Source organism: Siniperca chuatsi, linkage group LG7 (assembly GCF_020085105.1).
Source record: "Siniperca chuatsi isolate FFG_IHB_CAS linkage group LG7, ASM2008510v1, whole genome shotgun sequence".
Lineage (NCBI taxonomy): Eukaryota > Metazoa > Chordata > Actinopteri > Centrarchiformes > Sinipercidae > Siniperca > Siniperca chuatsi.
The window spans coordinates 10,109,148-10,366,559 of record NC_058048.1 but is presented as its reverse complement, the minus strand read 5'-3'; the positions used below and the strand labels follow the sequence as shown (position 1 = coordinate 10,366,559).

Below are 257,412 nucleotides of genomic sequence, written 5' to 3'. Positions count from 1 at the left end.
TTTTGGTCAATTTACAGATGTGAAAGAAGTAGGCTATTGTCCCATCCCAGAATTAGCAGCCCTGTGATCCTTAACATCTCATATTGCGATCAGCATTGATGCCCCAGTATCTCTATTCAGGCTTGCTTACAACAAAGTGATGATCAAATCCCTTAATGTCCGCGTTGAGGTCATAATCTACCCTTCCGAAAGTGCTTATGCCACTGAAGGCAGCTCCCGCGCTGTATCGACAACCATATCGCCCAATAAATCTCCCAGTGTCCAAAAGTAGAGGTGCATTTGCACCCTCTGCACTAAGCTCTGTGTCTTGCCTGCAATCTGCCTCGTGTCAAATTGCATCCTGATGCTCCCAAATCGCTCTAATAGAGAGTATCCTCTGTTCGGTGTCAGTACTAGGAAGGCCCTTATTACGCTTCTGGCTGTGGCATAACTCTTTTAATTGGTTGATCTGCCTGGCGTCTCCAGCACTGGAGCGGGCGGATTAGAGAGGCCGCTCAGTAGCCGCTGCTGTGTGGACTTATATAGAAGCGTGTCTCCTGAAATGATCCGCTTCCAAACACCCAGAGACCCTCCCTCTCTAACAGCCCCGCAACGCAAACCACAAGATGCCTGCAGTCGAGATTCCCGGATCTTTGCACTACGTCAGGTTGTTGGGTTCATTGGTGCCACAGTAGCCCAAGACATTGTATTACCATGATTTGGATTTATCCCATACATTGTCGCGTTTGCTGAAAGCAGTAAATGCATTATATTGTTAGACTTGCCTACATGCATTTTCTTTAGTGAAACCGACCGGAAACTGACGCTTGATTCAAAATAATGAAAGGACGATTTACAGTAAACTGATCTGATGAGAAAAGTTACTGCGATTTTAGTTTCAAATTTTAAGGTTAACACGTTTTTTTTTTTTTTTTTTTTTACTTTTTAAATTTTGTTATTACTTTCTCAAAAAGTAAAATGTGCTCCACAGCAGTTGTTCTCATCTCCCCTTCTTTGATCAGGCCATCAAACCTCTGAAAAGAAGCCGAGCTTTCCCATGCAGAGCTCCCATCTTAGCTCCTCCATAATCCTCCACAACACGGCGGCGTCGGAGGCACAAGCCGCCAGCGAGTTCAATTTATTTCCAATTCTTGAGATGATAATCGGTTCCCCCTTAGGACACCGACGTTACTTGAAACCCTACCTGCACCGGGTTTCTTCACAGTGATGATTCCTCGGCTTTCATTTCAGTTAAATTACAACATGTAAATTGTAAAAAAAGAAAAAAAGATGTAGGCCTACGTTGCAACCTCTTTATCACCTCTAACAAATATCTACTCATAATATCTGAAAGAGCTCTTACAGAAAGAAATAAAATAAAAAATATTTTACTATACTATAAACATCATTAAAAGGCAGATTTATAGAAAAATAAAAGCACACAAGGTCTGTGTCATGTAGAGAGATTCAGCTTGTCAAGGGAGTTGAGCGTGCCTGCATGTGAGGTATTTCCTTACATTAGTCAGACTCATCAGCCCGTAGCCGACACTCATACTACATTTTCTTAAAGCATGTTTGATCTGACTGACAAATAATATTCTTTAAATTGATTTTATCGTTGGATCAAACGTATCTTGTGCCAAACCGGAACTTGGAAAAGGACTGACAGGTGCTCTTGCTCTTATTTCGTGGTGTTTTATTTGAGGTTTGTTGTTAGTAAGGCATTCTTTTATTCGACTCGCCTTCATGCCGTGCGCGCTCACGCAATTGTTAATTATATATTAAATTAGAACTGCATGCGTCAGAGTCGGCAAGTCAATAAAGAAAATGTCATTACTCACTTGGCCTTTAACCGCAGTTCTGGCTACTGACTTTTGTTCCTTTACAAGTAGCCTCTAATTTGAGTGTTTTTCTATAATCATTATAGGGCCTGCTGTTTCAACAAGAAATACTCTATTTTGCGACAATTAAATGTAATAATTATCAGGCTATATTTAATACTAACAATAATAATACCATTTAAATAATGATAACATAAGTTGAATCTTGTCATAGGTGTTTCTACTCTCGACGCAGGACACAACGACTTTATATATTAAGGATTTAAGAATTAAGAAAGATAGAAAAAACGGACCCACCGTTACCCACACTGGTTTGATTCGCCTTGGTACAGCCTATGGCATTATACGTTTTTTCAGTTTGAGTCCAAAGTTAAAATATCGAATAGATTAGATTATGCATTTTATGTCTAAAGCAAACTTAGAATAAAACAAGTTATAAGTTAAGTGTTTATAATAAACAGATTAGGCTAGTTCAAATAAAGCGTTAGAAACAAAAAATACGGCACGCTGTTTGTTAAATTGAATGAATAGCCTACCACAGAGGTCTTTGGGTTTGATCTGAAACTGATAATAATACTAGGTTTAAAAGAGACCATTTGTAATGATTATATTAGCTTTTATTCAGAAAATATGACCTAACGCTGACGAAAAACAACTTTTAGAGTCGAATTAACAAGTTGCAGCACTAATAACTAAAATAAAACATAGAGAGAGAAAAAATGTTTTGGTGGTGGTGGTGGGGGTGTTAGGGAGGTGACTATGTGTATGTACAGTACATGGCTGTATTTGTAAAAGCGAGAGAGAGAGAGAGAGAGAGAGCGAGAGAGATGTGTTATGTGTTCAGGGATGGTTTATATAGCAGTGGGTGTGAGCACAGATCGTGTCAGTTCATTACCTCTGTGGCGCTCTGCGCAGCTCAAGTTGAAGGCTAGTGATCTTCACCACGACACTTCAGGGAAAGCTAAACTGCCTTTTGAAAGACAAACAATGACTTATTTAAACGCATGAGCTCCAGTAGTCGCCTTTTGCACACGGTTAAACCTGCAAAACCTAAGATATCAGTGAACAAGCATATCGTTCAGCGAAGATAGCGCACGGCGCACAGGGACAGATCATGCACTGTCAAGCCGAGTTGAGGCTCTCCTCCCCCGGGCAGCTGAAGGCTGCCAGGCGGCGCTACAAGACTTTCATGATTGACGAGATCCTCTCCAAGGAGACTTGTGATTATTTTGAGAAACTTTCTCTCTACTCGGTGTGCCCATCGCTCATTGTACGACCGAAGCCTCTTCATTCGTGTTCTGGTAAGAGGACTCTTTTTTTTTTGTTTTGTTTTTGTTTGACTAATTAAGAAAGAAACAAATTAGAAAAAAAAAACAATAACTTAAAGGCAATTATTAGCATTTGCACATTTCTGGGAAAATTCTGTTATTTGCAAATTATGGACACTTTTACGCATGAGATCAATTTCATTATTAATATATATTTATTTGAATTTGAAAAAGATTATACATTTCAATGGCGCATGGATCATGGCATGTGAATTTACAGTGCAAAAAGTTTACATCCTATACTATATATATTGTAGCCTAGCTCTGGATGTGGTAATGACAAAATTTGTGTAGTGCTGTGTTGTAATTAGTTAAAAAAAAATCATATGTCAAATATGGAAATATTGACATTTGTAACGATTACAACTCATTCTTTGCATAATTTATCATCTTTGTCACTTAAATTTGAAGGCATCTGATGATTTCACAGAGTAGTTTACAATTAATTACAATTAATTTATGCATCTTTCCTCCTAAAGTTGCACCAGCGGCCTCACTTTCTTACTCTGTACTTTACATTATAAATCACTGCAGCTAAGTGTTTAGTGTTGAAAATCAAAGTCATGCGTAGAGTGAGTGAATGTCAGTAATGCTTCAGTGCTTCTGTTGGGCCAAGCTGAAGAATGACTGAATTGATAAGTCGTTGCAGTTGCACATAAATGTGAATGAAGAGGCAGTAGGATGGATAAAAATGTCAAATCTCACTGTAGAAGCCTGTGCTTTCTAAGCTGTAACCTTTAGTCTGTTTGGTCTCATTTACTTTGATTAATATCGGTGTTCTGCTTAACCAGAGGCCTTCTTTTACTACCGCTGGATATTTGCAAATGGGAGGATTGTATCTGGTTAATGTGCTATAATGACACAGTCATGTATGTGACCTAGAACAAAGTTAAGTTGTGCACAAAAAACATGTAATTTACAGTGAGTCATACCACCCTATATAAGATGAATTATACTGTACACTGATTTATCTTGATTTATATGGAAGGAAATATAGAATGGAAACTTACAAATTATTCAGTCAGTACACTTGATGATTCCTTTGAATGACAATCACTCTCCTCCCAAATTTTACCAGTCCATGAAGTCTCTCATTTCCCTTTCACTAAGATGGTTAGCCCTTTAGCTGTGTCTTGTATTTGCTGAAAAATACCAAAATAGTATGACAAAGCTCAGTTGGCACAGCACTTTATCTTGTCAAAACAAGATGTCTTGACTGATTCTTAATTGTAATTCCAGATGAGTCCAAACAACTCAAAGGCTACTGCACACTCTAGTAACCATTAGGATAATTGCTCTAAAGTCTGAAATAATAGCCACTGCAATTTGATGATGACAGCGGTGTGTGGATAAAAATAGGAGAAGCGATTCCCTCATCCCTCTGATATGGATTGGTGTATGTTAGAGGGCACTATGACTGGCACCCCTCTGTTCGGATGGATAGAGTAACCCACCCTGCATATCAGAACACTGTGCCCACCACTTATTTGTAGCCGCGGGGGTGTGAGACACAGTATATTCCCCAACATCAATGGCTTTTAGTGCTTGATATAGAAGCTGGCAAGCTTACAGGTCCTGGGCCAAAGACAGGCGGCTGGCCCCGGCATGGCCCCCTAACAGGGAAAGTTGACTTCTTCATTCTGTAAAGGGAGAGATGATATAACCTCCTGCTGCCAGCGGAGGCCGCTGAAAGACAGCGATGTCAATAATGTTCCCTGAAGGAATTGATAATAAATTAATTGTTGGTTCTTTATAGTTTATCACCGGTATGCATGCAAACATACCAACATAATCTTCCTCCTGCCTTTTGTCCTGCGACACTTTATTGTGAAATGATTTATTTATCTGAAATGAAATACAGACCATAATTTTATACAGTAAAAGTGACTAATGCTCTTGGAGTTAATTCCCTTTCAGTTACAGCAGCATCAGGGACAATGAGCCCTGACCTGGTGCTAAACAGTGAACGACGTAATGGCAGGTTACAATATTTCATTTGGAGTCCCATCTCTCAGCAGGACCCAGGGCAGGGCTTTTAGTAGTGTTTTCTGGAAGAGGTGAGAGAGATTAAGATCAACTGTGGAGTAATCTCACCTGACAGTATGATGGGAAAAAAAAACAAAACAAAACAAAAAAAAGATATATATATAAAGCAGGAGTGTGTGCAGCCTGAGGGCTGCTGCGTATTGGCTGAGGACTTATAGAAGAAATCCAAGTGAGCAAAAGGGTTTTCATCCCATCTTAAACCATAATCCGCTGCAGACAATAAAGTCTCCCATTAAGCATAAAGCCGGCTTGAGAAGGTTGATTACACCCATGTCAACACATACAGGCAAGTATGCACAAACACAAAGACAAAATGCGCGCACATCTTCCATCTTAAGTTAAGGATAATGTTTGACAACCTGTCACCTCCCTGTCATTTACACTCACCCACTGCCATCAGATTTTTCTAATAAAACAGTTCTAAAAGTAGTTTATGCTACAGGCTGATTTCAGCTGCCACAGGATGACCTGTGTGGATCAGGTTTCAGATTAAATAGTTAACGCTTATGTTTAATGCACTGCCTTTTTCTAGGCATACAGCTTCAGCTGGAGAAGTTTGTCAGTGTGCCTGGGAAAATACTGCGACAATTAAACTCAACAAGATGCTTTTGACACCTTCCTTCTACCATTTGTTGAGAACTGGTATTAAATTGCATCAATCTGTCATGTGCTGTAGGTGAATGATTCTAATTAAAGCAATGAGTTAAGACAGATAAAGAAGCTTCGTGGCCTGTTGCCCTTCCCACCCCGACAGTGTTTGATTTGCACTCAAAGGGCAAGGCCAAAAAACAAAACCTGTTTAATTGAGCAGCTTTCTAGTCTGTCACCATGCAGTTTATACCTAAAACCTGACAAAAGTGCATGTACACTTGTCATAGGTAAGCAATGAATCATCCATTTCAGCATCCCATTGACAAAAAAGAGTGAAGAAGTGAAAATGATAGGGAGCAGGCTGGTGCAGGAAATACTGTATACCTTCTAGAAATGGCTTGTTGTAAAAACAGAATCCCCCTCTTCCCTTAATGTAAATTATTTCAAATATTAAAAATATTATGTCATAATAACTACATGACCGATAGAGCAAATTGTTGCTATTAAAAGGAATGCTTAACAAACGGCTCTTCTTGATCTATTCTTAGCAGGTATGTCTTCTGTAATGGTTACCATAAGCACTTGTGTCAGTCTTTACATTCCGACTGTGATTATCAAGAGTCTCAGTGTGCTTTTGCACGGGGCTGAGTTGCACTCCTGCTCAAAGCTACTCAAACAGTTTATTTGTAGACTATTGACAGGACACTGGCACTTGTCAACAACATGTCAGAGAGACGGCTTCGCTGTCAGTGGAAAGTCACCACGAGGCCTGACATTTCCCTCTTTGCTCTCTCTCTCCTTTCTCTCTCGTACTCCCTCTTAGGGACTGTCCGGAGACAACTTCAAGCTCTCTGTTGACAAGAGATGTCCTGACAATCGTGAAGACAAACAATGTTTTACCTTTTCAGTCATAATTCTATATAATGTTCACGTGAAATTCCTCCTATTAAGGAGTTCAAACATTAAGTCAGATGATTCATCATCACATTTATACATGATTTACGGGGAGAAAAACTGAGAGCAATTGAAATGGGGCGGTATAAATGGAGAGCAAGAGCATGCAGCCAGAGAAAAGAGGTCTTCTTGTCTAGACCTGTTGCAATAGCAGCAATCTCACGTTGGAGGATTAGTGATGACTTCAGCGCCTTACCATGATGTCATGATGAGCCCAAGGCAGTGTCTGGTGTGTGTGTGTCTGTCTGTATGTGTGTGTAGAGGAACTGTACCTTACCTGTATGCACACTCATGCTCCTCATGCTCGACTTGTATCTAATAGTGGGGTTAATTGTGTATTTGTGCACAGCGTATATGTGTAAGCATCTGAATTCATGTCTTATTATACTGTTTAAGATTAGAAAAGTAGACATGCTACACCTTCTTTTTGAGTGTTCTTCCTGCTCCTTTTCTTCCTTTTCACTTTTGTAGTGAAATCCATATTTTCTCACTGGCCTAAAGACAGATCTAACACAGACAACCAGGAACACACATGCTGTGTGTTGGTGTGTGACAACCTCCTATTTTCTCTGCTCCATTGCAGCTTTTTATCTCCCTCTATATCTTCCTCCTCTACTCCAATAACACCCCCTGCTGCTCCTTATTAGCCCATACATTGCTCAGTTGGCTTGTAAATTTTGGTTAAGGGATTGGTCTTATATTTGAAACCGTTAGGCTTTTTCTGGTAGATATTATATTCACTTTGGTTGACCCACCACATCCTCTCGGCCGACCTCCTGGTCTCCTTCCCTCCAACCTCGGCTCCAGACAAGTGTTACTTTTTATTGATTCTGGCGTCTTGCTGCTTCTGTCTGTGCTGATAAAGAGCAAAAATGTGTGTGCTTGTGTATGACAGCGTACATGTGCAGGAGTGAGAGAGGGAGAAAAGTTTATTAGCTGAACGGTGTTTGATTTAGTTTTTTGGATTTTATTACAGCTCGTACTGTGTCTGCATGTGTCTCTGTGTGTGTGCATGTACATCATGCTGTCAAGGCTCAGCGTGTGCATGTGGTTTTGTGTTGGGAAGTCAGTTAGTATTTAACATCCTCTGAAAAATAATCATTCATTTGAAGGGTTCAGAGGAGCGGTGTAAAACACAGTCTGCGTCATTGGGATCAGGCCCTCTACATGGAGAAGGTCAAAAGTAAAACACTTTTCACAGCAAACACAGGGCAATTAAAAAGGACCCTGTCTAAGCAATTACAGCGGTCGATAATGGTACAACCAAGGTTGACTTAGAGGCACATAAGAGCTCACTAAAAACGCACAGTGATTCAAAAGCATATCTATTTGTTCTCCCTTTTTTTGCACTGGACTTTCATTTCTGTGTTTGTCATCTGACGCACTGTCTCTGCTCTTCCAGGCTCTTCGTCACTACGTGCCTACCCTTTCCTCTCAGTGATCACGCGGCAGCCCCCACCTCCCCAGCCATCATCTCCGGGCGGGGTCCCTTCGCACCTGCCCTTGCTTTCCCCGCAGCATCCGCGAGGCTCCGAGCCCTCGCCCAGCCAGACGCCCCTCAGCATCAGCAGCGAGTCGGAAACAGAGCGCAGCACGCCCCGCCTGAAGAAGCCACGTCGCAGCCGCACCATCTTCACCGAGCTGCAGCTGATGGGCCTGGAGAAGAAGTTCCAGAAGCAGAAGTACCTGTCCACACCTGATAGGTCAGTACAGTTGAAAAACTCACATCTGATTGGGTAGGTTTAGGTAGATTCGAATTGCAGTAAAAGTCTGTTGCACATACAGGAAAAAAACAGCACACCACATTAAAGCACATAAATAAAAATGGTCATACCTACGCTAACCTCAGTGCTACCTAACATGACTTTGTGACTAAGTTACATACATACAAGAAAGCAAACCACGGATGTGTTAAAGGTAACTAACACCATACACAGTTATTAAATTTCAACCAAAAGAAAAATAACTATCTGAGCCATATATGGGCCACTCAACTGTGACATTTTGATAACCTGCATACCCGGAATAGAGCGCATTTTGAAAGTGCAGTACATACACCTACATGCACGGTCACAAAGCCACAACTGCAATGATTGAGCAGTAGTTGACCTAACAGCATAATTTTTGATTTATCCTGTGGGGAATGTCTCATGTAATGTGAATTTGTCCAAGCCAGAGCATTACCTCAGCATTCTAGTTGAGACAAGAGTAACGTTTTAACCCTGAGCTCTCAAATAGCAAAAAGCCCCAACAAAGAAACACTGACTTATTCAAGAAAACAGGGACGGTGGCCAACACAAGCAAACAGAAATGTTCTACATTGATTTACTGCCAATCATTTCACACATATGCAGGTGTATATAAAATTCATTTTGCTTTCTACAATAAGATGAAGTAATCTACATGTTAATATCTGTGTCTTAAGTTCCATTCTGTGGGTCATTTCTGGGACCTGACATGAGGTTAGACTATATTTTACAGTTTTATTGTATGCCTCGCTTTTATATTTGGCCTGCAGGCTACTTTTCCATTATAACCCAGAATAGTATTGAACCATATACGTTGAAAAAAGCTTTTCTTTACATGCGCAGTAGGAATTTGAAACTGCTTGTGAACCTTTGCATCAAGTAGAGGTTGGATGTTTGTACACTCCATCCCTGTTACTCATCTATGTTTTTTCATACTGAGAGTAAATCAGTATGTACTGTATGTTCATGCATTTAGACATGCAAATAGCTACACTTTCCACACAGATGTCTCAAACATTGTATCCTCTTTGCAATGTATCTGTTTACCACATCTAATCTGAAAAGAAGATTAGGAATAAACCAGATGTATTTGTCATTCCATTTTCATCCCATCTGTGGGGAAAACTCCCACGATGTATTATTAAATATATCACATTTTGGCTTGCCTGGAGCCGCTGGAAAGGCGCCATGCCTCATCTTAAAGCAGAAGCCCTGAGGCTGAGCACAACTCAGTGATCAAAACCAACCATCCTTACGGATGGCTGTGCCAAAATACTGTGTCCTGTCAAAATATCCGATTCTGACACTGTGTTGAAAATTAATTAAATACCCAGCTGGTGGAAAAACATCAACAGAGAAAATCCCCCTTTAAAGCCCTACATCAAAGGTATGGTGTGCTCCCCACTTTGGTTTGTTATGATCCAAAGATAACTTTACTTTTCTCTCCCTTTTCTTGGCTTGGATCCTCTGTGGTCTTGAATTGAGACTATGCGCGCGGGCGGGAGGAACCAAAACCAAAAATATCTCTGAAAAAGACATATTCATACCACAGAGCACTAATGATTTTATGCAGCTTCCAATTATAATAATTGGGGCCTTAATAATCCTCACTGTCATCATCATCACTATTAAAAAAATGTACAGTTACACCCAATATTCCCTTGTGAAAGGAGAATGGAACAAAATGGCGGTCTTGCAGTAGCCTGGAGGGAGTAACTTAAATACTGTTTCTATGGCTGTAAGTGTGTGGTTTCTCTCCATTGACAACTAATGACCATAAATAAGTGGGGTGTTTTCCTTTTCTGAAATTACTTTTCCTTGCCTCCAGTTGTTGAACTGCTATAGACTGGGGCACGTATGATAGTGAAGTTTGATAGACAGCTTGATAGCCTGTATGTCTGGTGTTTTTTTGAAGCACAGACACACACACACACACACTCACACACAAACCCCCCCGCACACAGCCCTTTATGTAAAGTATACGGTTATGTAGACAATCCCATCAATCTAAGGGGTTTGTTGTTGCTCTGCTTTTTAGATTCTGTTCACGCCTTTTCTCAGTCTCGGCTTCCACTTTCACCGTCAAATGAAAGTCAGTTCCTTTCACTGAGGGGTGGTGGGGGTGAGAATCCCTTCATCTGACTGTTGAGTCAGATGAAGGGATTGTTAAAGACTTTGAGAAGCGCAGGGAAGAGGAAGTCTCATTTAAAAAAAACCCTGATAACTGCTTCTTTCCTTTACAAATGGATGCCTTGTTCACTTTATCTGTCCCTTCCTGAGGTATCACATTACACACCAACCAATAGTCCTATTAGTCATGGATCAACACATGTGGTGGATGCATTCAGAATTTTCTCCAACAGCCCCAAACGTCCCACTACAAGCGCTCTGATTGGATTACTGACCTCGGTACAGATGTTTCAAACAGTGTTTCCTGAGCTGCAGGTGCATAGTGTCAAACTCAAGCTACTAGCAAATCAGCTTTGATGTGAGATTTAAAGACAGAGTTAAGAGTTTAAAAGAGGTCTTATAGTGTACTTAACTTTGCAATACTGGTAACCTCTAGGCATAAAGCTACATTATACACTTGGTGGAAAGGTAAAAACAATAATTAGTGTCAAGATTCTTTTCACTTGTGTAAATGGGAGAAAAAAGACAGAGACTGATTCTCCCTAGTGCTTTTGGGAAAAGTGATGAAACTGATTTTTAAAGCATGTGAATAATATGGTATATAGCCTGTTCAGGTTAGAGGACCCTAATACAGAAAGTACATGAAATGTCCATCTAATGTGTAGCTTGTTTTATTTGTGATTTTGCAGGTTAGACCTGGCCCAGTCACTTGGTCTCACACAGCTCCAGGTGAAGACATGGTACCAAAACAGGCGTATGAAGTGGAAAAAAATGGTAAGAGACAGTATCACAGTAAAGCCTGGCAGGTCTGGCAACAGTGATTGTTAGAAAGACGAAGGGAAAAAAAAACAAATTACTCTTTTTTTTTCTTTATTAATCTTTTCTGTCATCCTTAAAAGTAAACTTTTCATCCAGAAGTATGGCTTTGATTTTACTGCTCACTAACTGTTTCATGTAATGCTGAGTTGCACTATAAGAGTAGAATAGTAAGAGAAGCGAACGGTATGACAGGAAGAGAGGGTGTGGTGCGAGGTGTTGCTGATAATGACGGCAGTGAGAGCAAACACTTTTGTAGAAGGGTCAACAAGTCAGAGAACAAAAAAGACCTGAAATCGTTAAAGATAAATGAGTGCACAAAGGGCAGCCAGCAGCAATACGTCTTCTCTTAATTACTGTAATAGCAAGCATTGCCTTCCACTGCTGCTGCCGTTTGTTACCAGAGGAGTCCACTAAGATTGTCTGTGTGTTATTCTAGGTGCTCAAAGGAGGTCACGAGGCCCCGACTAAGCCCAAGGGAAGACCCAAGAAGAACTCCATTCCCACCACAGAGGAAATAGAGGCTGAAGAGCGAAGAATGAAGATGGAGGCAGAGGAGAGGATGGGGAGGGCGGCCGAGAAAGCTGCGCTGGCTCACGGAGGAGAGGCATCTCAGCTTGAACCTCAAGATCTCAGTTCAGAAACTCACAATCCAGCTGCAGCGTTGGAGGGATCTGAGCAAGAGCTGCCGCTCCTGATGCAGTCAGAGACTCACGTAGCCAGCTAAGCAAGAGCAAAACAACCAAAGACTTATGCCAACCTGAAAACAAATAGTGCCTCAGGATCACTGTAAAAAGCCTGTGTGGTGTTTAGAGCCATTTGCTTTAGGAATTTGACTGGAAACATATTCGTGGCATCCAGTCTTTACCTAATGTAGCCTTTTATTTTTTGTGTATTGGAAAAGTAACATACAAAGAGCTAAAATGCATAGACACCGATTGCACTGGTAAAAATTTGGCCTTTTTAAAGAACTGTATTTGAGCAGGTCCCTGGTATAAGGAGTGTAAATCTGTCAAATCCAAGCAGGCCAGTCAAAGAAAAACATGCATCATGCATCACCTTATTGTGCATTACAACCACTAAAGATCACACACACCACCGATCCTCAAAGCTGCCTCACATAGTGCATGTGCCAAAATATCAAGGTCTGCCTTACTGTAGTGTCTCTATGTATCTATGTATTATAAATCACTTCACTGCCAAAAACTATTATATTAAATGACTTCAGTGCCTTGTCGGTCTCAGAGGAAAGCTTTTGAAGTGTTGATAAAATAACTATCAAATGCAAGTATATTTTTTACAGTGATATTTGATTACAAGTGCCATTTTTGGAGACCGAGTTGTAAAGTTTAGAACAGAACACTTCTATGTTTAGACTCGAGTTCTGTACAGCTTTAAGGTGCAAATGTTTTCATTATTTGCTCAGTGAAGCTTGCATTTTTATTTTTTCAATCTGAAAATCAATATTTCTGCCAAGCCATACACTGTATCATACTGTAGAAATGTGTATAAAGTATAAAATATATGATCTTTCGGATATATATGTAAAACAATATTTTTAACTGCTGTTTTAAATTGGATTAAAATAGTTTGTATGTATAATGTTAGTGCCGTCCCTGATCTTTTTTCTTCTTTCATGGGAGTCAGGACGACTGCTGTCTGCCATGAGGCCACTAAGACTCTTAAGCTGTCAGAGATTCTCAGAAGGAATAAATCATAGTCTGTGCCAAAGATGCACAGCAAATGCTGAACATTTAAAATCTCAGAGACATTTTCAGCCTGCAGGCTTTGCATGAGTATCGCAATCAGTATATTAGACTAGCATTAACAGTGTTAGCATTAACATAACACTGTCTTCAACTGCCTGTCCTGTCACTGACTTCTTTATACTCTTCAAACTCTACCTTCTTCCCTCGCAAAGATTTGTAACAAAAGAGTTTCACTTTTTGAATTCTACAGATTTATTTTTATTTGCTGTTATTGTTTCATATGAAAAGTGCAGTATTTTTCTGATGTAAATAATGCTTGTTTGGTAAGCTTGTTTGCAGTTTTTTTTTTAGGTTTGTGTACAATCATTTTTACTATATACAAGTGTGTGTTTATGTATTTAAATACACCTAATAAAATAACAATCATTTAAATTCCACTTGGAATTATTTGGTGCAATTGCTTTGAGTTTTGGTCGATACAATCCTGTTTTTACGGTATATTCTTATCCCTGGATTAAACCTTAAACTTCATATGTCAGATGCATCACACTAATGCTGGTTTTGCAATAGCTCCCTACTTTGCATATGCAACCAGAAATTCAACAAACAGTTTTTGCTTTGTTGGCTTTGCCTCTAATGAAAACAATTCAACAACAAATTAAAGTCGCCTACTGGATCCTTTTATGTGACTCTCCAAATAATTGTCGGAAGTACTGTCACGTCATGCTGTGTTAATCAAACAGTTACAGTAGCCCTGGCAGGTTGAAGTTCAGGCATATCCATTACTGACGAAGCTTTTGAAGATGTATTAGCCGTAGTCAAAGTTCGCAATAAATCACATTCAGGAGAACAAAGCATTTAAGCACCCCCTGTTGTGACATTTATCATCTTTATCTGTACAGCAAACAAGATGGCTTGTAGTGCACCTAAGGGCTCCTCTGTGACCCGGAGTGAGTGAGGAACAGTCTAAAGTGTATTTTTAGTGCCTGATACCAGACATGGATGGTTTCTAAAGCAAACAGCGCAGGTTAGTATTGAGTAATGTGTACTGTGCTTTAACGCCTTGTGTAAACATTCCAAGTATGCTTCATATGTGTACACATTCAAAAGCAGAAATCCCCACACTTCTTGGAAGTATTATTAAACATTTGACTTTTTCAGTCTCAATGAATACATTGAGCACATTCCATTATGGAAAAAAAAAGTCATTTTTCACAATCTAAAAAGTCAATTCTGATATTTTTTTTTAAATTCCGGTTTCAGCCCAGTTAGAAGCATAATTATAATTTCAGCATAATTAGCGAGTGTGATTACAGCAAATGTAAATATGAACATGTATGAATGGGATTTAGTTTAGATTTAGTGTGCTTGTCAGGAACAATGTGCAATGATCATACTTTTCCAAATTAAGTGTTCAACAGTGTGTAAGGGCCGACAAAAATATTTTAGAGATGGCATTAGAGGTCACTATTGTTTGCTATTGGGAGCATTTGCTAGCATGTTAATCAATCTTACTACTAACGTTAATGAGTTCTGTCACTGAAACAAATATGTATAATTTGTAAAATAAGTCATGAAAAGTGTGCGCATGGATTGCTACAAACAGTGCAATACTTTTAGTATGGTCATATTGATCATTGCCTCTATTGCATAAACTATACTGAACAAGTACTTCCAACTGCCTGGTTAAAGGCACGAGGAACACAATTTGTATTATGACTTTGAGAATTTATGCTAAGAGCTGTTGGCATATACAGTAGTTATTTAGTTGGAATACATTAAACTTTAATTGTTTAGAATAGGCCTATGCTGCTTGCCAGGCTTATGTAGAATGAGCTGTGACTCAGCCTCGCCACCTGGTTAAATTAAGAATAAAATAACAAAAGCCTTTGGAGCAGGTACGGTGTATCTGTCTTAATTGCAGAGAATGAGTGCAAACATTTTCCCTATTAAATATCCTTGTGAAAACAGAGGCTCTGGCTGGCAGGCAGGGAGGCAGGTCTGCAAGGAACTGCATTTTGCAAGTCTCCGCAGGCTGGCGGGCTCCTCCAGGCTAATTGTTGTGCGGCGAGGTGAGACACTGGGGGCCTAATTGGAGAACCTGTTATTTTCTCGCAGGTCCAAGTTCAGCAGTAGGTCACAGGAGTGGAGTGGTGTCAATCCTTGCCAGCCCCTTCCCCCCCACCCACTAAGACATGTCAGCTTAGAGTACGCTCAGGTAGTTAGAGGGGGCTGATGTGAGAGAGGGGAGTGGCCGTAGCTCATGGTGTTTCACCCTCATTTGTGTCATGACAGAGGAAGTTATCTTGAGTGCAGGAGTAACAGCAGGGCTTACCTAAATCAATAAAGGCGGATGCTTTCTACAACATGCACAATGCTCCCCCTTGTCTTCCAGAACAGTGGAAGAGAAGCAGTCATCATCGGCAATGGCATGAGGATCACCTCCTCTCAGAGGAGCATGTGTGAGATGTGTGGCTGACTGTAGCTGTTGCTATGAATCTATTGAGCAAGATGTGTGTTCAAGCAATTTTTGCTTGTTGGAATATTTGCATTTATGTCAGAAATCATTTCAAAATACAAATCAAACAGACATTAGCCTTCATAATGCGGTGTATGATTGTGTTAGTTTTCATGTGGCTCAGATTAATATATGGAAACATCAAATCATCAGCAAAGCAGAAATATGTGTGCAGAGTGGACACAAACTGCAGATGAAATGGTTAATAATTCAACAAAAATATAACATTGTTTTGAAACAGTGGAGTAAATTGCATACTAATGTTGTCATGTGAAAACCTTGTAACTACAATGTTGTTTTAATATAAGCACCTTCGACTTATGAAGCCTTATCGAAACTTGCTACTTTCAAGACAAACTGTTTTAAACCAGTAGTGATGAAGATGACATACAGTGCAATCTGCATCTGGTTTCCTACACATGACTTGCTTCGAATCTGATGTAGTTTCTTGTTACAGCCGAATTTAGATATTTAAAGTGGCCAACACTATGTTAGTTCCTGCTTGCAGCCTGTTTTATCTGTGAAGCTGACAATTTAAAACACAACTTGATCGAACTCCATTAATTTCAATTTGTACCTGTACCTGCTGTATGTTGTTTCAGGTACCGGTGAAACGATGAAAAACTATATATAGATTGCAATGCTGATAGAGTTTTACAACTCTGGAAAGTTGTCACAGTGGAAATCATTATATCTTCCCCATGGCAATTCAAGACAAACAGTAGAAATACGGTGTGCAGGAGTATGTGCATACACTAACTTGATTGGTCACTGCAATAATAATAAAACTTTATTTATAGAGCACTTATCAAAACAAAGTACAAAGTGCTTCACAACAAGAGAAATAAAATACCACAGTGAATGGCGAAATATAAAGAAATAAAAAACAATAAAATAAACAATAAAATAAACAGCCAGTTCAGGTAAAATCAGGATATGCTTTCCGATAAAAATGCGTTTTCAGGAGACTTAAACAAAGACACTGACTCAGACAACCTAATTTCTTCGGGCAAGTTGTTCCAGAGCCTCGGGGCCCTGATAGCAAAAGCTCTGTCCCCCTTAGTTTTCATCCTGGACTTAGGAACAGACAGGAGACCATTGCCCGAAGATCAAACTACGTGAAGGTTCACAAGGGATTACAAGGTCTAAAATATAGTCTGGAGCCAGGCCATGAAGAGCCTTAAAAGTAATCAACAAGATCTTAAAATCAATCCTAAAACAAAGAGGGAGCCAATGTAAAGAGGCTAAAACAGGTGTTATGTGGACGTACTTCTTGGTCCTGGTTAACAGCCTAGCAGCTGAGTTTTGTACAGTCTACAGTCTGCAATACCTTTCTGGATGGCGCTGCATTGTGTCATGGCAAAAGTTGGGCCAAGTTCAACTTTTTTTGCCCTGCGTTTTTTTTTTTTTTTTGGATCCCTCTGTATTGGCACACCCATTGAGCCAACTGAGTGGTCCCATTCAAATGAATGAGAGGGCGATATTTTTTCATGCAGTGCTGTTGGCTGTCTGAACACGATCTTAAACTCCAAGAGGGGTATCCCTCCTGTCTTTATGGATCACTGACAGATCGTCTGTGCATCTTTTGTAATTAATTTCAGATCTCAATGTATTGACCTGATTCTGATCACATGTTTCTGGATGTCCTTGACAGTTCTGTTACACTTGACTGACTTGACTTGACTTGACTTGACTTATTGTGTGAATCATTCATTCAGTGAAGAGCAAACTGCTCTATGGTCAGACTATGTTCTTTGCATTTGAAGAGAAACTGCTTTATCATTTCTACACTTTGATTGAGTTAGCACTGGTAAAAAAAGGCCTTAAGATACAGTTGATCTGACACTAAAAAGAGGAACAACCTGTTTGCTAACAGTGGCAATGAGATGTCCCAAGACTTCCCAAGTAAAACCACCTAAATGTAAACACCAAGCACCATTTATTGTCCACTAGAGGCCACTATCACAGATATAAGTAAATGAACACAAATGTACATTCCAGATGTATGGAAGTCGAACCCTTTCAAGTTTGTCATTCGCCCCTGTTTACTTACTTTTCAAAATCAGTATCTAAGAGTAGAACTAAGACAACATAGTGTAACAACGAAAAACCAAATAAATCCTAAATACTACCTTCAATAAATTATTTATCGGGAACAACATGTCAGAGTCATATCATCGGTTTAGAAAGGGTTTTCTTTTCATAAGAAGCATTTAAAATTTTAATTCACAGTAGAGAAACATCCCAAAGAACCATTCATGTGTTGACAGGACTATGAATCAGATTTTCTTTGAATCACTTCCGTCAATTTACGCAATCATCCTTAACACAGATGCTTTAGAACTAAGTGCCCTAATCATTTCTCAGTGCATCCCCTGTTGATGTACTGTGGGATCTTTCGGCCTAATGTATTTAGTGCGTTAATTACAGTGCTGCCCGCCTCCCTGTCTTCTGTCGATAGCTCATTCTCTGGTCAACATGTCTGGGAGACAACGACACTGCCTCCCACCTCCAGGCTCTCAAGCTCATAAATCAGCCAGAGAGCATGTGTGTATATATGTGTGTGTGTATGTGTGTGTCTGCATGCATGTTTTTGCTGCAGGGATACTGAAGGGCTTGTTATGTAAGTCATGATCACTGGCTCAGGGGTATATATCTGCCTGCTGAGGAGATGGGCGGTAATAGACCTGTCAGTTGAGTTTTATACAGGAACTACCATGTGCTGCTATGTCCAAATCACTGCCGACTCCAACAAACCCCACAAAGATCAGTCAGTAATTGAAAGGATACCAGTGTGTTACCAGTGTGCAATTTGTGTTACTTAATTGCAAAACATGTAAACTTGACATTTTTGCTGACCATTTTCATTTGCATGTCTACAGTTTTTTTTTTTTTTTGTTTTGATGAACATAATCTAAGCTCAAAGGTCCACCTACTAAAAATTCAGATCTTTCAAGTCAGCCCAGTATCCTGACAAGTTGCAGTAAACTATTCCACACCTGTTGATTTACATCCAGTGACAAGTATTACCTGCCAATGCAGGAAGTAGTGTGCCCTGCATGTAAGGAGGTGAAAAGTAAGGGTGTGGTGATGGGGGTGATAGATAGGCATGTAGCAAAATAACATTATACACAAAACACATAATAATATATGTTTGCCTAAGCCTAACCCTAAACATATCTTAATCATACTGCAGTTGCCATGTGCAGATATTGTAGGAAGACATTTTAAAATCCCTCGCATCAAACATTAAAAAACTTTGTCATTGAACGTCATCTTGGATTTTGTAGAATCAGAAGGCAAAAGTGTCATCACATGACCTAAATGTGAACTTTCAGTCATGTGACAACATAAATCATTCTCAGATGTCAAAAATAAACATCCATGCCGTTGGGATTTTCAATGGTTACTGGCTACTTGTGTAGGTGTGATCAATTACTTATGGCTATCAGAATTATCAAAGATAATCAACTTAACTTGGGGGCACCACTCTTCTTAAAGAAGAGAAATGATAGCCAATTAATTGATCGAGTCTCATAAAATACACTAAAATATCAATTTGGAACTCAGATTAATAATTAAATTAATAACGATAACCAAAATTACCATTGATAGCTAGTAGGTTGAAGGATTTGGAGTTCAACATAGACAAGGTCGGCAAATCTCTTGTGCAACATTAAAGAAGCCAGCATAATTATACACAAGCATTTATTTAAGATAATAAAGCAAAACACACAATATGAAGACTAACTCTGAATGCACTAAACTGCAGAACAAAGGGTGTGTGTATGTGTGTGTGTGCGCGCAGGTCTGGGTGCGCGCCAAAAGGAACGTGTGTATGTTTCTTTGTTCTGCCTCCGTGTATCTCACGTGCACGAGCATGAACCCACGTGGTCAGAAAGAAGTAACATGTGCAGTGGGAGCTTTAAAGTTGCTCTCTGCTGGGTGTGGTTACGGTTGCAATAATAACCTTGCGTTAACCATGGAGAAGATCACAACAATAAAACCTCAAAGAAAACACATCAGTAATGTCACATGTACAAAAGTTAAGTCCTTTGCTTAGCTATATACACTGGAGAGCACTGAGAGGGAGACAGCCACGGCTGTCCGTCGCAGTGAAGAGACAGAACCAATGAGCGCTGACCTTTTTGTTGACCTGGTGACATCCGGGTCACAGGTCAGACTGGCCAATGCTGCGTTCAATGGCTCTCAGGATTGTGGGACAAATGAGAATGCGATCTCCCACAGTTAACAATCACCCAAATGAATGAATTCATCTGTGGAGTCCCAACAATGCATACACAGTTTTAGATTTTTAGCTGTATTTTTCCTACCGTTCTAGGCAGCCATTGGGTTCCATTCATTTCCATATGAAAATCAATTAACATACTTTTGAAACATGCTTGAACTAGTCATGTAATCCATTCCAGTGAACTTCATGCCTGCATTATTTTTTGTCAAAGTTACATTATCTTTTATCATTACTGCCATGTCTTTCTTTTGGCTAGAAATATATTTTAATCGGCACTTCACCTGGAAGAAAACATGAATGCGTTTAGCCCTATTTAGAACATGGGGTTGTGGTGCACATCTGCCGCTTGTGGCCGAAATGAGTATTACAACAACAAACACTTGCCAAAACTGTTTTCACAGATGAAAAAAAAGTAACTTGGCAAAACTTTTTTTTTCACATGTTCTTAAGTCATAAACAGAAAACTATTTAGATCACACTTAGAATATGGATCATCAGAATTTTTTTCTCACTTGCCTCTAAGAACTTCCATAAGTTTAAGTACAGATGGATTTGAAAAATCTCATAATACAATGAAACTTTGACAAAAAGGAAAACAGACTTGATGTTTGTTGTGATGGGTTGGAAAGATGGCCAAAAGTACAAAAACAGGTCCCATCAGGCTTATCACAAGTTTTCTAAATGTTTCATGTTAGACAATTAATAGTGCAAACTAAGAAGATAACCTGAAAGTCAGACACCCAAATCTTGTGCACAAGTTTTTTAGTTTTAAAACTTTCCTGTGGTACACTATACCTGTGCTTCCCAGAAAGTATTTTATTCATGACAAAATGCAAACAAACAGCAACAACTGGATGGAAAAATCCAGAGTGAGACAAGGGCCATGTGGGTGGTGGGTACTGTCAGTGTTTCTCTCTGTGATCATAACTCATTCTCAGGCACAGCTGAGTACATGGGCGTCATCCATACAAAATCCAGCAAAGCCTGCTGTTCTGTTTTTTTTTCTTTTCTGCCATGACCTGGTCTGGCCTTTGAGAGATGTTCTCTCATTTGCCATTTTAGACGGGGAATTTTATGGTGCTCTTCCTTGCTTTGCTTTACAGTAACAAATCGCACCTTTCAGATAGAAAGAATGGCTTACAGGGGAAAATGTTTACAACTGGCAGCAAATTGATTGCTGACAATATACTGTATATCTAGAAAAGCTTTGTCTCCCAAACTTCCATGATGAGGCAGAAAGTTGCAAGTTGTAACAACCCTACTTAATATTCCATAAATAAACAATGCAACATTTACTTGTTTAATATTTTACATGGCTAAGTCTTATTTTCTAGACAAATCAAAAAACTTTAACTTTATTAAAATATTTCACAGACTGTACTACATTCTACATTTCACAGAGGATCCTTCCTCACAAATATAATTTCTTAACTTCTCTTTCTAATCCCATGTCTCTTTTTTTTTACACACCCTCCCTCTCTAGGCTTTCACTCAGGGTTTTCCCTAATGGTAAAGAGCAGCTCCTAATGCACTTAATTTAGGCTACATGAAAAACTGAGCTCAATAGGCTTGTAATCCACATTTTACTCCGAGACTTGAGTTTATAAAGGAAGCCGCTCTAAAAGCCAAGGAAATGTCACAGGGAGTCGGGGAAAAAGTGCAATAGTGCCGGCTGTGTAATGTGGGATCAACTGAGTGGCAGAATGACTGAGCAATTACGTATTTGTTGAAAGCTCATTTCATAGGTCTGTGCCCAACTGAAATAAAAAGTGTGTGTGTGTGTGTGTGTGTGTGTGTGTGTGTGCTCGTCCGTATTTTTGGGTGCATGAAGAGTGTTTCTTGCCTTCTCCCAGACATCTTCTTGGTTCTGTATTCACACACACAAAGACACTTTTTTTATCAACTGATGTTTTCTCTTCTCCGAGAGAGCAAAGAAAACTTCCTCCTTGTCAAAATGTCTTTAAATAAGACTTCTTTTTGACACAAATCTTTGCTAGGACTCATTCCCGTGCTGACAGAATCGTCTTGCCTTATGGGTGGACACTTACACCCTCTTCCTGCGGAGAAAAGTGTGTGTGCGTGTGTGTATAGAAGGACTTAATGTCACTTAAATTGTGTTGTGCTGGGCCAGCAGGCAGGTAATGAGCTCAGGTGAGCGATCTGTCCTCTCTTCAAATATTTCCACTTAGGGAAAAAATGAGAAACAAAACAGAGGACATGTATTGGTGATTGGCAAGCTGTGAGGAGCTTCTATTTTCTCAACATGTTTAGCCTCTCCTCTGTCAACTGCTTTGACAGCAGAGCATGTCAGTGATCCTGTGAAGGGGCCTCTGCGCTTTTCTGCCTTGGCTGATGTCAGGGAGCAGCCAGGGGTCAGCCGTCAGCTCGAGGGGTGGAGTTAACAGAGTGAGGGGGTGGAGCCGGCAGACTGACATGCTTTACTAGCTGTTACTGAATAACATATGTGGTTTTATGAATGAAATAAACAGTGTTCTTTTAATTGTATCATAACATCTATATCTTAATTATTGGTTTGCAATCAAGATAGTTGTGCTGCTTTCATTAGCACTTTAAGGTGCGCTGAAACAGCTGCACTTATTGCCAAGGCACATTCAAGCTGCTACACGTGAGGCAGATGCATGCGTGACTCATCCGTGGGTTATTCAAAGGAAAATATACCACATATTACTTATGATTGTCATAAATAACAAGTGTGAATTACAAATCATAGAGAGAGGTTGACACGAATAGTTTTTGTGGGCAACTTCAGTAAAATTACTCACACTTAGAAGTCCCATAATTCAAAAGGTTATACAATATATGCACTATTTCTGACAAGAGGCAAGTGTGAAGGACATGGCAGAAATAACAATGATAATGTTATAATAATAATGTTGATGTACAATTTGTTTTACAAGATGTAGTTTCAGACATAAAAGCACCTGTTTTGTACATATTGCCACAAAAGATAGAGTAAATCAAATAATAGTGGCTGTTGTTTGCAAATATGTATGTATCATATTGTAATATGAGAGCATGCATTTCAGCACATTTATGCAGCACTTTCAATCCTTTCTCAGCTGCAAACAAAACCTTCTTTATATGGGACATACTCAAGTGAGTCAGTTCCTCTTGACTTGCTGTCATAAGGCATCAGAAACCACAGCTCCATGAAGAGCAAGACCTGCCAGTCTGCCAAAGGTTCATCCCTCTCCACCTGTTGTGGCACTGGTTGCTATAAACATTTGAGTAATTTGAATTGAGTATGCAATACTGTAATGTTTCCTTCAAGATGTTATCTGCCTGCATCTGGCACCGTGCCATGCACTCAGGGTGTATGCACAGGCCGAAACACATACACACTTAGTCACTCACTCTCTCACACACACACACACACACACACACACACACACTCACACACTCACACATGTGTTTGGGGTGGTGGTGGGGTGCAGCTAGGATGAGGAGGTGGTATCTTTGTCCTTGGCCTTGACAAGGTGAGCTCTCTTTGCCCCGAGGACTGACTGCTAAAAACACCATTGCTGGCTAATGAAGCAAAAGGAATAGGCTCTGAGCCATCAGTGAATATAGATCATTTCATAAGCACTTAAAGGTGATGAAACACAAGGGCATGGCAGATGGAAGAGAGATACGTTGGTGTGTTTTATGTCCTAGAATGTGTGTGTGTTAACTGACAAAAAGACAGACAAACTTTATCAGCAGGTGCCAAAAGGAAAGGCAAGTGAAAGAAATACATTCTTTGACAATGCATAACACATCTCGAGACAATACTGCCATTATAATAATTAATTTTCGTCAAATCTCTCTGTGTTAACCCTGTTTACTGTTGCAACTCAGTTCACACGTTTTGTTTACAGACTGACTCAGAAGTGTGATACTGACTCGTGATTTGATCCACTGTTCATTCAATTTTCATTACATTTTTTTTCTGCTTGCTTAATCCTTTTTGTTCATTCATTTTCTCTGTCAGTCCACCTAAACCATCATTGAAGACTTGGGCCTATATCAGTATACACTGGCCAGAAGGAAAGGAAACATCCTGGCCATGTAAATGGTATAAATCATTATTAAAAATACTTTTTACAAATTGTCACTTAATTGGCATGTGGTTAAGGTCACATATTTTCAACCTATAATGTGTTTTTTGTCACCATAGTTCAACCCCTTGTCCTATGATGGACAGCACACTGTTTCTCTAGTCTTTTAAATAGCCTAAATGTAACAAAATTATAAAATTATTATTATTTAGTTGTATATTTATTATTATACAACTAAAAAGCTCTACACTGCAATACAAGAACACTGCTGTTTCTTTTCCATGTCTTCTACATGGATCATCAACTGGTGAGGATACTGACTTTTGCCTGGGACATGTAGCTTTAGCCGGTCTTCTTAGCGTGATATCCAGTGTTGTGCAAGTTCACACTTCACAAGAGCCAGCTCAAAGTTCAGTTGACACAGATTAAAATGAACTGGTTCACATTCATAGTTCACAATTTTAAACTAAATTCACAATACTAAACAATGCACTAGTTCATGTTCATTTCTTCCGGGTTTTTTTTTCCTTTACAAAATGTTTGACTTGGGTGGAGGAACTTTGCGGTTGTTGGCTTGTGGTCTTACCCTGTGTTAATGATTTCTTGTGATCATCATTCACAAGACGGATGCTTCAGCTCAATGTTGTCGTTTCAAAAATCTGTGGCGCTCCAGCTTCTGTGACCCAAAAAACCTGTGAAAGATGCTCACGTTCACGTTCATTAGTTGCAAATGGAAACATTCAGTTCACCATTCACCAAAAGCATAAGCACGTTCAATGAACGGCTCTCTTTGAGCGTGTTTATGCACAACACTGATGATATAATGTACAGTAGCAACAAGTGCATACTGAAGACCCTTTTTAGATGGTTCTCGTTTTAAAATGAGTCAGCTTGAAACATTAAAATGTCAGCTGAAGGCTGTTTTCAATTATCATTATAAACTGCATTATGTGCTGTACGAGAACAAAAAGCTGGACAGTTGTAGGAACAGTAACTGATAGCATTGAGTGTGTTTCACTTTTTTCTTCTTTTCTAAAAAAAGTTAAAAACATAATTGATATTAGCTTAAATCTATAATTCACGTATATACACAAATGACAGAACATTTCATTTTGAGTTACATTCGCATCTAAGATAATTTAAAATCATAGTTTCTGGAAAAAAATCAAATGAGCTAAAAGTAATCATTACTGATGAAGTGGAAAGGGATGATTCTTTTACATTTATATGATAAATAGTACATTCTAGTGTAAATATTTTTGGGAGGAAACGATCAGTTATATCGAGATATTTTGGAACATTTCCCTGTGGGACAGTTATAAAGGAGCTAAAACATAAAAATGTCCAAAGGTCAAATCTCAAACCGACTCGTTTAAAGAAGATCAAAGCATTATCATTAACCCCTCACATCTGTTAAAATGCATAATGGCAATCACTATAAATGTAGTCACAAAATGCATTAGGCAATGATGATGTTTTTCTTTCCTGTGGTGTGGGTGGAAATGATTCAATTTCCATGATAAATAGGGACTAGGTGCTTCCTGATTAGCGACCAAACTGGAGGCGAAAAAAAGGGAAGAAGAGATGAAGAAATGATGAAAATGGCCTTACTATTAGGTTTGGGAATGATAAAGCAAAGGAACAGCCAAGCTTGTTGATCACCAAATGAAAGAACAAGAGAGACGGAAAAAATTTCACTGCACTTTTTTTTCTTCCACCAAAGGAACACGGTAACAGAGCCTCAGGGGGGATTTTCTTTGCAGTTGAGGGGCTTATTTGAATTGGATCTGCTGCTGATTGAAATGAATCGGCCCAATATCACAACTCCTTATAACTCGATCCTGGGGACAGATGGACGAGTCATCTGAGAGGACACTTCCTCTAATCCTCAGTCCTCTCATGTGCTGTGGCATTCTGGGATGTCGGAGAGGAAAGAAAGAGGATGGCAGAGACCGATGACCCTTCGTGCTCTCAAACGTATAAACAGACACATACACACAAACACACACACACACACACACACACACACACACACACACACACACACACACACACACACACACACAAAGATTCATCCAAGAGGCATTTGTGACTCTTGGCTGTGGGGCAAAATGATTTCACGGTGGACAGGAGAATGAGATCAAAAATAACAGAAAGGTGTAGAGGAGAGTGTTTTCTTAGTTTTACTTGTCATCCAGCAGTTGGAGCAGCAGGGTGCTTGTGTCAAAGGTCAGCTTGTCAGACGTAGTTATCTAAACATGGCTTTGACCCTTCCTCACCTTTGACAGGGTCGAATTTCAGTGAGTCTGAAAGAAAATGCTTTTTCTACTTTTGTAGGATGCAATCACTGCTTTCAGTTTAATTCAAAGTGAATGTTCCCTTTGTTTTGTCAGACAGAAGCTTATCAGAATACCATATTTATAATGATCAGAACAAGCATATCTTTCTAGTTAGGAATAGTTTTTGATACTATTAGATTATCTGAGATGCAAAAAGACAACATCACACCTATAATCCTTCTCTTATATTATCGGAGCTAGTAGCACAACTGGACCTTTGTCTTACTGGGGTTTTCAACCTCACAGCTACTCTTCTTTTCTTACACTTCCACTCTACTTCTGACCGACTCTCTCCTCAGCGACTAACCCCCGGTATTTCAATCCCTTCTCTTTCCACTCCCTGCTGTTAAATCACTCTGGTGCTGTCAGCACTACGGTTTCTGGGGCTCACATCCACTCATCCTCGTCAGCAGAGTGGCCACTCTGTGGTAAAGTTATGAGATGAAGTACTGTTGCAAATTTCAGTTATGACTGTAGAGACACTTGAATACATCAGGGGCATCCACTAATGCTGACCTCAAAATATTGAGACAACCTCAAATAACTATTATTTACCATTGTGAGCCATTTTTGTTGCTGTGATTAGTTAATTTTTTTAGAATTTTAAACGTTTCTAACAAAGACATGTAAATAGATTTTGTGGACATGAAGCTCCTTCCCTTCTGTAAGTTTACAGTTTTGAAAAATGTGGCTGTTGTTTTTAGAAATATAGCTGTATGTATATAAACTTGTTCCATTCTATCATGGAGTCATGCAAGTCATAATAACACATACAAAAAAGTTATGTTGTTGTACAGGTGTGTCAGCCTAAAAGTCAGAATTCTAAATGATGTTGTAACATAATGTTTCATTTGTAATGTAACATGTTAAAAGAAATTTAAATGCTGAAATACTGTCAATAGTGATGCATCATTTTAGATGGTATTCAGGATGAGTCAGTAGAAGACAAGACACAATGGGGACTATTGTTCAGGGAAACCTTTGGATGAAAACTAGTGGTTGCTATCTTTATCAACACTGGCTCAAAACACATCTGGTAAATTTCTGTTAGCTTGAGTGGCCATGCACAAAGAAAGCAGTGTTCCGTGTTCACTGACAAAATCTGTGAGACATAAATGATTTACTCAGCCTTTAAAACCAGGGCAGGGCATTGCGCATATGCAACATTAGGCTGGATGACACCAGAGAAAGAATATATCTGTATAGTCACAAACCTGTGGACATTCACTTAAACATGCATGCATTCAATATACATGTGTGCAGACTCTGATGCATGCATTGTTCACATTTATCTATATGCAACAGATCTTCAGTGACTGTTGCATACAGCACGTGTGACATATGAGCTTATGCACACACAAACATGCGCAATTACACAGGTATAATGTAAATTCTCATGCACTACTCACTCAGGGTATTAGGGCTTTGTGGAGCATGTGCACACTTCATTGTAGGTTGCTGTCAGTGTGCGGGGTTACCCAAACAGAACAGCAGCCAAGAGACTCAGTGAATAACGGCTGATACTTCTGTGTTTTCCATTAACTGTCATTCATGACACTCAGCTCTTTCTGCACATTGAGCAAAATTGCTTCACAGTAAGTTTCTCTCCAGATCTGAATACATTTGAATGACATGAAGTGCTTTTTGTTTCTGGCTTTGTTTTGCTTTTAAAATCCTGCACACAGGCTTTGAGTTTGATTTACATGTATGTCTTTATCTACTTTACTCTGAAATGCCTGATGATTCAAAGAATAAATAAAAGTACTATGTTGGGTCTCTTAAGTGTTTTTTTCCAGCAGTTCAATCAGTAAAGATCTCAAGGCTGTTACACTACTCATTTATAAAAGTAGCATTTGGCCTTGAGTTATTGAGAACAAAGGTCTTGCAGACTCCTCTGGCACAGTGCACACATAAATTATTGTTTTCTTAATTGGATTAAAACCTCAAAGTGAGTTTGGAGACCTCCCACGTGCAGACAATGGAAAAACAAGCTGGATCATTGTAGATTTCCATCTCATATGGTCTTCAGTTTCTCAATAGCTATTAGACAAGGATCCTTGTTACAAATTCTTTTTTTATTGAGACAATAAATCTATCATCTCTACAATACGGAAGGGAAAACCTTTTTTTTCTTTTGCTCTCTTCCCCTCGGAAAATATGTTTCATATAAATAAACAATTGGTATCTTCCCCATCATCTTCCGCAATTTTCTTTTCTTTCTCCTCCTCCCCTCTCCTTTGTCCCCAGGTGAAAGGAAATTGTTGGCACATGTACGTGGATTGTTCAGTCAGTCATGATGTGCTAACCTCTCTGACAGTAATCCTGGGTGATCTGTGTGTATGTGTGTATACATAGGTGCATTTGCTATATGTGTGTGTGTTTGTTTGTGTGCATTTGGTTTGGGCACTTGTGTGCTGACAGCAGCCTGGTGGGTGAACATGTCAGCAGAAAGCATCCTTTTCTGTCAGCAGTCATTTGTAACTATTTAGTGACACACACTCAGGAAGTCAAACATATTGCTGAGCGTTTATTAATTTCTCTTTCGACGAGAAGGAAGTACCTGTTTAAAATGACGACCTCAGGTTAATGTTGAAAAAAACAGGAAAATGTTTGCCTTTTTAAAACAGTCTCAAATAACTTACAGAAAATGGCCTAGCTATAAATTATATCAGGGCTGGAAAAATGCTCAAAGAAATGGATAACAGTAAGCCTAAGCCTAAAGTTCCAATTGCTTTTAACCATTCCTTGCCTACACACCTACACTGTGGACTACATGTGATACATTTTATGTGCAGAAACAACAGTAGTGGCTGGTTTGGAATAAATAAAAACAACAAATTTATCTTGTTAAAAATTTCATTAAAAACAGCTGAAATAGTGCACGTGCACTGCAGCATCAAGACTCTAACGTTTATCCAACAGTGTTCTTTTTCTATGACATATTCTGTTTAATTGGTTAGTTACAGTCACTCCAGAGGTCAATAAAATGAACAGCACAGTTATTGCATCTGTGACAGTTCTGAGTGAACATATGCATCCAATAAAGCATTTGATTCCATGGTGATCCACAGCTGGATTTCACTGAAGACAGTGATAATGATAATAGCCCAAAATCAGAGGAAATACTTGTGTATGCCATGTGGAAGATAGATTAAAAAAAAATTGGAATTAATTTATTGCAGCAGTGATTAATATTCCTCTCTGGGAAATGGAAATCATAAATACCTAGAAAGTGAATAAATAACATTGCATGAAAAGAGGAGAATCCTGAAAAATGTGGGTCTTGTGAAATTAGGCTGAAGCTCACTTTTTTGGACCGGAAATGTGGAAATAACATTACACTGCAAACATTTGTTTTGTAGACAAATGTAAACAAAAAGCTTTAAAAATAAAAACTACTTTCAAGTATTCATTCGAGTAATCATCCGATCAAGGTCCAGTATATGTTATATAAAAAGACTTATTTAAAAAAAAAAATGTTGCAAGAGCTTAAACTACCTTTATTTTGACAATGAAAAGTACATGTTTCATTAATATAATTAATGTGAAGAATGTGTGATACTCTACATCTAAAAGTGATTATGCACAGTTTATGCATATTTACAAAGATTTAAATCTAAAAACTTGTTACTGAGTGAAAAAAAGTAAACTCCAACAGTAGCAACACTACTACCGCAGTTGTTTTTACAACCAAAGACCTGAATATGGATTTTGGATGTAGACTAAAACAAATTAAAAAAAGACAGACATGGATGAAAAAACAAACCCGTGCCTGTTTTTTGGAGGGCCAGTATAGACATATTCAGCTCTCACACACCAGCAAAGGTTTCCACTTGCTCATCTGAAGAACCCAATCCTCCCTGAATTACAGGGAGATTAGGGCTGGATTACGCTGCCTCTGAGAATCCCAGCCAGAGAGCAGCTATTATATCCATCAGAGGAGACAGTGGGCCGCACCTGTTCCCGCACAGCCGTGTGGAGGGGGACAGTTCAGGCCCAATTTAGGATATATTCTGGATACTTTAAAAAAACAAAACAAAAATTAAGGAGAATTTATAAGATGAAATTCTATATTGTTTTAACCTTTCTTATTTCTTCTCCAAAGGAGCAATTTCACTTTAAAGCACCATATGTGAAATGTGTTTTGCATTTTATAACATTACTTCATACCCTGGCAAAATACGTCTCCAAGAGTACATGAATGTGTGTATAGCCCAGGAGGTTCTTTATTGTCCCTGCAAGCACTTTACAACCAGCCGTGTGTGCAGTAATTCATTTAAATGCAATTATCTTGAAAAAGTAGATCATAAAAAAAGGCAATTTAAAGAAAACGGTGTCAAGAAAAGTTAATAAAAATGGGAGTTATTTACATGGATAACTGTGCAAATGACTGCTAATGCTGTGGTAATGGAAGCGAGGCGGGAGTGAGCGCTCACAATTAACTACCCCTCTTAAAAGTGCTGCCGACTTGCAGGTGGAACATGCAAAGCCCTATTAATGTGTGCATCTTGAGGAAATAAAATATGAAAAGTCACTGTTTGCTTGAATTACTTGATCTTATAACATATTACGACACATTTGGAGCATTTTTATGCAGTTGACATAATGCTGTGTAAAACAAAATATAGTCCAGTGGACATGCATTATTGTACCACTGAGTGAAATTACGGGAATGATAAATTAAGATTTGAGATTAATTCATAAAACAATTCTTAAAGTATCAAAAGGGACATTTGCCAATCACACCCCACTGCTTTCCCAGGTGCACAATGCATGTTACTCAACCTTAGAATGACTGCACCTAACTCCAAAGATGTATTTATATGGACAGTGACAGCCCTTTAGTCATGCCAAGATTGATTGAGCAAGCATGTAATGGTTTAGCATTAATGCATTGTGGTTGAATCAGTGAGCCCTATAGTCGTTCAGAGCGATGCTGTGTTTTTTACTGTTTTGATAAGAAGAAATAAAAGGATACAAAACAGTTACTTCAGTGTTAAAGCTCTTGTAAAAATAACAAATTACAAGGGATATGTTAACTGAAATACTGCAATTACCTCAAACCAAACAGCTGCTGTAATACAAGTGCATTTGTAATACGTGTACAGTACTCGGTGGTGTTTTCAACTGTGATGGTCTGACTGCAGACAGACAAACACTTGTTCTTCACCAGGAACATGTAACTAGTCATACTGTCCCCAAGCACAACAATTGCTATTGGGCAATAAATAAGATGGTAACAGTACATTAGGAAAACAACCTGCAGTTACCAAGGAACTGCCAAACAAACAGAGCGGAGAAAAGAAGTGGCTGGGTGTAAATCAGCCTGAAGGGACAAGGGCCCAGTCACTGAAGCACAGAGAGCCCGTTTCACAAGGGAGGCCCAGCCAAGTATCATCCTGCGTGAAATACCAGCAACACACACACAATACAACTAATCGTTTACCTTTTTCCTTTCTCTCTTGTTATCCATCCATCTCTGTCTCTTTATTCCAATGAAACCGGGCAGGAAGTGCAGATACATTTTTGAAATATTAGTTCTTTTATGTTTCAGTTAAAGCTCTTTGGTCAACATTTGTTGTTTTTAAATGTGCTATATAAATAAATTGACTTAAATTAGTTGCTTAATTGCTTTTTTCTCACGCTGTTTTTTCAGTAAATATTTTGCGGGTGTAAACTCGCAAAGATTTGCACTGCAAAGTTTATGATGAGTCTATGCTCTAATGAATGAGTGAATACAGTTCTCCTGTTAAATATAGTCACCCATAATCAGTTTCTACAGCAGCTCTCTTCTGATAATGACCTTTTTTTCAAGAAATGTGACAGCTTCAAATTAGCCTGTCATATTGCAACCATACATTTTAATTACTGCCCCATTTCACTTTGGCACGTGGAAGGTCAACAGTTTAATTTGACCTCTTGAAGCTAAATATATGCTTTTCAAATTTGGGAAGAGCCACGCAGCAGCATATGTGAACCTTACGTGATACGTCAACTTTCAGCTCTCAGCATGTAATCTTCTTTCCGCTTAAGTTGCTCCAGCAGATGACAGACGAGTTAAAAGGGTAAAGTGAACTGAATGTGAGATGTAGGTATCTGCTCTTAACCGTGGCCTCTCAGTATCACTGCTCGACTGAGGTGATACTTGCTCTCCGGTTTCGACGCAGTTCCACTCGACCGGGTAGACTGGGGACATTCCTTGAATGAACAGGGCACACTTAAACACACTTGCACACACCCCTGTCACATGCTTAATTCATACCCACAGGGACAGCAGTATCTCATAATGTGTTTCTCTTCTCGACATGTTAAGCTGAGGAATGTGCGTGAAAAGACGGCGAAGGCCTCGGTGAGGCTTAGTAGCCTGTTTTTCAGCACCTCTGGATCATCTCACTGTGACAGGCATACATTAATGACCATACCCACACTTCTTGCAACATTTGTAGTGCAGCGCTGAAGATTTCACTGTTCATTGGTTCTCCACGAGCAGCCCACTCTTACAGCAGTAGAAGAACAGTTTGCATGAAAGGATATATTCAATTGCTTTACTAGATATTTCACAAAATGCATTTGAAGGAGGAAAAATCATTTTACACTGACCCTGACCTGATATCTTATCAGCGTATGACACACATTCACAAAGTTGAGTACCAGATAAAAGTTCAAGGAAGTAAAGTCTCAAATTACAAAGAAAAACATGATTACAGTCATTATAAAATATCCTCACAAATAGCATGTGCTATTTATAGGCAGGGTAGACATAGATTTTATCAAGGCTGACATACAGGAAGCTTTACAGAAAAAGGGCAGGTATCAATGCCAGATGTTTAATTTTACTGTTTTGGTTAAAGGACATAAACAGAGAGGAGTGCTGCTAGTTGCTTTTCTTGGTCACCTTATAGCTCCTAACCTCATGCAGGCTGGATGTTGTCAACCCAGCTGCTGGCAACATCACTCTGCACCAGCGGCATGGTGCCGTGCTGTGAAGTGAGCTAATGGGCCCCGTGTTACTTCATCGCACTTCCAAGTGTTGCTCCATTTAAGAGAAGCCGGAATGACTGCAGAGGCACTAATAAAGCCATTCAAAAGAGAGAGCGTCCCTGGAGATTTCATGGCTCTACTTGTGAATTGTTGACAAGTCTTTCCGAAAGGCCCAGGTGTATCCTTCAAATGGAACTTTCACTCCTCAGCCGCTCATTTAGATACTCTGCAAGGCCCTTAAAGTGACTTTTGCAGATGCAATAGCTCAACTGAGCACAGCAACTTCAAGTGTAGATTGTTTGTTACCAATTTGTTGAATTGTCTGCTGTATTATATTGTTTAAAAAGACAATTTTTCAAATCTCCAAATGCTGCGTTGTGTTTCATCAGATTTGAAAGGAACACTGCGTGCTGTATTGGCTTTAATCATCTAAATGCATGAGGTTATTTTACTTACAAATGAAAAACTGCAAAAACAGTAATATAGACGTTGGAGAATTACAGCCTCTTGTGGTACAATGGTAATCTGAAAGCAGAGAGCTCAGCAAAAAATATGTATGTTGCAGTGCAGTGAAATTGTTTGGTGGTACTACTGTTTTTGCCTCCAGGTGTGCCCCCCACAGTTCTACATGAGGAGACATGTGTCTGTGGACCTGGGACAAATTCTTTAAGCACCAGAAACGGCAACATTAATGTGGGGATTCATGGGGATGGAGACACCTGTCTGGGTGTAATGTGATATTTATTTTTTCTACAAGAACAGGAGCATCAATCATCCCCAGTTGAGGAGATGCGTGTTGTATGTGAAATGTCATAAGGCCCATGCATAAAACCCTTCGTCACAACACCCTGCAAACTCCTTGCAGCCTGCTTTTGCAGCTTGAGTTTTGCCTGCGAGGCATTCTGTGTCTATAAATTAAATAGCAGTTACACAACTGGTTGACAAAGCACAAAGTTTGTGCATCTGCATGAGGCTTGACATTTTGGCATGGCTGTCAACACATAAGGCACGAGCATAGCTGACTGTGTGAACAGTGGTCTCTGGAGAAAGAGAGAGAGATGCATTGCTTCTAATAGTATATAGAGCTTTGCTTCACAATACACACAAAATCATAGCTTAAAAAAAACTTCAACAGTTATTGATTTTTTTTCATCGCCTGTCTACATTTAACAGTAGCCACTCACTGCTGTTACAGTAATTCATCACATGTCTATAAAGATTATCAAAGCGTTACAAGGAAACAATGCTATCTTGATTTTGGATGCAGCACCTTAAGGCAATCTATCATGAAGTATAAACTGTTTTCCAAGTGCTCGATCAAACAGGTGAGATCATTGCATTGGCATTGACCCTCAGGACTTTATCGCCAGGTGAATTAGAGGTTGTCTTTATTTTACAAGAGGGGTATGCTGTTTCTTTCCACTGCTCAATGTTATTTTCCCCTGTCACTGTGATGCCAATTTTCCCAATGAATTCACAGGATCAGATTCTTACCTATCAATACATGTCAATCATTTTTATTTCCCCTGAAAACTGACAAATAGGCAAAAAGATGGAGGGAAATTTCAGAGGTGTTGCTAAGAAGCAATGCATGAGAATCATAACAAAAAGTTAATTTCAACCTGCTTTCACCTTCAGGCATCAGCCAAGGTCTCACTTGACAAGTTAAGAGGACTCACAAATATGAACTGTGCAATATGCTGTGTTGGAAAAAAAATCAAAGTCCTGTCCAAACAATGAATAATATTTGCCTTGTGCAAATGTACATAGTTGAGATTAACTAGAACCTTCTGACAGCTGTGTATACAGTATTAAAGGATAATGCTTAGTACAGTAAGTTTGATGAACCCATTGTGGACAGATTGATGCTTGGACATCATACTGTGCAAACAGAGTACAGTAAAGACTTAGAATCAATCAACAGGTACATTAATCATGTAGCTTTATCATATGATGGTGGTAATAGCAAATGTTGTTGGAGAATGAGGAATTTACAGTGTTAAAAGTTCAGAGCTCAGTCATGACATCACCTAAAAAGGTTTTATTGTAATGTGTTTATTCACATTATATTTTTGTCTCTGCTCATGCTGTTATAATAAGAATGTACATTGACAATCATCAGATATAAGTAAAGTGTAACGAGTAGAATTAAAGACGCACACTTTCACCTTTGCTGGGTAGCTCAAAAATGCAATGTTGTATGATTCTGAAGAGCATTATTAGTTTTATTATATTTTGGAGAAAAAGTTAGTGGAAAACCTCAATTCACAGGGTTTCCAGTGGTTTTCAGGGGCTTCTACTCCACTACATTTAAGGGGGAAATATAGTACTTGTAACTCTGACAGCTGTATTCACCGGTTACTTGCTGCATATGCATTTTGCAGTATACTGAGCACTTTTACTTTTGGTAAGTACATTTTCCGGATAATACTGCTGTACGTTTAGCTACACTAATTCCAGCAAAATTTTAAATGCAGGACTTTTACTTGTAATGTTATTTTTTGGTAAGTTAGTTGGTTAGTTATTGTGTCATGCCCAGCCCACATGGAGTTATACGACACATGAATGAATCTGCAAATCTATGTACCAACCCATTATATCAGTCATTTTAGTCTTGAAGGATAATTGTACAAATGAATAATGAAAAACTCATTATTTAATATTTTGTCATGTTTTTGGCAACCGAAAGTTGCCAAAGAGTAACAACCAACACAGGGATTAGAAAACATTAATTACTTCAGTAGTTGATGCAAAGTCAAAGTCAGTGTCAACCTTGGCAACACAAAATTATTTGATTGCAAGTTGCTCTCAGCTTAGTAAGAATTTACAAGGTAGCATGCTTGACGAACAATAAAACTTTTGGATTATAGAAAATCTTAGGGAACTTCAAAGCGCCACAGCTTTGTTTCCCTCAGTCCTACTCCTAAGAGTTCGGTTAAGTTCAAGCAAAGACATCTACAGTATCTGCCTCGGGGCAAAGGGTTCAAGGAAAAGGAAGCAAGAAAAGCAGCTATTCATAACAGTTAAAAAACAGAGCCCTTCCTCCAGGCCTTAGCCGCTGATAGACTTATGCCCATTGACTGATAAGGAAGACGGCATCTTTCAGCGTGCATTCTCCTGCAGGGCTTACTTAGAGAGACATACAATTCACCATTCAGCAGAGAATCTGGTGTTACACACGTCCATCTGTCTCTCAAGTGGCATACATGAGGTGAGCAGTGGCATAAATAAAAGATAACCTGTCAACCTTTGCAAGGAGGACTGACAAACTGTCAGCAACAGGGGGCAAACGCGGTGGCCATCAGGCAATGAAATGTATAAAAGTTGTAAGAAAAACTGTAAGAAAAGAGAAAGAAAGACAGAGAGAAGGAAAGTATGTTGGCAGACAGCCAAGTGCTGTCTGGCAAACATCCAGTTGGAATGATGTAATAGTGGGTTAAGTTGTTTAGCGAGCTACAGGAGTTGGAGAGAAGCTTTTTTATTTTTGGGGTGACTTTGTAGCAGGTGAAACATAATCGCTGGATTAATTTCCCATTTATCCCTCAAAAGGGGGGACAGAGCCTCGAGACACTCTGAGGAGGTGGTGGGCCATTAGAACGCTCTCTTTCTCCCTGTTTTTCCTTTTTGGTTGTTCCAGTTTCTCCATTTTTGACTGTTGTCCAGCATCCACACAGTCACAGAGAGAAACTCCAGTCAGTTGGTGTGTTCAAGACATATTGTCCTCGTCACTCACACACACACTTGAGCCTTGAAAAACAAGCATCAAACTCAGTGACAAAAGTGGGGAAAAATACAGATTCTAAAATGACTAATCAGTCAGAAGTTGCCAGAACCTTGCTGCGTTGTCTTGAATTCAGTCTCACCTCATACACATACAGTACTAACATTGCCATACCCTATACTACCACAAAGGGGCATTGCATTGTGTGTACTAGTGCACCCTTTTAAAACAAAGCAAAACAAAAACATTTCAAAAACATGATTACTCGTTTTGTCAATGAATCAATAAACATGTCGATCATTAATTCATTCAATCAACCAATCTATCATCTAATCAATAAATCAATCCACAGGTTACAAATAATAACAATTTTTATGTGACACACGCAAACAGTTTTTATCTTTGACCTTTAAATGACAACATTTCTTGCAGGTGCATGCAGAGGTAACCTGCTGAGGAAATGAAAATTTGGCTTTTTAATTAGATTTAATGTGGGAATTACAAGAGTAAAAACCTCCACCGTGTGTTTTTGGCCTTGTAATTTTAAGAATTACAATGCTTAGATAATGCATCCGGCTCTGTCACGAAAGCTGGTCAACGTCGGTTTGAACAGGGTATATTTACACCAACCCTGAATTACACAGTACACATTAAATGAGTCACACTGCTGAAATGGAACTGTTTATACAGCAACCGAGAACACATTGTCTGATTGCAGGGTTTGAGCACACCGGGAAACTCAGAATGAGCCAACTCTTTTATATCTTTGCAAGTGGAACGGTGTTATTGTAAAGATAAATAACCACAAATTGCTTTACTGTGTGATAAAGGTTTCATATCCCCACAAAACACAAATATATGTCTGTTTACAATTAAAAAAATAAACAAAATGATTATTGATAAATCTGTGAACAGAATCAGGGAACATTTATGAATCAGGCTGTGGTCTATAAGATCAATGAGTTTGACTATTTGCTTGCATTTTCTTTTCTGTTATTATGAGTTGGTTTTTGACAGCAGGTTATGAATTAATTAAGCTACTGTACACAAGAAAATCAAATGAGAATTTAATTGAACCTTCATCAACTGATGTTAAGCATTCTACAATTTATACTAGAAGTGTAAATACTAATATGACAATGAATTAATTGATATTGACTTTCCTCATGCTCATCCTGCTTTGACATTTTTAATGGTTTGACTACTGGTCAGCAGATTCAGTAGTCTAGATGTTGTATTAAATCAAAGAGTTGTGATACAACGCAAATAGCATTGCTGCAACTGACAATAAGGGATTGTTTTGAATAACCTCCCAAACAGCCCTCAAGTGACTGCTCTGTCAAATACCAACTCTGTAAAGTCAATCTCCTTCTGACTCAATGATAGTCCTAGTCAGTGTGTTACCAAACAGTCAAAGTTACTAGGGAAACATTTAAAATGACGGCATGCAAGATTGAATAAGAAACAGGATTTAATGTCAACGGACAGAGGTGCCAGGTAGCCCAATATTACTTGTTGGTTGGAGTCTCCGCAGTATTTAAAGCCACTGATATTAATGGTGGTAGAGGGAAACATTATCCTTAAGTCCTGTGGTTGAATTGAGCACAGAGACTAGAGGTCTGCCAATACATATACAGCTAACCCAGTCTAATATCCAAATTACATTATGGCACACTCAATAAGATCGAGGGCTATTATTGGTCACAGGAGAGGACATAGGCACATTTGCGGAGAATGGTTTCATTTATGAAGCAGGTCGTAAAAAGTTTGGTTTGGTCGGTGGTGCAGCAGGGTACTTAAAATATCTGAACAGGGGGACATGTCATTGCTGTAATAGCATTAAGTTAGCCCTTTAATCTGCATTGAAGTATGTTTACTTTTCAATTATGTTGAAGTAATGGGCTTCAATAGATCACAGTTGGATATTTAAAATATACAGTACTGAGTCTTGGATTATTTCAGAAAAATATATTGAACAGACCTCTGACAGCTTGAGTGTGGACCTGTAAAATGAGTGGAAAGAAAGAAAGAAAGAAAGAAAGAAAGAAAGAAAGAAAGAAAGAAAGAAAGAAAGAAAGAAAGAAAGAACGTTTAAAAAGGACTAACAAGTTAAATGACAGTCCATCATATTTCTTTGCTGACATTTGAACAGTTTGCTTGGCCTCAGTATTCAGAGAATATATTTCTGTCTATTTTTCCTGGTGATGGTGAGGCTTTACAACTTTTCTCCAATGGGCCCGATTGGTCACTTTTACAATCTCAGACAGAGATTTTTGTTCTCTCCAACAACAACAGAGACAGTCAAAATGCACTCGTATTTCAGTTGGACAGAACTTAACTACAAGTAAAAGTATTTATGATCTCAAACACTAAGCCATGGCCATTATGCTGAATAAAACAGAAGGCTTATTTAAATTGCAATTTTCAGTTTGAGTTAGAATTTATTTAATAGTTGTTGATTTCTTCCTTAATAAAACACAGTTATCATTATTGAAGTTCAGGTCATCAGGCGCCTAATACTCTAATATTTTGAAATCCTCAATGACGTCAAAACATCCTGGACACCCGCTCTGAAAGCTCAACTTCTATTTCAAATGAGCATAACATGAGAGACAGCAATAGACCTCTCCTTTCATATTAAAGTCCTTTTTTTCCCTTTACAGCGAAGCCAGGGTTTGCAGCGTATTAAGCCATTTTGCTTCACTGTCATTTAGCAATTACGCGTCTGTTGAGGGGAAATAGGAAGGAAATCCTTGTGAAGGAGATGAAAGGCCGGCTCTGCATCAGAGGGACTGAGCTGAAACCCAGGACTTACGTTAGCCGTGGTGGTCTCTTTTCTTCTCACTCATTTTCTCTCATCCCTCCCTCTCACACTCTCACTTTCTCTCAACAATGTTTGCCAGAAGTGGATCCCCCCCTCCAACCCCCTCCCATCTCCTGGCTCTCTCTTGCAGCCCTCTCAGTGGACTATCAGAAAGTGGCCACCTTTGAGCATGGCACTGAGCTGCTGTGATCTAACAGCTATAAAATGCCAAATAAAACTTATGGACAGCCATTGCCAGAGAGCAGAAGTCTATACAACACAATGGATCATTGTTATGGAATGGATGATGTCATGACTGTGCCGTGCTCAGTGCTGCTCTTCTTCATTTTTTTTTAAAGAGAAAAAATATTATTATTATATCTGTATGTATCCTTGATGATGTCATGTCTCATTCATTAAAGCTTTACACAAATATGTGACTGTTGAAGAGATTGGTTAAAAATTATGATTAGAAAAACATTGATTAAAATGTGCTACTTGGTTTGATATGTTAAATAAATATGTTACAAAACATTCACAAATTACCTTTGAAGAGTGCAGTGAAGAGTTATTACCACTCATATGTATGCTATGATGTTATATTGTAATGTTTATTTAAAGTCACAAAAAGCTTAAAGCTCAAAACACAATATTGGAACCTGCCATCACTCCCAAATTGATTGATGGGTCTTTAAATACACAGTCAACATTTTACAAGAACTCATTAAAGTTTTCACATCAGTTTATTTGAAAACATTTTAGTAAAATGTCCTAATGCTCTATGTCTGAAACACACAAATTGTTAATTTTCTATTTATAACCCGTGTTAATATGCCCATACCTTTAAAGTCAGTAGTAGTACAATATGAACTACTACTACTGCAATCCTGCACTTAAAGATACCTTTACAGATGAATAAGAACAATTAAATAATTGCATACTTCCCTACCAGCATTATCACTACAGCAAATCATGGTAGTCTTCTTGTCACTGCTTATTTTGCAAGCTAAGTAATAACTTGATATGTTGCCCTGATATGGCTAGAAACTATGTGTGCATAATAATTCACCCGTAGCATCACCGGGCAGGTAATAATTAAGTAGATCAGCCATAAATCTTTCCTATGAACTTCATGTTAGAAGCATCTCGCAACAGAGGTGAAAAGGTTTCCTCTTTCTGTTGAATGCTATAAATTACATTAGAGAAGTATACGTTATGTGAAGCTTCATGTCTCAATGCTGAATGAAATATACATGCATTTATTATGCACAAGTTTGATACAAGAGAATAGTTTGAATTTCAAGAGACATTACAGAGAGCTGATGTTGTGTGCATGAAAACATTTATATATTTCCAATATTCAACATTTGCTTTAAAAATTCAGAAAAAATAAGACTTCATTAACTGTGGTGCAGACACAATGTCTGTCACAGTCAACGTCTGTGTGCTTTTTTGGCAGTAACTTTATGGAACCCCCCCCCACCCTTTGTGTGTGTGTGTGTGTGTGTGTGTGTGTAACCAAAGAACACAGACTTTGGCCACAGCAGCACATGCACACAGGCTTGTTCTCGCTCCCTCATCCCCCTGTGCCATCCCCAGTGGTCCCCGACGTTCGACCCACAAGCCCACCAGGAGGACCAGCCGAGCCGTCCACCCTTCAGCCATCCTGCGCTCCGTCACCCTGGCGTCGCATGACATTCTTTCCCACAGGCAGCCACATAGTTCCTGCGTCTCCTCATGCGAGGGGGCCTGGGACCCTGCAACAGGCGGGGGGCACTTCAAAGACCGGCCGGCCCACAGCTGCAGCCTGTCGCTCCAGCAGCCAGCTCCAGTTTGTAATCATTATTAAAGGCTTGACCTCGGAGGCATCTCTGCCGCTGTTCACACCCCCTTCCCACCCCTGATAACGCTGCACGGGGCTCCTCTCAAGGCGACTCCAGTTACCCATCAGTTGAGTGGACTGAAAGGGATGTGGCGGAGGCATTGTTTCATGCTGTTGTGATGGTCGAGTTGAGGCATTACTGGTTTCTTTCATCGACCCTTTTTATTGGACCTCTTCATAAGGCACCTGTATTGCATCAGTGCAAGCGATGCGTCAGGGGCTGATGACAATGCCTTGCTGGAGTCTTAACAAGTCTGCTCCTAATAAAACAGTGAAATATGGTTTAAATGGATATGAACGTCACAGCTTAGTCCACTGAATGTGATTTATATGTCACTATATTGCCCATGCAAAACACTTTCACCTGAAGTCATGTAGTCTCATATTCAAACTTCAATCCTGATATAACACAGATATAAGAGAATAGTGTCAGTGGAGTGGAATAGTCCCTACTGTTCCTTGTGCAGTTTCACAGTTTTAGAACTGAATATTGATATCTTTTAACAAATCAAAATAAGCCAAATCACTGCAATGCAGTAAAACCGGAGTCCACATCATTTCTGAAAGACATTGATTTGTGAAATTATTTTCCCCCACTGGAAGTTTCTTTTTCATTTAATGATGATTTCTGGGCTCAATATTAGACTAAATGACTTCACATCAATATTTTTACAGTGTGGGTTCAAAGGGCACTGTGCACGCACTGTGTACCAGGTCACAGCCAACTTTAATGAAACAATTCTGGCAATTACTAATACTTTGGGTTACAGCCATACATTCAAGAACATGCTGCTTCAATTGAGTTTTTTGTGCACCTGTGGAAGACACTTAACAACTGACCCTGTGGTCCTGGTTTGCCCTCTTGCACTGGTTGAAGGTTCGAGGAGGTGTTATTAGCTCGTTAGTCCTGGTGTGCTGATGGGAGGAGGAATTTATCCATGCAATACATAGCCTATATCAGTGCTTGAAACGTCAGACCTGCTCCCTAATTCAATGAGACAAAAATGTATTGGTTGATGCCTGCCCGCAGCAGCTTTATTGGCATTTTTGTCATTTCAAAAGCTTGTTGATTAGTAGTTACGTTGGTCACCACCAATAAAAAGGTTTAAGCAATGAAGAAAGTCGCGACAACTAAAGGGCAACATTTTATGGCACATACCCTCATCACTCAACAGCCCCATGTTCACCAGCTGGATCTGTTGAGCAAATATAGATTGTAAACAACACTGTAAAAAATCACTTGTCCATATCTGCTATTACACAAGTCATCTGCACTGATAACAATCATCAGAAGCACAATACTCTTATGCTTCTGTAATTCTAAAAATCCACAGCCAGATGTTAATGTGCCAACAGCCAGGATGTCCTCGTTTCCGTTTCTCATTAATTCCTCATGCCCTTTATTGATGTAATGCTCTTGAGTCACTCCAAAACAAGAACAACAGCAGGTGTCCAATACTGACAGGCCTGCAAAATGAGTAGGAGGACTCTTTACCAGGTGTGCTGCATTGGTAACAAACATGGAGCATGATAACCCTTCATTAAAGATTCCACACTCTGTCTGGCATCCAGTTGAAGCAAGCGTTTGACCTGAAACTATCTATCTCTACATAGTAATAAATCCTCACAATAACTCATTGGTTTTATTGGGGCTTTATATTGTCCTACAGATGGTTGGGTGTTTTCAAAACTGACATTCTCTGAAGCTAACGCTGACTTCATGGCTCCGTTATACATGCAGTAAATTTTCCATGACACCGTTGTGTCAACTAAACAGGCAGTAGAAAAACACATTGTTAATTACACAGTTGTATACAGAGAGAAAGGGTATAAAAATATCTTTTACCATCACTTCATTCACAAACTTAGGATCATGACATTACTAATGCACAATTGGCAGACATACGTTATCCTATGTGGGCCCATAGAGCTGAGTTGTGCTCCACGAAGCTTTTTTAATGGAATATTGAATGTCAAGTCATCCATCATCAAGAGATTACAGAGGAAAATTGTATGCTGTGAACGCTTGTGCTTAAACCACATAAAGGATGGCTCTTTATGACTGAACTCTTAATCCTGACCACCTTTGACCTCCTGGTATATTTAAAAAACACTTTGACCTTAGACAAAACTTTAAAATGCTAATCTGTCTTTTTCTCAAGCAATTCCAAAATATTGTGTTTAAATAATCTGCATAATGAGAGGCATAAAACTGCATCCAGTGACACATTTTGTCTGGAATCATTCTTGCACCCTGTGCTAAAACCACTTCATCAAGAATGCTATAAAATTTTGCTCCATTTCCATGGATACAACCACAACACTGCAATGTCTCAGTAACAATTCCCCTGATGCCATTAAAAAATTTATAATCATCTTGTGGGACAGAATTATTTTGTTAACAGAGATGAAGGAAGGATACTACAATGAAAAGTGCAAGCAGAGATGACACATTCAGCTGTGTTTACACTAAATCCTGCTGTATCAATAATCATATTTATTACTAGATCTTATCTGCTAGGAGATACAGTATTTATTTTTTGTGTGTGGAGATGTGTGTGAATAATATGAAACCTGTTCTAGACTTCCATGACTGATGATTTATGTCGTGTTGCACCATGTCTGCACAAACACGGCTTACAAAAGCCTATTGAAGCCCAGTAACAAAACTCTAAAACAATGGAACATCCTAATACATAACGTCTCAGACACAGAAACCCCCTATTATGTTACATGTCAGACATTTAGTGTTTGTTTTTATTTTAACAGTTGGCATGCTAAAAAAGCCACTATAAATCACTATTTAATTATCAAAACAGATATGATAAAAGGATGTGGCGGTGATCTAATGCACCATCCACTATCTCAGTTATTTTGTATCATTGCAGTAAAGACACTACATGCTCAGTCAGAGTTTAGTTGACAGCACCGTAGCTGTACTCAGGGTGTGTGGCTAAGTGTTGGTGAGTGGAATCATTCCAAAGCTCAAAGGCTGACAGCTCCAAACAGATGGAAAAGCCTGTCCCATGCAGCCTGCTCTCTTTGTCCACCATTCCCCTTTTGTTTTGTTGATTTGTTTATTTTTGGTTTCTATACAATCAAGAGCCTCTTGAGCTCAGAGTGTGGAGAGGCCTAGACATAATATGACGGCAGCAATGGATGAGAGGGACAGCATGGGACAGGACCCCCCAGGCGTGCTGCAGGGGGCCTGCTAAAGCAGGATGCCAGGAATGGCTCAGAGGTCCCAGCGGCACGAGCCTCCAACACTTAACAAGCGCCTTGCAGTTGTCCCTAGCCTTGACCCGTCTCGTCTTAAGACACATATGGAGCTTAGACAGGAGAGAGCCTCAGGGACACGATCAATTACACTCTGTCATATTATAAGAATATCTCCATTAAGAACATTTTATAACAGATTTTCCATTACATAGTGTGGTGGAAGTTTTGACGCGTAGTGAAAGTTGTCATTTATGCTTTCAGACATTTGCTGTCAATTCATTCGATGTGGACGGAATCAGCAAGTCACCTTGACTTGAATTGTTTGAAAAGTGAATTGTATACTGAACTGGTTAGAAGCAATAAATGGTATATAACAAAAGATTTAAAAAACTCTGGTCAGACAAATAGTGACTGCACTGTGACCTCAGGAGATGTGCAGAACACTGACAACACACATATTAACACTGTCCTCCAGTTTTGATTCTGCCCTTTTTATCTTGCTGTCTCTTCCCTTGAGAAAGTCTAGGGATTTCTGACAGGCAAGCCAGTAGATGTCTCAGCTCAGGGCTTCCTGTTACAAGACCATAACAGACTTCGCTTGGTGAGTAACAAGGACACATTCCCTGGCTCCTTCCATGTCCAGTGGGAGGCTGTGGATCATGTACGGGAATCAGTAATGTAGGCTGCTGGCTGGGTAGAAAGTCAGGAGCAAGAAAATGGTTGCTTGTCAAGTCTTTGTCTCAAAAAAACAAAACAAAACAGAAAGACTTCGGTGGTATTGCGGTCATATTCAGCACAATCCTTTGAGTTGTACATAAAACAAAGCTTGCTATTCACCTGCACTGTGCACATTGTGTAACACTGATACAGTCAAAAGGAATGCAAAGTAAACGAGAGATGACTAATACTGCTGTTTTTATTTTAAAATGTTTTAAAAGCTATAAAACATTGAGCTGACTCAAGCCCAGGCCTGACAGGCATACGGTCTTATAAATATTTCCACATTAATAGTTAAAAGAAGAAGAGACATGCTATGCTAATGTTTTTATTACCTTAGCTTTATGAACTGCCAAAATCATCAAAAGGTGTTATTTTCTGAGCTGAGAGGGTTGCTGTAGGTGAAATTAGGTAATCTAAAAATAGTACAAAATGATAAAAAAAAATAGAAAGTTTACAATTGCTGGACAGAAAACTGGATAAAAGTCACAAGCCACGCATGACAAACTAACAGCTGTCTGTTCAGCTGAGGTCAAGGACTTGAAGTTTAAGTATGTTACATGCTTTAAAACAAACATTTTCCATAGCCATTAAAAAACAAATCCTATTAACCTATGTTGTTGACATGGATGTCTTTATATCTAAATGCCCACTACATTGCTGTTTCTAAAAGCTGAACCATTAAGAATCAACACTCCACATACCAGGCAGTTAATGTGGTGGAAATTTGCCAAGTGTGGATTCCATGCAAACTGAGCTGCCCTGTCCTCTGTTGGCCTGGGAATACACAAAATGCCTCACATGCATTAAGTGACACTGAATTGTGCTTTGGAAAACGTGGCTTTTAATGTTTCCCTAATTGGGGGGCATTAATCAATTGTGCTCCATCAGCAGAGGCTAAGAGGGCCTGTAAGCATCTGCCCACCACACAGCTCTCTGACCCAAGACCAGCTGGCTCTCAACCCACGCTCTGCTGCAAGAAATCACTTTTGACTCCATCCATCAAAGCTACATTAATATTCTGTCTTAAGCAGCCCACTACTTGGACTACATTCATGGTCTTAATTACCTTAGGCCCTGCCAGAAGAAGGTGACCGCAGAGAGCAAAGTAACTGTATCAGCTCTCCCTCTCTGTCAGTTACCATACATTTATACTCCATCAGGGACTAGTGACTCTTTCAGGCTTGTCCGCTTTGGCTCGTACATACCGCACACAAAGGACGCAGGGGTATCAGAAATCGGGGACAATGGCAACAACTGCACATCTAATTTAGCTCCTTGTTTATCACAAGTTTGTAATCAGATCCACCGCACAATGCAGGGGAGCACAATGGAATGGTGATCAGGGAGCTATTGTTTTTCAAGCTAATTAGCCTCTGGCCATACCTCTGAATCCTCTGAGGTGTACAATCCCGGAGTTAAATGTGGCTAAAAGTGGCATACATCCCTGGTACCATTAAAACGAGCCTTACAAGTCAATGGTATTTGGGGATGTGTTATATGACGGCCTAGTTATCTGCTCATTACATTGCTCTGTTGAACATAGCCTAGTACTTTGGGAGCCCGGTAACCACACAACAGTTGTTTTTGCTCTAATGTGGTCCATTTATCTGTTGTGCTGCCAACTTGCATTGTCTTGCCCACAATTGACACGACAACTAAGCTAAAGAGATTATGTGGCAAACTGGGTAGTGTTAACTGTGACGACATTTAACTTTTCCATCACAATATGTTGGAAAACAGTTTTGTCGTGTATTATTTTAAAATGGATACATTTAATCTTCAGATGTTATTTATCATTCTAAAGAAACATACATTTCCAATTATTTCTGCAATAATAGAATAAGAATCCTTAAAAAATACTAGTTAGTGTGGTAATTTGACAACAGTGAGGCATAATTATTCTTAAGGCAGTATACAGCTGCCCATTTATTAACCAGCTCAGTGCATCTCCCCGATTGGTTTTAACTGTTGATTCAAACATTCAGCACTCAGGGTGGGAACTGTTACAGCCAGAGAAAGCAAGAGTTCCATACCAGCCGTGTGGAAACAACCTCTGACCTTAAAGCATTAGCCCCTGACCTGCAACAGGTGGAGACAGTGTCTCTTCAACCAGTTGGACCAAGTGTCAGGGGCTCTCTAGCATCTACTCTCAGCTCTTAAGACAAATATTATCATTTTGCTGAGGACTACTCAGACAAACATGGTGTAGACTACATGTGAGGTCTAATAGCACATGTTATTGCGGGTGTAAATGCTGTGTCTGGGACTAGAAGGGGTCTAGGTTAGGTGACCGAATGTGGAAAACAAACCAAACACCTGTTTTGCACTTACAACTCTCCACAATACTGGGGATCCAATGAGAAGGAGGGTGCAGAGATAAAGGAGAATTTATTATAACTTCTCAGGGACGGTCACCCAAGAATAGTGTGTCGCGTGAAGCACGTAGATATGACGTAATGCGAATCATTTTAGTCTGTGAAAACACAATGTGTGCATGACAGTACTGTAATAATATTATATGGATGACTGAAATTCCCATCTAAATCAGTTAATGACATATTTGACTTGCAGGTGTTTTTAAATCTGCAAAATGTTGCATTTGAAATTCAGATTAGTTTTAGCCAATACACTCTAATGTCAAAAACTCCAGACTGTTTTTGGAAAAGTGTGTAAAATGAGAAGCAACAACATTCTTTAATGTAAAATCCAGAAATTCTTTTTCAGTTTTAACAATTATTCCTTTCAAAATCTTTCTGGCTTTGCATCTGTCAGACACCATGCTGTTTTAGAGCTTATAGTTATTAGTAATGGGGCAAGGAGGCACAGAGTGGTCTGTTGGCTTTGAACCAAATGGACAATCTTTGATCTGCAACTGTGTAGTTCTTGGGGCCAGGCGGCTTCATGAGCCTATTGAGAGGAAGAGGCAGGCAAAGCTTCCCCAAAAGGTGTCGGCAATCTCCCTCTGGTCTGTCCTCATCACTGGGAGAATGCACACAAGTGGTCCTCAGAGACTCTCCCTGACGTGGCTCTCAATGGCAAACGAGTTTTAATGGAGAGGTCAGGGAGAGTTCCTGACCAACGGGGCCAAGAGCCAGGTGGCACATCACAGCGTCCCTATGTGCAGCTATCCCCAGAATGCGACACAGTGGCGTCGGCAAGTTTGCCTCTGATCAACAAGGGGAGGGCTGGGCGTGATAGCATCGCCAAATGCTGAGGGGACTGTGGCACAGGCCCGCTGTGCCAACTCTTGGTCAGGCCATTCTGTTTTCTTGTCTGGAATGAGCTAAACTGGAGAACATTTTTCATCAAATTGGCAAACAAAAATAATGGTATCGACAACAGACATGATCTTGTCCTGTCCTGGTTGTCTTTTCTGTTTGTAAAAATTAGGTAAAAAAAAAAAGACCTTGGTTTAAGTTAAAAGAGAATTCAAATACAATTGTTGTGAAAATTGGAATGGTATTCTCATTTTTAAACCACCCACACCCAGACCATGTTTTTGTGCTATGTAGGATTTATTTTGTGCAGATTAAAATCTTTACGCAGATACCTTCATCAATTGGACACCCCTATTAAAATATTGTCCTGTGATCTTGTGGTCACTTACTTAGTCTGTTCAGGGGTGCCATGTTGTGCAGCAATACAATGCTTGAAGAGGATGTAAAGGTAACTTTAATTAAATGGTTATTTTATAAAAAAAAATATAGCAACTTCTGAAAAGAAATGTATTTATTCATTATTGAATATGAGGGTGAAGGGTGCATTCGGTGCTTTGAGGTTTCTGAGGCAATGTTTGTCTAAACTGACTGCTCTAAAACATTCAGTGATGAGGGTGAAGTATCCCTTCGCCAGAGCACTGTTAACACATAATGCTGTAAGTATCAGCACCTATCATGGTAATAATAACATGTTTCAGGAAGTTTGTTGCAAAATAGCGGCTGCTTTTATTTTTCACAGCCTCAATTTACACACCAGCTCAGGCAGGCTTATTTTTGCTTCATGTCTCAGTTGTTACATGAAAGTTCACATTTGTGTTTGAGGAATTTGTAATTTACATTCTATTTCCATAAAACAAACACAATTTTACTTTGCTTTTCGAGCCAGCTCAAGTTGAGACATCTTGAACAGAGATGTCAATATGACATGAAACAAACATTTGTACACGTTTCTGTGGCTGTTGTCAGTTAGGAGTGATTCAGTAATGCCATCTACTGGCTGTATATTGTTTCACTCCTTTTGAAGAACAGAGCATACAGACCAATGGAAAACAAATGAACTGATAGTTTAATGTGCCTAATTAAGATTCACCTGTCCACAGAACAGACATTGTCTTACACAATAGAGACTTTTTGTGTCCCTCTTCCAGTCATTTATCTTCACTTTAATGGAGCTCAGTCCCTACTGGAGAGGAGGACAAAGACTAATTAGGCTGCATAGGGCCCACAAAGTAGCTCTGTCATCTAGTGGCCATTGAAGAGAACAAACAGTCCCTTGCCACTCTCAGCTGTTCAGAGATATTAGAAAAACATTTTGAAACACCAGCTGTCTTGTGGTTTTCAGTGCACAATCCTCTAAAACCACAAGCCTTGCAGTATAGCTGCATATTTGTCTGCCTCAAGTCAGAAGATAATGTAACCAGAGCCTATTATTATGTAGGGCCCAATAAAAAGCTTTGAGGACGAGTGTCCACTTTTATATGCAACCAAATCGCCTGTTAATGACCTGTTAATAAAACCAGTTTATTCGAATTCAAAGCATAAAGACCTCTTCTCAGCACCTTTTACCCCAACTAAAGCAGCACATACTCACTGAAACTTTAAATTAGGTGTAATGTCATGTCTTCAGCTAGGGGCTAAAGCACTATTGGGTAGCTTAATTTGCAGTCACCATGCAAATGTGTTCACTGGATGCATTTACACATGGAATAAAGAAATGTTTGCACAGATCCTTATTTTAAATTTCTCTCTAAACAGTCCTGTAATTAAAGATAAAATAGCCTTGGCAAGAAGAGGAGTCATGCCACATATTTACTATCCTCATAAGGAATCACACTTTGTCCAAAAAAATCATCTGAAGTATCTTTTTAACATAACATGCACCGCAATTGAAAACCAAGTTGAGTGCTCTTCATTTCTTCTCTTTGTCAATACCTCCAATTAAAGCACATGCCAAACACTTATTTATCTTTCATATTCTGCCATCAAATCTTCAAACACTGACTGCATGTATCCCTGCCAAAATGTAAATCTGTATACATTATCACTGTGAATTACAGGATGCAGTAAAAATGGCAGAACATTCCGATCTTCACTCTGGAATAATCATTAGTGAAAAAGACAGCGCTGGGTACACAACACTATCTGGTTTCCATTGAGTGAACATTTGTAATTTGCACACCTGCAATGTTTAATTAGCAATGCACACCTCCCTACGGGTTAATTCTGTTATTTATCTATTCTGAGGTGGGATGTTAATTTGCACATTGTGTAGATGTAAAATAAACTGTTGTGTTTGTAATCCCCTGAGACTGGGCTGTAATCCTCAGAAACTAGGCATCACCCAGACCACAGAAATGCAGCATTATAGCTCTTTAAGGCAATACATTCCTCATTTATTTCAATCTGGAATCTCTAGTAATTAATTATCTGAAGACAGCTCCTCCAATTTTATTTACTTAAAGTATTCACTGTAGTTTAATAGAGGCAGCATATACTGTTATTTTATAAATACTCTGGTTCCAATATTGCTCCCTTTGTAGTCCCTGCGCAGGTACAATAAAAAACAATTAATGACAAAATCCACAAAACAGGCTGAATAAGAACAGGGTTACACACCTTATTGTCTTTTAGCCACAGTTTGTGGCATGTTTTAGATTCCTACATATACTGCAAACGTGTATTCTGTGTGAGCTGCACTACTTGAAAAAGCTAACTGCCCAAAAGCAGCCCTCCTCCAAGGAATTATACAATCACTCTGGCAACAGACGCAGTAAGCTACTTCTGCTATCAGTGGTTTTCTGCTTAACAAAAGCAGCACTAGGGAGGTGAAGCTCAGCCATGTGCAGTAAGATCAAGACAGGCATCACTGGATTTAAGTAAGTTGTCCTAGCAAAGTAATTTCTGTTTTTTTAGGTCAGTTGCAGCAGTGGAAGCTATTGGGAATCCTTTCATTCACCTTAGAGTTACATAGTGTTTGGAAGAAATGGACATTTACAAATTGCAGATTTCCTATCTCATTTACAGGAGAACCCCCTGTACAATACGCTTTTTACATGGATGTGTGCCAAGACACTGATGATGTGTTTTAATGAAAAGAGGGAAATATTGATACATATGCACTTAAACAGTCTCTCATGTATCCCCCTCCATCCCCAACCCGCCAAAAAGAACAATTATGATGGATTTACATATGCCACCAGGAGCTTTAGGGGACTGACCTCAGTGTTGCAATGCATGCAGAATACACTCTGCCAACAGACAGTAAGTGACAGTGAGCAGCTTGACTTTTGATCCCTGATCAGCATCTTGTTGTGATAATTTGCCTTTCAATTTGCATGCTCAAATGAGCTCCAGCACGCATTGGGGTTAAGGGAAACTCAGTATGAAATTATCAGCTATAGAAAGCACATGGGAACACTTGCCCTACCTACTACATCTTTGCTCAGTCAAGTGGGTTTCTCTGCAACTGTAGTGCAATAAAAAGCCTGACCTTGATCATCTCCTCAGAAGTTCAGATAAAGAGAAGATCAAATGCAAGCAGCAAGGGTTTACTCTCCTTGCCTCCTTCCACTGAAGCTGACAGGTACTGAATTATGATGTAGAAAAACACAATATGAAATGAGGTCCATTTGTCATTACTAATTGATATCAATGTCTAAATATTTATATATTTTTTGTCACATATGGCCTTTCTTTAGAAAGTTCTCACATCAAGGGAAGTGACAACACTCATTTCCAACCAGTGGTCCCACGAGGTGAATGAAAGGCTTTAACAATGACATTGGATAATAATATCTAAAATAAGTATCATTTAACTCTTTGATTTTAAGTTACAAGGGGATAGTTGGTTTCCAAATACCTGCATAGTTGGCAACTGACTTCTTACAAGTTTAAGTTAGTGACTAAATCTTCTGGGACAAAGACAAGGTCTAGTCCAAACAGCAGGGGCTGTGGACACCAGCTAGCAATACAGGGATAATGGCAAGATACAGGTACCAGTACCGATTCCTACTACCCCTGCAGTGTTTCTTGGCACTGCAGGGGCACAGTTACTCTAAACCCTAAAAGACGATACTTCCTTTTCTCTATCATTTATCACAATAAACTGGTCTGGAACAATGAGGTTTTTCTCTGTTGCTCCAACAGATGGAGCTAGTGCTGTACTGCAGAGCTCTGCTGAGCTTTGCTGTTTGAAAGCTTCTTCCCAGATGGTCAAAGTGAACACAAAAGCTTGTGTGTATTCTTGTCTTGTAATACCTCCCCATTCCTTTTAATCTACATTACCATCACGTTAACTGTGTGCATCAAAGCAAAGCCTTGCCATGTCGCCAGCTTTAAGCTCATTAGTGTGAAAAGACATATCCTGTACAAATGTGTAAATATTTTGTTTGTAGTTGAAGCACAAATTAGTTGTATGTTTTAAATGTTGCAGAATACAACATTTATAGCGGAACATGATGACAGTAAATTCTAGATATTTTTAGTTCTTGTGCTAATGGAAATGAAATGATGGCAAATTAGCTGCGTTCAGCTTGCTCTGTTTCTTTACATTATACAATATGTCTGCGGTTTTAAGTGATTTCTGATGACATTTATGTTATTTTGTTCAAATCTTGCACTGACTCACATTCTCTGTCAGGCAGAAGAGACAGAGAGAGCGCACACACACACACACACACACGCACAGGCTTACATAAACAAAATCCACCACACTCACATGGGCACACACCACTTTAAAGAGAGCACACATCTTACCCTCTGGTAAAAAGACCTTTAATACTTTAAATTAAATACTACTCATTTTTATATTGGGATTGTTAGTCTGCTGACTTGTCTCTCTATATATACCGTTTAATGCACTTACTTCATATATTGAATTCAATTCAGTTTTATTTATATAGCGCCAATTCTCAACAAGTTATCTCATTGCACTTTTCCTATAGAGCAGGTCTAGACCGTACTCTTTATAATATTATTTACAGAGACCCAACAAATCCCACCATATACAGCACATGCACATATGCACTTGGATAAAATCTGTTTATATGACAGTGCTGGCAGCTGGGTATTGACCACGCCAGAATAATACACTAAATATAGTTGTCATTAAGCAACTCGACAACTCGACATTTTATCCCTTTAGTTTATTTACTTCTCATAAAGAAATATAAACTTTACTGAATTTTCACAGACTAAATGTGTCTCAGTCGTCCAATATCTAATAAATAAATAGATATCTGGGTAACACCCAGATAACATTAAAGGAGTGTCTATGAAAAGCTGGTGAAATCACAGCTAAAACTAAAATGCAAGTGTGTATATCTGTTTGTGTATGCATAAAGTGTTATGGTGACCTTGAGCAATTTGTGACATATGAGAAGCGTTTATTATGGCTGTGCACATAGTGAGTTCTGTTTAGTCTTTATTGGGTGATAATGAATGACATCCTCTGTTTTCCAATTGTAGTGTAGTTGAAAAAGGAATCTATGAAGTCTGTATTTGCTCGTGCTATGCATATTTTTTTTTCATAAGGAAACAAACAAGCCGAAGAAGCCTTGTGACAAACGTACAAAGACTGACTTTGGTGATTTTCTCTACGGTGTTATCTGATGCAAAATGTGATGTGCTTTGTTTTGCAATTGGCACATTTGCCTGCACAGCGAGAGGACGAAGCCTTCAGAATCTGATTGAAAAGATTTGTTTTCTGCGCTTTTCAATTACCTCTTACTTGACGAAGGTGCCCATCTCCCACACAGTGTGCCAATCCAAGGATGGAGAGAAAAATAACGACATTGGAGATGGGAAAAAATGCTTGTTGACACAAAATCAGAGATGGCATGCTTCATACTGTGCGTTCATGACATTCTTGAGACAATCATGGCAATGTTCAATGTTCAAAACTCCTTGATGGAGGCTGACTAAAGTGACTGTTGTCCTTATGTTTGCACAAGCAAGCATTGGCACTATTGCTCAGAGTTTAACCCAGTTTCTTAAACGAGTGCAAAAGCAAAACTCCCTGTTGTACTTCCCCCACTTGCAATCGGAGGCAAAAACTTGGTCTATTTTGCATGTATGGCCTCGATAAGAAACAGATACTAAATGTGTCCTTGAAGTGAAGGAATATGGATAGCAGAGGCTACTGATGTAGCCATTGATATGCACAGCAGTGTTTTTTTTTTGTCTTCCCACACCAGAGACCTCAACTTCTTTTATAATGAACCGCCCACCTCAATCAATGAGTTAATTAACATATTCTCGACTTGCTCGGAGGAGTGTTGACGAAACTTAACACCAATCTTCAGCTGCAGTCAGTTACCCTGTGGAATGAAGACAGTTCCCAAGGTCGACCTAATCAGACAGCTGATTCAAATTATATTCTTCCTAAAGGGCTCTAAAGCAGCAACAGTAGAGACAGTTCACATCAATGAACTTTTAAAGAGAGAAAATATGCTGCTTTTACACACTCCTGTCCTGTTTGTCGAACTAAGCTGTGCTCTGGTACTTGATTCTCCTAAAATGTCACGGTGGAAATCACGCACAGCTTTGTTTAGTTTGCAACAAAATGTTCGTCCTCTCAGACGAGCTCCTCTGAGTACTATGCAGTGCAGACTTATTCTATTTTTCAGTGGGGCTTGCAGAAATTGTTACATTATACTTTATTTGCAGGAGTGAAATCAAGGGAATCAGTTACCAATCATGCTTTGAAGTGCTTCTCAGCCTCGGCTGCTTTCTTGCCAGCACCTGTGCCATGCTGCCCTCTGTCAGACTGAATTGCTCTTTTCTCTTAATAACATCGTTGACGAGTTCTTTCTCTTCCTCTCACTCTCTTTTCTCTCTCTTGCTTTCTATCAACCTGTCACTAATGCTTACCCTTTAGGAGGGGTTTCTTTGCATCATCTGACAACCCTCTCAGTGTTCGAGAGTAAGAGAGGTATAAGGGAGAATCATAGGCTTACACTTGCCCTGACAAGCATTCAAATGAAGTATTTATGATGAAATGTTGTAATATCTGAGGGTTTTTCTCAGCCTAAGGGAAAACAGATTTTAGGGTCAGGGTTTGGGTTAGATGTTGAGTATTTCACTTGCTTCTTAAATTTTTTGATTTTTTATATAAACATTTAAAAAAAATGCCTTTTTGTGTTTAGTTCTATCTTGCTGAGAAACATATCTTCCACTTCTGTGAGATAGGTCTGTAAGTCTGTATAAAACTACATCAAAACTGAAAGCTTATTTGTCTGTTGTTCATACAAACAACGTCTGTCTTTTAGACTGCTGTGACAACTGACAGCTGGTTCCTGAAAAAAAGGGTTGAATCAGTGTGTGAAACATGGACCCTATACTGTGTGCAAAATATAGACTAGAGCTAATTTAAGATATCTTGTCAGTCATCTAACATTCAAATGATCTGTTTGTTAGCATATGTTATCTCCTGATTCTGGAATTGTTAACAACACTGATTGTAACATCAATGCCATTGTAAACTTGGTTGCACTTTAGATTAAGTAATATAGCATTAACAGAATGTAGGAATGTTTACAGGCCAAAAAATGGATGCAATGTGTATCGTTCCTATACTTTTCTTCTTCACAGGGGAACTCCTCCCTGATAGAGTAGCCACAACACCAGTGAATGTAGTTTTTGAAGGCCAGATGTCAGTAAGAGCTGGAAAAGATTTCAAGGTGAAGCACCACAATGAGCAAACAGTGCAGGAATTTTGCAACTTTTCAGCTGAACATAAAACCAACCAATTTTGTGTCCCCTTAAACTCTATAAAGCTCTATCTGTGCTTCACCTAAAACTTCCCAAAGCCATGGAAGAATATCTTCTCAAAGTGGATACCAACTTTGCTGTGACTTAATTTTACATTATTATCAAATATTAAAGATGGACAGATTATGAAAGCTTTATTACAAGAACTTTGAAATTAGTATGGCAGAATTTTGGGAAGTTTTATGAGTGGCTACAGATTGGAAAGTGTGCTGTGATGTTTAATGTTCATGCTATCAAGGAGGTGTGTGGAGAGCCGTGAAAGCTCTGGGCCATGTCATAAAAATGCCAAGGCTGAAACACTCTCAGTGAGTAGAAAAATAAAAACCTGTGTTCACCGTAAGCCACAGGCCTTCAACAAATACCTTATACCTTACCTTTATGAAACTATTAATCTTCTGTTTTTGTTGAGATTGTGTCAGAAAAGGTGTTCATGAAACCCTACCATAATTTTTGAAACCATAGTTGGAAGTTGTTTGTAATATGTTGAAATGTGCAGTAGTTTGTCCTCCCAAGATAATTCAATCAAATAAAATGCCACAAACTATAGCCTCAAAGATTACCAAAACTCCTGTCTTATTGCTTTATTGATTTATTAAAACAACTTGGTACTCTGTCAGCACCTAAAGGAGAGTCAGCACTAGCTTGCTTTGTATCATTCCCTTCCTCTTGTCCTTTTTTTTTTGGAGCTCCATGGACTCACCTACAGGCTCAGCGCAGCCTCAGGTTCAACTGGCAGCCTCACTGATCCTCTTCCTCATAATTGTTGCAGCGCGGGATTAGTTAAGATAAGCCTCCCACCTCAAATTTCCCTTCTGTGAGGGAAGTGCCCTGATACCCACTGTTCAATCCGTACTAGCTGGGTGACAGTGACTTTTCTCATCATCACATATCACACCTCCACTCCTCACCCTGTTTTTTTTCAGTTCACAATTTTAAACATGCTGACAAGCAGGGGCAGAACAAGTCACTGGAGTAATTTAAGTATTCAAGTGTAAGAGTTGGAGTAAGACGTAAGTGAAGGAGGGGGTACAAGCACAGTGTGTGGGCATTTCCACAGCAGGTTGGTATTGGTCAAAGGAGATTAGTAGGTAATTACACATCATTAAATGTCATTGGTCATTTATAAAGTTAATTTGACAACAGGGGATGAAGTAATCACAATACACAGTTGCGATACTAGACTCAGGGGGCCCCCAGAAAAAGAAACCCATCAAGAAAGGAATGCTCGTTTCATTGTGCTGCGTTGACGGTTACACCTATAACTTTCTATAATAACTAATATTGTATGTCATTGTAATTGACAGTAGCTGACTGTCAGTCTTCTTCTTCTTGTTATGCATTTCCGGCAGGCTAGAAGCCTTGCGGCACATTACTGCCTCTCGCAGGTCAGTCCAATCAGTGAGTTGTGTCTGTCACTAAGTTAGGTAGGCAAGCCCTGTTTTCTCCTGATTCTCCTACCGTTCATAGAAGGGGCCCCACTTAGGAGGTATTTGAGGCAGCGGCGGTGCACTGTATAGTGCCTTTATGGGAGGCTTAAGGGGGTTTATAGTTGTCATTGCAAAATGTGTCAATAAGAGTGGCCGTCAGGGGTCCCTTTTTCCAAAATTTTTGCCTGGTTTGCCTCTCCTGATGGTGCGCCTCTATTAAAGCAACACGCTAATGTAACCCAAACACAATGGCAACTGAAATAATAATTCATCGTGCATCAAGTAACATCTTAATGGTTACACAGAACATGTCTGCTTCTTATGACTTATCTTATAACCTTAAATTTGATTTAACTGTATATTGTTGAACATTTAGAAAACATTTTATGCTGTGAGTCACAGCATTAATGTGTAATAATGTGTAATCTGCAAATGGTTTTTGATTTTTCATATTTTACTAATCTCAGACAGCTAAGGATTTAATCACATCACAAAAAATAATACAAATAGTCAGTATGTGATAGAAGCCATTCTTTATGTAGCTAAACACACTATACCATTAGCTGACTACTTGTTAGCTGAGTATAATCAAGCAAAGTCAAACCTGACATAACTTTATGTCAGGTTTTGCTCATTTACACCCAGAGTGCAGTTGACCTACAGTATAAATATTCACAGGCTGCCAAAGGAAATACTGCTGGGATGATGACCTCTGATAGAAACTCCAACATGCCAGTGTTTCTAAATGTTCTGGAGACATCCTTTTCTGCTTCAAATAAGCAAGAATAACTGCGTGGCATTAGTGATGCTTGGCTTACAGTGGAGTTGCCTGACCTTTGAACCAATCAAATACTTGGAAGACTGTTTGAAAAAAGGCAAAGTTAGCTGCTGGGTTTTTTTTCAGTCACCACAGAGACTCAAGGAATTCTGCTGTTTGCTTTTGTGCTTACCTCAACCTGAATTGGCTCTATCCAGATATCAGTTTGGTTCGAAAACAATTGCACGACTAGTAGCTAGTCGCAGTAGTGGATAGGTAGAAGTTATCGGCACTCATAGGTTGCAATAGCACAGCTGTCTGTGTTGACTGTAGGTACTGTGTATTGACCTTTTGCAATAATAGAGAAGTGCGCCTACGTTTTAGCAAATATCTGACCAGCTTTCTAATCTAATATACAGCATGACTGCCAGAGCTGGAAGTAAATAAGAGACTTTCTTCTACAGCAGTTTGACAAACACCGGGCACTATTTACATAGCAAAGCTAATTAGATTAATTTTCTTTGTTCCATTTCCGTTTTTCAAAAGGTCAACAAAGGTTCTTTGTTCTGCTTTGCCCTGGCGGCAGAAAGGTATGTTACATCATGCCCTGTGGACTGAGGTTGGTGGACAGCAGCTCAATCCTCCAGCTATTCGGCCACTTGCTCAAGCAATATGGCTGCATTTATGTGTGTTATCTAGACAGGAGGTGATAATATCACATTTGTATATGACACCACATAAGTTTAATGCTGTGCCTTGGCAGTAAATATCCATGGGATTTAGCATAGTCTACAGCTTAATGGTTGGTATGGGTCACCAAGGTAAGCTTTTAGCACTGGAACTGACAGGCAGGATGAGCTTAATGGACTGGGATTTCTTCTAAAGCAAAGTGCGCAGACGGAGGAGCAAGACTGGGCCCTGGCTGATTGGCCATGACCCGAGGAATAACACAGTGTCAAGGAGGCTGCTATGTCTTGCTGATGACTCAACTGAGAGCAAGAGCTAGAGAGGTTTCCACTCCCGATTCCCATGCTGAAGGTCCATCATCAACATCAACACCGACTCAGTTCTGTGAGAAGCAAGTACTTAATGAGGCATGAAAGGTAATTAGCAGTGACAGAAGCCTCAACTACACATACTGTCGTCTTTTTACTGATATTGCCCTCTTATCTCCTACCCTTTTCCACCCCTCTCGTCTTTTTTATATCATTTCATCTTTTCTCCCTTTTCTTACCTGCTCTCCTTCATGCCAAACAGATACAGCAACTTTCTGAGCAGACACTGAAACAGTAAACACAACTGATAAAGAGACAGCAAATAAAGAGACAGACAGAAAGACAGAAAGTCATCCAATAAAACAGGCGGATGAATGATGGACAGGGCCTGCACTTACTACAGATGATTAACTGCAGAACACAGATATTTTTTCCAGGTCCCACTCAGTCAAGGTGAACGCCAAGACATGAGGAAACTTGAAGCAATCTGGCCCCCAGCAGGTGAAAATGTGAAAGCTGTCTTCCATCTGATCGATGTTAACACATACAATTTGTCATTTAGTGCAAAACAAGCCCGTTGTTCACTGCTATGAGAGGGTGAAAGAACATTTTGTGACTTGCTCGGGCTTTAAAACTAAATATTTATTGGAAGTTACCTTAAAAGTCACAGTACACAACTTTTCACCTTGAGGCAAGAAGCATATTCCTGCTCTACTCCCCTTCACTTGGTAAAGTTCACCTCCAAACACTTGCCACTCATCCTGATGAGCTGTCTAAGTTGAAATGGCATGTAGCCTGAGGCTGAGGTAACTTGTAAATATAAAGCCACTGCAGTTGTAGAAGTAAGAGATTACAGGTACAGAATAGAGAAAGGAATGCCATGTTTACCTCTGTTTTCATTTTTATCCGGTTTGTTCTTTCATTTTTTTACTGCTTTCTACTGAATGAAAGAAAGATTTGTTTTTCAGAAACTTGAATAGGCAGCCAGGCTTTCAGAATAAAGACAACCTCCCCCAAAATTACATTTATGGGTATTTTATTTGGCAGCAAAAATTGATTTTGTATTTTACAGTTCACCACACAACCATGTACCTGTTTTCATTTTGAAGCTGGAGTTAGTTTTTATTAAAAACGTCTCAAGGCAGCAGTAATTGGCAGGGGTGAATGTGGCTAAAAACGTCTTCTGCACATGGATGCTTTTCTGTCCTGCTCAGGTACTGTAACAGGAGACGTGGTCTAAACTACAAAGCTGGTTAGTCACGTGGATGGATGGGCAGAGGTTGAGGAATGCTGGGGATTGACTTTAAGGAGTGGAGGTGGTGAAAGGTGCTTGAAGTCAGGACTGGCTTAAAGTGGTGATCCAAAGTAAGCCAGTGGACTGGCCTTGTCCAGTGCTCATTCTTGCTTCTATAACAATCCGGCTATCGATTCTGTGTTTCCTAATGAGTTCTTTTGGGCCGTGTGGGATTTCTGTCTGGCGATCTTCCATTCACTGTCTTTTCTTGATGAGAGTGTGGTGCTTTTTATCCTCACTTTATTCATTAGTTTTCTTTTAACTCTTCCGCACATAAACTTCTTTAGTGAAGTTATTTGCTCATAAGCTAATATATAATAATTTATCTGTCAGGCAGGATTTTGTTTTTGAGGAAAAAAATAGTCTCACTCTCTACCACATTCAAATTACCATTACTGTTACTTGCTACCCTCTTACTCTATTGTGTTTAACATTTTTTTCCCCTGAATTATTATTATTACTATTATTATTATACACGGTTTTCTAAAATCTCTGAAAACAGAAACAACAGATAGAAAACACATACACAAAAATACCCCTCACAAATCTCCACACATTACAAAGTGAAACTTGTGTTCAAAACTATGTTGCCTTCACAAAATTTGATGTTGCTTGCAATAATATGACATCATATGACTACCAATATCATTCTAGGCATTTTTAGTATGTGCTTTTCTGCACTTATGTGTGAAACTTCATTTGCATGTAAGCTTACATACCACTGTGCATTTCATATTTGGAAGGCTGCACTGATATCATATCCAGTGTTGGTAATGGCTCAGTAAGAGAAACTTTATCCTAGTAAGTACTGTTTCATTTTTTACACCTCGAATTTAAATGATAAGGATAACTATATTCTGTATTTTTCTTATTATCAACTAATCTAATAAAACGACCAACACCAACAATGAATTAATCCTACTTATAAGTATTGCCTATGTAGCCCAAGTCTGTTATATCTTATATTCCTTTATGCCATAAAGCTCCATTGCTGTCCAAAAACTATTACACTGTTGAGTAAATACTCACTAGAGCTGTGATTCCTAAGGTGGGGGTAGGGACCCCTCCATGGGTCATGATATAAAAGCACTATTTACTCCTCTTTGATTAATGTTTGTTAAAGTGCCCAGCTATTTAAGGAACTAAAAACAAAAACAAAAAAATAGAAAAGTATTTAACTGTGACCTGTTATTTAAGATTTTCATCTTCACTAGGAACCTACATACAACATGTATACTTAAAATATTAAGTATACATGTTGACCCTATTGTTCAGGTATATTGTAATTCATTTCTAATGTCTCCCAGATAAAGCCATGTATAATTATTGTAGTCAGTTCTGGAGTTGGGCATGTACTGTATATGCACCGTATACATATTATATTATTATAGGCACATTATCTATGAATAATTCATCAAATTGTCCGCTAGCTCCATTGTAAAATTCCCAGGACACTGCCCTGATTCAGTGTAGACTTTTTACTTTAGGGCACATCAGTACACAAAGGATTTGGATAACCTACACCCTTTCTTCTATCTGTCTGTCTGTCTCGCTTCATGGCAGGGGCCAAGGGTTACATCAGTGGTCAGGGATTCCTGTTGTGCAGTCCATCTATCCATACATACATGCTTACACTTTGCAGGTACATATGTGTTTATTTTTATCCACCTGTCTTCAAGTACCATTTCTCCTCCTCCTCACCTCCTCAAACTACGATTTTTCTATGCACCATTCCGGTGCAGTACAGACGATTTCTGCTCCCTTGACTTACTGTCTCTGAAACACAGCACCGTGTGACATCTTATGACATCTTCTGTGCCTCTAGTTTGTGTCAGCATGGCAGAGGACACGAGTCAATGCACAAGCCTTGACCACTGAACTGTAAAGTCTGTGGGAACTCCTGTGGGGACAGCGCTGGAGGGGCTTGAGCAAGAACCCAGGGATGAGCTATCAACCCGATCAGCTGGCTATACCTGATATTTTGACAGCTTAAGGTGATCGGCATCACCTTTATGTAAATGAGACACAGGTAGGAGATGAGGTTGACAAGACCAGTCACTGTGATTGAATTTTCCAAAATGGATCTCAGTTATTTCAATAAAGTCAATTCTATTGTAAGTCAATAACTGCATGTTGAAAATTTTAAACTGAGAGCTGGATTTAAATTTATACACAACACAAATCCTAATTTGATTTGTTTTTTGGTATGTAGGTTTGCTGCTTTGCTCAGTTATTGTGTATTATATAAATGATGTATCAGTTCAAATGATTAAAAGCTCTTTCATCTGTGGAAAAAACAACATACTTTTATACTGATTCTGAGTTGTGGTTTATGAAAAGAGAAAGGTGGGAACTTGAGTTTTTGTCAAGGCAAAAACAATTTAGTCCTATTTGACACTGGCTGTCTTTTTCTCTAGGGGAGGTATCTTAGTGATCTGAGAACTGGACCCTGCAGACAGCGTCTGGATGTTTTCCTTGCTTTCTGCTGATGGAGCTAAGTGAAGACAACAAGCTACGCTTCACTGTCAGCTACCACCCACCAGTATCTGCCTTGCTGCTAATGATGCATGTGTGTGACTACTGTATGGGAACCAAGTTGTTGCTGAATCCATTCGTGTGTCTGGACTTTAGTGTGTAGGTGAGAAACAAGGTTGAGAATTGACATCCAGTGTATTATACATTAAGGTTAATCAGGTTAAATGTCTGAAAAATATATTTTCTTCGACTGTGCTCACATTTGAGAACATGGAGTGAGAGCTGCTCTGAAACTATATTTATGCTTAAGATTCTGTTGTTATACTCAAGTAAATAATGTATTTCAGTACATTATAATACACTCAGATGTGGAAATAGGGAAAACACCTCGTACATGCATCTCATTATTGTAAGGAAATTTGCCAACAATCTTATATTTAGACTTGCAAGTAATTATTTTATCATTTACATACTGAATCTCAAACAATATTGCTATTCATTTTGTAACTCCACACATTTATAGACACAGTTTATTGTGTTCTGGTGTGGTCTATTTACACTGTAATGATGAATGGATGCCAACTTGACTCCATTACCCTTAAAGCTTGTAATGAACCTTGTTTCTGCTTCTTTGATCTTTGCGACTGCGAAAAATGAAAACCCACTCAGTGACACTCCCACACAAACAGGGACACATGCACACACAGAAACACACTCTCAAATGTCAGAGGGCCAATGAGCTACTTATTAGAGAATATGCTCCAGAGACAAGCCCTGCTTTAATTAATTTTGTGCCTGCCAGTGACAAGATGAGGAGAGGCAACTTGGTCAATTTGGTTTCCTTGGAGACATCCTCAATCCAGCTGGAGGTGGCTATCCTGAGTTTACTTCTCTAAAATGTCTGTATATTTAATGATTTTCAGTGTCAGAAAAGAAAAACATTTAGGTTACTCTCTGTAATATAGTTGTTGTTGTTACTTGCAGCATAATGATAATGTAATGATTTTACAGTTTCAGGAATCCCAGTATGACATCAGCTCTTACAGGAAATTCATTCTAGTAATATGAGTCAGATTATACTATTGCTCTAACTGGGAAACCTTGGCATGGACCACGGGCATTAGACCCTCAGCTGAACCACTATGGCCTCATGTCTGACTAACAATTCTCTGTAGTCCTTATTAGGCTTGTATTAGCTGGATGCATTGTGTGTTCCACTGCGCTCTATCCTCAATGTCTGCTGTGTAGGATGACAGATTGTTTCTACCACAACACATACACATACACACACACACACACACACACACAATTAAACACTGACAGTTCCCCAAGAATTCCCTACATTGTCCAAACAGATGGATGGATACAATACGTGTGGTGGGAAGAAATATGGAAGAAGAAACTGATGACCAAAGAGGCTTTTTTTCTCTACTTCATCATTGTATTGTGGACTGATCACTGTTCTGGGATTTGTGGCTTGCCACCGCAGACATGGAATGCATAACCATGACAACCAGGTGAGGTTTTTCTGGAGGGATCAAAAAGACCAGCATGGTTAATAAGCAGAATATAAACAGCCTTTTGATGGGGGAGAAGGTAAAGAACGATGACAGGTTAACCTTATATATTTTATATGATGAAATCCACAAATCCACAAATTAAGAATGAATCTGGCAGGATGTGAATGAGGCCTTTTTTTGAGAAAAGGAATGAATAAAGTTTACAGTTAAAACTTCAAAATGTTCTAATATACAATGACTGAACAGGCTTGTTCATCTTCAGATCATTATACTGTATATCCTCGAGGCACCAAAATGTTTGGCTCATTAATCAAAGTCAATACATCCTTGGAAGTAAACTTGAGGTCAGTGTAAAGGAGCAAGGCAAGACAAATTAGGCTTGAAATCTGTAATAAGACAAAAAACGTAACAACTAAAACAAAACTTATATGTGAAAGCGTGAGGATGTCCTGAGTTCTAAGTTCAGCATAAGCTTTAGATCTTTTCCTATCAGGCATTAGCACCGCTGGCTTTAATGGTAGCAAATTTGATATTTAGAAACTGGATATATATAAAATATGCGCATGTTCTGCTCAGGACTAAGCATACATAGGGGATTTAAATTTGTTCATGAAGAGTGGGTCTATGCATCAATACAGTCACACTGTCTTTAGCTGCTCACTGGTGTTTTTTGTCTGCCGCACCATTTAGGAATTTTGTCAACATGAATTTTGTCAGCAGTGGCTTTTTATGTCTGATGTACATTCCTTAGAATTGCCTTGTTATTGAAAGGTACTACACAAATAAACTTGCCTTGACTCGCCATAGCGCTTGAAGAGCGTGATTTGTGTCAGTAACAATGAAGCAGTGTTTTGGATAGCAGTGTCTCTCTGTCTGTGTCTGCTCCCGCTTCCAACTCATCAGCTTTAGTTAAATCCATCAGATTTTGCCACGACCTCTGTGAGACAATCATCTCCTTGCTGTCAAAGTTTAAAAACTGTTACTTTCTCTGCTGCTGTCAGCTGTCATTTCGGTGTCAGATCGATGCAACCCTCCACCCCATTCACCACAGTGAGCTCATCAGAAGTCCCACTCCACAACTCATCCATCCAGATGTTTAGCCATTGCTCTTCACCTCTTCAACACTACCACCAGTGTCTAGACTCCATCGAGGAGAGCTCACGGCATCACTACCCCGTCCCAAAAATATGGGGTGGCGATGGGGTCTGATTAATTGTAAAGCACTCTTCACTTTCTTCAACCTTCCCATTGTGCACTATGTCTGCTGTTTGGTGCTGAGCAGTTAGTGTACTGTGGGTTTTTAGAGCTTTTTCACTGAAAACAACTTCCTAAGTTGTGGCTAAACAGTCAGCTCAGACGCATCATAAAGCTCTACAAAGCAGGGGAGGGGAGCAGATTTGGATGCTAATTCTCTGTAGGTTCATCACTACGAGTGACCCCTCTCACATTGTCATTTGATACATTATAAAAATTATTATAATTATTCTAAAAATATTTATTACAGCCACTTTGAACAGAGTACCACTGATTTGTAGAAAACATTGCATATCCCACAATCTCTGGTGAGGTCAAGCTTTGAATTAGCTTAATTATGCTAACCATTTATAATTATAAAATGACAAATATCAGGCTTTACAGCTTGAGCAGAGAGTAAGAACTACCTGAACTGAGGAGTATAAATGAGCTATGCTGTTGCACTGTTAAAGTTGTATTGCCCTATAAGGTCTGACAGAACAGTTAGATGCTACTCTTGAGTAAGACACCCCCTGTTAAATTGGTATCCCTGTTGTGTTGAGTAGGAACTGGCAGAGTGGCAGAGCAGGAAGTAATGGGATCTGAAAAAGGCAGTGTTAATTTGATAAATCATTTTTGCAGTACTGGTGATGCTCTGCTAAGCAACGCTGACCCCCCGGTGTGATGGCATATGTTAATAAAAAGCACTGCAGGACGTCCTCTGCATCCTAATCTGCTGTTGTCAAAATGAATTTGTGTGTGTGTGTGTGTGTGTGTGTGTGTGTGTGTGTGTGTGTGTGTGTGTGTGTGTCTGAGATTCCCCATCTCTGTGCTGCGGAATCTACTTGACAATTGTTTTAGCGGCGAGTTGTGTGTGTGTGTGTGTGTGTGTGTGTGTGTGTGTGTGTGTGTGTGTGTGTTGTGTACACGAGCATGCATTTGTGCCCATTCTCCTTATGCATCTGGCAAATGTATGCATGCATGGGGTAGTGACAGGCACAGAACCTAATATACATATCAATTTTCCTCATTTGAACACACCACTTATTGGGTGATGGTGGTGATAATTACCTGTTGTGCAGTGAGTAGGCCACAGGCTCCCACTGGGCCTCTCTTTGTCAGCCTGGGTCACTGAATCTGTTCACAGTACAGTGGAGTATCTTACACTGGGGACTGGTGAGACATGACAGCACAGCACGAGTCCCAGCTTTCCTTTGCCAGCACCAGACAATTCCTGGTAGAGTGCGAGGGCCATCATGTAGGAAATGACACGAGGAAAATGTGTCTTAACATCTGGGATATTTTCAGCAGCAACCCGACAATTTGTACGCAATAGTAAGATGTCTTTCAGAGCACAATCTGTTTTGTCAAGAGAAGATTAAAGAACTGCAGAAAAGGTCAAGAGATGGTATCACAGAAAGACATCTTTAAAAGGGTGTGAGAGTACGCAATGGAAAATATCCTGTTTATATTTGACAAAACACAGTGAAGACTGTGACAGATGACACCTTAGGGATCATAGCTGACAGTTTGTGATGTCAGGTGTCAGTATGATCACCCAAACCAAGGAAAAGGAGACATAAAGGATACAATTCACAAAGCAACAGCTGATTGATTCATCATGTTTCTATAAGAGGCTGCACTCACAATGTGCTCAGACTCTTAAGAAAATAAAAAAATAAACATCATTAGTAACAATATTTTGGCAATAATGCAAATTAATTTGTGAAACAGAGTGTTTGTAATTAAATCTGGTGTGTATAGCAATTTTCTGGTTTCCATAATTCAAAAAAACTAGCTCAAACTGTGTCTATGTGAGCACAGATGAGTTATGCTGTCCAACCACCAACTGTATATTCGACTGACCGCAGCACCTCTGCCATCATTCCATATGGCTGAATCCTGAAAATGCCACTGAACATTAAAAATGATTCCACTCATGATCTACAGCTGTATGTTCTCTGCCACTGCTGGACCTCTGCACTGTGGTGCAGGAAGCACAAATGGGAATAAACAGGTGTCACTTTAATTATGTGTCCTCTTGTTGGAGCCTGGCGGAGTCAGCCAGTAGATGGTGGCTCTTTTAATTAACCTTGGAGCTCTGCCGTTGAAACACAGGGACAGTGCCACGCTGGGCACCTGCAAATAGGTGGACAATATCTGCCAGTCTACATGACTCCCTGGCTTTTAATTAAAAGCACCAAGGGAGTGTGCTGCTCACTTTTCTTCACCCTTACATGTTGTTTTTATGTTTATGTTTTATTTTCTTCCCTTCTCAGTCTGTCTGCTTAAGATAACATCGGTTTTGCATGTTTCAGTCAACTCGGCTAACACCACCACCATCAGGCCACAGCTGAGAGTGGCAGATTGCTCCTCTTATTTCATTTTTACTTGAAATGAGGTCAGGCCGTCCACCCTCCAAACGGATTTTCTGTTATCTTTACATAGATGTCTGGCAGCCTAAAAATGAGCTGGCTTTGGAACGTTCAATTTCAGTAGCCCTCTTCTGGTTCAGAGAGGGAGGCAAATAGATCAGTTTGCTGTTGGAAACATGCCAAGATCAAAGTGATAATGCATAATTCAGTATTTTCATATAGGCAATATATGAGTTTTATACAGCAAGTTTGACTTTTTACACCACGGATTTCATTGACATTTTTATCCAATTAAACAGATAATTAATTCACAAACTATAGATGTTCAGATGATCTCACATGCTTCCAGCTTCTTTTGCCTGGACAGAACAGGCTTCGGGAATCAAAGCTTATCCTTCTATCTGATGCTGTTATTTACTGTTATACTGAAGCAAACCTCTCATACTTCATAGGTTATTCAGTGATATAATATACAAAATAAAATCTGTTAGGAGACTTTTAAAGAACCTGTAGTGCTCTTCAAATCGTATAGTCCTATTTTGAGCAGCTTTAACCTAAATTAACTGATTGCTGTGTTGTAGAAACCAGATTGTCTTTGACTTTAATGTTACCCACAAGCAAAAGTTACTACTAAAGAAAAGCTTTTAGATCTCATGCTGATGCATGATGCATCATGTTTCTAATGTGTAATACACTATTAGTGTCAATTTACTGATTTCTTTCCATTGCTTTCTGTGAGTTACCTACCCTTTTTTTGAGAGGGGGGGGGGTGATGCAACTTGAAATGTAGCTAAGAATAGAAAATGTGCTGTGTATAGAAGAAATGACTATGGAAGATGTCATGGAAATGTTCACCTTTAGAGAGGAATTTCCTTTGTTCTTCTACACATGACCCTTTGAATTACAATACGAACACCCCATGGAAACACTCCACCACTGAAGATTAATTCAGTAACAGTTCAAATTTAACTGGTCCAGTAGCACATTTTGAGCTAGTAAAGGTAAGTAAATTTTCTGCTTTTTCCTTTCTTTCTAGCACAAGAGATATCTTTTCATCAGTGACAGCAGCTACGACTAATTGAACAAGCTTGCACAGTGCAAACAGTCCTATGACCAAGAATAACTTCACACAAGAGCGTTACCTTGCCAAAGAAACCAAAGGGAAATGTTTTTCTATTTTTTTTTTTTACACGACACAGTGAATTATACTACTTTGTCGTTAACAAACCAAGGGAGTTGCAGTAGAGCAAGCTCATCATCAGTGCATGAGGAGAAGTGTGGATGAGGCCCAGTAAGATCATTTGATGAGTCAGGCTTTATTTCAAGTTAATCAACTGTGATGGTGAATACACTGGTCAATTATAAGGATGTCTTTTGAATTCAAGTCACCATCTGATTGTTAATCATGGCTTTACTTCTCATTGATTCATTTTTGCTTCATAATGAAGGATACATATTAATTGAGAAATGATTTGGGAGAAAAATTACACTTCTATGTGGAGTGTCAGTCAAACGTTTGTGTGTCAAGCAGGAAAGCAGGAGTAGGACCCAAATGCAGGCAACGAGCAGGTGCAGTTTGATCATTTATTAACAAAAGAAGGCTTACACTGGAATTGGCAGGCAAAGCCAAAACAGAAACACAAGTCCAATGGTGAGCAGGCAAAATCCAAAAGACAGGCAAGGCACAAGAAACCAGGGTGCCACTGTGTGTGTGTGTGTGTGTGTGTGTGTGTGTGTGTGTGTGTGTGTGAACACAAACCCAAAACCATGACAGATCTTTTCCTTTGGATATCTTTTTCTTAATGCGCCCCATTGTCATCGTCTATCTTTTATCCTTTACAACATCAGAAAATAAAGGTTAAAGGTTAAATATCCATGCCATTCTACAGCCCATTTGCGCAAAGGCAAATATAAATAGTACAGGCAACATAATTATAATTATAGAAGTGCAATAAACAATTAAAACAAGAATATAGACGCAGACTTATACAATAAATCTGAACTTAAATTTTTGATTTTGTTGGTTGTTGGTTACTACCCTTTTGTTTACAATTTGACCACATATTGTGCTTTTAGGAAATAGCAACAAACAAATGAACAAATATCATTGCATTCTTCTGTCTTTCAAACTGAATATTACACAGTTCTCCCACCTCTCACATCTCCACCATGAGCTTCACGTTGTCCCTGGAGATTCGGCTGACGAGGCTCCATCATCCACCTGCAGGCTCTAACACCTATCCTCATGGGCTTTCATTTCACAGAAATGTTGAAGATTCATACTAAATGTCATTATTCATGTTGCTTATTGAACTAATGTATGGCTATCCAAGAGTGCTGTAAAATTAGGCATGCATTAACCTCTCACACAAACAAATATGCAAACATAGCCAGAAGTCTGGCTGATTGGATGCAAACTTTGTGTTGAGAAGACTGTTAAGGTGAGGAAGCAGTGCTATTTTTCTTCATTTGGCAAGTGAGATGGTGGGTGCCAGAGGAGAAAAAGAGTAAATAGAGTGCCTTTAGCACTGTAGGCGCTAATACAAAGCAAGAAGGTCAACGCAAATTACTGCTCATCTAGTCGAGGGAAGATGGGACAGTTTTAGAGATGCCCGAAAATGTAATATGCACACACCTAAATACCAAGGTTGTATTACTTTTCCAGTATGCAGAATCCCTTTTTCTATGTAAGAACAAGCACTTTTTTATATTCTTGGGGGGAATTAAATTAGAGAAGCTGCTAGTTGAGAAACAAACCTATTGAATCTCCCTCAGTCACTTTCTGTCAGTCTCTACTGACTTCTTTCTCCAATGAATTTCTATTTACTGTGAAGTACTGCACTGCAGACTTTTTGGTCAGATACAGCCAGGCTCCATTTTATGCCTCCTTTTCTAGCTCTCCAACAGCTCTTAATCTTTTCTAGGATCGCAAGGACTCCTCTGGCAGTATTGAGTTTTAGGTCTTTGGGCTCTACAGGTATCGCTCTCAGACGGCTCGCCTTGCACCTACTGCACTCTGGTTTGAATTAGTGGATGCTCTTCAGGTCTGATACTGTCCCCTCTTACTGTAGATATTGGATTTTCTCCCTCAAATTCCACATCTTACATCTGAAATATAACAGTGAATTGCCTCGGGGCAGCATGCGTGTGTAGCCTACATGTGTTTGTTTGCGTAATGGAATGCTCGCCATGATATCGCTCACCATGTCAATGTACAAATAAAGTCAGGATCTTGGCCCACGCAGAAATCCAATCAATAATGCTGTACTTGATCACGATCCAATTTGCCTGCTGCACTCACCTAACAGTAAATACAACATCTTTTGAGTTTACTGGCTCTTGCTTCACTTGTTTTTGTGTGTGGGTTACATAAGCGATGCAGCCTTGCTTCTAGTGACATAACTCTTCCATTATTTCTTGCCAGCCTATAGACCTGCTTGTCAACCAGGCTACAAAACAAACTAATTTCTGAAAGGTCAGAGAGGTAAAGCATGTTCAGAAAGGTGGCAAGGCAAAGGCAATCCATGACTTAATACTCCATCAAAGCACCTCAGAAAACTTTACTAACTTAAAAGTTTTATAAATAAATGTCTCCATTTTTTCTTGCTGGCCTCTGTGACCTGAGTGAGAAGAAATACACATCAGTATGGTACCATAGATTTGGCATTATGCTTTTTTCTGAATGGATGTTTGCACATTGTTATTTTAAAAAATGTTTTTTCTTCATATTTTCTTGTTGCCCTAACGGGAGGGTTAGGGTAACAGGGACATTTTGACCTGTTGTGTTCCCACACAGTGTCTTAATGTTGTCATCCAGAGGCTGTTTTCTTAAGCTTATTATTTCTACTTGCTGGTTCTGGTATTGATGCTGTGTGAGCTGCAAATGTTTCCATATCATTGATTTATGTTGAAACATTTTCGCTATATACTAATAGTTCACCTACTCGGTTTCATGTCAGTTGGTGATTTAATACTTGCGTCTCTTTGCATTCGAATTCTCATTGAACATTTTGGAGGACCCATGTTGTTAAGTTTGTGTTTCATGCGGAAAGGGTAAGCTAGCAAGCTAGGCTGACTAGCTTTCACTCGGAAAGTTGACGCTAGTTAGCCTAGCTTGCTAATGTTAGCACTGATTCCCGTTACTTTTTCTTCATGTTGACTTAAACTAAATACTCAAGTTAAAACAAACACCCGATTCCTTAGCAAGAAATGAGTTGTAAGTTTAGCTTGACTTTAATTGTTAGTAGTCTGTCATTTGTGTAACATTATGTTTCTGTTTGAAACATGGCCTTTTTTGCCATTGACTCTGAGCATAGATTTAAAACCAAATTTAAATAACTAAAGACTTGTTCTTTTGCTGATTACCTCAAGTGTCCTGATCATCTCTCTATGACATTTAAATTAATTCTCATTTGAATATGTGCACACACTATCTGTCTTTTCACCATCTCTATTCAGTCAAGATATTCTCCCCTTCGTTCTCTCTCTTCCACTCAGCTGTCAAAAGGGTTTATCACTTCTTTGCACCCCAACTGATTCTGAGATAAATAGGATTTTTAACGTTAAGGGTGAATTAATGTTAATCTTAGAGGCCGCTTTATGAAACACCACACAAATAAGCAACTTGTGGGACACAGAGATACACCAGCCTAAACTAGCCATTTCTTTGTCTTGATGAATACTATTGATGTGTGGGATAAATGATACACTTACTGCATCAAAGGTTAATTAAATGAGAGATAATTAAATAAGTGGCTTCTTGGGTGAAAATTGCTCCTTGTGGATGAAGTAGTTTAAGGAACCTAAAAGATATTTGAAAAAAAAGGTGCTTTTCTTCCATCCATAGACTTCTAATTATTATCACAGATGGAGGTGTTCTTCAATCACATATTTCTACACCCTGATTACGCTTGACATTTTATTCCTGAGTGTCATTTTCTCCATATGTGTAAATGAGTTCCAAATTTCGTCATTATGCAAATAAGGTTGCTAACATTTCAGAGAGTCTAGGACAAACCTTCACAACATATGACTCATTCTATGAAATAACACATGTATAATGATTGTGATTTTGTTGTAACAAGATTTGACAATACAATTTTGTGTAAAATGATTGACTTGTCAGTTAAAATAACAGTATTTATGTTCCTGTTATTGTTGTTTGTAGAGAGACAATTACTTGCTGCTCAAACCAATACAAAAACTAAACTAAGCACTGACAGTCTGTTGACTGAAACATGTTGTCATAGGTTGTGAACACAAGGGGGCAGTATGGAATCATAATCCCTGAGTGACATCTTCACATAAATGAGCAGAGTTTAGGTTTTCTAAACAGAATATCTGCAAGTCTTTGATATCTGATCCTAAATGTTTGATCTCTGCGATAGTCTCCAATCTGCCATTTTCACTTGGTACCTGATATTTTTGGTTGCATTTGCTACAAACATTAATGTCATCTTCAAAGAAAGAAAGAAAGATAGAAAAGGAAGAATACAAAATAAAGAAAGAAATATAATAAAACGAAATAAAAAACAATCAACACTCACTGGCATCGTGTACGGATTTCACTTTTTTGCTTTGTGTGCCTAATTAGTAACTTTCAGCTCACATAATGGCATCAAAGAGGTTGTTTTGTAATGTGAATGGTTTACATCTGACTGACCAAGAGACACTTAGAGGGAATGTTCAGCTCATTACAGAAATGACTCATTGTTTTCTGTCCTTTCTCCATTCCTTCCTTGACTACAGGCTTGGTCACAACCCCTAGGCCTAACCCCCTCCTTCCGTGCTTGTGTGAATAACTGAATAACTCCCATCCATGGCACAATTAAGGCATTATTACACCCTCCGCTGGACCTCATGCTCCGGGGTGAATTGTGGGGGCAGAAGGGGCCTGGCCTGACCCCCATTTCCATCCCAGCCCACTGTGAAGCCTTGGCTACTCTTATCCCTGACCCATTTTACACTCCCCATGTGCATGTTCTGCACAGACACACAAACGGTCTCTCTGACACGTTCAAGGCACACACGCACACACTTTACGCCGCCTCCGTTGTCTCCATCCAGCAGGCAGAAACATGGCATCGTGAGTCACGTCAGTGCCAGCAGCTGTGCAACGGGCGCCATGTGGGGCGCTCGTTTGGCCAAACAGTGGGTGGGGGCGGGGTGAGCATCGTTAGGGGTTGAAGGGTGGTGTGTGTGCACCTCTCCTCTGTCTCTTTCTTTTACCCTTCTCCTCTCCTGGCTTTGCATGAAGGAAGCCATCTGCCTACTGCCAGTCATCTAAGGCTGGAGAGTGTCTGTGACACTTATCACTTTGAGCTTGTCCATCACCGACCCACCTCTTCCCTTATTCACAGGATGAAACCATGCTGAGATCTACTGCTGACCATCTTTGGCTGTTTCAATTTTCCCTCACTTGTTATATAGCTTTGCAGATGTAATTATCTTCACATAAAGACATGCTGCAGCATCATGTTGCTGGTTGGCTGTTTGTGCTCTGGTATTGTTAAGTCATATGTTTCAAAATTTCACACATACAATAGATACTTGGCAGTGTTCTTTGAATAAGCTTTAACTGAGGGATTCATTGGCCTTCATCTGCCAGAGCATCTTCCATTGAATGTGTTGTGTTTGTTATGAAACGTGTGTCAACTCTGAAACTTGCGAGAGCAATATAATTTGTTAGCTCAAGAAAAGTAACCTACTCCAGAATAGTTTATCCATATAATAAAGCATGGGAGTTGAGTCAATATTTGTGCAAACAGTTCCCTCCCAAGCTGATCAACAGCAAAACAAAAACTCATCCCTTTATTCTTTATCATTGAATCAACTCCAGCTGCTCTCTCTTGATAACATCAGAGTCCAAGGTCTTGTTTTTCTGTATTCTAGCTTTGGGAAAGAAATCTTTTATTTCAGTGGATTAACTGAAATAAAGGTCATGAGTGTCTTTCATCAAACTGCAATAAACAATGTTTCATCATGATTTACAGGAATTAACTAGATAAGCTTGAGTTTCAAACAGCCAAGTCTCAAGCTGCCGAAACAACTGCTCATGTTATTCTCTAAGATGCTCTCTCCGTGTCCACTGTCCATGCGTAATATTCAGACATGCTCAACATTTTCTTAAATGCTTCCAACTCAAAGAGACGAGCCTAACAAATGGACTTGCAACAGAAGAGAGGCTTGCACTACAAATGTCACGTCTGCTGGCTGTTACATTTGTTTTGAATGCACTCCAAATGAAAAGCAATTTAAAAGCTCCAACCATTAGAAAGAGCCCTCACCACTGAAGTGAAAACCAAACCTTAATTAGGAAAATGATGATTGTTCTGTGCACGCGCTCAATTTGCTTTACAATTGTCCAAGCCTCTTTTCTTATACCACCCTCTGACAATTTATATACTTCAGCCTGTCTACATTTGCAAAATGTCAACATGCCAGAGATTAAATTAAAGCAGGTCTCTGTAAAGAAGACACATCTATCACATTATTACTGGCAGAAGATTAACTAGTTGACATTTCTCTCCACTAAATCAGCACAATAGGACCTGATCCAGACGATTCTCTGTAAACAAGCCCTGTCAAACACACATACATGATGGAGAATATAATTAAGACAAATATCTGTCACACATTTTTTCCCCTGAAGAACTCTAAAAGATTGTATGTTGACTTTGACTTTTGTTTGTGCTCAAATGTCAAGGACGCTGCACAATTATGTTGCTGAAAATGTCCTTTCAATCAATTTGGCCATAAATCAAAAAGTTAGAGCTCAGACACACACAGGCACACACATCTGTGTGTACTGAGGCATGTTTAATGATACATGCCCACAGCCCCATGCTTCACCTGTTATAATGCTGTGCAAATGCAGCCAGAATAATTAACAGTCTTATATGGAAAGCTAACATTTGATCAATCCAAATTGTCCATAGTGTGAGTCCAGTCAACAGTGCTGGAACAAACAAGAGCAAACCTTAACACAGGGAAAGGTCATAGGATCAATAATTCATTTAAGCTGTTCCCTGGGATTGAGTCTGGAGTCCCCTTGTAATCAGGAGGGGAGATTTATTTATCTTAACCAACTTTAAATCCACATTTCTATCGTAGACAACCGAAAAAACATTGTGCCACCTCGGTCGATTTTCAGTGCCCTCACAAGGCCACGAGATTTTCTTTTTTATTTACCCCCCAGGAGCAGGCAAGGGGCAGCTCTTTAATAATACTTCAACTGTGGACTAAGCATCTATTAAGGAAACCTTGTGGAAGAAAGGAAAAGAAAGAAAATGTAAGCATAAGGACAAATCCAAGAATAGAAGTGTATTTACAGTGGGGAAGCACTTTACACTTTATGTTTGCAGTGTACACCTGCATGTTGTCTTAGTGAAAACATGTAACAGAAATGTAACTGTATAGTGTTGATTCAAATTCACACAGCAAGATAAAAATGGGTGGTTAATGTTTGGATCTTTCTGATCTAGATATATTAAGGTGTTTCTGTGTAGAGTTGGTTGAAGGAGCCATTTTATTAAACAACACCCTTGTCATGATTTATGTATTTATAATAATTAAATGTCTCTTGAAAAGAACATGCTTTGCAATGCTTTCAAATATCCATTGTTTAGTTAGCAGGGCATTTCACATAAGCAGTGCTCACAGGACTGGATGTCTGATTCACAGACAGAACCACCTCCTCTCTGATTTAAATAATGCAGCCCTGCTGAGCAGAGGCATCCAGAGGTTATGTCAACTCAAACACTACAAACCTGCCTGGTCTGAAAGATTTACCAAGTTGCCAGTCAAAGCCAAGTCCAGGTGTGATGTAGGAACCAGATTTTTTAAAATGTCCTGAAATAAGGATGCTTACAAAAGCATTTGGGAGTGTTCTCTTTACACATCCTACTTCTCCTACCTGATGTGGAGTTAGTGGATGAAATTTTATATTCTTTACTTTAGGGATCCCCTCAAGATTCCATTTTTCTCTAAAACACAGATGCTGGTTCAGTGAATTTTCCTTCTGAAACAGCTGTCCTTAATAAACATACGACTATAAAGAAGGCATTTCATAGGCAATTGCATCAAGGAAGCAGCAGTGTGGAGTTTTGCTTCAACATGTCACTCAACTCACTTTCCAGCTTGCTATTAGACCATATGGTTTACAGTTTGGAGACTATAAACAAGTCTGACTGACAATCCAATCGGACTGTCAAAGCAGAGAGAGATAACAACAATTTTAGTCTGAATGTACATGTTGGCTAACGCACAACAGTATAATGACCTCAACAAAAACATGTTGGTTTTCTTGGCTGGATTTTAGTCACTTCACATGTTGTTCAGCCTGCTCACTCTGTACCTCCTACCACTTTTTCTCTCACACCATGTAAATACCTGCCTGTACATAATTTTGTAATAGAATGCGTCGGCGAACCAAACGCGCAGTCTGCCATTCGCTCTAAATGTGTGCCTTTGTTAAATTGGATTCCAAATGCAATTATCTGCCGTAACTGCTCATTTGAAAGGATGCAGAGTCATTTATGTGTCATTTTGGAACAATACTGTATCTCTTGGAAGAGGTGAGGCCCATGGGGAGCTCTGCAAGCTTTCTATTTTGTCAGGAGAGGCAGGAATAAATGTCTTCCAATAACTAGTTCCAAGGAGAGTGTTTAAAGTGATACTGTAAGCAAATGTCTGGCCTAGATTTGTTTAGTAATGAGTTGTCTCCATGATTAGTCAAATCCATCACAAATGGTGCTATTTGTATAATGTTTGCAAAACACAAGCATCTTTTTATTCAGCATGGGAAGCTTTTCCAGGGAAATCATGTTGTTGGCAGATGGATTCTCAATATCAAGACCAGACTGGTTATAGCACTTGCTTTGAGGTAACCTTATGTAGGCACAGCGAGTCCTTTGTCTGTCTGGGTGCTAGTTTGATGTGTAGCAGTGAGATGCTTACTTTTTTTCTTCTACACACAGCTTTCACAAATCAGAGAATTGTTTCTGATGCAGAGACTTCAAGAATGCTACGTTTCCATGCAGGCTGCAAGTGGATTAATCCAGCTAAAGAGTAATTGCCCTTGCATTGTATTGACTCTATGCATGAGGGAATTCAAATCACTTTTGAGTTTCAGTTCTGTAGAATTGGAGCCAGTATTTGAGACAAGCTAAGGTGTTTATGTGAATTCATTTAATTTGGAGTAAGACTGCAATAGTCCTATTGATGGATTAAAGGGTTGTGTGTAAATGTAATGATGTGAATCTGCTGACTTTCTACGAAAATATCAGAGGGGGAAGTGAATAAACAGCAGTCTGTCCACTCTTAACTAATACTGTAAAAGTATGCTTGAACCAGGCACAAAATACTCATAGGAGCCGACCATTAGCCGACTGTGCAACAGTGAGGTAGTAATGAGTGAATCAAGCATGTGTGATTGTCTCTATTCTTGTGCCGCTACACCTGTAGGCTGTTGCTGTAAATAGGATTGTATTGTTGGTAATTCTACACCCCCTTATTTAGCATCCTATCAGATTCTTCCTCATTCGCTCTTTCTAAGGTGATGTAATCGGTGCAAATCACAAAAAGCTGTATGGAGCTTCATTTAGTTTCAGTTGAAATCTAGACCACATTGGCATGCTTCCAAAACAACACCTAAACAAAACCTTTCCTTAAAGTGGAATTTGTGAGTGTTGCCAATATACAGAAAGTGGGTGTTATGTCAGTCACAAGGCATAGTTTTAATAATTAATTTGAATGGCTAGCACTAACTTTGAGGACAAAACACAACAAAAGCAAAAAGCAGCAGAAAGTAAAGGTATATGGAAATGCCTGAATTTCTATATATACGCATAATGAGTGTGTTAAAAAGAGGCAGGAAAATCATAGAGACAGCAAGTGCTGAATTCAGCAAACAGAACATAGTAGGTTTATTATGGTTATATTTATAAATCTGGTTCTTGGTTTATTCATTTTTGCTTCATTATTGTTGTCATGTACATGATCCACTTTTTGAAATCACATATTTTCTGTGTGTCTCACCTGGGGCTATCAATGATTTATATTTTTTCACTGAACATTGTATATTTTGTTGTAATATTAATGAGAATTTCATTTTTAAGATTTAATTGTTTAGCAATGTCGTTGTTTTTTTTTTGTTGTTGTTTTTTTTTACAAAGGCTGGTCATTCCAGAGAATGAACAGCATACCAGAGTAAAACCGAAACTGTCACATGCTGTTAAAAACAGAGCTATTTGCAGAACTAACACAACATTTCCAATCTACAAAAGTACTATTTCCCTCTCAGTGAGACCACTGATCAGAACGGATTGTGAAGGCTCAGAGTCTGTGAATGTGGCCTCTCAGTCTCCATAAATATCCCACTGAATTTCTGAGCAAATTATATGTTCATGTAGTAGTAAAAGCATCCCATGTGAATCTCACTCTCCAGTCTGCTCATTCATTCTTACTGACAGACAATAGTGCAAAATAAACACAAACTCAAACATCATTTTTATTCTCCAAATATACAGAGCAAATGCATCATAGATTCACAGACCAGTACAGTTAAAATACAACCATTTTTCTTTTTTTTTTTTAGATACAGGAGGCCACTGCCTGAAAATAGTGGTTTACTCAGTAGAATTTACATGTTGTCTTTTCATTACTATGGTTCACTATTTATACAAACTCTTGAAATGAATAAGTTGAATAAGGTCAGTACTTTTTCAGACCTGGGTCACATAGTATTTGCAAAGTGGTTTGCAATATTTGGTGTACAGAACAATTCAACCAATCACAAAGAAGCGCACTCATTTGACTTTCAAATGCTTTTCTGTGAATCTTTCAATTTTCTGTGACTTATCGTACTCTGTATGCTGCAAACCAAACCACAATGATTCCCGGCATGCCCTGCAAGCTAAAGCAAACTCTGAGGATTATTTGCAAATACTATTTAGTCCAGGCCTTTGTCCTTACAGTTGTATGTTATTAAAGTACTGACAAAGTATTGATTGGTAGAAAAGAAAAGAAGTGAGAGAGAAAGAGAGAAACAGAGTGATAGAAAGCATTTACACAGTAAAGAAAGGGTTATTCTGATCAATGTTGCAAATGGCACCTTCTCTAATGTGTTCCATCATGGACAGTAACACCTATCATACAATGAGGGAGACTTCAAATAGCCTCATGTAAACCACCCTTTGCACGCATAGGTGAGATATTGGCAGTACTAATGTTCAGCAATTCTTTATCCAAATTTTCCCCGTTTATTCAGACCAAACAAAACGTTTTGTGCAGTAAACAAATTGGACATTAAAAATGCCTACCAACCATTCCTCACTTTACTCCGCTCATAACCTCTGTCTCTCACCTTTGAAATACAGGCTAGTCTGTAGCATCTCTGAATAACAGACTACCCTGCAATCTCCGCTCTGAAAGGGTTGCTTTGTTTTATTAGGGAAAGGGCAGCAACCCCTTGTAATTGTTCTGGGTCTTTATGTTTATTCATCTGTTATGCCCTGGCATCTGTGCGGTGCTTGTAGCCAGGCAAACAGGCGCCGCCAGCACCAGCCGGAGAGGCATCCGCAGGTGAGCAGGGCATACTTTGTCCCCACATGGGCTTTGATTCCCAAAGACTGACATGGCACTCGCATCCTTTGGTACTCTCATGCCCACTGTAGCTGCTGCCATGGGGGGATGGGACAGAAGGCTGGCCTATCAAATATTTATCTGTTTGCTGTGCAGTGTGCAGATTCTCTGGACTGGGAAAATGCATTATGTTTGGATCAGTGCGGGAGCTGCATCAGATAAGTAAAACTGGACCCTTTGGACAGGAAAGCAAATTTGTTTTGTTTTTAGAGAGAGACATGCTGAATGTTTGCATTATGATTTGAATGGTGAACATGTTTGAATTCTGAAGCTGTGGATGTAAAATTATGCATAATTTATACAAATAATGATATAAATGAAAACTGTATCTTGTCCTATGCATTCAAACTAGATCACACTGTAACTGCCAATATCCAGGTAAGAATTTCATCCTGTACTCATAAATGTTGAGAAAAATAAATAAAAAATGGCACAAGCATACTTGACAGTCATCATGGTGCCAAATGCAATATATTGCTGGGCATCTGGACATCTCTCAGAAGGGCTGAAGGTATAATAACCTCTTACTGCATCTCACTTCAAAGCTGTCCCAGCTAAGCTCAGCTTCTCATCCTATGGCCTCCTGTGTGCTCGGTATACAGAGTGTGAGTTTCCCCCGTAAGATCTGGGGGAAGAGAAACTGCTCACACAAGACTTTCATGTAATTTGTGAGAAACAAGTAAGGCTGATGAAATTTTTGGAATGGAAACAAAGAGAAAATGATTGTCTGTCTTACAGTTTTGATGCCACATGGATTTGTTGAGCTCTAATATAGTGAAATCTGACTGAGAAAGAAAGAAAAGCCAGGAAAAATTATATACAGAGAAAGACAGCATTAGAGATTTATATACAGTCTGCTAAGTGCCAAGCTGGATTATCAGCTTTGAAACAGAGCTTTTTGTCTTGAGCTGTACAATGGGCGCCAATCCATTTGTAAAATTAGAGCCCAAACCACAGCCACTCAAGTGGAAAACCCCATTCAAATGCTTTGAATATAATCATATGTAAAGTGCTTACAACAACAACTTGCTTTTGTTGGAAATGCCGTGCTTGGTTTTTCATGGGTTAAGAGGCAGATTTCACAGATTCAGGATCACTTCATCCCAACTGACTGCTGTGCTAAGAAAGATACTAAAAAAACTACCTAATTAGATAAAATATATTGCTACCTGTTTTCACTGTTCCACTGTTTTCAGTACTGTTTTACAGTAATCTGCTGTTATTTTCCTGGAACTTCTTTTTTACCCTTCAACGAACTGATCAAATAACAAAAAAGATGATTCTATAGTATAGTATGACTGGAACAGACCTTGAAAGCCAACAGACATATGAGGTTTTTGATGACTAAAATCAAATGTGATGTAATGTATAACGCAACTGCGGCTGTTACAGAAAGGATCTATGATTACTGTAAAGGGTTGCCCTTATCAGTTAAAGCCTGCTTTAAGGAGACAACAATGAGTTTTGATCACAAACTTTGTTGGGTTTATATCTTATTTAACTGGACATAGTGTGGTGCGTAGTAGCATCCAGGTTAGACTAAAGATTCAATATTTTTGCCCAGTTGCTTTACAGTATCTGCACTATGCACAAACCTGCATTAGGATTCCTTGTGTTTGGTGCTGCAAAAAAGCAAAACTTCCCAGTCTTTGTGTTCTGCCACAAAACATGTACAATGCATGACTACAACAGTTCTGACAACAGGCTCACTTTGAAATTGTACGTAGTATGAGTGTTTTTGTAGCTGCAAGTTAAATCACTACTCTCTGTCTCTACTCTGAACTAAAACAAGTACAGTGTCATTGATTAAATAATAAATCCAATTTCATATATGTCACATACAGTGCAGAACAGGACAAAATAAAACGATGCACTTGAAAAGAGTCAGTGTGCCAACATCAGCTCCAACGTAGCCAAAAATGAACAGCAGGAAGCAAAATAAAACACATTTTCTAAATTTGCTTTTCATGTCCCTTGATGACCAGCACGATCACAGGTAGGTATGCAGTCAGAATGCACTAAGCCCCAGTGTCAACAATGATATTGACAATAGCAGTGGGATAACCACACAGTAAGAAGCTCAGCTAAAATATAATGTTTACATTTCATTGAACAGACACCCTCAAGTATATGGCTGATGATCTGCGGCGTTAGCAGGAGAAACTCACAAGTACAACACATGTTGCAGTTTGTGAGCTTTCCTGCTGCATGCCATAGAGCTGGATTTGGTGCGGTAACACCATGGAGGATCCAACTCTCCATCAACAGAAGAGCAGATAGTGTATGTCTAGCTCGCTTAGTCAAAGTTTGTATTGACAAAGTTCAAACAGACCCTCAAGGCAAAGTAGATATGGACAAGAAGAGGCGCTCATGTTTCATTTAGAGTCCTCCATGACGAAAAACAGTCAGAAATTAGATGTTAAAAAGAAATTACAGTCACATATGTACACTGATATTCTTTATCGCAGAGTGCCACAGTAAAATAATGACTCAGGGATTTAAAATTAGATCTCAGCCCCTCTTTATCAGCCCAGCTCTGTGGCCCAGATACTGCTGCGGAGAGGAAAAACAGCTGTTGTTTCAAATGTTCACGACGTCTGTGGGCACATGGAGAAAGTTTTCTATCACCTACACAGGAGACCAGTTTCAACAAGAAAGCTTAACATACAGTGCTTGAAGGGGGTAAGAGTTAACGCTTTAAAAACCACATGCACATTCATATTTGTGCTTCAAACTACAAGAGAGCAGCAGGACATTGGCTCGTACTCATTATCGTGCCGTTCGTGCTGAGTTTTTATGAATGACAATCTTCAAAAGGAAAAAATTGGTCTTTGCCAAGGGAGCTGATTGTCACAAAAAGCCTTTGTGGTATTCCTGCCCTCTGCTAACCATCCCACAGCAGAAACCAACTTGTGTTGTCTCTGTGTTGGCAAATAACCTCTCTGTGGCACAATTCTAATTATGGGTTGAAAAAGGAGGCGGTTGATGGGTTAAGCATGAGGGAAATATAAGGCTTCTTGATCCACTTTTTGGGACATTGAGAAGTCTGAACAAGTCCCACAGTGTGTTAAAGCCAACCAGCCCCTGCATCTCAAGGTGTCCAGAGGAAACAGTAACATTGTTACTTTAGGGGCTCCTGGGTGCTGATCCTGTGACAGTTCTACAATCCTGGCTGCTTGTTACACCCCGTTCAAACACCTTCCCTCCCTGGTGGTCAGACGTGGGTCTGCATGCGCTTCTGGAGCGGCCGGGTGAGGTCTGAGTTCTGCGAGGAGGACTGGGAATAGTGGGAGGAGGAGGAGGCTGATGCCTTGCTGTCTTTGTCGAACTGCACGTAGCCGTCCGGCTTACTGTAGCTGCTGACGCTGCTGTCACACTGCGTGTCAATGAAAGAGCTGGAGTCGCTGAGTGAGCCGCGCTGGAACTCCCGCTCGCACAGCTCGATGGAGCTGCTGCCCATGCCCAGCACGAAGCGTTGGCTGTAGTCGTACAGACGGTTGGGACCTGCTCCCAGAGTGGAGTAGATGTTGGTGAAAGACATGCCTGTCGGTACCCGCTGCTTGCCCAGGGTACCTGTGTTGGTGGGGTTCCTCACCTCAGTGGACTGATTCCCAGCCATGGTAGGCGTGTGGTGCTCCTTAAAGGTATTGACACTGTAGTAACCATTTGTAGGGTCCTATTGGAAGCACAGGAAAGAAAGATTCTTATTATTGTCATTATTATTATTATATATTTGCAATTTTTATAGGCTACACGTAATAGCATATTGAAATAGGAAAAAGAGGGAGAAAAGAAAAAGCAAACCATCTCCTTGTTGATGTGCATTTACGCGTATTCTTCTCAAAGCCCAACAGGAGCCAAGGTCATTCTGGCAGTAATTACCTTTCAAATGTCTGAATAAATAAGGGAATAGGCTGCCATATATATCACAAGAAAATTTAAAAACAGTGCTTAGTGTTAGGATTTAGTCAGCCCCCATGCTAACCTTAAAATCATATTTCTTGCTAATTAAGCGGGCCTTGATGATTCATAGTTTAGCATCCAACGTGTCACTGCAAAGTTCATTCACATACCAGTTTTAATTGGATCTAAATGGATTGTAGTGTCTGTGATTTCATGTATGCACTGAAATGGCTTCTGAGGCTTCAGCTGTGCCACTTGTTTGTCTGCTAGGCTGCAGGCACCGTGCTGTTGCTAAGGGTCCAGTTAGGGCATGAGTGTGTGTGTGTGTGTGTGCGTTTTTTAATGTCCTTGTGTGAAAGGATGTGAATGTCAAGCATAGTGAGCGTGGTGGCAAATCCCAAAAGAAGAACGCTCATAATGGGAAAATGAGAGAGACAACCTGAGAGGATCCTCGTTATGCTTGTCATTATCAGACAGCAGACAGGGCGATTGTTTGCTTCTGGCCTTTATCGCTTGTTCGGTCCCCCCTCTGCTCTAGCCTCATGCATGCTGCCGTTAACTTGGATCAAAAAATGCAGCCCCAGAGGGAGCAGGTAAGCAGGCAAACACAACAGAAGCACACTCCAGGGAGCTAACGGCAACTTGGACAAGAAGACAAATGCACGGGTCCGAATTTGTTTTTTGGACAAGATTTACAGACTGTGCTAAATAGACTGGAAATGTTTAGAAGTTTAACTGCAGGTCCCAATGGTTTTGATATGAGAGATAGCACATTAATGGGAACAGAATGTTGCTTTGAAGAACGTGTTAGAAAAAGAGAGCAAATCGGCGTACATAATACTCAGCACTTCTCCCAGTCCAGTCCCATCTATATAGTATAAGTAACACCTTAAGTAACTTAAATAACAGCTTAAGGGCCAAGCAGCCTCTGATTTTTTTGAACCACCTTTGATGAGAGACTAATTAATACAAATCAGACCTCTAACAGGAGTCATTTTGCCTCTAGACTTATCCTTTATGTGCAGCAGGGGAGGGATTAATGCTTTTCAGCTATTTTGGTCCCAGAGTTGAAGACCACCCTCTGTCCCAAAGGCGCTCTCTCTCTCTCTCTCTCTCACCACCTTTTACTCTCGTTCTCCCATGTTCACGCCTTCATGCTGTTGTTGTTCATGAGTCGTACCTTAATGTGCTGATACTCCTTCTCTTCCTCTTGTAATACCTCCAGCTGCTTCAGAACAGATTCCTGCTGGAACTCTCCTCGTTCAACCTGCATAGAAATCAAGCAAAGTATACTAAAAGTCTGTGTAGTATCCAAAACTCTTCCACTCAGAGAAAAAAGGCATTTTGAGATGGAAGGATTTCACTTTTATTCGCTTCTTCTTTTTTAATATCAGTGAGACATGTTTCACCTTCACTCAGGGCTGGCAGGGAGCATTGATAATGTATCCGTGAATATCATTTATGTACTAAGCTCATTTCCCTACACTAAAATCAAGTACCGGCTGTATTAAATGTTTTTGAAAGAAAATGTAATCCAAAACCTCACACTGCAAATAGCCCAGCCCTGGAGCAAGCTTTATGAAAACCAAAACACTGATACAGTTCCAAAGAGGAAACAGTTCTTTGTGCGTCTAGAAGGCAAGTAGATACAGAAGTACACCCACTGTAGGATTACCCTGTATGCATCAGCATCTCCATAGTTACAATGTATTGGGATCTGTTATGTTCATAGGACTAGTGGCATCATATAGATAAATATAGACTACAGCAAATGTACAATCTAAATTCCTTTCTGTTCTTCCATTGCTAATTAAATAATGTATTCTGCAGGCAATAGCAATACCAGTAGTTAGTAATTCATTATGTAACTGTCATCTTAAGAAATATATATATATATATATATATATATATAAACACAATTCTGAAAACAGGAACAAGAAGTGGAAAGCAATATGTTGCGACACTCACACTCACCATCAGTTGTTTCATGGAGGTGTGTTCTTCATTTTCTCGTGCTGCATTGTGGTCTTTGTGTACAATCTCCACCCGGATGTCATTTTTTGCCGACACGACGCCTTTCAGATCTGGCAGAAACAGATGACACATATATCTCAATAAGCTGGATAAACACCATTCTGTATTTGTTGACATTAAAATTTCCCCCATTGCAGTTTGCAGTATTACAGAATTTAACAAAGATGCCTGGGTTTGGTTTGTGAGAGCTCCCCCATTTCCCGAAAACAATACAAAGTATTATTAATCATTTGTTTCTTGCCAACACAAGATTATCTTTTTTCTGCATACATATGCACTCTCACACAGCCTTCCACGGTGGCTCATTCTGGAGAATTCTGATGATACTGTCATATAACAAAGTCTTACTTTCTGTCTTAATTTTGCTTGCAAGTTCTCTCTGGTGAGCACAGATGGAGACGGGCAGTGAGGGCATAACCAGGTGCGCTTCCTCTGTAGTATACAGACAATAGACATGCTGAAGGGACCAGTAGCACAAATTGGTTCTTGGATAGAGACAGTGGCTGACTGTCTCTAACCTGAGTCACTTGGTACTGTACATGGGTGGGTGGCAGTGAACATAGCGCAGAATGTAAATAGCCTCAAAAGCGAATGCAGCCAGACTGAGATTGCATGAAATGATCCCTTATTACAATCTGGCTATTTTTGCACCACAAAAAGATGTCCATCTAAAACATGTGATCTTGCATTAAGTGTGACACAATATTCCAGCAATTTATCTTGTGTCCAAAACTTCCTCAAGTCAGAATTTGCAGACAACCAAAATTATTTACCCTTCCAAACAGATTTTTTCCCCATTTGTTCTAATGAAAACAATATCTACATTTGAATAGATGGACATTTATCTTGTGTGCTTGGGGGCAATACAGTACTTTCGCATGCATGCTTCACTGGATGTAACATGGAAGAGGAGACGTACTTCTCTGCGAGCGGGTGCAACAAAATGCTCCAATAGTGCCCATTAGTACAATGAGGGCCACAAAAGCTCCCACAGCAATGCCGATGATCACTGCCACTGGGAGAGATTCTGCAGAGAGCAACAAAGAGAAAACAAACATCTCAAATGTACATTCAATTCAATATCAGGTCCATGACAGAGAGTGCACAAAAGCACACAGTTATAATGTAGAGGCCAAGCTTTCTCTTTCAGGAACACACATGCACCAGATCTCCTCATCTCTCCCTCTTTTCTGTCTCTACAACAAACAGGAACTAAGGGAATACATGCTATATTTTATCACTGTGACTTTGACATTATCCCTCAAGTACAAGGCCATGCAATAAAAATACACAGCCACAATGTGACAGAAAAAATGTTCTGTACTGTATATAGTAAATTACAGCAAATTCAAACAAAAACTAATTACCAAACTTTTTGTTATCAGCGTAAACATTTTCCTACTAATATTGTCTCATCATCCTATTGTCTAATAACTTTTAATTTACACTCATTTAGGCTGGCAGAATGAGGGCTTTTATTTTCATTGAGTACAGAGCAAGAGTGTGTGAATTAGTTTAAGAATAATCATGTTTGTTTGTTTGTTTCTGCCAGGATGCTGTAGTGCGACTAGGAAGAGATTAAACCTGCATCTATATGCTTCCCCAACATCAAAGCACACTTTAATGACCTGAGTTACCAGCCTGCATTTATGACCTTCTCGCATTTTAAACAAATGCAAAACAACCAAGTGCTCCCCCCACATCATTAAAGCCTATTTAATGTCTTCATTGATCAATGTCACTTTCACATAAGCAGCTTATAATTTATCAATTGTGTGGATAGAAAACACAGCTTCCCCTACGGCAGAGGGGAAAAGGTCAACAGATAAAAAGCATTATTTTTTAAGAAATAGAGAATGTTTACATTGTCTTTCATTTAAAGAAAGCAGGAGGCACAGTATATTTATATTCAGGGTGCAGTGTATGCTAAGGGTCACCAGTTCAAATTACCAGGGAGTTGCACTTTATGTTAACCCAGAAAATGAATTTGTCAAGAATTTATCTGTCATCATCACATTTACTGTACATCAAACGTTTCAGAATTTAGGCCATGGAGTGTGACTCTGTATTACCATCTTGCGGTTCCAAATTGATAAAATGTCAATTTTGAACAACTTATTTCTGATAGAATTTGAAAAAAAAAAATTAAATGGTGTTTCTGTATACATAACTGCTGTATCAAAATAAAAATGTACCATATAATATACTAAAATGAATGTGTCCATTGATCATACACAACTAAAATTTAATACATCAATTAAATATTTGTTGTTTTTATTTGTTATTGTGCATCAACATTATTATCACAGATGACACAGATTAATTTGTTATGAAATCCTGTCTCATGCATACTTACACACATACACAAAAGCACATTTACACACAAACACACAAATGCTAAAATGTACAGTCACAAGCTCACAGACACAGGTCAGGCACAACCACGGTGATGCACACACACACTACAGCTTTGTCACAATCTCTTATCTATCACTATCTAGAAAACCACAGTCATGTGATTTGAAGAAGAGTAAGGTGGAACCTGTCGAACCTTGGCTCCCACCTTGTTCCTTAAGGCGTATGATCTCGGTGTCAGAGCCAAAGCTGTTCCACGCAGTGCAGTTGTAGATGGTCTGGAAGTCTGCCGGGACAATGTTACTCATGGTGAGTGTGGAGATTACTCCTTCTTCTGTGGTGACGGTTTCAACAGTGTAGCGGCCGGAAGTTCCAGACTCCAACACAGTTTCCTTCCATGACCAGGCCTGAGAAAAGACACAGGGTAAAGAGGTGGTATGTTTGTGAAATTTTGACCACTATTAGTGCTGTAGTGAATGTTTTGTTGTTCTACAAGTAAGTGCACAAGGAGACACATAGAAACGTATAAGCACAGGAGGGATATAACAGAAGAGGGCAGTAACAGACTGAATTTCCATGTAAAAATTTAGCTTTCAACACATTTAATAAAACGCTTTGCAAGTTTGTAGCCAAGCTAGCAGTTTGGCTGTATGGATGACATTGTTGTTCTGTCAGTAGGTCCACCATTTTGGTCCAGACTGAAAAATCACAAAAACTACTGGATGGATTTCAATGAAATTTTGTGCAAACATTCATGGTCCCCAGAAGACAAAGCCTACTGACTTCGCCTGACCTTTCCTCTGGTGCCACCATGATGTTGACATTTTTGGTTTTGAGTGAAATGTCTCAAAAACTAACTAACTTGGATGGATTGTCAAGACTTATAGTTCCAGTGTGTAACATTTAGGAGGAGCTATTGGCAGAATTGGAATATAATATTCATAAGTATGCTTTCATTAGTGTATAATCACCTGAATGTAAGAATTGTTGTGTTTTCATTACCTTAGAATGAGCCGTTTATATCTACATATGGACCGGGTCCCCTTCCACAGAGGGCGCCATGTTGCACCGCCATGTTTCTACAGTAGCCCAGAATGGACAAACCAAACACTGGCTCTAGATAGGGCCGTTCATGTTTTTTGCGAGTTTCTCCTACACGCTTGGAAGGGGAGGGTGATGCGATTGTTATTCAAATGGTTGCAAACTGTGATTTCACCGCTAGATGCCACTTAATCCTACACACTGGACCTTTAACTTTTCATCTAGCGTCACCAGAAGGTGATAATTTCAATTTGTCCAATTTTGGGGCGACTGTGGCTTAGTGGTAGAGCGGGTGGTCCACCAATCGGAAGGTCAGCAGTTTGATCCCAGCTTCCCCCAGCCCACATGTCAAAGTGCCCATGGTCAAGACACTGAACCCCAAATTGCTCTTGAGGGCTGTACCTTTGGTGTGTGTGAATGCATTACTTTTTTTCAACTGATGAGCAGTTATGTTATGTAGTTGAAGCGCTTTGAGTAGTCAGAAAGAAAAGGCACTATATAAGTATAGTCCATTTACCATTTAGTTTATGACCAAACTAATGACGTGATAATAAGTTCACTAGCAAGAACCACACCATCTACAGATTTGTTTAAGTGATTTATTGATGAAAACGAAAGATTATGAGTGAAGCTTGAACTCTTGTACTTCTTTTGTCTATTGCTTTGTGTGGGGAAGCTTCGTGGGGAATCCGCCGTAGCACCCGGGCATGACAGACCCCCCCCCCCCGGGACCCTACGGAGAGTAGCAAGGAGGGGAAATATAGGAGAAAGAAAGGGGTGGGAGGGAGGAACGCAGAATACGAGAGTGAAAGAGGAGGAGATGGTTTAGGTGGGTATTTATGGGAATGCCGGAGGTGGTGTGATTGAGGTACGGTCCTGCTCCTGAATCTCTGCTAAATAGCTCCAACCAATGTTAGCATGCTAGCATGCTACACTAGATGATAAACCTAAAGTGCTAAATGTCAGTATGTTAGCATTTTCATTGTGAGCATGTTAGCACACTGGCATTAGCATTTAGCTTGAAGCATCGCTGTGCCTGAGTACAGCCTCACAGAGCTGATAGCATGGCTGTAGACTCTACTAGGGTTGCCAACTGTCCCTTAAAATTTGGAATCGTCCCATAATTGGAAACCAAATGTGATCTGTACTGAACTTACACAGGACGCGCTTTGTTAATTTCATCTTGTTCAATTCAGTGCAAGTCTATGGAAGAGAACTATTACAGGTTAGATTATTAAGATGGTGATTTTTAAGAGATAGAAGGAAACCCTCCTGCTCTGTTATTCCTCAGCCTGTCTGTCATGTTATGTTCCACTACCCAAACAGTCGTGACTCACGACCAATTGCTACGATACGCCTGACAGTATGGATAGGACTTTCACAACCAAGTATGTAAGAAATGCATTCAGTGTACATTGGCATTAAGAATACACACAATGAGTTGGTGAGGATTATTCAATATAAATAAAACCTGTTTCCAATGAAACCTCCTTTTGTAAGGTTCTCTAGAACAGAAACCTGTTCGACACCACACTGAGCTAACTCTGACCCTGGCAGTTCATACAATAGTCGTGAAATTTAATCTATAGATTCATGTACGATGACACAAATTTTCCATTATTTTCGTGACACTCAGCACACCATTCAAACTAATAAGGTCAAATGTAGTATAAAGAGCGCCAAAGTACCCATAGGGACGAGGAATGGATGAGTCAAATGCAGGGGTTCAAGACAGGGGTTTGTTTCCCGTGTGAAACCATAGTCAACATTGATTGTTTTAAGGAAGTAGCCTATTTATTCTAACCCAAACCATGATCTTTTCCTAAACCTAACCAAGTAGTTTTGGTGCCTAAACCTAAACAAACTGCGACCATTACCTGAAATGTTTCTCAGCAAGCTTTATTTTGAAAGTCTAACCAGACTTTGCATATTTATTATTGCTGTCTTGACCTGAAAAAACAAAAAACAAAAAAAAAAGTGGTGCAGGCACGAACGATACTTCTAATTGAAATACCTTAATTTGAAAGTCGTACTGAGTGTCACGAAAAAAATTAAATTCCGTGACTATCACAAACTGCTGTGAGACTGTGTTGTGTTATGGCAGCGACTGAACAAGTGACTTGTAGCATTCAAGTGTTAAACCTGACCAAACCACCACACGTATGTGCTTTGCACAGCTACCAAGTGTTGAGCAGTGAATCCCTCTTTCAGTGGGTGCTTGAGTTCATCGGAAGGTGTTTAATGAGATGGTGCTAGCCTGCAATCATTATGTCATTTTGCCAGTATGCTCTTGGATGATTCTTTCACTATGACATGAAGCTTTATGTTGCTAACAGTGCACATCTCCATGGAGACACATGATGACCATGAATAGATGAACCCAGTACTATACAATAATACAGGGATGGTTAGGTTTTATTCTGTTGTAAGGTGGTATAAGTAACTGGTGTCAATGCACGGACAATAGCTCATTTTATTTTGTGAATAACTCAGTGATTCAGAGAAGTATCAGAGGGAAATGAATCAGTGGGAATACATAGAATATGTTTTATTCTATTGTGAATGGTTAAAACACTTTAGAACGCTGTGTTATGGTTAAAAATGTGGTTAAAATGTTTTTGTTAACTGGCCATCATCTCTGTTTGACAAGCTGCCAGCTCACTGAGATATCTCTGGCATTTGTAGACCTAGCTAATGTCTAATGGATAATTACAAATTGCATGTACTCTAGGCAGATCTCACCGCAATGTTTGGATTACTGTGCTTTTTGGATATGGCCATTGGGAGACTGTAAGCAACTATTTGTAGAGCAGTGCTTGCTGTGAACTAGAGGAATGTAAAAAGGTAGGGCAAGACACAATGCACATTATTTTGAAAACAGTAAATAATTATGATAAAAAGAACACAACTAAAAATATTTTTAAATAAAAATAAAGATTACATCTTAATAGCAAAAACACCAAATATTTTAATGAATTCTGTATTTCTTAAGCTATTTCTAAAGCAGAATATTTGATTAAAATGGTTTCACTTAGTGTACACTGTGATAGCATAGCAGCACATGCATTGCAAAAATAATTAAATAGAAATACTAAAAAAATACATTTGGTGGTATTTGGAATTTTTGTCTGGGTTCTTTGAAAAGCACTGTATTATATCAAATAACTGACTGTCTCACTAAGTCTAACTCCTTTCACTGGATCTTAATGGGCCAAAATAGATTCTAAGGCATTAAACTGGAGTGAATGCTGGATATATTGTATGATCGTTTATGGATGTGAGTAATGTTAAGCACTTTTTTCAATTTAGTCCAATCATTGCAAGCCCAGTCTATTATGTAATGTATATATTCATTTTTTTTTCTAATCAATTAACATTTGGTGTCAACTTGAACAGAACATCTTGAACTGTTTTGAGGGGGGGCAAGTCATACTAGGTATAAGGAAGTGATGGGTCTGACACACGATGGTCTAATGTGAAGTGACGTTGACACTTGCAGTAATGTGGTGAGAGAAACGTAGGAAAACAATAGATATTTGCATATACTGGATTTATTTATGCAGCGCTATGATAATGTAACGCATGCCATTTAGTGGCTGCTTTTGTTCAAGGCATCATAGTGCAGACTGTATTTGTTTTGGGTGACTATGGTGAGAATTACATGATTAATTTTTTCAGATTTTTAACCAAGAAATGAAGCAATTCAACTTCAAGCTTGCAATAACAGACAGATGGCTAAATAGAGTGGTGAAATGCAGTGTTACAATGTTTCAAATTTTCACTTTATTCTTAAGCAAAATAATGCTGTTAATTGACTTACAATTGTGTAAAATAACAAAACAAATTGATACAAAATAACAAAAGTGAAGAGCTTTCCTTGCCCTTATTCTTAAAATATTTTGTGGAGTTTTGGGTCTAAGAACAGATGATGTTGTATGTTAAAAAACTGTAAAACCCACACTGACAAATTTGTGATTTTTAGCTATATAAACAAAATTGACTTGACATAACGACATCTTATGTTTCACATCTGTAATTTCTGTAGACATAAAGCAAACGAAAGGAAAGCTGGACTTATACTTAAATAAATAGTTTGGAATCAAGGATAAACAAGGACAACAAACAGCTCAGCCTCCACAGACACCCCTCTCAAATAAACCTGTTATTAATTATGTTGCTAGTTAATGCTGGATATCAATATAATAAAAACACACATTAAATGACAAAGTATGGCAATTAACCACACACATATGCAAACACACACACACACAAATTAATAATAAGCACAAAGTAAGCTCAGAGAGTAGGTTGTTTATATAAGGTCCATACATTTTAATGGGATCAGTGCTAACAGAGCATAAGTGGGCATTAAATGAGAAATTGAGGGGTGAATCTGTAGTTTCATGTCCACCTTTTCATATGAAAACAAATGATGACGCTAATGCTATAAAATTCTTTGTGCTGTCCGTGTGTAGTTAACAAATCGATAGTTCAGTCAGGCATTATATTTCAGACACAGATGTGAAAAGAGTGGTCATTATATTATCTAATTTGCATTGTTCAGGTGCCATAGATCTGTAAATACCTATTTATGATTATAGTTTCAGATGCAATAAAATCAAAGTTGGGTTAAAGGTAAAGTTGAGACAAAAATGAGATCAGAAAAAGTAGTCCAGATGTACTTACAATGCGGTCTGGAGGAGGTGTACTTCGAATGAAACATTTGATTTGTCCTTTTTCTCCATGTAAAGCTTGCTGAGTCTGTGTACTGGAGATAGTCGGTGGCCCTGAAAAAGTCATAAAAAAGTTGGAAGATGAGTCACAGAAATTGAAACATGAATAATTAAATTCATTTTCAGTTTCAGGTCATATGACAATTCTGCTCAATTGAGTTTTTGTGGTACATTATACTCTAATTGCTCTCCTGTTCCAAGCAGTAACACCTGAAGTGTTCAGTAATTTGGGACTCCTGGGGAAGATTGCATTGCGGTGCAATATGAACACGCCTCATACCTTGGTACAATCTACACAAGGACACGCCAGGACTGAACGAAGGGCATAAGGGGGGGCCCAGACCTCATTCTGGATCAAGAAATTGTTGATTTATGGCTGGCTTGATTTCTCCCATGGAGATAAACGTCGCTGGAGAGTGCTACAGCAGTTCTTTGGAGCCTATTCACAACTACACAGATGGAAAGAGAAAAAATGCCATCATGGGGAGATGACACACTTGTGTCAGTGTATGTATTTGCTTGCTGTAGATTTGATCCCAGAACCAGGTTAGAAAATAACTAACATTAAGCACCAGCTCTCTATAAATACACAATCCAAAAGAGAGAATGGACATCCATCAAGTATGTACATGTATAACATTATGTTTTATCTTATATTGTTTTTCACTGTTCATATTTTAACTTTAAATAAACCTTTTATAACCTCTAAAATTCAGGTTTCTCCCAAAATAAGTTTGATTAAACGGAATGGCTTTATTGGAATTATAAACTATGTAAACATTGTTGGTTCAATCAACAGGAGCTGCAAGTATGGACTTCAAGCCAGCATGTGTTAAACCTTGGTCAGGCTACAAGATCTTGCCTGACAAGGGCAGCTCAGCCTAAACGACTGGTCTGCTTGCCATCTGGTCTGGAGGCTGTTCACACCAGGTGACAGCACTAATATGAAGACAAGATGTCACACCTGACCCAATTCTGTCTTTCAAGTGTATTTTCCCTTTGGTCCTGAAGAGCTCACAGTAAGTGAAAGAAACTGTCCATAAAAGCAGTACAGAAGCAATGGTTTATTTAAATAGATGCAATTACAATTCAATAATAACACTATAGTGGAGTTTTGTATGTGATCCAAGCATTTTTTTATATTATTTCATATATAATAATTCCAAATTAAATTGCATAGCAGTTTACCAAGAGTGGTATGAGGACAGGTGTTAATCTGGATTTTATGTTTCATTTAGATTTTTCTGAGATTGTGTATGATTTTGTGTTCATTTGTCTTATGCTGTTTGTTATGTAACTGTAAATTTTATGATATAATTTTTCTCTGTTCTTGCTTGGCTGTTCCCACCATCACTCAGCAATTTCGAATTTGGACCTCCTCACAAGACAGAAGCCCAACCAGACCCAGCTCGACATCATCAATCATTTCTGAAAAAATCATGTGGACATAATTCAATTTGAAATAATACACAAACAAACTGACATAAAAGCTGGGTTTCTGAAGAGATGCTGCCACAAAAATAACACAAGGAAAGGTTTCCATCTTAAAAACCTGTTAAAATAAAACATTAAGCACGTCTCTAGTGATGGTTAAAGTTAAGAATGTGGGTTTAAGGGGGTGGCGAGTGAGGCAGCTTCTTGATTAGTGAGACAATTCGCTTCTCTGCCAACTTCCCTCAAACTCCCGCTCTCTGACGATACATAATTGCAGTTTATTACCTGTCTCTTATTAAAATTAATTAGCATTTTAATGAGACTTTGCCAGATGGTGTCTTGGTATGCAACTGGAGTATGCTGGAAGGCTGCTACTGCTGCAGAATGAATGCTGCAGACAATGTAAGAAAAATATATTGATGTTCCCCTTCTTTCACTGGTTTGACAACATTGAGTGATAATATTAGTACAGCATGTATGTGCTATAGTTCATTTAAGGACATTTTTATGTGCAGTGTGCATGGACTAACTTGTGATTAGGAGATCAAACGTAAGTATGTGGTTCGTATGAGCTACAACTGTCAAAACACTGCACGATCAATTGCTTGCAGGCTGCTAAAGGCCTGGTGTGGTGTGGTAGCGGCTGGGGAGGATCTATTCAATGCATCAGAACTGCAAATGAGGAATACAATTAGATAGCTTTATCTCACAGACTCAGCCTGGGTTGAAAGTGTGTGTGTGTGTGTGTGTGTGTGTGTGTGTGTGTGTGTGTGTGTGTGTGTGTGTGTGTGTGTGTGTGTGTGTGTGAGTACGTGTTTGCTACTCACACTATGTGATCAGAGCACAAACAATTGGTAGCGGGGAGGTGGGTGGCACTACAACATCAATGTTAGCAGCAGGGGAGGTAATCAAAATGTTGGCCACAATCTTTCGCTCATTCATTTGAGGAGGTGTTAACTCTGGAGTGGACATTGCAATATGATTACACAATATCTGTGTGGGTGTCAAAAGGCCAGGGCTTCCTAAATTGAGGCCTCCACTTTGAACAAAAGCTTGACAGTACGTCAACGCACCTCTTTTGATTTCTCTGTTTTCTTTTGTGATAAAAGAGAGCCCACAAAAGCTACAGGACAACTGAAACTGAAGAAATCCATGGTGTGGAGATCCTGTCTATATGTTGAAGCTGCCAACCAGAGTGTAAATGCATAGCCACTTGTTTAAACATTTGAAATGGAAAACTCTGATGATGCAAACAAATAGTGGACACATGATTTCCATAAGATTATTGCTCCAATGAAGATTTTGAATATTAAACTCTACAATATAACTCTTATATCTTATAACTCTTTTAGTTGTATCACACAGCCCAGTCACACTGTAATGTGTCCACGCATAAGAGAAAAGTGTAATAAGATACAATTTGGTTAGTGAGAGAGAGAATATTGTTAATACGTGGTTACATTGCTAGTCTATATACTCTGTGTGACTGTAAGGCTGGGGGAGAATCTTTATTGCTAATATTAGAGTAATCTTCCTGCTGTTATATTTCAACTCTATATTACTGCTATATTACATTAAAGATGGGGTATGCAATTCTAATCCAATACACGTTTTTTTGTCAAATTCAGTGAATAGCTCCTCACCGTACACTGGCATTTGTCATGGTATTGGATTTCACAAATAATTTCATCTTCATCGCTAATTGGTCAGCTGAGGTAGCCATCATGTTTAGCTTCTGCAGAAATACACACTTTACTACCCTGAATGCTCTGACAGCCTCACCACATGTGCCTGCATTGGCTCAATACATCTTTACAACAGGACATGCAGTGTGAGCCATACTGTCTTCACTTCACACTGTGAAATACATTTACAGTAATAACTCAGTACAGATGGCACAGGCCAGAAACAGTAATAATTTTATTATCTAGCCACAATTGCTTTATCCAAATTTGCAACTTTTGAAGGGTGCTGAAAGCACAATTTCAGTAAGTATTTACAAAAAGAGTCTTTGCGGTATATGGTCACATTAACAGAACAACATAAGAAGTATGATTCTGCCTCAATAACAATATACACAATTATAATACCACACTGGAGAGCCTCTTGCTTGCATTATGAATACAACTATCTATTTTAAATAGAAACAATAGTCTTCAAGTGATTAGCCAATGCAATGTCAACAATTGTGTTTTGTGGAGAACATTCTTGAGGAATGAAGATGAGATTGCTTTACAATACATTATGAAGGATCTTATTTGTTCTCAATGGCAAATTCATGATGCCAAACACATGCCAATGACAAGGACATGCAAAGACACAACAATATCATAAATAAATCCTTGATAATATTAATGCGTGAAAAAAAGTTGTTTTGTCCTATAGTTTTAAATATAAGGTCCAATCCCTCTCGGTTAACAGGTATATTTTTTAGCAGCCTTTATTTACTGAAATTATATCTGTAATGTGAGTTCCTAATTATTTGACCAGATTAAGACCCCAGTTGAAACCCATTGATTATTGTCAGTGGGAACTGATTTCTAATGTGCTGGTTGTTTATTTCTAGACTTCCTTTCCACTTAATTGGTTGTACCAAGGAGGACAACCATTATGCCCTCCCTGGACAGACAGAGGACACCTTGGAGCTCTTGACCTCAAAGCTGTTGTGCTCCAAAAATCACATGAGCCTGTGTGAACAAGCCTAAACTTCTGAATGAACCATCTTGTTAGAAAACTTCACCCCAATCCTAGCTTTTTTAACTTGGTAAGGGAATAAGTTAAAGATATTTTTCACACATAAAAAAAATTGTCTGAGCTGAGTAGAGACAGTGCATGTAACAGGTACATATAATGGTAAAAGTGAGTTCAAAGTTTTCCACAAAGTCTTGCAGATCATATTTTACTCTGCTTAAATTTAGCTGGTCAGATGAAATGTGTTGCATCTTAAATGCAGTTTTCTCCTTCATTAATTTGCACTTTTCTTTCCTATACGGTGTCATTTCCAGTTTAAAGAAGGCCGGAATGCTAATTAACTAGGCACATAAAGGCTGTCTAGAAAGAGAAACAGCAGAAAAAAAGATCTATAACAAGACAGTGCTCTGTGGGATATTGGGGGATTCTCCAGCCCTCCCCCTCCCTTACTGTGGTAATGGGCTTTCTCTCCCTAGGCTGCCCAAGTACTGTATGTGTGTCATTATACATACTGCTTTGCCCAAAGACACACACACATACTCACAAACTCAAATGGCTGAACAGAACTACCCACACTTGGATATATTAATTAGTATTGCATGAATATATGGACCTTAAGTATACACAAGCTAAATCCTTTCAAGCACGCCAGAGAACTTCTCTCAATTCCATCGTCTGCAGGACTGTAAAAAAAGCCATGCATTTTTATTGTATGCTATATAAATAATCACACGCATGAGCGTGCACAGCCCCTCTTCACATGAAGCCACATGACGACCGCATATGGAATTCTGAGGAGCTTTCCATTCTGAAAATGTTTGACTAGAGTAAGCAATATGTATCCATTAGTGACTTAAATGCAAACTGTCTCCCCTGCTAGCTGTTTGATTATAATTAAATTACATTCTTCTCCAGGGAAAGCAGGAATCCTCATGTCTATGTGGTATCCCACAGTGGGAGCCAGTGACACACAACGGCGGAGAGGAGAGAGACAGAGGGAATCACAAATTATAAACACATGTAATTTAAATGATGGCATTAAGGAATTGGGGGATAACCGCAGAGAAAACAAGCAGCAAAGAAACATTCAAATGTGCAGTAGACACCATTGCATCGTGAATACTTGCACAACATTGCCTGTTATTTACTGTATCGTGGTCATCCTCCCCAAAAGCTTGCTCATCCATTATGTTAGTTATTCATTGTCAGAATCAATTGAGTCCTGCTGACTGTCAGTGATGTCGGGCTTATTAGCTGATGAGAGGTAAGGAGCGCTCACATTCATCTACAGTTGAGACAGTGGCATAGGACAATCAATGAACCTCAGGAGAGAACCTCCCACACGCCATCACTTCAACCGTAGTGTTTGCACGTTTGACAATCTGATTCGCCTTAAGGACCGGGTAAGAAATGATTCAAGATTCCTCATGTGGTTTGGAAAAAAGAGAAGAATTTCAATTATTCAGAAGGGTAAAAAGGAAGGAGGCTTTTGAATGTCAAATACCAATTCAGGCAGGGAGGTGCAAGACGGAAAAGAAGAGAGGAAGAATATGAACAAATAAAGACTAGAAGACATCCAGAACTTGCTTGAATTAAGTCTTTAGAGACTAAACAAACATGCCATTTCAGCTTTGTTGTATGTTTCCCAGTGTGCGCAGAGTTGTGTTGTGTTATCAATCTAATCTTTATTAAAACAATCCATCTTCTTTCTCTCATGGCATCATTTTCGAAAACAACACAATCTCAATAGTAACATGAGCAGAAAAGAGATGCATCAAAATAAACTGCTACGTTGGATATTTTGTATTCTGTTTACATATAAGGCTGCAGAAAGGATGCCAGTATAGGCAGTATAGCTTGCTTTCAACAGAATTTGAGACAATAGAATTAGTCATGATTTTTCCTTACGCCTTTTCTGCCTTGATTTCAACCGAATTCCTGGCTGAGATGGATGGGGGGGGCTCATTGCAGTTCAGAGAAAGTCATGGCTCTGATTTTGTGCTGGAGGGAATACTGGTATCCCACTCTCTCTGATATGCAAAGCTAACGTCTAGGTTTTGAAAAGAAAATCTTTACACACACTGTTCGCTACTTGATGTATCTTCATCCCCAAATCAGCACCAGTTTGCTTACAGGCAAACTCTTTTGTTAGCTTTTGAAATGTGCAATGATACACTGTCAGCATTAACTCAACATCATCTCGCCAGCTTCTTAAAACCCTCTCTTGTTTTGTTGTTTTTTTCTTATTGGCCCAGGTTTCTCTCACATGAACATGGGGGAAAATAAGAGACATGCAAATTCCACAACTAAGAACCTCTGCCACACCGAAGCATGCTCCCTGAATATCAAGCACTGATAATGAAGTCATTTGTTTGAGAGTTGCCCGGTCTCCCACCAAGGCTGGTATTCATTAGTCAGTCAGTGCCTCAGAAAAGGCAGCTTCCCTGTGACTCATGCAGAATATAATTAGCATTTAGGTACATTTCACCTGTTTATGAGATGTGCGACCATATCTTGACAGGACTTACCTTTGTCAGGAAAATTTATTTGCATGGGCAAGCTACGTGCCACATCCTTGTGCTTTGTGCTTTGTGTGTGTGTGTGTGTGTGTTTCATGGCTTGTGTTTTGTTACTATACCCCTGTATATATGTCTGGTAAAATTAACCGTGTCCCCAAGAAACTGCTATACTAAAAAAAGGACTACATGAGAGAAATAAAGCTGCATATTCTGTTGGAAGTTTTACAGACGGAAGGCTTTTGTAAACCACAGAGGAGGCAGAATACTGACTCCTGTGACAAATTGCTTTCTTCTTGCCACCGTTGACCCCAGACCTCAAGATTCACACTTGTATGTGCATGCATTTGAAAACTTTGTGGGTGTGCATCTAGGCCTATTTGTGTGAAAGACAAGAAATGTCAATAATACAGCTTACCATTGACAGTGAGAGAAACCTCCTTCTCCCCTGCTCCTACACGTGGGACCACAGCACGACAAACGTATTTCCCAGCATCCTCCTGTCTCACAGATTTCAGAGTCAGGAGGTTCTCATTGCTAAGAACCTGCAGCAAAAAAAGCCAAAGATCATCAAATGCAATGACAGCAAAGGCACCTTCGCATCTGAGTTAGCAACTAAAAGGCAGCTCTATGGGAAAAAAGAAAGTCAGCACATGGACCATTTATTACCTTAAAGGGCACCTCTCCTCAATTATTAAAATCCAATTTAGGGTCTGAGCTCAGTGGAGTAAAGGGGTTGGCTTTGGCCTTTGATGTTGACAAAAGGAAAGGTGAAATGAAACTGAATTCGTGGATCAAATCAACAGATCTTGTGTGAGAGCAGGTCACCTAGAGGCTGGGACTATAATGGCCTCAAAACCTTAGGTCTTAGTGGACATTTTTCAAAGCACATGACTATGACATCAAATAACTACCCAAAGTACTTTGAATAGGTCATGGAGGTCCTGAAACAATAGAATGTGTCAAATACAGGCTTTATCAGAGAAAAGCAGCTTTGAATCTATTGTAAGCCACAGTATGTGACTGTTTATAAATCATACTTGGTAGCAGTGCAACTCAGTATACTCACCACTCCAGATCCCCTCTTCATCCACACTATGGTAAGAGAGGGATTTCCTGTCCAGGCACAGTTGAACACAGCGTCTGATCCAAGGTCCACCTGCAAGGACTGAGGCTCTGCAGCCATGCGAGGACCGACTGTTGAAATAAACACCATTAACTGTCTATGATTCATCCATAATGAAGCATCAGCTGCGGTGGCACCAGCTCTTGGAGCTCAGCGTCAAAATATAGACAGTAAAAATCCATAACCATGCATTATCACGTTGCTGGCATTACTGAAAGGCAGTCTTCCTTAAGAAGCCACTCACAGTAGACGTCAACATTGCGGCTGATGTTGGTGCTGCCAAGAGGGTTGGTAACCTCGCAGGAAACGGGTTCTGTAAAGAAGGAGTGGTCCACAATAACCTCATATGTGTCTCCAGAGACCTCCTTGATTATACTTCCTCCTTTGGCCCACCTGGTGAGAGGATTAGAAGGTAGAGAAAGGAAAGATGGAAGAAATGGAAAAATGAAGGAAAAGGGGAAAAGGCATTTAGACAGGTTTTCACACCTCCTTATGTCAATAGAATTCTTTTGTGTGAATAAATCATAATTCTGGGGCAGGTTCTCTCTGCAGGCTTCAGCGTATTTTTGTGGCAGCCCTCCATGCTGTGACAAGCTCCCTGGCGACTCAGAGCAGACAGCACGTTTCTCATTACGCCAGGCAGAGAGTGCAGCACAGAGTGCCAGCTAAGAAAAACAAATCACAGAATGACAAATGGGTAGCTCCCCCCACCTATGAAGACGTTGGTTGACACATACTGTATTAAACGCAACAGCTGATGTTAATAAATTGACACGGGATCACATAAAGAACATCTGTTTGTGTTTGTGAATGACAAGCTTTTGTGACAGGGATTCAGACACTCCCGTCGTGTTTACGTGAGACTTTTATGATGTCACGGGCCACGACGTCTCGCTCTGCATGGTGTGGATGGCTCTCTGCTGCTACAACAGACAAGGCCCATTTATAAAAGTGAAGCGAAGGCATCTGTGGATGTCTTGGGTCTCTTTGGAAAATTTAGACGGTGCTGTGGGACACACAATGCATCATGCATTTAAACGCTGCCATCCTCCACAATAGAGATGTGGCTGCATGCTGATGTAGCAAATGAAAACAATGACAACAGAACCGGAGCCTGTCTCCATTTTATATTCCTGCCAGTACTGAGAGCAGTTTTCACGGGATAGGAAACTCATTTGTTTTCCATGACTAAGCTGGCCCCATGCTTGACTGAAATGCTATCATTTAAATGAGAACAGATTACCTCATTCAATCGGTAAGTGAAGTGAAGCAGAATTCTAATTGAGCTTCATGGGTTTTTTTTTCCAGCAGTAGATCTTTTCAGAGTTGTGTTCTTGTGTGACAATGATACAGCTGAGAGCTCTGCAACACCTGTGTTTCCAAAAATGTTGAAAATAAGGCAGACGGGTGCTTTTGGCCTGTCTGATCCAGTGGTAGTAGTATAGTGTCCGTGTGTCTGTGTGTCAGTGGGTATGAACAGATGCATACCCTTGATAGCCTTGGGACAGGATAGATTATGCACACTTTATATGTAGTCTCATTCTTTGAGTAGCATATTATCATATCCCCAAGATATTAGCACAGGAAATCATGTGCATGCTGCATATTGAAAGATTAAAAGAATGTGAAAACCATTATGTTAATGATGATGACTGTTGATGTTCATAGCAGTGTGTCACTGAATATGAATACCATTATGAATGTTTCCGCTGCTGTTTATATGACGATGATGACAAAGATGATGATGACGATGATATTAATTACACTGGTGATAGTTCTGGTAATCATGATGAAGACTATGATTAGGATGATGACAACAATGATAATGATGAAGAGAAAAAAAAAAGATAATGATGAAGAGGATGATGATGATGAGGACGATGATGACAACAAGATGATGATGCTGATCATGCTATGAATTACACTGGTGATGAGTTCAAAGTTCACTCTTGACGTCAGCTTTGACAAACCAATCTCTCCTCAAGGTTCATTTAATGGACTGTTCTGGAGTTTTCAGTCATATAACATGATCTTCATCAGCAAATGGAGTTATCCCATTTGTTCAAATTTCTATTTTCTTACCGAGCATGTTGGAAAAGTTGAGTTTCAAAGTTAATTCTTGCTCTTGGAAACAGCAGCCGACAAAACAATCTCTCGTCAAGGTCCATTAAGTAGCTGTTCTAGAGCTTTCGGTCACATCACAAATAATAAAAAGTGCTCAGAAAAAGTGGCCATCTGCATTTCTTCATGTGATCACATCTCCAAAGTGGAGGATTTTACTTTAATAATTTCGGGCAGTAGACAGCTCAAGTATGTCATAAAAATATGTCAGCCATTTCCTGGTGCAAAGATCGTGAGATGGCAGCCATCTTTGGACTAAACGTTTCTTGGTGTAGCTGTAAGACCACGCCGCAACAACTTGCACTGAATTTCATTTAATTCTAACTGTGAATCAGTATTGACAAGTAGTAAAGTTGAATATCTGCAGTTCTATGACAACTGGGTCAGGCCCCATTTGCTGATGGAGATCATGTCATATGAGTAAAAGCTCCAGAACAGCTACTAAAGGGACCTTTAGGAGAGCTTGGTCTGTCATACATTGGTTGTGATAATCATGACCATTATGATGACGATAACAATGATGATTGATCCATATATATTTTAAAATGTCACTGTTTCCACCTGCACTTTACCAGCTCATACTGTAAGAGTTGTAACAGGGTAAGCACAGATGTTTGGGCAGCCGGCTGCTCCCGAGTGGAGGTTGAGGCTGCCAGGTTTGGGAGCCCTTGATAGTGTTAGAGGGAGCAGAGACAGAATGCCGTCGTCCGCAGGGAGCTCTGTTGGTGTTCTGGGCCTTGTCCAAGACTCATGTCTAAACATAGCTGGCCCAGGGTAACACAAACACCTGCATTCCCTTTGGGAGGTTAGAAGGGCCAGCGCAAGCTTACTCAATAGCTGACTCACTTTACACTGCTGTATCCTATTCAGGGATTTGATTCAGACAAAGGGTGTTGTACGCTCGAGTGTATCTGTATGCGATTGTGTGTGTGTGTGTGTGTGTGTGTCTATGTGTGCAAGCACATGTGCGTACAAGGTGTGTGTTTTTGCGTGTTCATGGGTCTGTAAGCTAACAATGTTATACAGATAAACAGGTCTGCCGTTAATGGAAGCGAAGGACGAAGGAGACGTGGAGGGGAGGAGAGTTTTGTATTTGCTGAATGTGATTAAAGCAATAAAACAGTAACAATTAAATTAGGCAGGTATCTGTGCCATCAGCATCAAGACCCACAGTAAATCAGGCCCCACAGTTATTATCAGCATGGTTAAGCACAGCGCAGTGCAGTTCCATTCCCCCTTACATGCCTATTGAAAGTGATGACTGTTGATTTCTCAGTGGAATATGAAATAAATATGCAGGTTTAGTAATAGCATACTGTTATTTCGACAGACATAAATTGCAGAGCCAAGGAATTTAAGTTCTACAGATATGTACCTATATGTACATACTATCGATTTGAAAACAAAGACACAAAGTTTCCTATGGATTATGCCATTAAACCTGAAAAAAAGCAGAGATAACCCCAGAAAGTTGGGAATAACCTTGAAATGTCAGAAATAACCAACTTTTTGGGGGTGTTCAGGGGACTTTTTGTTGGATATTCCTAGCATTTTTCTTAACGTTTCAGAGTTATGCCAGACTTTTTGGGGTAAGTACAGACTTTTTATGTTTAGTCCCAACTTTTCAGGGTAATTTCCATCTCGTCAGGGTGGCATTGATTTGTGTGTTTGCAGGAACCGTGCACATTAATCTAAGCTGTGAATTACTGAACCAATTACATTTTAGGTGTTGCACCTAGGCACTTACGTTTTTTTTTAAATAGTAACACTATAAAGTAACAATTCTTTCTTTCACACATTTAAAGGACGCCTGGTGGCAGCTACTGCAGGCATAAGAATGTGGCTAAGGAATAGTAGCTTTGTCCAACAAAAGACAATGGCATGTATCAATTAGCTAGCTCCAATGTTTGCAAAGAAAGAAGGTATGGTGATTGTAGTGTCAGTCAAAAGCAAATAAACAATCTAGCAGTAGCAACAACAACAACAACACTGAGAATATAAGTGTGGGGAGGACTGGGATGTTATTTACTGCAGTGCCATGTGGGGGATTTGTTGGCGCTCTGTGCATGGTTGTATGTGCAGACGAGGGACCTGATTTGCTTTGTTTATTATTCTTTCTCTTCTCTCTGGTGGGTTCTTGTTTGGATCTGAGAAAACCCTCTGTGTCTTCATCAGAGGGTGGTTGAGTGATTGTGATGTATGCCAGTTAGCCCTCCTACCATTATAAACAGTAATGAAGATGTTCTGACCCACTCGTCTTCCCTCTCAAAGAGGATTGATTCCCTGAGTGCAGAATGAAACACATGCCCATTACTCTTACTTCATTCACACTTTCAGCCCCACTTTCATCTTATCTTCCAACCCCTGCCTCCACACCAAGTCCTCTCCAATCCCCTGACTTCCTACTACCTTACTCTCCCCTTGAACTGTGTTCTGACAAAGGTTCAGGTATCTGTAGAAATATATCTTATTTCCATTTCCACGTTTAAAGTCAGATTTAATGAACGGGTGTGGCAATCACGAGGGGTTGTAGGCAGCAGAGAGCACCATGCCTTTGACTAGTGCCCCCACTATCTTGGGTCTGTGTCTCAAGTGTCAATTGAATTGGAGGATGGCAAAGTGGCGCAGTGCACATTGGGAATGGATGGCTCTCTCGAGGATGGAAAAGAGGCCATCCGTCTAAGAACTAGTCTGTCCTTGTGCCGTATCTGATCTGGGGTAGACAGAGTGTATTAGCACTGAAAAATGGCCCCACACTGCTTGACCAGCTTCCTGCTCTCCTCTGTGATATTGCTCTCTAGAGGGGGAATTTGTGGGGGACTCTCCCTAGTCGAAGCCTCTCAGGCAAGCATTATGAGGCCCAAAAATCTCCTGTCTACCATGCCCTGCACTCCAATGGTGCACGGGAGTCCTGAAGCGCTTGTATAAATTGCAGATAAATCTAAATGGGAGACTATGAAAGTGGAGAACTGGTGGAGAGTATAACCTTGAAGTATCAAAAGTTATTAGTCTGTGTGGATATTATTTAATCCCACAGTGGATTGTGTCAATGATAGAGAGCCAGACAGCAGAGAGAAAGCGAGAGAGAGGAGAGAGAAGGGGAGAAATAAATTACATAGTGGGAAAGTGGAAGTTTTAGTCTCTTTTAGCTTCAACCTCCAACCTTTTTTCATTCTGTAGTTTGTCAAACTAAGAGAAAAAGTCATCTCAACTGCCACTGCATTTTAGCACTTGATACCCTGGGGAGAAGTCTGATTCTAGCATTGATCCAGTTTCATAACAATAGAGGTTAAATCCCTTTGCAGGTGCAATAGACATCCTGTCTATGCTGTGCACCTACACAATCAAATACAAACCTTGTTTTCCACAATATCACTGCTCTCCCTCCTCCTTTTCTTTTTCAAAAGGGCAGAATCCATCAAAAAGGCAACATCTCTGTTTTGCCACCTGTGAGTGTGTTGTACATCCATTTCATTTCCCAGTACCATTACAAGATTCAGAGTCGGCCGAATCCCTTTGCTATCGATTTCATTCCATTTATTTTTCACTGGATTTTCAAAACCTCCCACACAGAAAACCACCTCTTGACAAATCACTTCAGTATTACACTTCTAAAGGGCCATGCAAGATTTTATGAGAATTATTACTGCCCATTTTGTTGTTTCATCAAAATTACAGATTTAACAAGAAAAAATACAAAATCCAAGTGCAATTGAGAATGTGCCTATCAATAAGGTTTAATAAACAGAGGAAATGGGTGAGAGGAATGCAGCTTTTCATACTGTTGAAGAATGATGCATTAACGTTAGGAAAACCACTGCACAATGAGATGTTGTCACAAGGGAGGCTGTTTTGTCTACCAAGTTATTAGTCTATTTTGTTGAATTTTTCATTTTTGGTCTAACTTGATTTGATATGTGCCAGGTTATATTTCATATACAATTTTCAGTGGGTTTGTGAAGTTGTTTGACCATCAACATATGTCCAAGACTTTCATGCAGGAAACCACAGTTTGTGCCCCTTCACAGTCCCACAGTTGACGTTTACTGTTTTTAGAAACCATTAACCACAATCTTTCACTAACCTTAACCAAGTGTTTTAGTAGCATCATTTACAACAGAAGTTCAATTGGAACTGAAATAACTTTTTGGTCAACAACCTTCACTGAAAACATCTTCTCAAAACTGACTGGATGGCCCTCACCCATGTTATGTAGAGTAATCTTTAAGTCATTCCAGTGATTTTCAGTGGCAGTCACTGAAGAATCTTCACATTTTTGTTGTAAAACTGTATCTCAGTGGCGATTTCCCAAACATATTATTTCTCCAATCTGTAGTCTTTGGAACTTTAGAAAGGCAATAATGGTTCTAAATACACTTAGGTCTCTTAGATAAATGACCTATGACTTATGAGAGTGAAGATCTGTGTTTCCATCTTTCCTCACAACGGAACATATCTACTCTTGGAAAATCCAATTTTTGGAACATTTGAGCTGTTAAAAAAAAAAAAAAATACAATAAAGCAAAAATAATAACTGCATGAGCTTAAATTCAAACTTACAGTATGCACTGTAGGCAATATTCACACTACTGTTTGACACACACATAAAAACCCTAGCAGACCCCTGGGAGGAAACCTGCCTTCCTACTGTACACTGTGGAGCACAACCCAATCTCAGAAAAGCTGTAATCTTGACAGCTTCATCAGATGTCATGCACATTATGTTTCCAGCTTTCCTCCAACACACTGATGGACATTTAATGTTCAAGGGAGATGATATGACCACAAACCAAACAGCTACGCAACAAAGCGCTGTATTGCTTTGGTGCAACCCGGTGGAACATGACAAGGTTTCCCAAATGATTTTCCTGAGGTGTATTTTCATAAAATTTTTCAGCATGACAGTGTTTTATTGTTTTTCTTTTCTTCATATGAAAGAATGGGCAGATATAATGGTGTCATGGCATCATATGAAGGTGTCTGGCAATGATTAATGCTATCAGCAAGTGTTACATTTGATCTAATGTGAAAATGTATTTTCCACCAGAAGATTAGAGAAGACCTCATTTAAAGTTAATTGTACCACATTTTTACATTGCAGGATTGTTCATGTTTTGTGCATTCATGACTTGTGCGTGTGCTCTAGAAACACTTTTTATGATCTCACCTGTAGAGTGTGACAGGAGGGTTGGCCTTTGCAGAGCAGTGGAATTTTACAAGGTTGCCTTCCAGAACAGGCTGAGGTTCCACTGAGAGATTGACAAGGGGGAGATCTAAAAAAACATAGAGACACAAAGACAACCAATTACAGAACTGGCAGCCTCCTCAAACATCCTGTAGAGAACTGTAAACCTGAGACAAACATTACGTTGTTGACATTTTCTCTGGCTGAATAAGGCTCAGGAAAAAAAAAAAGACATGGCACAAATTTTTGCAGAGAAGACAAAACAGACACCTTATAAATAGAAAATATGCAACCTCAAAAGAAAACAGCTAAACACACGACATGCAAAATAAATTCTCAGGTTTATTTAGGGGACCTTCTTAAAGTTTTTTTATTGCGACTCAAAACTGATTTGGCATAATTTTATGTAGCTGTATGACACATACTGTACTGTAGGTAATTATGCTCCACTTAAAACCAGTAGGTAAAAGTCTGTATTTGGGTTATTTTACAATACACTGTGGTAGCACTTAATACAGTTATGACTGAATTTATTACAGTTTGTGGCAGCATTTCCTCCCAAATAAAAGGCAATTACTCCTGAATAATTTGATCCCCTATTTTTTTTATCTTCCTCCCACCCACCTAGGGGTCTAGGCCCAGTTGCTGAATAACACTGTAGAATATTTCACAGGTGTGGGAGAGAACATGCTATTTTTACGCTCATGTATTCATTAGCAACATTACAAGGAGTGAATCAAAGGAAAACTTGACTTGATAATGAGTTTCAGTAAATGGCAATTTGAAAACAGTGAATAGCCCATAGTGTAATCCTCTGCAATTAAAACAATGAACAACCTCAGTGATACAGTACAATTAAAACAGTTCTTAGAATAACAAGCATACAGATTATGCAAATTTAATAAACAACTTAATTTATCCTAATTGACAAAGGTGGGATTCTTTTTGAAGATATGTGTTAATTTCCATATCAATCCTGTCCCATGTGAAACAAACAACATTTACCCCACAGACTCAGAGAATGAATTTCAAGTAGGTGAATCTATTTGTCAGGGTTTCTAAAAAGAGGCATGGTATATTTTGTTGAGAACTTCAAATGCAGCAAGGGGAAATTGATCAAAGTGACCTATAGCTGACCAGTAGTTGTTCAAGTATATTTTTAATATTAATGGAGAATCAGGTGGATGGATTCAATTAATTTCAATTCCTACTCTCATTATGAGTTAGCTGTCAAGGAAACCAAATATTATTGTGTTATATTTAACACTTACTTGGAAAATAGTACATACAATTTAATAATATTTGACCTACCTTAACAGCATGAAGTAATACTGAAAAAAACACTTTACATTACACTTGACCTGACAAGGCAATTATGTGCCATAACCATAGCAGGGTAACTGTTTTCTATGATGCTACTTCCACAGACTCAACTTCGACACCACCATTATTATTATTATTGATATTATTATTATCATTTTTCATTTGTGGTACCAGTTACATACTGGTAATCAGAACAGTACATGCAGGCATCATGGACAGTAGATTAGTCACAGGGGGAAAGATCTGGTTCTGGGTTTGATGGTGGTGCAGCCATCTGTTTCAAAGGTGTACTAAGTCTATCTGCTGTGTGTTCAATACTAATGCACTAACCAGGGACTGTGTTTGGATGTGGATGAAGAGCAGTGGTGGGAACAGAGATCCACACAGAATTAAAGCAGCACACAAAAATCGCTTAATGAAGCCAGACAACACTGTGTATAGTTATGGAGAGTGATTCTGTGTGTGTGTGTGTGTGGGCATGAAGTGTAGGAAAACTGCTTTTTACCCTGTGGCTGTGCAGATGCTCTGGGCTGGCTCAGCTGCCACAAAGCCCCAGAGAGGAAAGGTGGTCCAGGTGCCATATTCCTCCCTACTCACACACACCATATTCCCCATCAGCAGAATTATTTCCCTCCTAGACAGTTGCCCCCCACCCCCGCCAACCACTCTACCACCTTCAAATCCATGAGCTCCACCTGTGCCAGTTCTCCCCAGGCCAGTAAAGAAAACAACAACATTGTGGATCCTGGAGGACTGAAGGCCACAATGAACCAGCAAGCCTCTCCAGGTACTGAGCAGCCAACTGTGTGTCTGTTTATTTGCATGTGTAGGCACATGTTAAAGGGGGGTATGTGTGCATATGAAAGGACATGTGGGTGTGTGTTATAATAAAACAGGAAACCTATCCATGCCGTCAGCAGCAGTGTTAGCTGCCCAGCAGGTGTTTTTAACATCGCAAGCGATTAATTGTGTGGACAAAAATGTGGGCAGAGGGAACCTTACGGGCAAAATGACAGATGTGGCAGTGTTGGAGTTGGTAATAAAATCCAGCAAGAAGCTGGAGAGTAAAGAGAGAGGCAGACATAAGAAGAGAGCGGGGAGATTTGGAGGTGGTGTCTGTGCTAATAGACACAGAGTATATGTAGACGCTAATTGTAGAAGCCAAATTCACAAGCCTTTTTCACTAAAAGTGTTCCTATGTACTTTTCAATCATGCCAACCTTTTTCTCTGGTCTTGCTGCCAAGAGACTTCTAAGGACACAAATGCTCATTACTGTCAATCTGGTTACTAATTAATATCCTAAATGATTGAGGCGTAAAAAGTGACCCTTCCTTGAAAAAGACCTCAGTCCCTCGCTGCATGAGGTGACATCTATTTCTAAGTCAGATGCAATTTTGTTGTATAATTCCATCTCCCTTAAGAACCACAAGGAAAGACAGCCATGGGAGCAACAGCTGTCAAGTCTGCCTGCAAAGGCCTTGGGTGTGACTCAGAGACTGTCACTTCTCTAACCTTTGACCCTTCAGATATGACAGACAACTACTTAATAAAGAAGTCCATTTGCCACTTTGATGTATAAATGCATGAGTTGCTGAGCGAGTGCATTTGAGGCATCATACGACAGCACATCGATATGCAAGATTGTTGATTCCTCAGACTCGTCAAGAGAGTAGTAGCGAGGGACAGAGAGGAGGAGGGATGGATAGATAGAGGGAAAGGGGGATAGTAGAGTAGATAGAGTGATAGGAGCTCCAGTGAAAACAACAGGATGAATGGGGGGGTAGTGTTATAGTTGGCAGACAGCTTTTGATCGGTTAGTTCAAAGTGGAGACCAGATGGTGTTTTTGGAACAATCTTCCTACTTCTCTCTGTTTCCTGGAGATAGTGCCAACATAAATTGTTTTTCCCCTTTCTTAAAGCTCAATTTCCAATCTCTCCGGGTCACTGTAGACAGCTGTTCTCCAGTAGGACCAGCCTCAAACTCCAGGAGTGTCGGCTCTTTCTGAAGGATGGGGAAGCTGGTTGTGGGCCATCCTTTTGTGGCTTATAGCCTTAGCAATATGGGCACACTGTCTTATGTCTGGCTGAGTGGAATACTTGAGGGGAGAACAGACTGACTGAGAACCTGAGGTCCAGCATATTGATTATGAGATATTTAGCCGTGGAACAGAAAATTTAAATTTACTCAGTTAAATGAAGGATGTTCTGCTATTCATACAGCAGCTTCAGTGAGGAGTGCTGCATTCCTTGTAGCATCTGTAAGTGTCTAAATATGTGCATGAGCATCAATGTTTTGTTACTGATCCAATCAAAAGATAGCAGTCAAGGCTTGGCTTATTGCATCAGATAGATCTTCAGGGCATTGGAAGTGTGATATTTAGAAATCATATCTTCACACTGCCTAATGAGATCACCTGAGATAATTCAGTATTGCAGCATCATTAGAGTTTAATCTAATGTACAGAATATCCTGAGCATTTTATTGCCCCTTTATCCTTACACTCCTTCCATTTCACTTTCAAAGTCTTCTTCCTTCAGATGAATTTGCCATTATCTGCTTGATTAAGCAGGGAGAACATGTAGCAGCTACCAAAAACAAATTCTCCTCAATTGCACATCTGCATGTTCTTTATTAATTAGTCCCAACAAATGGCATTCATTTTCCTCCCACATGGCTCAGCTTGTTTGCAATGCAAACACACAGAGAACCTTGGCTTTGCTTGTCCCTAGCGCATTCATTTCCCACTATGTGTTTGAAAGTGTGTTTCTATGTGGGGCAATGCTCTGCAGATTTGCAGCTGGACTAGAAAATATTTGAGGAATATTTTAAGTTGTGTAATGAGTGGGATTCAGCGGGACATGAAACTGTGGCATTAGAATCATATTCCACTGCAGTGGTTTTATGCCGGGGGTAGGGAAGTTTACTGATTAAAGTCCAAAGGGCATAATGCAAGTTAAGTCATGCTGCTAGAGAAAACAGCATCAGGGGGTAGCCACCCCTCTGCTATCAAATAATTACAGTTTGCTAATGGACTGGTATGGACAACTGATGTCAGCAGTCTATCCAGGGTTCTGAATCACCTCTGTTAGCTCTAAATCCCTCTCATTTTGACAACATCACCAGTACACACTGTATTTAGATGCTAATTTGTCTAACCCTAGGTCAGATAACTCTGTATGAACCTCTGTGGGAATGAAAATGCTGAGGTGGATGTAAATCATGTGCATTAAAGTGATGATTAAAGAAAAAAATCTGTTGTAAAATTCATTGGATTTTAGGCTAGTTTAAGCTGTAGAGCAATGTGCCGGGTTGTGTTTAGATTACTCTAATTTGGATTGCTATAAGGATGGAGCAGAGAGAAAAAGGGGACCTAAGCGTAGAGGTGAGCGGAATATGAAATGTTGAGAAGGGCAAACAGACTGAGAAGATTTTAATTACTTTTGTTGCCATTAATATTATCTCACTAATATGGTCAATTAGATAACCCTGGACAGGAAAATAAATGAGACTTTTAATTCTTGACATTGGGTCTAACACACAAAGAGACATGTGATTGGAAATACCAGCATTTATTCAAAGAGTGTAAATGCTCAGTGGATATTATCCACAGTTTCAGGGAATACACAACCATTGTGGGAAATCTGCTTATTTGCTATCTTTCTGAGAGTTAGATAAGAGCATCAATATCAATTTAATTTCTGTGCGTTCAATACAGAGCTAGCACTCAGAGTGTGAGAAATATTTGCACGGCATTAACCCTGCATTCGATAACTTTCCACTCCTACTTCTAATTAGGAAAAAGGAAATAAAATGATCTAATCTACAATTTCTACAATCTAAATTTAAAGTCTGACAGCTCGTCATATGTGGATGGCAATTATTCATGTTTAGTCATGTTATCATGATAGGAAAAACACCAACTTTGATCACAATCTTCAGACATTTGCCAGGGTTTGGACTTTTTCAGTTTTAATATTTCTAATTACTTTTTTAACACCTGCAGTATCAATTACTGAATTCAGTGATGAATTCACATTACCATTGGCATGCTTATCTTGAGTAAAGCAGACGCAGGCATGTGATCAATTATTGTGCTGCTGGACTTAAGTGCTGCCTTTGACACAATTGATTGTGGCATTCTTTTAGACTGAGGCACTGGGTGGGCATATCTGGCACTGCACTAGACTGGTTATCATCATATTTGTCCAATAGGAAATTCTCTGTCACCATTGATAACTACATATCATCCTTCTCCCATATCAAGTACGGTATGCCTCAAGGTTCAATTCTGGGTCCAATACTGTTCTCCTTATACATGCTTCCCTTGGGTGATGTCATCTGCAAATATGGGATTTCTTTTCATTATAAGACAGTGTAGTCCCTCATTCGTCCAGGAGTGATCTATCGTAGAAAAGATTTCAGTCGTAGTCATTTGGACACTGTTTTCAGAATCAAGACGTTTTGGCTCCCATCCGGAAGTCATTCTCAATTGTGAAAAATGGACCGGGAACTGAATGAAATTTCTTTTCATTGTTATGCAGATTACACACTATTGTACCTCCCTGTCAAGCCCACTGACCTTACTATGCTGAGTTCTCTGCAGGACTGCCTGTCTGACATAAAACATTGGATATTGATACATTTTCTTCAGGTCAACTCAAATAAAACTGAAATCCTTGTTATTGGGCCCCAACATAGCAGTAAACAAATACTGCCATCTACTGGCTACCTGTCACAACATATCAAGCCTGTTGCAAGAAATCTTGGTGTCCTGTTTGATAGCAATTTATGTTTTGAGCAACATATCACTAAGCTTGTCCAATCATGTTTTTATCACATCAGAAACACTGCAAAAATCTGATCTATTTTTTAGTGATGCAGAAACTGTTGTACATGCCTTTATCTCCTTACGCCTTGATTATTGTAACAGTCTGTTCACTTGTCTTAATAAAAAAAGCAGAACTCAGATGAAAACTAAGCTGGACAGAGCTTTTGCCCCCATGGCCCTGATGCTCTGGAACAACTTCCCAGAAGAAATTAGGTTGTCTGAGTCAGTGTCTTCTTTTAAGTTTCTTCTCAAAAAGCATTTTTATAGGAAAGCATATCCTGATTTTACCTGAGCTGTCTGTTTATTTTATTGTTTTTATGGATTTTACGTATTTTAATTAGTTTATATTTTATCATTTACTGTGGTATTTTATTTCTCTCTATGTGAAGTACTTTGTTTTGGTAAGTGCTCTATAAATAATGTTTTATTATTATTATTATATTATGCCATGACTTATAACCAAACTACAGTATCATTCACAGTTGAAATCTTGAAACATTGCCAATTACAGTATATGAGAACATCTAAATTTTGAGAGATGTTTATGTGAACGGCATTAAGTCCAAATTAACCAAAATGAAGTAGCACACAAACAGACTTCAGTGTGATAGAAGCCACAGGAAAATGTTTGATGATATCCAACTTAACTAGAACCATTTTGTGCTGAACATATTGTATATCAGTGCTGGCCTGTCTATTGGCTACATATTTTGTTCTAGAAGTATTTAACACTGCCAACCATTATGTACCAGTATTGTTAAATCCTGATATGTGACTGGTTCTTGGTGTAGAATAGAGGGAACACCCAAGCACAACTGTAAAGAAGACATGGTGAAGTATTACATTCATTTCACAAGCTGACACGGAGAGCCTGAAGGAACCATTGCTTAGATAGGTAGGGTGATGGCTTTCACCTTCTCTGAGAAAGGCTCATTAAGATAGAAGTATAGTGGGCAGAAGAAACAGAGGTTCTGTTTCTGTTTCTCCTGCTCCAAAGAGGTAATACATGTTCTCCTGTCTGGCCTTTTTCTATTGCCTGACAGTGGTCTCTGTACAATGGTAGGATTCAATTTTTATTTATTATTGTATTATTATCATTAATGAATGCTTAATAATACTCTTGAAAATTATTGAATTAGCTTGACCATCTGATTTTGTTCAGCCGGGCCTTCAGATCCTTTAAGGACTCACCTTCATTGGCTGCATCCTTTGGAGGATCCAGCCCCTGAATGAGGAGACAGTTTTGGTGTGATGCCTGCTCTGACAACAGCAGCTTCCCATTAATATTTACCACTACATTGTCCTACCACACTGCCCTATGTTGAGGAGCAATTACATAAGTCACTCCTATCCAGACCTATGTGGTGTCTGGTCCTTAAAGAGATGGACGTCAAGTTTCATCTGCTACTATTCCCCTTACCAGTGTTGCATCATTTATATATCTGGCACCTGTTTTTATTGTTACAGAAAGACTGGGCGCTACTCTTCTTTGCAACGCGTGATGCATTCATATTTAAGTAGTTTCTTGACTTCCAACCTCACAAAATTCAATTCTGATTTTATTATCATAGTTAATGGAATTTGGATATGGTGTGCATCTGCACCATAGCTTATATTTTTGTTTAAAAAACATGCAGTGTTTCAGATGCTGTTGTTGAACCAAGAACCTTGTAATCGAATTAGGCACCATTGAAATTAAGCAAATTGATACCCAACACAAATGAATCAAAGTTCAATTACAGCATGTTTCATTTCAGGAGCAGCTTAATTTGGAAGTGGATCTTAGCACAAACTCCGGAGGCTCTGCTGAACTGTGCTGAACACTTTACCTGTCAAATCTGAGGAGGGGGTGGGGGAGGGAGAAGGAGCAAGGGAAATGAGAGGCTAAGCCTTGTGGGAGACAATTTGAATCTCGACAATTAGTCTCTGCTGTCGCTCAGTTTGATCTCATACTGTGAAAAATGTTGTCAGGAGCTTTAATTGTGTAAAGAGCACATTTTGGAATGCTAATTAGAATTCTGCTGCACTCATTTTTCAGGGTTAAATCATACATTCAGATGCGAGGATGATGCTATGATGGTGAGCATTTATCACAGACACATCATTATACATGGTGACAAATCAGTTTACATGTAGGCAGACTTCCCTCTCTGACTGCGTAACAAAAAATGGCGAGGACAGACTGCAAGGGTTGCAAACACCAACAACTAATCATTTTAACTCCTGAGCCTGAGTTGGCCTGATCGTGCCGTGCCCGCTCTTGCCATGCTTGCCTCTTGTGGTGTACAAAATGAAAAGAATGGAGCCGTCAGTCATATTGGCTCTCTAAATAGCATTTTCTGCTTTATTAGTCATACTTAATGGTGTTGAAGGGGCTATGAGTGATGCAAAATCTCTTTGTTCAAAGCTCTTCTCTTACTGTGAACGATTCTTGATCGAAAAAAGATTCCCTGACAATTGAAGCTGAATGTGTTTTACACGCTGGGCTTACTGTGCCTATTTTAGAGGGGAATTGTGCATGCTCTCATCAAAAAGATTGATGGCACGAGCAAGGAAAAAGAGGTGGGGACAGTGTGCATAGTGCCACAACAGGCAGGTAGTTGGACCAAAAAAGACAATCCCATTCATTTAAGATGGACAGCTCCTTTGATATTTCATCATAGCCAAAAAAAGTGATGCATCATCAATCCATCCACCCACCTACATGGTATGAAAGCAAAATGGAAACCAATTATACATATCCATCAGAGCCTAAAATGAATCCTAGATGTTTACAGAGTGTTAGTCATGTATTCCTGTCTGACAGTTACACGCCTCTACATGTGACAAATAACTCATCTGTAGATGATCGCTAACCAAGGGACTTCAAAAACCAATAACTTAAACAAAAAACTAAGATTAAGAGTAAGAGGGAAGGGAGAGATACTGAAAGCAAAAAAGGGAGAGACAGAGAGGTTGAAGTGGTAAGCTTACGCTGAATGTCAATGGTGACACTGGTCTCCTTGCCATCGGGGACTGCCTTGTTGGAGGCCTTACATATGATCTGCTGACCTGTCTCAATGTTGGAAGGCGATAGGTAGAGCGTGCTCACAGTGCTTTCTCTTCTGCCATCCCGGAGCAAGGTCTGCAAAGAGTGAAGTAAAGTTGAGTAAAGTTAATAAGTAACAGTGCAGGAAGTCTTGTGGATTAAATTTAGTAGGCCTCTAAATCTATACCAAGTATGGTTGGTTCATCAGATGCATAGCCATCCTGGAACCTTGGATTTTGATTTTCAATAAACAGAATCTCCAACTATTTTGATTTTGGGCAGTACACTCCAAATACTGTACTACCAAAATTTAGAGTCATACATGTTGGATTGTATTTTCAATAGCTCATATTCAGTTTGGGATTCTAAACAATTTAAATGATATACAAACAGAGAAGAGAGATGGAATAAACAGTTAACCACCAGATAAGCTTTGATGGAGAAGGTGTAAAATGTGAAAAAGGAAACAGCAGCAAATTCATGAATAAACACATCTTGTCCCTTGGGGGACTAGAGGCAAACCATCAGAACACTCTAGCCTGTAGTTTTACTGCAAAGCTGATTGATGGGAAAAAATAAAAAAGTAGAAATATGTTTTTTGAGCCTCTTTTGTGTGTCTGGAGAGCTGCGCTCTAGTGCATGGCTTGTCATACTCCACAAAGGAAATCAATCTTCTTTTCAGCGCTCATCCTCTGAGCCCTACATTGTGGAAGCCATCTGGAATCGGTTGGTAGCGCTCAGTAGCTCTCACTCCCCCCAAAATGCTCAGGGGAGGGCTCTGGGAGTCTATGTTAACCAGCGCAGGGCAGAACAAAGTCACTGACTAGAACAAATTGAGTAGGCAACGGGGCACAGTGTGGTCAACCACGAAGTCAAGATGCATTTCCCTGCCATCTCTTTAAAGGAGGCTCACTGTTGCTTTGTGTTTTTGAAGAAAATAAGACCCTTCTATAGTGAAGTACATCAAACATTTTCTTAATATAGACACATAACTACTATGTTGACCAGAGGGAGCTCACAGTGGACTTGCTTTACTGCACTGCTACCTTTTTATTCACCTCACAAATGTATGGATTGCCTCATGGATATTTCCTTTACTTGGATTCTTAAAAACTATTCATGTCACACCTCTGTGTCGTAATGCACAATCTAAGGACCCAAATGCAGAACACAAGGAAGTGGTAAACTGGATGGTAGTAGCAAAAGTCTTTATTATAAAACGGCAAGCAATCACAGTGCTCTTCCAGAGTGGGTGAGGCCGGTGTGGTACGCTGTAGCCAGTGATGACGTAGTAGACCGAGTCCATGAAGAACCGACTGGGCTCAAAGGACGGACACGGTGAGTGTAGGTTCTGGGTTTGGCTCGTGTAGCATGGCAGGCAGAACAGGAAAGGCAGTTGGCTCGTGTAGTGTGGCAGGCAGAACAGGAAAGGCAGTTGGCTCGTGTAGCGTGGCAGGCAGAACAGGAAGGCAGCTTTGCAGAGATCAGACAGGACACTGTGGCTGTGATCACCGGCAGGGGATAACTCTGTGGCAGAGACAGACAAGGTTACAAGAGAGATAACAGTAGCGAGTAACAACAACATAGCTTGGTCGAGGTAGGAGCCGTGATGAAGGTATCGTACTGGTGTATGGCGACGATCTGGCGCTGGTTGTCTAGTAGAGCCAGGTAGATATACTGTGGAGACTGATTGGATGATGAACGTCAGGTGTGCCGGTGATCAGCAGCAGGAGGGAGAACCAGGGAGCCCCGCCCAGGCCAGTACACACACACACACACACACACACACACACACACACATACACACACCCAGCGACGAACAGAGGACAGACAAAGAACACAGGGAGAGGAGACCACACTAGAGCACACAAGGATAGGAAGACAGATGGCTAACTATGACACATTGTCTATACGACTTTTTAGTCTACAAACCAATACTTCTCCAAATGTTCTCCAAAAGGCTCTTTACTTATGTACAATAAGTTGGAATATAAAACAAAAGTTCTAGAAAGGCACAAAAGGTAAGTTGAGATGTCATGACCGAAATTTAGCCAGGTACATTACTGCTTATTAAAATGTTCTCACAAAGTTCAAGAAAACTAAGCAGCATAATACTTCAACAATCATAATCACTGCCTACCTATTAATCATTAGCTGAGTCAAACTGCGGCTCATTGTTCGTGTACATACCAGTAGAAATTATCTCTTGATTTGTCTACTTTAATGCAAGGGTTGCTTTTTAATAAAACTGTAACTATGTAACTAACTATGTGCCCTCCTTCTCTCTTAAGCATACCATATTCAGGATAATACAATTAAAATGTCATTGCACTTGTAAAATCAGACGGTGAGACATTTTAAAAGAAATCGTTTTATCTAATCATTCTACAGTTCAAGTACCTCAAGGTTCCATTTTAAGTAACATTAAAATATATAGTATTGGATTGAAGACAAACAAATTTTTCTGTGTATTAATAAGCATTTATTAATACATTTATTTATAAGAATATATAAGTATAAGGATATTATAGATGCCATGCATGTTTCTGTGAAGTCCATTTGTATGTGAAGAACCATGATGAAATTCATAGTTGTGCGTGAGTCACTTCTAAAGCAGAACGCATTAGCTGTCAGATGCAGGATATGTCAATGTAATATCCTTTCTGACACAATCAGGATTGTTTCCGTCGTCGCTCTAGACCTGTCTGAAGTCATTAATCTTAGGAAGGGGTTAGCTGGCTGCTGCATTGAATTCAACACCATGCCACATTACAAATTGATAAATTTTCATATCACTGCCTGGAGCCCATGTGACGAATACTTTAAACCATGCTTGGAAAGGAATGGCAAAAGTAACAATACTGAGATGGGTTGCTTTTTTTCCATGTACATGTAAAGCTGCATCAGATGATTTCTGACCAGTAGTGGGCAAAGGAGACAAAGAAACACGCAGCAATAAGCCAAATTGCTTATCAAATCGATTAATGTGTTAGCAAACATTAGCAGAAACTGTTCAACAGGGGCATCCCATTGGCACTCGTTTTTTGGCAACCTGTTGAAGGCCTGTTGAAGGCTTTTAGTCTTGGTTTGGACTGGGCTTGTTTACATCATCTCTCTGCCATCTACCGTATTTTGCATTATTTTGTGGGGGTACAATTGTCAGTGTGGCTTTTATTTTGAGATAGATTGTCTTCTTTCTCACAAAAACAGCACAACAGCTACACAAACCCTTAGCCAGTTAACATAACATTAGCTAACCTAGCTTGAGTTAAAGCTGCAACTGCCAAGCCAAGTTTTAACTTAACAAGAAGGTGACCTGTCAGTAGAAGCCAGTGGCTTCAAAAAGCCATCTGGATTATCTGCTAATTAAAAAAACGGCTGAACCAAACTGATTATCTACTAAATAAAACTTGATGTGCTGCCAACCAAGCTAATTCACTGTTAACCCTGAACCGGCACTGTGTTTACTTTGAACCTCTATTCTACCTGTGTTTATGTTAATGATGCCTTTAATCCATATATGAAAGTTTAAAATGTCTTTGACGCATAATGTACAAATCAAAATTGTCACAACACTAAACTGTTTATTTACATTTTTTAAAGTTTCATAGATTTGCTAAATTCACCAGAAATAATACCAAAAAATAGTTCTACAAAGTAGACACTAAAATAGCAAAGCAAAATTGGCAATTCTTTAGGATGGACTACAAGAGAGAGGAAGTTGTAACTCAGCTGCAATGGTTTTGGAAACCAAACAATAGAAAATCTGGGCCTCGAGTCAGGAGCGTGGTTAAAAGCACATCGTTGCCTTTAATGTGTTACTGATTAGCACATTATGTATGGCAGCAATTGTGGATTTTGGTGAATTGCCACCACAAAATGGTCTAACTTAAAAAGCACTGCTAGTATTGTGGGTGTAGCTGAGAAGTCAATCTATGACCAACCACTGGATCATATTTGCTAATGGTTTACACAAAAACACATACACAAATGATAACTAACACAAATCCACATAGATAATAATTAAAAAATACTTCATTGCTAATGCATATGTTCTATGAGAACAACAGAGTCTATGAGTTACCACTCACAAATAACAGGCTAGCAACCTTGCACTATATCTTGTGAGCGCTTATATAAGTATATAGTATATAGATAGAATAGATAGTATATACTTAGTAAGTAGATAGTAAGTAGATTGTATACTATCAGACTACTTTTACTAAAAAAAAGAAATAAAAGAATCTGCTACGCTACATTAAAATACATGTTTTATAGATGTAGCTGAAATGTCTTCAGTGCAATAAATCAGTGTAAGGAAGGTAATATCTTGAGAATGTGTATGAGATGTTATATTTGCACAAGATAAATAAAATTTTTATTTAAATATGAAACATTTTACTTAGTTAAAAAGCCATGTAGTCTCAGATTTACCTTTAATTCTCTAATTTGGTCACAAGTTCATTGAAAACATTAAGACTTATTACTCATCTTTTATGAGCATTTCATTCAAACCCTCAAGTCATCTAAAATATAAACCTAAAACATTAAGTCAGAAATGAAAATGACCAACTGGCAAGCATGCAGGAAAAGCCTTGGAGGGTGGTGTTGAATTTAGTAAGTAAGCAAAAGCTAATAATTTAAACATCATTAATATCCCCATAATACACCCATGTACACCCTGTACTATATATTTATCCAGAAGTGAAAACACACCATTTTTTTGCCATAGTCACTGAGGTTAAATAAGTTTCTTTTGCTGAACTTAACTCACTATTCACCTCAAAAAGATAATTTCAAACGTTGTCAAAAGCAATTAATTGAAGTGATCTATATTTCAGATCACACTTTTAATTTTAATGCTGAAAAATGAGGTTAATTAGCTTGCCAAAATCTTTTGAGATCTTTTAAAACTTGCACAATGAATTATATTAGTGTTGAAAGTAAAATGCCCTTTGACTTAATATTCTCCTCCACTGCTGGGAAAACTACACCTGTCTCATACTGAAAAACAGTTGACATGTTTAATGCCCACTTTAATTGGTTACTTTATTTGTAAGTGTTTTCCCGCCCTATTACCCAATGAATGTGATGATTCAAATGCAATAAAGTGCTCTAATTACATAAAAAAACTCCCATGAAGGATGGGAGAAAATAAAACTGAGAGGCAGAAAAAGTAGCTGCTTTGAACACTTGTAAGAAAGAAGGGTGGAACTGAAGCAGCTTCATGTAAACTTTAGCAATTTTACCTGATATTAAATGGCTGCACGATTTACTGCAAAGCTGAGAGGGTATACAATAAAAAAAAAAAAAAATTCTGGTCTTGCCAGCAAGAACAGCTCATAAAAATGCCATTATATATATTTTTTTAAACCTGCTAACACTGGGATAACTCCCCACTCTCCTACTCACCTCTCAGCTTGCCACCAGGGCATTCAGAAAAATATTAGGGCGGGATCATGTTTTTCAAATGATTTGTTATACCATTCTAGTGCAAAAGTATCATGGAGCGCAAGTGTGTGCACCTCCAAACCACAGCTCAGACCTGGAGGCTGCATATTACAAACAGTCCTTTGCTGTTTGCACTGAGCAGCTCCACTGGAGCAGATGGGAGATGAGTGTTTGAGGGAGAGAACATTATTCATTAATTTCCTCTGCCCACATGTCCCCAGCTAGTCTTGATATTTGAACCATTCACCTTACTGTGACAAACTTCTGCCACTTAATTATTTGGGGTGCCCCATCAGTAATACTACAGCTCTGTTTTTTAAGACTACTCTCACTAATGATAAGCAATGCATCAATTCAGTGACTCTCTTATATGGTAAAACCAACACACATTTTGGCTGTGTGATAGCTTTAATCATACACTTTCTCTTTAACCACTGGTCCAGTAAATAGTTTTCAAGAGGTCATAGAAATTAGGTTTTGGAGGCCTTAGTGGGAAATTATCTTTGGGTCAGAACTATCATTAGATATGACACCATCAGGAAAGCCATTTCTGTGAATCCTCCACCACATCTGCTCACATTAGTCCTCTTCATCTGCAGGATATGAGAAGACCATCAGAGCAGATGATTATGCTTGCAAAATGTCCCCCTACTGCTCCAAAAAAAGAGCCATCTTCTTTTAATCGAACCCATTGCTTTTTAATGGTAGGCAATAGAGATAAGAGGGGAGAAGGACATACTTGGGCAGTGCAGGCATGTGAGCAACCATCAGCTACCATCACAGAATGTCCTCATATCTTTCTTCGCTCTTAGAGGAGGTGAAGGCAGGAAGCGCACTCTCCTCCCACCATTAGCAAGCGGCACCTCCAGCAATCACGTTTTTCAAATCGGCCTGGTGCCGTACCCCAGTCGAATCAATGACATTTATCTGCTCTTTGAAAAAAGCCGATAATGGGATGAGGCAGCGCGAGGAGCGAGGGAAGGCGGGGGAGGTGTTAGTGCTCTAAAGTGCCTGGTGTCTTTATATCCTTTGTTTAAATGGAAATGGAACATGACAGTGTTGATTGCATGATTAGCCTTGAGGGTGAATGTCATTCAAGAGTCTACGGGGTCAGATGATCACGCCACCAGGCTGGTGTGAACAGTGGCTATTGTGTGCTATTGTATCAAAAGTGGGGACACGATCTGTCACTGAAAATCATACTTCGCCGTGGAAAGGTTCAGACAGCTTCCAGCACAGAAAGTGACATAGTAGATTTTATAACAGGTTGGGAAAATGAAGAGAGACAAATGCCACTGAAGGAGGAGATCAAAACACCAGAGAGACAGGTAAAGTCACTGATAGTTCCATGATCTCACCATCTGTTTGTCTGAGTTGATTAGTATACTGGGAAAAAAAGGCCAGCCATCTTTTTTGTAATCAAAACACAACCTGGATTTTCAAGGGATTTATTCTTTAAAAAAACAGTCTGGATGCTGAGACAAACGCCCACCAATGACTCAGGCAGTCACTCTGAAACATGTCATTGATGTTTACTGTAGCACTTTTCCATTAGTTGTTTACAGCAAAGCAAGACATGCAAAAATATAAAGTAGCAGGTGTTTTCATTCCCTCCCCACCTTGTCCCCAGCCGTTCTTCAAACCTGGTATGACACACACCTCTATGCTTACCTTGGAGTACATGGCCCCATTAAGGACCTCTCCGTTGCGGCTCCAGATGATTGAGGCTGCTGGCTTGGCGTTGTCAGCATGGCAAGTCAGATTGAGTGGGTCACCAGCCCTTAGGCTCACCACCGGCCCTCCACTGATGACTGGGTCCTCTGGTGGAACTATTGATACAGACACACAGAGAGAGAGGGCATTAGCCATGTAATAATGAATGGGTTGCATATTATTAGGAAACCAATATTGATTGTGTAATTCACATTCATTCTGGACTATTAGTTATGTATGTAGACATGTAGTTGAGTTATTATTCAATATGTGATGTGTTATTTTGTTGAATGTAGAATGGCATATTGACATGACTTCACTATTTTTGCTTTTACATGCAATTATCAGTCTGATAAATTATCTTTCCACAACACTGTGAAATGGAAGTCTGAACTACATAAGACAAAACTAACTACAAATGGTACCTGCAAGGATTTCACTGCATGACAATGACACCTAACCCTCATCACACAGTTAATTCCCATGTAATGAGAGTACTTACAATGCCAACAAGGGACAAAACTTTGGTTTATTGTATACAAATAATTTTTCTATCTATGATTACTCATTCAGCGAAGATAATGACTTCACAGTGAGAACTAGATTTATCCTGTGCTTGAACGAAAACTAGCAAACGATGGTGCGGTTTGAGGCATGAAAAGCTTTACAGTCAAAGCATGACTCTCTAAATAACAATCAACTCTGCCATCAGTCAAAACAGATGTGATTTCCCCACTATACATAAAAAACACACATAAATGTCATCATTAAATGTAATTCAGTCCATGTATAACCCCCCTCAGACACACAAATGTAAATTTGTTCCCCCTATTTCTCCCCCTCTCAGCTTTGACAAATACAACAGAGAGAAGAAAGCATCACAGCAGTGCTGTACAGTATGTGCCTGTAGATGGTACTGATCAAAGTCCTTTTCCTGTTTTACCCATGAGCCGATCTGTTTGTTTTTTTCTTTTTTCATAACTGAAACTGCAGTGAATTATTGATTGACCTGAGTGCTCATTACAATGCAGATCTGGGGCAAGATGAAATCAAAGGCTGCAGGCAGCTGCCATATTCCCCTGCAAAAGCCTCATGATTGGAGGAAAGGCTGTTATGGGCTAGATTTATGCTGTCAAACAGCACTGAGATGAATGAAAATAGAGAAAATGTAATTTGGGATGCTGTTTTGTACATTTAATGACAATAAGTATAAAAGGGCTCTTTTGTGGCAGACATAAATGAGAGTGTGGTGCCAGAAAAGTGTGCATATAGTACTATATGTTGCTCGCTCTTCAATTAAATTACTAACATAAAATTACGTTATTACTTTAACTCGGTTTTAGTTTTAAGTTGCTGTAAATGTGTTTTTAAAATGATCAAAGAATACCTCTAGTTTTATCTCCGACCTAGATAACTGAATTTACTTTAAAGTTATAATCCTTAAGATTTTCATTAAATCAAACCGTGTTTTGATACTATTTATGGTCGTAATTTTTTTCAGCAATAGCCATGTATTTACATTGTGTAATTACCTCTTTATATAATATTTTTATTGTTAGCCCTTCCCCCACTGGATAGAAATTACGTTCCTACTCACGAGGTATTCACATGAAATTATGCAGCACATAATTCAGTGTTACTGTTTTAAATTTTATATCAGCCTCTCTGCTTACTGTTCACTCTCCTAACGCTAACCGAACATTAAAAGGGTGGCTTTTATTGTGACGCAGTAACGGGAAATGCAATGTGTTTGTCACAGAGGGAAGCGCTAACTGCAATCGTTTATCAAAAATGTGTTTACAAAAAACGACATGGAGATTTGTTGCGTGGAAAACTACCTGTCCGTGGGCACCATGAAATCAGATCACGATTGCAATTATTTTTGACCGACTTCTCTATTAAAACAATGTGAGATTGTTTGGTTGCACAGTAAACAGATACACCAGTTATATTTCTGAAAAGTATACTGCTCAAGGGTGTTGCTTAATCAACCAGGACTGAAATCTTAAGAATTACAACTTTAAGATGTAGATTTTAGTCTATTGCAGAATTGGTCACGTATCCTTTTTAGTATCATTCAGAGCATGTGGAACAGCACTTTCAAACTGGTCATCCACAGTAACATTGTACTCCAGTTCTTTGGCACAAGCTCATCTTAGTCTTTAAATGCTGTGGTTGATTACTGTGTGGGGGTGGCATTTTGGTCTTTTGCTCATATGACTAATGCCTTTGCATAACAAAAAAAATATTGACTAAAAAACATGGAAAATGTTTGTCTAAATTATCAGGCATCATACCCATCAGTAGCACACATTTACAATGAGTAAGGATTAAATCAGACCAGTGTGGGAACAGTGAAGTCTGGACTCTGACTAGACCAGACCAATAATTCTGACCAGTTGGACCGGTATATCTACTAATTCAAAGACAATTCCCACTCACTAGTTCCTATTGTGTGTTTGAGTTTGAGATGCCGTGTTAATTCTGGCCGGCTCCCTTTCATGTGGTCTTCATTAATATGCAAAGGGTACGGAGAGGTAGAGGAATCTCAGGTCAGCACTAACAGATCAGACGACAGTGTGCTGATCTAGGCAAGTAAGAAATAATCTTTGTGAGAATGTGGTCACCTTCTGATCCTTTATCAGCAATTGGAAACAAGGTCAAGAAGATCACATTAGTTTATTCGTATGCTAAGAAAAGAGCTACTGCGTGGTATGCAAATGAGACAGGGAGCATGTGAAAAGCACTATGAGCCGGGACTCTCAAACAGCTCTCCCGTTTGTCATTAAAGAAAACGAACAAAATGCGAGGCTCAGTGTGACAGTTGATTGCAAAGATCCAGTGTTATTGGCTTGCTGTCAGTGCTCACTTGCACACATGACTGAAACATTAATTAAATGTCAAGCATATAAGGCAGCCATAAAATGGTTTTTATGGAGAGGAGAAGATTAGAGAGAAAAGTGTGACAGTATGTGACTGATAGGACTCAGACCTGAATTCTCACCGCACATGCAAGTGAGGTGATTTTCCTGCTATTATCATAGTTTGGGGTTTTTGTCCTGTTTCCTGTTTTATTTTGAAGTGTTCCTCCTTGTGTGTCTTGTGTGTTGCTTCCTGTCTTTGTTTGCTTTTCCCTCCTGTTTTGATTGTTTGCCCCGCCCTAATTATTTGCACCTGTGTCTCGTTGTCTCCCCTACCTAAGTGTATTTAGCCAGAGTTTTTCCTTTGTTCAGTATCAGTATGTCATTTGTACTTGCACTTTACACGTGGTTTCCCCATATGTTCAGGTTGGACTCTTCTGTTCCCTTTTACCTTGCATGGATTTTTGGATTTGTACCTTGCCTGCTCCTTGTTTGATTTGTTTGCCTGTCTTGGACTGCCTTCCCGATTTGGACCTCTGCCTACCTGACTTTCCGTGTAAGCCTTTCCTTATACATTACTAAACTGCCTCTGCTCTGCCTCAAAGTCTGCGTTTGGGGCCTATTCCCTTGTGTTTCCTGTTTCCCTGCGTGACACCCATACAACAGCTATTGCTTACAAGTGTTCAAAACTCTTTGAGAAAGAGTGATCAGAGGCTTTTTTCCCTCCTAAACACATGTTAACACATATCAGTGTCTCTAAATAGATGCTACAGGATAAGATAATGAACAAGGTTATACCCTCGCATCCCGTAAGTCACTGTGCCTCCCTTTGACCTTTAACCGTGTGTTTCCCAATAAGGGCTGTCAGAGCATACAGTGCAAGAGGAGTTCATGATTTTGTGCATAATGGAGCTACATGGGAGATAGGAGGTCACAGGCAGACCAAACAGAGCATTGCTACACTTTCAGGTCATGTCCCCCTGGAAGGCTGCCTGCCAGCAAGACACTGAGAGTAAATGGTGAGTAGACAGGAAGAAGAAGGACGTGGCTGGCTGCCTCCATCCTGCGCCCATACCTTTTTGTATCTTTCTGTCCTCCACTGTGTTTGAGGTCTTACTGTATGCAGAGGGTGGAGACAGTTTGTGACAGCCTGGACTGAATTTGTTTTCTGTGTAACTAGCACATGTGCAAGGCTCTCAGCTTGTGCTCCTTTGGCTTCTTTTTGAAATCACCACCACTTAAAGAGCATGGACAAAACCTCTCACCAAATCTACAGGCAGTTAACCTTAATTACACAATAGTCCAGTAAGAGAACATTTCTGTGCTCTTTTTCTTGGCAGGTGAAAGCCTTTATGTCTGCTGAAGAAATGGGAAGATTTGACCACATCCATTGAATACAAATGAAGGACTTGAGGAGGAAAAAATATTTTAAATAGATATTTAGCTCTTGCTCTTCATCTGAGATCTTAAACTGATCCTGCCTTATGACTGCCAGGTCTGACAGTTATACAGAGGCCAAGCCTTGAACTTGAATCAGCCATCATCATTACTGGGCTGTTTGCAAACTCGGCAGTCCCTAATGGTTCTAAATTAGCTCTTTACTGCAGCCATTCGATGGACTTGGCATAAGTAGTGTGGTCAGTGGTACAGATTGATCGCTCCTCTTTAATTAAAGGGCTGACTCACTGCAAACTCTGCTCAACTTGCTACTTTTTTCTTAGGGATAATAATGTAATCCCTTTCAACACTTTCACAAATTTGCATTCTCCTGTGCATGGATAGTCAAGAACGCTGTCAGGACAGACACTGACATTTGCACGTGTTTCAGTGATTAGAGGTTTTATGTAAATCAAAGATAACTAATAACAAATCAGTCACAAAGGAGTTTGTGCTTTTTTTTTTTGCTGTCTGTATTAATCAAAGATGTAAGGTGTGTGTGGTTTCAATAAAATTTTACTTTAAAATAGCCAGATACAAAAGATACAGCCAGTCCATTACTTTTATCATTAGAAAGAGTTTGTTAGGGTTACTTTGACCCATGGCTTCATTAGATCATACTGTAAATGTCATGGTGGGTTATAAGCTCCAATTTTTTTTTTTTTTTTTTGAGGGAGAAAGTAACATTACATTAACCTATCCCAAACCTATCCCAGGCCCTTAGATGGATACTTCCACTATTTTGTTTTAAGGCTGCTAAAATTTTATGGAGGTCCATCACCTCACCCAGTGTGAGATAAGACTGGATTTATTTATGTATATCTCCAAATCTACCAATGCTAGACTTATCTGACTATAAACCCCACCTTGGACACCTCAATCAAAAAGAAAAAAAAGACAAGTGATGTCAGAAAGCCTGGACCTCAGTGAGATCATTTACTTTTATTGCATAATCAAAGTTATCCATAAATGAGACCAAGGCATATTGATGTGTAATTAACTCAACAGTGCAAGGCAGTAAGTCTGTCACCTCTGAGGGTGGCCTGAATAAACCCTGGGGGTCATAAAGCTGCCTTTTTGTGCCTTGATACATAAGAATTCCCCAAACACAAAACATAAAACTTGAATTGAGGGGAAGCTGAAAACATGCGCTGGAGTTGGCTGAGAAGTCTTCTTCAGTCTGGTAACAAGTGATGTTGCTGATGGTGAACCTGCTGGGTTTTCCAGGCCAAACCAATATTGGGGGAACTTCTCCAAAGCAGCCAATGAAATCCTGCAAGCACCCCGGCTTTCCGGGAGGGTGAGCAAGGGAGAAAAAGCAATTTGGAGGCGAATGAATGAGGGAAGGCTCCTCGCAAGGAGGTTGGATGGTGTAGGGGAAGGGAGGTTGGCAATGTGTAGCTGCTGTAGTGCTGTGCTTCGGCAGACGTGTGCTGAACAGCAATGAGCTTCCTGACTTGCCTGTCTATTTCAGAAGAATGCTTGCACGGGCAGCCTGTCACCCCAGTGCGACAGCTTGCAGAGTTTGTGATTGATAGATAGATCAGGGAAAAAAAAGACAAAAAGGAGAGGAATACACAGCGCAGGTGGATACGAGACATGCGTGGCTCATTGGCCCAAATCACCGGCCCTCTTCAAGTGCTGTCATTGTACATCTGTTTGAAAGCCAGAAGATCCTCAGCCATGTGCGCACACATACACACAAAAGATGAGAGAAAAACTATGAATGAATGAAAAACAAAGTGAGAGAAATGCACAAAATCATTTTACTGTCACAAACAGGATGACAGATGGCAATCACAAGCAGCATGACAGACTGTACAAAATGTATACACAAAATAAAAAAGCAGCAGAGGACTGATTTGCAGGAAGGTAAAGAATAATAAACTGGGAGGGCAAATATGGAAGGAAGTAGTGGGGAAAAAGGGAAGTAGAGGAAGAAAGCGGATGGAAATGAATGCAATAGGGGACAAACAAAAGATGATTCAAAGGCTGGGGTATACGCAAACATAATTTTGGTAACATTTTAAGTGCAGTATAAAAACACTTCTTTCGGTAGTGTTGGAGTCATGATCTTCCAAATGAACAGTGCTAAATAAAATGGAGGGAAGGAAGGATGAAGATTAGATGAGGAGTGGGGAGATGCCAGAGCTGTCAGAGACGTGCAGAGCCTGCTCCTTCACAGCACAGCCATGTGCAGCCCCAGAAGCTGCTCTCCACAGATTGGGAGGGTGCTGACGTTGCTGCACACCACCCGGCTGTGTTGTATATAGCTATATGTGTGTGTGTGTGAGTTTGGGGGTGGGAGGCAGCGAATTTGGAATTCAGGTTCCATAATCACAGTTAAAAAAAAAAAAGTGCTTATTTCTAGGTTCTTGCAATTATTAGCCCCCATGGTTTTAGATTTTTTCCTCATGCCAATCATTAGTTTACTAACAACAACTACAGTTAGCTGAAGCAAACCTATTTACTATGAAGTGTGAAGTCAAATCAGCTCAGCACCTGTACACAGTTGGTACTGTTGTTTTGCAGAGCACAGATGTATTCGTGTCATTTCTCCTCCTTCTGTTGAAATGCTGAGAAAAAAAACCCCCAAAACATCCTACATACAGTCTGTCTATCATAACCATGCACCTGTTCACAGCCTCTCTGATATCATAGATGTAGTTATCGTTCCATCTTGTGTTTCAGACAAAATGGGAGAAAAGGCATTGTAACATAAACGTTAGTCATATTTCCTCCCAGAATGACTGCCGTTTGGACACCTTATCTCTCCCTATACTTAGACTGAGATGCTTGGCAAGACCTAAATTAACTTTTGTAAGTTAATTGGTTACTTACACTGGAGGCTCAAAAGCTTTTTTTATTTTTTACTTTACGTCTCCTTTTAAAGCACCACTCAGTAAGAGGGATATGGATGAGACCCATTTCTATTACTTTAAATGATGAAATATAAGCAAACAAAAACACATGTGCATCTAAATAAACACAGTACTGCACACAATTCATAGAGGTAAAAAAACAACTAACACCACTCCTTTAAACAGCAGGCTAATGTTAATGTTACTTCTAGCCCTGCTGAGCTGTCGCAGCACTCTACAGAGGCTACCCTGAAACTCTACTTATAAAAATACTGCAATACTGCAGACAGACAGAGAACAGAGGAAAAATCCTTTTTTTAAACTTTTTCCCAAGAAACAATAGCCAAATTGCACTCATTGTTATATATTTGTGAAACAACTCGCACACCCTCAGTGGAGAACAGGGCTAGCACCACTGACAAAATACACATTCATGGACTGTGTGGAACACTATCGGTGTCTTTTTCTCAGCCTGAAAACTTCTAATTCCTCAGTAGCTTTTTTGTTTTTACCCTGCCCTTAAAGTTCACCTCCATTACTAAAAGGTTGGCAGTGTGATCCTTGAGAAATAATGAATTCAGACTTATTCACAAAAATGGCTGATTCAGCTTTGGCAATTTGAAACAACAATAACAAAAGATACCCTTGGGCTTTTGTGTACATGAATATTGTTGCTAAAGCGCTGCTCCAAAACATTAACAGTGCAGGAAAAGAAAAACAAATATCTTGCACACAATGGCTCATTCAAATGGCATGCTATCACTTATGTTTATCAGAAGACCAGCGTCACACTGTGTTTATGAATGCCTCTCATTTTGAAAGATCTTGTAGAAGGTCTTTGAAGATTCATCCCCGGCAACAACTGTATGTACATTTCATTTAATATAATGGAATGAACCAGACATGGGTTCAAATGTAAAGCTAACAAAATAGCATGCTGTAAAGACATCTCATAGGAGCAATAAGAAAAAGAAAAAGAGAGAGAATTTATTACTTCACACTCTACTGCATGCATTAATAACTGTTATATATCTCTCTCTCTGTCTATCTATCTATCTATCTATCTATCTATCTATCTATCTATCTATCTATCTATCTATCTATCTATCTATATATATATATATATATATATATATATATATATATATATATATATATATATTAAAAAAACTTTGTCCTTCACCCTCCGCGGGTGGTCTCATCCTTCGAGCTCGTGTCCTCTACCAGAGGCCTGGGAGCTTGAGGGTTCTGCGCAGTATCTTTGCTGTTCCCAGTACTGCACTCTTCTGGATCGAGATGTCTGGTGTTCTTCCAGGGATCTGCTGTAGCCACTCCTCCAGTTTGGGGGTCACTGCCCCGAGTCCCCGAGTGCTCCGATGACCACGGGCACACACTGTTGCATATATATATATATATATATATATATATATATATATATATATATATATATATATATATATATATATACTGTATTTAATTAATATTACAGTTCCTGACAGCTATGTGTTTTTCTTTGTTTTCAGTGAGGTGAAATATTTTCTCCTAATGAAGTGTCAAGCTTTGTAACCCCTTTATTTGCTAACTTCTTATAGCATTTCCAACTTCTGCCTGATCTCAGTAGTACGGCCTGCAATATGACCTTCATGACCCTGCACAGGGCAAAGTTGGAACAGTGTTTGTCAAAATTGCATTTTAAAGTAAACCAAGCTGATCATCCTCGCTTGCCCTCGCTAGTTTGAAAGGAAACACTTTGTCACATCTTTTGCCGTCTTGTAATTAGCAAAGAATTAATAATGCCTATGCTTTTGGTATCAGGATAAAGTGACAAAAGTTAAAGGACTGTCAATGAGTTTACCTGAGAAAATACTAAAAAAACTATAGTGATAGCAGTTCAACTCTAATTAATGACTTGGGAATGAGTGCAATAGTGAGGAGTCACCTCAGCCACTTTATGAGTTATCTTTGGAGTAAATACCTGATTTGCAATTTTAAAACTTCAATTAACAGAGAGTTGGATGTACTCTGTATGTATGGATGTACAAAAGCGTTAAGTGTGTATCCTTTTAAAATGTTTAAATTAAGAGAATTCAATAATAAAATAAATCCATGCCTCTGCATTAACTGGGAATGATTCAGTGACACAAAGAGAGAGAAAGGATGATAGAGACAGAGAAACAAAAACATTTAAGATAGACTGATCTATTAAAATGTCAGCAATGACTCAATAAATGGCACCACATTTCATTATGACGTTATGACATGCTTCCGATTTTTAAAAAAACATCTGAACACCTTAAAGTAGGTTTTCAGCCAAAGACCTTTATCAAACAACGATGATCTCCCTTCCTTTTGTTCTAGTGGTCCCCAACCTAAAGTAGAAAGATTAGAGCAAAGGTCTGGACCAGTGCCAACTTGCTGCAAGGGATATAATTAGCCTCAGGGGTCTTTTTTGGACCTGAAACACTCTATTCTCTTCCTTCATGACTAATTCACAAGACCTTGATTCTCCTTTAGCATCTGAGGGTAAGCCTGCTAGCCATGCAAACGCCCAGATGGGTTAAGTTCACCATCCATTTTGTTCTTTTGATGAGGGAATTTCATTATTGTTTATAATTGTTGAAGTGTTCAGTGTTTTCCTCTTTAATTTAAAGCTAGGAACTTTTACATTTAAGTGAACGTCCATTACATTCAAGCCCATGCCAAACCAGTTCAGTCTTTACCCCCCAGGTAAATCTCTCTGTATATATTTTTAAATCTGGTGTCTGTAGCAACATTAGAGTGCACTGTCACACAGGTAATGATGTGTTTTACGCCAACCAGCAATGAGTGGTTTGGTTTTTATTTGATTTGGTTTGCCAGAGCACAAGCGGGGAACAACCTAGAGCCATGTAGAGAGCTCCACGATCCACCATTGCTGTAAAAAAAAAAAAAAAAAGGTCCATTGGAGAGAGTATTTATCATTGAGAATTGTTTGTTTATTTTGTACAGCTATGATTGCATAGTTTGTGTTAATATGCTTCGGCAACATTGTATTGTATGCAGTCATGCCAATAAAGCCACTGAATTGAAATTGAACGGAGATGACACAACTGTAGCGACGGAGTAGGCTACAGCAACTAGGAGTAACCTAAGAAGCGTCCAAAAAAAGTGTCTGATGCTCCAGATAAAAAAGAAACTTGGCGTTCAGAGGAAGGATTACAGACAAAAAAAGAAAGCAATCGACAGTGAGGACAAACGTGGATAACCATTGGTGTAGCTTTTCCTTGTTGGAGAGCGCTGAGAGAAGGAACTGAGAGCAGACACAGATGTCACCTTTCTGCTCTTGGACTGGTTGGTAAAATATTTGGAGTAGGCTATGTAGCTATTACATTTACTCTACCTAAATAATGGATTATTGTTTTGGAACTGTGGAAATTTCTGGGGCGAGCTCACTGTAGGCATACATCATAAACATGCGTCAACAGTGTTTGTGTAATTACTCTCACTGCCAGAAGGGGGAGACAAAAGTTCCACACTCCAGCTTTAATCACTCTTGTACTTGAAGTATTGGCTGAAATAAATGAAAGTAAAACAAAGGCGTTTGCTGCTTATTACACATTTTCTTGTATGTGGGCAGGTCAGGTGCTGCTACATCTTTGTCTCAACAGGAACTGTTTGGCTTTCAAGGATAAACTCAGCAAATAATTAAGAACAAAAGTAGAAAAATGGAAAACCCACAGTAGAGCATCTTTTCTTTGGCAGTGATGTAGGTCTTTCTCTATGTGTTAGTAAATATTTATGTTAAGTTACTTCCGAGCCTATCAAAGTCAAGAGGAGAGAAATTCCTCTGATATGGCACATGGAGGAGTTTGGGCTGATATTGAGTTATGAAAGAAGGAGGGGAGAATTTTAGATTTATTCTGCTGTCAGCTCAGAGAAGACAGGCGTGTGTGTGCACTGGTGGATGTGGGTGTGTGTGTGTGTGTAATCATATTGTGTATATGCCTATGTATTTGTGTGTGTGTGTGTGCATAGGTGTATGGGGCCGTAGCTGTCTTCCAAGTCGATAGACACACTCTGTCACCACTGGCAAGTAATTGACAGCTTGGAGTTTGCAGTGACACAGGCCTTGCATATATTTCCTCCATTACCTTGTGTGTATGTCAGCCTGGAGTTCTCCCTGGCAGTGCATTCAGGAGTCAGCTAGCTCGGCAGGGGATTAAACAAACACCTTCTATTCGGGCTTATGGGGGGGAATGATAAACCCTCTCACCCTCAATCAGCAGGTAATACAGGTAATACAGGCTTTCCCTTTCTTATTGCTGATTAGTTATTTAAATACAGTAGGGCCAACTACTGCACTTCCTGCTGCTGTATATTGCTTGCAGTCCAAAGTCAAGCAGTTGCAAGTAATTTGTTTCTTGTTTTAATTATTTTGTTTGTATGTGTATGTGTATATATATATATATATATATATATATATATATATATATATATATATATATATATATATATATATATATATATGATGATGGATTCATCATCCAGTGTGGAAAGGCTGGATAGCTCGATTTGATAGGCCACGGGACACTCACGGGGGAACAAGGGTTCGAATCCCCCTCGGGGCGCAATGAGCAATGACCCATCATCCAGTGTGGGTCCTTAGGCAAGACCCTTCACGCTGCTGCCTACCTCATGATGATGAGTGACGATGAAATGATTGACATGCCGGCTCAGACGTCGCCCGGCCAAACAAGGTCTGCGTCAGGTGTTGGGGAACCAGGGCATCGAGACGACAAATGGGCTACTGGAACAAGACGACAAATGGGCGAGATGCGATAACAAGGCTCTGTTGGAATGCTACTACTCCAGTAACCCTAGTCAGAGGGGTTACATGCACATGAGCTGGAGAAGGCCTGGAAGGTGAAGGCAACAGTGGTGCCCGTGGTCATCGGAGCACTCGGGGCAGTGACCCCCAAACTGGAGGAGTGGCTACAGCAGATCCCTGGAAGAACACCAGACATCTCGGTCCAGAAGAGCGCAGTACTGGGAACAGCAAAGATACTGCGCAGAACCCTCAAGCTCCCAGGCCTCTGGTAGAGGACCCGAGCTCGAAGGACGAGACCACCCGCGGGGGTTGAAGGACAAAGTTTTTTTTTTATAATTTTAATAGTCTGAGTAGTCAATGTACGGTTTGCCAAATCATGAAAGCACAGTGTCAAGGGGATTCAAACAAAAACCAATAATTATTTGAATCCGTTGTGTATGGCAGCTGTTCACACCTACATGGGGCTGTTTTCAAATGAATGGCAGTTTCATACGTATTCAAATTCTAAGGATTCTAAGAAGACGAGAGAAATTGCTATTAAATAGGGTATTTTAGTGGTAATATTTCCGAAGCCTAAAATCCCCTAAATTGAATGTAGTTTAATGGCTGAATTGATCAAACCATCCATTATTCATTGACAGTGACCTTGCTCACGTGTAAGGATACACATCTTGAATTGTCAGTGACTCTTCTTTCTCTCCTTGACACTGTGAAATGTCAAAGTTTCTGTGAAAGGCACTATGTCAGAGCAGCTAAACTTTGAAAGATTTGAACAAGTAGGGAAAGAAGGACAGTAGTAGAAGGTAGGCAAGTGCAGTCGCAACACACATTTTTAGCTTTCTGTAGAAGTATCCGTAATTATTCACTCATATCCATTTGCAGGGGGCTTGGCAGCCAGAGAAACGTTATGCCGCAATTTGTCTTTCCCTCTCTCTTTTTCTCCTGCTGCCTTCTCCCCTACAAATCGTTAGTTTCACTTTTCATTAGGCTGGATCAATAAGGCGGATCAGTCGCTCGTGGCGAGGATACTGCGTGGCAGACACCCCTCTCTCTCTACTCTTTTTTTCTCCTCATTCCGCCTCCCTTGTTCTCTTTTGCTCTGTCATTGACTCTAGCTATCTTTCCAGCAATCCTACGGTGAAGGAGGTTGGGAGAGGCAGCAGGAGACAGGAGGCAGCAGGAAGCTTGAAGGGCCCAAGAAAGAGACGTGAGCCAGCGATTGCACTATAGTACTACTCAATAAAGCAGAAATGGCAAGGCTGAATGATAACCCAATAAAGTTTAATTAAGAACCAGTAACCTCTCAAGCTTATAGTAATAATGAAAGTGGAGGCTGCATGCAGAGGAAGGAAATTAAAGTGGAAATGTAAGGGTCTGTAGAACCTTAGTCATATTGACAATGTCTGCCAAAAGGGAAACATTAGCAATGATTTAAGTCCTTTCTGATGGTTTTAATACAAAATATATCTTTTGTTCTAAGGATTCACTGCAGATATTTTATCATGTTTTGGGTAAGACTGCATGTGAATGCCTGTGTTTGTGTGTGTATTTATATTTATATTTTCTCTGTAATTGGAAAGTGAATAAGGACACATACTGTATACTTTCATTGTTGTGGAGCACCACTTTTGTTAGGGCCCCTTGAGCTCTGGTAGTACTTCTGTCCAGTGTTTAGGCTCAAGAGTGTAGCTTTGGGTTGAATATTTGGGATGATGCATGTGAGCTAAATTGTCCTGAGCTCCTTCAGAACACCTTGACGTTGATCTCAGTATTGTATCAGACAAAAGCAAAACACTGCTTATGCTGCATTTGTTCTAATGAAAGATCAGATATCACACACATAGCTTAGAGAACAATAAAGACATGTTTTGCAATGTTGATGTGATTCTGTCATTGTGACCGTTAAATCCTCAGAAGAATTTGAGAGTGAGAAGCCAGTGACGCCAGTGAAGCCTTTTCCATGAGTTGCTTTGCACATCAGTGATGGGGGCTTGGGAGGTGGTTGGTGCTAGTACAGTGGTGTTGTTTGGAGTCTGTGTGTGTGTGTTTAATTCAGACTCACCCAGCACAGTGAGACGGGCAGGACGGGACCTCATGGCAGCCTGGACCGCCTGGCACTCAAACACAGCGTCATCCATCAGCTCAACACGCTGGATTCGCAAATGGTGCTGTCCTGCACCGTGGTCGCCAATCACTGTGTAACGAGGATAGCCTGCAGCGCAAACACATTTGTTCGTTTTAATCACCTTCAAAATCAAAATACTGCTCGTTTGCCAAATGCAAGAAGGTCAATTTGTCATTTTAAAGTTTTGCATACTTATGGCAACAACAAAACACAACAAAAAGACACAGCTAAATGTATACAGTCAGATAAAACATGTTATTATCAAGCTGTCAGTTTTAATTGGAAATAAAACAATGTGTCGATGTTACAATACACAATATTAGCTTGCGCGTGTTAACTGTAATTGAGCTGCATAACCATATAATTCAAATAGACGGCAGGTGAGAATATTATAGATTACAGGTAAGTACAGTTTTTGATTCTTCATTTGCTAATTTACTCAAACTGCATTTTCATACAAGGTTGAAATGAATTGCATAATACATGTTTTTATAGCACTCCTGCCAATGTTAATGAGCTGCTGTGGAGGTTGCTGCATTCTGGAGAATGATGTTTTACTGCAACCGTAAACAGGAACAGCTAGAGTTTGAGTTGTTTCTGCATTGCTCTGTGAAATGATTTATTCTTTAATAATGCAAGAAAGCAGAGCAATATCCAAGAGACATGGGCATTTTACACAAGTCAAGTGAGATGGTTTTAAAGATATCCCCTTAACTATTATTGAAATATGCATTGAGAGTGTGTTGTGGAGTGCATTCCTCCACCGGGGCAAATAAGCAGGAAGAAGAATGTGTTTGACTGGGAAGCTTTATGGGGTATTTCTCATGCTTTTGGAATTGCTCGTCTCTTAAGACCCCTTTTCTTTTTCTCTCACTCCATCTTTCTAATTATTGGTGATACACTATATGGAATGAAATGAGAATGTCTGTCCATAAAAATGCACTCCAAACTTTGTTTTAAGAATTTCCAGCAAATAATTGCTTTTTCCTACGGTTGTCCTTAAATAATTGATCAATGATGAAACTAATGGATAGGATTGGAGAATTTCACAGCAGAACAAGGCCAGACATTTAACAAAGCCTCACTCTAACTTTGTGCTTTGTAAAAGAAAACTTCACACTTTAGACTCATACAGTACACTTGTCATTCCTTTCCAAAAAGTCTGTCAGTACCCATCCAACTGTTGGGTCATTGCCAACAAATGTTGGGGAGAAAAATATTGATTTAACAGCTAGCCAATGACTTATGTTCACTTCAGAGATCCCCAAACACTTCAGTCTTTCACTGTAAAGGTTTTATAAGCTGGTTATATGTTTTAGCACCAAAAAGGAACATAACAGACTGGGCAGCCTTATAACAGCTTTTTAGTCCTTGAAATTGTCTACTGCGAAAACCCATCGTATGTTCAAAGTCCAATTACTGACTGTTGCTTCGTTGAATCCAGTTGCCTTTAATAGAGCATTAAGTCGGCCTCATTCTATGCTGGTGGGGTGAGTTACAGCCGATTAAGCCACCCTCTGCATTTCATCTTCCTACGTGTAGCCTTTAATCTTATGGGTCTGTACAGTGGGAGGACGAAGGACAAAAGAAAGCCTGAACATAAAAATTAAAGCTGGGGAAAAGAGAAACAGATGAAGGCAAAATAAGTGGCAAGCTAACTAAAAATGAGCAAAGATAGAAACTGCACCAGTGAATTATTTGTTGGAAAACTACTCGCACAGTTTATAAAATGTTTCCTCTCTGAATTTCACATTACTTGCTACAATATGTCCTACACAGTGGGGCTTCAGTAAAACAGGTTGTAAATCGAATAGGGTTAACAGAGACCTGATCACAACTAAAAGCTTCCATTAATAGCATTAATAACCATTGACTAAAAAATGAGCTCTCTGCTTTTTCATGCTCTAATGCCTAGAATAGAGGAGGTACCATTATGTGCACAAGGTCAACCAGAGAACCATTTTGCTTCAGTGTTATGTTCATTGATGAGATTTAAAGCAATAATGCCAGTGCGGATCACAAGGGTAATGATCATTGCAGATTCTGAATGATGTGACCTTGAGTTGACTCCAGTCTACCTAGGGAGTGCGTATTGTACCTACCCCAATAACATAATTGAGTTCAAAATGCACTTTTTTTCTTAATTGTACCAAGGTATAAGCCATGTGAATTTTTTTTACACAAACAGATGATTTGGCCAATTACCTCATCTGTGCCTCTGGCAAACTAAGAATAATTTTGTTGTGTGAAGATATGGCTCTGTTCCAGTTTCTCTCTGTGCATTAGCAGGATCCAAAAGGAAAAGTAATTTGCATTTTGGTAGACACCTTATAAGCACCTTGATCATGCATTTTGTCAGTATGACTAAAATTATAATGGGACACATGAAGACTGATCACCTCTGCACATGTGATGTGTTCCTATAAAGGGCCATTGATCTTAGATCTCAGCGAATTTCAAAGACACAATGTGTTACCTAAAGCAAATAATGTAAAGTAGGCCCATTAAGGAGGAATGAATCCATCAGGGGGGAAATGGATTTGTCCTGAGGCTGGAATCAATGGTGTACGTGCATGTGTGTGTGCATATAAGTATTAAGACACTTGAGGCGTGGCCTAGTGATTTATAGCATTCACCTAGAACATGTTTCACACAGTGTAACCACCAGGGGACAGAAACAGGTTAACTGCAGCTGTGAACAGGTGACCAGTGTTCAGTTTACTCTCAGGAGTGGCAAGAGTGACACATGCTTGCTGGTGAAGGTCTGCTAACTGTCAGCCTCTCTTCTCAAGAGCTTATTCCCTGAGTGCGTGGCATAAACACTCCCTTCTCCGTCTTCACTGTGCGCACACCAGGATAATTCACTTATAGCTGCTTTGTCTGTTGTCACTATCATCACGTGCAGCAGATACTTTCTCTGTCATGCATATTCATGACATTGATTGGTATGTTCTGAGCAGTTGTGGGGCTACTTTACTTATCTTTAATTAGAGTGGAAAAGCGTGACACAAAAGGGAATGAATAGCAAATTCAGGGATAGATAGGAATCATTGGCTTTTGTGGTGTGATTTCTTGCGCTGAATGGTGAAAAAGTTCTCTCAGTTTAATCACTGCTCCTGTGAATGGAAACAGGTCCCAGGCGGAGCACAACGTTGCCGACGCAGCTTCTTTCCATGAATAGCAGAGCAGACCTATATTATTGAAATGCTCCATGCAACATTTGATTCGTCACACTTTTTATGTATACAGCTGCCACTTTCCTTTCATTGTGTACATCTTGCAGGGGATGTACCATCACTTTTTTACTGCTGCATGTATTGCTTGTGTATGTAGGCAGGAGTGATAAAAAGGACAGCTGTGGAGCGCTTCATTTTGAAAAAGTGTCATCCGTCTCAATAGAAGGCACTCAGCCCCTGTCTGTATCATACTGTTGATTCTACCTATCTTCTCCAGGCAGGCAGCTATTCCTCCTCATAAAAAAACCCTGTGCATTTTTTAAACGGTTTAAGAAAGAAAGATCACTCCAATTCTACATGTCGGGCCTGATTATTCAACCAAATAATAACAAGAGAATGGTTGTTGGAGAAGTGCAAGGTCAGGATAGCATCTTGTCCGTGACTGTTAAACTATTCACAGATGTGTTGTTAAAGGTTGATCTACTGAAGTTCCCTTGAGTGTTGTGACTCAACAGTCTCTGTTTTCTCCGTTCTGTTCCTCCCTCTGTCTTTGGCCATTGTTGAAATGAGATTTCATCTTGATTGTCTTGTATTGTTAAACCAATAAAAATAGAAGAGGAGAGAACAAACTCTACATCTCTGCTCCTCTCTGACCCTAAATAAAATTGTGCTCTCTCTTCCTTCCTTCCTCTCCCTCATTCTGTCTCTAGCAATCATAAGTACTCTCCCTGTCTGCCACCTCTTCCTCCAAAGGAGACTCGAAGACTACAGGACCATTGTTTACTACAACCCCTCATCCTCCCCTGGGCCTGATAAGAACCTGAAGAGGGAATAGGATGGCTTTACTGGGGCTCTGTCAGCCACTGAGGTTTAATTACAGACCATATCGGCGACAGGGAAGGCCTCTAAGAGTGTTTGCTAAAGGTCAGAGGATAGAAGACCCCCAATCTCAAGTGAAATACATAGTTAATCGCTCCTGATCAATAGAGATGTTTGTGTTATAAAAATGGCTGCAGTTGAATATTTTGTCACCGTGCCTTGAATTGCAATCATTTTGATTTTTAAGTGGTCACACAAAGGTGGTGTGTGAGGCAAATTAGAAAGCTGTGAAATAAATACTGTGCCCTTATAGAGTAATGCATCCTGCTGTGTATAGAGCGCAATGTACAGATTCAAATGGATCTCTGTTTTGGAAGAATTGAATGATCGTTTCATTAAATGATGCAGGCATACTACTCAATAGCTCAGGGCTTCAAAAGGTTGTAAATGTTTATTTAGAGGAGTGATGTGTTTCCTTGAAATTCAACAAGGTCATGAATATATATTAAGCCTCTATTGGTGGAACAACAGGCTACTAAATGACAGTGCGATAGTCACTTTTACTCCAAATTAAACAATTAAGGCAATTATACATGAGGTGCAGGGTAATTAGAGGACGCCAGCTACTCTTCAAAAAGCCATTTAGCAGCCTGAAGCACCAGAGAAAGACCAGTGCCACTATTGATTTCACATTTCATTCGGATTTTTGTGCATCTCTGCCAAACACAAAGTATAAGTGATTTAGGTCTGCATCTAGCACAGAGACAGAAATGCATTTTTTAATCTGTTTGGTCATGTTGAGTGATATAATTATTGATGTTTCACGTAACACTTGTAATATAATACTAATGTAATTCTATTTTGTAATACACTATTATGAGACCTCTTTTATCTGTTTGTGGAGTGATATATTTGGCAGAGGGTAGGATGTTGACATGTGGAGGCTTTAGATAACAAAAGCAACCATTTGAAAATGACAGTTATATTAGAGAGTGTAATTAATAAAGATGATGGAGAAATGCGAGTGATAAATGCTGTTCCTTACCAGAGAGGTCTCTGCCAACTCCCAGCGCTAGGCCATCTTTGATCCACAGGACAACGCCTTGGTAACCAGGGATAGTGCATTGTAACGTCACAGGATGGCCTGCCACCACCACCAGGTCCTCTGGCTGCTGGGAAAACATGGCCTCTGCCCCTTAAGAACAAAATAAGAAGGGAAAGGTGACGTTGGACCCATTTAAATCATTACGTTATTTTAATATAACAAGGAGAAGAGGGCATGAAAATTTAAAGATAAAAGAGGGCAATAAGTATGGTTTTACAAACACCTGCTTTTAATGTTTCAAGAGCTGAATGAGGGGCAAATGAAGGGAAGTGCATTTTAATTCCACCAATTTCACTCAAACCTCTTGTCAAACTCTGAACTCAGAACCCTGAAGGGTGATATATAAATGTGGCACATTCTTTTACTATTCATGATACGGAGACAAGATACTGTACGCGCATCAAAGGTGTCAGTGCAGCACCAGGACTGAAGCTCAGGCTAAGAGACAGCCGTCACAGCTCAGCTTGGTTCATTTATGAAGGATGTCACTGTACAGATGGGCTGGGCTCGTACACACCACAGCAGATAACGCGATCTTGTCTGCCAACACTGCTCTAGTGGCATACATTAACTCGAGCTCACACCCATTTATTCCAACTGTGCAACTGCTATTAGCTGCACTCCTCTGAAAGTGGTGTGCAGTGAATTCCATTAGAGGCAGAGGGTGTGTTAATGCGGAGGGGTACGATGGTGGAGGGTACAGAGTGGTACTGATGTGTAGTTAGAAACACTGGCAGGATACCTAAAGCGTTCACACACACACACTCTGACATGCATTCACAGTCCGATTTGGGAGCACAAATTGCAGCAAGGGTTTCACTTCCTCTCTCACGCTTTACTGAGACAGCTTTGTTCACAGCTATTTCTTAATTTCAAACTTCTATGTTCAGCTGCTTAGATCAGGATGTCTACCTTTTCTTGAACAACTTAATATCCTTATTTCTCTTAGATATGGGCAGTAGCATAAACACACACACTTTTCTTTAACATAATCACATGCAAATAAAAACCTGATAGAAGAATACCATGTGAATTATAATAACAAGCAGAGCAAAGACAGCAAAGAACGTGAAAGTGTGTTTTCATCTTACAACATCTTTGAATCACATTGCAGTCATCTACTGCAGTTGTTTGTATGCTTGGTTTTATATTCAAAGGAAATAACTTATCCTATTGCAGACACGGAAATTGATTAGCTTTGTTGTATGATTTCCAACCACATCAGAGAAAGGATTGTTGTCATACAAGAAACTGATTTTTAATTTAGTTGGAAAATGCCATTAGAATCCCCACAAGTCATTTTTCAGCCTTGAACTGAATTCCACGTGATGGATAGCTTGTTAAAGATGTAAGCAGAAGTTTTGATATTGATTCATGCACTCTCTTCCCTGTGTACACTGTCACACATGCCTACGCACCATACACACAGACATAAATACACAATCCTGTGTACTGCCTAATTTTAACACACATCTATTACTAAACCAGCATCAGGAAAAATAATGTGCAGTACCTTTTCATCATCTCGAGATTCAACAGCTTCTCCCTGGCTAACAAGGCCTTTCGTACATGTGCATTTATATTGTGGGTGATGCTGGCTAGATGAGACTTTATCTCACCATACGCATTGCCCTTCACATCTAGACAGCTTTGTTCATCCCTGTGTTCCCACGTGAGGAGCTTATCTCAGCTGTACTTTGCTACCCAGTCAGCAGCACGCTAACATATAGACAGCTACTCAACAGATCTCTTGGCATGTTCTGGAAAAACATTGTAAACGCCAGGGAATCTTGTATCTGCTCAGTCATGACTGATATTATCAAACAGTTCAGTGTGTGCTGTAATTGACTTTTGGAGGGATCTCTCTCTCTGTTGGCAGTACAAGCCTGCATGCTTCCTACAACCAGCCTATATACACTCATGTCCTTCTTCTCTGGACTCTTCATGCCTCATGTGTTATCAAGAAGAAAATAGATTGGAGATTATTTTTCAGAGACAGGCTAACTGTCATGCTGCTCAGGCAGAGCAGCGCGGTTTTAGCTTGATTACAGCATTCAATAAGGGGAAAAACATTCCTCGCTGTTTAATACGCTGTTTTGCACAGAGACATATTTTAGCACACAATTTGCAGGAGTTCATGCTAATTCTGTGTCACACTTTGCCCTGAAACTGTTGTAAACAAATATTTGACTTCTCAAACAGCCCCCTCAAAAATATTAATTATCTGTAGCCTACTCAACAGAATCACACGTCTCTCACACAAATATACACAAGTGAGCCATTACTGGTAATTTCACTTTAACTTGAGCTGCATGACTTATAGGGGTACTCCACCGATTTTACACATCAAAATCAGTTTACTTGTCACGGGGAGTACCACTCAGCCCTTCTGAAGACCGCTGTATAATGTCTTCTGTGGCTCTGGAGGGAGCTTTCCAAAGTAAAAAAAAAAAATAATAACCCTGATGATGTCAGGGAGGTTTAAAATTCTTAACAAAAAGAATGTTTCAAACTGGCTGTGTGGAGTTTGAAAGACATAAGCATTTACCTGGCAGGGAGGGTCTAACACATCACACATTTAAGTTGGATTATGGGACTCAGTAGGAGCCAGTGTTTTTGGATCTTGACCCATACTGGGGACTAAAAGTTAACCCCCTGACTTTATGGAAGTGCAATACTAAATGTCTATAATAATCCTTTAAAAAGACACTCAGACCAAAGCAGAAGAATCATGGCTGCAACAAGTAGTGATGTTGCTACACAGCATAGTAAGAGAACATGCATGGCACAATAGGATTGGAGTATTCAACCACCAGCCAATCAGAATCCAGATTGAGCACACCAAGCCTGTTCTCAAACATTGACGAACACATGGTTAAATGCTCAAAACTCAAAGTGACTGTGAACGTGACTTCAGGTGTGCTTGTCTTGAATTGAGACTTGACACTTGAAACTTGGTCCTACCTCTGTATTATGTTAAGCAAGCATTCTTTGAGCACATTTTACTAAAAGTTTGTACTCTGTTGCCATGCCAAGACTGATATCCTAAAAGGGTTATTAAAATACGCCGGTGATAGAAAGAATCAAAGACTTAACTGACACCAGCTTGTACCTGTCACTTGAGCAGTTAAAAAGTGACCTCCTATATTCAATTTAAAGCCTGGCTGAGTCTTGCAACAAATGTGTCTTCATAGGGACACAGCGGTAAAGAAATGGGGTGATGTGTTTGAGAAGGCTGGGGCTTACATCAAGGTGGCTGCATTCATTCATCCATCCCCTCTGCACTGAATAAATCTCTGTCACTTCTGCCAGATTTATCCTTCACTGGGCATCACAGCGTTGGCAAAAAACGCGCCCTTCCCTAATCTACTTCTTCTTTATTCTCTGCCAGGCATGACACGCAACAGAGTGAAGGCAACCCACGTCCCCTCACTTATTCATGAAAAATATTTTCATAACTAAAATGCCCAATTAAGAATTAAACACCTCACTTTAGACTTTCTCACTGACAGTAATATGAGGGGAGGAGGGTGATTGTACTCAGGTGCCCGCAGAGCTGGAGATCCACATTAATAACACTTTATTAAGCATCCTAATGCAGTTTACTAGAGAGCTTGGTAAAAAAATAAATAAATAAATAAATAAACAAATAATAAAATGAAAAACAGTCTAGACATTCCAATTAGCTGTGAGATAAATGGGCTTGACTTCAGGGGTTATGTTCTGTAAATGTGTGGGCACACAGAGCAGAAACAGACACCTTTTGTCTGTCGCTAGAGACAACAGACAGCCCTGTGGGTTTTCTCACTCAGAAACAGCCATACCTGTACTATGAATAGAACTTCAAAAAATAAAAAGTGAATTACTTAGTTTGGTTTCATATATTGCATGGGAAGAGTAGTGACAGTAACAGAGAAATGTTTTACTTCAGCCCTTTGGATTTGCTAAATCGAGCATTGTGCTTCTTTCATAAGAGCTTATCCACCTATTATCTAACACCACTTTTCCTTAAAGACACACTGCAGATTTTGACAATGTAATCACATATTTTACATTGACGGTCATCGTGTTAGATGGAAAAAAAGAAGTGTATCTTCTTTTTCTGTCTTAGCATAAGGTCAGTCCAATTATGATATGGAGAACAACAGCATTTCAACAACGGCCAAAGTGCAACTGCAGGGTACATCTTCAAGGATTAGAAGGGCTTCCTCACACAACATATCACAAAGACTATATTTGTCAGCATTTCTCGCTGTGCAGACTTTACATGACAATCATCATAAATTAAATCTCTCAACAAAGCTCAGGTTGTTACAGAAAAAAGGAAGGATTTTCTAAAAGCTTGTCTGTAATTATCCACATTCAAACAGATGAAGAAAAGAAGAAACATGTTTTCTACATTTCTATAGCCACATATCTTTATCTATCTTTTGTATATTCAGGTAAATGACAGTGGTGAATCCCCTTGCAAACACCTATGCATTACCCCTTACTGGCTATGTTTATCTGCATCAAATCATAGACTAGGAAATCATTTTGGTTTTGATTGAATCCTCTGCATTTAGAAAGGTGAGGCCAGAGACCTTTGATAAGGATTGCCCAGTTGTTTCAAATGGTGGAAAAAAGCAGGTAGTTAAAGACTATGCACAGAGCCATATTCATAATGTGGACTGGCACTTTGCATCGCCTAATGTTGTCATTTCACTCCAGATAATTTGTTTACCATTGGATGGCTACTGCATTTCCAAACACTCCAACACTATTTTCCCCTCAGTGCTAACTGCCCCCAATTTCATCACTCTTTGCCAATCAGGCCTGGAAATTACCGTTACGGACACACATCCAGCCCACTTCAGAGAAATAATCAGCATGCTGTCTGTGCGGCATATGGCCACACAGCACCAAAGCTTAGCCCAGGATCATTATCAAAAACTATTACCCCTCTGGCCTGGGCATTTTATACCAGCAACGTAGAAGCACAGGAGGTCTTCAGAAAATAGAGGAGTGGGTGAGTTAGCCATATGTGTTGTAGTTTGGTAGACAGTGACTACAGTGTCTCTTTTTTTTTTTTGATGGTAGTTTTCAGTGGTACATAAGTGGAAGTAGGGAGACAGGTGGTCGGTGGGGTGGGGATTAGGGGGGACTGAGGAGGAGAGGTTTATTTTTATCTTCTTCTAATCTACTGGTAGTGTTGCCATAGGTGACAGGTGCTAGTCACTTTTGATAAAGGTGTGAATTTAGAGATTAAATCAGATCATCAAATATCACACCTACTGGTCCATTTGTTTGAACCACAAAGAGCAGATGCACCCCACAGGAACCAGAAAAGTATATTTTCTAAGCACTTTCTTTTTTTCTAGCCTTTCCAAAGTTCTGTAAATTATTACTTAACTCTTGTAAAAGGACTCCAGTGGTGTTTTTATTTCTTGTCAGCAGTTCAATATAAACACAAATCTCAAATAAAAAAAAATACTCTATCTAAAGCTTCATCTATCTCAACTGAATCTTGCCTATTGCAATGCACACCCTCCCCATCTCTTCACCAGAGCTCCTACCCCTCTGAGGCAGCGACGCACATTCTTGTCCTTCGTCACCAGACACTGATTAGTTATAAGCCCGCAACTAGAGCATGCATTCTCTCATTCTCACCATAGGTCTAATGGCCATGATTCGTGCACTAATTATCTGCAGCATAATCATTAAGTTGACATTGTCAGTGAAGCATGCCGTTGTGAGACTCATCAATCCATTTAGAGAATAGAAACCACAGGAGAATGACTTCTATCTGGCTTCTGGTTATATGACTCCCGTCCAAGTCAGTTTCAAATTGGTGATAAATGTATTCTGTAAAATGTCTGAAAAAGCATTTTGACAAATTTGAAAAAGGAAGCAAGCTCAATTTCAGAGGTGTTAACGCAACATTACTGCAAATGTGTGACAGAAACTTGGCAGGAAAACAGCCAACTAATTACCAGTCATACCCACTGAAAGTCACGCTTTGATCAACTATGTTTTATAATCTAATTTATTCACAATATAAATTCAGAAGCAATGGGTCACCACATACCCAATAATTCTGATTAGCTGTGATTGATTTACTGCTTGTAAGAGTGTAATCAGGCAATTAGAAGGTCATTTTCTTGATATTTGGCACTTTGAACTTATTAAAACCATAACCTGGCATATTTCTAATAACATGTGTTTAGTACACAATAAATAGAGATGCATGACACATAGAGCCAGTGCACTACACACACACACACACACACACACACACACACACACACACACACACACAAACATACATGATATTAGACAGACTATGTCACATCACGCTAATCTCAGCGTTAAGTGACTGAAAATGAATAGCTCACCTCACCTTGCTGAAATAAGTATGTGAAACTCCATGACCGGTACAGCACGTAGATACAAAGAAAGGGGGTCTACACCTATACAGTTAATGCACAGAAGATGGTTTGAGTTCAACACCTTTTTATTCGCTCAAGTCATTCTGACAGAAAATTGCTTTCAGGGTGTTCTGAAAAGTGGAAATTACATGAGACCATGAACAAACATCTACCTTCAGAGAGAGCAGGAACAGCAGGAATGACAAGGCCTCAGATATTTGCCATAGTATTTATCGTAGGTCTGGTATTCATTGTAATAATGGGATTTATTTTTTTGCATAAGATGCTGGAATTTGACATTTTCAAACCTGATTTCACCAAGGTTTCACATATTGTGATATGGAATGATGTCCTATTTCTTCAGACCAGCCACGTTTTTGTTACATGGGCTACTTCATTAATATAAAAATGTAATCCCTCAGATGCAGCTGACAATGTTACAATAGTTACCAATAATGAATATTTCATAAAGCTCTATGAAGCCCATTAGATGAGGCATGTATTATTATCAATCTGTCTTCCTCATCAGAATGTTCAAATCCTTTTTTCCTGCCTGACCACTTGTGAAACAAACACTGTATGCAGATAATACACCAAGCCTATCTTTGCTGTGATGGCTGCCATTATGAGTAAAATTTGTCTGTGGGAATGCAAATTCATGAAGCAGGAAAGATAAACATCAGTGCTGCCGGAAGACGTTGTATTTATGCCCTCTCTCACACTGTGCATTAGTGGAGCATGACAGTTGCCAAGGCATAATCAAGACGGATTGCCTCTGATGATGACTTCTAAAAATTACAAATGGCAGCAGCGGGAAGGCCTTGCAGGCACTTGCTTTATCATCAGCTACACGGCCAGAAGAGGTGAGATTTCATGGACATCAGAAACTGGAGTATCAGGGGCCACAAACGGTTTATTAAATCTCTCTAGGCTGCATCTTTTCTGGCAGTCCACATACAGCCGGCTCCAAAGGTCATCAAGGCATCATGAGCCGTGGAATGGATCCTTACCCTCTTCCAAAATCCAGAGCAGAAAACAAACAAATCTGTTTTAACATCTCCTATGATGGATAAAGACAGAGAGTGCTTTAATGAAGTGTAAAGGTCTTCAAGGTTGTCAGCCTCTAAGCAGTCCAAGTAGTGTGAAATCAAACAATACACACAAAGTAGTTTACTTACTGGATGTATGTGAGCTTTGTTCTGGAAACACAAGACCCAGTCTGACCACTGATTGTAATTACTGTTATAAAGCAGCAACTCCTGTGGGTTGGTTTCCAAGGTAACTACAGTTCAAAGAGAACGGTTCAAATATTCTAGTTAGCATAAATGCGACTGAACACCACACAACCCCCTTTCTCTGGCTGGTATTGATTAAAAAAGTGTGGGGAAATGGAGCGACTCGTTTTGCAAACCGGACTACTTTTTTAGCGTACACTTTTGCATAATGGGAAGTAGGGACATAAAAGAGATGCAAATGAGTGACGGAGATGGAGAAGAGAAGAAGTTTGGGAATTCAGATGGGGCCTGATTGAATAGGAAGGGTCCCTTCTGTTTCTCTACTCCATCATTACATCCTTTCTTTGTCAACTTTCACCACTCCATCACCTCCTGCCTCTTCAGTGCTCTCTGCCGCTGGAGTATTTGTTTGAATGTTTGTTTTCAGAGCTCAAGGCCAGCCTTGCTATTGTCTCTTTGCTGACACATGAACATTTGAGTGTTTACTGAGTGTATGGATGTCAAGAAACTTGAAGATTTGCAAAGGGAATATGTTTGTGCAGGGGGAGGGACCTTGAAGGGTGTTCAAAGTGAGAATACATTGGGATTGATCATGTTCATTAAGAAATGATGAGCATTTGAAACAGACTCAGATGGCTGATTTGATGGATGCGGTGTACAGAGGGCCTTAGTCCAATAGGGCATATCATATATTTTGAGGGAGAGTCCCATTTTTCTATTACATGATATGTCACAGGCACAGAAAGCCACATTAAGCTGCCTTTTGTCCAGCCATAACTCATATTTTGTAGAGCTGACAAGATAAAAGTGTACCTTGACTTTCGAGACTTAGAGGATTTTTTGTCTGTTTGAGTGAGATTAAATCAAGAGATAGATCAAAGCCCTTGGAAAATAAAGCCAAAAGGGATGTATCTGTTAGGAAAGGTGTCAGATTCGCATAAAAGTTTTAATAAGTCAAAGACATTGCTAACAAGTCTTCATGTTTTAAAAATATCTGTGGTCGGATAAAAACCCAACTTCAGCATAATCTGTTTCACATATTTGAATAATATATTTTAATTATTTATTGTTAATGAACACGTTCACTTTTTGCTTGCACCTTTTTCCACAACTTTATTGTAAATAAACATACATTACTTGTACATTTTGTTATGACCATATAAAGGTTACATTAGAAAATTCTTTATAGAAATGATTACAGTAAACAACCCACGAAAAGGGGAACTCAGGGGTAAGAGGCGCCATAAATAAGCCCCACTCTCAGAAACACTTTGTCCAAGATGAGGCTCTCAAAGTACAACAGTGCCGGCACTTTGAGTTATTTACTGCTGTTTTCAGCATCCCACTGAAATGCATGTCACATCTGTCAAGGTTTCCCTTGCAAAGCTATGTTGTATTGTTTCTCTCACTCTATTCACTGTGAGCTGTGGAACACAGGTATCAACATTTTGTTCTTTATGAGCAAATATTCGGCTGCATAAGACAGTGTGTTAAGTCTGCATCGTCGCTGGCGGGATGAACAAAGGTACAGCATGAGCGTGAGAGATGTGGGGAGAAATATAGGCTCAGCGAGTTTGCTTTAATGGATTCACAGGTTTTAAGTGCAAAAGACCAGATATATAGATAGATAGAAAGAATTTACAAGATAGATAGAAGTGGAAGAAACTGTCACATTACATTTTTTAAGAACACAAATTCCTCTCTGAGATGGCTTATTACAACACATTGCTCATTTCCTGTTGTGTTGACTTCAATGGATTAGAGTAGAAAGAATGGTTATTTGATACAGAAAGAAAGATGAGAGTCCTGCTACTACCATTTCTCCAGGGACACAGCAGTTAATGCTCACATTTCTTCAGTTGAGATGGATTTATAATTATCCACTTCCAGTGATTAATGGTCTTATAATTATCTGAGATGAAATACAACAACACAGGCTTGTGTGGCTTCACTCACAATCAAATTGTGGGATAATAATAAAAACACTATAAGGATGAAGGGATAAGCAATGTGGTAATGATAGCAAGTCACAGTGCTTATTGGTAACTACAAACATTGTTGTCTTGGCTTGGAAACACTCTTCTAACCGCAAAGCCATAACCCTCCGCCACTCTAAGAATAACTAAATAACTGATGTCACTGTTATTTTTCTGAGAAAAAAAAAAGATTTATTACGTTCTGAATTTTAACAATCACCAAGCAGAAATTGAAATGGTCTTCCGGAAAAAGGAATGCAGTCTCATTAAAAGAGATGCTCTCACTGAGCTTTCTCTGACTCATAAAATCCCCATTCGACACCCTCCAGACAGTGGAGACATCCATTTTCCTCTCATCGTCTTCAACTATTTGCTTCCCTTGGAGACAGCCTCATCTCATTCTTCTTCACTGGCTGCTGTGACATTGAAGGAGACCCCTAATCAAAACATTTGTCTTTCTTTCAGCCTGCGCTCAGACCGGTGAATGAGAGCTGACACCAGAGGGAGATGTATTTGTCCCAATCAGAGCCTCATCTCCGTGTCACCGCCGGGCGAGTGTTTTATCTCGACAGGGCACTGATGAATCCGCCACTTAGGCTTGATTTGGAGGAGCGGCTCGCCACTGCCGAAGTGCCAGGTTAAATCACAACGTCAGTGGCTGAGCCATGGCCATTACACGCAACACAGGCATTTTGCCTTTACCATTAATGCTCATAAATGTTGCAATAATAATCCCTTACTTCTCCTTTGTTGTCAGTTGTAATTATGATTCTGTGTTGTATTAGGAATGGAAATTATATTGGGGTTTTTTCTTGCATTCCTATTTGAGTGTCATGTAAGTGTCAATTATAGTCTTAGGTTGTCTGATCTCTCAAACTATTTTATCTTGTAAATGTGGCATTACATTGATCTTTATCTGCAGACAGTGAAAGGAGATGCCTTAACACCATTTATTAGATGGTGTTAAGCTATCGATGTGCTACCACACTTATTCAGACTCTTAACAAATCTCTTAGCTCAATGCTGTCACACCTTTGTCACATGTGCTGCCAAATTTAAATAAAAATAAATAACTAATAGGCTGCATATGTCACAACTGCCACCACACCACATAAGACAGCTTACTGAGATAGTTAACAAATCAGGAGAAGGCTACTGATCTTTTGTGTCATTTTCAAAGAGAGGTGTTTCAAAGGAAGGGCTCAGATGTTAGCCCTCAACATCCATATTTTTTCCTTATACTTGTGCCATGGCTACCTTGTTCAAATTCCAAAACAGCTCTGTAGACAGGAACCCATCTCAGGTTTGATTTTCTGATAGATCACTGTCACCACCTTCTAACAATAACAGGCTTTCATGACAGCCTCCATTTTTTCCATTAGGGCGTATTTAACTTAAACCCTGTCTGGTTAGCAGGTTGTACGGTATCAGCAGCTCTACACATAAATGCAGGTGATGAAGATGAGTGTAATATGCTTTGGAGTTAACCAGATGCATGTCGCTATCTGCTGCATTAGTGAAAAAAGCTTTTTGGAAAAGTGGGGAAAGCCTTGCGTGTGTGTGTGTGTGTGTGTGTGTAAAGAGAGAGAGATGAGAGGCAGTCTCCTGCTAGCTACAGTACCTGTCAGACAGAGTGGAATGTTGTTACAAGACAAGGAAAGGAGGCTTTATCAAGGTGTGCAGGATACCACTGGCATGAGATAAGAGGCCTGAGTCGGAACTACATTATGCCACACCTTCACTAAGAGGACTCTGTCAAGACAGGAGTAAAGAGATCCATTTCAGTGTGGGAGCCACCATAATACTTGACTGCAGAAAGCCATTACCTTTCAAGTATACGCTCTACCTTTAAGTGCATATAGGGCAATAAGCAGAAACTCTATCCTGTAATTTCATTTGGATTCCCAAATCCGTTCTTTGAAATCTGCTCTTAAATGGACAAAAACATTATTTCCAGAAAGCTGTAGGCAATATCTTTAAAGTGCTGAAAAAGGGTGAAAAGCTGTAGTGTGATTGGAATGGGAATTCAGCTTTTATAAGAGGTGTGGTTTACAGTGAGAACATCAGACCAGATGATTGTCTGTAAAGTCTGTACGTCATGGACAGCACTTGAGTTAGGAGCTCAGCAGCGTGTCCTAGAGTGTCCTCTACCAGTCTGTGTGGTTCTTCCGCAATACATCACCAAGCCCCAAATGGGACCACAAAACATCTCCCTTGGACTTGCTTTCACACTGTCACATCGTACAACACATCCTTCCATGAAAATCTCTCAATCAAAGCTTCATTTGCATTTCAAAGTAGCACTTTACAGCCATGGAGAGGACATAAAATCACACCTGCCTTCAAATAAATAAATGGGAATTCAAAATGGTGTAAAAAATGATATAAAAGCAAGAGCTGGCAGAAAACTAAGCTTGTCATATTTTATGTCATTTACAGTACATTAGCAACTGCCATAAAAGTGCACAGCTGTGCGAGATGCAGTAGTTGTAGGATTTAGGGGACTTAAGGCAGTAATGTAAATGGGAGGGTAATGCTACAAAAAGGTTTGCCAGAAACTCTGTGGGCAAAAAGCCTGAAAATGCTTTACTTTTTTTGCAATTTCTCTTTGAAACCTTGTAATATTCTAAAAAGATCCATTTGTTTAAAGAGTTGTTTATCAAACTACTTTGCTTAAATGGAAATAAATGCACCCTACTCAAGAGATGTTTTTTTCCCCCAAGTGGAGGGCCCTTCACCTTATATTTTCATGAAATGGTCTGCCTTCAGTAGATGCAATAATTCTTTCTCTTACATTTTTAATCCATAAACCAAAAAATAAAAGTCAGCGAGGACTTTTTCATTCGAAAAGTGCTTTTATTAAAGAAGTTCAACTAAGAAACACTACATGTGAACCGAAATTCACTCTGTTTGACTGGTGTCTATCACGACCAGCGAGACCAGCCTGACCAGACTGTGATGACCGCTCCTACTGACCATTGTCAGAAACCACAGTCTTCAGTGGATCACTGGAGTGGTTTGATGCTGAGGCTCAGGTACCTCTCATCTCAGGTTACTGTCTCTCAGTGCTCCTGGCCTCCCCCGGGGCACTTCGCCACATCCAACTCAGCATCCTGGTTACTAGACTGTGAAGTCTCAAGAAAGCCATTTTTCAAGACTACTCCTCTCCTTTTTTCCACACCTCTTGAACTTTCTTTTGCCGACAGCATTGCCGGGGGCCATAATTCAGCTTCCGATAGGGGGAGAGCTTTGAACCCCCACACTCCTCCCATCGCTACCTCTAAACCCCCACCCAACATTGTCTCTACCTTTTACTCTTTCCCATTTTTCTAATTTGATATCAGCTTTGCTCTCTCCAGTTTTTTTTTTTTTTTTTTTATTTTCTGTGCTGGTAAAACACTGAGCAATGCAGTTGTATCTTTTGTTTAAAAAATATCAACAAGTTGCCCTTACTCCTCACAACTTTGCCTCCTCCACACTTTTAACTCAGTGGGGTGTCGATTTGACTAATTACTCTGACAAGGTTTTACAAGGGGGTGCTCTCACCATGAAGTGTTTACCGAGGAAGCTGAGCTGTTTAAGAGTGGAGGTCAGACTTTATTATGTCACACTGTTTTAAAAACCTGTAGAGTTCACTAACTGACTCCCACTGGCTCAACAAGCAATGATGAAGTATGCCACTGAATAGTTGCTTTCACACTTTGTATCTCATTAACATTAGAGGTAAAAGTCAAGTTACTGCCAAAACCTCTTACTCACAATTTAGCCCTTCTAGGACAAGGCACAGCATACAAAAGGGAGGAGATAGAGAGAGGGAAAGAAGACTGAATGACCAGAAACATCCTGTACTGCCTTTGCTTCATTGAGAGCTTAGTGAGAATATAGCCGTATATATACCGTTACAGCCAGAATGCCAAGCATGAAAAGCAGTCATAAAAACTGTGCCATCCACTATAGAGTTCTCTCCAGAGACCAGCTATACCTCATTATATAAAACGATCTTCCATTTAAACCTGTTCAAGGTCTCACTACCTCTCCTCTGAGTGTGCATGGCTATTGGGTTGTGGATGCATATCTTAAACTCTAAGTGGTGATGACATGGGTTCTAAACCAATTAAAGGCCCTCTCAACAAGAAGTAGTCATAGCCCTCTGCAGTTTTTACTGGGCACTTACAGGCTCTTCTGCAGTTGCTTTTTGCCTGGTCACTGAACTGCCTCTGTTACTCCAGCACTCGTGGAGTTACCCCTGGCTGCCGTTGCCTAGGTTGTCAGAGCCTTTGTCCCACTGCTGGGCAGGATGCCAGTTGTAAGCTGGAAAATTCTGCAAGGCTCTCACACAGACACACAAGCATATGAACACTATCAGGTGTACACACAAACATACATGCAAATAAATATGGATTTGCCCGCATACAGAAATGGAGTGCTGCTTGTGTAGACACTAATGGAGATAATGTTGCACTATTGAAGGTCAGGTCAGGGGAGATTAGAGTGGCTGCCCCGCACTGACAGTCTGACCTTTAGTAAGCTTGTCCTCACAGTGTGACTTCTCTCCTGTTGCCTTGCATGATCTCGGTGGCAATACCTTACTTACACAGCCCAGAGGCTTGTACTCTATGAATGCAATCATTAGAAATATGACCTAATAGCCATTTTTAAGGCTTTAAAAAGTCAGCAGCATTCAGTACTAGAATCTCCACCCTGATATTTCTTGGGCAATCAGAAAATAGCACTATGGGAGAAGGGACTTTTAGGAGGGCGGGAATTATAGGCACCAAAATTTTATCCACACAGATACCTGAAAAGGTACACCTGTACCTTACCTGCTGTTCAAAAAGGGCTATAAATGGACAGTGGCGTGGGAAGGTGAGGTTGCAAGTACATCTAGTTAGTGTGTTTGTTGCAATGAGTTGGAGTGAGCTGGACTGGCGATGTGATGTGATGCCGTTTGGGATGATAAACATCAGATAAGGTTATGTTACTGCATGCAGTGCTTGTGTGTGTGTGTGTGTGTGTGTGTGTGTGTGTGTGTAGACGTGTGTTTGTTTGTGTCAGTGCTACCCTGCACCTGGCTGCAGAGGAGTAATTAACAACCTGAGCTTCCTCTGACTCCATCTGACTCCCTGTGTCTCAACTTCTCTCTCTCTGTCTCTCTATCTGTAGCCCAACCTTTTCACAGTGTTTCCCCACTGCTGCCATATGCACCCCACAGATGACTGAATAGCCACAGCTAATTCTGTGGAGGTTGACAGGTGTCATAACTGTTCCCAATTAAAAGAACAGACCCGTGGTCAACCACAGACTGTAAAGCCACACATATGTGGTGTGATATCCTACATTCTGTAGCATATACAGTACAAAACAACATATACCTAGCTACAGATTAACGGTTGCTCACATGCATTTGATAAGGTTGTCCAAAACCATTTATGTTTAGTTTTAAGCACTGGACAATTTGCTACTGAATTGTTTCTGCCAAAGCCCTGGTAAATAGCAAAAATAATTTCTAAACCAAAGGCTGAGTGTTTGTCTGATAGGAAAATTCTTGAATGCTGTATTTAATTGGAGATTCTGGCTGAAATGAGCAGTGTGCATTAACATATATCCCTTGTAGTGACACCATTATTACCACTTTGTTCTTTCTTATCCACATTTAACCTTGGGTGAAATAGTGCTGAAAATGAATAATAGGTTGCAGGTCCTAACCTGTGTGCCAGTGTACCTTGTGTTAAAAATAGCTTCAAATACATTACCAGGATAGAGCAGTATGCATAATGCCTCTCCATTAATTTGCAAGTGCATATTTTTATGAATAATTATTGCTGGTATCCCTGCATCACCGAGGTAATGAAGTCGTCATGCAGAGAACGAGCAGGGAGAGGGATGGGATGAGCCAGAATAATGGGGGTTGAGGCCACTGGAAAGCAGCTCTGTGGAGAGGGTGATAACTTGAGAAAAGACACTTTCTATGATTCTTAAAAAGAGCGCTATTTATAGAAGTCAACGTTAACTAAGTCCCACTTACACAAAAAAAAATATTTGTGCCCATGAGAATCCGTCCTCTTGACTATCCAGCATAATATAAGCGCCCCAGAAAAAAACTATCTATTGTATGAAAACATGTTTCATTTGGGTCGCCACAGCATGATTTCTTCTACATCTCTTGAAATGATGTGCCTAATGATGCACCAAATGTCACCATTTTTCCAGTAATTAGCCTATTGCAGATCTATTCATTGATCATTATTAATCCTATAAGCCATGTTTTATGTGTACATGCACACACACAAAAACACATGCACAGTATGTATATGTGTGTGCACAGATTTTGAGGTTGTTTGTTTTGTACCAGGGCAGACAGAAATGAACCTTGAGAATTGATATAAGTTGAATGCCCATGTGAATCAGATTGGCATGGGGAGTCCAGACAGGAAACCATAGCACAGCCATTGCTGCTTGAAGCCAGTGTTTTTGAGAGTAACCATGCTAACTTAATCAGTGGCACAATTCTATCTACAATATAAAATAGAGCAAAGAGCATACATATGAACAGAAAGGACAGATGTGAGGATTACAAATGTTATCCTGCACAACACTGATAGATACTGAACTTCTGCTTAGCTAGTGGCTGTTTGTATTCATTCTCACAGTTGGCTCTGAGAGATAGAAATGATTTATTTGCATTTTTCATCTATACGGGACACTATCAAACATTGGTGTTGATATCCCTCTGGAAATGTTGATGGAATAGCCTTCTTACCCATCGTATATCTGCCAGCTGCCTCATCTGTGGGCAGCATGCATCAAAACTGGGTCTGACATGATGTGACTTTTCCTCTGCAGGCTTTGGAGTCACATAGGTATAGATTATGTCCTCTCCCTCTTTCTCTCTTCTGTCTGTCTGTATTTGCCCTCTGTCTCTCTCTTTCTCCAAGCCCAAAGCATATAATTTGTCATCTGGAGAAATTGTTTCCCTCTTTCTTGCCATCATGGTGCAGCATATTTTCGTGATCTCCAGGATCAAGGGGTTTTAAATAAAAAGACTCCATATCATCCAGTGACCCTGGCTTCACGCTGCAAGGCTCCTAATGAGCCCTCCGCAAATGGGCTGATTTTTTTCTTGTCTGTGCCAATTGAGCTGTGACCCGGCTAAGGCCTTGCAAATCAAAGACATCTTGAGTCTACTCATTATTTACTTGTGACAGCTAGCAGAGAAACATGATTAAAGCAAGCCAAATGAAATAGAGGGGAGAAGAGAAGAAACAGTGCAGTCGAGATATGTGGACTGATTTGATCAAATATTTACTTTGCGCTTCAACACAGCTGAAGGTCATAGCTGCCAATTAAGCAGAAAAAAAGCAAACAGAGGCTGTTTATCATACTATTTATATTTACTGAAAGTTTACCCATATCACAGCAAAACATTAATTAAGGTATTCTTGCAATTAATTATGCCATCATACTGTATGTGTAGCGTGTGTATGTGACATACGGAGAATGATTGTTTTCCTGTATGTCTGTGAGGAAGATGAAAAGATGACTTAGCTGTGTCTGTGGGACCATCAATCACTGCTAGGTGTGCGCATGTCCAAAACCTTTAATATCTCAGAGTCACTTTGTCTGGATGACACCATACCACTGTGTCACATTGCTAAGGAACATTCCGAAGGTCAGCTCACATGTTTTGAATTATAAACTCACAAGAAAAGATTCTCAGCCTGCTGTTTTACAAAGGAGTTATTTCTGAGCAAGTGCAGCAAAAACAATTAGAAAGTACCAAGCCGACTATTACTCCAATCAATGATACTCTGCATTAAGAAAGCTCCCTGATAAGCAAACAAATATGAAACGTGTGCTGGTTCAGTGCTTATGCGTTGCCAGAAGAAAGAAGCCGGCAGTAGATTTTGTGTTATCAAAGCTCTGTTGCTTGAGCATATGTTGGCACAGACAAACATACATGCCAAACACAATTTAGCCATTAGAGGAAGCTTTTAGATGTCAAGGCAACACGTCCTAGAGGAAAAGATGGAACAGGCCTTTAGGGAACTCAGAGTGAGAGAGAGACTGAATCTAGCTTGTCCCTACCAATGTGGAGAGGGCTTAATTAGGGCCCGGGCATTTCATTAAGGCAGCCGTTAAAGTCAGCTTCGTTTAGTACAACACTGGCATGCCACAGTGGGACACTTGAGCCATCACACACACATGCATGCAACCATCTCAGTGCTCAGCCAGTGGACCTGAACAATATGCAGTGGGGCAAATTCCTTTCACTATAATTAATAGGAACTCTCCCATCCCCCACCCCTGTGGGTGGAGAATACATATTGTATCCTCCACCCGCTTACCTTACACTCACAGGGACCATTTGTCATTTTGCCTTAATGTGTTTAGTTGCACCACACAAGGACGAGGTATTTTGAATGAAATCATAAAGGACACTTAGATTGCCATTACATGGAAGAGGGGCTCCCATATATCACACCCCAGTGTGTGTTCATTTCCAGGAAATGACTTGGGCCTTATGTTGTAATAAATGGTTAATATCTCCCTCCATCTCTTTGTCTCCATCTCATAACCACATAAAATATAGGAATTTGGTACCAGGCAGTAATGTTATTATGTTACTGATTGGGAAGCATTTCATACAGAAAATATTCATTATTTATTGCTTTGCTTCCCTGATCACAAACAAAACATATTGTGTCCTATTTCAGAAATTCATAATCCTCACTAAATGCAAGGGGAAAATGGTGTACAATGTTATTCTGCTTAGTGTCAGTTTAAGCCGAGCCATTGACTCGCTTTCCGCCAGCCTGCTTTCCATTCTTTCCAGTCAACTGATCTCTAAACCGTTTGTTAGCCTCTGCATGCAGAGGACTGCACAAGTCATCCCATGAAGGAATTGGAAAGATGTGAAGACAGCAAAAAAAGAAAAAAAAGTGAGTGAGATAGAGATAAACTCATCTCTGATCTTAAGTGACAATTTGACTTGGCATTTTGCCAGGAGAACGCCATACTGATGAAAGAGTACATAAATAAGGGATGCAGAGAAGATGTCAGCCAGTTACAGAAGAGTGGAAGAGACAGAGAGGTAGAGAGAGGGGAGGAGAGACTGAGAGGGAGAGTGAACCGTTTGGACACTTCTGGCTAGATTCCCTTGCCCATTACAGAGTCTGGATGTGACTTCACATGCCATTAGAGGCAGTGTAAATCAGCAATTAGGTGCACAAATGAAGAAATGTCAGCTATTACCTGGAGCACAACAGGCCGACAGACCCCGCCACGGTGCATTCCAGCACAGCCAGGATCTCTCGTCTTACAGCCAGCCAACCACCCACACACATGCACACACACTCACAGAATGTTCAACATTCACACACATGCACACACAGGTCTCTACTCACAATTGAGCAGTTCCTGACTGGTTTTGGCAAGAGGATGGCACTGAGCTACGTGGCTCAATTAGACATTGTTGTAGTTTACAGTAAGTATGACAACTGTTCCCTGTGGAACTGTCACATTCTCTCTCTCTTCTCTCAAAAAGAAAAAAAGGGGGAAGCTGGGAAGTATAAAAAAAAAAATCCAGGTTCATTCCCGGGTTTCAGCAAAAGCAAACTGCGTTCTCTTTGTGGAGAAATCACACTTGCGTAAAGTACAGTTATGGAAGGATAAATGAAAACTACACATACCAGTAAGGTAAAGGCAAAAAAATAGATTAAAGAGATATTTTTGTTTTGTGCCCAGATCCCTATCTTTGATGAAAGCAAATTACTGACTCAGACACAGATAGCTGAAAAAAAAATGTTGGGTAGGGTTTTTTGCTTAAAAAATTTAAAAACAGAGAAGAAAAGAAAAGAAAAATCTCTCTTTGTATTCATTCAACTCCCTACATTCCTTCTTCAATCTATTTACAGAGGTAATGTTTTTAACCATGTGGCCATGAATCCATGTATCCATCCAAACACTTATTTTCTACATGCTTATTCCCACTGAAGGTCACAGGCAGCTGAAGCCCATCCCACCATGCAAGGTGTTGAAGAACTCTGGATAGCTTGTCCACTAACTAACAGGGTTCAAACGTAAACAAACAAATGCAGTGACAACTATACACAATTTAAAGTTTCCAGTTGATCTGATCTTCTATGTGTGGACTGTTGGAAGAAAACTTGCACACACATGAGGGAAACAACATGGAGCCAGAACTTACAGTAAACCCAGGACTCTTTAACCACACAGCCTCTATGACACCTAACATAACAATAGGGCTCATTAAGTTAATTTGCAAAAGCCTTGCCTCTCTGCACATTGTCGTACTTAGAGGTACATTTTTACCACTTCCCAGCAAACATTACCAGTTCATATAGGTAGGTTTTGTTTCAAGGCTGGGCTTAATGTGGGGAGGCCTATAAATTGGAGGGACAGAACAGAGAAGGAGAAAATTTGCGGTGTTGAAAAAGCAGGCCGCTTTGCAGCACTGTCAACAGAGTTGTCCTAATTATGCAGCCACCCAAAAAAAACAGAGCCCCCTCTCTAATCCGCAGGCACACTGGCCTGTCAGATTTCCTGCAAAGATCGAGAACACATGCATACACACACACACACACACACACACACACCATGCAGCAACTACTTCTGCACACTCACCTCGCACCCTAAGCCAGCTAAGGCCTAACTTTACAGCGTTGAAGGAAATTTACACGAGTTTGATAAAATCGAACATGAGCACGCCGTGCCCTAGATCTACTCCATGTCCAAGTGTTGGCTTGCCAGTATGAAGGATAGGGTGCTGTGACCTAGGGAGATGGAAGCGTTAGACTTCATCTTGGAACACTACCCTGCAGGGATGTGCTTACTCTAATGCAAGTTATTAAAGCAAACAGCTGCGTTAGCCATGGGGAACCTTTTGTGTGAGTGTGCGCTCGAGAGGTTTGGGTGTGAGTGGTGTAGAAATGTACAATAGTGACATAAACATTCAGTGTTGATGTAGGCAGATATTGCATACAAAAATAATCTCTTTTCTGTGACCTCTGTCTTTTGCTAAGTTTGCAGATGCTTTTTGAAGCAGCCCACAGCCTCCTTGATGATTTGCCTGGTAATTAGATATTTTCCCAGTGTTCTGTGCTAGCACTAAATATCATTATACACCTCATACAGCTTCTTTCTCTGAGCTGGGTAACACATTATAATGAATGCCTTTTTATTCCCACTGCACCCTCAAACATCTACAATACCCACGTTTACACGCCTAACACACACATGCCGCCTCTTGACATCAGCACCTGTTGCAGGCTGACATTTTTTAAGTTTAAGTGCTATATGGGCATATTAAAGTGACACAGGTGCAGCTGTCTGGCATGGAAAAGTGTTACTTGCAGTTATGTTAAACAGTATCATTGAAAGAGTGGTGCTGTATTGGTTTGAGCTGATCAATTGGCATGAGGCCTGATCTAGTAAACAAGCGGGGAGAAAAATAAATCAGACTTGATAAATTAAATTTCCCTCTGCTCTTTGGAGGGCCACCAGACTAAATTTGAGAAATACTGCCACATTTTTTTGGCCCTCCATAATTTTGTGTGTATGTGTATGTGCTGTCTTGTTTTTGTTAGTGTGAAATAACTCATCACGATTAGGGAGGCAGGGCTGTGGGAAAATGAATAGCTTGTTGACTGAGTGTCTGCAGCTTCTGTCTCCCTCTGACATTGCAGATGCTTCCCATTCAGGTAACAGAAGACCTCAAAGATGCTGGAGATACTTGGAAGGATGAGGGCAGACAACAACCATGCTGCTGAAGGCAGCAGCTCCCTGCATAGAGATGTGTTTTTTAGGCTAAGCCTGGCAGCAAGTTTACACTGCAGCCCCCAAATGCATGACAGGCGTGGCATACAAAAAAGCCAGCACCATCGCCCAGATGGAATAGGAGGAGATGCCTTATGAGTCCTGTTATGAAAGGCGTGGAATGATTTCCCAAAAATAAAACTGCCCATCTAAGCAGAGTTTATATTCTTGCTGCATCTCTCTTCCCCCCCCCCCACATACACACAAACTCAGCTGAGTAAGCACAGATGCCTGAATGACTTTTTACCTTTGCCCAACTTCTTTTTTCCCTTGCCAGATGCTGTTTGTCTTCGACTGTCTTGCTTATAGTATCTGGGGCCATCTGAGCAACTCTGCAGTGGGCTTGTGGGCTGCTGGGTTTAGAGCGGTGTGTGGGAAGGATTAATGTGACAGAGCCTCCCAAACGTGCCACAAAACCATCATCTTTAGCCCTGACAGCTAGAAACGTACACAAAGGGGGTTAGTAAGATGAGCTAACTGGCTGGCTGCTATCTACTACAAACCCCCCACCACTAAAACAGGGCTTTGTATGCTAATGAAACTCCACAGATAAGCAACGTCAGGCAGGAGAAAAATGTGTGAGGCATTAAATCATGCCTCTGCTAGCATTAAAGAATAATAATAATGGAGAACATCAAGACATCTCTGGTTATTGATGTGTCTTTATGACATGCCTCTATTGAAGAGAGTGTGACACTAATGTCTGCCCTGTGGCAGGGAGAGAAGGAGCATCAGAGAAAGCGACTGCTGCTCATTTATTTGCATAAGAAAAAAAAAATTATGTCAAAAAAACATGTACAGTAATAATTTCAAAAGCCAATTTAGTCCCTTTATGAGACTTGGAAGTATATATCAACAATAACACCAGAATTTACACACAATTCAGGGTTATCATTTCACTTTTTTATAGATGTCTGTGCAAATGGTTTTGGAGATTGGGAGAGATGAAATACTTATCAAGTTGGCTGGAGGGAGGATAAAGCTTACAGTATATTGCAGCAGTTTCTCTTCAAAGCACCTGTGGCCTGATTGTAGCAGAGTTTAGTTGGAGGAGACTCATGCCCCAGGTACCACCCTGTGACAGTTGTGCTCAGAGGGATCTAAACCACCATGTGCACTATTGGCAGCACTTTGCTTCCATATGCCGTGGAGTGGGCAAGCAATGTGGGATGCTCAGCTGGCCATGTGGCGTGGGTCAGGTGGACATAGTCATTTGCCCAAGGCTAACTGTCTAGGGATTTGCTGTTTCTTTGTTGTGCATGGCATTGAGAGTATACTGGCAATTTACCCATACCCATATTAACCAAACAGTGCAGAGAAATACTGGAGAGGCTCAAAACATCACCAACTTAGAGGTTAACGAGGAACACAGATGGCGGCAGCACTGGTAAAAGCTGCCTCACAAGACCTTTCAACAAGTCCTCTGACCCATACAACCACATACGTCGTTTGTTCTTACCCTCCAAATGAGTGTTTCCTAAATTTGCGCCCCTACCAGTGGCAGTTGATGAGGTGACTGTAAGGTGAGGATGGGCTGCAAACATTTTTTCATAATCAAATAGATCCCTTTAATTGTTATTTTCTTGTTCTGGTACTGGTATGAATTTAGCTTATGCAATAATTATGGTTTACTATACACGATGATGTGAATATTTATAAATGTATAATTAAACTTTTTTAAATGTACATTTTGGTGTTATTTGTTTTTTTAAAAGATATCCTAACACATTAAATGCATTAATATCCCATTTAGGTATTTATCACTACAGAATATAGAGTTTGGAATCTAGTGGTCAAAATGACAGCGTACAGCAATTCTAGTAGTTATGGAATTCTGGCACTTCTAGTGTTAAATTACGTAAGTCACGTGCGTAACGTTATGTAATTTAAAACTTTAAATACGTCAACGTTTTACACGGGACACGGACCCCAGTCTCCTGGGTGAAAATCCTTTGTTCTGCCTCCAGAAGCAGACTTTGTCGACTTTTTATACTACGTCACCTGACTTCCTGGTTTGCTCCAGTCATAAGTACCACAACCACAAGAGGTTGCATCCTACAATAAACGGAAACATGGGTCGTAATAAGCTGTCTGCACAGACGACCTATATGGACGTTTTTCTGGTGAGGACAGTCTGAGACCTTTATGTGAATACACTCAGTGAAGGTGAAATTAAGTCTTTTTTTTCATTTTCATTCAAGAACCACATTTGAATATTTTTAAAGCTGTCATGGTGCCTCAGGTGGTTGCCATAGCAAAGTTCCTTGCTATGCAAAAGATGCTGAAAGATACTTTATTTTGGAAATGATTCCCTGATGATGACCCTGCTACAAAACAACCTTTCAGAGAGAAACTACTTGCCTCTCTAACACTGAGCTCCTCTTTCCACACAACCATCACCTCAACACTCACCTCCTCTTTCTCTTGGTTAGCAGATATACAGTATCACAGAGAGGAGCCCTACAATATCAGCATGTGTGTGTAAATATGTCCCTATCTCTATCATTCTTTCTCCACCCCTCTATTAGTCTCTTTCTAGTCTCCAGCAGTGCATTCTGACACAGAGGTCATCAAACAGCCAGAGTTTTGGTTCTATTTTGGTTTCCTACCATAGCTCCACGTGTATGACCCCGCCCAGCACCAGAGCGAGGAACCCCCAGCAGATCACTTCACACTATACAGCTTCATGAAATGTGTTCCTGTAGGGCGGCGGGGGGGGGGGCTTGTAATGGAATAGTGTCTTCCCAGGGCGAAGGCTGAACGCAGAGATGGTAGAGAGCATCGTTAAAAGCATATGAGTGTGCTCATAAGAGCGAGGGGCTCAGGAAAGCTTTTATAGGGACAACCTTTGGCTATGAGTGCAAGCAATCAACATCTTTTCTTTGTCCAAGGCTCTCAGAATTCCTGTGTTTTTTTTTTCCATCGGCTGTGGGTGTCCTTCTGAAGTTTGTTGATTCGTTTTTTTTTTACTCTCTCACTCTCTTTCCTACATACAGACTCTCTCTCTCAACATGGTTGTCATCACACAGCCGTGACAGAATGTTGAACCAGCAGGTCAAAAGTCCCTAATAGGTTGTTGCTTCTCAGACGCAATAATGGCGCTGATTCACTTTCTTTATAACACCGCAGCGTTAATGGAGGGCCAAGGGTGATGGTAACAGCATATGAAAATAATAGTGTTTGCCATGTACTGGCTTGTTGATTTGCTACCTGATGGATTTTTAATATTCACTGCCGGGTCGTTCCGGACGGTTGGTTGTGGCCATTTAGCAGCTCAGTGCTTCTGGACAGGAGCTGTGCTGCCACCACAGAGAGGTGGCCAGGGGTTGGGGAAAGACAGAAAGGGTAGACACTTCAAAGTAATGATGGTCTGTGGCAAGTCTGCTCCGGTCTTGGCCGGTCTGAGAAAAGAAGATGTATGTTCAACGACTAAAAGGTTTGTTCTAATTAACAGAAGTGACTGTGTCTGGATGGAGAGGCAATAATCAGGTTTGGGAGGACGAGAAGGAGAATGGGGACACAGTGATCTGTGAGGGGACTGCGACGAGAAAATAGAAAGACAAGGAGAAGGCAATGCAGACTTGGTTAACTGACTGTTACAATCAAAGTGCCCTCCTAAGGCCTTGTAGCATCGACCTTGAGTGACTCATAAATGTCGAAACACCTTCACTGAGGAGCCATATTGTTGTATTTATTGGAATGGTTAGCTTTTATCCATTCAAGTGTACAGTTCATGTCTTTGGCAGAATAACAGGACTTTACATCTTTCTACACATTTTTCTGGGCTTTCTCTGAAAAGAACAGCATTTAAAATATCAACACTCGAGATATCCTGACTTTTAGTCCCTGACTTTTAGCCTTCCAAAATGCTGGATCCTTTCCCATAATGCAACTCAATAGGATCTTTCATTAGACCTTCCCACACGTTGTGTTACCTCATTCAGCTATAGAAATCATCAAATGCTGAAAAACATGTTCATGTCTGTAAGTGAACACATTTTAGATGTATTATGGTTTCCCACCAAGCCCAAGTTAACTTTGACACACCTTTTTTGCTAATTTGATTTGAGCTTTATTGTAAAATTAAAATTCAGCAAATTCACTATCCATTTAAAGCATTTACTGATTTGCATCTGTGCAGAGGTCAATTCTTTCTGAAGATTGCTCTGAAGAACTCTTGGTGTGATATTTACACTTCTGCCACCTAGCTGCAACCTCTTCTCTCTGAGTGAAATTAACCTTGGTGATCTCAGTACCATGCATGTGCACTACCTATCATCTTTCACACATTCTGTAACTGGATTCCTCAGTAGCTGATGCTATTCATGGGGAATTTGAAATGTTCTTCTCACTAAAAGGTTATTTCATGAAACTGTCTATACATGTATTTTTCTTGTAAATTCATAGTAAGCTCTTCTATCAAAGGTTTCGCTTACTGATTACGGAATATATTCCGCTCGGGCACTGTGTTATGAATTCCCCTTCATTTGTAGGTAGGCCTAATTTGACACCTGCCTCATCATTTACAATTAGGCATTATGGGATATAATTGGCCATCTGCCTCTGCCATCTTGTGTTCCTGGAAAGGTGCCATGTTTGTCTCCTGCTGTTTAGAGAGCATGTACACTTGGAGATGCCGTTGCGCTGAACATGACCCTTTCATTCTTTTAGCTTAATGAAGAGCAGTGTGGGAAGTACCTGAAATTCAACATTCAATATTTTACATATACAGCCCAGACAGTAAGATAGAATACTATTTCTATGGCTGAGTTCTATGCTGTTAAGAACAGTAAATTTGATTTTAAGTCAGGCAATTTTGGGCAATTTAGATAGTCATTGCCCCTTGTAAAAGGCACCGGAGTGAAGACTAAGAGTCACTGTTTTGTAATTGTTGAGCATAATTGAACCCTTTTACTTAAAGCTAGGGTAGGTAACACTGGAGAAACTAGCTAGAGACAGCTAGATTTTGAAAGTATCCAACCGAAAAAATCTCACTCCTCCCTACAAGCCTCCCTCCAAAGCCACTCCCCCAAAACACTTTTTCAAGCGCAATGAGTGCCAGAGTTGCCAAATCCAGTTATAATACACAAATTTGGGCTTCTTTTCCCAAGGGTCACGGGTTGCGTTTTTTTTGGGCTTGTTTTAAAAAATATGGTTGCTTGTTAGGAAAATCTGACAAGTGACTTAATGCTTTTATTTGTTTTTTTTTTTTACATTTATGTTCCCCAGTGCAGTGATTGACACTGTCTGCTCATAGCCTCACAAATAATATCAGTGCTGTAGTGTAATTTGCCTTCCCACAAATCCTCACATGGACAAATCCCGCCCCATCCTCCCTCTCATTGGCGAAAAATCAATTTCATGTCACTCATATAGCCTAACCAATCTGGGTTTATTGCGGTTACTGCCTAGTTACAAGTCAGATTCATAGACTGTATGGTCAGATTTCATAGGTTTATAGTTTTATTTTTTGAGTGCACCATTCTTATGACTTTTGACATTGCTCTCAAAAATATGTAGGCTACCCTTTGTAATTAAACAACAGGCCTACATTAATACAGTAGTTTGGTTGGTTGTTTCTAATTACATTTAAACACATCTTTTTAGAATGTAGGCATCATCCTAGACATTATCTGTGGTAATTTGCATTTAATTTGTACCAAATAATATTGACTACCCTGATTTTTTTATTTATTTTTATAGATGATAAAAGAAGACAATGGAGCACATGATTCTTAGTTTTCCTTTTTAAATTTAAATCAGCATTGTTACAGGTTTTATTTTCTGGTTATACAGACTAGATGTAATCAGATTACATCACGCTTTGTGAGTAATCCAACAATCACATATTCTGTCAATGTAAATTGTAATTATTAGTGGATAATATTTTCTAAGTTGTCAGCATCACTCTAAAATACAAGAATAACCACCGAAGCTAATATAACTAAAATCTTTTTTTGCTTTTCAAACTTTGAGTGGTTTCATTTTAATATGCTTCAGACTCATTTATTGAGCCTGTTTACATCGAGGTCGTAACAGGCTATATTAATATTGGGCTTTTTTTGGGCTTGTTTTTGAAGATGAGGATGTTTATTTGTCTCGCGAGAGCTGGCAACACTGATGAGTGCACGGGTAGAGTGCGTGCAGTTAGTCAGATAGGTAGGTAGATGGTAGGCCAGCCAATTTGGGCCGAATAAAATGATTGGATGGGGTTATTGCAAGCCTGATACCAGATTTTTTTCATTTATTTCGGGATGTAATGAGAATTTAAACAAATATAACAAAAAATGCTTCTGAAATACATTACCTACCCTGGCTTTAAGATGTAGAGCCAGGGATAATATCAGTGGCTAGTGAATATCTGACATGCAGAGATTGAAATGGAAAGATTTAAAGGAACACATACATACTGCCTCCTCAATTATCCTCACATCTAGTGAACTCAAAACCCTTGGCAGGTACTGTAATTGCTCTGTTCTTCCTGTCAGTCACAGTTAACTCTCTCCATAGCTGTTCCCACTTTTAGCTCCACCTGTGCCCCATCGTCTGCATGGTGCGATGACAGGCACCACATTTCTGATGACAGGCAAGAAAATGTTGAGTGACACTGGCTTTCATTTCTTCATCCCTGTCACTCATGCTGCCTGGCCACTGGGAACAAGTGTTTCAACTTAGCTTGTTGTCTCTGTGCTGTAAGTGCTTAGCATTGACAGTGAAGAATTATGTCTACCCATGTGCGTTTCTCAGAAACCCTGTGGTTGATGCTAGCATTAAAAGGGACAGCCCATAAGCTACTGTGCAATAAGTAAATGACCTCACGCATGTTGCAATGATCAAAAGAGCCTTTGCCAGCAGATTTTCTTTGGCTTCAGGCACATCGTTTCCTGAAGTTTGAACAGTGCCACTGAAATCACTACTCTCCCTCTCTTAAAATGGGTTATTTTAAGTCCACTATCAAAACATGGGGGTCACAGTACCTGTGGGACTCAAATGTGTTTGCCCACTGGCATTCTGCACAAACAATAGCTCAGTTTCTCCAAAATGCAGATTTATTGCTTGCGGCAATGAGAGTGCTGCAGTCTTGTTTACTACATATTCCTGTTCTTTGTATTTTTTCCAAAGAAAAATATTCTATTTATTTACCAATATTATTTGATTTCACAATTTAGACCAGTTATGGACCAGGTTCAAAATTGTTTGTGTGTACTCAAATCACCAGGTAACTGGTAACTGAAACTGAAAATAAAGCAAGTAAAATAAAAATGACAATGAAGAAATCAATCAAATGATACACAAAAGTGACCACAATCACACAAAAAAAAAACACAACTAAAAATGCTCTGTGTGGTGTGTTGCAGAAATGATAAAAACAACATTCTAGAAATTATATAATGTCAGGCTGTCTGGTACTACAGAAACATGTTAATTTGAGACCATATTCAGATTTCTGCCCTGAGATTTCCAGTGTGACCTACATATATGCTATCCTCTCAGACATTTATTAACATTAGGCATTTAGTTGTGATGGTTAAGGTTAGGGTTAGGGGCTAGGGAAAGCATTATGTCGATGACTGTCCCCCACGGGGATAGTGAACCAAACACGTGAGTGTGTGTGTGTATGTTAGGGAAAGACTGAGAGAGAGTCAGATTCAGATTTTTCAAGCACAGAGGGCCAGAAATGCTAAGGCGTTATTTTCCATATTATTTATTTTACATAAGTTATTGATTGTGTGTTTCCATTTCAGATATTGTTCTAATAGAAGTCTTGTGTAATGTATGTCCTTCCAACAGCAACAGCAAAAACAATACAAAAAAAATATCATCATAGAAAAACAACACACACATAAAACTTAAAACTTTGTTTATTGTTTAATGCCATGAGCCAATTTTGGACTTTGGATGCTAAAGGGTAAACAGATAACCTGACGCGCCAGATGGTTTGTTACACGGAACCATCTGAGAAGTCGCCCTTGGAAACAATTTGGAAAAGGGCAGGTACTTTCAAAAAATACTTGACAGGTGATTGGATGAACCATTTGTCTGTCCCAGGCTAACTTCAACCCATCAGATCAATAAACCATATGACGCCAGTCATGAAAAGAGCGAGAACATCTTTTCCATCGAGAAACGCCTTCAGTGCTGTTCTTTGCTCTTATTTCAGTGAAGAAAACATCTACAGTTCTGATATAACTGATGCTATAGCAGCATCTACACTAATCTCCTTAGGAGCCGCTATTGTTGTTTTCGAACGAACAGTTGCTTCGCTTCTCGCTGTCATCATACCTAAACCACGCCCATAGCTGCCAGTAGTTCTTCATAGGACGCTGATTGGTCCGAACCACTGTGGTTTGGCCACAAGCACATAACTTGAAGCCTGGCAAGATGGATTCTCGCGTGATCGATGAACATACCCTGCTGCACCAGCCAGCAGACATCTTACCGATTTGTTTCACTTTTGTTATTTTCTAGTTTTATCAAATCAATTCCTGGTGTCATCAAAACTGGCTGAGCAACTTGAGAGAAAATTTAATCAAAGAGAATAATCTTGCACAGGGTGTTAAATAAGAGCAGTTTCAGTTGGGTAAGAAGGCTTGAGAAGTTCCTGCAAGTTTTTTATGATATTTTACTATATCTTACTTACTATATCTCAGATATTGCTGTGGCAATTTTGTCTTGTGGAAGCAAATGTGTGATAGGGCACAAGCTAGATTTGAACTTATTTTGTGGCATTTTGCCTTTATTAGACAACACAGTACAGAGAGACAGGAAACATGGGAAGAGAACAAAGCTCCCCCACTCAGATTCAGATTAAGGAAGCTGTACAGTTATGTGGTATGGATCAGACCAGTGGGCCAGCAGGACGCCCCAGATTTGAACTTTTAAAGCTGTGGGTACATGTGCAGCTTTTGAAATGTAAATGATGTAATACACGGCTGTATTTACGCAAGTGTTTGCTTGACAGTGTGTGTTGGTGTAGGTTTTTTTTGTTTTTTTTGGCTTGTGTACATGCCCAGTCATTTCTGCTTCTATCAGCCTCTCTCCCAATTTCTCAGTTTGCTCTTTGTCACTTCTGCATCCTGTGCTGTCAATGCAAGTATTACCTTGATAGTGCTCAGTGTTAAGTTACATTACCACTACAACTCCACCTCTGTCTATCTCTCTCTTTTGCACTTGTTGTCTTGCACACAGATGTATCTGCAGTGTGATACAGTATACCCTGCCACAGAGGTGGGAGTCGGCTGGTTGCTGTGTCACTATGACAAAACATGACAGATGTGTTTAGGCAGTGGAGTGCCGGACCTGCCATACAGCATTAGGCTCACACAGTCAGAGAGGAAAGCGCTGGGTATTCCCACACAGGGAGTCCAATCATGGACATAATAATAGTTTGTCCACAGTGAGGATAGGGTGTCTGAGCTGGCCTGAGAGACTGCTGCAGAGCTGTGACTCAAATCTTCCTGGATATCAGGGATTCACTGGTGGGTTTGTTGATGTGGAAGATTTCGAGGAAGACTTTGACTTAATGGGCTTGCAGTTTACAGTGAATTCCAATAGCTGAATTCCGATGACTTACCACAGATTACTGACATGAGCTAACATGAAATGATCAAAGACAATCTCATTATTCTTCCATCACTCACTGAGACTTTTTTCAAAATCCTGATTAATCTTTAATTCATCATAAGGAGGGCCATGCACACAAGGTTTGGAGAACTGAAAGATTTGACAGGTATCCTAACGCAGCTTTTCATGTTCATTTCTCATCTGCTGCTCAGCCTGTCTGGAAACCAATCAGTGAACTACAAGACAGCCTATTGTCGATAAAAATCTAAGCTGATGACAGATTCCTGTTGAAAAATTCAGTGTGTTTAATGAATTATGGAATGGCATAATGGAAGCTGTGGAGGACCTTTCTGCTCATAGAGGCTCATGGTCAAATGAGTCATGTGATATGCCACCCACTCCATAAAAGAGCTGACTTGGAAACACATTGAACATAGCCTTTTGTCCCTATTATCAGCTCACTTGTGGTCAGATTTATTGTACTGAACAATGGCAATTACTCTGATACCAACTCAGTTTAATGCCAAAAAAAGTTCTAACACATGACTTTGTGAGTAACCTTGGGAAAATGGGGCTTTGATTACCATAAAATGAAGTGCCAGATTCATTACATCATAAGCACAAGTACATAAAATGAGTAGAGGGAAACCTTTGCTCTGGACCATGAGGGATACTTATACAATGATTACCCAAGGCTTAATTACCATACAGAAATTAATCCTGGGCAAATATTAAAAGTCCAGCCAACACATGAGAAAAATTACACTCTGATGTATTTGTTTATATGTTTGCACATTTGGCTCCTCTTTATTCCTAAAGATGCCCAAATAAACTTGATAAGTGTTAATGTGTTCACTTGAAATAACACTAAAAATTGCTTGTGCCAGGCTTGCTGGTTGGCAGGCAGGCTTATGAGGACAATTTTCACAAGTCAGACCTCAAGTACTATAGCAACACATTGGTCATTAATTATGTCATTTTGGCAGAAAATAATAAATAAATCAGCAGTGCATCTAAAATGAGCACATGCTGTTTCCCTAACCATCAAAAACCACAAAAAATCTGACACAAAATCCAGAACAAACATGAAGGCAGAACAAATTCCACCTCAATTAACTTCGATATGGATGGTAAACATGCTACACACGGATATTCTCCTTTTTTGCTGCGTTAGCTTGGGTTTCATATCTTCTCCAGCAGAGGTGGGTTAACCAGCTAAGATGAAAAGGTGTCTGTGAATGGCAGGCTCTGCCAGTTTGGCTCTTTGTTAGTGAGTGATACACCACTCTGTGGTGTTGTTTTAGTGCCCAGGCTGCACTATTTAAGTTTTTCTATAGTCTGGCCTCATCTCTGAAGGATAGTGGACGCATCAGGCCTCAGGGAGCATGTGTGAAGTGCAGCTGCTGTCAACACGACTGTGGTCACAGCAGAGGTCAGTGGCCCGGACTCTCTCTCTAAACGGGTCCCTTCATTTAATACCATGAACAGAGGTCTCTGTTTCGCTCTCACTTACAAACACATGCGTGCATTTCCATCCCACTTTCCTATAACCTGGCATGCAAACCTAGACATACACAATACTTTACACATATTCTAACTCCCTCTCCATCTGTGATACATACATGGGCAAACTCACAACACACTTTGCATAAGCAGTATAACACAGTATATCACAAGCCCACCCCCTGCTCCTGTCCTGAGTCATGTGGCTGTCGCCATGGCAATTGAGTTTCCTGATGAAAGCTGTCCACCAATGAGATGCCTACGTCACTCTAATCGGTCAGACAGCCTGTTCATGTTTACAGCGGTGCATCTACCCACTAATTTGTCAGCCGTAGGCTTTAAAATCCCCCACACACACACACACACACACTACACGTACAAGAGATTGTAATGAGAATGCACATGTTCAGCTCTAGACCGAGAGTGGTTTTGACTTTATACCTTAAGCTAGGAATGAATTCAACACTTGATGTTGCGGTGCGGGTGTGACATTTCCCAGGCAAGGGCATATTCACACACCTTTCACAAGCCTCTGCTCTGGGGCAGAGGCTAAAAATAATCTGAGGATGTTGCAGTGAAGCTGTTTCACAATAAAACCTCTCCTGAGCCCCAGTCTTTTACTGCTCCCTAATTGGCTACAGGACCTTCTCACCTACTTTATTGGATGTTTTGACAGTGTGGGAGCCAAAATATTGCCAATAGCCTCGCAAGGTTCTTTGATTTTATCAGTGAGTCAGATTTTGTTTGCTGGTGCAAATGGTGCAACAAGAAGCTTAAGAAATCATGTAATCAGGCAAACTATTTATGTTTTGATCCCATTATTATTCTATGTAAGTAACTTTGTGACTGCTTATTGTGGGAATGTTATGTTTCTTTTCTTTATAAGATCATAACAAACAAATTACATCCACCTATTAAAAACAAGAAAACCTCAACAATTAAACCATCTAGTGCATCTCTTTACCCATGGCATGGCATCTCAAAATATGTAATATACATGACTTATTGCTTAAATGACATAGGGTTACTGTATAAGTGGACTCTTATTAATTGTGGTGATAAGTACAGTTTTTAAGAGGCAAACGACAGATTTAAGTAGATGAGTCATAAGACCATACCTTCTTCTTGTATCTCACACTGTTAGTCTTCTAGATCCAAGCATCAATGGAAAGTGCATTGCACTCATCAAATGCACTGTGCAGGCCACATTCCCTGGCTGTCAAGGATAACATTTTTAGTTTTTTAAAGCTTTGATTAGATGTTTCAGCCAAGGCATACTGTATAATTTGAAAAGGAGCAGCATACACAACGTGACTGTACATTTTTAAATTGATTTCTTACTGGGAGTTCATATGAGATCACATCTCATTCTATTATCAGACTCCATTTGTTAACATAACATAACAATGTGCTAGTGCTGCTTACATCCAAGACAGAGTGGGGTATTTTTCATTGGTTGGCTTTCGACTGGCACCAAAGGTTTGTATATTATTGACACACTTGCACTCCAGAATGCATGTGAGGGAGCATAGAGCTAATGGAGAAACCTGCCTGAAGGTGTGGCTTTCTACCCTCCGGCTATATCGTGCTCCCGAGCATTATGGCCCCGAGTAGCAGGAGAATTAAAAAACAAGGCCTGTCAATTTTCATTATTAGGCATCAGGTGCTGTGCCAGGTCCAGCTGTCATGCTCGGCTGCTCTCCACCACCCTCGGAGCCTTTTAACCTTAATTGACAGTCTTAAGTCCACTATCCTAGTGCTGCCGAATAGACAGATGGGGGAGGGAGAGGGGGAGACTGAGGGAGAGAAAAATAGAGATACTGTACAGATACAATAGAAATAGTGAGAATGTTCTGTGTAACCCCATGAAATTTGAGACCTTCCTCATAGCAAATGTGTTCCAGTCTTTTTGCAATAAGTCAACATAAACTGTAACACAAATAAAAAAAAATGTAAATTCAATCTCAGTACAGTAAATACCCAGATTCTGTGGAAAATGCAACCTTAGCCAAGCGAAGTTACCCCTTATCACACTGATTTAATTGGGACAATGGACCCTATTTCATTGTCTCTGACTCCCCAGTAGATGAATGCTTTTATCTGCTGAACACTGATGCGCATTTACCACTGAACAAGTTGGCTCATAAGCTGTGTAACCATCCCTACTGCACTCCTCTCCTCCCTGCCGTTAAATGCTAAACCGAGCGAGCCATGCTAATCGGTGGGAAGAGGCGACTAAAGCTACTGCTAATCCATTCTGGAATTACGGGGGAGAACAAATTAAGAAACTTCAACTCATTAGCTGAGCTTTAATTCACCGCCCCTCCTGGAGTAATCCCTAAACTCAGCCTCTCCAGTTAATTATACTGAGGCCCTGGATGAGAGGCCCTTCATTGTGTTTCTGTTGTTGTTGTGCTGTGTTACGTTTGTGAGGTGTGTGTCTGTGCCTGTTTGCCTCTGTGGTTTTGACACAAAAAGGCAGGCTAAGAAACATCAATACCACAGCGGTATCCTACAGTGAGAATCACCTAGTGCTAAATATTCTTCAGTTGGTAAGATAACTGCAAAGCTTTGACAATTCCAATGATTTATTTATTCAAGGGTTCAGGCTGTAAGGGAGATGAAGTGGTGTGTGTGTGTGTGTGTGTGAGAGAGAGAGAGAGAGAGAGAGTGTGTGTGTGTGTGGATGGATGCACTTTTCTATCTTCAGTGTGGGGCATGAAAGTAAACTACATGAAAATATAAACACCTTCGATCAAAAATATGCACCGATCTCTTTTCTTCGCATGGGTTTAAGGGAATTTTCAGGGTCCTTATGTGGATGTGGGAAATGGTAGGTACTGCTGTGACGAGAGGAGGCAAAGTCAGAGAAATCAAAAGAGTCCCTTTCAAGAAAAAGTCACCTGCGCCAAGCACAAACTAAATGATTTACAGGCTTTGGCATTTTCTCTCAGCTCTGAGTATTGATATAGACACACATATGTCTATATCAATACTTTATTGGCAATTCTGTGAAGGTGCCTTCAGTTTTTTTTTAATGTTTGAACATCTGAGTATAGGTTAATGCAGCTTAAATGTGTGATACTGACATTGCATGCTTTTGTTTTCCAGTACATTTATACATATGCCAGATATTTGAAAGTAAGTATTTCCCTCACTGACCTCATAATTACCTATGTATAACTCCTTTCCAGCTATATCCTGTTATTGGACTCGATTGTGATGCTTTGTGTTCCCCCTTATAACTCTTAGCTGTGTGCACAAAAGTGGAAATCAACACCAACCACATTTGAAAAATGATCTAGCCACATAGACAAAGCTGCCTAACAAGGACACCTTTACACCCTGTTGTGCGAACTGAATATACTGGAACTCAATGTGCTGTAACTCAAAACATAGCAATATCAGTCAGTCCACTCAAAAGGGCATGTTATAAAATGGATTTGCCTCTAGTGTCCACAAGAGTGTTGAACTCATTTATAATCTACAGCCACACAATTTCAATCTGTTTTTTAGGCACCAGGTACTTTGTAAATTGACAGTAGCTGCCGTGGCCACCAGCACCTTTCAGAGAGGATTTCAATGGTTTTCTGAGCTGTGCAGATGGATTCACATTTGAACTTTGTCATTACATGGGTGATAAGCCACCCATAAGAGAGGCTTTTGTAATTTCAAATATGGATAAGTGGCAGTAGAGGATCAAGCAGGAGCGATGGATGGATAGATGGATGAAGGGATAGATGTGCAGGCCTGTGCTTTAAAACCACTTCATGTGCCTCACTTATCTTGCCCAGAGACATGTGTGGTGATTGTTGTAATCAGACGAAGCCCTCCGGGAGGCCTAATATGCAAGCTGTGTAATACCTGTTTCCAATTTGCTTTTGTTTACGCTCCATTCGCACAAGTGGCCCGGCCCTTTGCAATCCCCGCCTCAATAATTAACCCCAAGTATTGTGGACCAAGAGATAGGAAGGATCCTCTTGCTGCCCCTCCCCCCCAACCCCGCTGAGAGCACATTGATTTGTGGGCCACGGGAGGTTAGTTTGGGGGCCGCTTGCCATGGATCTCCCATCAGGCTAATGAGGCACGGAGTGACAGCTTTGGTGATTGGGTGCTACGTGTGACTGTTCTGTCACTGAGCAGTACATACTGGTGCCAATCCCCCCTTTGTGCAGTTCTGTTGTCCTGCTACAGAGCCTTATTAAAAAATGCGTCAACATTTTCAACACTTCTGATGTGCATTTCAATGTTTATTTTCCAGTAAAAAGCACAGAGGTCCTCCATTTACAGCGGGGGTGTGATGTTTGTGGACATCAATTATGAGATCAGGCCCTCGAGACCAAAATTAGAGTTTGTGTAGATGTGTCTATGTGTGGTTCATATAAAAGGAAATACACTTTCAAATTCAAGTCAGAAAGAAAAGAACTGAAAAGAAACAGAATAGACAGCCTTGATCCTTTCTACTGTTTTTAATGAGTTTTTCTGCACATGAAAAATAAGCTTTTGTTCTGTTTTGCTCACCATTGTTCAGTAGTGTGATAGTGTTCATTGTGTAGCGGATCTCAAATGTTAAATAATGTTCCTGAATGCACACACAAAAACCATGGTATTTCAACATGATGGGATTGTCACAACAATTGGCCCGTTCACACCCTAACTTTCTTCCCCACATACACACACACACACACACACACATGGGCATGCTCACTCCCCGTCACTGGAGTCCATCTTCCCTAAAGCCTCAATCTGACGCCAGATCAGATCTCATCTGACGTAATGCGAGACCACATTCACACTTCTGCCAGCAGCTAGAGTGAGAAAAAATAATCTGTCTTTAATACCTGAACCTAATTAGCTCTGAAATCTGAGGTTAATTAAACAAAAGGAGGTTAAATTAAGTGACTGGGATTTAAGTGGCGACATACCGGATTAAAAACGCCCCCGTTTTTCTCTGAATCACTCATCCTTACTAGCCACAAAATCCTCTTCTCTCCTCTTCCTCGTGTCTTTTTTAGACATTTGGACCCATGTAAAGGGGTCTATACTGCAGTTCACCACCAAAGATGTGTTTTAAGGACATTCAAAAGGGATCAGAGTGCTCTAATGAATGCTTAATTGACATATCAACTAATGGTCATCATAAAGCCTCCTGACTTGGCTTACGACTCACTACAATGAAAGCTTTTGTCTCACCATAATCAACTTTGATCGGCAATAACACACCGTCAGCAAGCCTTGAGGGTTTTATAATATCATCATTTGGAGGTCAGATATGAATAGGGAGGTGAATTGGACATGCTTGTCTGATTCAAGTGCTGGTATTTTTTACAATTTATTTTGTAAACCAGAAATAAGGAGAAAGGAGATATAAGTTTGGGTGACTATAATTTAGTGAGTGGAATTATATAAAATTGCATAAGGTTTAGACATTTTTGTTTATTCATATGCAGTGTGTCCTGGCCCAATCATTACATTCAGGATTGCAAATAATAAAACACAAACTCTCCTCACTCCCACTCACACAGTCTCCTCATCCCCTTTTCAGCACAAGAACACCTGAGATATACACACACATTCCAAATGATGGTTATTTTTAAAATAGTTATACAAGGATTTCGTATGAAAATGAAAATTAACTGGAGAATATAAATTGAAGGATAAATATTTGACCTATGCAGAAGCATCTGTACTTACACCAAGGCCACCAGAAAGAAAAGCCTGCCACATTTTGTTTGAAAGCACTGCCTCTCTGCAAATGACCTTTTCGTGGGTGGAGAGACAAAGCAGATTGGCCATTCAATCCTTTTTTTAGGGACAAAGGTGACATGCTGATAGCCCAGCCATCTCTGGTACTTGAAAGCCCACTACTCTTATTGCTGACACCTGTGTTTGTTGCAGGTTCGTCTACACTCAGGCTTTCAGTGCTGGTTACTTTCCCTCTGCAGCTTGCTAATGACATTCTCTAGGCTTTCAGGGAGAAAACCCAGCTCTCGATGAAAGACCCTAGGTATCTTAACTTTATCAATAATGCCTCTTACCCACTATAGGATGCCACTGTAAACAACCTTAAAAAACCCCACAAAACCTTACACTTAAAAAAGTAAGTAAGTAAGTAAGTAAAATTCCGAGGCAAGGTCTCTTCCACTAATGGGCCCTCTCACAATCTGTTGCCTCGCTGTTTACTTCCACATGGTAGGCTGAGTCAAAAGGATAAAGGCAACTTTTTGAGCAGCTATTTCATGTTTTTCATGTGCTGCAGGTGGGCTTTGCGCTAATGCTATTACCGAGTTGCTAAAAGTGAACAAGCTACTTAGATCGCACAAAATGTAATTCAATTCAATTCAATTCAATAGGCTTTACTGGCATGACATTTGACATGTGTTCGCAAAGCACAATTATGATTATGACAAGGAATGAAATTAACAAAAAATAATGTGAATAACAATATTAGTTAATAGAAAAAATAGATAATGAAATAGATACATGAAATAAAATTATATATATTTAACTAGTATAAGTAATCAAGTTAGTATTAGTACCATTTCAATGTGACTTTAACAATACAAGACAAAAAATAAACAATGCAAGTGTTATGCCCAGGCCACACTGCCTACCTGAGCAGCGCATGTGCATTGTGGAACCTCTTGCTTTTCATTTTGGCACCCGTGTTAACAGGTTAGAGCAGCCACACATCATCAGAGATTTGGCGTGTCGCCTATTTTTTTCAGTGTGACGCGTGCTCTGAGGCTGGCTGGGGTTTGTGATGTCAGAAGGTGAAAGGTCAGCCAGCCTCAGGACCAATTAGCTGAGGGGACTCCTTTCTATGTTCAACTCTTGGCAGGCAAGGGCTTTATAATGGTAACAGGCAGGGTCACTCTTTTTAATATGGCTCTAGAATTTGATAGATCTTTATTGAATACTAATAAGTAAAGGGTATTGGCCTGATTCAGGACCTGCATGCAGAGTTAAGGGTTTTTCTTTGTACTTGGAGAATACTTTTGCAGAACTCTGTCTGCAGGGTTTCAATTGTATTCTCATTCCATTTTGCTCAATCATTTTGTAGTAAGGGGACCCATTACCTCACTGCCATACAATGCAATCGATTCTATAACTGATTTAAATATTTTGAGTCATGTCCTAATTGGTATTTGGATTTGAACTGAATGCTTGATGACATAAAAAGCCCTTTTTGCCTTCTCTTTGAGTTCCTTCACAGGAGAACAGACGTTTCCTGTGGAACCAATTTGTAAACCTGAGTAAGTATATATTTATTTGTTCTACTTGGGTTCCACCTATTTTAAATGTTGAGTCATTTCACTGTAACCTTGATCTCTTTTGGAAGGTGATTATTTTGGTCTTCTTCATGGATTCCTGTGTAGGTAGAGCCCTTAGTTTAACCATTATTCCCATCATTATCAGACAGAGCTCAGCACATGCCAGTGGCTTTTTTAAGAATCTCCACATGGTGTGGTGTAGGTACTAAAATGTAACCCTATTGAACCTCTCACTGTCTGCCCCCCTCTGTGTCACCCCCCTCACAGGATGAAAGGAACGGCCTGAGGGGGGTCATTTGTATCCGCTGCCCCTGTTCCTTGTCTTAGTTGTCCAGCCTGTAGGGCATCTAGTCACATGGAACCAGGTGTCAAAAGGAGTAATAGCACAGATTGATGTCAAAGGATGCACTAGCAATGGGAAAGCTTCCTTTCTCCCACATTTTGCTCTTTCTCGCTGATTTGAAACACACCACTGGGGAATTGTCGGTTTTGTGAGCTGGCGGTGGTGAGGTGTGCTAAGGGGTCAGCAGGGTGACATGCAAACATTTTTTCCTTGTCTTACTGTGCCCATCTCATGGCCTCCAGGCAGAACATACATCAAGGACATGAAGGTTTGGCTGTGGCTAGATTTTTGACGATTTCTAGCTATGGCCTTCAAACACAAAATGTTAATAGCATGTTTTCAGAGCTCTGTTGCAGCGGAACATGTTTTGTCATCAAATCTATTTCTTCACTGCAACACCTATGAGGAAAAAATATTTAAATTGTTGATTTATTATAATATCAATATCATGAAATTCTCACAGCAGGTTGATAAAATAGCTGGGGCCTGTAAACAATAATTCACTGCTGATTAAATAACAGTAGGTTAAATTGTTCAAAATAGATTAACCTTTTACATGTGTTGCCACCATTTATTTTCTCAACACCACTGAGAAATGTCCAAACTACTGTACACTGCTGACTGATCTATAGACCAAAGCCTTTGGAAGAGATTACCAGAGTAATCATCAGAATGTGGTTCCTCCAGGAATCAGCTATGAGAATGAATGGATTACATGAAAGTAATTCCAAGCTCAATATCAGAAGCTATCCCAAAGCCAAGAAAACAGATTCTGATCTCATACTATTGCTGTGTCCTCGGGCTCTCTGCAGCGGTCTAAGTACCTTTGAGACTCTCGCAGTGCATAAACCACCTTCGGTTTACAGCACTTTGAAGGTCACAAGTTCACATGGATATACGGATCTTGTTCTACACACTTGCCCAATGTTTCTTCTGAATATTTGGGAATCTTGCAACAGTCCCTGGAGGCATTTACATACAACAAAAATACATACATAACCATATATATTAGGAAATACATAAACACGCAAAGTACACACAAAATACATTAATAGTAATTTAAACAAGTATCTCTAAAAAAATGTTTAGAAAAAAGAAATTCTATCCATGTTCTCTCCCACAGTAATGATATGGGTCCGCATCTGTCACTCTCTGCCCGTGGCAAGACCCCATCTCATGGGAGAGAAGGTAACAGGCGGCTAATCAGCTCCCTCTGACATCTCCATCGCAAACAGCCACACACAAACACACATGGCTGCTCAGTCGCACACGTACAGACACACATAGACACGCATACATATGCCCGAACAAACACAAAGACTCGGAAACAGCGCAGACAGATAAAAAGGATTAGGGTCTAACAGGCCAGCAGACAACAGGACAGAGGAAGGACATGCTGTGAGTGTGTATGTGTTTGTGAACTACAGCTCCCTCTCTTTTTCCCTCTCTCTCTATCTATCTAGCTATCTGTGCAAGCTAGATTATGTCTGTCTCTCTTACCTTACGTACACAAATCTGCACGACACACGTCTCCTCCCTTGCTTCAATCACTCCTCTGTGAGTAACGTAAAATTGCTTATTGACTTGAACAGAGGTTATCTATAACATCAATGCCTAATTCCCCTTAGGCCTCCACATGCAACAGCTTTTTGACAGGTTTATGCTTAAGCCAATGCATAGATTTGGGCAACAAAAGAAAGCATTTGCTACCCCATGCCTGATTTCATTATTTCCTATTTTGTATATGCACAGTATGCTGCACACAATGGCACGGCAATAAGAATAGGAGCATGCATTTTTATGACAGTAAATGCAACAGGGCACATTTACATTTCAATTTTAAGCATTTAGGCGATACATGTATCCAACGAAACTACAATGGGCTAAGAATAAGAATAAGCCTTGATTAAACAGTGCCTACATTGCCAAAACTACAAACGGAGAGTATCAACAAGTGCAAGGATAAACACAGCAACAACCAGGCATTTTCTATGCTATGATATGTTTGTGTCACAAGGTTTTCTCAAAGCAAAACAATGCCGAAGTATATGTCATTCATCATTATGTTACAAAATAGGTGATGCCCATTATCGTCATTGGTTGTAAACCTCTGACCTTCTTATAAATGCTTCGCAGTTCATCTTAAGGATAAGAAAGGTTTCTGACAGAGACAATTAGACCTGGATCGTTGCAGTGATCACAGGAGGTTTACAAAATGTTGCATAGCCTCATGTCCTGATGACCCCACTGTGCTTAGCATGTCTTTGATACAGCCATGGTAAATTATCATACATGTACTAACTCATTGATCAAAGTGTGAACAGCAAAGACAAGACAGCAGGACTGGCACTGACTTCCCCTCTCATCTCTGGGTACAAATGAGAACATGTTTCTTTATAATGTCTGGGGCAAGACAGTGTCAACTATCTTGTAATAGTATTAATTGCACTCTGACAGAAGTAACAGAATTACTTCGGGGGTAGAGCAAACTCAAATTACAACAGATTTAAAGCTGAAATTTGTGGTGGTAATTCAAACTACAACAAAGATGGAAAAGTCATGCTAGTGATGTTGCTTTGTCCACTGCAGCTTGGCTAACATAGGTTAGTGATGTAGCCACATGGCTATCACAATTTACTTTAGCCTTAGATACAATGTTCTAAATAGAATTGATGGTAGAAGCCATACAAACTATCACTTAAACACATCACTGCTACTTCTGTTTAGTGATCCCACAGAACAGCTGGCATTTTGTTGTTGATTTCAATGTGTTAAACTGCAAAAGTAGCCAGAAACACATTACTTGCTGTGCTACAGCTCTGGTTTGAACAAACTTTATTGGAATTGCAGCCAGCAAACCACTATCTAGAGACTGGATAGGCAACAAATACTACTGTGGTAAATGTACCAGTATTAACGTCCAACAGAACATGACCAGATACCATAAAATTATGTTTATTTAAAACTAAATTAAATTACAAATTTTTGCATTAAATTCCTTAGAAAATGAAAATGTTGTTTACACAATCAAAAAAATGCAGTAGTACCATGGGTTGCATCCCAATTCACTCTTTACATAAAAAAGACGGATAAAATGCAACTGTTTTTAAAAAAAGATTCCCCAGTCTGATTCATACTTTGAGCATTGCAGTCTCTGCCCTGTCAAATGGTCCTTTTGTACCCTTTGTGAATATTTTATGAAAGAGGACTCTTCAATCAAGAGACAAGTCACACTTGATGGTACTATCATCTCTCTTTTTTTCTGAATATATACCCCAACAGACACCAAAAGTCTCCTGACATTCTGCAAAATGCCAAAGATAAAGAGAACATTGAACACACATGCTACTCAAAAGGAGTTTTTAAAATAATAGCTAGTTTGGAAATTAATTCATCACTTTGTGTCCTTTATTTAGTTACATCCTGCTGTTGTCCTTGAGCATACTAAGTTAATTAAATACATTTACATTAAATAACTGAAAATAAACAGACCAATACAGCTGGACAATTGGAATAACCATTTGACAAGTTGACCAAGGGTAAAGATTACATCTCCAACTGTCTGTGAAGCTGCCACCGCACACCTGCTGCCAACTTGGGTGAGATCAACATTAGTCCAGTCTTGGTACCCTAATCCTTGGGCAGAGGGCAAACACCTATTGGATATTTTGCTGGGAGCAGCTGCAGAAATAACGCCTGGTGCAGGGAGGGAGAAGGATAGCCAGGAGGTTAAAAAACCATCTTTCTCTCTCGACTTTCTATCTCCCCTAACCCTTCCTGCCTATTGCTCACCTCTCACCTCCTTCACACTCTCCAGCCAGGCTAGACTCTCTCTCTCTCTCTTTTTCTCTTCCTTCTTCACTCATGCATAAAAATACGTGTGCCTGCACTTCATTCACACACATATAAACACACACACACACACACACACACACACACACACACACACACACATAAAGTTGAACCCTGACAACGAGTGGGCTAAACCTAGCATTTACCTCAGCAGCTGGGTTCACCACCAGCTACAATTACAACCATTAGCATGCTTAATTAACAGATTCGCTGGCAGCTCATGCAGGCTGAACATGGTTCCCCCTCTCTTCCTAAACCACCAGGCCTCCAGAGATCTAGCTCCCACACCGCTGCCTCGAAAGATGGGCAATTTGCAGGGAGGCTGGGAGAGTACCATTGTGCTGCTTAGCCTCATAGGAGACAGATAATAAAATAACTTTCTTTTTTATATTTTGTTTTGGCTGTCTGTCCCATTGACCTAGGCTGTGTTTGATGCAGACTGTCGCAGCAGTGTCTTTTGACGTGATATGCACGGCCAGAAACAGTAAACATGTAAACAAAAGCTGTGTGAATAAAAACATCAAAGCTGTGTTCCTCCTCATTGTGGCTCATTGGGTGAGAGACACTGGCAGCAGTGCCAACTCTGGCACATGTCCGAAAATGCTGCCTAGTGGTACCAATAAAGACCCACTCTCTTTCTTAAAGTTGCAGGGGATATCCTTCAAACATACAAATACATTTTATGTCTACAGTGAGAAACAGATATTGTTCTGTTCTGACATACAAACCAGCTCCTCCTTTGTTGCTAAACACTTTTTGTTGAAGTCATGTTGACTCCCATGCAAGTGCTATTTGAAGGCTATTACTCAGAACAAGATTTTTCAAATAGCAGCCATTGACCAATTGGAAAATGTAGCAAACCTCACTCCTGCCTGACTTTAAGTCTGCAGCAATAAGTGCACTATTTACACAGAGCCATCAATGGAGGTACATGACATTGTATTGCACAAAAAGTATCATCACAAATGTTCCACTGTTTTTTTATATACAGTATATCAGATGCTTGTAATGTCATTTCACTAAAAGTTTTCAGAAAGAAGTGGTTACAATTATAAATAGATATTTCTGATATTTAACATTTTACTGAATGATATACCATTAGTGCATAGGTCAAATTACAGTCCCAACCCCTTTACTAAAAAAAAAACTGCATTATGATGAAACAAATGACAGGTAAGAAAATACTATACATAAATGGTGTGTAACCAATTTAAAATAGTATGTCTTACACTTTAGTTTCTCTCTTGGTAGGTGATGTCATCCAAACTTGACACAAAAGTAATACAAAAGAATATATATGTAGAGAGAAAAAAAGAAAGGTGTCATGGCTGAACAATCCTCAGTAAAGGAATTGGGGATAAGGATATAACTTCATACAACAATAATGTAATGGTACGATGATGCTGAAGGAAGGGAAAACCCAATTAGATGTGGGCACTGGTGCACAGTCCTCTGGAGAGACCGACCGGCCCTGTTAAAAATGTATCATAGTGCTCAGCTTATTAAGATGTCATCTGTGCAAGCTCTGCAGGTTCAGGGTAAATACCCTCATGGCATATTCTTGTGTGGGTACGTCGATCCACCCTGTCGCCGCTTTTACAGTTGATGGCTCTTTAGTGGATGTCATTGGCTGCCTAGAATGCTTCATAAACATCTTGTGCTTTTTCACCTAATGAGGCTAGAGGGATTTCTACTCACATCTGCAGTACTGAGGATCCTACTGCTATATACTGCCACCCAGACACTACCCCACTGATCTCTCTTACCCTCTCCTTCCCTCTTTCTCATTTCTTGATTTTATTTATTTTTATGTCAGAAGTGCTTGCGTGCATTGTTACATTTAAAAGTTGCAGTAATTGTTTGTGGTTAGAGGGCCATTGGGGCCAATGTACCAAAAAGTTTTTCAAAACAATCTTTTCCATCTTTTGTGAGTAACATATTGCTATGTGCTTCCATCAGTGCAATGGATACCAGATACAGCAGTGGCATTTACTGTGATTAACCATGTTTACTGTGCACGCTGTATTCATCTACGTTATACATACAAATATTGCCAAACTTTATGTTTATAATTGATTTATTATCTTGAGCATGATCTGCTAAAATCCAAAACAATTCACCATCCAATTAGACTCCTGGCAAAGAAAGTACTTGCCTAATGCAGTTATAACATTTGTTGACTGCTCTGTATGTGGTTTCTGCCAACACTTCCACACGCACACATATGCATGCAGAAACACACAAATTCATGAGCACACGCTGAGTAGACATGTGTGAACGAGTCATCTCCATAACCTGACCAGCTGACCTGAGACTTGCAGAGCTGCTGGTGACTCCAGGGAGAAGGATAATAGAATTTCTCCAGCCGCCTTCCTGTTAATTACAACAGACCCTGGCTCTGAATAAATATTTATTCAGAGGGTACAGCAATCTGCATGCATATTGTACACAACCAAGCCCTGGTCAGCCAGAACAATGGTTGGATATGCTGCGAGTAAACAACATCAGAAAAAAATGGCAAGAGTAATAATAGTTTTGTATACAGAGATGTGTGGGTGCTTTTAATAACAACCTAGCCACAAATGCTAAAAATGGATGCAATGACACTTATGTAAGGCACTGCAGTATAAGGTGCTCAACATTTTGGAGCAAAAATGTGATATTGTAGCTGTGACAAGTAAATGAGTTTTCTACCAAAGTGTAGTATCAATTATAGTATGAAAGGTAAAATGTACTTAGTTATGCAACATACTGTTGTTTTCACCAACGCTGCTCCTTTTTTTGTCTATATACTGTATGTACATATTCCACGTTTGTGGCTATTTTATGGCTTATATTTCTATGGATAATTATTTACAAATAATATCTTGTGAAAAAATACATTAAAAAGTATTGTCTATGTCCCTTTGTTATTTGCCTATGCGTTTCACACAGGGAAGATCACACTGCAAACGCACTGTTGAGTTGCAGAAGTTTTCTTTGACAGATGGAAAAAAAAAAACTCTGAATCTATACTTTGGCTGGTTAGCTGGCAGAACCACCAAACAGTTGGCAGGGGAATATTGAAACAATATAACAAAGGAAAGACAGGATCCAACACCATACTGAGGTGACTGAGAGGAGAAAAACAAAACGACATGAGTCACTGCCCTGAACTGGTTCATCTATGTATCTACATAGTAAGACAGACTTGAAATGCACATGTACATGTACAACAACACACGTGAATATAAACTGAACACTCATGCACTCTCTCAGACACACATAGACACATTCCCCTTTGCACTGTGGGCCAGGCAACAGCTGTGTTTGGTGCAAGTGGAAGAGCAGCTAATGAACCAAACAGAACGCTTGACAATTCACATCTGCTGACACTCTCCAGCTGCTGCCAGCAGGCTGGCCTTCGCAAACCTCCCTAGACCAAGACCTAACGCCAGGGTAAACACCTGGGAAAGACACCACAGACACACACCCTTTCATGCATATACATACACACCACAAACCCTCGCACGCAAACATGGAAACACGATTCCTGAAAATCACCCTTTGAGTCTGATCTGTGCCGTACCAAAAAGCCTGAGTTTGATTTTAGAATAACTGAGGTCGCAGGCATTTGATGCGGAGGTGGGAGCGAACTGAATCCATTTGACCACAGTTAACATAAAATGAAACCACAAAAGCCACAAATGAGTGGTGTCACACCTACTGTCTGCAGTTGGATAAATTACTTGATACATTTTGTCACATGCTGTGTTACCTCGTTATACCTCAGAGCATAACATCCTGTAGCAACATGCTGTTCGTGCCACTATCTATGATACTGCGCTCTGTGTTTCACTTCGCTGTTTGTGTCTCTGTATGCAAAGACATGCTGTCGTCGCAGCAGACAGGTTAGTGGTCCTCTTCCTCCACAAAGCCTCATTACAACCATGTCGCAGGGCAAAATGGACTGAACCCCTGATGTCTCCTTCATGCAGACTTTTTTATATTCGTATATATATATATATATATATATATATATATATATATATATATTTTTTTTTTTTTTTTATTTAATTTAATTTTATTTTTTTATTGCTTGACAGTGAAGCTGAGCAACAGGATTCCTTACTTATTATGCTACAGAAATTCTTGGATGACTAGACTGCAGCATCATGGATATACATATATTTAGTGAAAAATAACAAATTATGGACATAGTGTACACAGCACTCGGCCCACACATATGTTGTTGATGGAATGATGCTCCATCTGCTGCAGTAACTCTGAGACATGATGCGAGCATGGCAAGGAACACTGCGGTGAATGTAAAAGCAGCCATAGTGCGAGGATGCTACGATGAAGTGTTCTCCTGGGTGCTTGTCACTGCCCAACTCTGTAGCCTCATTTAGTAAGAAATGGCTCACCTGTTCAGTGAAACTAGTAACACACACACACACACACACATATACATATACATATATATATATACATATATATATATATATATATATATATATATATATATATGCTGTCTTTATGCTTCATTTCATGAGCCAGTTTCCTTAGCACGCACTCACTCACTCACACATACCTATACACAAATCTGTTCTCACAGAACACCAGCTACTATCTCCAATTTGCCCGGGATCTTAATGCGGTGAAAAATGGCTCGTCTTTTCTGATTGCATTTGATAACAATTTTGTCAAGGCTCCTCTGGCAGCCGGCAAGGAGCAGTCCCATCAGCAGCTGTAGCTAATTAGCCACTATCGCTAGCTCTTTTGGCTCACCCTCCGCTGCTTCCCTTGGCCCAGTCGCTTCTAAGTATAAATTATTGGATTGTCGAGATAAACGAGGGCTGGCAAATAAGGGAGTGAGAAGGAGAGAGATGAGAAGGGGTTCAAGGAGGAAGTATGAAGAAGAGAAAAAAAGACAGAAATGTTGGTATTTGTTCCTGTTTCCGATTCTCAGAGATTACCTACAGCTATGTCCTTGGTCATGACAAAATAAGTTAATATGGTGACTATTTCACTCACTATAGTCAATTTTGTATTGATCTCAGTCAAATTCAATTTACTCCCACCTATAGCCAATAGCATGTGACATTTTCCTAACCACTTTAGAAAAACCCAACCACTCAAAACATGTTTTTACTTTGGTATGATGTTGAAGTTTTTTGCTAAGTGCTAGGTAGAGATGTGTAAAAAAGACACAAAATATATTTTTTTCTTTTTTCCCACAGACTGACTCATGTTTGAGATTGTTTAAGAAGCACACAATCAAATGCCCCTTTCCTTGCATTTCCACATAAATTCCTAAGACTGAGTTAACAATATTGGAGATAACAGCAAAACATAGCAAAACCCAAACTCTAGAGGACTTGGACATAATTTGCTGTGCACCACTAAGGTGCTGATAGTTGCTGACCGTATTGGGAAAATGCGACTGAATTACTGTGATAAAAAAGTGGCCTGATGAAAACACAAGGCAATCACAGAGAACAGAAAATCTAGTCAAGGACAAGCTTTGAGCGATAACACATGGGACAATCTTTTATCCCCCTCTGATTAATTCCAGGTCCTCCGCGCTGTACACTGGATACAGTGTCATCAGCAACCTCTATGTTAATGGGAGTTTCACCAGGATTGCAGGAATCTGGCTTGCAAAGAGCCATTTGAGTGTACAGAGATTAACCTCTTGGCCATCAAAGGCATTTGTCTGCTGTTTTTCATCCTTCATTCTGCTGCAGATATTGCATCTACTGCACCTTGCATATATTGAACCACAAGATGAATCTTGGGGTTCATATGAATCTATGAACTGTGCATTTGCAGTTGGAATCTACATCTTTCTTTAATGTAAAAGGGAGTGAAACAGAACTGAGAACAACCTGAACGTCACCAAATGAAGCAGTCTCACATCAATGGTCAGTGGACAAGGCACTAAAGAATAGTTATATGCTATGAAATAATTTGGGTGGCATGTGTTTATCAAATTGTAGGGCTCTTGAGCAAATGAAGAGGCAGTTGAAGGCAGAGGAAATTAATAACACCATTTAGATTAGTGTTGCATTGCAATGCTTGGCACCTGTGTATCTGTATACAGAACCCACAGCAATAACTAAATAATGTGTCTCAAATGCTCAGGTTTTGCCCAGTGATCAGCAGCTATGCTCATGATCTGATGATATTTTCACACACTTTACTCAAACTTGTACTTGGACTCAACTTTGTTATTAGATCTTAATCTTATACAGGGTAGTCATCACTTAAAATAACTCAATGAGATAGATGGCCAAGCACTGATTTTTTTTTTTTTTTAAAGACATTGTTACATAGATTTTAGGAACTGTCTCTCAAAAATGCATTAAGGCATGGTGCATTATCAGTTAGCCTACTGTCTGAGCCTCATTGGCAGTATCCCAATGAAACTTACAATGAGTCATGAAATGCAAAACTCTACCCCATCAATTTCACCTGTCATCTAGTTGATGATAAATTAACTGTGACATAAATCACTTCTGATTTGTATTACTCTGATTTGTATTCACAGCTTAATGAACGTATACAGCAGAAGATGTGAACAGAAATTATATTATACTCTCATTTGGCTAAAGCCTAGAATATATTTTATCTATTTTGTATATCATGTCTTTATGTGATGAATTTCAGTGTCTTGAATTTGACTGTTCTGTATGCAGTGTTTACTTAGGAGAACATTCAAGTCCACATTTATGTCGTATAGGCTTTTGCTTTGGAATAAAACTCTAACACAGCAGAGATTGATCACTCTCAAGGTTTTTGGAAAGACATGTCTTTCCATCCTACATGTCTCACACCTATTCTCTCCCACTGAATTAAGGATCCGTTTACCTCAGAGCTTGAAAGTAATTTAGCAGTGATATCACTTTGACTGCCTACAGACGTCCCTACAACAGTTCCCATGTATCACTTGATAAACCAACATACAAGGTGTTCAAATGACATGGGCTGCAACTGCTGCTGCAGTAACCCTAACCCTAACCCAAACAGGTTGTCAGTGAAAATAGACGCAAGTAGTAATGACAGTAATATAGAATGCAAATTGACATGCTTAATTGTTAGGACTGTTACGATTGCTGTATCTAGAATATGCAACAAACAAACTGTACATTATCTCCACAGGAAAAGGCTTAGTATTAGACTGCAGTGAAATGCCAAATGCAAACTTACTGTACGCTTAATCTTGTGGAATTCACTGGAAGGGTATGAAGCATCCATTACAGCTATGCATTTAATGAGGCAAGAAGCAGGAATATAAAATTCAACAAAGTCTTCCAAAGGTCGCCGACAGGTGTTTTCGTGCTAATTGAACATATGCTAGCAGACTTACTGCTGTCAAAATCAGACACATCCCCAGTGCCTGTGTCAGTCAAGGTGAATGGTATAAATGGTGTTAGAGAGAATACAATTTTGGTTCAACCAGCTTCCTTGTGATGCCTACACACACACACAATTTTTTGCCACATCTGAACTGCCCGAATAAGTCCCTTAAGACTCTCCCTTTGATCCAGAATGCTGCGGCACGTGTAAGAACTAAGAAACAAAATCATATTTCTCCAATATTAGCTTCTCTGCACTGGCTCCCTGAAAAAATCCAGAATGGAATGTAAAATCCTTCTCCTCACCTACAAAGCTCTTAATGGTCTGGCACCATCGTATCTTAAATAACTCATAGTACAACTAGAACACTGTGCTCCTAGGATGCAGGGTTACTTGTGGTTCCTAAAGTCTCCAAAAGTAGAATGGGAGCCAGAGCCTTCAGTTATCAAGCTCCTCTCCTGTGGAATCAGGTCCCAGTTTGGGTTCGGGAGGCAGACACCATCTCCACATTTAAAAGTAGGCTTAAGTCTTTCCTCTTTGATAAAGCTTATAGTTAGGGCTGGCTTGGGTGAGTCCTGAACCATCCCGTTCAGTTATGTTGCTATAGGCCTAGACTGCTGGGAGACTTTACTATTATCTGTGCAAGGTTTTTGCCTGTTTTAGGGAAGTTTTTCCTTGCCACTGTCGCCAAGTGCTTGCTCATGGTGGGAATTGTTGGGTTTCTGTAAATAATGTTATAAAGAGTACGGTCTAGGACCTGCTCTATATGAAAAGTACAATGAGATAACTTCTGTTATAAATTGCCGCTATATAAATAAAATTGAAGTGATTTGAATTGAAAGTGTATTTCTCTGTGTGCTCACAGGAAGTTTTTGCAGGGGATAATATAAAGCAAACAAATAAGTTACTGGCAGCCCTCAAAAGCTGCTAACCAGCGTGTGATTCACAATTCATGTACTGACCTTCACATGTCAAGTAGGCCTACATGAGAGAGAATAACATTCCTCCACTCATACTGTGTGTGTGAGAAAGAGAGAATTTATGGTGTGTTATTATTTATTTTTCTTAGGCTGCAGCTGTCATTGACTACTAAACATACACTGACAAAAACACAGTCTCATCGAAGAGTGAGAGCCAGAAATAAAATAATTTTTGTCATTTTAATGAGGAAAACTAGATTTCTGTGAGCTAAGAGTGATAAAATAGTCATGTGGATTTGATCATTACTGGGCTAACTTTAAATCATTACATTTTACTTTTCCCTTAATTTGTGACAGCATTAAAAAGTATTGAGTTCTGCTTCCTTGTTGGCATCCCAGAACTTTCTCTCTACAAACATCCCTCATTTCTATTCTCTCTTTCATCTCCAATCCTCTCCCACTTAAGCTACCACGGGTCTATTGACATACCAAATCCCGGATGCTTGTGAATGACAAACTGCCCCTTCAATGAAATTCTTCATAAATCACACAAATAACGGTGTGCACCCTTATGCCACACTTGACAGATAAGAGATGGATTGTGGATGCCGCAGGGGTACCGCCAAATGACGCACCCCATTAGGTGTAGGGTAGAGTTATTCAAATCAATAACTCTGTCTTGTAAAAAGAATCCACCTCCTTCCCTTGAGGTCCAGATCTGTCAGATAATGACACCTCTATTTGTTTACCTTGTCACTTTCTAATCACACTTTCCCCCCTCTTCCATATATCTGCTATGAACCCTCGCCTGCACAGTGTATTATGTGTTATAAGTGACTGCAAGTGCATGACCCGTCAAACCCTCTTTGAGGCTGCTGTTTAGTCTTTGAAAGCAGCACCAAATGCTGGAGTAGAAAAAACATTTCAATAATTGTATTTTATTTACTGTAATCATTGCTGTTTTTGCAAATTTGATATTTGTGCTGAAGTAATTCATCTAGTTGATTGACAGAAATTAATCGACAATTTAAAAAAATAAATTAAGCATTTAACTAATTTACTCAGCAAAAAGGCCAAATATTCTCTGATTTCAGCTTCTCAGATGTGAGCTTTTGACACTTTTTTCTGTTAAAAAAAATGATATCTTTGTCAAGACATTTTTTCTGAATTTTTATAGACAACAATTAATCAAGTAAAATTGAGTATGAAAATTGAGTATGAAATTTCAAATTTATGTTATACTGTAGCATAAGGTACATCTGATAACAAGAAATACAGTAGAGGCTTAACATTAACGCTGACAACGTGAATTGTGAACTTAATTTGTCATTTGTGAACAGTCATGACAGTGTTAATCTGGTCATCTCAATGTAAAACACCCAAGAAACGTCTGAATGCACCAGTGGCCAGATACTTACCACTGCAAGAGCCTCGTTGTCTTAAATGAATTGTGTCACACTGTCAGGAGGAGTTGATAAATAGGCCAAAGCATGACATTTAGAATAACAAATTTGTCTTTATGTTGGAAGAAAACACGCGTAAATTCAAAGGAAGCCATCCTGCTGTGCTCAGATGTTGTGCAACGGTTGAAGTACAAAGAATAGAGAAAAAAACATGAAATCAGAGTGGGTTGTGACTGATTGTTTTTGAGTAATAGCTCCACACACTGTGTTAGATCCTCCAGGCCCGCTGCACTGCATCTGGCCAAAGACAAAGCTAATCGCGGAGGACGGCAATGTGAGGGATCGCGGTGGATGGGCCCACCGCAGGGCAGCTAGACTCATGCTGGGTGTGATGTTTGTGTGTGTAAATGTGTGTGTGTGCAGCTTCGATCATGAGCTCAGTGTGGGGGTCATAGCACAAACATCACAGAGGCTTACCTTAAACTCTATATCTTGTGCATGTAACTTTTTTTTTTGGTGTGTTTGTGGAAGGATGCATTGGTGTTTGCAAGCTTTGCCTTAAAAGCTAAGACCACCCCAAGCTGTGATTGCCTTGCCAAGCATAAAAGACACTTTTGCCCATTTTCTGTGGCTGACTGTTTATATGACAAACATTAGTTGTCCTCGACAGTTGCTGCTACCATTCCAGTTTAATGTTATTTTAAATAAAGTGGGCTACATTGTCTCATCTTTTTATATGACTTGTATGTGTTTACGAATATCCGTTACGTGAGTTGACAAGACTTGTGAGCATGAGCAACCAATGACTAGTTCATCACACACTGTATTTTGAATGGAAGGCTAAACTCAAACCTGTTCTTGTCTGAATTGCAGTGCTCTGGAATTGGAAAGGACCCAAGCTATTTCCATGCAATCATCTCTTTTTCCTCTGCCTTTTCCACCACCATGCCTCTCTTGTACTTCAGCATCAATATGTATTTCATTTCTCAGGTTCATGTTTGAAATTATAGAGAGCTCTTGGGATAATGGCCAAGGATTCGATTCACTCTGGGCACATTTAGTGCAGAAAAGAGCTAAAGAAGCTTGTCACATTTTTTTGGACTAACGTACCTACAAAGGATAAGGCTGGTAAGAGGGCTCTGCGTGACTCTAAGCCTATGATATCGTTGACTCCTGGTGAAGGATAGAGACAAAAGCATCCAAGAATCTCTGGTGAGTGAATGATGATCGCAGTTGTATTGCTGTGGACCGACAGCATGTTAGAAGAATGGGATTGGGAGGGAAGTAGTCATTTGCCAACTTTGACACCACAGGGAAGTATTGTCAAACACGAGTGAGAATATTGAATGAGGGATGAGTAAAGGGAGGAGAAAGTGAGAAAAGAGCAGCCTGCTGGCTCCTCTGTACCAGGACAAACAGGAAAAGTAGTGGAGGTTGTGAATAACAAATTAATTAGAAATGGGAGCAAGATAGCGATGGATGAGAGGCCCGACGGACAGGGTCCAGGGAAAAAGCCAATCACTGAGCAGTGAGCTGTGAGCTCCATCCATTATGTGGGGACTGACAAGTTACCAGCAGTCAGAGCAGGAGCTGCACTTAATAAATCAAAGTTGACAACTCCTCCTTGGCCCTATCTCAAGTACAGCTTTCCCACTTCCCTTCCCCAGCTTCCATTAAGCTTCACCTTCTGCGGATGCCCAATGCACCGTTGCCCACCTTCCAAGGGCTTTGCGAGCACTGGATTTGTTATTCCCTGGTTGTTTCTGAAAATATGTACTCCATACTGGATTAAATGATGGCAGTGACAGTCCGAGGAGTTACAATTTTGGGCCAAAAAGGTTGTTGAATCATGTGAATCAAGGTTGGGCAAATCACTGGAAGAACTCTCCTATTACTAGAGGCAAGACAACTTCTCTTATTTAGATGTTGGACAGCCAATAAGCAAATGGTATAATAATACCCAAGGTAGAATTTATAAATGCGGTTTGCTACATTGTTAATAAAAAACAATTAATGTCATTTAACAACAATGACTGGGAAGTATATGACAATCAAAGTAATACACTTTTTGTCTGATTGACAACTTATGGTACCTGATACAGAAGAGTCCAGAAGTGATGATTGCATGGAATTGCATTGCATTTCTATGACCCTCTACAGGAGTGTGGATTTCTATGGCCCTCTACATCCACATGCCTTTACCCCCAATGGCTCAATGTATGCAAGTCAAATTGCCTGTTTCAGAGTGGGAAAAAGTACACTTACACATCAGCTCAACAAATGCATTGGATACCATTATTTAACACTTGTGATTTACACCATTTGTTCAAAATGAAGGCAGAGCTCAAGGAAAGTTACATTTTAATTAAAAGAAGTTTGAGCTTCCAACAGTAACGAGTTTTTCGAAAGTCAAAAATCTTTCAAAGGGTGATCAATTAGCACCTGCCAGAGAAGCAGAGTGTCTAAACAAGTCTTGTGCAGTGCAGCACAACATTTTCAGCAATTAAGAGTCTTGCTTGTACTAAGTGGATAGGGCTCTTTAGGGAACAGTTACACACACACAAACACATACACAAAGGAGGGAAATAATTACTTTGGCAGATGTTTCAACTGTATACCTTGCTGGGATCAATTCTAATCAAGTGTCTAAAGGTTAGAAATCAGCCTTGGCATTCCCTTGTTTCCACTTCATCTTCTGGTCCCTATAAAACTGTTGTGTTGTTGCTTGTCTTTGTCAGCTTTTTACCAAGCACACAGACACACACACACACACACCACTTTATGGTAGCCAAAAAGGTTAGAGGAGCTGGTTTTTATCACAAAGTTCACTGGTTCAAAGTCTATAAGTGAAAGAAAAAGGGTAAACTAGGCAGGGAAAGTGAATCAATAACACTCAGAAACACTGAACTTTTTCAAAAAATTGACTTCAACTTACAGTGGAAAGCAGGAGTAAGGCACTTAACCCTAAACTTCTCTGGTAGAGATCCTCTCTGACAGGACTGGACTGGGATAATAATTCAGGCCAGGCCAATCTCTATTCACTCCATTCACAACAAACCGCATACTATAAGGCATCAGGAATAAATATTCATATATATCATTTTTGTGCACTTTTGTTTTTGTTTTGCACCTGGCATTTCCTCTAATGGGGGCTGATGGTCTACAGTTCTGAGGGACTGTAGCTGCCCTGTGTTGTTTTCTCTTTGATTTACCCATTTCATTTAGCATTTTTAACACTGGCCTGACACTCCAGGCCAGTCAGCTTTGGGGAATTCTCCCAATGCGCCTGATGGCCAGTCCAGGCTTGCTCACTGACCTATAAGAAACCTGGCAAATCAGATTGGGTTTAACATGTATAAATGTGAGGTTTTGCTGAAACGTGGATGCTCACTCAACAGGTAAAAAAGGCTCCAACTCATGAAGTTTTTTAATGTGATTTTTGCTCCAGTAATTTTAGTGTTTGAAAACTGTTAAGTCCAGTGGTAAATGAATGACAAAGGTCATTTTCTGTGACATGATCATGAAAATGTTATTTTCCTGCAGTTTATTCTTTAATGCCTGTTTTTCAAATCCATTATCTCTGTTCACATGTGGCAGATTTTGTTATAAGACACATTTTGATCAAGGTAATGGAAAGGTTAGTTGCCTTTAAACAATTGCCACCACGCTGCGCCTAGAGTAGATGTGGGCTGAGAGCGGACATGTCTTGCAGAAACATTGGATAGTTGCAGCAAACACATTGTTTTCACCCCCGAGCATTTACAGACTCTCTAGCCTGTGCTGACATACAGTGTGAACTGTTTACCTGCAGTTTCCTGATAAAGGGAAAGAGATTTCAGGGATTTACTGCACACAACAGCTCCCATAGTGATAATGGCAGCAAAAAGGAAAAGCCACTGTTTCACATCACAACAGAACCTGGTGGGATGATATGAGCAGCGTCATAATCTGGAGATCTTGTTTGATTTGATAATTGAAAATGCAAATCCAAAAAAAGAAGAATAGACAAGTGGCTGTTGAAAGGCAAAGGCAGGTGAACTGAAGTAAAATCTGGAAATGCACTTCTGTGGAGAGCTGAGTTAATTTGGAGAGTTATTTCAGTACATGGCACATGTTTATTATGTAAAGTAATTAAGGAATTAAATATAAAACAAACATATACATGCATACATGGCCACTGTCACACACTAAAACAAGCCTCTTTCTTTCACACACACACACACACACACACCGTGTGTGTGATTCCAGCACCCATGAAGACCAAAAATAACCCTGCTCGTCTTCACGGTCAATGTGTTTACGAATATCCGTTACGTGAGTTGACAAGACTTGTGAGCATGAGCAACCAATGACTAGTTCATCACACACTGTATTTTGAATGGAAGGCTAAACTCAAACCTGTTCTTGTCTGAATTGCAGTGCTCTGGAATTGGAAAGGACCCAAGCTATTTCCATGCAATCATCTCTTTTTCCTCTGCCTTTTCCACCACCATGCCTCTCTTGTACTTCAGCATCAATATGTATTTCATTTCTCAGGTTCATGTTTGAAATTATAGAGAGCTCTTGGGATAATGGCCAAGGATTCGATTCACTCTGGGCACATTTAGTGCAGAAAAGAGCTAAAGAAGCTTGTCACATTTTTTTGGACTAACGTACCTACAAAGGATAAGGCTGGTAAGAGGGCTCTGCGTGACTCTAAGCCTATGATATCGTTGACTCCCTGGTGAAGGATAGAGACAAAAGCATCCAAGAATCTCTGGTGAGTGAATGATGATCGCAGTTGTATTGCTGTGGACCGACAGCATGTTAGAAGAATGGGATTGGGAGGGAAGTAGTCATTTGCCAACTTTGACACCACAGGGAAGTATTGTCAAACACGAGTGAGAATATTGAATGAGGGATGAGTAAGGGAGGGAGAAAGTGAGAAAAAGAGCAGCCTGCTGGCTCCTCTGTACCAGGACAAACAGGAAAAGTAGTGGAGGTTGTGAATAACAAATTAATTAGAAATGGGAGCAAGATAGCGATGGATGAGAGGCCCGACGGACAGGGTCCAGGGAAAAAAAGCCAATCACTGAGCAGTGAGCTGTGAGCTCCATCCATTATGTGGGGACTGACAAGTTACCAGCAGTCAGAGCAGGAGCTGCACTTAATAAATCAAAGTTGACAACTCCTCCTTGGCCCTATCTCAAGTACAGCTTTCCCACTTCCCCTTCCCCAGCTTCCATTAAGCTTCACCTTCTGCGGATGCCCAATGCACCGTTGCCCACCTTCCAAGGGCTTTGCGAGCACTGGATTTGTTATTCCCCTGGTTGTTTCTGAAAATATGTACTCCATACTGGATTAAATGATGGCAGTGACAGTCCGAGGAGTTACAATTTTGGGCCAAAAAGGTTGTTGAATCATGTGAATCAAGGTTGGGCAAATCACTGGAAGAACTCTCCTATTACTAGAGGCAAGACAACTTCTCTTATTTAGATGTTGGACAGCCAATAAGCAAATGGTATAATAATACCCAAGGTAGAATTTATAAATGCGGTTTGCTACATTGTTAATAAAAACAATTAATGTCATTTAACAACAATGACTGGGAAGTATATGACAATCAAAGTAATACACTTTTTGTCTGATTGACAACTTATGGTACCTGATACAGAAGAGTCCAGAAGTGATGATTGCATGGAATTGCATTGCATTTCTATGACCCTCTACAGGAGTGTGGATTTCTATGGCCCTCTACATCCACATGCCTTTACCCCCCAATGGCTCAATGTATGCAAGTCAAATTGCCTGTTTCAGAGTGGGAAAAAGTACACTTACACATCAGCTCAACAAATGCATTGGATACCATTATTTAACACTTGTGATTTACACCATTTGTTCAAAATGAAGGCAGAGCTCAAGGAAAGTTACATTTTAATTAAAAGAAGTTTGAGCTTCCAACAGTAACGAGTTTTTCGAAAGTCAAAAATCTTTCAAAGGGTGATCAATTAGCACCTGCCAGAGAAGCAGAGTGTCTAAACAAGTCTTGTGCAGTGCAGCACAACATTTTCAGCAATTAAGAGTCTTGCTTTTCTCTTCAGGAGACTCACAGCTTCCCACTGAATTTATCTTCAGGCATTATCCCTGAGCAAAACTCGGTAGCAAATAAAATTAGAGTGGAAAATATGTGATGGTAATCTTAGATAAAGCCTTCTCAGTCAATAAACTGGTTTTGCTGTGTAATTCTCAGGCACTAAACAAGGATGTAAGTGTGCGTACTCTCACAGATCTGAATTGGAATCCAGAAAAGTAACAATACATCTTTGTCTGGTTTGATTCTTCCCTCCCGAGGCCCTGTGACAGACAGATGGCTGCTGAGATTATACTAGTTGGATGTGCTGCCTGCTTTCTCCCTTAAGTCGCTGTGTTTGATGTCGCAAGGCCAACACTTCCAAAATAATAACAGGCCCACAGTCTAGCTCATGCATTATGAAGACAGGAGGGAAACAGCTGCAGAACATCAGCAACAATAATAACATTAGCTTCGGCAAACAACGCAGTGACAGTAGCCTTGGTTTAGTGTTTAACTTTGTATACTGGAGGTGTTCTAGTATTTTCTGTTAAGCACACAGCCTGCTGCAGCTCATCATCCCAGTGCATGTCAGCCAGTTACATGTACTGTATATGTGAGACAGTAGTTTGTTATGATTCCATAGTAAGGTATTGCCAGGATGACACATTGACCCCTTGCTAACAATTAGCTGAGTATGTCTTAAAGTACCAGTGCTACAATTATCATATGCTCTTCAGTAAAGTTAAGCTGTTTAATATTCAAAGGGCTTCAACAAGTTGTTTGAAAAAAAGATTAATTTTAGATGTTTCTTTATTTTGTCTGGTTTTACTCAAGTTGAGCATAATTGAACCTGCTATTTAATCACTTGCCTGAAAATAATCACAAACCAATTTATTTCCTCAAGCTTTCAGAATATGCCTATTTGCAATATGGCACTTCAGCAGACAGTCATCCTGCTCTTCATTGTTTTTGTAGCTGATGGTTGTGTGTATGAATGTGTGAGTGAATGCTTATGCAGTATATACCCAAGTTTGTGTGCACATGGGTGACACGTAATACTGCAGTGACAACATGGATCCCTCGTCTAAATATGGTTGAATGGCTGCAGTGGGAATTACTCCCTCTCCCTTTTGCTCTTACCAATGCTGTTTTTCACAGCTATGGTATATTCAAGGTTGAACAAACTACCTGAGAAAATAGTAATAGTTTTCAGTAAAATAACAAAGCATCTATTTGCCAGTTTATGTTAATATTACAATTTTGCTACATACTGTGTTCTTGTTATCTGTGTACTGAATGCACAGCCTTGTATAAAGGCTAACATTTGGCTAAAATCTACTCTGGAATAAGTTCTTCTCTTACAAATGTAGAGTAATCCTGGACAGACAGAAACAGGCTGTGTCAAATACTACACGATTTAGCTTGAATTATGGAACACAGTGAATTTGAATCATTCAGTAAGACAAACTGAAAAAAGGTCAACATCCTCATCCCTTCTGGTCCCATTCCCCTCTATGTGACTTTGCCACTGTTCCTGAGTAAATGTCTGGCTTAATTAAAACATGGCTGAGAAATCTCTCGGTGAACACCTGTACAATCGTAAATCCAGTTGAACTGTGGTGGCACGGTGAGAGCAAGGGGAAAGAAGGAGAAGAAGGTTTAAGTGTATGTGTGTGGATGTAGGTGCTGGGGTGTACTTTGGGGACCATTTTCATTCTTCTACCACCACCTCTGGGCTGCAACACCCTTGACCCGCTTGTCACCAATCCATCATGATGGCTGAGTGACGGCCCCAGCGCATCTCTTAACCTTCTTTTAATCAACCTGTCTCTCTGCATCACCTTAAACATAAGAAGCAGCTGACGGGGGACAGAGGGCATTTGTCTTTTCATTACGGGCGGGCGGCCTCTCCTTGAGAAGCCCACCAGATTCATCAGTGTGATAAAGTGGTGTGTGTACTCCCTAAAGAAAGCCTTGAAAAGGAAAGGCGAGTGAGAGAAGAGAGTCAGACAAGCAGAGACAAAAAAAAATGTAATGGGAAGAAAAGAAGAGTGTATGGAAAGCCAAGTGGACCATAAACATCTCAGTAATGTTGTGTACTATCCAACAGGCACGTTACAAAAATGCCTGCTGAGGCTACAATGAACCCTTCAGCAGGCAACAATTGTAGCCTCGCTGAGGCGCAAAGGAATAACTGGCCAATGTGGGACTTGAAGCCCAGTCTCCAAAAGCAAAAGTTAGTAATTTTTTTGTGTGTGTGTGTGTGTGTGTGTTGACATTGTACTGTCAAAAGGCAAAGAGGTAGAACCTTTATTTTGAAAAGTACAGCGCCAACATAATTGATAGTGCACACTAACCAAAAAGAAGCAAGGGGGCACTAAAGGTCCAGCCACCAATGAAAACAAAACATTGTGTGGTAAATTTGTTTTGTCAGTAAGAACGGAACAAGAAATCGAGCTGAATGCTTTTTGTTGTGTTTCTGGTTTCTGCCTGCACAGCTGACACATACATAATACAGATCGCTCACTATTAGAGCACTGGTCTTTGTTTTTGGAGACTAGGATTCAAGTCCCACATTGGGCAGTTATTTCTTTGCGCCTCGGTGAGGCTACATTGGACCCCTTGGTGAGGCTACAACTGTTGCCTTGGCTGGCAACAATTGTACCCTCGGCAGGTGACAATTGTGCCAAGGGGTTCATTGTAGCCTCGGCAGGCGTTTTTGGAACGTGCCTGTTGGATGGTAGACATTTCTGAGATATTTATGGTCCACTTGGCTTTCCATAGTGAGGGAGTGTGTGAACTTGTTTGTGTTGAACCTTGAAACTTAAAGTTTGTATTTATGGGGAGCATCCAATCAATAATGGTGTGCAGTGAATGAATGGGTGTTAGGAACTTGTAAACTCAGCCTTTGCGTCTTGTCAGCACATTGATCATATTATGTTAACAAGACTCTGGCAAAAGAAATATAAATATCTTTTTCAATTATCAGTAATGATTTGGGAAAAAAAAACAGCAACAACATAATGTTCAATACACGTGTTCAGATTTTAGAGCATAAAAGGTGCAAGGTAACAAGCCATGCTAATGTTATTATTATCCCTGCTAGTAGTTTGGATAAAAACAAATTAACAAATACAAATAAAATGTACCGAATTTAGACTTATCAACCCTAGTAAGGTGACACATTTCAAGGTTTAAACCAATGTCGTTTGTCACTGGCCACAAAGTCAATTTGCGGACAAACCAGATTGAATGGTCCAGGCCATTACCCATCACCCCCGCTGTTGTCACGCCTCTCAACAGGCTACAGCTGAACAGGCTCCCCATTTTATCTGTATTATTTCAGACAGCAACAGGCTGGTTCCCTCTTGAAGTCTCCACCTACCTGTCATCTCCGATCCACTCCAGCAGCGCTTTTGTTTTAACTCCTGCCAAACCTGAATCTTTATGACTCACCCAGAGCTTCTTCCTCCTCCAAGCTTCGCATCAAGTGTACACATACTATTGTTCATGCCAAATAACTTTCATACTTGACTATAAACACTGGCAAATCCTTAACCCAGCCCACCCACTCAAGAGGAGGCAGCCATGAGTATCTGCTTCGTCGTCCCAACAGAGTACTAGGCTCCTTTACAGGTTGAAGGTCGATGCTCCACCAAACAGGCTTTGTGGTCCCCAGGGAGGCCCACTTCCCCAATCAGAGGGCATGCTTTAATCCCAATCCTGTAGAAAAGCTGAAGTTCTTTACCCTAAAATCTTTTTAGAGATGCACCACAGACTCATTAAGTGAGAGATTGTCAGGGGGTGAAATAAAAAAAAGTGTTTTTAAAAAGTTCAAATCCAGAGTCTATCTACACCAGGTGAACCACCACTGAATTATCAGACTTTGAGACCGTACTTAGTTAATTAGCACAGATTGAAAAATGTTCATGTTCCCATTGCCTGCATTCCCTCAACCCCTAGCAAAGACAAACAGAAACAAGTTTGAGCGTTAACAATCTAAAAACCACCCTAGACATTTTCCAGTGTCCTTCACTTGTCTTCAAGGACAAATCCCATCAAAACACCATACCTACTCCCCGCACACAAGAAAGTTACAGAGAAACACTTCATAACTCAATGCACCTCACATACCCAAGGGACTAGAGCTGAGAAATCATTCAAAACAATATTTCATACAATGCATACCACCGCAGTCTTATTCACCTTTGACTGTGATAATCTAAGTAGCAGCTAATTGATTACCTGCTGGAATCTAAAAGGACTGAAAAGGTCAAGGTATGGCACCATTCAAAGGACAAACACCACAGGCAGCGAGGAAAGGTCACAGCCCCTTTGCCTTTTTGAAGAAAGGAGCAGTGGATGAGCTAACAGGAATCCCAGGGGAGCCACAGCATGAGTAATTTTGGGGCAGACGGCAGTCTTGTCTAAATATAAGCACTCAAGCTGTGCTGACTGGCACACGATGAAGACCCAGTCTTGAGACAATGTTGAAATCCAGGTCAGGAGGAGATAACTTTGCTGTAAGATATATACTGTGCCTAATTTCTGTAAGGTGTTTGATATGTACAAACGAATATATATATATATATATATATATATATATATATGTTTTCATTTATTGAAATAATTAAATTATGGCTGCATGTAGATGTCGCCATTTTTTCAGCATTTGGTGAGCTGAAAATGTGTTCTATACCTTGTGGTATAGATTATTATAGAGTAGTCTCTTGCTAGCTAGCACTACCGTACTTTAGCTTTTTTAATTCCTCATTTTGATGATCACTGTATGTTATAAGTGAATTTCATTTACACTGAAATGTGGGATTATAAAGGGAAAATGTATTTCTGAATAAACTGACATGGTTTAGACAAAAAGTCATTTCCATAGTACCTTTCTAGTCGTTTGAGTCTCACATACTGTATAATAATGACTATCTGAATGCAATACATGTAAAAAAGTGACATTATGACAGTGCTCACTAATGACATTGCTTTAGAAATCAATTTGACAATATGTAATATGGCTAAAACAACAACATTTTGCCGCATGACATGTTTTTTAGTTTCTTAGTGATGGCATCACCTTTGTGATACAGAATATGGAATCTAACACTTTACTGAGAAATGAAGCACTACTGTTCATTACAAATTCAAAATCCAAATGTCTACAAAGCCGCAGTTGCCATGTTTGTGTGCATTAGCAGAGATTTACATCTGTGCACACATACTCAGCCTGCTATATCCATTCTCACATGGCCATTGTCTCTATCCTCAAGAGTCTGCATACTCAGGTGTTATTATGATTTGGAAGGCCATGTTATAAAAAAACATCATTTCCATTTATTTGTCACCATAGCTGCTTTTAGCTGATGTCTGACGACAAGACTCTACTTTGGCCTTTTATCCACCCCTCCCAAAAGCAATGAAGTGAAATGGTGGTGACAGCCACATCCTTGCCGGAGCAGGCCAGACATTGCTTGTTAACACACGGAGAATGAAACAAGACTAATGTACACTTCAAGGGCAAAGAAAAAGGTTGAATAATTGAAAGCCTTACTCTCGCTAGGACTATGTGTTAAAAGAGACTGACGATCACATCACATTGCTTTAACTTTTCCAGTCGGTTTCCGCTCTAGTGCCAGGCAGCCCCCATTGGCACACAGGCATTAGGTATTCTTTCACGTAAGCACTGTTTCTCCCATGAGTGCCTGAGCTCTATTCAAGGTACAAAGGGGAGATAGCGTTTGCAATCTTTGATTTACCGATGGGGGCCCCATAAGATCAAAGGAGCTTGAGTCAAACTGCACCAAATACTGGGCTTAGTAGACAGCAGTTAACCGACAAGGCTCCCTATGGACCTGCAGGTCCTACTTGTTAGCTTGGCATACTTCATGTTGCCATTTGCACTTTTACCAAGGGGGTTTTCCTCCCTATGGAACCTCCAGAGGGCTCTACAAATGCTGGGCCAAAGGGTCATCTGACCCGACTCGGTACCCAAATCTCAAGCTCTCAAACACACCAACTACACACATGGATGCATTTATGAAAACACCTAAACATACACACATGCATGGAACCAGGTGCAAGTACACAAAAAATTTTACAACAAGAGTTATCACTAAATTAGCTTGGCTGATAATCTGACACCTTCTGCCAGACTTGCAACTCTTAGCCTTTTTTATTGTTTGCTTCATGGTTTTATAAAGGTATTTTGGGAGTGCTCCGGGAGCTGCATATACTGCATTTGCTGACACATGTATATTTCACAAAGTGTCAGGGCTGCAGATCAAGGGGTGTGTGTGTGTGTGTGTTTGTGTGTTGGGGGACATAATATTAGTCTTAAGACTAATGCACTCCAAAACACTGCAGTGCTTCTCTTGTTTATATGAAATGAGTTGTTTATATACTCGTATTCTAAAGTTAATGTCAGAGTTCTGCAGATTAGGCAGGACAACCCACTGACAGTCTGATGATCATTCACTGCCATGACCCATCAATCAGATCGAAGGGGTCGGGCGATACAGGCTACTTGACTGATACTATGTGTCATTGTGCTGTGAACAGAATTCGATTTAGGTGCTGACTGAGAGCCTCTGGGAAGTTAGTCAATATGTTGCTTGACAAACTATAATTAGCCCAGTGGGTCCTTTGTGCTGGGGCAAGGTAACATTGTCAATTGACAACTTTAATATGACTGTATATATACATACATACATATATGTATGACTGTCTTTGAAAAGTGATGGTCTGACAAAGGTGTCATAGCATTTTATATATGTTATAGACAAGAAAATATTCTACTTGATGACATAAAATATTGCATCATGTATTTTACTGGTGGCAGCACCAGTATTACTTAAGCCATGAAAACATTATGTTATTAGTTGCTGAAAAACTTTGCATGGTCCCATTGTTGGCTTAGCTTATATAAGGACTGAATTCATAAACTGTTATGGCACAGTTATTCTAGAAGCAATCTATTAATAAACTTCAATGCAGATATCTTTCTTTAACCAAACTGTTGGAAACATAAAATGTCACAAACAAGCCTGCATGCTGTTTCTTCACAGCTCTGTTCAAGATACAAAGGGCATTAGACACAAGGGAGTGAGCGATTTGCATAGTTAAAATCGCAAACCTTGCTGGAAAAAAAAAACTATTCAAGTTTTTGTATGGGTTCTGAGAGATGCGGTACACATTGAGCTTCAGCAGAGTGCTTTTCAAATGAGAGGTGCTGCTGTTGAACTCATTAATGGACAGGGAGGAACGAGAGGAACAGAGATCATATTTATGGGATGAAACACGCAGATTAATGTGTGTGCATGCATACACACACAACAAAGCGAACTCTTTCCAGACAGTAGAGTGATGGCATGTAATTATTTCCTCAATGGCCGACCATGTGTTTATCAGAATGTTAATGTATGCATAATAACAGGCTCCACAACGCCTGCAAGAATGTCAAGGCTGCCGGCCCGTCAATCAAGCCTCAAAATAGAATGGCAAATTAGTATGCACTGCTGTCATGCTAAATGATAGACAGAGCCCCCTCATAGCACTTAAGTTGACAAATATCAGGCCAGTGCATGGGGTGGAATTATTGTATCAGGGAGCATAGTGAGCAGGTGGTCATTTGGTGACAGGCGAAACAGAACCTGAATGTGGGGAGCACTGAAGTGAGGAGCTGGAGGAAGGTAGACAGACAGAGAAAAGGAGGGCAGGGGGAACTCCAGATGAAACAGACACAAGGATGGACAGAGCAAAAATGAGACAGCGGATAGACATAAAAAAAGTATCATCAGAGATTTCCATCACATGGTGCAGGAGACAGTAAAGAGCAGACAAAGCATCAATGAGCTACCCACTTGTGGCTGCTATTGATTATCTGTGAATCCTCTGGGAGACCCTCTAACCCCCCACACACTATTTAAAAAAAAAACAAGGAACAAAAGTAAATCGTAGATTGAATCCTGTTTAGACCCTGCAGGCAATGTCTTATGTTAGAAAAGATAGCCTAAAGTGCAGAAACCTTTATTTCTTTTATTTCTGCTGGATTTTGGTTGACAGCATGTAGGTGTGGAAAGTGTGCAAACTTAGTGTACCTGCGGCAAACTTTGAATGCTTTGACGTAAAATCGCCTAGTCAGTGATACTCTATGCCTCACTAGATTTGACTCTTTGCTATGAAATTGTTTGTTTTTTTGCATAGCATTGGATGGATGTTAAAAACAGCATTAACTAGGAAAGATGAAACATTGTCCAATAAAGCATTCTCTAAACCATAAATGAAATGAAAAAAATAAACATAGTTAGCTGTCAGCCTACCTTTTTCCTTCCCCAGTGTACCTTCTCCCCTCTTGGCTCATACAAATAGTTATCAACGTGACGGCATTTATCTGATTATTAAAGAGTAGAACCTGATTATCATCATTTGCAGGACAGAATTTCTTCAGATTAGTTCAAAGATGGCTGTTGAAGGAAAAGCTATATTGGATGAGGAAATGGGGTCAGGGGCAGGGTAGGGATACCAGTTAGGCTCCCCGGATGGATCTCTGTGTGTGTCCATAAAACCTCAAATACATATCTCAAGATTCTAGCCCGTCTTGACCACATGTTGTGCTGGATTACGACCAAGGTGTGTGGATAATCTGTTTCCAATAGACATATGAGGTATGGAAAATAGGCACACACACAGTCTTACACATACACAGAGTCATTGCTGAATGGCTTATCCATATAGAGATATTTTCTACGTTTTCTATTATTTCTGTACGTATGGGCTGCAGTGTCAGAGACTTTCCAGTGCAGACACACACTGACATTTACTGGATGTGCTTTAGCAGGGCAAAGTTTAGCTGTACTTTTGGGAGAAAATGTTGCTTTTTTGCAGTCATTCATCACAGCAAAGGCATCTGCTTGATTGAGAAATTCTAAGCTCTAGCCAGAACAGTGAGGGAGGAACAACAACTCATCAAAGATACAACAGCTTTGTCCTAAAAATTTTACTTGTGAGAACATTGCTGTCATACCTGTCACTGACTGGCTGTCTGCCACCACAATGCAGTGCATCTCAGCATACATAGCAGTAATTGTAGAGGAGACGTATGAGAGACTGCATGGCTGATTCACTCTGTTCTTCATATGTTATGGCAACAAAGAGCTATGGCTGTCACTTGTGAGCTCTGGGGCGCTCATTGGCAAGGACAATGGGAGCAAATTCTCACCAGTGTAAAACTTTAAACAGTGAGGTCACCTGCCCAGATTTAAGAGAATTAATGCCAGGGCCCGGGGGACAGGATGGCGTGTCAGTCTGTATGAGCGAATGCCACTGAATCGAGTTAACCAAGCAGAATCGTCTTACAATAATCAATTCTTAATTTCATGCTGAGTGCCTCAGATTAATCTGTGCAGCAAGGAGAAGTGGGTGAGCTTTGATTTTGGGCTGTGTTACCGCGCTGCTTGTTAAATGCAAAAGAAACAGAGGCGGTGGAACTGGAAAATGATGGGGGGGACTTTTTCCCTTACAGGTATAAACAAAACTCCAACCATATGGCTATAAAAGTTATGTTATTGTAACCGAATGCAATGATAGCAAAGAGACCAGTAATGAATGCCAATTACTGTAGAGTAAATAAAAGCATTCTGTCAGGCTAAATTGAACAAATGTGTTCTGGAAACCCATGGTCAGTCTTGGAAGCTTTAAATTAGATAACTGATAACATGTGGTTGCAGTAGCAGTGGAAATTGCATTATGCATTGCACACATTAAGGGCCTGATTATTTTCTATAGGGATGTTTAGCAGAATGTCCTTCTATGCATTTAAATGACCTCATCTCATAGACTGATGTAAGATTTATGAGCTTTTTCAGTGTATAATCAGCAATATCCAAGTCAGATCAGTATGCCTCTGTAAACAGTTTATTGAATATTGAATCAAAACAAGCAGATTTCCCCTTAACAACAGTGTTCAGTAGGCAACACTGACAGCGTCAGCGGGAGAGATACTGATATGTTACATATCATCTTATACAAGTCTAATCAGGCTCTCCTCCAGCACGACCTTGATCAGAGCAGCCTTCAAACTGTTAAAAACACACACACAAACACACCTACATTTACACACAAATACACACGGGCTCAGGACATACTGTCTAATCACTGGGGCCAATCTGGTGAAAACAATCACCCAGTTAATTGAGAGCAGTTTAGTAGATGAGTGTATCAAATACACACACACACACACATAATCACACACCCCCACACAGAGGAAGAGAGCTTACAGGGACATCTTAGTTATTTACCAAGTCATTTCTCTTATCACTTAGGCTTTGTAAACAGCCAATGGGGAGGTAATGCAATCTCCGGTGCTGCTCACTCAAGTCTCACATCAGTGCAAAAAAATAAAAATAGAGAGTACGGCACAACCACATTCCACCTGTCCATCACTCATGACAAAGTGGTTACCCCACGGGGTGACGTTGAGAGGAAAGCTTATGTATTACAGCCATCTTCCTACTTCTATTTATGACAGTTGTATGAGTTTTTCATATGGTGATTCAGATGCTGAAGAAATATTAAAATTACAGGTCTGTGCGTGCTGGGTGGTGCTCCTTGGTCCATAGCCTGACAGAATTGTGCCTGCCAAAGATTGATTTAGTCACTGACCTTGTGTAATTGAATCGTAACTAATTGTAATTAGCAATCAGAGGGTGGAACCACCCACCTTGTAGAGAGCAGTACGTCTACCGTCGGGGAGGCTCACAGCCCTGCTGTCACTTTTACTGCTTGTCAATCGAGAGACCCAGCTTCAGAATCAATCATCTTATGCATATAGTGGAATTAGTAAGGCATACAGTGACTTATTGCTTTAGGAACAAAGACACATCTCAAATAAAATCAACTGCTATGTGTGATTGTAGAAATCCCATTTGTAAGACAATTCAGTCTTGCTCTGAAACTATGCTCTGAAACTGGAATATACCTTAAATGTTTTTTGTCCATTTTTAAAGCTAATCCACAACACAGTATTACAAAGACAAATCTATTGCTCTGGGGAGTGCCATAGTGGTGGCTTGATTGCTTTCAAGTGAAGAGGTGGCAAAAAAGAAAGAGAAATGTATTGTAGATGATTTATTGCAATTTTAAGAAGCAAAAACTCTCTTTTTGATGTTTCTTGTTCCCTCTAAGAAAATGCTTGAGAACGGGTAGCAAGTAACATTTAACCAGCCATTACAAATTATTGGTTTGAAAGTGGGTTGTTTCATTATGTTATATACTTCTCCTTACCACCCCCTTCCTTTTACAACCCCCACCCAACCGCCCACCACAACATCCCCCATCCACCACCCCCACATTCCACTGCACAGACTGTGATCTGGGAAAATGCCTTCTTTTCACATAATACAAAGATAAGCATGCTATCTCACACCAGTATCTGTCAAGTGCCATTAGTTTCCCAGCTATTCCATTTCGCTCTGTGGATCCATACTCTGTGCCTGGTAATGATAAAGTCACTTAAATGGATGGCTCTTGGACTAGCTGTAGATAATCTTCACCAAAGAACAGTCGTTGGTGTTCCACTTCTTCAAATGTTCACCTTGACTTTGTAACTATGCTGTGATGCATGTTGCACAAAGCAGTAAATATGAAAGTCAATTTATTAAACAAGTGCTTTCTGGACTCTGCATCTGTGAGCGTAGATTAGAAATACTCTGGCTTGTCTCCTGAAGAACATGACAAGAAAATGAAATATTTCTGCACTTCATTTAGATGAAAAGCAGATCAAACACAGCCTTTGCCTAAGCTGTAGTTATAAGCAATGTTTAGAGCAGTATGTCCATCGACTATTAATAAGGCTCATTAGTTTTGTTTTTTCTTTTTTTTTTAAATGGTGGAATTAATCAGTATTAATTTTAAATGTTAAAGATGTGAGTTGTGATAATTTTCTGATGAAGTCAGCAATAAAATATATAAAATATATATGACAATAAAATATATTTTCCTGCTCTATTGTGTTTTTGATGGCTTTAAAGTCATGCATATGAGAGTCATGCCATAGATAAATGTATGTACTAATTTATCAAACAAATTCAGTCAATCAAATTGATAATGTCCATAATACAAACGTCCAAGTGAAAAATCAAATTTCAAAAATTAATCTTGCAGCTCAAAAATTATTCACTTCATTTTCTGATATTGGAGGCATGAGAACCGCGTTTTAAACCGATCTGGTCCTTTTTTAAAAATATTACTTTTCATCAAAAATCATCAAAAAAACTAAAATAAGGAGCCTCAAATAAAAACACCAGAGTTCTGCTGTCAGCTTTTTTAAAAGTGTGTTCCATGCAACATCCCTTGAGTACCATCAAATTAGAAGGGCTACATATGTCCACCCATCTAATCCAGCTTGTGCTAAATGGAGGGAGGCTCAATCTTGCATAAAGATATCTACAAAGCTAGTTTAACACAGCACGTTAGTCATCCATATCGTGCCCCACATTGAATTCCCCCAACAACATGCCTGCTTCTCTTATTGCCATAGCAACTTACACTAAGTACTCCCAACTCACAGTGAAGATTTGGTGTCTACACAGTAAAGTGCAAAGCAAAACCAAGAATTCATCCTGATAATTCCTAAAACATACTGTAGACATCAAGCTTTCATTGTCTCTTGCCAGATAGTTTATGCAGATGCAAAGACTGTGAACCCTCAAGCTGCATAAAGATATAAAACCACATAAAACTGAAGCTCCAAAATAAGTAGTAAATCCTTTATAACTTAATGTGGAGGTAAATATCTGCTCTTCCATGTCATCTCTATTCATTACACAGAGTTAGATAAAATACGACATGTTTTTTTTCTTAAATAATTATAGAGCTTAAAAATCAACGCTATGTCGCGCAGCATTTAGGGCATTTCAAGGGCTTATCTGCCACAGTTGTTGGCATCTGCTGTTTGTTTACATGTGGAGCAGATGTTGCAGAAGGTATTTTTGGGTACACTTGATGACAGACTTTTAACTGAAAAAATGCAGTGAATGATCAAGAGCAGAGCTAACATGTTGAGACAAACTGACAAAAGATGCCAAGTAACTTGGGTTGTCATCTCGGGTTAGCGCTGCTGAATTTACAGCTGTGAAGCAAACGGCATAGACTTGGGTGAATCCGAAAGGATGACGTTCTTGTTAAATGGCAGTGTTTTAGTTTTCATTTTCAAGGAAGTATTGTGAAAAATCCTTGTCTTAGGACAGGCTCACATTTAAGGGGAGACATCACTGACTCATCCCTGCCATCAGCCAGAGGGTAAATCTGTTTCAGGCCCCCTGTCACTGCTGATGCTCAGTACAGAATATGTGGAAATGTATGAATATTAACCCTCACTGTCTTTTCATTGCGTGTCACTGTTCATTACAGAAACTATAGTCAGTTTGTTTTTTGTGATGTATTAATGGGATACTAGGTATTGTATTTGTCATTACTGAAAAATGATGGTTAACATTTCTGCTAACAGAGATTAAGGAATCCCTCTGGATGACTGCATTCCTGTGTTGCAGGAGTTATACTGGAGGAACAAATTTTAACTAATCTTTAAATAGATCAATTACTCTATAAAAGAAAGAAATCCTGTGACAATTAGTGAACTTTGAATTTCTTCAACAAGGACAGCTCTAGTCAGTACTTAATAAGAAGACACTCAACAGCCAATGAGAGGTTTATGTTTTGATGGTCTTTATTCAGATTTAGCAAAAAATATAATGACTAGTAGAACTTCGATCATGTATTGAACCAAAGTGTTGGCTGAAAATATTATATGTCAAGGCTGTTGGAATAGATATATGTTGCCTTATTTGTTAAAGTTTAATATATGAGCAATGAGGAATGTCATGTGACGATAAATCTCTTCAATGACAAGTCAACAGGAAGACCTTGAAGCTCTCTCCTTGACTCTTACTGGAGAAAGCACACTTCCATTCAGAACAAAGAGAGAGGACTTACATAAACAAATATGACTGTATTCTGCAGTCTAATCCTACTTAAGTTCAATGCTCTTGGGGTACTTTTGTTGGAAAGAAAACCAGAGGTGCTTGCCAGTTTCTTGAGACTTTGCTGTCTCAAAAGAAGATATGAATGGTATAAGCTCCCCTCAATGAGACGGTCAGTCCTTTTGTTCAGCAAGGACGAGAACTCTATCTATCTCCTGTAGGTTTACAGTCAACGCTTGAGCTTAACTATGTGAAGTTAAGCTGAATAATCAAGACAAAAAATCCAATGAAAATGTACTGTTTATCAGAGTAAATGAAATATAGATCTCCAAGGAGACAGAAGACATTTTGGATGCAGATCAAAAACTCACTAAATCAGAACTTCACAGATTTTCAACTGAGAGGGTTTTTAATAAGAGGTTACCAATTTTTTTCATGTGGAAGACCATTAAATTATGATAGAACTAAAACATCTACAATCTATCCATGTTAAATCCATAATGGATTGTTTAAAGGAAAACTAAGCCTCTTAACAGTGGGGTTTTGAAATCAGATACTATTTAACTCAACTTAAATCAATTTTTAAAAGCTATAGCAAGATAATTCATAGCTAGTCATAGGACCACATGTGACAATCTGTAAATTTTCAAAAACTGTCCAAATCTCTAGAATACAACAATCACTACACAAGAGAAAGCAAAAAAGATAATCTAGAACACGAATCAGATCGAATTTGTTTTTTGGCATGGTTAACAAAGATTAGTTCTGAAAGTGACAGCTGAAGATATGGAAATATCATGTTCCATGTTCCTCAATGCTCCTTGTAGGGAAGATATATTGAGAGTAATGGAAGAAAACCTTCCCTTGCCATGGCATGTATACGGCCAGAAAGACCTTCACATGGCCCCAGGAAGAAAGATAAAGCTACAGCATGCTGCAGTCAGCCTATTGTTTCACAAGCACAGATTTACAACTTAAACAGAAGTATTAACAAAATCATAAGAAAGGTTGGCATAAACAATTATCAAATTGTAGAGATTAAAATTATACTTGTCAGAATGGTCAAGAAACAAAAAAAGGGGGATAAAAACACTTTTTTCAAACGGATACTGTGCAAAGAAAGAATAGTCCTAGGAAAGTCGTTCTTGTTGATATTTTGTGTTGTGCATGAAAACGCTAAAAGAGCACCGTGAACGGTGAACTGAACATATCTGTTTGCAACTAATGAACGTGAATGTCGTTAACTCCATGCTCACGCACTGTGAGTTACAGCACCCAGCATGCCGGTGCTTTGGGTCACAGAATCTGATGGGTCACAGATTTTTGAAACGACATATCGAGCTGAAGCACCCGACCAGTCTTGGGAAATATCTGCAAGTGAATGATGATCACAAGAAATCATTAAAGGGTAAGACCACGAGTCAAACTCACAGCATTTTGTATAGGAAAAAAGAAATGGATGTGAACTAGTTCATTTTTTGGTATTGTGAACTTCAAGGGGAAATAGCTTCATTCTTCTACAATGGGGTTTTGAGTACCTTGTTTGTTTTCTAACATTTTCTGTATCAATGCTCAAAAGATAATTATTGGTTGCTGACTTCTCTAGCGGTCACACCAATCACAAACAGTGGGATTCCAGGCAATAATAGGCGCTGGGGTTGAGGTTTGCAGCCGAGTGGATTCATCAGGAAAAGTCAAGGTACATTTCATTTATCAAGATTCTCATCCTATCAAACTCAACAGAGAGCCAATTGGTATTTCAGGTCCCTGAAATTGTCCTTTATCCACAAGGCTTGGACCCCTTCTTTCCAAAACTGCACAAGCAAGACATTTGCTCTTTTGTGCAATACTGGTGGTTGTACTTTGCCTGTTATTGGCAAAAAAGTATATTATGTTGTAGCAATACAGTGCATTCCCTTCCCTCTGGTGGCAATATGTATTTGAATCACATAATCCAAAAACACACATCTTTTCATAAACCTAACATATTCCACCCACATCAGGCTTGCTGTCAAGGCATTACCTTGTAATCAGTAAGTCCTCTCGTTTTGCATTTCTACCCTGCATTGCTGGTATTTAAATTAACATCCCAGTTGATGTTGAATAAATAGATGCTCAAGACTAAAACTAACTGCATTTTTTTTCTTTGCTTCCTGCAGTTCATGTATCAGTGTAGATATGACCACATAAAATTGAGTTTACACTCGTTTTAAGAGGAGGCCATCAAACAGCAATGGATCAGTGATGTGGAGTATAAAAATGGGACATAAAGAGCCAAATTTGGTTTCTAGAGGAAGGGTCCAGGGGATCTTGTACCTTCCTGTCCAGTAATATGGGCTTGATAGGTGGATTAACAGAGGTCCTAAACTGAGTGCTACAGATTGTCGGGATTTAGGGATTTGATGGGGGAGGGATTGACGGTATTGCGTGTAGATCGTTGTGGAGATTGAAAGCAGATTGCTGTGATTTGGGCATGATTATCCAGCCGGTATTGTCACTGATCTCCATCATCCTGTTTCATTTTCTCAGGAAGTGCAGCTCATCTCAGACAGAGAATCCAACTGCCCCAATCCCAGGACTCTGTTGGGGAGGATTAAAGGTACCTCTTCCCCTGTTTCTGCATTGCCTCTATTTCTCTCCTGACCTGATGAGGACCTTTTTTAATCCAAACGGCAACATTTATGCCAACATTATTAACCATTTAACATGCAAGGCTCTTGAGTGAATTGCCTTTTTGGGTTTGTGTATACCTATACGTCACTTTTCAAAATAGAATAGAAAAGCCTTGACACAAGTGGTTCAGAAATAGTTGACTCCCGGCTATAGAGATTTAGACTGTTACTGTCCAAGGCAGGTGAGATCAGAGCAAATCACTAAATTAGATCATAGTCATTCTGAGAAAAAAAAAATCTGCTTCAGAGAAGGTCTGCCAAGGGACAGGGGCCAAAACGACTTGCCAATGAAGGAAATTAATTTGATGCTATAGCAAGTAGTGAGCGTTGGAAGGCAAACGATATTAATCTCAAACATGAGCATATGTCGTCAGGGTGTTTCTTGGCACTGTGAAGTCCATTAACAGCCAGTTTCTATCAAGTGCAATGGTTTGTCCAAAGCCTAGGTCACAGTAAGGTCAACCAATCTTTCTCAAACGGCACATTTAAAACAAGGTTAATCCTGGTGCTGTCTCTGCCTTATAGAGGGCGCACTAATCTGAGTGCTCCATTAAAAGCCTCGGGAAGGTTAACTCAGAAGCTTTACAGCAGACACAAATGCCCACTTTGAAAGACATGCCTACACACACACACAATCACGTGTACACTTGTGTCTACATAGCCAGTATACATTTTAGCCTTCAGGGACACAAACATAGGACAATTTGGTTAACATCTCAGAGTTAATGTAGTCTATGTTCTTGCAACTCTGATTTCCACTGAGGAAAAATGCAGGCAGTTCCATTCATTTTCACCCTTTCTTCCCTCTAATTACGTCAGCTTCAGATGTAATAGCTACAGGACTATGAAGAAAATCAATTAACTAAAAAAAATAGTTTTTTCAATCTATTTCACACTTTTCATGGTAAGCACATCAGATAATTTCATCTGCCATCATATGTGCATGAAAAATAAAACAGGCTTCATTTTATAACCACTGGCAGGTTCATTATTAGATTCCCTTGGAATACATATAAATAATTTGTCAGTGAAAGATAAGGTTCAATTAAAAAGGAAAATACGAAAAAAAAAACATGAAACACCATTACCCATTTTACCTTGTCTTGCCTGTCCCACTTACATTAAGCTGCTTTGGCAGAGTGACACTTACAAACAAACCTCCACATCCCATTTGATATCCATGCCTTGTCTGTGTGAAGGGAGATGTTATGTATGTGTGTGAATGTGTGTGTCGGGGCTGATATACAAGGCTCAGGGCAGGTGACACAGGAGCTCTAAATTTGGAGTCGGTGGCACCTTAATAACAAGAGTGAATGGACAGTATAGGGCACTGGGAGGCAAGATTACAGCACCCTGACTGCATGGCCGCCTGTGCTACATTCACTGTATGACTGCCACAGTGCAGTGTGTGGATTCCAAGTAAGAGTAGTTACCATTGCTATTGAGTGTCTCCAGTTGTCGAGACTTGCTATTTTTCTTTTCTATTGCCTCCTTAGAGCGATTCATCTGGAGAAAAAGTCTAGTTGTGTGACTTCAATGTCACTTTGTTAAAGAACTGTTCAGCTACTTGTCAGTGCAGATTATTTCTAATACTTCAGTCAACTGTTTCAATGTCATTCAGTAAACAGCATGATTCAGTTTCTGCAAAATTAACTTTCAGTAAGCATTACAAGGTATTAAGGCTGGAATCTCTTTTGTTTTTGATTTATCACAGGAATGGCATTCTGTATACACAGCTTTTCCAATGAGAAAATAGGACAAGAGCATTTCAACATCTGTTTTCATGAGTTATCAGAGACTCAGAGGAGTGCTCTCTGCATCGTATGAATTCAGATATAAACCATAGCATGAGAAGAAAGGGAATGAATGTAGAATGTCTCTGCTAAGTACTCCACATACCGTATTTACTAATGTTAATGGGACATTTTAAGCATAGGTTAACATTTCTCTTCACTGAAGGCTACACTACCCCTAAGTATGATATGATATGGCATTGAGGGACAGTGATATTTAAGCTCCAGGCTGTTTTTGCTGGTTTTGTTTTCAACCTTGGGAAGGCACTCTAACTCTGTGCTATAGGAATAGAAGCATTATGCTAATGAGAACTTGCCCTGTGAAGAATACATTTGCTGTTGGAAAACATTTTGGCTTCTGCCTTGGGAGCTAATTGAGTACTCTGACAATGCAGTGCTTGGCTGGTTCACGTACACACAGGGGTGGAAAATTCAATTTCGCAGCTGGTTCAGAGCACTCTGCAAGGAGAAGCGAAAGAAAAAGGGGTGCCTGGATTAAAGAGTCAAGCTGGCTCTGTGGCTGCGTGTCTGGCTCAGTGGGCATATTCTTTTCATTACACTGCTGTGTTTTATTGTTTTATTGACCAGCTGACAGTGAGACTGAAGATGTAAATATACTGCACAGTGCCTGTCAAAGGTTTTCAAAACAATATTTTAGCATGCTACGTTAAATTGTTGAGTAACATAATCTACCTAAAATGTACAAAATGTGAATAAGTAATGGTCATAAGTGAATTTAAACTTTTTGTTTTATTGGAAAGACCTCAGATCCTAATCAGTCTAACTAGGAATAGACAACATACTATATTTGGTATACAGTTAATGCTAACACTGTCTACTGTTTTTGCACCAGCCAAAGAATAGTGTTTTTCTGCTGTTGTTCTGTCTGTTTGTCCAAAGAAACACACTGAAATACTACTGGCAAGATTGGTATTTTTGGTTTCCCCTGGACTTTTCTTCAACCGCTGGACAAAATGTTTAACACTACAAGATAATGGATGCGTTATCCAATAGCCTAATTTCCATCAGATACTTCGAGCAGATTCATGCTTAAAAAGGGGAAAACCATCTTGATGTTATTAACTCTGGCCTTTTTTCTAGTGTCACCTTCAGGATAAAAATTGCTTGCAAGGCTCTAAAGAAAAAAAATCATTAGTTTGTCATTTAATCCATCCAGTGCTATAGTATTGTGCGTTGTAGTGAATATTGCAGCCTCTACAGGCCACTAGCGGGAGCTCAGACTTACTGTCTCTTGTAATCAAACTAGAGGTTTTAATGATCAGTTCCTCTCATTTCAAGATGTATGTGGGTAGTGTAGGTGTTAAGAGTCTTAATTAAAGTCTTATTTAAGGCAGGAACATTGGAAAGGTTCCCAGTTAAGCCTCTATATGTTAAAAACACGAGGCTCAATTGTAAGACAAGTACACCAATAGACATTATCTGCCTAATTAGAGTGATCAGGCTATTGTCAGTTAGAGGTGATTTCTAAATAAGTACAAAGTCATATATATATATATAGATACAACAGAGAGCTCTGCCATCACAGTGGTCTTCAAGTGTCTGTCACTATGACCCCCACACGCTTTCTGCAGTTGTACGATGCTATCCAAGTGTGTATTGCAAGTGGCAGAGGGACCCAGCTGGTGTCACTGGCACAGACCTTGACCCAGCCCCAGCAGTGGGGTCGGTCCCAGTCATAGAGGATTGCTCTTTATGCCCGTCTTGCTGATACAGCTCAGACTGAGGGCACAATGAAGTGTCAGTGGATGACCCTATGAAAACTGGGGATAGACCAGAAAGAGGAACTGGACTCTCACACTGATCACATTTCCACCAAAAACACACTCAAAGATAAACACATACACTCACTGTGAAATATTCAAAATTACACTATGTAGACTTAGTGGCCACATTAGTTAATGAATAATGTATTCACATGTTTATTTTGTGTCTATTTACATTGCATGTTGGACCACAATGTCATTCAAATTTATAATCAGCAGTTTCAGTTCTGCAATGCTTTGTTGGTGTTGCTGACTGATCTCGAAAAAATAACGAGAATTGGTCAACACAGTGAAGAAAGCTGCAGAAAAGAGGATGTTGGGAAGGAAAAACAACTGTACTTTGAAGGTAGGGTTACAACACACTTGGGACAGTCTGCAGATTTCTCATTGTCATCAACATAGACATGCCCTTGATCAAAGGCGCAGATTGCCCCCATTGTTTGTACCAGTGTAAGGGGGGAAAAATACTTCCTGCAGTGCTCCTCAATACTGAGAAATCTATTTGTTTCAGTTCCCTTTGAAAGAAATACAGCTGAATCAAGTTCTTGTCTGACAAATTAAAATCTGTGCAAAGACCAAAGTGCTGTTTAGTACACTTTGATTTTGGGCCCTGAACACAGACAAAAGCCATATTTTCTCAGAAAGGTAGTTTTCTTCTTGTTTGATGGAATACTTTGAACCTGTTAAATGTGCTGTTTTGTTCTGCTGTGGTAATTACTCGTGAAGCTAAGCACAGGTTTGAATTTGCGTCATAATGTGGAGAGAGAGCATTTTACTCTGCACTACACTTTCAGTGCTCTATGCAAGATAGCAGAGACATTAGCTCGTAGGCATCGCAGTGCTGTGCTGAACTCAGTCTCTCGCTAAATGACTCTTAATTCAGGGAGCCCTTTTCTCTCTTCGAATACTGAGCAATTAGCATTTGCTGCTAGAGGTGCTACAGATTGTGCTTTGGCATAGCAGTGGGACTGTAGAGCCTGTGGAGGAGAGGATGAGTGATGTTAATTTCAGTATGGGGGTGGCCAGTTGTGGGAGGACAAAGTTGAGATAGCAGCCCTTTTTTACATTCCCAACTAGTGAGCAATACCAACCATGTACCTGGCTTTACTGAGGGCATTGCTGGAAGTGGTTCTCTATCTCCTGTCTCATTTGCACTTAATGCCAAAAGTTTTCTATGTGGGTAGCCTTCAGTATTGTTAATGATGCTGCCCTTCTGCTATATACCAACAAGTCTACAGTGCTCCTCAGTGTGGCAGAGAGAGACAGATAGAGACAGAACAAAGAAGAAGAACAAAGAAGAAGAGTTAATCTTTTAGTCTGGTGGATGATAGGGATACGTAGCAAGATGGCCTGCTATTCTTCTTGGCATTTATGACACATACAGCCGCAGTGATGGACAGGCCAGGCCTGTGAATGGGCTGATGTTTCATATGTGTTTATGTTTCAAAAATAAGTCTACTGTAGATCCATACATTGTCATGTTAAAACTTGCAGACTTTGGCCCATTTTTTCTTACGTGTATCTGAGAAGAAACTGTGTGCCTGAGAATGATAAAGTCAGGGTTCCTTATACTGTGTTTTCTTTCTTCCCCTTAAGACACATTGCTCTACCATCAGTCATCTATTTGCTTCACTGTCACACAGGCATATGTTAGAGTTGTCCTGTCATGTTGCATTGCGTGAACTTTAAGATGCCCCTGACCTGCTTTATGTCGCTGGAGGGTGAGGAAGCTGCGGGGTGGGATGATGTGATGCAGGCTGGTGTCCAGTGTCCCAGCATGAGTCTCTAGGGTCATACATAAGTAAGTGCACATGTGACACGCAGTCATGTTAATACTTACATGTTGCTATTTATTTCTTTATTTCTTTGCTGTCATACCATGCTCCCGTAGCATGCTCTGGTTCAGTTTCCCAACTCTCACTCCAGCCGTGTGACTTAATCAGTCTGACAGACTCTGGGTGCCTGGGGAAAGTCTCTCTCTCTCCGCAGTCCCCTTTCTCCTCAAGTTTACGCTCTCTGTGACAAACTCATTCTGGCACCTTTCGAAATGCAGTGCTCTCTACTGGACGACCCTCTGTGGTCTCTTCACTCTCACACACATGCATACACTCAAAGACTAAGTGCACGAACTCCGTAGAGTACATGCCATACAATAGGCATGCATAGACACACAGAAGGTATATGCAGGAACACACACAACCACGAGAATATGCTAAGACATAAATACACACAAAATCTGCCTGAAAAGCAGGATGTACAGTATCCCCCAGGCACACATATTGTGCCTCACACCCCTTTCCCCTAGTTACTCTCCTTGTTCCACTTTAAGTGCTTACTCAAACAGCTCCCATGCATAAAGAGGAAGCAGTTCAGCTTATTGGTTTATTGTTATTGAGTGACATTCTCAATTAGTTTTCATCAGAGTCTCTTGGTGTCTGACCTCTTGAGTTCTTTTTCAGAGCTCATTATAAAAGCAATGGGATTCTATGTCCGTGGTGCTGGCTAACCTTGGCTTAGGACCAATATATTCTGGCTAACAAAGTGGGCTAGAGAAAACTTCAGCCTGTGGTTAAGGACCTCCCCGCAGGGCTCAGATGCTTCACTATTTAATTCAGCAACACAACAGCACCCCAATGGCATCTTCAACCACTCCACTTATTCTGAGAACTAAAAAAGATTTTTATTTTCTAGAAAAGCCAAATGGTAATCTCACTAGCTCAGTCTCTCATCTTTTGGGACCTGATTAAACTTGGACAGAAAGCCTTTTCTAAATTGATGAATATCATTGCTAACAAAGCTGAGGATAGCTTTTGAAAAAAACACTAATTAAAAATAAAACAAATTTAAATGTTAGTAATATAATGTAATGAATTTAAACTCATGTCTTTCTAAATTAATTATTTATATGTCACAGGGGGATCTAACATCAGTGAATGAAAACAAGAGCACAGGAGGCATAGAAAAAGATTTTCACTCACGTAAGTGGCAGATGGAAAAAGAAAGTTGCACAGGATAGAGTAAAACCTCTGTGACGGACCTTTACTCCCGATGGTGATGAATCATTAAACTCACCTAAGACTGCTTCAATTAGCTTTACTTGTATTCTATGAAACCGACCCAGCCATGAGTCACACTCTGATTCCTGTCGTTTCTCAGAGGCAGTGTTCACTTTTCCAAGCTGGGAGCTTTCATTCTTTCAAATTAAGTTTAATAACACTTACTGTGCACCTGGCAATTCTGATGGGGTTGTTGCATATTTTGGGGCTCTTTTGTATTTTACATTTTGGCTGGTTGTACTTCCTACTGCATTTGGCTTTTTTCCCCCCAAGACAGAGTCACAAAGTTGGAGTGGTCAATTTGGACGCTCTCTGACCTGCCTTTCTTTCAAGGGTCTCTAGATGGACAGCTTTCATACTGATAGCACCTGACAAACGTTTCCCCTGACATACCATTTCACCTTACCCCCATATCTTGTCGTTCTCTTCCACATGCCTAAGCATTTTAACGACATAGGCTTCCAGGCTTTCTCTGGCCAGGCTGAATTGATGGAGCAAGCGTCCTACAGAGCAGAACAATCTGCCGACTTTTTTTTTTTTTTTTCTGGAAGGCGAAACAAGGAGAGAGGGAGGAGATAAGGGATGGAGGGGGGAGATTTTGAAGACTCAGATAAGAGACGTGTTAGGTCTGCTCACGGATTCTCTCATTATTTTCCATTTTCAACAGAAGCAATGATGAGAACGGAACATTTCCTATCTCTCAAAATGGCAATTTGCCCATTTAATGCATGTGTTATACGGGCATGACATCTTTTCATCCACCCTCTTTGCACTAATTTAATTATTTTTTCCTTTTATTTCGTGGCTGATAATTCTCACTTTATTCCATTAAGCTTTGTTTATTCACAGCGATCTGTTGCTGTAATTTATTAGAGCTGTCAGCTTAAATGTTGTGGCATTCCGACACAGCCCAGCAAATAGTGCCCCCCCCCTTCTCCTTTTATGGAAAGCTGCCCTAGTTTTTTACAGGGAGGAAGAGGGAGACATTACAATTAAGGTGGCGACATCGACCCCCTGATGGCCATGCTCAGGGACCAGATGTCCTGTCAGAGAGATGCCGGCCTTCACCTCCAGGGAGCTCTGGGTTGAAATCTGGTTCATGTCTCAGTGGGGGAACACTACTGCTCCTGTTCTATCATTAATTCAAGGATAATAGATTCTGGAAGTATGAGCCTCTTTTCTTTTTTCCATTGTGGACTGCTCCACAACAAAACTTACTTATTCAGTCATTTGTCCATCGTCTTTCTTTTTAATTCACTTCCTGTTTCTCTCTTCCTGTTCCTCTCTCTCCATACCAACTGTCAGGATCTTCTGTTCACATCAACCTGATGCATGTAATGCATTAGCAACCCAACAATACCAGAATTTTCAAAGTATGATAACCACTTGCATATTAACACAGAAGAAGGCTAGAATGGCTCTCGGAAAAACAGGTAGATTAATCAAATTAGACACAGATTTCAATCAGTATGTCTCTGAGCTTCATTCTGCATTACCTGTTGAGGCCTGATGGAAGGAGCATTAGCATTACTTTTCAGAAAGAAAATAGTCTGCTTGGCCTGCTAAATGTAGTTTTGTTTTTTTGTTCTCACCCTTTTTCAGGCTCAGGATGTTTGACAGATGCCCGACTATCAGTGCTGTATGAAGTACATGTCATTTCCCTCACAGATGGCCTTAGAGGAAATGCGATCACAAAGAGACCCCACAATCTTCACTTTTTCATTTCCAAGCCCTGGACACTGCCTTTCTCTCTCATTTTGTCCTGTTCTCCTTTTGTACAAGGCGGCTGCTGGTTTTTGAGATGAAAGACACGTGTTTGGCAGCCTTCAAAGAGTCACAGAACTCTGAAAGTCACTTTTGCAGAGCTGTTCATTCTCCATTTTATATCCAATATGGAGGTGATGATCAAAAGGATCAGAGCTGAGGGAGAAGCTAAAAGATGTCTACTTTGGAGTAAACAACAACAATGCCAATCCCCAGATCTACACGAGGCTCTCTTTTAAGGATTGTCCTTCAGATAATGCCGGAGAGCAGACATCATTATTTCTGTATTTGAAAAATGTCTTAAGTATTGATGAATCTAAAGGGTTTCATTGCATATCACTTATAGCTGTCGTTTCTTGCTATATTAGAAAATGATGTGGACAGATTTGGTAGTTTTTTTTACTAAATAAATTAGGTCCAATGTATCATATACTGTATTTGATTAATCCATTGAACTGATTCTACACATCTCAAGGCAAAAAAAAGTTACATAGAGCCCGTGCATGAGGACTGACGATTCCAAGTCATTAACTCTCCACTCATTGTAGAGCGCACCCATCTGGAGGAGACTCTTTGGGCTGCAGGAAATCCAACAAAAATTTATAAGATAGTTTCTCCTTGTTTTAAATGAGGTTGTGTTTGTACAGCTGGGTCTGAGCAAATAGCATTTTTTAATGAAAGACTTGTTAATAATTCATGCTCATTACCTGGGGAAAGTTTAGGGGCCATGCACTGGAGGTTATTGGGGGGACTGGTGACACCCCTGAACATCCCACTGTGTGCTGTCATGATCATCTTTAGATGCCCTTCTGCATTTTTAATGTCCTGCTGTGCCAGTGTCACACAGTATTTAGACAGAGGCATTGACTTTTCCCAACTAGATCACAGTAAAACATAAGCTAAAAGTCACACGAAGGTATTTTTAAAAATAATAATACGAATTTCGTAAGTAACTCTACTACTCTGCTGAAAACAAACAGCCCTGTGTCCTTTGAAAAACCACTGAGAAGTAGTTTGAACCAAAGCTGTTTAGGGTAAGCCAGGCAAACAATGTGAAGCAATAAAATTTGCATACAACAAAAGTGAGGAATGATCACATTTGTGCTTGTTTGTGCAAACGCACAAATACTCTACTCAGACAACAAATACACTGGTATTAAGGATTAGGGCTGCAAGACACATATGTTTTAATTTGTGACAAGAATGCTCTTCCTTTTGAGATATATTTTTTCTTTTTCTTTCTTTGTTGTTCTTTCTTCTCCTCTCACTTTCTTTCCCAAGCATTTGTTTACCTAGGAAGGCATTGTGTTGTCATTACCATCATCCGTCTACTATTAGATAACATTGCCTTCCAGCAGGGAGAAAATCCTCTAGTCATCCTTAAAAAATGAGAACAGGACTTTTACCTAAATGCTACTTTGCTTTCCCCCAACGACTCCATGAAATCCTTCAGATGTACTGTCTATTTTCACTCTCTATTTTCTGTGTGCATCAGTAGTGACCGTTGCACTCCACATTTATGGAAAAATAATTGTACGTATAAAGACGGTTCATGGTCAAACATATATCATAAACTCAACCACTGCAGAGATCAGTGCTTTCAGGGAGACTACACATTTCAGCAATAGCACTGCTACCATTTTCTCCAAAATGCCTCATGGGTATCCGTGATGAAATGACCTAAATTGCAGTGAACCTGAGCACTGAGCCTCTCCAAACTAGATACACCTGTGATGATGACACTGCAGGGTAACCAGGGTGCCAACAATTGACAGTCCATTTTACAGTAACTATCCACTGGTCCTACTTCCTGCTCTTAAAAGAAGATGAGTTGACCATGGTGGACCTGCCTATCCACCATACCCATCTCGCCTGATGTTAGTTCTTTACAGGGCACTTTCCACTCACCCGTCATTACATGGGCCTTTCTCTAGTAACATTATCGCTTTAGATAAGGCTTCAATAAACTGTGCATGGCTTTTAGGGTTCTCTCTCTTGAAACTCTAATCCAATCTCTGATGTGGAGTCTGTTCATCATCGTGCACCGCAGGCATTTTCTGTGTCCCTGTGCTCTTCGTTGCACAGGAAGTAATGGATGGCCTTGCCCTTGGTTCACCCCAAGGACTTCTGGTTCCTCCTCAACTGTTTGTCTTCAGGTTGTCTCAAATGTTTCTGCCCTGTGGTATTTTGATTTTGATTAAATCAGGTATAAAAGGTTAGAAATGGAAGGAGGCAAGGGGGTTGCCCTGCCCAGTATTGTGAGCCAGTCCTCTGCCATTTAGCATTGGGCAGTGGCCAAAGGAAAGTGGAAAACTGAAATGACGTCTGTGCTCCTTTGTGATTTGCACTAATGTCCCCCAGGGATTGAGCAATGACCACTGCGAATTCCCCCAGGACGCCAGCCAGATTGAAACCCCTGCCAACAGATTTGAAAGGATAGCAAATCATTTAAACTCCCCAATGTGCATTAGCATTTTTTCAGTGCCCAGGCCAGCCTCCACAGTATTAAATTGCACTTGATAAAATAAAATAAAAATCAGAGAGTGCGACAAGAGCTCTTCAGCTACCAAATCAGCAAAATAAATATTGGAGTGGCCTCTAAAAAAATAATTATACTTTAATTCACTTTGTTTACTCCATCAGGTTTCTGATATCCACTTGAGGAGTCCAGCTGATAAAGAGAGGACTTAAGATAGAAGAGGCGCTAAGACGCTGAAAGGTGCGGTGTGGCAGAGTGGTCAAATAAATCTAGGGATTGCCTTCAGCTGATCCTACTTGTGACACCACATTATTATGGCATATAAAATAGGCCATGTATTCAAGTGGGCAGAGTGAATCCCAGCAGTACCACATTAAAGAAACATCAGATGCACTGGCTTACAATCAATACAGCAATTTTCTTATATTAGGATATATTAATGTTTAAGGATCAATACAAAACTTTATTTATAGCATGCTATAGAACATAACAATACTGTTCAGCCCTCAGTGCTCACATACTCCAGGGTTTCTTATCCGTTATTGTGCTCTGGTAGATTTCTCATTGGTAAAGCAAGTGAGGGTATGGAATGTATGCGTGTGTATGCGTGTGTGTCTTTCTGTATGATGGTTGTGCCAGATGAAGCTTTGCCTCGTAAACAACTATAATGCCACAGGCCTCACACTGAATTCATCTGGTGGCCAATAGAGGGATTTTCTATCAACATGCAAACCAAGCATCTCATGTCACAGATTTACAAAGACTGGTGAGAAATGCTCCTGCATTTCCCTCAAGAAATACACAAATGGGAATGAAGTTGGCACAGTGCCAACATTAGTGGTGCTGAAAGAGTTTTTGTGGGGGAGGGGTGGTATGCCGGGCAGTTTCTGGCTCCTATGCTAACATTGCAATCTCCACTAGTGAATGGCCCTTTCTTCCCAATTGCTTAATTGTCTTACTGGGACAGGCAGGTGGCTCAAAGCCCCATTTGGCATCTGGTGAAAAAAAAAACATGCACATCTACACAGTGTATGGGAGTGTTGGGGGAGGGTGGCAGCATTAGACATGTTTTATTCTCAAAGCTGCACAAACCTTGGCAGATTTTAAAAGTTTTGGCTTGGATCAAGAGCAAGTTTGTGCTGCTATTGTGTCTGATCTGCTTCGCTGAATAAAACATCTTTTGGTATCAGTGCCAGATCAAATAGCCTTTCAAAAAGCCACAGTGTGGCCGGTACCATAGAGAGAACTGTTTTCCTATCCGTTTATTAAGAAGAAGCTACTGAGCCCTTCCATTTACCACTGCTGAGCACAATTTAGATATATCTACTAAAATGGAAGCACACAAGTAGGGAGGTAATGCCAGAGGCACATTACTACGTGTGACTGTCCCACACCATGGTGTTTTACAACTGTTCCCAAGAGTGGACTTTATTATACTGGAGTGTAGACACGCCCCAAGGTTTGCTTACAAATGGCAGTACTGTACATGCTATCTATTGCCATTGTCGTTTTCAAAACATGCACAGCAGTTGTAATGGCAGGCAGAGACACATCCACATTCATCCACAGGTGAGAAGCTTCTCCCTCCCCAGATTCTGCTTGTACAAGTTAAAAGGCTGATTTGCATTTATATTACCATTCAAGGCTTGCAGCTGTAATTGTCGTGGCACAGTAGCAAATGCACAGACACCACACAAACTCAGATGCATACACACACACACACACACACAATGCATGTGAAGTGTGCAGTATGAAAATCTGCTCCATGAGTCCATTGTTATGAATATTTGGCTTTTGAGTGTTAGGACAGTGAGAAACACAGAAAGAGATGGGGAGAAAACCGGAGGAGAGGAGAGAGAGGTGAGTTCATCCAGGTGTAATATTGAGCTGTCCCAGAAACTTCCCGACAAACACTAGGAAGTTATCATCAGATCAGCGACTCAATTCTTCAAGTGCCTCCTCTGCTGAAGCACCTCATGCATCTTCTAGGCTCTTTCCTAACACAGCCTTTCTTAATCATGTCGATGCATTGGCTAGCTGGTTTACTCACAAATGTTTCGAGCAATGGTGGTACACATTGCACAACATGACACAGGTTGCAGAACTGTGCTGTGGTGTTGCTTGCATTTGATTTACTCAAGCTTATAGCTGTAGATCTGTACAGATAGCACCAGCTAAGCTAAGACAAATGGGACAGAAAGTTTCAGGCCAGGATGGTCAATTTATACTGTACATGAACATTTTTCACGTACAAATTAGTCTGCCTGGCATGGCACACAGGTTTCTGTAGGTCACAAAAGCTCTCTGCATAGATTGCATGTACATTACTGAACATGCATCAGCCTCTTAGGGATGAGATGTGGCTGTATTTCAAAATAAGGGTATACATGCACTCAGCATACTACTCAGCTACTCAGCTACAGCGACAGCTCTGATCATGCACATGTAGAAATGTATCCTTAACCTTTAGACTTAAAGCTGCACTGGCCCAGGTGTCAAGTTTAAATATGAAGTATATATTCAATTAATTCTGTGTGACTAACACAATAAATAATTAAAGCATATTGTATTATTAGCGAAACCTAATATTGTGTCCTCTTAATTTTCATATTAAAGCTGCAATGTGTAATGTTCTGCACATACACACTACAGAAGAGATGACGGCGCATGTAGTTGCACCTCATTGCTGTTCCTATGAAGTGAAAATGCCATAGACCAACCAGTTTTGTGAAAGGCAATGTATGTATGCTCTAACCCTAACCTGCCCAATGACAACAGGCGTGACCGAACAAACCTGATCGAGACTTCTCATTAGCAGAGCATGGAGAGCATCTCCAACTGCCTTAAATGTGCTGTTTCACTACATTCAACAATACAAATGGATATAATAAGGATATATTTAGCTTTATTTTAGCCAAAGCTGTTTTACTCCACTGATTACTAACATGAACAGAAAATAACTAAACAAATAAAGTTTTTTTTATTATTATTATTATTATTATAAAGGATAACATGTTGTTTGCATAATGGCAATGGATAACGGGATACTTTTTTATTACCATTCTTTTGTTTGCACATTTTACATTTTCACCCGCATAATCTTGTGTTTTTGTTTTGCTTGCATGTTTCAATGACAGATGTTGAGTCAAGCTCAGTGGTGTCACCCATGCACGGTAAAACACATTGAACAATAGCAGAACTTGTGGATCTTTTTTGTGTTTTGAATATGGGGTGTGAGTGCCATTTTCTCAACTTAACGCTTCTATACAGTACAATTCCTGGAAGAGGTAAAACTCGTCAAATCAACATCGTAGAGCACCTGTGTTCTACGAGCAAACATAGATCCAAGTAGCAAGTTAAACATTTCTATCTATCAAAACCTTTGCTAGGGAGAGACAGGATTAGCAGAGAAAGACACAATTGGGCTAAAAACACCAACATTTTTCTTTTAGCCCTGCTGTGCCAATGCTTTGTCCTCTCCAAGGAAAAATAACACTGCATGATCCACCACCACTCTACTTACAGCACCCCCACAACTTAACACACACGGCCCTGTGGGGCCGCCTTTAGTTGCTTTAGCAGGAAAAACATAGCCTGTTGTTTCCATTAAACTGCAATTTAGAAGCCATTAATCCATCCCATAATCTGTCACCAAATAAAATCCTGACTAGGGTTAGAGAGGGCTTCCGCACCATTCCCTACATTTAACGTATTCGTACATGTACTGTAGCTCTTTTTAAATATCTTCCAACTTCAACTGTCGCCCTGGAGGATAAAGTCTCAGATGGATGGAGATGCGACACTAAACAGCTGAATGAAGAAGTGCAGACACTAACCCTGCCTTCACAGGTGACCCAGTGATCACAACAGCATCTGGTTGAATTACTTAACACTGCCGCCCAACAGACATGTAATCCGGGATAATGCCCTTTTGCTGAGTGCTCCAATCTGGATAAATTCATCCCCGAGGAATGAGATCCAGCAGCAGAGTCTCAGCAAGAGAGAGTAGATAAGGGGCTTGGGGGTTGATTGGTTGGTACTAAAGAAAACTGTTGGGGCTGGGAAGAGAGTCTTCTAGATGGATAATGAAGCCCAACAGTAAACAGCTTGATTTTGTTGACTGGCTGACTGACTGCATGAGAGGAAGCAGATCATTGCCTGGTTTTCCAAGAACACTCCAAACTAATCATATTCCCTTCCCTGGCTGACCTGAATCCTGACAGACACGAAATGAGGCTTTCATCCAAACTGCAGTCACTGGATATACTGTACTTACTTACATTCTGCATTTTGATTTTGGTACTGTCTACAACTAAAACATTTGGAAGGTTGTATTTTTACATGAACACATGCCTATCACATTAGTATAATCTCCATCTCTATGTGTATTGCTTGATTGATATATTTATTTATCTAGTGTTTGAATAGTCATCAACCAAGCTCCTTCTTTTCTTACAGGGCATCAACCAAGTATAAGTCTTGTGATTTTTCTTCGAAATAGCATCTCTTGTTAATGCAACAACCACTGCCAAACATTGGGACTTACAAGTTCCAGCTGTCCAGCAGGAGCCTCTTAGATTATGCATGCATATGTTTACTTTTTACCATAAATATCCAACAGGGCACTCGGCTCAGAGGGATTACAGTGGGTCTTAATCTATCGTGGCACAGAAATGAGCAGGGGTCACAGCAGCTGAGGTGACTTAAGCTGGATAGCCTTGATGGAACATGCAGCACAAACAAGAAAACAAACTGCATGCCACTGGGCCCCATCATGAACTGATGACATCATCTGTCACTCACTGTGTTTGCATGGCATGATCCAGACAGGGCTAGCATTACTCAAGCCAATTGTCATGTATGGTGACTGGGTAAGTCACATGAACAGGACAAGGACACTTTTGTGTTTCCTACCAGGCGTATTAATTGTCCTACTAGACTCCCAAGAGTACAAACAAAGCTCACAACAAATGCAGTCAGTCATGTTACTGGTGTTGAAAATATGACTGCTGGAATGGCAAAGCTTATAACAACATGCAAGAAAAATGTATTTTGGTTTTAGCATTCCGATAGAATGGGTATAAATCAATCAATTACCTCTGAGTTATTACGGTCATAATCCTTGCATTAGACAGCAGTGTGTCTTGCTTACAAAAAACTATTCATAATAATGAGGCCGAAAATTGGCATTTCTGAGTAGTGTTGTGCAACGTTATGGGCTGTATTTCTCTCTTTTTTCCCCTTTGTAGAAGCGAGAATGGTTTCTCCATCTATAAAAAATCCACACATCCAGACATGACATTGGAAAGACATTTAATTATACTTTGGTTGAGAAATATGTATCAAAGCCTGCCACCCATGAAAAGCGGATTTAGAGACGTCAGACAGCAGTTAATAGACAGCAGTAAATGAAATAGGGGCTGTTGGGGGTACTAAGACATGCTTTCCAGGACTAAGAAACAGCTTAGTCTGGCTATGTGGTGAAATCGGGAGTTCTGACACGAAATAAATGAGGGGGTGGGAGATAATGAAGGCGACTGGGGGGAGGGAAGGGTCAGGAGATTTTTAAGAAGATTGGGATTTCATTCCTGTGCAGCATCACTGCCCCTAGTGGGCAAACCTTGAGTCAAGGATAGCCCAAAAAGAAGATTTAATGAAAAACACAGTAGCCCAGACAATTTGCATATTAATTTCATAAGGTGTCATTCAGAGAAAGAAAAACAAAGAAAAAGAGATAGACACAGGGGAAGAGAGGCAGAGGGAGACAGACAGAGCCCATAAACTTTACTTTGACAATGTGTGATTTTTCTCTAGCACATTTTCTTCAGAGACTGGCACATCCGGTACAAGACTATTCTTAAACTGCCCCTCCTCCACCGGGACATCATGCTCTCACATATTTCACCCTTTCCGCGACAGAGGCTAAGGTTCTCAATCACACTGCATCTCACAGCAAAATAAAAGAAAAAACAGAAGGAGAGAGGGACAGAGAGGAAGAAATGTACCGCTGCAAGGTGAGGACTGAAATCAAGAGACAAAGAGCCAAGTGAAGAATGTGATAGACGATGGACACTGTATAGATTAGATGGGAGGAGAAATGGGGAGGAGGTGGTGCGAGGAGATGGAAGAGGTCCCGGACAAGTTTGCCTGAGGTGAATATGTTCCTGGAGACTGTCTCCAAGATCTTCCAGACTAGTGCTGTGTCATCTGTCACTGGCAAGAGAGGTGACAGCGAAAGAAAAGGTACCCTAGATGCGGTAACAGCACAGCCAGGATGGGGAGCATCTCGCAACAGCTTTCCTTCTCCTTACTCTCCCTCTCTGTCTTGCTCACTCCGGACCATTTATTTCTCAAAGTTGATGGAAAAAAACTGCTCAGTATGCATATGGACAGAATCTTTTCTCATTTTCACGCTCTCTTTCTTTCTCGTTCTCGCGCAGGATAGCTATGTCTAAGTATATGACTGCTATGGCTCTGTCCCCCTGTTCATAAAAACGAGATTGTTTTCCACAGCTTTCTGCTGACACCGGCTCGGCACATAAACAGAGCCGTAATTTGTACAACAACAGTAAGCTACAGGGAAGCACTTTTTACTCCCTAGAGGCTCGCATAGAGAGGGTAGGTTGTTATCCCCTGTTTACCTGACAGGGAAAGCAGTATTTTATATTATGGTAATAACCAACTCTGCTGAAATGCACAGCAATCCCATCTCATTCCAGTTGCAGCAATCACCTCATTCCAGCTGGTACTATCTGAGATATGCTGTTAGTTGTTCCTAGAACTGTGGCTAAGCCTGTGATAGTATGTGAATGAAAATGTGATGGGCGCAGAATAAAAGTCCAAAACAAAGTGCGCTCGCATGTGAATAAATCAACTCTGCAGTTTCAATGTCTTATACAACTACGACGTTATTCATGCTCTACACTTGTAAGAAATGGAAATACAGGGCAGTAGAGAAACAGTAGATGTCAGTTCAGGATACATAAATTAGCAGATGCTTAACAGAGTGAAGGAGAAGAGACTAATGACTGATCATGCATTTCTGAATCACAGATGGTACAGAAAGACTTGACAATGAAATCAGGGGAACGGAACACAGCAAAGCAGCAACATGAGGAACAGTTACAGCATCTACAGTACCATGTCTGATGCACTATAACTGCCCTGCAACAAACGCCTAGAGAAAAAGCTTCCGTTGCCTTGACTCATTCCACTCTCTTGGTCCACTTGCACCGCTTGTGTCACTGTTCCAGGTCATACACAGTCATAAAGAAAACAGACAGTAAAGCTGACACCCTCTCTGGAAGGGATCTACACCAGTTAAAGCGTGGGAGATGCAGAGAGGGATTAGAAGCTTCATCACTCCATTCAGTTTCAAAGTGGTCTGTCCTAATATCATTATTTTCTCCCTGTTTATACATGAAAAACGAGTCAGCAGAAAAGCATAATCACAGCAAATTGTTGTATTTTTTGTTATAGGCTATAAACCAACATGTGGAACAGCTGAATTCAGTGGCGTACAAAATTATCTTTACCAAGTACCACTGCGTCAGCAGTGTGTTACCGACTTTGAGTTGTCAATTTTAACACGACTTGTCAACAAACTGTGACCACAGATTGGAGAAAACAGGATTTTGAATTTGATTGTTTTGATTTTCTGTGCTGTTTTTCAATAAAAGGTTACAACTCCCTCTGGGAAACAACTATACACACACACACACACATATAGACGCACAGACACACACATTCATTCTGTCAGTGCCCTCCTTAGAATGTAATTCAACATGACAGGGTCGGACTTAGAAAGGAGGTGGTGTCTGTGTCATTGACCCTCGACCCCGTGGAGTGTAAACCAGATGCACGAGATGAGCGCTTGCTGTGGGCCGGGCATGATGCTACGAGCTGACAAACATCCACTGTCTGATAGAGCCCTGTGTGTGTCCGAATATCACACAGACACCACAGAGGTAGGGTTCTGCTGTACTTTACTCCCCTCTTTTGTTTTCCAAAGACAACCACCTGGTGGCAAGCTGGGGAAACAACTAATCCATCCTCATTCTGTCCACAAACAGACTGTCTAGTAATAAAAATAACAACAGCAGATACTGTCCAAAGTGCTGGAGTTGCCAAGCTATACTCATGAGTGTGCCTTCAGAAGCACTTCACCGATAACTTTTTCTCTCTCTTTTCTTTTGACCAGACCCCCGTAGTTGGACTCAATGGGGAAAGGCTGCCAGTTCAAAACAATGTGACTCAGAAGTGATCGCTTGACTGAACTGGACTAGAGTTAGAGGGCTTTGTTTGTGTATCTGTGTGTGTGTGACAGGAATATCAAGACCGCATAGGAAGTATTTAACTTGTCTGGTCTGAAAGCTATGACAAACCGATGGAGAAAAGTGCAGGCTACAACTATTCGTAGCTCCTTAACCCCAGTACAGCCATGTAGACTTGTTCCTAAAATTTCCATTTCCTTTCTCTTTTGCATCAGACACAACAGTGCACATGGGAGTGCTATATTATAAGCAGTTAAAAACACAGATTCCAGGACGAGCTCAGACATTACAGCAAGATGAATTCAGAGACACAATTCCCAGCCAGCAAGTCACATAGCAATCACAAGCATGCAAGATGTGATGAATAAGCAACTTAATCTGGAAAACTTACCATGTCCGGAGATCCACAGGAGCTGAAGGACCCAGGGGATCATGACTGGGGAGTGGAGAGGGCAAAACCTACGAAAAACAGTGGGCGAGTGTGAAATTGAAGTTGGCAGGCACAAACACATGCACGAGATGAGACAGTGCTCCTCTGTGCTGCTGGGGGGGGACGGATGCTACAGTCCCTTAGTGGTGTCTCCTTTTACCAGTGGATGGCTGGCAGTCTGTCTTCAGTCCTTCTCTCCTTCTGCTCCGTCAGCTCTGCCTCGCACACTCTGTTGTTGATGTGAGCTTATAGACTTTCTGTGTTTTCGCTGCCTGACTCTGAGCATACACACGCTCACTCCTTCTCTCTCGCTCGCACGGTTTCCAGTTGCCCATCCATTCTCAGTCTTTTCAGCCCTCACTTGCCCCCCCTCCTTCTCTTTCTCGCTCATGCTCTCTCTCTCTTGCTTTACCACTCATGTAGCAGACAGTCAGGGGATAGAGCTCCACAACTAGACTCCTCCCTCCCTCTGTCTCTCTGTCTCTCTCTCTCTCTCTCTCTCTCTCTCTCTCTCTGCCTCTCAGCCTGGCTGTCTGGGTGGCTGTGGCTGAGTGTAAGGCTGGGAGGCTTGGGTTCTCACTCTGGGAATGAGAGCTACCACGGGAGAAACAGAGAGGGTGCAGTTCCAATTAGAATGAGAATAGGAGCGACTTGGCCTCTATAGCTACAAATAACACAAACATCCACAAAACAAAAAGTGCAGTTTCCCCCCTCCTCCCAGTTAAGATAAATGCCTTTTTTTAGATTCTATGGAAGGCACTGAATTTTGGAAACTGTGACCCGCCTTCCTTTAGAATGGATAAAGACCACATTAGCATTCCAGACCAAAGCTGTAGTATTCATTCGTATCCAATTTTTTATCAGGGTGAATTAGATTCATAGTCACTCACTCAATGAGCCATGATGCAAGATGCCATCAAATGCCTAAATGCACTTGCATACTTACTAACAAGTTTCCTGGTTATGCCTATTAAATATTTAAAAAGGGGCATTTCTTTCCTCTGTTATTAGGCCAGGCTAGGTCCACATATAAAAGAGAGCCCTCCACATTGTACTATTAAAAACACTATGCTCTACTGTAGATTAAGCAAACTAAACGGCCCAGTAGTTTTGATACTTTATGCACCCAAATTAATAATTTGTACCTCAAATTAAAATGTGTAACATTAAGTCAGTAAATTTACTCCTTCAAATAATTATAAATAAATACTTTAGCCTAAATCTTTTTTTTCCCCAGATGAATGATATGGAATTATTATAGCTTTAGTAAATTAGGTCTCAGGTTTTTATGTCCTTAAGGCATGCTTGAAGTTTAGCTAACTGATTAGTTTCATCTGGCTTTATCAATAGATATAATTGGGTATCATCTGCATAACAATGAAAGATTATGGAGTGTTTCCTAATAATATTGCCTAAAGGAAGCATATATAAGGTGACTAGAATCAGTCCAAGCACAGAACCTTGTGGAACTCCATGACTAACTTTGGTGTGCACGGAGGACTCACCGTTAACATGTACAAACTGAGATCGATCTGATAGATAGCATTTAAACCACCATAGTGCAGTTCCTTTAATGCCAATTTAATGCTCCAGTCTCTGTCATAGGATGTGATGGTCAATGGTGTCAAATGCAGCACTAAGAAAATTACATTTTCATTTTCAAATTTACATTATCATTAGAAATTAGTCCCGTATCTGCTTCCATAATTGTGAGCATGTTAGCATGCTGACATTAGCATTTAGCTCAAAGCACTGTTCATTGTGCCTACAGCCTCACAGATCCACTGCAGATTCTTGTTTTGTTGTTATTATAACCATGGCTATTATTAATGATTGCGCTGTCTCTCTAAAGTTTCTGTAATTTCCATTTCTTCTTTTAAAACATTTTAAGCAAGTCATAGGTCATACCTGAATTTCTTTCTTTTTTTTAAATAATCTATAACCAATGAAGCCTCTTAATTTACTGACAACATATATTCTAGAGCAAACAGCACAGTTCCCCTTTGACTTAGTCCTTCTAGACATTCTAGGACCTAGATGACTTAATTAACATATCCAGAATCTAGTATACTGTATTTATTACATGGCTTTGTTAAATACACAATTTTGATTGGTCAATTACAGCATTCTATGGTCTGTTATTTCCGAAGAGCAGACCGCTGCTATGGACGCAGTTCTGATCATAGACTTTGGAGTCCAATCATTTTAATCTGCAAGAAGTCCTATGGCAAAAAATTATTTTTAAATGAATTAAATTAATATTTGGTGTCAAATTATAGATTTCTATGTAAATATCTATGTAATGAGTGGGATAATGTACAGTGAGGTCATTATTGCGAAATTAACCCCTTCAGGGTGATTCTAGACCTAGTCCTGCATCACCCTGACATAATTATCTTTGTCTTATAAATAATGATTGACATTCAAATCTGGACTAGAGGGACAGACCTCTATTAATATATGATGTACAGTAATGCCCAGTATGTCTTGATCAGAGCTCTGATAATGACACAGTAAGCACTGCATGAGGGCCTAGTCTACGTCATATCAATTTAATCCATCCATTTGACTTCCTAATCTAATCAAAGGGCCAGAGGATGACAGGTGGTCTTTTCATCAGTGCAACTGACAGCTACACACAAAAACAACCCCACTGCGGCCGAACCAGAGGATAACAGATTTGGATTCTGCCTAAGAACATGATGAGTAGGGGCAAAGAATACCAATGGAGCTTATGTGCTTGAAGGTTGAGCAATGAGGGTAAACGAGGTAAATAGGCACACAAATTCGGTACAATAAACTCTTAGCCTGGATTAGATTTTCTCTTTAATGACTGAAATATTTGGACACATTTGAGGGTGATGAGCTGAGGTGAAGTCATCTTGTTTGTCTTGTCATCAATATTAAATGAGATCAAAATCCTACACCGAACATGTTAATCTGATCCGGATTAATTTTGAGGTGTAATATCTAGAAAGGTTCTCAAAAGGTCTCATCTTTGTTAGCTGAAACCTGCTTGTCATTCAAATGTCATTTCACATAACAGATACCTAGTAACAACATCAGTGTTTTACTATTTTTACAGCCACAAAGTGTAAGTGCCAAATTCTACAGCCAATCTGAGAAAGGGAATACACATTTTCGACCCAAAAAAAGAAACAAAATGAAAAAAAACAAAAAAACATCAACAACATGCTTTGTATTATAATGTCCATACACAGGCAGGGGGGAAACATTAGGAGATGTGAAGTCTAGTAAAGGGCTCATACACTGTTAGACCCACAGTGCACCCACAGGGGGCATAATCTTAAATGACTTGGGAGACAGGGAACTCTTCTTCTCAGAGTTTAAAAGCCTCTTTATACCAGCTATGAACATAATCCACAGTCAAAAAGACATGCTCAGAAGAAAGTGCAAGTGAGCTAAAACAAGATGAATATATAATATTAATCGGTCAGTGCTGCCTGTAAATCACCCATATTCTTAACTGCAGGTCATCTCTACAAGAGAGAAGTGTTATAAATTGGAATTCAATCACCACCGTGCGTTAAAAACTAGTTTATTTGATGAGAAATATTATATCTTCTTTCCCACATACATCTATCCCCTTGGCGGAAATGGCAAAACTTAATCCACAACCGACATTTATTGGCAAACTGCCTGGAGTGTATCTTAAATTGATTTGAGGAATGCTTCGCTACCAGAAACATTTAATTTCCAATCAAATAATCAAAAAGACAATAGACCCAATGTAAAAATATTTGCCATTGAAATAGTACATTAGCATAGTCCTATAACATTGTCGGACTCATGATGGACAATTTTGAAAAAAGTATCAAAATTGATGCAGCAGAGTCAGAGATATAATTGTTATTTATTCCAGACATTCTTCTTCCTTGTCAAAACCTGGCGCCTACATTATCCACAACGCAACTTGACCGCAGAAAGTTTGGTGGGAGATTGGGGTGTATTATGCTAGTGGAGGCTAATGTAGCCTTGAGTTCTTACCTCAAGCAGAGATTAGGCTACATATGTCTGGTAAGCACACTTTTTTTCTTACTCCACACACCCTGATTTTTTTTCATTTTAAAAGTCTTCAGTTGCAACTGGCACTGACAATTAAATCACAATTCATAAGATTTCGTGCAGCTCCCTTTTGTAGCCACAAAAGCCTTATGCACCTTTTTTCACATATGCAGTAGTACTCCCCAAGACCTGTAAACAGACTTTGATGTGTAAAATCATGGAGTTTCCCTTTAAGGTTTCATGATCACTTTGATAACCTGTAAACTTGCAACTAAAAATAAAGAGAACAACTGAAAAGCAATACATTGCCTCACTGCTACTTGCTTTGCTAGGAAGTCCTATGCAAATATCATCTTGTATAACTTCTGTTTTGTTTTTACAGGGTTTAATATGGCACAAAACTACAATTCGATTAACATGCATCTTCAGAGCCAGGCCTTATCATTTAATGGTGCAACAAAAGAAATGCATGTCTATTAAAATACATATAGTTACTGTATGCCAGAATGTTGTAACATGTGGATATGGGATTGATTTCATGTTAGTCCGACTTTCAAAACACAGGGTTATGCCAGCAGTTTCTCTTCAAGTGAGAAATGGCAATAATTCTTATTTATTCAGTACTTTCTCAAGCCTGCATGTCAAAGCTCAAGGAGAACATCTTGTACCGCACAGCAAAACAGCAGCTTCTAACTAATTTAATTAATTAGGTTGGGCTACAAGTGACCTCTGAAACTTGAATACCCAAAAAATGACCAGGAACAGATTGAGAATCAATCCAAAACTAAGAGCAGAGAAAAAAATGCTATTTGGAGGACATGAGTAATGCTTCATGGCACTGAATGTTAACTAATTTATGGAAAATGTAATACAATGTAATTGGTATATAGAAAAATAAACAAACTAGAAAAATAAACAAACTATAATAATTAATTAAATGAATACATTAATTGCAACTTTTTTTAAACAATATGGCTTTTTAAGTGTTGAAGCTTGCATTTTTTGTTGCCACACATGCAATCTTTTGCCTACTCCCTATTCCTTCAACAGATGAAATGCTAAGTCTCACTCTCATACTCAAAAAGTGACACATTAAGATGATGGACAGGCACTCTATTTTTGAGCTAAATAGAAAGTGACATATCTGTTTATTTCTCTTGGGTCTGCATATCCGCTGTTGAGACACTGAAAGGTCTGAAACACTGCTATCTGTGGATGTGTGTGTGTCCCAATGTGCATGTGCATGTTAAGTGTGTGTTACCATCAATTTGTATTTTGAAATTAGCAAATCAGCAGTTGTCTTTCAATGAAGGACATCCACTCAATCTTTGTCAGTCAGATGATTCCCCAGAGATGATACAGCTCTAGCTGTGATGCCTCAGATTCTCATTCTAATCAAGTCTGTAAAGTGGCAGAGCAGAGGATCTAAGTGAATGGAATTAAACAGTATGGAAAGTTGTTGGGAGGAAGCTGGAAGAGTGACAACATCTCATTTTCATCCAGAGCACTTTTTAAGACAAGGACCCTCGTTGAGAGAAACCGGTTGCTGGTGGCATACTGTTCATTTACATTTCATTTAGTGTTAAATGGAAAACAATGAATATATTTGTTGTTTTATGTTATAATCTCAGTCAAATAATTACTGCATAGTATAGATTAACATTTTTATTTCCAATGAACACTTAATCCTTCATCAGATCTCACCCTTTTGGCTCAGTGAAGAAAAAAAAAAAGAAATTAATGTCCACTTTAAAACAGCATATATGATATCAAACAAAAATCTGAGTCCAACTATTAAAAAAAACTAATTCAAAAAACAGCTCATTTTGCTGTTCCTCAAGACTGTGTAGGCGTGGCAGATCACATTTTGATTGACATCTCCCTGGCTCTGCCTATGTCAACAATCTTTCATGGCAACAGTTACTCACAGCAATGGTACAAATGATAATCAGTACAGTCCAGCCCCACGTTTGAACCATCTGATTCAGAATCAAAGGACGAAGCAAAAGCCCTGCCATCTGAAAATTGTTAATTTCAGTTTGTCACTGAGTGGTGAGGTACAAAATGCTTTGCTATCCATATTACTCCTGAGTAGAATGGTTAGCATACACATGCAAAGTTGGCTAGCTAAGATTCCCCTATTTGTTCTGAATGAAGGCAATGCAAAATGATGGCTCTGTAGCATTAGCTAGTGCCATACAATGGCCGACAAACTGTGATCTGTGGCAAGCACGAAACCCCTACGGCCGAAAATAGACAATCGCAACCGATGCTCAACACCCGTGGCTGTCAATAACCTCCCTCAGTTGTCACTCAACACCCGCAGCCTAAACTAAACACCCACGGCTGCCAATAATCACCCGTGCACGAGGCTCACAATGGGTGTAAATAGCCGAATAGATTTTTGTGAGCGGGGTGCTCCTCTATGCGGAATCCACCGCAGTTGGAAAATAAAAGAATGATACACCCAGGGACAGCATAAACAAGAATGGAGGGGGGTGGGTGGTAGCTAGCTAGATCAAATATAGGTGACATATGGTTAGCTAGTTAATTGCAAAAGGCTAAGTAGAGAAAAGTTAAATTATATAGTTAGGCTATTGTGGATTTGCATTTCCAGTGGCTGTATGCTTTGAAATGAAGTAACATTCAAGCTGCACAGCAAGAACTAAGAGGAAAAATGCAGGGTTCAAGAAGAGTGAGCCGTGGCTACAGACTTCCCCAACCATTAATCAAACTAACATGTGTTTGCTGAATTTAAAAGTATACAAATTGCCATTTGAGCTCTATTAATCAGTCTCCTAATTCCTAAATACTACTTGTCGTATGTACGATCTTCGAACCCACAAATACAGAACACAACGATATCTTTATCACCCAATTCACACTTTATTTATACGTTAGAAGAAATAGTGGGAAGGGGTATAGTTGTTCAGAGCGAAGCCATCGTCGTCGAACTTGGTAACCCCGGGGAAGTAGCAGTGGTTCCGACTCGGAGCCTGGAGCAGCAGTTACCTCGCTGACCGGGTCTAGCCACCACGTGGGTCTATACAGGCAGGCTGGTCCGTCGAGCAGGGTAAGATGGTACCGCGTGGATCTGGCTGGTTGTGGTGTAGCGCTGATGGTGGTGTGTGTAGATTGACCGTCAGCGGAACCAAGATCATGGAGCAGGCAAGATGTCAAGTGTCTGGCTCAGAGGTGGAATGGTGGCGAACAGGCTAAGTGGAACTGTTGAAGACAGGCGAGGTGAAGTTGGCTGGAGAGGCAAGCAGACAGACTGACAGGAATCCAGGCAATGACAGGAGCTGTGATCACCAGCACAGGATAATCCTTTGGGCAGAGCAGAAGACAGGATCAAAACACACTTGCAAAAAAAGGTACTTGGCTGCGTAAGTTTTAGAAGAGCCTTGATATAGTGGTCGTACAATGTACAGGGACAATCTGGGGGTGTAGTGGGAGAGCCTGGCATATAAACTGTGGAGACTGATGAGTAGATAGGAGACAGGTGTGTTGGTGATCAGTAGCAGGTGGAGAATCATGGAGCCAGAAAAGGAGACATACACACACACATACACATATGAACCGGGGACAAACAAGGGATGGGGAAGATAGGTGGCTGACTACAACATTACCAACATACTACCATGCACTAAAACTTTTTTGTCTTTTCTTTGTATGTCTTTTTTCTATGAGTAATTGGTTCTATTTTATTTAGCTTGTTGCAGGTTTGTATTGTTTGTTGAATTACAGCATGTAACACTGTTGTGTGCATGATTAAACTCCAAATAATATCAAATAATGAAATGTAGCTGTCATTCTATCAGACACAACCAAAAATCTAATATTTTAGCCTACATGTTGACTACATTTTGATCACAAACTGGGAGCTACTGTGCTAAGAATCCCACTATGTCACAGTTGGCAAGCTTGACATCATAGACATTGACATAGATATTTCAACATTTCTTTGCAAACATCTCCTTTTGTTCATGGAAACTGAGATCATTTTGTTTCCAAAGCAATTATACAGTCTGTTTAAGCCTGGAGCTCTTCTCTGACTCAAGTTCACACTGTTTCAGGGCGGCCGGGTCATTTGACTCTTCCCCATTTGAATGTCATCTTCATTGTGCCGTGGAATTTAGGTTTTTTACATGGTATGCAAAATACCGGTATAGATTTGTTTGCTGTGCTCATCTGGAGACGGTTAAAGAGCTATGATCAGCAGTATGAACCTCAAGAAAGCTTGTCAGGGGTCATAGGGTTTTGCATAAGTCAAGATGGATTCCTTTCTTGAGAGGGAAATGGGTACATATTGTTTTACATCTGACTGATTGATCATCGACATCTTCATTGCATGCATTACCCCTGCTGCTTCTCTTCCCTGACATGGTGCACAGTAAATAAAAGCAGTGTGTTGAACTGGATTTGCCCTCAGGCTTGAAGAGGACTATCCTTATGTCAATGGAAGATAAGTGAATACATCAGCTAAAGGGAAAATATCAGCCTCAGAACAAAATTTTTGTACGTGTTGGGACTCCACAGATGAATTCATTCATTTGGGTAATTGTTAACTGAATTTTTGTTGGAAGACTGCATTCTCTTTTGTTTCACAATCCTGAGAGCCATTGAACGCAGCATTGGCCAGTCTGAACTGTGACCCAGATGTCACCAGGTTAATATTAAGATCACCGATCATTGGTTCTGTCTCTCTTTCTCCTGGAATCCTTTGCTGCGGCGGGCAGCCATGGCTGTCTCCCTCTCAGTGAGGCTTGCTCACCAGCAGACACCCACCTGAACTCTCCTGGCTTCGCCATGTAATCTGCTCGGAGCAGAAACACGCCGCAGAACCGAAGTCTCCTGATCTACCAAAGTGCTGCGAAGGCCTATTAGATCTCTGCAACAAAGTTTAGTACAAACGTCTGCCACACACAAAGCCTGCCAGCTAACTTCACATGCTAACAGGAGCACGAAGCAAGTTAACGCTGAGCTGTTAACTCTGTAAGGACAACCACAGGCGGAGCGACCAGCTTCCTCCGACCTGTACAAACAGACACTGCACAGCAAAAGACGCACAGCGGAACGATAATTCTTCCCAGCTTGGCTCGTCAACAACAGCAGCACCAAAGCCACCTCTCTTTCCCTCCCACGGATGGTAACGTAACAACTGGGCATAGCATAGAGTAACAGTGTACTTGGCTAAGCACAGGACTGTTTAGTTAATGATGTACATGTACTAATGTGTTTTTCTGAGGTTTTGTTATTGTGACGTGTTTATCGGTTAATTTGGTAGCCACACGCTAAGCTGATGACTTAACTTGGCAGTTATCCTAAACATATCACACACATACACCCTTTGTTCTGTTGTTTAGTATTTAGAGTTAGACATCATATTGTTTTTTTTTTGTTTTTTGCTTTGTTTATCTTTTAAATAAATGCTTTTGTATAATTATGCTGGCTTCATAAATGCTTCACAAGAGTAATTTGCCAACCTCTTCCATGTTGAACTCCAAATCCTTTAACTTACTAGCTATTGATGGTAATTCTGGTTAGTTATTAATTTAATTAGTAATCTGAATTCCAAATTGATAGTTTAGTGTATTTTGAGACTCAATCAATTAATTGGCTATCATTTCTCAAGTGGTGCCCCCAAGGACTTTATTCAATGCAGTTATGATTATCTTTGATAATTCTGCCATAATTAATTGATTGCACCTACACCAATGGGTGCCCCCCCACCACCACTGTAAATCCCAACATATGCTATTCCAATCACATTTTGTAGACCAGTGTGTCGCTGAGGTGCCTGGCATGATGACTGGATGGCATTCCAGTCCTAATTTAGAGATTAAAAGCTCAATCAGAATCAGGAAAAATGTATTTGATTAAAATAAAATACAATGTAAAATGAATAATAATCATATTAACTTAAACCTTTTTCATTTATAATTGTTCCTTAAAAATCATATTAAAATGTCTTTATTAAACCATGACTTTTTTTACAGTTAAGCATAGCCATGTTTGTTTTCTCACGCTCTAACTTGCAAAATTTGATTTTCCTTTTCTTGAAATTGCAGACAGACATTTAAAGTGCCTTGGGGCAAATCTCCAAGGGAAGCATCCCCATGGAGGATCCGTTGCACTGAATTGGGGAAAGCATAAACACAGGAATGGAACATTTCTTCAAAAAAGAAGTAAAATGCTGATGTTATGCAGAAAAAAAAACCATGAAATAATAGGCTGATTCAGCCCATTACCAGCCTACACTAATAATATTCAGTTAACCTACCGTAAGTGTTTTGCCAGTGGTCTTAACTGAAAATGCAGAATGAGCCGCTAAGTCTAAGCATCACAGATGCCCAAAGCCAAACCTTTACCATACACAAATTACTCTTGAGAAAATGTAAAACCCATAAGAAAATGATGTGCATGGAACCTTGCTTTAAATTTAAATGTATTTCAAACTGCAGAACAACACAGGCAGGTTTTCAGATGTGTAAGAAAGTGATTCTCATATAATTCTCTAATAATACTGTACTGACTTGGTAAATCATTGGCATCACATTTGTTTCCTTAAGTGTATCACTTAATCTATAATAGTAACTTATAATAAGCATAGATATTTCTTTAACATTGCAAGTAAAGTGTGATTTAATATGTATTCAAAAATTTGCGTTTGCAGTATTTAACAAGCCATCTGACAGTGGTGGTAACTGCTACTATACTGTGTTGTTGTCCTGAATGGACTGTTATACACAATTTATTTTCCTTGGATTTTTATTTTTAACATTGGAATATTTAGAATTTTTTAATAGTTAAAATCACCTTGGCTGCTACTTACGGAGCTATATTGTAAAATTATATTATCAGATATTGCCCCTATCATAGCTAACACATTCACTTCCACAATAAATAATTTATTCTTTATAGATAAGTTGAAATAGTTTATTTGTGGATATACAATTCAATTTTCAATTTTTCAATTTTAATTATTTATGTAGCGCCAATTCATAACAGAAGTTAACTCATTGCACTTTTCCTATAGAGCAGGTCTAGACCCTACTCTATAATAATTATTACAGAGACCCAACAAATCCCACCATGAGCAAGTATTTGGCGACAGTGGCAAGAAAAAACTTCATTTAATAGGCAGAAACATGGACAGAACCAGACTCAATGGTGGCTGGCCATCCGCCGCTGCGTCTTAGGTTTTGAGAGAGAGAGAGAGAGAAAGGGGGGGCACAAGGCAAATACCACATAGAATTAATATATTTATTTATTTTAAATAGTAGAATAGTGATTGTAGCCAATAACAACAACTGTAGTAGCCGTTGTCGAGCAGGAACATGGGGGCAGCAGGTGGCCCACAACCACAGATCCAGTCCCCTCAGCTCCGGAGGTAAAAATACCTGCTGAAAGTGACAGAAGGAGAGAGGAGAGAAACGAGAAAGCACAAAACTACGGGAGAGAGAAGATGTTGAGTTAGTAACATGCAGTAATGGGATAAAAATGCATATGGATGAAGAGGGAGAGAAGGAGAGAGGAAAGAGGTGCATCATACATATAACACTAGGCACAGCTTTTTAAGTTACATAACATATTGAATAATTGTTTTTTTCTGAGGCTATTATGATGCAATATCTATTTGTTGTGTGCAGCAAATCGATCCAATACAACAACCTATTGATGAGTGGCAAAGGCTTGTTCCTCAACTACACACTAGCTGGCTTTCTGGGTGGCAGGGTTGCCAGGTCAGTGGTTTTCCTGCGGAATTGGGCTACTTTTGAAGTGTTGCCATGGGTATTTTTTGTCTGCAATCAAGTTAACAACTAGCTCGCTAGCAACCCCAGGGAGAAACATCACGTAAGTATATAGTAAAGCAACATAATAAGGTGTTTCAGTTAAAATAAGGTATTGCATTAACTACAGTAAATACATATGAAGTAAAAATAGTACATTCATGTTGTCCAGGCAGGGAGGAAGAGGGAAAAGGGAAGAGAAAGTGAAAAGCCAAAGTAACAGGTTAGTTTGTGCATCAGTGTATTGGTCTACACTTTCACAGAGCTATTTATGATAATATACTGTAACTAATTACACAAGGCCATTTTAGGACATAGGTAAAGAACTGTTTAGGGAAAACTGCTTTCGGCCGGGGTTCGTGTCCCGTGTGAACCCAAAAGTCAACCATGAGTTATTTTAAATTACGCTTACTTATTTTAAGTTACGTACGTAAGTTACGTAACCCACGTGATTTACTTCATGTGACTTTAGTGTTTATGTCACGTAACTTACTGTGAGTTAGTTAACATAACTTACTTCTTTTAACCGTAACCGTGAGCTTTTCCTAAACCTAACCAAGTAGTTTTGGTGTCTAAACCTAACCAAACTACGACCGTTTCACAACGTTAACCGCGTGTTTGTCGTTACCAAGACAACAAAGGTCTGGTACGCCTGTTGCTGGACATTCGTAGGATTATGCATGAAAAATGGTGCATTACTTTTCGTAAGATATCTACGAACCTTTGTATGAGGATACGTTGATTTGATCCAACACCAAATTCATACAATAGTTATAGGCGATTAATAATTATTATGCTGTCACTTGTCTTAATTAGTGATGTTATGTACACTATTGACAGGAGATAATTTTAGTCTAAATACAAAATTCACAAAATTAACAACCTGTACAGATGAGTGCACAAAGCATGCACACACTAATTTAACACTTTTTTTTACTAGTGTTTATTCAAACATACTAAAAATTTGGCAAGCCAACATTTCAAACTTTATTTTTCCACACTGCCACTGAGTTAAAAACAGACTCTTCTAAGGTGATGCCACACCTCTCAAGCTAGCAGTAAAAGCTAAAGTTAGCATTATTCTCATTTAAAGTATGTATTTAATTAATGTTTAAACCGAAAAATGTTAGTAGACAAGGGACAATAGAGAGAGTAGCATCAGATGTCAGAAAATGCTGTTCTAAGCTAACGTTTGCTATGTAACAACAAACATTATTAGCTTGCTTACCTATCGTAAAGTAAGCCTACAATTTAAACTCCACTTTCTCAAATGCTGCACCTGTATTCACTCAGGTTCTGCTGAAACTCTAAATTGAAACTGAAACTAATCAAGCTGGTGGCTAATAAATCTAAGACTGCAAGAGTTGCAAAGGTGGCAGCCTCATTAAGAGAACAGGACTTCTGATGCTCGATATAGTACAGTCACCAGGTCCACATGTTGATGGTCAGGAATTACAATAACTTAAACATGTAAGCTTGCTCCTGATTTCTTTCTCTAGATGTTGAATACACAAGATACAATGTGTAAATAAGGCAATTTCAAGGAAGCTTTGATGGCGCTATGCTAGCTTTTTCCCAACACTTCCAGTATTTAATTTGTAGTAGACAAAAAGTACCCTTATTTGTCTACTACAAATAGCAATGTTTAACAACTTCTCCAACTATATCACAGAATTCATTAATTGATGTGAAATACAAGGAGTTCCATTGTTACAACCTGCCCCACTACCGGGGTAAGTTGTAACACAACCTGGGGTAAGTTGTAACAATAAGAGTGAAGAATCCGAAGAAATTTATTGTGCATGTGTCAACACTAAAACATCTTCCTGTGATTCGCCAAGAACAAAAATAACTCACCACTGACTTTTAAATCACTTTAAGAATGGCTATACTTTACAATAATGAGCTGTTAGTGGTATTTTGCTTCATTTATGTTTGGATAAAAGTACTGTTGTTGACACAAATCTGTTCTGATCAAATAGGCAAAATTATATTATTTATGTGGAATTCATCTGGTACATTTATTAGACTTAAATTCAGCATCATGCACTGTTCTGAAAGCCTCCTGCCTCTCTGCATATTTGGGCAGTATTAGATGCTACTGTATGAGGTCATATTTATTGGGGTTAATATAAACCTTGTATTTACATTGAAAGCGCTGAATCCAGCTGTTTAACATACAGCACATATTTATCTTCCAATGGTATGCAAGCAGACATACAGTAAAAGTAATAGTTGAAAAAGTAAAAGTAATTATTCTTGAAGAAAATTGTCAATTGCAGCAGCAAACAGAATTCAGACACTATGTAAACTGTATACAGTAACAGTACTTAGAGAATAGAATACAGCACAGTACATCAGTGCAGAAAAGCACAACTACAGACCAGTTGCAATAAAGCACACTAATATGATGCTTGAAAGTTGTTTTAAAATTAGCAAGAGTTAAGAAAAGGCAACATGGAAATTGCTGGTCTTTAGCCAGGTACTAAGCAGCACTGAAGGGAGGGAGTTAACACAGGGGAGAGGGAGGTAATGGCCTAAACTGTAAATACTATTAATTTCTGCTCATGCATACAATGTAATTGGATTCTCTGATGTTTGGATACTGGTCCATAGCAAATAGGCTATCTGTACAATAGCCATAAAAGGGAAAAAAACAAAACAAAAACCATGACAGACAATATTTTATGGCATTTCGGCTACTTCAAACATGGTAACAATTACCATAATCCCTGCATAATAGGTGACTACTTGTCATAGAAAAGATAACTGGCATTAAGGTAGAAACAACTATTTTATCAATATTTTGTAGTAGATACTATAAAACAAGTACTACCTAAACTATATCTTCAGACCTATCACATATACAAATGTAAACACATATATGGGCATTAGGATTTATTCTTTATATTATTGTCTGTATTACTAACGGTAGCTGTAGCAAGTTTTTAATCAGTTACTTTTTCTTTTCTTTCTCTTTTACTTCGTGCAGATCCTAAGGGTGTTAATGGGGCTATTTTTGTTGAATGAGAGCTTTATGTGGGTCAGACTGTGTCTTCCTTTGACAACCTCCGGACACTGCTGTTCTGCTGCAGTCTTCATTAATGGCCCAAAGAGTGTCATACTGACCTGAGATGGAAGGTGTTCATCGCTGTCAAAACAGCTCAATCCATTGTTGTTGTTTTTTTAAACTGCTATGTCCATCCCCTCATAATAATAATAATAATAATGAGCAGTAATTAAAAAGTGATGGTTTTGTTGTTTGAAAAATGCAGTTATGTTTCTCAACAGGTTCCAAATACAAGTATGTTAATGTGAATGGCACAATATACTGTAGTTGATCACTCACTGCAAGCTCAGTGATGTCTTTGTAAATAAAAAGGGATACAAGGCATTATTATGTTTTTGGGTACACGGGACAAGTTCAGAATAAATCTATGTAACCTAGGATGAAAGGCTGTTTTCTTTAGAGTGAGATTAGCCATTCATTTTCTAAACATTCTTTTAAAGGCAACAGCTATACATTTTGGTATGTAGGATTTAGTGGCATCTAGCAGTGAAATTGCAGTTTGCAACCATTTGAATACCGCTCACCTCACCCTCCCATTTCAAGAGTATAGGAGAAACTGGTGGCTG

The 257,412-nt window shown here is 39.8% G+C and overlaps 2 protein-coding genes and 3 long non-coding RNA genes across 17 annotated transcripts in view; 3 read left to right on the top strand and 2 right to left on the bottom strand.

Moving 5' to 3' along the window:
* The first annotated feature begins 2,663 nt into the window (after window positions 1-2,663).
* On the top strand, window positions 2,664-13,035 carry barx2 (BARX homeobox 2). Its single transcript, XM_044203337.1, has 4 exons — window positions 2,664-3,121; window positions 8,142-8,442; window positions 11,307-11,391; window positions 11,873-13,035. Exons 1-4 carry the CDS (start codon window positions 2,935-2,937, stop codon window positions 12,158-12,160), a joined length of 861 nt encoding a protein of 286 aa, XP_044059272.1. The 5' UTR covers window positions 2,664-2,934; the 3' UTR covers window positions 12,161-13,035.
* Window positions 13,036-36,873: 23,838 nt separating this feature from the next.
* LOC122878440 lies at window positions 36,874-39,910 on the bottom strand. Its single transcript, XR_006378490.1, has 3 exons — window positions 39,827-39,910; window positions 38,993-39,014; window positions 36,874-37,037 (listed from the first exon to the last, which is right to left on the bottom strand). It is a non-coding gene; the product is annotated as an uncharacterized LOC122878440 (long non-coding RNA).
* Window positions 39,911-80,188: 40,278 nt separating this feature from the next.
* kirrel3b (kirre like nephrin family adhesion molecule 3b) lies at window positions 80,189-242,520 on the bottom strand. 12 transcript variants are annotated; one of them, XM_044202828.1, is made up of 17 exons: window positions 242,118-242,520; window positions 241,919-241,986; window positions 145,957-146,106; window positions 140,854-141,003; window positions 126,772-126,941; window positions 119,607-119,757; window positions 110,463-110,568; window positions 103,419-103,567; window positions 103,118-103,245; window positions 102,467-102,593; window positions 95,361-95,461; window positions 89,830-90,040; window positions 88,198-88,305; window positions 87,627-87,710; window positions 87,213-87,328; window positions 86,425-86,511; window positions 80,189-85,017 (listed from the first exon to the last, which is right to left on the bottom strand). In XM_044202828.1, exons 2-17 carry the CDS (start codon window positions 241,959-241,961, stop codon window positions 84,556-84,558), a joined length of 2,343 nt encoding a protein of 780 aa, XP_044058763.1. In that variant the 5' UTR covers window positions 241,962-241,986; window positions 242,118-242,520; the 3' UTR covers window positions 80,189-84,555. The 12 variants fall into 12 exon arrangements, with proteins under 12 accessions (XP_044058763.1, XP_044058756.1, XP_044058759.1 ...); XM_044202821.1 differs by having other exon boundaries at window positions 241,919-242,519; XM_044202824.1 differs by having other exon boundaries at window positions 89,842-90,040; window positions 241,919-242,519.
* LOC122879108 lies at window positions 130,052-131,973 on the top strand. Its single transcript, XR_006378635.1, has 3 exons — window positions 130,052-130,242; window positions 130,546-130,705; window positions 131,027-131,973. It is a non-coding gene; the product is annotated as an uncharacterized LOC122879108 (long non-coding RNA).
* A 10,963-nt stretch (window positions 242,521-253,483) lies between the features above and the next one.
* Window positions 253,484-257,412, top strand: part of LOC122879020 — a 4,001-nt gene continuing 72 nt past the window's right edge. The window contains exons 1-4 of one of the 2 annotated variants that reach the window (XR_006378613.1): window positions 253,484-253,527; window positions 253,636-253,840; window positions 253,949-253,999; window positions 256,769-257,412. The exon at window positions 256,769-257,412 is cut by the window's right edge and continues 72 nt beyond it. This is a non-coding gene — a long non-coding RNA (uncharacterized LOC122879020). Of the gene's footprint in view, window positions 253,528-253,555; window positions 253,841-253,948; window positions 254,000-256,768 lie in introns of those variants that run through there. The other variant, XR_006378612.1, reaches the window with a different exon arrangement.

Excerpts from the sequence above, each read along its gene's own strand:
- barx2 (XM_044203337.1), top strand. The coding sequence starts at position 2,935 with ATGCACTGTCAAGCCGAGTTGAGGCTCTCCTCCCCCGGGCAGCTGAAG. Across the intron at positions 8,443-11,306 it reads TACCTGTCCACACCTGATAG|GTTAGACCTGGCCCAGTCAC; the intron begins GTCAGTACAGTT and ends GTGATTTTGCAG. Across the intron at positions 11,392-11,872 it reads GTATGAAGTGGAAAAAAATG|GTGCTCAAAGGAGGTCACGA; the intron begins GTAAGAGACAGT and ends GTGTTATTCTAG.
- kirrel3b (XM_044202821.1), bottom strand. The coding sequence starts at position 242,039 with ATGTGTTTGTGCCTGCCAACTTCAATTTCACACTCGCCCACTGTTTTT. Across the intron at positions 119,758-126,771 it reads ACTCCAAGGTAAGCATAGAG|ACCTTGCTCCGGGATGGCAG; the intron begins GTGTGTGTCATA and ends CACTCTTTGCAG. Across the intron at positions 85,018-86,424 it reads AGGAGTATCAGCACATTAAG|GACCCTACAAATGGTTACTA; the intron begins GTACGACTCATG and ends TGCTTCCAATAG.